Source organism: Microtus oregoni, unplaced genomic scaffold (assembly GCF_018167655.1).
Source record: "Microtus oregoni isolate MIOR12 unplaced genomic scaffold, Mior012 000017F_ref0000208, whole genome shotgun sequence".
Lineage (NCBI taxonomy): Eukaryota > Metazoa > Chordata > Mammalia > Rodentia > Cricetidae > Microtus > Microtus oregoni.
In genome coordinates, this window is record NW_024543076.1 from 23,019,954 (window position 1) to 23,308,311 (window position 288,358).

The following is a 288,358-nucleotide window of genomic DNA, read 5'->3' on the forward strand; positions in this document are numbered from 1 at the left end:
TAGCAAAGCTGACAGTGACCATAGAGAAAGAACACAGTGGCAAACTAAAAATAGCACACCATGCCCATAACCACAGAGACAGAGCCCAACAGAAGCAGGATTTCTTTATAGGTGATGGTGTCAGGATGGGGCTTCCCTAGAACTAGGGGCCTGGACTTTGATAGAGGCGATAGAGAGAGTGATCTTAAACCAGGTAGAAGGATTATTGTTTTTATTAAAAAATAGTGTGTGTGTGTGTGTGTGTGTGTGCGAGAGAGAGAGAGAGAGAGAGAGAGAGAGAGAGAGAGAGAGATTGTAATCATGAGAACAACATGTTTTCAGGAGCCTTTGGGAGACAGAAGGTATTGGATCCCCTAGAACTGGGGCTATAGGCAGTTTTGAGCCTCCAGGTGGGTGCTGGTTCGAACCTAGGCCCTCTGTAGGAGTAGCAAGAACTCTTGGCCATTGAGTCATCTCTCCAGCACAAGGATTGATGTAAAAGTTAATTTTACGTTTTAATCTGGTACTGTCTCATTTTGTGTAAATAAGCATACACTTAGGAGAGTCACCTAATTCTGTTTTGTCTCTCAGCCCATGGGTTACCACCACAGCTAACTGTACATATTGGAAATCTTTTTGTCAAGGGATTTTAGAAGACTTGCACATTGTACTGTGTTCACTTTTTAAAGTGGAACTCCAAGTTCTGTGAGTTTCAGGACTACACTATGTGAATATTCATTTTGAAAATAGGCAGTCCTTGGGCTTCCCACAGGTCAGGGAACCCTGATTGCTCTTCGAGCAGATGAAGGAGGGGGACTTGATCGGGGGAGGGAAATGGGAAGCGGTTGTGGGGACGAGGCAGAAATCCTTAATAAATAAATAAATTTAAAAAATAAAAAAAATGAAAATAGCTTATTTTCATTTGTGTTTGTATGTACGTGTTCATGTGTGTGTGTGGAGTTATGTACATGTTGGAGCCAGGGGTTGATGTCATGTTTCTTCCTTAAGTACTTTCCATCTTATTTTTTTGAAACAAGGTGTTTCACTGATCAGGGCTTGGCTGCCTGTCTAGTGAGCCCTAAGCATCCTCCTGTCTCTGCCTCCCTGGTGCCGGGGTTTCAGACACAGGTTGCTATAACCGTGGGTTTACACGAGCTCTAGGGGATGGAAGTCAGGTCCTTATGCTTGTAGGGGAAGGATTTTCTTTCCTTGTTTATCAGACTTAATTCACTTTGATTTGTATATAAAAAATCCTATGTAGTAGCCACAGCTGGAGCCTGTGTACCCTGAATGGAGATTCTACTGTGGGTTTTCACAAGATAGTCATTGAATTCCTCGTAGAGACTTGGTGAACAGTTTCTTTCTAGAGACTGAGGGTCAGCTAGCTGTAGATCTTGAAGACAGCATCAAAGAGTCTCGGGAAAATTGCCTAAGGTGGTAATTCTGCCCCTGGCTGATGTGTGGCAATTATCATTGGCCATTAGCATCAGTTCCTTGGCCACAGGAGCAGAGGTCGTGCCAGTTTTTCTGGGGGCAGGGAGGGGGTACCCCAGTGCAAAGCCATGGCAGCACTTATTATTATTGTAAAAGATTTATTATTTGTATGAGTGTTTCGTCTGTGTGTTTACCATTGTGTATGCTGGAGGAGGTGAGAAGAGGGTGTTAGATCCACTGGAACTGGAGTTGTGGCAGTTGTCATCCTCTGTGTGGGTTCTGGGAAACAAACCCATGTCCTCTTCAAGAGCAGCCGGTCTTCTTAACCACAGAGCAATATCTCTAGCCCCAACACTTCATTATTTTTTATTTTATTACATTTATTTGTTTATTTATTTATTTGTGTGTGTCTGTGTCTGTATGAGTGTAGGCACAAGTATGCCATGGGATATATGTGTAAGTCAGAAGACACCTTAAAAGTATCAGTTCTCCTCTGCCACTATGTAGATCCTGTGGGTTGAACTCAGGTCAGGTCAGCAGGCTTTATTGGGAGGTACCTTTACATACTTAGCTATCTTGCCTGACCAGGATGTACATTATGACCAAGCCATCCCTCTGTTCCTTATTATTATTTCTTATGTATTCTAGTCTTTCATTTTGTTCTATTTCTTCTTCTTCTTCTTCTTCTTCTTCTTCTTCTTCTTCTTCTTCTTCTTCTTCTTGTTATTGAGTGTGTGTGTGAGTTTTGGCATGCTCTTGTATGCACATGAAGGTTAGACAATAGTGAGATAACAAATTTCAGTTGTTGTTTCTTTCCTTCCACAGTAGGTCCTAGGGATCCAGCTCAGGTAGTCAGGCTTGCGTGGCAAGTGCTTTTATCCACTGAATATCTTACCCGTCCTAGTCTTGGTTTTTGAAGAACAGATAACCAACAGTGTTTATTCTTCTTTCCCTCCTTGTTATAAAGAGAACTTCCTCATTCCCTTCTCTTTTACTGCTGCACAGCACCCTATTGTGTGGGTGTACAAAGATTATCTAGCTAGTTCTCCTATTGATGGACATTTAGGTTGTTTGGTTAATGGATAATTAATACTAAGTTATTTTGTAGAAAAGCTGCAGCTATATTTTAGGAGGTATCATTGCCACCATGACAGTAGGAAAACCCACTGAGAACAATGGATCAGGACAGTGTCAGAAGTGGATGAAGCTCTCACAGAAAGATGTTGTTCCAATTTCTGGACCTGGTACATACAGAGTTTCTAGTCTTAACTACATACAAAGTGAGATACCAGTAGGCAGTAAAGCCTCCACACTGATTTTGTTTTCTTTTCTTTTTAGAATTTGCTAAGAAACTGTGGGGTTCCTTGATTATAAAATTGTACCTTTCTAGGTCAGGCAACATTTTTTTTTTGAGGCATGGTTTCTATAGCCTAGGTTTGCCTCAAACTCGCTATGTAGCTGAGGATAGCCTTGAACTCCTGATCTCCCTGCCTCTGCCTCTCAAGGTCTGGGATTACAGGCTTATGCCAGCACATCTGGACATCATAAGGATTTCAAGGCTAGTCTAACATGGAGAAGGAATGTTGTTTGTGTGCACATACATTTAAACTTTTCAAATGATTTCCCGTGAATACTATTATTGAGTTATTTTCTTTCGATGTTACCACTGGAACTTAACATGTAAAAACGCCACTGGAATTATTATTCAGGCCTGTAACCGGATGACTGCAGTACGGGCGTGTGGTAAGTAGCAGGTACTGAGTACAACCCCCACCAGCTGTAGAATAGCACTCCAGTAGGGAAACAAACGAATGCAAATGAGATGTACTTGGCCATGGAACAAAGATGAAAATGACATTCACTTGTAAATGAGTTTTCTGTGTTTGATGTAAACAGAATGACATGCATTCTGTAGGAAGACCTCCCTGACCTTAGGACAGTAATTGAGTATGTTACACGAGGCTGCACATGTTCCTTACTGTTTGATCATTATTAATGTATCTCAGGACATAACGGTCTCTCGGTTTTGAATTTATGTAGACTACTTTTCATGATTCTCTTTTCTAGGATGACCCCAGAGACACCATAAGAAGTTTCTCTTTGGACATACATCCCTGCAATAAAACTTAAATCTGGTACATCGATCTTAGATTAGGGAAGAGCCAATCTGATAGAGTTAGGATAAAGAGGAGGGAGACAAACCCCTTAGCTTGGCCATTTATTGCTCAGCATGGTCTTAACCTACATGTTTGTTCAAATACAGAAATGATTGATGTGTAGCGTTGCTTTCTGAACTGTATTCATCTTTCAGCAACAGTTTTAAGTCTCTCCTCATTTCTCCTCATTTCTCTGGAGAATGCTTAGCTAGCCCTTAAGGCATTTTGGAAATAAATGGCAGTTTATGCCCAATACATGTACCTGACAAAATAAAGTGACTGAACATAAAAGACCTCCTGCTGAGGAATCAGGGTGGGGGTGGAAATGGGGGATTGCCTGATTGTATGTATGTACACACACAAAAAAAGCCTACTTTGATCTCAAGGATTAGTGAAAGATCCCTTGTCAAACAAGGTGAAGAGCAAATATACGGGAGACACCCAAGGTTGAACTCTGTCCTTAAGATTAATCGTTTAAGTCTTAAGAGATGGGCCAGTTACCTAGGTGAGAGATGAAGGGACATGGGAGGTTTTTTTCTTTTGAGGCAGACTAGCATGAGTAAGTGATTGAGTGGGGACTCGATAGGGATGAGAGGGAGGAGGAGGAGGAGGAGGAGGAGGAGGAGGAGGAAGAGGAGGAGGAGGAGGAGGAGGAGGAGGAAGAGGAGGAGGAGGAGGAGGAGGAGGAAGAGAAGGAAGAGGAAGAGGAGGAGGAGAAGGAGGAGGAGGAGGAGGAGGAGGAGAGCAGCTGGCTCAGAGAAATGGGGAGTCCCTTGGCGCCAGCTGGCAGCATCCAGCGGGAAAGCAGCCAGTAGGTCTGTGCTTGGGGTGAGGAACTTTGCCACATTGTCTTTGTCAAGCCAGTTGTTCAGGTCCTGTGTTTTCTCACAGGGCTCCCGATTTGCTTGGTGACAGCTAACCATCTCCCAAGCTGCCGACTCACCTTCCCTGTGGTTAGTATAAAGCCCTGCTTCTCTTAATTAGCTGGACCGTTTGAATTAAATCAGGGCTTTAAAAAAACCTGTAAGGAAGGATGTGCCTACTTAATTAAGTTGTCAGGAACATCCAGTAACCTTTATGAAGAAAAAAAAAAAGCAAAGCACTGCAGACCAAAACAAACCATCAGTAACAAAACAAAACAGTCAAGCAAACGGAAATTTAAGGCGAATTTCCCCAGATATCACAAAATAGAGAAAAAAGGTTAAAAAAGACTTCTCCCTTGACGTCTTACTAATCTTGTTTCATTTACTCCTGTTCAAATGTTTAAAGTTCAAGCTTTGTATCGGCTCAACCTTCGACGCGGTCTACCTGACTGAGCTGACAGTCCTGTACCATCTGATCCCCAGTGCACCATGAGCTGTTTGCGTTACCTCGAGCTGTTCTTGCTACAAATTGAATTTGGTTTTTAAACAAAGTCTACTCACGACGCTTCTCTAAGTGTCATATTTTGTTGTTGCTTAACACATTCTTCAGCCCTCTGCATCTTCTGTAAATGGGGAGTTCCAACTGGAGGACTGTTGAGATTAACGCCTCATTTGGGGAACAAGAATATGGATAAGGTTATGAAGTTTCTGTTTCATCCTTGGGGCAGTTAACATAAGCTCCAGTTTTAGAAATAATTAACTCTTAAATTCAAGGGTAACCCCCCTCCCCCCGTCTCTGGAGTATTAGGTAATGAAACTCAGGCTCTCAAACATGTTACATTTGGCCACTGAGAGCTACATTTTCAGTCCAGGAAGTGTGCATGCATGTGTGTGTGTGTGTGTGTGTGTGTGTGTGTGTGTGTGTGTATGTGCGTGTGAAATAGCATATTATTTTGAGGTCAGAGGACAACCGAGGTGATAGCCCTCACCTTTACCTTATTTGAACAGGGTCTCTTGGTGCTCATTGCTGAGTGTGAGCGTTCGAGACTATCTGGTCTGAGAACTTTCAGAGATTCTCCCGTGTTCACCTCCTACATCACTGAGGCATTACTGCATTATAGATATCTGCCATCAAGGCTTTGTGTGGGTGACGGGTCCTCACGCCTGTATAGCAAGAGCTTTACCGCATGAGCTATCGCCCCATTCTGTAAGCATCTTTTTAATGACTGTTTTTTTTTTTTTTGGCATTTCTTGAAATTTGCTTAGATCCATTCTTTCATTTGTGTGAAAAATAGCTTCCTAGTTCTCTTTTTCTTTATGCATTTATTTCTTTTGTCATCTTTCAGCATATAAGTGTATGTATTATTCCCATCGCTCACTTCATTCTTCCTTCCCCTGAGAGTGGCTTCTGGTCAAGTGCTGGCTCCACCAGAGCTCGGCTGCTCTAACTGGATCTCTGCTTTGAGAAGTGGCACAGAAGTATATGGGCTTGTGTGTGTATGCACGCATACGTGCATGGTTTATACGCGCGTATGAATGTACGCACGGTGTTTGTGCATGTGTATGTGCTGGTATGCACCCGAAGGAATGCTTTTGCGGGAGCTTTCCTTTCCCATCTACTCCAAAGTGTTGAGTAACAGCGTCACGGGCAGTGGCAGCTTTGGGACATCTGTGTGATCTGAGCTGAGACTTGCTGAAAGGTAGACTTGTAAACATACCCTGTCCTTGTCCAGCTGGAGTGTCTGATGATGCTACATCTCCTTCAAGGGCCTCGGCACTGCAACCAGGTCACCAAGACAACAAGAACTGAGAGCAGAAAGATCAAACATTTTTATATTAGCTACCGTTTGTTTGTTTTGTTGACTGGTTGCTGCCATCTGTGTCCATGGGCTGTGGAAAATGAGCAAGGGAGGGGTGATTTATTTGTATGATAGACCTGATCACAAAGATAATGTGCTCACTTGGAGTGTGGTTTTGGCTTTTATGTGGAAATCTTCAGGAGTGAAGATGAGGGGGCAGAAGGCAGAGAAAGGAAACCTTGAATGATGTGGGAAAATAAGGTACCTGCTTTATGCATGTGTTGAAGATAACATGTTCCCCAAAGGTTTCAGTTTTAAAGGTTTGGTCTCCAGGGTGGCACAATTAGGAGGTGCCCTTAGGAGGTGGGGCCTTATGGAAGCCTTTAGGCCATTGGCAATGCTCCATAGAAGGAAACTGTGGGGCCTATCCTGCCCTTTTCTCCACTTCCTGGTTTGTGAGATTTAAGTAGTTTGCCATGTCACTTTAACACCTTGTCACTGTGCTAAGATATTCTCGCCAGAGAGTCAAAGCAATACAGTCACTTGATCTTTGATTAAATCCTCCAGAACCATTAGCTGAAACAACCCGTGTGTGTGTGTGTGTGTGTGTGTGTGTGTGTGTGCGTGTGCGCATGATATACATGCATGTGTGAATGTATGCATGGTATTTGTGCTCGTGCAAGTGTGGGTATGCACCTGAAGGCCTAGGAGAACATCCGGGGTTGTCAGCTAACTTGTTTTTTGATCCTTATTCCCTTGGGACAGGGTCTCTCACAGAACATGGAGGGTAGGTAGTGGCCAGCAAGCTTCAGCAATCTTGTGTGCACTCTCCACAACATTGGGGCTATAGGGGCACATGCACATGCCTGGATTATTATGAGGTGTTTGGGGTCAAACTCAGTGCTTCATGCTTGCTCAGCAAGTGCTCTACCTTCTGAACCATCTTTTCAGTGCTGAACCCTCTTTTTTCTCAGTAATGCAATCGCCTCGGGTATTTCATTACAGAAATGTAGAGCCTTCTAATGCCTAAGCCCTTGAGAGGATGGGTATGTTTTCTTTTTATTTTCCTTCACTGGTATGTTGGCCCAGGTGAGTTTAACATTGGCATTCCAGTTCTTAGCAGATCTCTCTCTCTCTCTCTCTCTCTCTCTCTCTCTCTCTCTCTCTCGTGTGTATGTTTTTCACAGACAAGGAGTAACAAAGCCCAAAAGATTTGAAGAATGAGCTTACGGTGACGCGCTTGTAAAGATATGTGAAATATAGGAAGGATCACCTTTTTGGGAGGAGAGCAGAATGAGAAATGGATCCCTTTGGGCCCAGAAGAGTGCTCAGCTTGCTATTGTCGAAAAGGACCATTTTCCCTTTCCACCTACTCAGAAACTAGCTCTTATAAAGGGTTTCAGTATTTGTATCTTCACGATAATTCCGGAAACAGTTGCCCATTTATGCTTAATAATGTTATCGAAAAATACCAGCAATTATATAATGACTGAAAGAAATCGCATTTTAAGTAAATGAAGAGGAAAATGATCCTTCTTATTATATGTCCCCAATTTATATGTAATTATCATCTGTGAAAGAACCTTCCTGGTATGCCTAATAACCGCCTTTTGTCCTTGCATGAAAAGTCGAGGCTTTATTTTTTTATTTTTATTTTTTTATTTGAGGCTTTGTTCTGCTCAGCTTTTTCCTGGCTGGTTCGGGAGACAGAGGCAGTGTTTATGACATGTCTCCCAGACCTTCCTCAGACTAGGACCAGTGGCTCTTCATGAGAAAACATGGTTTCTTTAAGCTACCCGTTCCTGCAATTTGCAGAAAGCAACAAAATATGTCAACACACACCCCTTTAATTTTAGTTTTATTGCTTATTTCATCTTTAGAAACCATTTTTTTAAAAAACAAGGCAGGAAATAGAAAAGAGCAAAATCAAACAGAGTTTTTTTTCTCACTTATTGATGGGATCATGTGGGTGAGTGTTTGCTGCCCACATCCTGTAATAGCAAGAGTAAGAATTTTCTTCTTCATTAAATATACACTTTTATCCATTTCTCCTTTCATGACCCATAGTCAGGGTGCCAACCTAGCTGATTTTTGTATTTGATATTATTATGGCTAATCTTGGTTTTGGACTTAAAACCCCTGGGGAAAGAAAACCTTAGCTGAAGAGTTGCCTTGATTAGATGGCTTGTGGGCATGGCTGTGCAGTGGTTTCCTGATGGCTAATTGACGTAGGAGCCCCCACCCCGCCTGCTCTGGAAGTTACCATAAATACCATTTCTTTAAAGTCTCTGCTTCAGCTCTTGTCTTTAGGTTCCTGCCTTGAGTTCCTGTTTTGGCCTTCTTCCATGATGGAATATAACCTTTAAACCAAATAAACCCTTTCCTCTTTAAAGTTGTTTTTGGTCACTTTTTTTCCCACAGCACCAGACACCAAACTAGAAAAAGTATGTTCAAATAATCCAATAAAAAAATGGAGTACAAACCTAAACAGAGAACTCTCAACAGAGGAATCTAAAATGGCCGAAAGACACTAAGGAAATGTTCAACATCCTTAGTCATCAGAGAAATGCAAATCAAACAACTCTGAGATTTCATCTTACACCTGTAAGAATGGCTAAGATCAAAAACACTGATGACAACTCATGCTGGAAAGGCTGTGGGGAAAAGGGAACACTTCTGCATTGCTGGTGTGAATGCAAGCTAGTAGAGCCCCTTTGCATGTCAGTATGGTGGTTTCTCAGAAAATTAGGAAACAACCTTCCTCAAGACCTAGTAATACCACTTTTGGGTATATACCCAAAGGATGCTCAATTGTACCAAAAGGACATGTGCTCAACTATGTTCATAGCAGTATTGTTTGTCATAACCAGAACCTGGAAACAACCCAAATGCCCTTCAACCAAAGAATGTATAAGGAAAATGTGGTACATTTACACAATGGAGTACTACACAGCAGAAAAAAAATTACATCTTGAAATTTTCGGACAAATGGGTGAATCTAGAAAACATCATATTGAGTGAGGTAACCCAGACCCAGAAAGACAATTGTCACATGTACTCACTTATCAGTGGTTTTTAAACATAAAGCAAAGAAAACCAGCCTACAAACCACAATCCCAGAGAACCTAGACAACAGTGAGGATACTAAGAGAGACATATATAGATCTACATGGGAATTAGAAAAAGATAAAATCTCCTGAGTAAATTGGGAGCATGGGGACCATGGAGAAGGATTGAAGGGGCAAGGGGAGAGGCAGGAAGGAAAGCAGAGAAAAAGGTATAGTTCAATAAAATCAATTAAAAACCTAAAAAAACAGGAAAAGTTGATGATAAAGCCTTCATGGATAAAAAAAGAGAAAGTATGTTCAAATGCCGTGCACTATAGAATTTTTATTAAGTTGAAATATTTTCTATTCTGTACCTTAGCATATATAGGTACAGTATTGGTTTTACTGTTAAAATGAGTGAACATATTGTAATTTTTTGTCTCCACTCATCTCTAGGTTTATTTACTCATTTTTTCATTCACTACTTTACAGAACTTTTCCTGGATGTCTGGTTAGTGCTGAATGCTGTGCAGTCATTAGAATTATAAGCACACAGATGGTCCAGAGATCACTTTGGTTGCTTTATGGGAAGCTACTGTGGAGTGAGACTAGACTCACTATCTGTGTGCTGTTAAAGTTCAAATATTCAAAGTCTCTTGGGAATGCAAAGGAAAACTAGTTATTAGTATAAAATATATAATATATTATAGGAATACATATTATATGTTATATAATAGCTAGTTTTTAGTTTAGCGATGATGTCAACTTATTAAAAGAGTAAGATGATAGAGTTTTTAATTTGCTGTGCGTATCCCAGACATCTACCGTGCTTATGTAGATTGTGCCATGACCTACGGCACATGTGAGCACCTAATTTAGTGTGAAAGGAGTGGGTGACCTGGAGAGCCTCATCTTGACTCAGTCTTTTGTGACTCTAGACATAACAAAATGTTATGAGTGGATGGCGATTGATACTACAGAGGTTGCAGAGGGACTAGTCACTTGCCATGTCTGGAAGGAAGGTCCAGTTCAGTTTCCATTTCTCTGGGCAAAAGTTTCTGCATTTTCCTTGTGGTAGTCATTTCTCTTAGTGCATTTTGTACACATGTACATTGTATTTGTTCATCAGTTTATCTCCTTTACTAAAATTTGAGCTCTTCGATGATGATAACAGCTTGTGGGGACTGAATTCCAAGGTTTGCATTTGTTAGGTACAAACTCTACTACTCACCTGTATACCCAGATATTTATCTTGAGATAGGGTCTTAGTCTTACTGCACTAATGAGTTGATATGTAGTAGTTGTGAACTTTTTCTTACTAGATACGGACCTTAATACTATTTTTGTGTTTGAGACAGGTCACATATAGCCCATATTGAATTTGAGCTCACTGCATAGCTGAGACAGGGTTTGTCTCCCAGTTCTCTTGCCCCCACCACCCATGGGCTGGGGTTACAGATATATGCCATTATGCCTAGATTGATCTTTAAATTATTTACTTACTTATTTAATTTAACAGGCCAGAATAGCAAATTGTGTGCGAGAAAGTATTCTGTGTCTTTTCTATCCATTGACTGTTTTGATTGCTGTCATAACCCTGCAACTTTATGCTCACCACTTAAGAGAGAAGGAAAATTAATAACTACGGCCCCACCCCAGGCTGCATTTACATTCATTCAACAAATACGTGAGTGTCTACTCTGTGCCAGGTGCCCTTTAGGTGTTAGCAGGCGTGGTGGTCTTTCTTTTTATGTACTTTCCAGAAGAAAACAGGAACAAATAAACAGGGGAACAAAAATACTGGGGCTGATATATGCTGGCAACAAATTCATCAGTGTGGCAGAAAAGGCTTGGAGCCTTTGTAAGTCATTCTGTCAAAGGATGTTTATGGGGAAGTGGCATTTAAGATGAGATTGAACTACCAGAGGAACAAGGCCTTGTGTTTCCAGGGGAGATGCATGAATGCGAAGGACAAGGCTAATAATGTCAATGTCTTTGGCAGCTATAAATCTGGTCCTTCCAGGAGAGAAAGCCCCAAAGAATGGGGAACAAACATGATGGGATGTGCCTAGGCAGCCAAGGTTGGCAAAGGAGGGGGGAAGGCAGGATTGTGGAAGTCACGACAAGTCTGCTGACTTTTGTTTGGAATGTGGTGGAAAGCCATTAGAAGGCTTTAGTCAGGGAAGAGGAAATGTAAGATCATATTGGCTTGTGGGTAAAGAAAGAATTGTGTCAAGCCAAGAGTGAATCAGAAAGGCTGCGTGGAACATGGCTACAGCATTTCAATGGACACTGTTAATGGACAATGAGGAGGGCATTAGGTTAGCAGTAAAGGTTGTGACCTTCAATAAGAAGTGGGCCTGAGTTTTGAGATAGGATTTTAAGCACCTATCAATGGATTCTATATTGGAGAAAAAGGAGGGAAAGACATTTGCGTTATTTTATGGTTTGGGGGGCTTGCAGACAGGTGGACCTCTGTGAGTTTGAGACCAGCCTGGTCTACAGAGTGAGTTCCAGGACAGCCAGGGCTATACAGAGAAACCCTGTCTCCAAAACCAAACCAAACCAAACCAAAACAGAATAAAAAAAAACTAAAATAACACAAAACAAGGAAAGAAACTCTTCCAAACTAGGGGCCATTTTCTTTCCGTTTCTCCCTTCCTTTTTTCCTTCTTGTATCGGTGCCTGAATCTAAGGTCTAACATATATCTTGGAAAAAATGAAGAAAAATAAGAGAGAGAGAGAGAGAGAGAGAGAGAGAAGAGCACCAAATAGCTCCTCAGAGATGTCAGCTCGTCACATATGTGGGAGCATCAGGCAATGGAAATGACATTCCAAGCGGCATATTATTTTTCTTCCGCATACTAAAAATGCTTGTGTTAATTGACAGCAGATAAAAGGTGAAGGAACACAATGTGCACTAACTCGTTTTAAAGGCTACAGGTAAAAGACTGGATTCTTCTGCGAAAGAAATGACTGTCCTCTTAATAAACTGGAGTTGTTCCAAGGACATCTTTTCATTAATGGAGCAGGTGCAGATGAAGTTTTGAGAAACTTGTACAGTATTTTAAAAAAGAAAACATTTAATTAACAAGCGTGAAAACAGTGGCACACTTGAAGTGGGAATAAAACAATTGTTGTATATCAAACAGCGCAAATCCAATTTGTGAATGCAATTGCATTGAAAAGCTTTAAAATATTAATAAACCACTGTGGGCTTTAAGAAAGAAGTTTTCATTTTCTTTCAAGGTTTTTCTCTTGAGACAAGTTCTAAACCAGAAAAGATGTTGAAAAGAATGCAAAAAAGGTACATTCTTCTTGAAGGTCCAAAAACATTATCTACAAGAAACACAGATGAAAAGGAGTTACGATATTTATAAGCATTAAAAAAATAATAATTTATAAGCATTAAAAAATTGTATGTGGATTGTTTTTGTTAGAGTTACTTGGAATCGCAGTCTCTCTACTACCTAATAACTTGTTCGAAGGGTTCAACTGTAACAGATTTGGTTAAAAAATAATGTTAAAGGTATATGCTATTTTCCAGCTGACTAAATCATGGAGATACATAAAATGTTTCATAATAATAAAAAAAATCAAGACAGATACCATTTCAAGATGAGCAAACTTCAGTTAAAGGTTTACATTTTGTTCACATTAAAGTTTCCTTACAGTAATCCCCTCTGAGTCTATCTAGCCTTTCCCATCAAAGGTTCTGGTAACGGAAAATACCGTTGGTCACAGTGACGCTCGCTTCATGCTTTCACGGCATGGCTTTTAGGCCACTTTTTCCACAGTGACCTTGTTAAAACCCCCAAGTTAAATCTCAGGTTAGGCGATCTGCAAAGCAAACTGGGTAAGTCCTCCTGAGGACAGTCAGTCCTTCTGTCAGAGCCTCCCTTCAGGGCCGATCTCCGGGGTTCTTTTTCTCATTTTCCCTTTGGGAAAACCCAGCCAGGCTTAGACAGCTTGCAGGAAGGCTGGCCTGCATTTGGAAGCCCACTGAGGCTAAAAAGATTTGATTATTTGATTCCTCCTGATAAACCACATCCTGCAGATATGATCCTGAAGGCACTAGAAGAAAACTAAGTGTACACAGGTTAGTATTTCCCCAGGGACTCATAGAGAAAGCCCAAACAATCTCATCATCTGTAGGGTTCTGGTTATCCCTCCATCCGCAAGCCTTTTAATAGCGACTCTGCATCCTCGTGTTAGCAAACAGATTAGACATAGATAGTGGTTGAGTAAGGGGTGACTCGGTTTTCTTTTTCTGAAATCGAAGAATTGTAATTCCATGTGCTCTGCTTTCCATGGTTTGAAATGATAATGCCTGGATTCTGACAAAATATTTGTAGATTAAAAAATTTATTTTATGTGCATGACTAAATGCTTTTATTTTATGTGCATGTGTAGGTGCCCAGGTAGGTCGGAAGGGGCATGGGATGCCCTGGAACTGTGGTTTTGCATGGGTTTGAATCATGTTGAATCAAACCTCAGGAAGAGCAACAAGTGCTCTAATCTGCTGAGCCATCTCTTTAGTTGTTCCTAATTTTTATTTCTTTAAAGAAAAAATAATCACCACCAAAGAAGAAAAAAAAGCAGTGTACTAAATAGAAACTAAACAGCTCACATAGTAGATGCTGTCATTAAATTATGTTACTTACCACTCGTACTTCAAAGGCTGCCATTTCCCCACTGCCAGCCGAAATCCCTCTTCGTCTTCTTTAACCTATACAGAGTTTATTTATTTATATGTATTTAAAAAAACTATCTTTTCTCATTTTACATAGCAATCCCAGTTTCCACTCCCTCCCCTCTTCCTGTTCCCTACCTTCCCCTTCTCTTGCTCCCCCATCCGTTTCTCAGAGAGGGTAACAAAGTCTGGTACATCTCTTTGTGGCTGGACCAAGGCCATCACCACTAAGCAAGGCATCCCTCCAAAGAGAATGGCTTCCAAAAAGCCAGTACAAGTAGTAGGGGTAAATTCTGGTCCCATTGAGTGGCCCTGCAGTCTGCCCCAGCCATACAACTATCACCCACATTCAGAGAACCTCGTTTGGTCCTATGCTGGTTACTTCCCTGACATGCTGGTGTTGGTGACTCCCATTAGTTCAGGTAGACTGTTTTAGTGGGTGTCCCCATCATGGTCTTGACCTCTTTGCTCATATTCTCACTCCTCCCTCTCTTCAACTGAACTTTGGAGCTCAGCCCAGTGCTCCGCTGTAGATCTCTGCCTCTGCTTCCATCAGTTGCTGGATGAATGTTCTGTGATGACGTTTGAGATTTTCATCAATCTGACTACAGGGAAGGCCAGTTCAGACACCCTCTCCACTATTGTTTAGGGTCTTAGCTGGGGTCATCCTTGTGGATTCCTAGGAATTCCTCTAGAGCCAGCTTTCTTGCTAGCCCCACAATGGCTCCCTCAATCAAAATATCTCTTTCCTTGCTCTCATCTCTGTCCTTCCTTTATCTTTCTCCATCTTGACTATGCCATTCCCTCAAGTTCTCCTCCCCCTCCCCTTCTGTTCTCCCTTCTCCACCCCCATGCTTCCAAATTTCCTGAGGAGGAGATCCCCACTTTAAACAAGTTTCCTGTTAAGGTCGTTCACTGTCACGTCCCTTGGGCTCCCTGCAGCATTTTGGTCATCTGATTCCTCTATTCTCAGGGCATTTGCTGAACTATTGAGTCCTTAATCCCCACTCTCTTCATTTTTAAACCTTCATTATCTCAGGCATTCTGTCACACGTAAGTTATTCTCGTCTTTTATTGGTGAAACTTTTCTATACTGAATGAAGGTACAGAAATAAGAGATGATGCTAACTTACCTAAAACTTAGCAGTGTTTCCTTTTTATGTATGTAATCATGGCACATTGCATATTTATGACCTCATGTATTTTTGCCATGTTCCCAAGAGGACATTATGTACCATGTGGAAGAGCTGTAAGGCATTTTAGAAATTGTACCAAGTTTTGTCCAGGAACCAAGAATCTGTTAACTGGTTTCCTTGTGTGTTCTTCCATCTGGAAGACTCTACTTATTGAAGGGAATACATAGGTGATGTAGGTGGGTCTTCTATCTATCTGTTGTTTCATTGGTTAATTAATAAAGACAACTGCTTGGCCTGATAGGTCAGAACATAAGTGGGTGGAGTAGACAGAACAGAATGCTGGGATGAAGGGAAGTGAGGTCAGACGCCATAGAGCCAGCCACCAGGTCAGACATGCTGAATCTTTCCTGGTAAGCCACCACCTCATGGTGCTACACAGATTATTAGAAATGGGTTAATCAAGATGTGAGAGTTAGCCAGTAAAAGGCTAGAGCTAATGGGACAAGCAGTGTTTAAATAAATACAATTTGTATGTTGTTATTTCGGGTGTAAAGCTAACCATGCGGGAGCCGGGCTTGTGACATTTGGTAGAACTATTTATTATTTTTAAGTATTTTGTTAATTTATTTATATCCCAACCACAGTTTCTACTCCCTCCACATCTCTGTCCCTTCTTCCCCTGTCTTCCCCACCCTCAAATCACTCCTCCTCCATTTCTATTCAGGAAAAAGCAGGCCTTTCATGAATATCAACAAACATGGCATATCAAGTTATAGCACCTTCCCTTGTATTAAGGCTGGTCAAGGCAGTCCAGCATGAGAGACAGGGTTCCAAAGCCAGCGAAAGAGTCAGAGACAGCCCCTGCTCCTACCATTTGTTAGGAGCCCACAAGAAGACCAAACTATACAGCTGTCACATAAATGCAGAGGGCTAGGTGAGTCCAGTGCAAGCTCCCTGGTTGTTTGCTCAGTCCCTGCAAGTCCTTATGCGCCCAGGTTAGTTGATTCTGTGAGTTTTTTTATAATGTCCTTGACCTTTCTGGCTCCTACAATCCTTCCTCCCTCTCTCCAGCAGGATTCTCTGAGTTCTACCTAATAAACATTAATAAACAAATGTTTGTGGGTCTCTGCATCTGTTTCTATCAGTTGCTGGATGAAGCCGCTCTGATGATAATTGGGTTAGGTACCAGTCTGAGCATATAACATAGGCAGAACAGACTGTAGGTCAAAAGTTATGTGGCCCAACAACTTCTCCAGCATAAATTGTCATCAGTGTTTTTGATTTTGGCATTTTTTTTTTTTTGATTTTCAAGACAGGGTTTCTCTGTAGCTTTTGGTGCCTATCCTGGAACTAGCTCTTGTAGACCAGGCTGGCCTCGAACTCCACCTGTCTCTGCCTCCCAAGTGCTGGGATTAAAGGTGTGTGCCACCACCACCCGGATCTTGGCCATTCTTACAGGTGTAAGATGGACTCTCAGAGTTGTTTTGCTTTGCATTTCTCCGATGACTAAGTTTGTTGAACATTTCCTTAAAGTTTCTTTCAGCCATTTTAGATTTCTCTGTTGAGAGTTCTCTGTTTGGATCTGTACTCTGTTTTTTATTGGGTTTTTTGTTCTTTTTTGAGTTCGTTGTATATTTTGAAGATCATACCTCTGTCTGATGTGGGGTTAGTGAAGATCTTTTCCCATTTTGTAGGCTGTCGTTTTGTCTTGTTGACTATGTGTGTCCTTTGCTTTACAGAAGCTTTTCAGTTTCAGGAGGTTCCATTTATTAATTGTTTCTCTTGGTGTCTGTGCTACTGGGGTTATATTTAGGAAGTGGTCTCCTGTGCCGATGTATTCAAGTGTGCTTCCCACTTTCTCTTCTATAAGGTTCAGTGCGGCTGGCTTTATGTTGAGGTCTTTGATCCATTTGAATTTGAGTTTTGTGTATGATGATAGTTATGGGTCTATTCTCATTCTTCTACATGTTGAAATCCAGTTATTTCAGCACCATTTGTTAAATATGTTTTCTTTTTTCCATTTGATATTTTTTCTTCTTTTTCAAAAATCAGGTGTTCAAAGGTATGTGGATTAATATCTGGGTCTTTGGTTCAGTTTCATTGGTCCTCCTGTCTGTTTTTATGCCAATACCAGGATGTTTTCAGTACTGTAGCTCTGTAGTAGAGTTTGAAGTCAGGGATTGTGATATCTCCAGAAGGATTTTATTGTACAGGATTGTTTTGGCTATCCTGGGTTTTTTGCTTTTCCGAAATTGAGTACCATTCTTTCGGGGTCTATTTAAATTGTTTATGTGATCTTGATTTAACTTTGGTAAGTGATATATATCAAGAAACTTGCCCATTTTGTTTAGATTTTAAACTTTTTTTTTTTAAAAGAGTACATTATTTTAAAGTATGAGCTAACAATTTTCTGGATTTCCCCAGTGTCTTGTGTTTTCTCCCTTTTCATTTTATATTTTGTTAATTTGGATATCCTCTCTCTTAGTTATTTTGGATAAGGGTTTGTCTATTTTATTGATTTTTTTCAAAGAACCAACCCTTTGTTTCATTGATTCTTTGTATTGTTCTCTCTGTTTCTATTTTATTGATTTCAGTCCTTAGTTTGATCATTTCCTGTTATTTACTCCTCCTGGGCAAGTTTGCTTTCTTTTGTTGTAGAACTTTCAGGCATGCTGTTAAGTTACTAGTATGAGATCTCTCCAAATTCTTTATGTAGGCACTTAATGCTATGAACTTTTCTCTTAGTACTGTTTTCATTGTGTCCCAAAAGTTTGGGTCTGTTGTGCATTCATTTTCACTGAATTCTAAGAAGTCTTTAATTTCTTTACTTCTACCTTGACCCAATAGTCGTTCAGTTTCCATGTGTTTGCAAGCTTTCTGTTGCTTCTGTAGTTCTTGCTGATCTTCAGCTTTAGTCCATGGCTGTCTGCTAAGATACACGGGATTATTTCAATTTTCTTGTACCTGTTGAGGCTTGTTTTGTGACCGAGATGTAGTAGGTTTTAATATATGTTTTATGAGGTGCTGAGAAGAACGTATATTCTTTTGTGCTTGGGTGAAATGTTTTGCAGATAGCTGTTATGTCATTTGACTCATAACTATTTGTTAGCTCTACTATTTCTCTATTTAGCTTTTGTTTGGATGACTTGTCCATTGGTGAGAGTGGAGTATTGAAGTCTTCCACTATCAATGTGCAGTTTAAACTTTAGTAGTGTTTCCTTTATAAATCTGGGTGCTTTTGCGTTTGGGGTATTGATGTTGAGAATTGAGACATTATCTTGGTGGATTTTTTCTCTGATGGGTAAGAACTGTCCTTCATCTCTTTTGGTTAATTTTGTTTTGAACTTTATTTTGTAAGATCTGAGAATAGCCACACCAGCTTGCTTCTTGGGGTCATTTGCTTGGAAAATATTTTCCCAACCCTTTACTCTGCAGTAATATCTATCTTTAATGTATTTCTTGTACACAGCAGAATGGATTTTGTTTTCACACCCATTCTGTTAGTCTTTGACTTTCTTTTTGGGGAGGAGAATTTTTCATGTTTATTGACTATTTGTATTTCAATTTTTTTTGATTTTTTTTATTGAGAAAAAGAAAAAAAAGTTTCCGCCTCCTCCCAGCTTCCCATTTCCCTCCCCCTCCTCCCAGCCTTCTCTCCCTCCCCCCACTCCTCTCCCCCTCCCTCTCCAGTCCAAAGAGCAATCAGGGTTCCCTGCCCTGTGGAAAGTCCAAGGTCCTCCCCCCTCCGTCCATGTCTAGGAAGGTGAACATCCAAGCTGGCTAGGCTCCCACAAAGCCAGAACATGAAGTAGGATCAAAACCCCGTGCCATTGTCCCTGGCTTCTCATCAGCCCTCATTGTTCGCCATGTTCAGAGAGTCCGGTTTTATCCCATGCTTTTTCAGTCACAGTCCAGCTGGTCTTGGTGAGCTCCCAATAGATCAGCCCCACTGTCTCAGTGGGTGGGTGCACCCCTCGTGGTCCTGAATTAAGTCCATTGATATTGAGAGATATCAATTTACAATGACTATTAATTCCTCTTTTTTGGTTGTAGCTGTTGATGGTGGTAGTGTGAGGGTGACTATGCACATATGTTTGCCTTCTTTGGGTTATAATGGTGTGAGATTATTTGTTGCTTGTGTTTTGGTGGGTGTAGTTAACCTCTTAAGGTTGGATTTTTTTCCTCTTAGTACCTCGCATAGGGCTGGATTTGTGGATATATATTCTATATGTTCCCTCTGTGACTTTTGCACTAATTCTTGCATGTTTCTGTTTTGACTTTCCTCAATAATGAATTATGACCAGCAAGTAGAAGCCAAACAAACTCTTTTCTCCCTACATTGTTTTGATCAGAGTGCAAAAGCACCCAGATTTATAAAGGAAACACTACTATTAACTATTCATATTAATTGAAGCTAAACTAGAACAGATTAAGAACTTGAGCTAACTTTCAAAGACGCTGCCCAGTGATCTACTTTGTCAGTTAGGTCCTATTTCCTAAATTTCCTCCCAAGTAAGATCCACACCAGCTGAGGATTGGTCAAATCTTACAATTGTGAGGAGGAAGACCAAATCCATGATTGTCAGATTAAAGCAAGCTGTATTTTGGGGTGCATCTGGGCCTGACCAGCTGGCTCTCTCACCCTAAGTCAGGATTGAGAGAACAGCCCCTGCTGGCCTCTAGAAGTTCCTTTTACAGGTGAGATAAGGTGTATACAGAGGCAAGAGAGGTGGCTGCTCAGCATTGCTCAAAAGATACAACAAAAGGGAAGGAACAAGGGTAAGGATATGCAGCATATCAATGGGGTCTCACATTTAGTGAAGGTTGAAAACATATTTTGCAGTTTATATCAGATCTAAGTAACAGGAACTTACTATTTTTAAAAAAATATTTATTTATTATGTATACAATATTCTGTCTGTTTGTATGCCTGCAGGCCAGAAGAGGGCACCAGACCCCATTACAGATGGTTGTTAGTCACCATGTGGTTGCTGGGAATTGAACTCAGGACCTTTGAAAGAGTAGGCAATGCTCTTAACCTCTGAGCCATCTCTCCATCCCTGAACTTATTAGCTTTTTAACTTTCTTTTTATTTGTTACTTGGGTTTTTTACATCATGTATCTCCATCCCATCCATTTCCCTGTCCCTTTGTATCTGCCCTCTGCCCCTGCAGCCTCCCTACAAAGTAAAATAAAATTTAAGAAAAAAAAAAGACAAAAGGAAAAAAAAAACCCCAACCTTGTCATGGAAACTGTAAGGTGATATAGTGAGTCACACAATAGTAAAACCTTTCATCTTTACTTGCAAGTATTCATTGCCAAATGTCATTTGTCTGGTTCGATGCCTGTAGTTTCTGCTACACCATCGATGCTAGGCCCTCACTGGGACTCTTCTTGGTTATCCTGCTATTGTGCTATGCTGTGGAGATCCTGCAGATTTGGGTCTACAGGACCAGTCCCTCACGTGTTCCAACAGATCACAGAGGGGGTGGATATTATGGTGGGCCTACTCTCTGGGACTGGGTTGGTCAGCTTGCCAGCTTTTACTTGTTCTCACCACCAGGGTGAGCTCTCCTGCATTACCCTGGCTACTTCATCCCTTGCAGTGATGAGCAAGGGGCGGGGCCAGTTCTCCTGCTTTCACATCCCCAGGGTCGGTTCTCCCACATCTACACCATTACCCTGATGTGGGGTAGGGGTCACTCTCCCCTGTTGAGGGGCAGGTACAGCTCTCCTGCTCTCATGACCTCAGGGCCAGCTCTCCCACATGCCTCAGGTATCGAAGGGCTGGGGGGTAGGGCATCTCTTCCCTGCCCATACAGAGAATAATGGGGACACCTCCCCTTTGCTCACAACAAGGGCTGGCAGGAACTTATTCTTAATTACAAACAGAAACCATAACTTGCAAGGATTTAACACAGCACAAATAGAAACTTATTCTTTTTTATTTATTATTTTTAATTGAGTTATACATTTTTCCCACCCCCTTCCTTCTTCCCCTCTCCCCTTCCACCCTCCCCTATGCTTCCCTCCCACATGCTCCCAGTTTACTCAGGAGATCTTGTCATTTTCTCCTTCCTAGGTGGATCCATGCAGGTCTCTCTTAGGGTCTTCTTTGTTGTCTAGGAGGAACTTTTTCATTAACTACAAACAGAAACCTTAACCGGCACTGGACAAACAGTAACTTGTTCTTAACTGTCTTAACTAAGCACAGAATTCTTAACCTGCAAGGAATATCGTTCCTGTTTTAGTCTTACAGATCAAACATTTAATACATAAACTCATGAAACATTTCATATTCAAAGGGCACTTTCTGGCTCATGGCCTGTAGTATTAAGAGTGGTAGGCTACGTTCCTGGCACCCGGCCGCCCGCACGGCTAGCTTTATACCCAGAATAATTACACGGAAACAGTATTCTTTTAAACACTGCCTGGCCCATTAGTTCCAGCCTCTTATTGGCTTGCTCTTACATATTGATCTAACCCATTTCTAATAATCTGTGTAACCCACGAGGTTGCTTACCAGGGAAGATCTTAACTTGTGTCTGTCGGGTGGAAGAATCATGGCGACTCACTGACTCAGCTTCTTTCTCCCAGAATTCTGTTCTGTTTACTCTACCCACCTAAGGGCTGGCCTATCAAATGGGCCTAGGCAGTTTCTTTATTAATTAACCAATGAAAGCAACAGATTAGAAAGAAATCACTCCCACATCAATGGCCATTTCATTAAAAAATGTAAGAGTTCAGCTCAGTGCCCCATTTTATAATTGGGTTAATTAGCCTTTTACGGTCTAGTCTCTTGAGTTCTTTATATATTTTGGAGATTAGATCTTTGTCAGTTGCGGGGTTGGTGAAGATTTTTCTCCCAGTCCGTGGGTTGCCTTTTGTCTTAGTGACAGTGTCCTTTGCTTTACAGAAGCTTCTCAGTCTCAGGAGGTCCCATTTATTCAATGATGCCCTTAATGTCTGTTTTGCTGGGGTTATACTTAGGAAGTGGTCTCCTGTGCCCATGTGTTGTAGAGTACTTCCCACTTTCTCTTCTATCAGGTTCAGTGTATTCAGATTGATATTGAGGTCTTTAATCCATTTGGACTTGAGTTTTGTGCATGATGATAGATATGGATCTATTTTCATTCTTCTACAGATTGACATCCAGTTATGCCAGCACCATTTGTTGAAGATGCTCTCTTTTTTTCCATTGTATACTTTTAGCTCCTTTATCGAAAATCAGGTGTCCATAGGTTTGTGGGTTAAAGTCAGGGTCTTCTATTCGATTCCATTGGTTGACTTCTCTGTTTTTATGCCAGTACCAAGCTGTTTTCAATACTGTAGCTCTGTAAAAGAGTTTGAAGTCAGGGATGTTAATGCCTCCAGATGATCCTTTATTGTATAAGATTGTTTTGGCTATCCTGGGTTTTTTGTTTTTCCATATAAAGTTGATTATTGTCTTCTCCAGATCTGTAAAGAATTTTGATGGGATTTTGATGGGGATTGCATTGAATCGATAGATTGCTTTTGGTAGAATTGCCATTTTTACCATGTTGATCCTCCCAATCCAAGAGCAAGGGAGATCCTTCCATTTTCTGGTGTCTTCTTCAATTTTTCTTCAAAGACTTAAAGTTCTTGTCAAATAGATCTTTCACCTCCTTGGTCAGAGTTATCCCAAGATATTTTATGCTATATGTGGCTATTGTGAAAGGTGATGCTTCTCTGATTTCCCTCTCTGCTTCCTTATCCTTAGTGTATAGGAAGGCAACTGATTTTTTGGAGTTGATCTTGTATCCTGCCACATTACTAAAGGTGTTTATCAGCTGTAGGAGTTCTCAACAGAAGAAGTTCAAATGGCCAAAAGACACTTAAGGTCATGCTCAACTTCCTTAGCGATCAGGGAAATGCAAATCAAGACAACTTTAAGATACCATCTTACACCTGTCAGAATGGCTAAAATAAAAAACACCAATGATAGCCTTTGCTGGAGAGGTTGTGGAGAAAGGGGTACACTCATCCATTGCTGGTGGGAATGCAAATTTGTGCAACCACTTTGGGAAGCAGTGTGGCGGTTTCTCAGGAAATTCGGGATCAATCTATCCCTGGACCCAGCAATACCACTCCTGGGAATATACCCAAGAGATGCCCTATCATACAATAAAAGTATATGCTCAACTATGTTCATAGCAGCATTGTTTGTAATAGCCAGAACCTGGAAACAACCTAGATGCCCTTCAATGGAAGAATGGATGAAGAAAGTATGGAATATATACATATTAGAGTACTACTCAGCAGTAAAAAACAATGACTTCTTGAATTTTGCATGCAAATGGACAGAAATAGAAAACACTATCCTGAGTGAGGTAAGCCATACCCTAAAAGAGGAACATGGGATGTCCTCACTCATATTTGGTTTCTAGCCATAAATAAAGGACATTGAGCCTATAATTCGTGATCCTAGAGAAGCTAAACAAGAAGGTGAACCCAAAGAAAAACATATAGGCATCCTCCTGAATATTAACCTTCATCAGGCGATGAAAGGAGACAGAGACAGAGACCCACATTGGAGCACCAGACAGAAATCTCAAGGTCCAAATCAGGAGCAGAAGGAGAGAGAGCACGAGCAAGGAACTCAGGACCGTGAGGGGTGCACCCACACACTGAGACAATGGGGATGTTCTATCGGGAACTCACCAAGGCCAGCTGGCCTGGGTCTGAAAAAACATGGGATAAAACCGGAATTGCTGAACATAGTGGACAATGAGGACTACTGAGAACTCAAGAACAATGGCAATGGGTTTTTGATCCTACTGCACGTACTGGCTTTGTGGGAGCCTAGGCAGTTTGGATGCTCACCTTACTAGACCTGGATGGAGGTGGGTGGTCCTTGGACTTTCCACAGGGCAGGCAACCCTGATTGCTCTTTGGGCTGACGAGGGAGGGGGACTTGATAGGGAGAGGGGGAGGGAAATGGGAGGTGGTAGAAATCTTTAATAAATAAATAAATAATAAAAAACATTAAAAAATGTAAGAGTTTCCAAAATAGCAGTGTATTTCTCAATATTTATTTTATTTTTATTTTATATGTATGAGTCTTGCTTGTGTGCATGTATGTGCACTACATGATCAGGTTTAATCATAGCAATGGCCATTCAAATTTCTATTAGTTCTTCCAACATTCAAACAATATCCTCTAGAGACAACTTCAGGAGAGGAAGAAAAAATTTGACTCATAATTTTTAAAATTGTATTTATTTTTTATTTTATGTGGATTGGTGTTTCCCTGCATGTGTGTCTTTGTAAGGGTGCCAGATCTTGGAGTTACAGGCAGTTGCGAGCTTCCATGCGGGTGCTGAGAATGGAACCCAGGTCCTCTGGAAAAGCAGTTAGCGCTCTTAACGCCTGAGCCATCTCTCCAGTTCCTTGGCTCATAATTTCAGAGCTTTCATTTGATAACCTTGGCTCTGCTGAGTAAATGAGGAAGCAGACTATCACAGAGGCAGGGGCATGCCACAGAGGTTGTCAATCTGCAGACAGGAAACACAGAAAGGAGAAAAGGATGGGGAAGAGGGAAACATTTTCAAACATACCCCTCTTGTGCCATACTTCCTCCAGCTAGATCCCACCCCCTAGGATTTCCACTGTCTCCAAACTGATGCCTCTAGTTGAAGAGTGAGTTTTCAACACAACTTTCCAGAAGCCTGGAGGGGACACTTCATATTCAAACCACGAAAGTTTTTATAATTAATAAAAATATGTCATACTTTTGAAAATTGCTAAAAAGAGTAGATTTTAAATGTTCTTATTACAAAAATTGGTAAGTCCATGAAGTCACGCATATTTTAATCAGAGCAATTTAGCCATCTTAGAATGCACATATATTTTAAACTTGTGGTACATAATAAACACATATTTAAGGAGTTACGGTACATAACAGCAGATACCTAGGAACCTCTGAAATAGGAATATGTTCTCGTGGTTTGGATATACTCATGAGTCATTGCGTGCCCTTTGTTGATTTTTTTTGTCTTTTGTACTTATATCATTTCTGCTACCAGGTTTCTCTTGCCGTTTCTAACATGCTGTTACGTATGGCATATCATTCATTTGTTTGGTGCTAATTGCATAATACAAAACTTAAAATTTCCAAGTAGACACATTAAAAGAAATAAAAACAAAAGGTATTTAGTTAACAATACATACTATATTTATTCAGAACTATAAAATATATTAAACATGTAGTCAATATACAAGTATTAATTATATATTTTACATTTTTCATATCAAGTCTTTGAAATCTGGTATCTTTTACTTTAATTAGCAGAGATTTAGTTTAATTACTATTTAAATGTTAAGTTTTTTTGTTAGATTTTTTTCCTTATTTGATTTTATAACTGAATATATAGATGTTATTCCATACATATTTAAGTTTCTCAATACTTGAAATTAGTATCAGTTTTTAAGTTAAAGCTGATTGAAGCTAAATTAGAAATTCAGCCCCTAATTTCATCAGATATGTTTCAAGTGGTCAGTAAGCACACAGATGGCTATGGAGATGTCACTGGCCAGCGCTACCACAGGTGTTTATTGTCCTAGTTAGGGGTCTATTGCTGCGATGAAACACCATGATCAAAAAGCAAGTTGGAACTGGGCGATGGTGGCACATGCTTTTAATCCCTGAACTCAAGAGGCAGAGGCAGGGGCAAACTCTGTGGGTTTGAGGCCAGGCTGGTCTACAGATTGAATTTCAGTACAGCCAGGGCTGTTGCATAGAGAAATTCTGTCTTAAAAAACCAACCAACCAACCAACCAACCAACCAACCAACCAACCAACCAACCAAGCAACCAAAAACAACCACGAGCTGGGGAAGAAAGGAATTATTTATCTTGCACTTCCATATCACTGCTCACCATCAAAGGAAATCAGGACAGCTCAAGCAGGTCAGTGACCTCCCGCAGGAGCTGAAGCAGAGGCCACAGAGAAGGCTGCGCACTGGCTTGCTCGTCAGGACTTTTTTAAATCTACTTTCTTATAAAACCCAAGACCACCAGCCAGGGATGGCACCACTCACAGTGGGCTCGGCCCTCCCCGGTAAATCACTAATTAAGAAAACGCCCTACGCTCATGAGAGCTCACAGAGACTGAACCGCCAACCAGAGAAGTTGCATGGGACGGATCTGGGCCCTCTGCACATATGTTGCAGTCGTGTGCCTTGGATTCTAGTGGGGCTCCTAACAGTGGGAGCAGGAGCTGTCTTTGACTCTGTTACCTGCTTTTGGGACCCTTTCCTCCTACTGGGTTGCCTTGTACAGCCTTGATAGGTGCCTAGTCTTACTGCAACCTGATATCCCATGGCTGACATACATGGAAGGCCTGCTTTTTGTTTTTGAAGGAAAAGGAGAGAGAATGGGCTGGGGGAGGGGTTGGAGGCTGGGGGAGGAATTTGGAGGAGAGGAGGGAAGGGAAACTGTAATTAATCAAGCTGGGAAGATTAATTAATTAATAAAAAATAAAAAATGAACTCTAAGAAAAAAAGAGAAAGAAAATAATATCCCCTGTAGGTTGGACTTCAGCCTGAGCTTATGGAAGCACTTTCTTAATCGAGAGGTTTCCTCCTCTCAGATGACTTTAGATTGGTAAAGTTGACATAAAACTGTCCTGCATACTTACGGAGCATCTCTGAGTTGTGGAAGGCCCTCGGGCTAGAAATAGCCCCAGGAAGCATGGTGTCTTGTCCATTGGAGAATGGGGGCATTAAAAGGGGTACAAAATATATAGTGTGAGAGATTAGGCCTTTTTCTCTTCCTATAAAGTGATTTTATGATTAAACAGGTTCTTTTTGTGTGATGTGTGAAGTTGTCACCAGTCTAACTTTTTATAAATGAGCTATTATTTTATATCTGTGTTTATACATGTGTAGCACTGAGCGCACTTTTGTGAGTGTAGCTGGTTTTCCCGAGTAAATAAAACACTATAAAATTTCGGTGTGGCTTTGATCACATGGCCTCATAATTCCTAATGCTCATTTGAGCTTTTGCTAAAATGTATACATTTGCTGGTTATTGTAGCTCTCCATACCGTTAGCTTGAGAATTCTGTTTCATCTCATCTCTCCGAATATGCTAGCCTATTTTTCATTATTTCCCTGCTATTGAGCCCAATGTTACACAGAAAAGTTGATTTGTTAATTAGTTTAATCGCCTCTTCTCATAATGGCAGGGTAAGATCAGTGAGGAAGCTTGTTATCAATCTGTGCTACTGGTAAGCGGTAATTACACTTAATGACGCCTTTGTCTTGCCGCATTCTGAAGATTGTCTTGAACTCCTCGCTGAATTGGCGGACAGACTGTCGGTCGAATTCTCCCCTGGTTTCTTCTCCAACTTGTCCTCTACTGTCCCCTGCAATGAAACAAAATTGCAGCTTGTTAGGTGGATGCTCATTTGAAGTCTCAATTTTCTTGAGTATTCAGCTTCTCCACAAAGTACCAGGTGCTCAGCCGCGGCCACAGCACTTGCCTTTGGCTTCGGCTTCCTGCTCAACTGGCATCCTACAAAGTCTTTGATTTTTTTTCCCTTTGCTTGAAGAGGCATCGGTTGTCTTGACAGCAGCGCTAAGGCTTTGCCCTTGTACTTTGATACACATCATGGTACAATCTAATAATTAAAGTCATTTGTCAAGAAACAGGGCATTCACACTTTCCTCTGAAGAGATTGGAACAAGCAGCCAATTTCACGTGGGCAGAAGCCAGAAGGACGGCCACCATCACTTTCAAAACACACCCGGAATGCTGAGCGCAGAGCAGTTTATAATCTAAGTTGTATTTTTATGTCTGGTTTTCAAGGAGGGAAATGTTTCACTCCTGGGGGCGGGGTGTTGTGCAATGTCTGGTGATGGTTTTGGTTCTATAACTGGGAAGGGAAGGTACTATGGGCCTTTAGTAACTAGAGTATAGGATTCTGCTTAGCAGCCTGCAATGAGTAGTGAAGTCTTCCACAGTAAATACTCCTCTAGATTGACAGTCCAGGGCATAGTTGATCCCTGATCCCAATAGTCAATAGTATTCGATAGGCTTTGGAGTGATTTGTTTTGTAAGAAACTTGGAGCTAATTGCAAAGAAGATGAATTTTCCCATGCCCTGCTATGGGGACTCCTTATGAACAAACAATAAGGATCAATTGTAATAAAAAAACCCATCAATATAATTATAGTGGAAACTTGATTTGATTTTTAAATGTAGGAAATATGCTAAACACTGACAGGCTTCAGTTACAAACACATTACTTGAGGCAACTACATCCTTTTACCAGGGAAATGATGAAACCCATGAACGTCGTAACCATCTACATTTTGACTAAAGTCTGCTCGTGTGTTCCACCTTGTAAGGTAGGCTCCGTTCTGGAAGAACAGCAATGCCAAATCTTGACGTCAATTCCAGTCTCATTGGCAGCAGCTTGGAGAGAGGCAGACATATATTTTTCTCAGCAAAGCAAAGTGCTTGTTTGAACAGACTCAGTTTCTAAAGGTCTGTGGATTGACATGATAACTTTACAGCCCATGACCCTTATCTTTTCTGAATATCAGTGACATAAATACCAGTCTATCCTGGGCTCCTAGGCCTGAGACTGAAGAGAGATGACATCTTAGCTTCTTTAAACATCTCTAGGGTCAATAATAGAACGGTGATGTGTTTACAAGCAGAATACTTTGAATCAGTCCTCTTCTTGAGAGGTGGTTTCTGTTCTCTTGCTGGAAAATTCCTGGCTATGTCTCTAGGAAACACATGAATGTTTTGCTGCTTAGAGTAGGAAATTATGTTAGATGATGTCTGAAGGTTTACTTTTTGGATAATTGGAGTTTCTGGTGCAATGCCTCACACTCCACAGCTTCCCCTTCTTCATGTGTTTTTCTTGGTTCCATCCATTGCCTTCTCCATCGCTGCTTCTAGAACAGCAGAGCAGCCTCTCCTCTGCGTACAGTACGGCCTTTCAGTCTCTCTCTCTCTCTAGAACGTCCTGTGCAAACATAACTCAGAGTCAACCTTTCATGGAACTCTTTCCTATTGTTCCATAGTAAGCTGCCTATTTCTTGACTTTCTTTCCCCTTCCATTTTTCACTTGAATTATGGTATATGAGACCATGGCCATGTTTTCATAAGGGTAGGTATCCCACCAGGAGAGAAATAGATTTCTATTGTAATTTTTATGATCTCTGTGTTTACCTTTATAAAGAAGTTCTTCACCTCTTTGCAGTTAGTGATGGGTAGATTATTTACATCCCCTGTGCTCCATAACTACTAGCCTTTATAGTTCCGCTCTATGTTTTCTGGACCATGCATTTGTTGTAGTCCTCCTATGTCCTCTTTGCAGTCCTGAGGCTTTTGTAAGCAGGCAATAGATGATTACTAAACAGAAGGGCAGAGGACAGAGGTGACCTTCTCATCACCATGAGTCAGTGATTCCACAGAGTAGGCTTTTCTGCCATGACAGTACATGCCAGATACGTTTGAACTGATCTGCTCCCTTGTGTGAGTAATTCTGGAGAGTGTCATGCATCAGTCCTGTTTTGCATTCTCCCTCCCTCCCTCCCTCCCTCCCTCCCTCCCTCCCTCCCTCTCTCCTTTTCTCCCTCTCTCCTTCCCTCCCTCCCTCCCTTTCCCCTTTCTCACTGTGTTGTATGTATATATATGCATATGTATGCATACACACATTTGTGTGCATGCGTGTGAATTCCAGAGGTTGATATTGGTGTCTTTTTTGTTTGTTTGTTTTTCTGTTTTGGAGACCGGGTTTCTCTGTGTAACAGTTCTGGCTCTCCTGGAACTCACTTTGTAGACCAGGTTGGCCTTAAACTTATAGAGATCACTCTGTCTCCTGAGTGCTGGGATTAAAGGCAAGCACCACCACCATCACCCAGCTGGTATCTTTCTTTATAGTATCCCACATAAAATATTTCTTTAAAAATATTTCATTAGCATGTTTTAATTATATGTAGCAATAGTTTTTACTATGCTATCGGGATGCATATACATAATGTATTTGGGGTACATTCACTCCACCCCTCAGCCCCATCTCATTCCTGCCGTCTTCTCGCCAACTAGCCCTGCTTCTACCTTCAGGTTCTCCTTCTGCCACTAGATGAGCTTCTCTAGAGTTCTTTACCCTTGTATGGGTGAGACTTTATTTGCAGGAGCTTGGGCACCTTCCCAGTACGTCACTGAAGAAAATATCTCTTCCCCCACTTTGCAACTGTTAACTGTACAGACCTTTAGGGAGAAGTGTGGTTCCAAGAGCCCCTCCCACTTCCGGGGCAAGGTCACTCACTTCCTTATTTTTTCAGGCGGAGGCCCTTATGGAACCTGGAGTTCATTAATTTGTCAAGACTAGACAGTGAGCTCCAGCATCCTCCCTTCCCAGGGCTGGGTTTACAGGCTTCCAGTCCATGAGTGGCTTTTCCCCTGGGTTCCGAGGAACTGGACTCAGGTCCTCACGCTTACAGTCACCTACTGAGCTTTCACTACAGCGTTCATTGTTTTGTTTTTTTTTTTTTTTTTTTTTTTTTTTTTTTTTTTTTTTTTTTTTAGAACTGAACGGGCCAGAAGAGATAGAGTTAAAATGGCTTAGAAAGAACCGAAGAAAGGCTATTTTGTGAGAAATAGAAGGCAATCTCAAAATGTTAGTAGCTGCTCCGTTGTCTTTCTCTGCTGTTTAATGTGGCCACTGTTCGAGCCACTGACGCTGTTCACTGTCACGCCGACTCTTCACCACCTGAGCCCACTCTTCCAGGAGAAAGAAACCGTGTGAACTTGCGCACATTAGAATGGAACTACTCTCCTGGATTGGGGTGCAGCAGCTATTTTGCTGATCCTCATTATTCTGCCACAGTCAGCTTTTGCTTTTCTCTCCATCAAGTTGATGTCCTAGGCACAACGTTTAAGTACCGATGTTGCTTCTTGGGTGAAGTTCTTTTCTATTAGAGCCTTGTCCTGTTTTCTAAGGAGTTAGGTATGGTTCTTCTGTGGGCTTGTAATTCAGTCCTTAAATATAGCCTGATAACAAGAACTTTGTCAATTTCCCTGTCTTCTAGACACTGCTTGTGTTTTAGACCTGGGCTCTACTTTCGAATTACTGGTGTTCTATATAAAGGAAGAGTCTCTGATATAAATGGAGATATCAGATATTTCCATTTCTCTTTGCAACACACATGATGTCTAAATCTCCTTCCACTTCTCATATTTGGACATGGGTTTGTCATTGGTCTGACTAGTAGCTAAGTTAATTTCTGTGAGTACCTAGGTCAGGTGCATAAGTTTTGAGGTAGATCTGTGATCTTTCTCTGGCTCAAAACACACAGATATATAATACCTGGCTCAAATTGTGCTTTACAAACTTAGTTTGGCTGACCTGAATAGTCTATGTAACTTACCAGAGGAAGAGAAATTGAATTAGCTTGAATTGCCCAAGGTTTTATGGGACATTTAAAAGACGTTAGAATGAACTTAATGCTTGTAATTCCTTTAATTCATGTACTTAAATCCTGACCTCTAGTGTATTAAAAAAGGCAGTTTGGAGAATTAATTTAGGCAAAGAGGGATAGCTATTATTATTATTATTATTATTATTAATTTTTTGGTGTTTTGAGATGGGGTTTCTCTGTATAGCCTTGACTGTAGACCAGGCTGGCCTCAAACTCAGAGGTTGACCTGTCTCTGCCTCCCAAATGCTGGGATTAAAGATGTGAGCCACTACTGCTTCACATGCTTTATTTATTTATTATTTATTTTTTAAAGACAGGGTTTCACTGTGTGGCCCTAGGCACACACTGTGTAGACTGTCCTGCCCTCAGTCTCACCTGGCTTTGCTTCTCAAAGGTATGATCCACCATGCATGGCCTGGAAAGCTCTAATTTAAAAGTTAATTATTTATTTTCTCATATATTAATTAGAACTACAGTTTCCTTTTCCTTCTCTTCTCCCAGCCTCCCCCACCCCATCCACTCCTCAGTTTTCCTTTAGAAAAGGGCAGGCCTCCTAGGGATATCAACCAAATATGGCTTATCAAGTTGCAATAAGACTAGGCATCTTTCCTCATATTAAGGCAGTATTAATGTGGGAGTTTGAATATAATTGGCCCCATAATCCTATAGACTCATAGGGAGTGGCACTATTAGGAGGAATGACTTTGTTGGAGAAGACTGGATGACCTGTGCCTTTAATCCAGACCTTGAGGCCGGATGGCGACACCTTCTGTTAGAAGTATGTCACTATGGGGGCAGGCTTTGAGGTCTTTTTCTCAAGCTTCACTCAGTGTGACAGTCAGTGGACTTTGTGTTGCCTTTGAGAAAAGATGTAGGACTCTCAGTTCCAGCGCCATGCCTGCCTGCATGCCACCAAGCTCCCTGCCATGATGGACTGAAACTCTGAGCTGTAAGAAAATTCCCTTAATTAAATTTTCTTTATAAGAGCTGTCCTGGGCCGGAACAGGCCTGAGACAGCAAACTTCAAAGGAGCAGGATGGAGCCAGTGACCTGGACTCGAGTGGGCCTGATATTACGAGCTCTATGGGAGCAGAAGTAGATCCAGACCAGGAACGTTTACGGAAACAAGACTAAGCCAGCGACCTAGGCTGAGGCAGGCCTGAGACAGAGAACTCCACAGGAGCAGAGCAAACCCCAGGAATATCAAGCGACCTCCAGGAACAGAGAGTGACCAGTGGGGTGACTGGAACCATAGCCCTGACTGCACCATGAGTAGCAACCATCTGAGCCTTGGATCTACTGGCACCTGGAAGATTGATTACCAGATTCACAGACAGCCCAAACTACACCAATCAGAGGAAAAGATGGGTAGACAAGGTAAGAACACACACAATACCACAAAGAGCAACACGACACCAGTAAAAGCTAGTGACAACGGCAAGACGTAAACAACCAAATATAGAGGAAGCAGAAGAAAATGACCTAAAAAATAACTTTAGGACAATGCTTGAGGCCCTTAAAGAGGAAATGAAAAATTTCCTCAAAGAAATGGAGGAAAGGCAAACAAAAAAGGAAGACATTGACAAATCCCTTAAAGAAAACCAACTAAAAGCAATCAAACATATGAAAGAAACTATTCAAGACTGGAAAACTGAAATAGATACAGTAAAGAAAACTCAAGCTGAGGAAATTATAGAAACAGGAATCATGAGAAAATGACCAGAAACTATAAATGCAAGCAAAACCAGCAGAATTTAAGAGATTAAAGAGAGACTGTCAAGCGCTGAGATACAACAGAGAAAATAGACTCATCAGTCAAAGAAAACATTACCTCTGACATGTCTGCCCACCATGATGATAATGGACTGGACCTCTGAAACTGTAAGTAAGCCACCACAATTAAATAGTTTTCTGATAAGGGTTGCTGTGGTCATTGTTTCTCCTCACAGCAATAGAAATCCTACCTAATATAGTCACCCTCATAGATTCCAGGAAGCAGGGAACATGGTGGTCTGTGGGCAGACATGGTTCTGGAGAAGTAGCTGAGAGTCCCCCATCTTGCAGGAAATGTTCTGTGACACTGTACTAGGTTTCCACACCATCTCCAAATGCCCCAGTTCCACCTGTCTCTCCCAACACTCTCTCCATCCATTCCTTCCCCCAGCTAGTCTCTCCTGCTTCCATCCCTACTTGCTTCCAGTCTACCTACAAGATCTATTTTTCCTTCCCAGTGAAATTCATGTGTCCTCCCCAGAGTCCCCCTCTTTACTTAACCTCTCTGGGTTTGTGGATTGTAGCTTGATTATCATTTACCTAACAGTTAATACCCACTTGTAAGTGAATACATATAATATTGTATTTCTGGGTCTGGGTTATATCACTCAGGGTGATTTTTTTCTATTTGCAAGCATTTGCCTGCAAATTTCATGATGTCATTTTTAAAACAGCTGAATGATACTGCCTTGTGTTAATGTACCACATTTTCTTTATCCATTCTTTGGTTCATGAATGTCTAAGTTGTGAGCTTCCTGACGTAGGTGCTGGGAATTGAATTTGAGGCCAGAGCATAGTGCTCTCAACCGCCGTGTCATCCCTCCAGCCCCCTTTATTGTGTTCTAAGTTGCTGTACCAAGAATTGCCACCCTCCGTTCTTCACAATACTTTGCTTATTTCATCATTTCAATACGAGGTGAAATAATTGCAGCTATTTCTATAAAATACTATGTATTCTTCTTTAAATATTGTTTCCAGATTTAGTTTTGAATTTTGCATCATTCACCTTCTATAAAGTCATGTTATTTTGGTTGTTGGTCCAAAGATATTAGCATATTTTATAATATCAAGTTGTAGAAGACTTTCTTCAGTTGAATGACATGAACTGGCTTTGAAAAAGTTTTGGAATTAGTCACTTTCACCAGACTCATACTGGTAGAATGATCATATATTACATTTGCAAATTGTACACGCATATACGTGGACTGAAAGAGAAGGGGAAAGGAGGGAGAATTTCCTTAGTATTAAACATATTCTGAGAATAGACTGAAGCTGTACTGAAATGCATTTGGTTCTCAGTGGACCCCCCAAATCAAGGTGTCCTAGTTAAGGTTTCTGTTGCTGTGAAGAGACACCATGACCATGGCAACTCTTCTAAGGGAAACATTTAACTGGGGCAGGCTTATAGTTACAGAGGGTCTAATCCATTATCATCATGGTAGGGGGCATGCAGGCAGTCATGGACTGAAGAAGGAGCTGAGAGTTCTACATCTTGATCCACTGGCAACAGGAAGTAGTCTGAGACACTGAGTGTGGCTTGAGCATCTGAGACCTCAGAGCCCATCTCTACAGTCACACACTTCCTCCAACAAGGCCACACCTTCTAGTAGTGCCACTCCTTATGGGCCAAACATTCAAACACATGCGCCTGTGGGGGCCATACCTATTCAAACCACCACACATGGGGACACTGTTGGAATGCTTGCCTCTGATAGCAGTGGGTAAGAATGGAATGATTCTTAAATTTTCCACCACAAAAATTTTTGACTCTAATTCATGTTGCTAAAAATACCCAGAATCCCTGAATTCCTTTGCAAACTTCTCCAAAAGGGTGATGAACTAGCATTCCTTAGATGTCTATTGACAATTTATTTCATGACAGTCATATAGGAACAGTTTCTTGTTTGTTTAGATGACAGGCTCTTGTTTTAATCAGATTATTTCCCCTCTCTCTCCTTTTCTTTTTCCATAGCCCCTTCCTCACTTTCCACCCTCTCTTTGTCTTTCTATGTACTTCAAGGTGACCTCTCTCCTTCCTGATGCTTTTGCCCCAACCTCTCAAGTACTGAGATTACAGCTGGGCACTGCCACATTCAGCCTTGAGATATATTTCTAAGGTTAGAAGAAAGGTTTAAGACACACGTTCTCCATATGCCATTTAAAGGAATGCCTTATTTCTTTGAAAAATATACAATATAAAGTAGCCAAAATGCTTGTTACAAGAGTGTTTTATAAACATAGTAGACCAAGTAAGATGTCAGTGATATCCTAGTTCCAACAACAGTAAAGTCACGACTAAGCTTTTTTCCTGTAGATGAGTCATTTTGAGAAAAGTATCTTCTCTGCTTACAATTCATTCTTTTTTTCCTCCCCCTAGGATCATAACTCTGGTGTGCACGTGTGCACATGAGTGTGTGTCCATGAAAGCATGTGTGATACACACACTTGAATGTCTGTGATGGTCAGAGATGAGTGTCCTCCTCTATCCCTCGCTGAACCTGTTTCAGCTGGATTCTAGGTCAACAGCCATCTGGGAACCACCTGTCTCTGACTCCTGGCTTTAAGACACACACATCCAGTGGCCAGGTTTTACAGTGATGCACAGAATTCCTGCTCAGGCTACAGGGCTCCTAGAGCAAGCCCCTGTCAATTGAGCTTTTTCTTTAGCACCCGTGATGACTACTTAATGATTAAAATTTCTTTCTTGCTGACTCAGAGAGTATTTCCAAAAAGTTCCTCTCCTCCACATGTGCATTCATGTGGAGTACCAGCAACGTCCTGCCCTGTAGAGGAGAGGAGAGCTGCTCTGCCCAGGCAGAAAGCATTCCTGAGGTTCCTTCCATTGCTCTGCTGTAGTTATCCATAGCCAGGGGCTGCTACCAGTTGCTTTCCAAAGGATAAGAGATTTGTGTTTTTAGGGGGTGCCAGCCAAGACACAGCTCTAAAAAACCTTGGCTGTCATTTATCCAGCTGCTTGCTTTTGTACAGAGGGTGAAGACCGGTAGCCACAGAGCAGGTCTGACCCCTAGAAATATTTGACGTCAATCCCCCAACCCACAGTTTTTGATGAAAATAGCGAGCAGCAGAGGGCTTTGCTCTCAAGGAGACACTTCTTCCCTAAGTGCCATCTCTTTGTGTTTTTACTGTCTCAGTTGTGTGGGTACAATGGAGAGAATAGCCCTGAAGACCCTTTGGCCAAGCTGCTATTCCATCTGTCTGTGGCAAACCAGGAAAATCTGTGTTAGGTCTTGCCTTACGGCAAATTCAGATCTGCACGTGCTGTTTTCCCACACTTATTTAAGCTTCTTCGCATATATCTATGGGCACAAAGGCCCGAAGGCCTCCTTTTGAGTGTGAGATGCTTCTATAGATTGAGGCCCTCTGGCCTTGCCTCTAGCAGTTACAAACAAACACACAAAAGGCCTCTTGAGCTGACTTCAGAAATAGAAACTGGTTCATGGCCAGGAGACAAGAAGGCATACCAGAATGGCAAGTGTGTGCTGTCTCTCATCCAGGGATGGGTGCTATTTTGCAATTCTGGACGGGGGTTTGGTATATCTACTTCTTATATAATCTTTCAAAATTAATTATTAAAAAAGGAATTTAGTTGGGGCAAAGTGACTGATTTTATAAAAAGGCCAGTTGAAAACTGTAATGTAATTGGGAAAGAGCTGAGTAGTTTGGATAAATTTGGAGGAGCTACTTAAGAAGTAAATGTTGGCTTAGATGCTAGGAAAGGTCTCAGTATCATGTCTTGTTACACTGTGTCTAACTTGGGCTTGTTTTTTTTTTTTTGTTTTTGTTTTTTGAGACAGGGTTTCTCTGTGGTTTTGGAGACTGTCCTGGAACTAGCTCTTGTAGACCAGGCTGGTCTCGAACTCACAGAGATCTGCCTGCCTCTGCCTCCCGAGTGCTGGGATTAAAGGCATGCGCCACCACCGCCGGGCCTTGGGCTTGTTTTGATGTAGTTTTGTAACCTTCTCACTTCATGTGTCAAGAACCATGTTTGGTCTGGGCACTTCATTGGAAATTAAAGATTTAAGTAAAATGGAATGTGTTTTTGGTTCCAAGTAATCCAAGGCTTTTATTTCTTTCAACTACTAATCACTCAAATATAGGATGATCTAAACGTAGCAGCAGTAAGGAGATATAGCCCAACACTGACACCTGTAACCTGTGGAGTCCCCCCTTCTCCATTACCCTAGGTAGTCAGGAGCCAATTTCCTCCTAAAATCATTACAGGAACTATGACCCTGGGGAGTCTGCAGAGAACCCCACACCCCTAATTGTGTTAGGAATCGTTCTATTGACAGAGCCTACCCCACACCCAAATTGGCTGTTAATGGAGAGCTATCTGTTAGCAGAACCCATCCCACATTCCAAACTATCTAAAGAACTAGGTGTGTCAACTCGTGACTTCCTGGCCTAGGTGACCTGACCGAAGGTAACCTCCTGGCTTACTCGTGACCAACACGGACCATGTGACCAACGTGAACCACGCAGCAAGAGCCCAGGCCCCTGTGCCCATCCCCCAACTCTTTACCCTATATAAGCTGTACCCCGTCTCTAATAAACCGAGGCTTTGACAAGAACCCCGCTTAGCCTCCTTCCTCTTTCTTAGCCTATTTATCTTCCAGATAGTGCCTCTCCGTGACCCTGGAATAACTGAACTGCCAGGCGGGTTACTAACCCTAGACTAAGTAACCCGCCAAGGCAATCAACACTAGGTTCTTCTAGCTGGGTCTGCTGACACAGGACTGTCATGCCATCTATTCTGGAGAGGGATGCAAGGTTGAAAGGCAAAGGCTAACCTGGGTAATTGTGGTTTTAAGGGGAATGGCCTCACAGGCTTATATATTTAAATGCTTAGTCATCAGGGAGTGGCACTACTTGAGAAGGATTAGGAGGTGTGGCCTTGTTAGAGTAGGAAGTGTGACACTGGGGGTAGGCTTGAGGTCTCAAAAGCCCAAGCCAGGCTCAGTTTCTCTCTTTTGCTACTGTCTGTGGATCTGGATATAGAATGCTCAGCTACTTCTCCAGCACCATGTCTGCCTGAATGCTGCCATGCTTCCTGCCAAGAAGGTAATGAACTAAACCTCTGAAACTGTAAGCCAGTCCCAATTAAAAGATTTCCTTTATAAGAGTTGTTATGGTTATTCACATCAATAGAGCACTGCAGAAGACAGTAATTTAGTGAAACCCTGTCCTTTAAATTTTTATTATTAATTTTTAATAATTTCATAAATTTATATGATATATTTTGATAATTTCATCCTCACTTCCTATCCCCAGCTCCTTGAGAATCTGTCTTAAATGAAACATAGGAAATGATTTCAGAGTGAGTTAGTCTAGAGAAAACTTAGTAAACTAACTAAGCAGAGATAAGAGCTACTATGCACTCTAGATTTAAGCACAGGAATTCAGAGAGACAGACACCCTTGAGCAAAGGACCATAGTGTGAACCTAATACACGTGTGCATGCTTCCTAAGAAGGACAATCACAGCAAAGAGTTTTAACAATAATATATACACATACACACGTACAAATGTGCACACACACAAAACCCAAAAACATTTACACACACATACACACATGATTTTGTGACTTTAAAATTATATTGCTCAAAATACGTAATATGCAACCAGGTTCAAAGATTAAGCAAACCTTAAAAAGTACAGTTTAAATCTTAAATGACGTTGGGCGGTGGTGGTGCACGCCTTTAATCCCAGCGTTTGGGAGGCAGAGGCAGGTGGATCTCTGTGAGTTGGAGGCCAGCATAGTCTATAGAGTGAGTTTCAAGACAGCCAGGGCTACGTAGAGAAACCCTGTCTTGAAAAACCAAAAGGGGAAAAAATCCCTTTGAGATAGGGAAAGAGAATGCTGTCTCTGCATTTGCCATTTGTATGGATGTCCTGGACTGTTAGTGGCAAACACAGCCTAGTTTCTGGGCTGAATTTCCCTTCCCTTATCCCTCTAGTTTTCCCTGTCTTTCTTCCCTGCCCCTAGAACAACTTTCTACTTGGAAGCTTGACAGTTTGAAACACTGAACCTAATGGTTGGATCTGAGATTTCTGAGAAATAGAATTTGAAAATTTTGTGAGTTTTTAGAATGAATAAGAGTCCCTACCATGTTGTCTAATGCTAGGGCCTGAACTCTCTCCAGAGTCCTTGATAGTGTCTTTCTCCTGTCTGTCCAAGGCAGGAGTAGCCCTTTAAGTAAACTCCTTTCTAACATTCTTTCTCAGTGTCTATCTTACACTTCCCACCTGAGGCCTTTCAGATAAGAGCTCGTCCACCATGTCTGCTTCCACGGGAACTTGTGATACACAGTGTGTTGACAGGTGCTTACTAATTTCTCATTTCTCTCACCCAGGGGTGCTACTGAAACAGCATTGAGCGTAGCTGTTCCACCTTGGCACGTGCTCCTTCTGTATGACGTTTCGGGGGAGTTGAGAGCACACCATGCCTACATTACTGTGTGACACTAAAGGCACAGATTGCTGGAAAGGCAGCCCATGTTTACTTTCTAGGCCTAGTGTCTACCTCTTCTGCAATGAACTCCTAGGAACAACCAGCAGGTTTTGGGGATTTAGCTTGTTCTGCCCAAATTTGTGACATCAAAGGGGGTTTGTAATTAAACATGCGGATAAAATGTTACATCAGATACCACCCTCTTAGAATTCATAGTGCATGTTAATGAAACAAAGTCTTTGAGAAATCCTGCAGCAAAGATCCTGCCCCTCTGTATGTGAGTCACTGTTTATAAAACTTATTTAACCCTGGAAGCTACAAGTTGTTCTTGCTTATTAATGTTTTGGGACTTGTGTTCAAAAGCTGTTACTTTTTATTTTGATGTAGGCTCTTTCTTTTTGTGACACAAAAATGTCTTAATTTAAAGAACATTTTCCAAATGTCATAATGACATATGTCCAAATGTCATAGCTTTGCACACTAACTTAGAAATACAGAGTTTTAACAAAATAAGCATGTTCCCTTGTGATAAACTTGATGTCAGGTACTAATTAGCAAAAAGAATCCATAGTTATGGAGCTGAAGAGAAATGTAAATTTATGTTATTTTGGATTTTTAGGATGCCTCATGGAGCGTTTGGTGCTGAATTCTTTGACCTCTTTTTAAAATTTTTTTATTGCATTATAAATAGTACCATTCAAAATTTCCACTTCTTCCCCTCCTCCCACTTCCCTTCTGCTCCCCCACTCACCCTCTTCCCTCCTTCTCCAGTCCTAAGAGAGGACAGGGTACCCTGCCCTGTGGGAAGTCTAAGGTCCTCCCTCCTCCATCCAGGTCTAGGAAGGTGAGCATTCAAATAGACTAGGATCCCAAAAAGTCAGTATATGCAGTAGAGACAAATCCCAGTGCCATTATCATTGTCTTCTCAGTCTGTCCCCATTGTCAGCCACATTCACAGAGTCTGGTTTGATCACATGCTCGTTCAGGCCCAGTCCAGCTGGCTTTGGTGAGCACCCATTAGATCAGGCACACTGTCTCAGTGGGAGGACCAGCCCCTCACGGTCCTGACTTCCTTGCTCATCTTCTCCTTCCTTCTCCTCTTCAACTGGACCTTGGGAGCTCAGTCCAGTGCTCCGATGTGCGTCTCTGTTTCTATCTCCATCCATTGCTGGACAAAGGTTCTATGGTGATATTCAAGATATTTATCAGCGAGACTATGGGACAAGGCCAGTTCAGGCACCCTCTCCTCTACTGTCCAAGGACCCAGCTGGAGACATCCCTGTGGACACCTGGGAACCCTCGAGAGCCAAGTTTCTTGCCAACCTTAAAATGACTCCCTTAATTAAGATATCTTTTTCCCTGCTCCCATAACCACCCTTTCTCCATCTCAACCATTCCACTCCCCCAAGCTCTCCCCAATCTCCCCCTTCTCCCCTTTCTCTCCCCTTCTTCCCTTCCCCACTCCACCCCAAGCCCATTTTCCCAACTTTTGCCTGGCGCTCTTGTCTGCTTCCAATTTCCAGGAGGATCTATATATGTTTTTCTTTGGGTTCACCTTAGTACTTAGCTTCTCTAGGATCGTGAACTATAGGCTCAATGTCCTTTGTTTATGGCTAGAATCCACTAATGAGTGAGTACATACCATATTCATATTTTTGGGTCTGGGTTATCTCACTCAGGTTAGTGTTTTGAAACTTTATTCTGAGCATGGAAGGAATACAGGCTGTGGCAGAAAAGCCAATACTAAGACGTCATCTATTCCTGTTGGCAACTTAGGTCTTTCAGATGGAAAAGCAACCAGCTAGAAATAAACACACAGAACATCATTAGTGGTATCATTATTTAAGATTCTGCTCTCACAGGGTTTTATTGTGGTCCATTCAGTCAGAGCTTTTTTTTCCCCCACTCTTTTGGTAAGACTCTATCTCTTCTCACAACACAATCATGTGATATCTAGGTGATCAGTTGTCCTGTATAGATCTCTTATAACCCCCTATTGTCTATGGATTTCTCTGAAGTGGTTCTACTGGATGGAATTTATATCTTCAGTTGGACAAGGATGTCAGGGGCCTTTGTCCACTGTCCCTTGTGTGCCTTCTGACCACATGGGGCCCAGCTCTGGCTCACCACATTCTCACTGTTGCCTTTGCCCTGCAGGAGTATTGTCCACAGTGAGACCTTTTCTTACTATCTTTGTTTTTCCCAAAGGGTTTTTTGCTCTGATTAAGTTTATCACGCATTTACAAACAATGTCTCTTTGTCCAGCATCAAGTTAAGGGTGAGGAAATGAAGATGACACAAATACCTGATCTTCTAAAACTGGTTATATAAAGGAAAAGAGGAAAACCCACGGATCCTTTAAATATATTGTGGTAGGTGATGGTAGAGCCGGTTTCACATTTTATTAGAGATAGTGACACCAGGGAAGGGAAGTCAGGGAAGCTTTCCTGGGGACAATGACTTGAGACTGGAATGACAAGTGAGAAATAAGAAGCCCCACCACAAGACTCAGGAATCACGGGGGGTGGGGGGGTGGAAAGAATGGAAGAGCAGGACAGTGGGAGGAGTGATGTCAGAGTTTTCTGAACGGGACTTGGCCAATACACACTTGGACTCATAGAATATGGATACCTATGTCAGGTGAGTCAGCCAGCATGCTCGCAAGTATAGGGGAGGGCTTGGGATAGACCATCCCTAACTGAGGAGCTACTGCCAACTGATAAAGGAGAGTCACTTTCTTCACGAGTGTGGTCACTGGTATGTTGTCCATGTTCTGATGGATGTCCTCACACCAGTGTGCACACAAGCAGCACAAATTGATCTCCGTGGGTTATAAAAAATATAAGAGGACATGAAGATAGGAGGAGGAAGTGCTGAGGGCCTGAAGGGGAATGCAGGAAGGAGTTGGGGTGGACACAATAAGTATATATTGAACACAAGTATGAAATTGTCAAAGAATAAATAAAATATTCTTTTTTTCATTGTTTTATTTTTATTTATTTAGTAAAGATTTCTGCCTCCTCCCCGCCACCGCCTCCCATCCCCCCCCCTCGATCAAGTCCCCCTCCTTCGTCAGCCCAAAGAGCAATCAGGGTTCCCTGCCCTGTGGGAAGTCCAAGGACCACTCACCTCCATCCAGGTCTAGTAAGGTGAGCATCCAAACTGCCTAGGCCCCCACAAAGCCAGTACGTGCAGTAGGATCAGAAACCCATACGTAGGAAGTGGTCTCCTGTGCCCCTGTGTTGTAGAGTACTTCCCACTTTCTCTTCTATCAGGTTCAGTGTGTTTGGACTGATATTGAGTTCTTTAATCCATTTGGACTTGAGTTTTGTGCATGGTGATAGATATGGTTCTATTTTCATTCTTTTACAGATTGACATCCAGTTTTGCCAGCACAATTTGTTGAAGATGCTCTCTTTTTTCCATTGTATACTTTTAGCTCCTTTATCGAAAATCAGGTATTCATAGGTTTGTGGGTTAAAGTCAGGGTCTTCTATACGATTCCATTGGTCGACTTCTCTGTTTTTATGACAATACCAAGCTGTTTTCAATACTGTAGCTCTGTAATAGAGTTTGAAGTCAGGGATGGTAATCCCTCCAGACGATCCTTTATTGTATAAGATTGTTTTGGCTATCCTGGGTTTTTTGTTTTTCCATATAAAGTTGAGGAAGGAGTTGGGGTGGACACAATAAGTATATATTGAACACAAGTATGAAATTGTCAAAGAATAAATAAAATATTCTAAAAAAGAAATAAGAAAATCAGTTGGGGCCTTGTATTGAAGGTACATTTTTGAGTTAGAGGAACTAGTAAGCTATGGATATTTGGTGCTGCAAAAGTATGGCCTTTTCTGGCAAGGAAGTCAGGAACAGCACCCCTGGATCCTCTTTGTAGACTCACTTGGTTCAGATGACTTTCTGAAGAGTGGCATTCTTTACTTATGCTAGGACCTAACTGCAGCAATGAGGAAAGAATTCTGTTATCTGAAAATATCCCATTGGGAAGCTGAAGTGGGGTCGGTGAAGGTCCCCATTTTCCCTCTGCGCTTGAATAAGCTACACTTTGTGTGAAAACTGTTCTTATTAGACAGCAAGCTATGAACGCCTAGAAAGCGCTGTCATGTGTCTGTGTGCTCTACACAGATGTCCCGATGACGGCACTGATGTGGCATCTGCACAGTTTAACCTCTGGCTCACAGGTGTCTTTCTCATGGGCAGACACTGCCTTAGGTTCTGGGTGTATGTCGTTGAACAATACAGAGCAGTTTCTTGTTGCTGTGTGCCCAGTGTCAAAGGGAGAATTGATAAAATAATTGTAATGGTGTCATGAACAGGGGGAACTTGGCTCTGTGAGCAAAGTCTGACTAATAATGCTGTTTTCAAGTATAAGCGGCAGTGTGAGCAGGTAGGCAGAAGAAAGTATCTGAAAAGGGGAAGGCAACTGGGTTAGATACTAACTAACAACTCTGCCGTCACGCTCATTACTGTTGGGACTTCCTATTAGAAAGAGAGGCCAGTGAACGTCTTAGAAATGTTCACTTTTATGTGTGAAAGCAATTTCTAATCATAAAATACACTGTGTAAAAGATTAAATTCTTTCTCAAAAGTCTGGGAATATTTCAACCAAGGGCTCCATCTGTCCTTAGGGGAGCTGCGTCGTGGATTCTCAGGGGTTAGGTAATTTCGCCAGAAGCTCACCAACTGCAGCTCGTGACAAATGACTGACCCCTAAGGCCACCAACCCTGGCTGCCTGGTGTTCTGCTCGGCCCCTGCCTACTAGTTCCTATTCTCTCACTTCGGACCAGGCTACTCTTCTAGCCCGAGGCTGGTCTTTTCATTATGATCCATAATTAAGTTGAATAGACTCTGTAATTGAACAAGCATCATACACCGGGGACTTTTGAGGGGCTTAGCTCATCAGGATTTAAGAGGGCCCTGTGAGGGAAAGGGAACAGCGGGGGTTGGCATCACTGGCTCACTTTGCCAGGAATTTGTTGACACAAACCTAACAGGAGCCTGTTCAGAGACTAGGATTTCAGTTCTTTGTAGAGCGAATTATGAGCAATAGTGGTTAACACCAAGCCAAACCAAAATTCCCGATGGGTGAGATGAGCATCTTGGTACATTGTTTAGGAGACAAGATATTCTTGCCTCAGGACCCATGTCTCTGGATGTGTCGTAGACACCAGGAGCTGAGTGGTACAAGGCAGTCCCTGTCTGGGCAAGGGGCGTGTGATGAGAGCAGGAAAGAGGCAAAGCTACATGTCCTTGCCCTCTTTCCCAGTCTAATTATTGCTTACACTCTCCATCAATCAAACTCTTAGTTGCTTCACTAGTGACCGATGAGACAGACACCTACAGCGAGGCTGCTATTCAAAATATTGTGAACAATGAGTAAAGTTAATGAACTACACAGTCAAGGGGGAAAGAAAGGATGGGTGTTCAGGGAGTGAGGTGAAAGAATCTGTCATCGCTAGGTCAATGTGATTAACTTTAAAATACACAAGATGCAATATGGACCATCCCAGTAGAGGATGTGGGTTAATTTATACCTCAAATTAGTGTACTCGTATTACAGGAAGTCATAGTCCCATACTTTCTTCATTTAAAACCCTTAATAAATGTTTCTTAAATTATTTGAATGCTGGCAGATAATTCATTTTCCCTCTACAATAGAGTCTGATGTCAAGACACATGTGTGTCAGTTAAAAAACAGTATGAGATGAAGGTTCTATGATGATATGCAAGATATTTGTCAGTATTGCTCAAGGATAGGGTCATTTCAGGTTCCCTATTCTCAACTGCGCAAAGAACTAACTGGGGACCTCAGCTTGGGCACCTGGGAGCCCCTCTAGGGTCAGGTCTCTTGCCCACCCTAAAGTGGCTCCCTTAACTAAGAATTGTGGTTCCGTGCTCCCCTGTCCAACCTTCCTTTATCCCAATCCTCCTGCTTTCCCAAGGCCCGACCTCCTTCCCTTCTAACTTTTCTCTCCCCATCTCCCCTTACCCCCAACCCACCCCACCCCAAGATCCCAATTTTCTCCCCGTCAATTTTGTCTACTTCCCTTAGCCAAGAGGATAACTATATGTTTTTCCTTGGGTTCCCCTTCTTACTTAGCTTCTTTAGATTCACCTATTGTAGACTCCGTGACCCTTATTTATGGCTAGAAACCAATTATGAGTGAACAGAGACCCAAACTGGAGCACTGGACTGAGCTCCCAAAGTCCCAATGAGGAGCAGAAGGAGGGAGAACATGAGCAAAGAAGTCGGGACCACGAGGGATGCACCCACCCACTGAGACAGTGGAGCTGATCTATTGAGAGCTCACCAAGACCAGCTGGACTGTGACTGAAAAAGCATGGGATAAAACTGGACTCTCTGAACATGGCGAACTATGAGGGCTGATGAGACGCAAAGGACAATGGTACGGGGGTTTGATCCTACGTAATGTGATGGCTTTGTGGGAACCCAGCCAGTTCGGATGTTCACCTTCCTAGATATGGACGGAGGTGGGAGGTCCTAGGTCTTACCACAGGGCAGAAAACCCTGACTGCTCTTTGGACTGGAGAGGGAGGGGGAAAGGAGTGGGGGGAGGGGGAGAAGGGTGGGAGGAGGGGGCGTAGGGGGGGAGGAGGGGGAGGGAAATGGGAGGCTGGGAGGAGGTGGAAACTTGTTTTTTTTTCCTTCTCCTTTTCTCAATATAAAAAAAAATAAAAAAATCAAAGACAAAAAAAAAAACAGTATGAGAAAAGACACATGGTTGAGCCATGCCTCATGCAAGAGGCAGAGGGTGGCCGAGGAGACTCGAGCTTGGTGGGCACTGTGTTACTCATCTTTCCGTTGCTGTAGCACAATACCCGAGACAATAGATTTAAATGCAGGGAAGATTTATCTTGTTCCACAATCTCAGCTCTTGGACACTAAGTCTTGTTGCATCAGGCCTGAGGCAGTGTAGTATATCATGGTGGATGTTTAAGTTGAAGGAGACTGCTTACATCATGGTTGCTGGGAAGCAAAAGAGAGAAGGAGGGACCACCGTCATAATATCCCCTTTCAAAGGCATTCCCCAAATGATCTAACCTCCTTCCGCATGGCCCCACTGCCTAAAATTTCCATCATCTCTCAACAGTACCAAAGGCTGGAGACAAGCCTGTGACATACAGCACACAGGATTTTGAGAAAATTTCAAAACCAAATGTAGCAGCCACGATGGAATGGGAAATTCAGACAAGTGAACGCTAGGATGGCTGGGAACTGAGTTATCTTTCAGCTGAAGGGAACATGGCAAGTCACTGCCCAAGGAATGTTGTAGTATAGAGAGTCAGGTGTGAGGAACTGGGGCATGAACACCATCCAAAAGATGGAGATGCCAGGCAGGTGCTGTTATTTCAGAAATGACCCAGAGCTGAGGTGTCTCAGGCTGACTAGGAATATGGCTACAGAAGGGATGCATGTTTTCCAATCAGGTCTGGAAAAAGTTGGATGAAAAATGAGATGTTGATTGGCATTTTGAGGAAAATGTAAGATGTATCTTCATGTTGTAAATAGCGGAACTAAAATTAAGGTGACTCAAAAATTTCAGTAGATGACAAAGTCTTCTGAATAAGTTTTGTGCCAGGCAATGCTTAGGCATGTCCTCTAAAAGTGCAGTTTGGATCACCACAGAACACTGAACAAAGCATCCACATCTCTGACATGTGTTTTCGGGACTGGGTCTTTATTTTAAAACCTGGAGTCTGTAATGGTTCAAGAAGACCCCCACTTTCACTTAGAAGAGCACACCCTATTTGGGACTTACAATAGGGCTTTTTCAAAAATGGTACAATGTGTGGTAATCGATGGGCCAACTAATTTGACTGTGGTCGTCATTTCATAAAATATGTGCTTGCCAAATCACTACCACATTGTGCATCATGAATACATATAATTTGTATTTACTAGTTAGACCCCAGTAAAACAAAAAATTTCTCAGGCGGTATGTTATCAAAGCAGATTTGTGAGATTGCTTATGGTCGTGTTAGGAAAGAATGAGTAGAAAATTTCAATATTTAACCAAGTAGATTAGTATCCATCTGTGTGTTTTCTCTTGGGAATTCCCGCTTGTGCCATCCTGACAGTACAGTTGCTAAAGAGAATGCTTTCTCTTCGAGAATATTCATGCAGAGTGCGGAGAGAATGTATGTAATCTATTTAGAATCAGTCCATAAAAGCTAGCCCAGTCTACGCCTTCTCTTAACCCAATAGATTTGAGCTTTTTCCTGTGATTTTTATGATATATTATTAGTTTATTATGGGCAGCTAGAAAGCAATTTCATCATGCATAAATTCTGTACTACTTTATAAAACACAGCATGCTCTAACTTCCAGCGGTCTGGGGTTGCGGGCAGTATAAAGCATGATTGTATGAACGGCTACAACACACACTGCATGCATTTCAGTCTGGGAGTTCCAGAAAGGACCAAAGAGCAGGTGGTGAGTTTCTGATACAAAATTTAATAGCCAATTTCTGTACCTATTCTTACCAAAATGTCGATAATCATGGGACTCTTCTGACTCTCATTGCAATGTAAATTTATAGATTGTAATATTTTGTTTTGAAAATTTATATACCGGCTCACCATATGAACATGTTCTCATTGCCTACTCGGGCCTTTGAGCAATTTGCAGCCTTTTGTTAGCAAATAAAGGCCCTCAGAGCCTCCTATTTTCAGCCCAAGTTTACCAGCTGCTATCCACTCCCGGGCCTCATTAGGGGCCTGCTGCTCTGCTGAGAAACACACCACATGCTACACCCTCTCTTGTCTGCATCTTAGCCTGTTGCTGCTCTTTAGATTCCCTGGTACAAAGGCTTGCTCTATTTCTCCACAGAGAGCTCCCACTCCTGGCCGGTTTGAAGAGGCTCCGTATCATGATCTCTCAAACTAATTAAGGTTTGTGGGCAGGCCACAGGTTGCTGCAGAGGAACCATCCCGAAGCCTGGTATCCATGAGTGTTTTCTTTTCCTTTTTTACCCCTCCCCCCTTCTTTTTGCAGAAAATTACTACTGCTGCAGCTCCTGTTCAAAAGTCTGCTTTTTAAAATGTAAAAAATGCTTCCTTGTCTTGATCCAGAGATAGAAGCAATTGTGCGTCTCAAACATAAGAACAAAAATATTTGAAACAAAAATATAAACTATTTGCAAGGGTTAGGCTAGTAAGTAACTGGAAAAGATTTCCCATAAATAACAGATTAGGCCCTGTATTTATGATCATTGGCAGATAATTTGTATCTTAAACAACAAAAAAACCCCCACAAAAACTTTGCAACAAATTTTAGGAGAATTTGTTTGCAGTTTAATGGATTGAAAAATAGACCAAGCGGTGTGAGCTTCTTATACCAAGTGATCAAAATAAAATTTCAAGTTTCCAAAAAATATTTTCAAGTTTCTCGGAAAGAGAATTTGATATTTTTATTTACAGATTTTGAGAAGAAAGGGTTCTACTGCAGGTGTTGTATAGTTTTTACAACTGAGTTGATGGAAGCCTGTGTCAGCACAAAATATAAACTACTAGACACTGCTTCATCACAAATTACAGCTCGCAGAGGACTGTGAGGTAACCAACACTCTCGCATAGCTTGGCATATACTCCAGCTAATGGAAGCTCTTTTGGCACAGGAAGGTTTGAGACTGGGAGAGGGGTTGACTTTCCGGCCGCTTGCACCTATCAATACACCCCAATATTTCATGCCTGTTCCCTCTGTGGACCCTGGAGTATTGTTTTCTTTCCCTCTCAGTTCTCCTTGCTGGCTCTTTGTCCTTCTGTGGTTTGGGAGGATCATATTTACTTACTGAATTGTCACTTTCACACTTATCACTTTTCTAGCATTTTGGGGGAATTTCATTATTGCCTTGTTCCACCTGCCTCTTTCCCCAGGTCTCCTATTGTGTCTCTCCTTCTCTATTTAATACTTTCCCCAGCAGTCTGGCTGATCTAACTGAATGCCCTCTTTTCTACTAGAGTAGATAGAATGAGAGGCCTTTGAGACCCAACTTCCAATATACCAGGAAACATTTTGAATGACTTACATATGCATAATTTTTTGGTATATACAGCAAATGTATTTGTCTTTGACATCTTAAAAAGAACAATATGGCATCAAGCATGGTTATACATGGGCTTATATTCTTACTAACCAGTCTGTAATGGATTCATGAAGTAAGTAATTGCTGAATCATATTTATATATATTTGTGAATTGGTAGCTATATTTTAATTTTGCTCTCTATGAAGTTGCAGAAAGATAGCAAATGTGTATCAGAAAGTAACTCTCAGGGGCTTATAGAATTTCTTGTGTCCTGTGACATGGCTGAGTGGGCAAGGGGAAGAGATGATGTATCTATACATTATATATAGTTTAAGAAATATTTACTAAGAAGTTACTGTGTATCAGGCATTGTTCTATGTGTATTCAGGGCAACAACAAAAATACTGTTATGTCCGCATGCAGCTCATGGAATGGTAGAAAATAGAGACAAGCAGAAATTATTTTCTGTGCGCTAATTGGAGTGATAATGGATGAAAGCAAAGTGTGCTGAGAAGACAGATTGGTCCTGTAGGTAGCAGAAATCATCCATGTGTGGACTGGCATAAACGGCCTGGGGACTTTGGCCTTCACTCTTCTACTGGGAAATTCGGGTCTGGAAGCATCCATCTTCACCGGCGGTTGTGGAAACAATCATTGCTGCTCTTATCTCAGAATGTTCTTTTAAGATTCCTCTACTTACTACACTAAAGTCCTAGTGTGACGTCACCTTGGTGTACCACAGCATAGATGCTTAGTTATGCCATTTGAAAGTAACCTATAGACATCATTAGACTTTATTTGGTATCTCTTAAAAAGGAGGTCTTGGCCTAGAGGTATGATTCAGAGTTTAAGAGCACTGGTAGCTCTTTCAGAGGACTTGGGTTCAATTCCTAGCACCCACTTGGTAGCTCAATTGTCTGTAAGTCTAGTTCCAAGGGATATGATTGCTTTCCTGGCCTTTGAAGGCACGACGCATGTGTGGTGCACAGATATACATGAACGCAAAACCCCTGTGCACATAAATTAAAACGAGAGGAAAAAGATGCTTATTTCTACATAGATCACATTGCTCTCTCTCTAAAACAAAAACTCAGGGAAACTTCCTAGAAACTAGAGTCCATTTGAAATGTTCCTAGTTGTTGTAAGAAGGCCTTTTTTCTTTCCCTTCCTCCCTTATTCACTCCCTCCCTCTCTCCTTCCTTTCTTTTCTTTTCTTAGTTTTCTTTTAATAGATCTGGTCTCTGGTCAGCCTTGCTGACTGGTGGGTGCATCCCTATTTGTCTCTGCTGTTGGGTTTTTCCTGGAAGGTAAACTACTTATGGAGCTATATCATGTTTGAAGTTTGACCCTGCATCGTATCATTTAATCTGTAATCACTTTTTGGTAGAATCATTCTGATTTTGAACAGAAGAATGCAGAAATTCTAAGATGTTAGGTAACTCAGCCACTTTCCATACAGATAGCAGGCAGGACACTCTTGATTAGAAGCCAAAATTGGCTTCTCCAAGCCCCTGCTCTGTTTATCCAGCAGGAAGGGTAATAAGAGTTTCCCACAATTGCATTTGCTCTTCTTGACAGGTATCCTACTGAAGGCCCAACATTTCTAGTTTCTAAGACTTGTGCACTGACAAAGTGGAGATCACAAAGAGAGAAAAATCTTCCAAGCTAGCATGGGTGGGGAAGATAGAGACAAAGATCCTGTCTTCTGCCTGGGGACCACTGTGCTGCTTCCCTAGCCTTATCCTCCCGAGTTCTCTCCTTCTGGGTTCTGTATCTGCTCTGTTTGTCAATGCCACTGGGTTTTTCTCTGGTACCACTGTGGCTGGTTCCATTTCTTTTTTATTTGGCATTGTCCACAAGATCTCTGCTCCTCCTCCTTCCCACAGTCCTTGCCTATTTACCTTTCTAAGATTTTACTTGGTATATGGTTTTGGACTAGGAATTTGGGGAAAGTAAGGACTATAGAATTACTGGGAACTGTATTTGTCAGAACTTCAGTGGGTATATAAAAATAAGTGATTTATGCAAATAGTCATGCCATCCTAACAAATTAATGACCAAGAACCATTTTGTATCACTAGATGATAAGAACAAACTTAGGCATTAGTGCTGAGTTGTTCTGCATTAGTGGTATACACAAGTCCCTACAGAAATGTATAAAATTGTTCCAAGTTGTATTAGAAAAGGAATGTCCTACATTTTTAGCTTATGTGAGAAAGAGACACGATGTAGGCAGGCCTGAGAGGTACAATGGTCTGGTTTTGAGCTCACAATGAGGGCAGCTTATCCAGTATGTTTGATTAGAGAATATTTTTGGGGGTAAAGTTTGTCTCATAAATGATTAGGCTGGGGGGAGTTCTTGGGAAAATAACCTCGTTCAAAATAGTAAAACAATATCCAATTAAACAATCACGATTTTGTGTCTCACTGGCAGACTGATGGGAGAGGTAAGAGGGAGAAGAGTGCTGTGATTTGCATAGGTGCCTAGAAAATTTGGAAAGGGAACAAACAAACCACCTGTGAACAGAACGATCTGCCTGTGCTGGCTGAACCTCTAAACGGGAGATTGGCAGGGCATCTAGATAGAGAGTACATTCGTGGGGGCCATTTGGGGATTGTTGGACTTGGAAGAGTTCGATTTGCTGTGGCTCCTGGCAGGAAGCCGCCTCCATCTCTCCCTGTTATTGCAGATGGTGCACAGAGGAGTTTGTGTTGACTCTTTGCAGCCTTGTGTGAGTCAAAGACGTGTTTTCTCTGCACACGTCCATTCTCTGCATGGAATAAGGTGCCTCAAGCAAAGCCAAAAAGACATTGATTATCCAAGCTATGACAAGTTCATTGGGTTTGGATGGGAAACTGCACACCCCAAATTCATTCCCATAAATTCTTCTTTTCTTCTAGGCAAGAGTGTCTTTAGACCTGGTTTAATGTTTTTGGAGGTTTAGATCTATTGGGATTAAACTGACTTGAAGTCTTCCCATCAAACCTGACCCAATTCCCGGCTTTTTAAAAGCGTTGCGGAGGGAGGTTGACAAGTAAGATTCCCAGGGTGTTAGATTCTGATGGAGAGTTACTAAGGGTGACAACTGTTCTGGAGGAATTATGCTCCTTCCCCCACCCATGCGTTGACATCTTAACCCCTGATACCTCAAAATGTAACTGTATTTGGAGAGGGTCTTTAAAGGCGAAATGATGTTGCTGTGATGGACTCTAATCCAGTATGAATGGCACCCTTATAAGAGGAGAAATTTGAAGCCACGGAGAGATACCAGGAATCTATGTACGTAAAGAAAAGTCCATGTAAGGGCTGAGTGAGACAGTGACCATCTGAGGACCAAGTCTCTAACTGATCCTGGGATATTAGCCTCCCGACATATGAGGAGTAAACGTGTGGTAAATAATCCAGTCTGGGGCATTCTGGTCATCACATTCCTAGAAAATATTAGAGCAGATTTTACCCTGTTTCATAAAGGAGTATTTTCTTTACAGACTGCTGGCGAAATTCTACTTACCTTATAGGCCTTATAATTATCTATCTGTCTATCTCTCTCTCCCTCTATCTAGCTCTCTATCTGCCTGTATATCTATTTTAGGGTCTCACTATATAGCTCACCAGAACCTTGAACTCACTCTGTAGTCTAGGTAGCCTTCATGTTTGCCATCATCCAGCCTCAGCAGCCTAAGTGCTGGGAGATTACAGACATGTATCACCATGCCTGGCCTGCTTTATTAATATTTTAAGCAAGGAAAGTATTATAAAGGTGCTTCATTGTAGAAAAATTAGAAAACACAAAATAGGCGGGACATTACGATAAATCTCCACACACTGACCACTCAGCTCTCTGACCCATAAATCACAGTTTATCTGAGACCTGCAGTGGCAAGACTATGTAAAAAAGTTTTTTTTTCATCAAAATCAGGAGCCATGCATATTCTATACATGAACATTACAGTTGTATGTCAAATAATTTATAATTTAGAGGTTTCCCTTTACATTTGCTTTTTCCTGTGGTTTATTGGTTGAAGAAACTGTGCTGCAGTTTTATGTTGCCTGTACTTGGCTGGTGTGACTCTAATGTATGTCTTCCTCTCTGTATTTCTTATGAATGTTGTAGCTGAATCTAGATATTTAATTTTCAAGTTCAGTTTTTTTTTGGGGTAAGATCATGTGGTGGTTTGATTGAGAATGACCCCATAGGCTCACATATTTGAATTCTTGGTCACTATGGAATGTATCTGTTTGAAATGTTTAGAAGGAATAGGAGGTATCGCCTTGTTGAAATAGATGTGGCCGTTCTGAAGGAAGTGTGTCACTGTGGATGGGCTTTGAGCTGTGACTAGTTCTACAAGGAACTCAACTCTGTCTTGGTCTGGACCAGGAGTTTGCCAAGAAATGACAGGTGCATTGTTTCTGAAATGTTGATTAAGAAGCAATACCACTCTTGGGAATATACCCAAGAGATGCCCTATCATACAACAAAAGTATATGCTCAACTATGTTCATGGCAGCATTGTTTGTAATAGCCAGAACCTGGAAACAACCTAGATGCCCTTCAATGGAAGAATGGATGAAGAAAGTATGGAATATATACATATTAGAGTACTACTCAGCAGTAAAAAACAATGACTTCTTGAATTTTGCATACAAATGGATGGAAATAGAAAACACTATCCTGAGTGAGGTAAGCCATACCCAAAAAGAGGAACATGGGATGTCCTCACTCATATTTGGTTTCTAGCCATAAATAAAGGACATTGAGCCTATAATTCGTGATCCTAGAGAAGCTAAATAAGAAGGTGAATCCAAAGACAAACATATAGGCATCCTCTTGAATATTAACCTTCATCAGGCGATGAAAGGAGACAGAGACAGAGACCCACATTGGAGCACCAGACAGAAATCTCAAGGTCCAAATCAGGAGCAGAAGGAGAGAGACCACGAGCAAGGAACTCAGGACCGTGAGGGGTACACCCACACACTGAGACAATGGGGATGTTCTATCGGGAACCCACTAAGGCCAGCTGGCCTGGGTCCGAAAAAGCGTGGGATAAAACCGGACTTGCTGAACATAGCGGACAATGAGGACTACTGAGAACTCAAGAACAATGGCAAAGGGTTTTTGATCCTACTGCACATACTGGCTTTGTGAGGGCCTAGGCAGTTTGGATGCTCACCTTACTAGACCTGGATAGAGGTGGGTGGTCCTTGGACTTCCCACAGGTCAGGAACCCTGATTGCTCTTCGAGCTGATGAGGGAGGGGGACTTGATAGGGAGAGGGGGAGGGAAATAGGAGGCGGTGGCGGGGAGGAGGCAGAAATCTTTAATAAATAAATAAATTAAAAAAAAGAAAAAAAAAGAATTTCCCAGATGGAAAATCAGGGAGAGGGTGGCAGAGCAGGTGGTGTTGGCTACTCAGTGGTCATTCTGTGTCTTCCTTGCTGTCCTCCCACTAACAAAGGCTGCAAATAGTGAATACTGTCACACAGTTGGGACTGGTCCTGTGACATCATCTTAGACCAGGAAGTAGAAGTTCAAATCTTGGATGAAGGAGGGTGCCTCTGGAAAGGAGAAATGGAGATGGAAGGAATTGGCTCCATCCCTTCCTCCCTCCTTGAGAATAGGGTCTGTGAACTTATGATTTGACATTGAGGGAGCCCCCTCATAATCATGGGCTGACAGGCCTGAGGGCAGATAAGACAAGCTGCTGTGCACAGCAGGTGAAAACTGAGTAAGGTAAACCTGATAGCCGTTTTGTGAAAAACGAAATGAGTTCATTTTAAATGTACTGTTTATCAGAGATTCAGCTACTGACAGCCAGACGTGGCTCCAGTGATTCCGTGTGAAGACCAGCTTGTTTGGTTAGAGCATTTGCCAGGTAAGTCGCACCGTTGCCTGGGCACACAGATGGAGGCCACATCTTAGATGTAGCCCGTCTTACACTTTGTTAGAGAGGCTCTGCTTCTGTACTCTGCGAAGTAATCTCGTGTCAGATTTGTGGATGTCTCAGTTCTCTGCTAGAGAACATTTCCTTTCCTGAAGCTCAATTCATCTAACATGTCAAGATATTTTTGGGACAAACAGACTTTGCAGTTTCTCAAGTAGAAGGGGCTGGGAAAGTTGTCAGCCTGCATTGTGTCACTTTGGAGGGTGAACAACTCTACGGTTTAGAAGTGACTTGGGCCTTTCAGTGATTTTCTGCAGCACTCTGGTCTTTTCTCTGTTAGCCATGATGCTACTGAGGTGCCAATGGGTAGTGTGGGAGACCTGATTTGTGCTGTTCTGCACTGTTCTGTTGCAGAGGTGGTTAGACCACAGGTGTAAGGTAAAAATTTGATAAGCCAACCCAACCCAACCATCATGCTAAGAGGAAAATAAACAACAAAATAATATATATTGTTTCTGAAACATAGTAAGCATTTATTATACTCAAGGCATTCTTGTAAGATCTGTAGAGCTGTTAAACTTGGTACAAGCCAGCATAAGCCCTGTTTCGTGGATGTGCACACTGGGGCCCAGAGACGGGAGAGCCATGTCCCATTCATATGGTTTCGTCAGCAGTGGACCTGGTCCAAACGCATACCGTCTGATGGAAGAGGCTGTGTTCTTAACCTCTGCGTTCCTGTGCCTCCCACCATGGAATTATATTTAAGAGAAAAAGCCATATAAAGTTTGCCTTTAAGACATGGTCCGTGATTTGATTTTCTGAAAGGATGTGGGGTGACCTGCTTTTCTTGAACTCCCCAGGCCCTTATACTTTGTTATGACATTATTAATAACTGTCTTAACAATTGAGCCCTCTTTCTTAAGCTGTACAGTGGCACAGCTGTGTAGGAAGATCAATTAGAGTTTAACAAAGAGAGGCTAATTGTTTATGGATGCACCAGGAAGAAAAGATTTCAGATGTTATTGTTACCGTTACTGAAGGCAAGATGAAAGTAGTGGCGGATATTTATGATAATTTTATCTGGTATCCCTCTGCTAAATGTTCTGCCAGCTATAATTGATAGGAGTTTCTCTATACAATCTTGTTTTGCTATAATCTTCGGATATACTCTGCTGTACACACAGGACGATCATCTTTTTACGGCTCACAGAGACCAATGGAAGTTTAGCTGTCCTTAAGGGAGATGGGAAAATATTGTATCAGTCCTTCTTTTCATTTTATTTATTTATTATTATTTTTTCATTTATTTTACATCCCACCCACACCTTTCCCTCCCTTCTCTCTTCCCGTTCCCTCCACCTCCAGTCTACCCCCTCCTACCTGCTCCTCTTCGTTTAGAAAAGGACAAGCTTCCCATGGGAGTCAACAAAGCATGTCATATTACATTGAAGCAGGCTCTAGCTTCTTCCCTTACATCAATGCTGGGCGAGGCATCCTTGTATGGGGAAATAAGTTCCAAAAAGTCAGCTCATGAGCCAGGGACAGGTCCTTATCCCACTGATAGGGTCCCACAAACAGACCAAGTTACATCACTGTCATTCACGTGCAGAGGGCCTCGGTTGGTTCCACGTAGGCTCTTTAGCTGTCAGTCCAGAGTCCATGAGCTCCCATTACCTCAGGTCAGCTGTCTCTGTGGGTTTCTCTGAGGGTCATGTTCTTGACCCTCCATTGCTTGTGCAACTTCACCTCCCTCTCTTCAACTGGACTCCAGTTGCTCAGCCAAGTGCTTTGCTGTGGCTCTCCGCATCTGAGTATTGGATGAAGGCTCTCTGTTGACAATTAGGGTAGTCACCTATCTGATTACAGGAGAAGGCCACTTCAGACACCTTGTCCACTATTGCTAGAAATCTTAGCTGGGGACATTCTTGTGTATTCTTGGGAGATATTCTGGCACCAGGTTTCTACCTAAACCCAAAATTGCCCCCGGTATCTGGCCTTCTTGAAGGACTATATTTTGTTTCTATTTAGAGAAGAGGGATGTTTATTTTTTACTTATTTTTGAATGTTATCTAATGATTGGGATGATACAGACTACGTGGGAATCCAGTGAGGAAAGAGATACTTTCAAAATGAAGCTGACGACTTCTTAATTATGTATTTATTGTCCTCTTTTATATAGATTTATTATAACTATTAAAACACATGCACTAAAAATAAAGAAAGGAGAAATTTGAAGCATTTAATGCCTAATGTGGTGGTTACTCTGAGATTGAGTTTAAGGAAGAGTAATAGCTTTGGGGTCACTTCCAGCATTCATAGTACCCTAGTTGTATGTATGTTTAAAGAAAGGTTCCCCCATTTAGTGGGATCATTAGAAAAGGGTATTACTTTTCATCAGCAATGACTAATTTTATGACAAGTAAGGGGTTTGATTTTTTCCCCTCCCTGTCTCTCTCCCTATCTCCCTCCCTCATTTCTTCCTTTTTGGGACAGGGTCTCTCTATTATGTAGCTCCGGCTGTCGTGGAATTTCAAAATCTGCCTGCCTCTGTCTACCCAGTTCTGGGATTAAAGACATGTGACACTACACCCAGCTGAAAAGGGTTAGATTTCAAACCACACCTGGCTGCATGCCTCTATCCCAGAGGCAATTGTTGCAGCCATGTATGAGCCTTAGTGGTCATGCGAGACAGTCCAGTCCAGTTTATGAAAGGCAAGGGTTTGTTCCCACTGCTACACTTAATGGGAATTTTATACTAAGGTAAAACTAGAGCCATGTATATCTTCAAGAAGGGGGGGGGGAGGGACTGTTGATATGCTATAAGTATATAAACTACATTCATAAAAATCTGTGGGTTAATTTCTTATCTTTTCCCTTAAGATGTATCATTTACAAATAAGGCCTATGATTTAAACGTGTCATCCAAGAAACTTCTATATGCAAGGCATTCTCTAAATGTATAGCTGTCTAAGTGTGGAAATAGATCATCATTTTTCCTTATCATAGGAGCCTTGAAATCCAAATTAATTTTTAAAAATTATTTCTTTTTTATCTTCTAAGAATAAATACTGGGGTTAGCTTGGATTTACTTGGGTTATTACAAAATACTGTCAACAATTTTAAAATAGTGTTTCAGGTGCAAGGGCTTTACCTCTCCAAGTTTATGTCTTGTTTTGTACTGCATCCTTTGTAAGTTAACAATTTATTTATAATTATCTTATGTATGTGCATGATGTGTATGTTGGTGTGCACATGTTATGGAGCACATGTGGGGGGCAGAGGAAAGCTTTGTAGAGTCAGTGCTTCACCCAGGGAGCTATCTTAAGGGCTCTGTGTTGCAGTCTTGTATTTATATTTTAAACATGTGGTCTGCTATAAATAGAAGCTGAAGGCCATTGGCCTGGTGTTGACACTCATTTTAAAACGTTTTATCATGGGAATGTAAGAATATGCATAATTTTAGAGATAAGATGATAATCAACTCCTATGTACCCATCCTAGAATATCCTGGAACAAATAAGATCATTGAAGGGGAGTTTATACACAGGGAAATTGGCTTCTTGGGAAATTTGGGCAGACATGTTTTAATGTAATGCATGTCAGGTATGGAATAATTCCATCATCTTCAGAAGCTCACTTGTGGCCTTTGTAGGCTGTCCCTTCCCATTTCCCCTGGGCACTGGCAACTGATTTCTGTTACTGTGATGTTGCCTTTTCTAGAGTTTTATGTAAATGACATCAAACAATATGCAACTTTTGAGGCTGTGTTTTTATATAGCATAATACATTTGAGAATCATTCATTAATCAGTAGTTCATCCTTTTTTATTGCTGAGAAATATTCCATTTCGTGTACTAAAACATATTTTGTCATCTGCTGTATAATTGATAGATACCTGGACTCTTTCCAGGTTTTGGCAACAGTGAACACAGTTCCTCCAGAGATTTATGTAATGATACTTGTATGAAAAAATGTTTTGTTTCATGCTAGGTACATACGTATGGTATATGTTGCCATTGGGTCATGTTTAAATATACAAGAAATGGCCAAACTCTTTGTGTGTGTGTGCGTTTGTGTGTATGCATGCACTGATGTGCTCACCTGTGCAAGATCCCAGAATTTCATGTCCAAAAGTCTTTCCCAGTCCCTCTTCCACCTTGTTTGTTCTGAGACAGGGTTTCTCACAGCCTGGAGCTGGGAAGGCTCCAGGAGCCTAGAAAGGCCAGGCTGCTCTCAGGATCTGCTTTGATTAAAGGCATGTGTGTCTTACCTGGCACAGCTGCTGCTGCTTCAGTTGCCTGCTCTCCATCCTCTTCCTCCTCCTCTTATCTTCTGCTTCTTATTTCTCTTCTTTTACTAAATATATTTTATGAATTCTTTGAGAAAATTCAAACATGCACAAAGTGCATTTTGATCATTTTCACCGCTACTCTTCTCTTTCTAGATTCACCCTGCCCTTCCCAACTTCACTCATGTTCTCTCTCTCTCCCTCTCCCTCTCTCTCTCTCTCTCTCTCTCTCTCTCTCTCTCTCTCCAGAGTCATTAACTCTGCACTTAAAACTCACACATGTGAATCTGTCTATGGGAGCTAGGTTGACCTACCAGGGATCAAGCCCTTAAAGAAAAACTGATTTTCTACCCTCTGAAGCCATCAGCTGTTCAGAGCTCTCCAGGTAGGGGTGGGACCCCTTGTGTCTCTTCTCTCTTCATGCTGGAATGCCGACTGGTTTGACTGTGTATAGGTCTCGGATAGGCAACCACACTGCTGTGAGTTCACAGGTGCCATGGTCCTGACATGTCCTGATAGTGTTTGGCTCTGGTCCTCCTTGACCTCTGCTTCTTACACTCTTTCTACCCCTTTTCTAAAATGGTCTCTGCGCCTCAGGGAGAAGGGATATGAACAGATGAACCACTGGTGGTTGAGCACACCACAGATGCTTACTCTCTGCACTTTGGCCAATTGTGAATTTCTGTGTTAGCTGCCACATAATACACAAGGAAACTTCTTCAATAAGGTCTGAGACTTGCACTGAATAGGCAGTCTATGGGGAAAGAGAAATGAGTTTAGAAGGCAGTTTGATACCATATATAACAGAATAATAGTAGGTTCTAATGCTTGTTCAGCAAGCCCTTTAATTTCTGAGCCATCTCCACAGACCCCAGTGGTTTGTTTTATCTTGCAAAGAGATAAATTATTTTTATGAAATTTTAAAATGGATTACACCTTTGCCTAACATAAATAATTGAAAATTCTTATGTATTTTTTTCCTAGCTGTTTTATAGTTTTGGGTTTTACATTTAGGTCTATGATCCATTTTGAGTTTACTTTGGTGAATAGTTTAGGGTAAGGGTCAAGGCATATTTTTATATGGAAATTAAATTACAGTTTAATACTATATGTTGGAAAATTATCATTTTTTTCCATTTGTCACTTCTACAGCAGTATGGCAAGCACTCCACCACTGAGCTAGCTTAACTTTTACTTCTTTTACTTTATATTTGGAGACAGGGTTTCACTAATGTTTGGAGTCTGGCTTTGAACTCACTTGCTGCCTAGGCAGGCCTTGAACTTGCAAGTTTTTTGTCTCATCTCCAGAGCAGCTGGGATTATGAGTCTTGAACTCTTTACTGCTTTCTGTTTTTCTGGCGTCAATGTTGTTGACTTCTGTGACTTGATAGAAAATCCTGAAGTCAGGTGCTGTGAGAAGTATAACACGGCTCTTGTCTTTTAGCATTGCCTTTGATACGTAGGATAATTTTTGCTTTAATTTAATTATTAGGGTTAGCCTGTCCATTTTTGCAAAAAAAAAAAAAAAGCCTCACTCAAGGTTTTCATTGGGATTGCACCAAATGTACTGACATCTTTATTATATTTCCTGCTTTGAACTCTGAGTCAGATTTCTCTCCTTTGACTTACCTATCCTTTGATTTCATTTGTCAATTCTTTGCAGCTTTAAGTGTAAAAATTGTTATGTATTTTCATTTAGATTTAAATGTTCTATGATTTTTGACCTGGCACTAACTGGTACTTAAGAACTCATTGTAATATTTTCACTGCCAATTCATAGAAATAGAATTGCTGTGGTTCTGCACAAATTAGAAAAAATAATCTGAAAATTTGTATGGGAACATATTCTATTCCATTTATGAAGTTATCTTAAGCAAAGAGAAAACAGTCAATGATGTATTATACCATCTAATTTCAAAATACACAAAGATTCTGTAGTATTCAAAACAGCATGGTTCTGACATAAAAATAGGCACACAGACACTGGGACAGAAGAGAGAGCTAGAAACAAGCCATGTGTACAGCCAGTCAACTTGCATGCTGAGAATATTAGCAGAGAAAGTACAGTCCTTTTAATAAGGGGTACTCAGAAAACTGGACAGCCACATTCTAGAAAATGAAGGTAAATTCTCATCTCTTTCCACCTACAGAAATGAGTTAAAGTCCAAGATCTGAAACTATGGAAACACTAGAGAAAATAGAACAGTGCTTCAGATGGGTAAGGATTTGTACCAACAAGACTCCAAAAGCAAAGAAACAAAAGCAAAAGTAGACAAATAGTATTACAAAAAGCTAAAAGCCTCCTTTAGCAAAGAGACAACCTGAAGAATGGGAGAAAATATTTGCAAAGCATGTACCTGGAAGAGGACTTTTAACATTCAAGATACATAAGGAGCTCAATGACAATTAAAGTACCAATTAAAATGTGAAATAGACCTACATAGACATTTTCTCAAAAGAAGATGTAAAAATAACCAATAGATACATGGAAGAACATGCAGTGTTACAGTTACCAGAGCATTCAGTTCACTTTAATAAAAAAGACTAAAGATGTTTAGTACTAGGAAGTATGGAGGAAAGGGAAGCCTTTTACTGTTGGTGAGAATGTGTATTTCTACAGCCAATATGGAAATTTGTATCAAATTCTGAAGTAATAAGGGCAGCGGCGAGGCTGCGTCCCCAACACCCCAGCCGCCTGCCCGGCTAGCTTATGCCCCGAAATAATTACACGGACACTGTATTCTTTTAATCACTGCTTGGCCCATTCTCTTCTAGGCTAATTCTCACATATTAATTTAGCCCATTCCTAATCATCTGTGTGTAGCACCCCAAGGTGCGCTTACCAGGAAGATTCTAGCCTAGTCCATCCTGGGTCGGAGCTTCATCCCAGGAGCGGGGCATGGCGTCTCTCTCTGAGGCGTCTGCTCCCGAGAGAGCTGTGGAGTCTCTGACCTCACTTCCTCTTCCTCCCAGCATTTTGATCTGTTTACTCCACCTACCTATGTCCTAACCAATAAAATGGGCCAGGGCAGTTCCTTTATTAGCCAATGACCTTCCTCCATCAAAATTCCAATAAAAATGAAATGTAGAACTACCATATGATACAGCAATCCAATTACCTGATACATACAACAAAGAAAATCAAATTAATGTGTTGAAGAAATGTCTGTACTCTAATATCTTTTTTTTTTTTTCTGAGACAGGGTTTCTCTGTACCTTTGGAGCTTATCCTAGAACTAGCTCTTGTAGACCAAGCTGGCCCCAATTACATTTATTTATTTACTCCTCTCTCTGTGTGTATGTGTGTGTGTGTGTGTGTGTGTGTGTGTGTGTGTATACTCTTGTCATAACATACATTTGGAGGCCAGAGGACAACTTTGTGAGTCAGTTCTGAAGTGCGATATCCTTCTGTATATGTGTTTCTTTTTATTGGTTGATGAATAAAGTTGTTTTAGCCAATGACTTAGGAGAGTAAAGCCAGGTGGGAAATTTGAACAGAGACATGTAGATTGAGTAGGTGGAGTCAAGGAGAAACCATATTGCCACTGAAGGAGAAAGAAGCCAAAACATCACTGGTAAGCCACAGCTTTGTGATGATACATAAATGAATAGAAATGGGTTAATTTAAGATGTAAGAGATAGCTAGGAACACACCTGAACTATTGGTCAAACAGTGCTGTAATTAATATAGTTTCTGTGTGGTTATTTGGGTCTAGGCATCTGGGAAATGAAAGGTCAGTCTCTGTCTAAACAGTTCTCTCTTTCTATCATATGAGTCCTGAGTGCCAAACTCAAATTGTCAGGTCTGTGGAAGATGCTTTTTACTGCTGAGCTGCTCAGCCAGAGTCTCATGTCTTCATAGTAGAACTCGTATTAGTCAAGAAATGGTGACAAAAGGCAAGTCCATCCACTGATGAATGGGTAAAGAAAATGTGATACATGCAGAGTGAATGAAATCACCTCATCTGAGATAGCCTGGTGGAAATAGAGGTCATTATGATAAATGAAAAAAGTCAGGCACAGAAGGACAAGCATTGCATGATGCCAGTCAGATATAGAATCTAAAAGAGTTGATACAATGGTAATGTATATGCATCTAAGTTTGGAGAAAGGATTTTGAATGCTTTTATGATGCAAAATATAAATACTTGGAGAAATAAACATGTTTGCCCCCAAACCAATTTCAATATCAACAATGTGTACTTGCATTACAACATCACATAGGATCCCATAAATATGTACAATTTTAATTATTATGTATGAATTAAGAAAAGATGACCAGGGAGGACTCATGAGCCACACAAAAGAGATATAGCTATTTTTCTCTACCTTAGCTTCATCATAATTTTTCTTTTTCTTTTTTCTTTTTTGTGGTGGGATGTGGTTGACAGTGAGGGAGAAAACCCTAAGGAGAGCGCTATTGCTTCAGAGTGGCTGGTGCATATGTCCAGTTCACTGAGAGGTACAGAGAGTTTGCGACTATGCCAATGTCAGTGTCCTCCTTAAAGTAGTGGTGTGATGCTTTTATTGGTGTGTTAGTTAGAATAAAGCAATTGTAGTGAACAAAAAGATAAAATTGAAAGGAAAATAATAAAAGAAAACATAACCTAGTTTTGTGTTACTGCTATATATCCTGCAATTTTGCTAGCTCTTTTCTTGTTGACTTTTTGGGATCGTCTATGTAATCTTGCTATGAATAAAATCCCTTTTTACCTTTGTCCAATATGCACATGACAATTATTATCCTATTATTATTATTATTATTATTATTATTATTATTATTGTCTTTGTTCTGTTAGGGCATTTGGTACAATGCTGAGTAGGAGAATGAAATTTGGATCCCGTTTTTGATCTTAGTAGAAATTCTTGCTGCCACTTGCCAGCACCTTAGCTCTCTAACACGCATTCACGGAGTCCCCCTCGAAGGAGGGGGTGAATAATGGAGTCTCTGTACCAGTGCTCACACAGGGAGTTAACGCACTCAGGAAACAGCCATTTCCAAAAGTCTTTCAAGTGTGCCCTCTACTGGAGTGGTGGAGAAACCTTGCTAATGAAATCAGAGGTGATCAGAATTAGGCTGAACTTCTGATTCACAAATCGCTTTTCCAGAGTCTGGTGCGAGGAATCACTCAGCTCTTCAGAAACAGATCCACACTTCCAGTGTGCAGGGGCTGGTGCTTCGCAAGAGGCAAGCGAGGCCTAGTTTGTTGGCCTTTATGAAGACACCAATTTGTGTGTTCTGTGGAAAGGTGTAATTTTCAGCAGCCTCTCAGTGTACTTGGAGATTGTGCTTAAGAATCCAGAGCAAAGGGAAACATTTCATTCTCAAAACAAAAAACTTAAAACGTTGATCTCCCTTCTTCCAGTTAATGGTAGTTCTGAATGCCACCTCTGTAGTGCTTATAAATAAACTTAATGAAAATTTCTGGCTGGGTGGTGGTGGCGCACACCTTTAATCCCAGCACTTGGGAGGCAGAGGCAGGCGGATCTCTGAGTTCGAGGCCAGCCTGGTCTACAAGAGCTAGTTTCAGGACAGGAACCAAAAGCTACGGAGAAACCCTGTCTCGAAAAATCCAAAAAAAAAAAAAAAGAAATTTCTGAACAATGATAATATTTTATTTTTTTAGATAAGCAAATTTCTTATTTATGACACTAAATGGTGGAACATTTTTAGTCTCACAGATTCCCTCTGTTCACTCTGCTTTTATTATTTTATTTATTTATTTTTGGTGGAACAATGAGTTTTTTGAGGTTAGTTAGAGGAGCGTGGTGATTCAGGTGGCTGTACCACTGAGAAGTGTGCCCCAGCATGGATGATAGCTCATAAAGTCAGTATCACTGCATTCTCTTGTGCAACTTGTAGGCAGCTACAGCATAGATGAGTCCCTTCCACAGCAGTTGTTTACTGCTTATATAACTAATGAAGGGGCTTCATGAGTCTTGTAAACTTTGTGAACCTCTTGAGCCTTGTAAGTTTCCAATGAGATTCATGAGCCTCTTTAGCAAAAGGGGAACTTTTCAGTCTGGAGGCAATAGCTACCCCAAACTTTTTCACTTTCTTCCAAACTTAGGTTAAAATTTGACTTTCCCTAGAGGGTTTCAAACAATTGTATTTTAAAAGGCCTATAAATAGCATCAACTTCTCTGCCTAGAGGCAGAGAAATTAAATAAAACAAAATAGCAAGTAAAAGAGGACAAGTTGTCACCGTCCTAATTAATAAATAAGTTTAAATTATTTACTAAATAATTTATTAATAAATTAATAAAAACTATGCATCCACCTGCCAGCAGATGTACTGTGTGTATTACTGAATACCTATGGCAAACAGTCTTACCCATCAGGCTACAGGAAGAACCAGCTTGGGGCAGAAGGAAGGCTTCTTCATTGGAACAACAGAATGGGATTCTTTTAGTGCATATTCTCTTGAAACTCTTTGAAAACCTAAACATTTTTACCCACAAGTCATCATCAGTTGGGGGAAATTTAGGTTATTCCCATTTCCTATTATTACTGTGACTAGACTAGCAATGAACACGACAGTCAGTGGCTGCAGAGGAGGAGACCGAGTCTCTTGGGCATATGCTGAGGAGTGGTAGAGTTGAGTCACTTGATAAACCTGTTTTTACTAGTTTGAAAATTCTCCGCACTGATTTTCAGAGTGACTGCACCAGTTTGCAGTTCCACCAACCATGAATGAGGGGGCTCCTTTTCCCACATCCTTGTCAGTGTTTGTTGTTAGTTGTTTTCTTGTTCTTATTGATTCTGACTGGGGTGAGATGAAGTCACAAAGTTGGTAAAATTTGCATTTCCCTAGTAGCTAAGAATATTGAACACCTTTTGAGATGTTTCTTATCCATTTTTTATTTCTCCTTCTGAGAATACTCTATTCAGAGCCACAGCTCATTTTTTTTTAAAAGATTTATTTATTTATTACGTATGCAGTGTTCTGCTTGCTTGTCTGCCTGCCGGCCAGAAGAAAGCACCAGATTTCATTATAGATGGTTGTGAGCCACCATGTTGCTGGGAATTGAACTCAGGACCTCCGAAGAGCAGTCAGTGCTCATAACCTCTGAGCCATCTCTCCAGCATCCCATAGCTTGTTTTTAAATTTGGTTATGTGCTCTCTGTATGCTATCTTTTGAACTTTTTATACAGTCTGGATGCCAATGAGACAGACATTTTCACAGTGTCCTTCTGTTACCTTACTGCTTTAGCAGTATGTTGAAAAGGAGTGGGGGATAGTCTTAAGCCCTGTTTCTTTCCTGATAATAGCAGGGTTCTTTGAGTTTCTCTGTTTAGGATAATGTTGGCTGTAGTTCATCATAAATAGCCTTCATTATGCTGGGGCAAGTTCCTCGAAGTCCTACTTTTCTACGTCTTTTATTAAGAATCCAAGTTGGATTTTGTTAACAGGCATTTTCTGCATCTAAGATGATCATGTTATTTTTCTATTGTGTTTTTTGTTTTTTTGAGACAAAGTTTCTCTGTGTAGTCTTGGCTGTCCTGGAACTTGCTTTGTAGACTACACTGGCTTCAAACTCAGAGACTCTCTTGCTTCTGCCTCTGTCTTCCAAGTGCTGGGATTAAAGGTGTGCACCACCATTGCCTGGCTATTGAGTTTCTTTAAGACAAGTCTTATTCTGTGGTCCAGGCCATCCTAGAGCTTCCTCTATAATCCATACTGGTTTTGAATTTGTGATTATTTTCTCTCAGCCTCCCAAGTGCAGGGATACAGCTATGTACCACAATACTCACCTCTCTATGATTTTCTATTCTCTATTTAATTTCCTTCTTTTAAAATTTTGTTATTTATTTCCTTATACTTCTTTTTTCCAAGCTTATAAATTTTCTGATGAGACCAGCACAACATTAATATACACATTAATAAATTTCCTCCTTAGCATTTCCTTCCCTGTGTCCAATGTTTGAATCATGGATTTTGGTTTCTTTAGTTATTAAGTGGTATTTATCATCTTCTTTTAATTTTTTGATTCACCTGTTGTTTATGAGTGTATCATTTTTTCCATAAATTTTCAACTTCTCCCATTATTGATGCCTGCTTTTATCCAATTGTGATTAAGAAAGATACTATTTTTTTTATTTTTCTACAGTTTTAGGGATCCAGTTCAAAGCTTGGTGGTACTCTACCAGTGAGCTATATCCCCAGCCTGTGGCATCTACTTTTAAAAATCTTTTGATAATTCTGAAACCTATATCCTGAAAAGTTGTCTGTGCCATTGAGAAGAATGTATACTGTCGGTAGGCACAATGCTTACTTAGTATGTGTGTCTTACAAAGACACTTGTTTACTCACTAACTCAAGTTCTTTTTCCTTTTCTTTATTTATATCCTGGCTTTTCTATTCATTGTTAAAAGTGGGACTTTAAAATTTCCAGTTATTATTATAAAATATTTATTTCTGTCTTTTAAAAACTTACTTTGATTGTTATTAGGTACATAATCATATATTTTTGCTATATCAAGTCTTCTATTAAGCATTCTGTCTGACAACAGAAGAACAACACGTGTATTCAGGAGTTAGAGAAGAAGAAGCAGTCCCATGCAATGTGCTTTCGTCTGAGGGTCCCCTGCTGGCAGCACCTCAGGTGCTCTGCCCAGGGTTTCCCACCCAAGCTGCCTGTGGCTAAAGCAAGTAGACTGGGCTACAGATCTAAGGAGAGGTTTCATCATTTACAAGGCTTGTTTTAATTGTGGTCCACAAAGTCCTAGTTCCTGAGGGTGCAAATTACAGCCAAGCTTGTCCGTCAGAGTGTTCACTAGCTGAAGACTGCTCTACCTCTTTAGCCATTGTGGATTTCTGGCCGCCACCATGGAGCTTTGAGAATCTTGAATTCTTTCTGGGTTACAGAAGATTCCACATATAAATCCCTCGAGGTTATCTTCATCTGCCCAAAACAGAAAGTTATCAGAAGATACCAAGTGGCTCACCCAATTAGTCTACAAACACAGTGAGATGTTAGGACTGACATCTGCAGGCTGCAAGTGTCGTGCCTGGCCTTGGAAAGGGCCAGAAGTCCTGCTACACTGTTGGTGGGTTTGTTGTGCAGCTTGGAGAAGGCCACTTGTCAGCTCCAAGGCTCCCACTAATGTAAACAAGGTTTGTAAAATTTGTGCCCAATTTTACAACTTAAAGGGAAGTCATGTGTGCTTAAAGATCTTACATGTCTGTTAAAGCTGGTCTGCAGATTATTCCATGAATACTTTGTGAAATTTCAGTACTAATGTATAGTAATGTTTGGAGATTACAAGTGATGGTGTTTTTTTTTTTTTTATATATATTTTAAGAAACTAGATCTGCCCTGAGGGCGTGAGAATTGGGATAGCTGGCCACTCCCTTCTCATCTGCAACGTGGTGGTGAGGGCAAGGGAAAGATGCCTTGCTACCCCTCACACCTGCCACCTGACCCTTCCCCATCCTAGCTGCAGCACATGGGAAAGGAGGCCCTGCTGGGCAGCACAGTAGACCTGACCCTATTGACAGGGTTGCTGGTGAACTGTCCTGAGAACGTTAACATGTGCCATATGGTGGCATGGGCAGGGGATGCATCTCCTCACCCCTACCCCTCCCAACCTGTGGCAGTGGAAGATCTGGCCCTCGAGTCTTAAGAGAGGGAGATCTGGCCCTGCCCTCAACAGCCGCAGCATTCGGAAGAGTGAATCCTATACCTCGCCTGCAGAGAGCAGATAAAAAGGTGTGGGGGGAGATGAATGGGGTTAAAATGCATGATGTGAAAGACACTAAGAATAAAAAAAGAAAGCTAAAAAGAAATATATATGTGAAAGTTATTGTCTTTGTTTTATCTTGGTAGGAGCTATATGTACAGTATTTGAAATGTACTATGTGGTATTATAGGTGTGAAATAAATTCTCTAAAATAAACCGGAACCCAAACCAAACCAAACCAATCCCTAAAACCCCCAAACATCTATAAATATATAATATCTTTATTTCTTCCAGCTATACCCCAGCACCTTTCTATTCCACTTCTTGTCTGAACAAATTGAAATTTTAACTGAATGCCTTCCTATTTACATAGCTACCATTTTCTCTTTTTTATATTCTGTCAAAGGTGAAATAGTTCATGAGTTTTTTTATTGTTGTTGTTGTCGTTTGTCATGCTTTAAAATCTGATTATCTTTGCTTGCACCTCCTCTCTCCTTTGGGAATGAAGAATAGTTACAGTTGGATGCTATCCATTTTCAGTGTGGGCATAACATCTCTATTCTAACCAAAAATCAAAACATCATTGATTTCTGATGTTTCACTCATCCTGCAAATATTGTTGAGTTTATATTTTTGAATCCAAAGAGGGATAAAATGGTGAATAAAAAGAAATATGATTTGTAGAAAAAATGAACAGCAATCGATGTCGATTTAGATAAAAGAATGAGAAAACTTCAGGCATCACAGAAGACAAAGTGGAGGCTTTTGCTATAAATGAGAAAGCCACCGCTCAGTGGAGCATCTGTAAGGAGTGTATAGTGAAGGCTGTAACAAAATAAGTGTGGTTTGGACGTGGGAGCCTTGGATAATGATATTTGAGGTGTAGCTGTGGGAGGGGTATCTGTGGATCTGAAGAGGAACAGACCACTAGGATTAGTGAAATTAGAAAACAGGGCCATTGCTTGTGACTCATTCAAGGGGTACTGAAACCACCATTTTATCACATAGAGGATGAAGAAATTGGAGATGGAAGTCAGGAGCTAATACCCTTTTCTGAACAATGGATTGGAAACAGAGTTGATGACAGGGACAGAACTGAGTGCTTTGTATATCAAAGAAGAAGGAGTTTGCAAGGACAGGGAACTGATGGTCTAGAGGTGACATTTAAGAACAATATTTCTCCCTTGTTCTTTATAGACTGGAGATTGAGCACTGTCATGCTTTGGGTTTTGAGTGGCTTTACTAGAAGCCAAAGTAAACAAATAGAAAGCAATTGATAAATAGCAGAACATCACTAAACCAGGTGCTACAAACATCTCTCAAAGACCATTGGAATGCTCCACTCAGGCAGCTGGTGGGAGCCAAACCATTGGGATGCTCTGTTCAGGGCCAAAAAGCTCAAGTTGGGCCAGTGTGTGTGTGTGTCTGTGTGTGTCTGTGTGTGTGTGTGTGAAGGATAGTATTCCCCTTGGTGAGGCTTCCAAGACAGGGAACATATCACAACAGAAAAAGGATAATATGTTTTTTTTTGGATTTTTTTTAAGCTTTTTTTCCTGATTAATTATGCATGCAGACGTCATCCATACACAGTCACACACAGCACAGACAGAGACATTCATACACAGCACAGACACACACACACACACACACACACACTTACACAAAACTCACTTACCTGGGACTTGAACCGGGAACCTCGGGCACTGCGGGCGGCGCTCCAATCCTCTCAGCCAGCCAGCTCTCCCACCGTTTTTTTTTTTTTTTTTTTGATTTTTTGAGACATGGTTTCTCCGTAGCTTTTTGGTTCCTGTCCTGGAACTAGCTCTTCTAGACCAGGCTGGCCTCGAACTCACAGAGATCCACCTGCCTCTACCTCCCGAGTGCTGGGATTAAAGGCGTGAGCCACCACCGCCCGGCTAGGGGGATAATATTTTCAGATTGGGCGCTCACAACCTCCAGCAGAAACCAACTGGGAAAGTTGAGGCAGAGCAGGCCAGCTGGACTTCCCTATTAGGTTTTCTCTGTGTGGATGAGCTTCCCATGAGCTTCCATGTTCTCTTTCCCACTGCAGGCACTTTTATTTCAGGGGTTAAATAACAGGGACTTCTGTTGGAAATAGTCTACCTTTTAGCTGAACTCAAGGTGAGGATGTTTTCACTCCCGGGCTGTTTTGTTGTTCTTCTCATTCCCTGTCAAAGAGGTGTATGGGGAGTGAGGCACCGTCCATCTCCCAGTGAGGGGCCTGAAATGGTGTGGGGCAACCTCATTTCTACAGTCAGCCTCCTCGTGAACTCAAACAACACATGACAACTTATCATTATAATGTACATTGCATGTAGATTGTGTGCTGAGGTGTAAAAGCTGTGGACATTTAGCAAGGCTGCAGAAAGCAGTGTTTACAGAAGCAGGCAGGTTTTCCTTAAAGCCGAAAGGTAAAAAGAATCCTTCTGAGCTGGGGCTGGGCATGCAGTGCAGTGAAATCTAAAATCCTGTGTAAGCCATGAATTGCATTTAGGAAATGTGAGAGTTTAAGCTTTCTAAACACATCTCTTCTGTGATTTAAAACAGTACCCCAAATTGCATCCCGTTCTCCAACACCCTCGGAGTCAGGTGAGAGGCAGAGCTGGTTCTGGGCACGGTTGTCACGTTGCTTTTGAAGTAACCATATTTTGTAGAGGCGCCCCTGCGAGCTTTTCTTCACTAAGCGTTCAGTCCGCGGCCACCTGATAGCAGGGGATGCCTCCGACTGCATGGCAGTGACACGGGCTCCAGGTTTTACTGCGCCTGCAGCAACCAGGTTGCTAATTAGGCCCAATTGTGAGGGTAGTTTTTGTGCTTTGGACACCTGTCCACTAGGAACTGGACTGAGACCACCAACTCATTTCCCACAGGTCACTGAGCAGCTGTCAGATGGCATAATTTGGTTGAGTTCTTTTGGAGCTGCTCGCAGAAGCTCTCCGAAGCATTATGTTCTACATAATATGCGTGATTAATGCTTGTTTATTTGGACAATCCTGTGTTGTAACTAAAGTGGTGGCCTATTTTATGCCAGTTATAATATACCGTTCCTTTCACGAGACTGAGTTCCATTGAGGGTATGAAGTAGAGTGATAATGTTCAGTCTATTTACCAGGGGACCAACTCATTGCAGCCGTTCTTCAGGCAGCCTGCACCATTTGTGTGCCGATTCTGTGCTCCACTGTTCTGAGGAAGGGATTCGGGCTCCTTTCCATTCCGAAGGGTAGGTGGAGATGCTTCTGAAAACAGTGGTCAGCCTGACAGCAGGAATGTTTTATTCCAGCCGCCTCCTGTTTGAAAGAAGAACACAGTGTGTTATTCGTCCTGGGGAGTGTCGTGCTTCTCCCTGCCAATCTTTGACCTTCCTGCCAGCCAGGCACACGTTGTTAGCTGTGTTAGGAGCCATTGCCTCCCTCACCCCAGAGGCTGTTCCCACCACCCTTCTTTCCTTGTCGCATACACGCAAAGGCTGTTTCAGTCTTTAAAACACGAAAGGCTACTGGTCTGGAAAGTTTGGCCCATGCTTGTAACTGGGCATGACCTTGACAAGCCACCTGGGATTTCTAGGATGCATTTTCTAAAATGTTGCAGCTGGTGAGATGGTCCCTTTGGGTTCCTTCAGCAGCAGCATTTTGTGGCCTTGTTATTAGCATTGGGGCACCTTGGCAGAGATATTCTGCAAGTTGGAGCTGACGTTAATGTTCCTTTTCACGTTTTCCAACATCAAAGAACTTTTTAGGTGCCAGGCCTCACATTCGTGCTGCCTACGTAGGGAGTATTTACTTCCGTTATTTATAGATACTTTAAATATCCCTTGGGCAGAAGTATGCTTGTTGACTGTTTTATTTCAGTTATTGTGTTTTCCTTATGAAAAGCAATCTGGTGCCTTTTTTGTCCCCTCACCTCTCAGGGGTCACTGTTGTCTATCAGCCAGAGGAGAATGAGTTGTTTGGATGCGGCTTTTTGGTGATCTTATTCAGCTGCTTTTGGGAGGTAATTGGGCTTTTGGCATCCTTAGGTCCTGTCATTCATCAGAGAAGAATCTTCTAGTTTCCTGTCTAAAGGACATAGATCTAACTGTCAGCATTTTCATGACTCAGTGGAGGAGAGGGTTGGAGACTTTCTTTTCAGTTTATTGAAACTGTCAATTGAATTTTATCTCCAGTTCTCTCTCATTTTTCTTCTACATTTTTGTGCTAGGATGAAGGGTATACTGGTTAGTTTTTTTTTTCCCAAATTGACACAAACTAGGGTTATTTGAGAAGAGGAACCTCAGTTGAGAAGAAAATGCCTCCATCAGATTGAGCTGTAGGCAAGTCTTTGAAGTGTTTCTTGCTTCATGATTGCTGTGGTACAGCCACGCTCACTATGGGCAGTTACCCCAATAGACAGGTGATCCTGGGTGGTGGAGGAAAGCACGCTGAGCAAGCCATGGGGGAGCAAGCTTGTCATCAGCACTCTTCCATGAGCCCTATTTCAGCGTCTGCTTCCAGGTTTAACCTAACTCCACTTAATGGCAGACTGTGATCAGAGCATGTAAGTTGAAATAAACCCATTTCTCCCCAAGTAATTTTTGATCATGGTCTTTACCACAGCAATAGAAAGCAAACTAGACAAGGAACAGGCATCAGTTTACATGGAGGGCGAGGGGACAATGATGTCTAACTTTTTCCTAACTCACTTAAGCCAGCTTAAGTTTAAGGTTCTCTTCACTGCTCTTTCTTAGGTGTCTGTCCCTGCCACAATACCAATACCTGAGCTTTCTGGAAACTATGACAAGAATGTTCACTTTTGTCCCCATCTGCTGCTGACATAAGTTTCTACTTTCTCCAGGCCCATTTCATATGTTATTCATTTATCTACAGTCCCAGTTCCAACATTGTGTTGCTGTCTTACTCCCTTTTTAGAACTTTGCTTTGCTGATTAATGTCTAAAACCACTCCTGTAACCCATTTTAAAAGGATTCGTATAATGGTATTCAAGTTTCCATCTTTAACCAAATACCTGAGGACTTTAACATCTCAGAGATTTTCTAAAATATAGTTGTATAAACTGAAGGCATGACCACCACAAGGTATGGTTAAGCAGAAGGTTTTTATTGTAGACATGAAGGAGAAGAAAGCTAAAGGCATCTGTAAGAGTACACAACATAGAGAAAAATTAGACTGGACATGGCCTGTAGGCTGGACTTGGCCATGAGATGGGTGGGGATGGAGTGAGAAAGAGAGGGGACCAAGAGAGGGGGACAAGAGCGAGAGAGGACCAAAAGAGTACATAGGCAATCAAAGTAGGGCTATAAGAGAATAAGAAACTGGTGGGAGGGGAGCCAATGAGCTCAAGAAGTAGGTAGGGGAGTGGGGTGAGAAGAGCTGAGAAGAGCCACAGGTATTTGTGTTACTAAGGGAGCCTGGAGGCCAACATGCACTTTGGTATGCTAATAGGTACCATAGATAGAGGTTGAGTTTCTTTTGGACCTAATAATAATGTTTTAATTTAATATTTCAAAGCTTAAAAATTCCTAGGTTGTTAAAACATTCATGTGGCTCAAAATTCAAGACATGCAGTTTCTATTCTCCTCTATGGAAGTTCTGAGGGTTAGTATTGCAGTTAGCTTTAGCTGTAGACTTGACATAAACCAGGAGGGAGAAACCTAAATGAGGAACTGTTTTATCAAGATTGGCCCATGGCTGTGTTTGCTAACTGATGTAGGAGGGCCCAGACCACTGTAGGCTGTGCTGTCCCTAAGCAGATAGGAAGGCTTGGGCTGGCTAAGAAGGGCAGCTGAGCAAGTCAGAGGGAGTAAGCTAGTAAGCAGCATTCCTCTGAGTTTCTGCTCCAAACACAGACTCCTGCTGTGACTTCCATCAGTGATGGATTGTGACCTGGAGAGGAAGCCAAAGACACCAATGGAAAGAGAACTAGGACAGCATTCTGGAACGCTTCCATAATGTTAGTTATGATTTTATGTCTTAAACATTTCTTTATAAGTACAAAGTTAATGTGTTTTTGCAGGGACAAAGCAATACAAATGTTGATGGAGAAAGATATTCTGTAATCGTGTTAGATGGCTATCTCTCTGATGTTGAATATTAGCCACAGTCAAGCAATAGCCAGGGTAATGTTTGAGGATTTCTGGGATCTCAGCTCTCGAATATTTCAGCCTGTATGTAAAAATGAAGGCTTTGAGATAGCCAGGCATAGGCTCCTGACTGCAACCGCCCCCTGCCCCACCAAGGACCTGAGTTACACCTGGCTATTTGACCCACTTCCACATTTCCAACCCACAGAGAGACGATTTTTGTTTTAAGGAACTATATTTGGGGCCATCTATACTATCGCCATAGTGACCATGGGCATGGTCTTCATTTTTTTTTTAATCTATACTTAACTCTTAAAAACATTGCAATCTGGAGGGATGAGGATTTCACCAAGTGGCGGTCATGCACACACATTTTAAAGGGTAATTCCTATGTTGCCTTTGCCCCTCTCTATTTAAGCCCAGCCATAGTCCCATGCACAGTGGATATTTCCTTCCTTCATTTCTAAGGGTCTGTCATAGTTTGCCTTTTGTTGCTGGGATTAAAACTATGACCAAAGGCAATCTGGTGGAGGAAAGCATTTACTCCATTTTACAGTTGGGAGGCAGGACAGGAACACCAGGCAGAACCACAGAGGAACGCTGCTTACTGACTTCCTTCCCATGGTTTGCTCAACTTGCTCTTTTGTACAGCCCACAGTGGGCTGGTCCCTCACATATCCATGATTAATCAATAAAACGCCTCTCTAAACATGCCTGTAGGACAAGCTGATGGAGGCAATTTCTCAATGGGATTCCTTCTTCCCAGATAAGTTTAGGTTTGTGTCAAGTTGACAAAACCCAACCATCACAGGATCTAACTAAACAAATCTGGAGTGATGACAACTTGGTCCCTATAATTATTGCTTATCCATACATCTTCCGGCACCATAGCTATTGTGGCCATGGTTGCTGTCTTATGTAACTGCTCATTTATCAGGGGTTGCTGCTTCCAATATTGTTCTTGGTCCAGTCATGTCCATGGCTTTAATCAAACTTCAGAAGCCATGCAGAGCTGTCATGGGGGAAGGATCTCTGTGAAGGGAAGAGGAAAAATTTGTTTTATTTTGTAGGCTGCTCATTTAAACCCATGATCGCCTGGCACCTGTGTCCGAGTGAAACAATCCAGCAAGCGTGTGAGTGGGCAGAGAGCCACTCTAACAGATGGCCACAAGGGGAGGGCGCACACACCGTATGATCATCAAGTGTGCTTGCCCAGGCCAGGAGTCCCTGCCAGAAAGGTCCAAATGCTGCCCTTAGAACTAAAGTCTTATTTTAGTAATGATGCTCAAAGTAGGGAAGAATGCCAGGAAAGAATGGGGCAGTAGAGGAACAAGTCATGGTAATAGGGGTCTTTTGGGAATCGGTGTTGGTCATGAAGTTTGCACAGTGGAAGTTTTTTTCCTAGGTCAACAGCTTGGTATGGAATAAGAAAGTGTGAGCGTGGATGTTCACCGTGTTTGCACAGAAGCGGTGTTCTGGGCTCATTGCTTTATCAGTTATGATGGTTCTGGAAACACCTGAGGCAAGACAAGGCCAACCTCTATGGCTCACCTGTCCACAAATAGGAGTTACAGCAGCTTAGCAGGCAGTTAATCTGGGAGGCTTGCCGAGACCCTGGCAGTAAAACTTCCCTTGCCAGTCCAGCTACCTTTTTCTCTGGCAGCTCAGAAGCCCTTGGTTCAGACTGGCCTCACCCATTTTCTTTCCAGAGAGGCTGAGGCCTATGCAACATGGTTGGATATTGTACATGCGCACAGTGACAGCGAGGCTTCCCTCCCTTTAAAAAAACATTTAGTCACAATTGCTCTTTTACGAGCCTACAGTTGTCACTCTTGTTCAGTATTCATCTGTGACTCTTCCCTCATATTGTAATTTATTAAATGGTGCCAGAAATGCATCAACAGTTTAAACCCAATCCTAGCAGTGACAGCCTTTTGATATTTAGCAATGAAGAAAAATCTTACTAACAGGATATGAGGCAAAGGTGAAAATGCTGCCTGGAGCTATCAGCAAAATGCTGTAGGAAACAAGGAGAGGCTAGCGTATCACCTTCTACTAGTAACTTCCCCTGTTCCTGTAAGGAACGGACAGTGTCCTAGTCAAGCTGTCTTCCTTATACAATGTACACACTGAATACTTAGAAAATAGATAATCAAACGAAATGAAATTATATCTCTTTAAGCTTTGTAATGTACAGACAAGCTGTATTTCTTATTCTGAGTTATAAGCATTTGTAATTTCTCTGTGTGTACTTCATGTGTGCAGACATAGCATAAAACGTAATTATTGTTTTACAATTTACTTTTTCTCAGAGGAAAATCCCCAATGTTTACGGTCTATGTCATACTGACCAAGTATTATCAAGTTTAATGTCTAATTTTAGCAGGCAGAACAGCTAGATGTGTTTTGTTTATTTTCATCTTTACTATTTATTTATTTCTGTATAATTTCCCCTCTCCTCTACCTTCTTCCAAGTCCCTCCCAACGCCCTCTCAAATTCATGGCTTCTGTTTCTTTATTATTCTTACATATATGTATCTATAATAACATGTGTTTGTAATATAACAAAGTCAGATTTAGAAATTAGAAAATCCAATTGCTTGAAAAATGAAGGGAAAAGGTCTGCAGAAGAAGTTTGGTCTATACTCAAGAATCCACATGGTGTCAAGGTGATCTTTGGGAAAGCAATGGACTGATGGCTCCTATGCAGTATACTGGAGCACACAAGCATCTCAGAGGAAGACAGGCACTTGTCACCCCAGTTGCTTCCCTCACTGCAGTTGTGATTGATGGCTTTTAATCACTGTGACCTGAGTGGTTTAGAATATGAGGGGATTAGTTTTTGTTTGTGGCTTCAGTGCTTTTAGACCATGGTTAGATGGATCTCTAGCTTCTGGGCCTGCAGCGAGGCAGAGCATCATGGGAGAGGTTGTGGTGGGGGCAAAGATGCTCACTGCATGGTAACTAAGAAGAAGAGAAGAGAGTAGCAGGAATGGGCTAGGGCAAAGAGGTGCCCTTCAGTCTGTAGCAGTTAAGGTATAAGAGCCAAAAAAAGTGAACTCATACCTCTACCCCTAACCCAGAAGCTAGCTCCAACTGACAACCACTTGCTAGTGAAAATTTAGTTTACTCCAAAAAAGTCTCACTGGGGAAACAAACTACTTTTAAGGGTAGGCTGAATGCCCAGTAGTAGGTGTCTCACAATCTCATGTTACAACCCTTCCTTTTTTTTTAATTTTAATTTTCTTATTTCTCTTTTTGGGGTGGTGGTGTCTATATATGTTTCTCTTAGGGTTCACCTTGTTACTTGGCTTCTCTAGGAAAATGAACTATAGGCTCAATATCCTTTGCTTTATAGCTAGTATCCACTTATGAGTGAGCACATACCATGTTCATCTTTCCTTGTCTGGGTTACCTCACTCAGGATGTTTTTTTTCTAGTTCCATCTATTTGCATGCAAATTTCAAGATGTCATTGTTTTTACTGCTGTATAGTACTTCATTGTGTAAATGTATCATATTTTCTTCACCCATTCTTTGGTTGAGGGACAATTGAGTTGTTTCTAGGTTCTGGCTATTATAATTAATGCTGTTATAAACATAGTTAAACAAATGTCCTTGTAGTATGATTGAGCATCTTTTGGGTATATGCCCAAGAGTAGTATTTTCTGGTCCCAAGGTAAGTTGATTCCCAATTTTCTGAGAAGATCTCCTGACAAAATTGGGAGCATAGGGGTGGGGGAGAAGGGAGGGTGGAAGAGGAGGTGTAGCGGAGATGGAGAGGGGAAAGGAAAGCTTGAGGGAATAGGATAGTTGAGATGGGGGAAGGACAGAGATGGAGAGGAAGGAAAGAGATATTTTGATTGAGGGAGCTATTACGTGACTAGCAAGAAATGGGCTATTCAATTACTCTGTTGAATTAGATTGTACAGAAATTAACCTGGCACTAGAGAAATTCCCAGGAATCCATAAGGATGACCCCAGCTAAGATCCTAAGCAATAGAGGAGAGGGTGCCTGAATTGGCCTTGTCCTGTAGTCAGACTGATGCCTATCTTAAATGTCACCATAGAACCTTCATCTAGCAACTGATGAAAACAGGGGAAGAGACCCACAGGGGATCACTGGCTGATCTCCCAAAGTTCAGTTGAAGAGTGGGAGGAGTGAGAATATGAGCAAAGGGGTCAAGATCATGACCTACTAAAACAGGGAAGGAACCAGCATAGGACCAAACTAGACCCTCTGAATGTGGGCGACAGTTATAGGCTGAGCAGATTTCAGGGCCACTGGCAGTGGCACTAGGATTTATCCTTACTGTTTGTGCTGGATTTTTAGAACTCATTTTCTCTTAATGGATACCTTGTTAGCCTAGATGTAGTAGGGAAGGCCTTGATGCTTCCTCAAAGAAAGTGCCTTACCCTCTGAAAAGTTGATGGGGGTGGGGTGGGAGGGAAGGTGGAGGGTGATGTGGGATTCCCCTCTGCATACTGTGAATACAATTGGTTAATAAAGAAACTGTCTTGGGCCTGTGCAGAGCAGAATAGAGATAGGTGGGAAAAACTAAACTGAATGCTGGCAGAAAGAAGGCAGAATCAGAAAAAAGCCATAGCCCCACCAGAGACAGGCACCAGAACTTTACCTGGTAAGCCACAGCCTCGTGGTGATACACAGGTTAATAGTAAGAGTTAGCTAATAAGAAGCTAGAGTTAATGTAATGGGCCAAGCAGTGATTTAATTAATATGTTTCTGTGTGGTTATTTTGGGACTGAGCAGCCGGGAACTAACTAGTGGCCTCCCTACAAGAGCAGGGAGGGAGTGGGACCTGGGATTGGTATGTAAAATGATAAAAGATTGTTTTCTGTTTTTTTAAATAAAAAAGTAAAAAAAATTCTTATTATTTTAATTATGTCTGTATTTCCTCCATCTTCTCCTCTTCCTCTTTCCCTCTCTCTTTTTCTCCTTCCCTCTCTCCCTCTTTAACTATTTGTCCCCCACACAGATTCTTTGAGTATATACCATGATTTCCAGTTTAGTGTTTTTATGGGATTTCTGAGTGTGCAAATGAATGGGTACCTGTGTCTTGTGACAACTCTTGGGCTCTTTTCTTTCTGTTTGTTCAATTATGAAGTGTTAGTTTTTGTTTTATCTTATTATATTATATTGTATTTGTTTTGTTTTTAACCCTAAAACAACAATAAAAGATGTACCATTCCAAACACTCCTGCATTGATGGTGGGAGTGCAAGTTGGTACAGCCCTTTTGGATATCAGTATGGTGACATCGTTCATAAAATGCTTGCTGCTAATTTGGTTGGTCCTATGATGGTTCATATGTAGTTGAAGTAGTTGAATGGTTCAAGAGAGAGCTAAATTATATCTCTGTGGAATTTAATAAAGGAATAAGGATAGTGAAGCTAACCCTTCTTGAGAAATGGCAGTCAGCATAGATTTGACTCCATCTTGTACTGAGAGGACCTTCACAGCAAGGCTGAACTTGCACAACACTACTATGATTCAAGGCATAAGGAGTAGTTAAAAAATGAAGTTATAAATTTAGAATCTATAAGAGGCTATATTTTCAGGCATTTCCATAGATTTTTCAGGAATACGGCAATTATGTTCGGGATGAGGAGGGTAGATCTATGCCTCAGAAGTCTGGGAACAATTATGGCTCTCTAGGGTGGACTGGAGATTTCCTGAAGCTTGAGAGAAAGTCTCAAGAGAAAGTCTGTTCAGTGAAGGACTCTGGGGGGTTACAATGGGACTGCCTGTTTTATTGGAATTTAGACAGATTTGGATTTGGGGGGATACTCCACTCATAATTGGTTGGTATTGGGCTTAAGAATAGTTTAAAATGAAAGTAGTACTGTCTGCAGAAATTAATAAATGCCTGAAAGATATTGAACCTACTCTAACATTCTGTGTGTTGATCCAATATCTATTTCTTGACTTGTTGAAAGATTGAGCAGACTTCAGTCTATTGAACGAGTTTCAATACCTCAATGGAGGCGACAGGGTTGTAATATGTGTGGGATAATAGTCTATCTCCTTTTGTGAGTACTTGAATGAGTGTATTCAATAATGTCCTCAGAAGACGAAGTCACGAAAGCAATGTAATAACTGTGTTAATCTAAAGAATGTTGCATGCGGCTGACTTTTGCCTGCAAAGGCTGTGTTGCCACAGATATCCTAAAGCAGGTGTATTGTGTCCATTTAGAAGTGAAAGTTAAGTGTGGCTATAAGGCTGGTGAAATAGGCACTTAACAGGATTCTTTTCCCAAACCTCTGGCTGCAAAGTATGTAATTCCATTAGTACTGGATACGGGTTGGCCATGGCAACAAGGCTGTGATGTTTCAGTCTGAACACTTGATCATTCTTTCCAGTTTGAAGAAGAGCCCTGGGGTTGTTAAAAGTGTGGGCAGTGGGTAATGCTCTCTTCTCTAGTCAGATTTTAAAGGATGGGTTTGGAAGCTCTGCTTTGGTTTACACTGAGTCACAATTAGTATTTTAATCCGCGTTAGGAGAAATCCCTGAGGACTTTTCGTTAACATGTTTACCAGTGTCAAAGACTCAATCTAATTTCATTATATCATTCAATGGCCCTCCAGGGCTGTTTTGCAGAAACAAGGACTTTAACTATGTGGAATTTAGGTTAAATTGAGGCATATCTATGTCTCTTATTTTATTTTCAATGGTTCACCTAAGTTTAGGGCAGGATTCCAGGTATTTTTGGTTGTGAGTCTAGCCTTTAATGACTGAGCAATCTTTTTAGCCTGATCCCCGGCTAAAGTAGTCATTTGGGCCATAGTATTGACTAATCTCAACAAGCTGTGCAACTTGGTACATTTTAGTTGATGTTAAAGATTAACATGATTCAGAACCAATGTTAAGAGATACAAAAGGCTGTCTGTATCCTTTCATCTTCTTGCTGTATGGTCTCTCTCCTCCATCCCTCCTTCTGTCTCTTCCAGTAGATAAAATTTGATGGGAGAAAGACAAAATCTTCAGAAAAGCTCAAATTAATATCTTCAGGAAAAGGGGTCTTCCCTATAAAATGGTTGCTGCTTTGAGTTAAGATCTCTACATTAAGTTGGGTTAGAATTAACCTTGCGATTAGCATCATGAGATGCCAGGACTGTTTCCCCAGAAAGCATGAATATCAGGATCTTTTTTTGGCAACAGCGACACAGGCAGCAGAGGTGACATTTTGTAGAATCCTAGTGAGCTAGTCACTTCAAGGAGTGTGAACTCAGCGTGCCTCATGGTGATCATTACTTCACAGTAATGACTGAACAGATCCACATATTTCATATTCCGATCAACATTTCCCCCTTCTGTAGGACAGGCGACCATGCCTAGTTGGGACATACAACCAAAGGCCACAGGGTGAGAGACGTTCCATGGAACCTAAATGTTTTTACTGTGGTAGAAGGTAACTATTCTATGATGGGGTAGGACTTTGAACTCCACCCTCCCTCCCGCTCAGCAGAGGAAAGACCGGGCTTCGTTATTGACTTTCCAGGTGTGAGGTGGAACTGTAAGTGGGGAGGTATGGGGCTGGGAAGCTGTCAGTGGGCAATCAGAAGGGATCTGTGCAGAGAGGAGGCAGGAGGATTGTAAGGAGACAGAGTTGGCAATGACTCTGAGGAAACACCGTCTTCTAGACAAAAAAGGGCTGATGTACGTATGACCTTATAGAAACTGTGACCATACACACCGAACCAGGCTCATGCTGGACAAAATCTCAGATGGAGGGGGAAAGTGGACACAAAGTTTAATGTACCAAGAAGCTATTTGCCATTTATACCTCTGAGAAAGGGAAATCAGGTTTCTTCAATGGAGTGACACTCGAGGGCAGGCATCATGCTCAGGAGTAGCTGGCACACAAAAAATGGACTTCATGTTTATTCTGGAGTTCTGGAGTCTCTTTTCTCTCTCTCTCTCTCTCTCTCTCTCTCTCTCTCTCTCTCTCTCTCCTAGTTCTCTCTTTTTCTGATCATGCTTTGGTGCGTTCCCTTCCTTCCTCCTTCCTTCCTTCTTTCCTTCCCTCCTTTTCCCCTCCCTCCTTCCTTCCCTCCCTCCCTCCCTCTGTCCTTCCTTCCTTTCTTTTGAAAGAAAGACAATGAAGTTGAGAGGGTAGGGAGTTGGGTAGGACCTGGGGGAAATAAGGAAGGATAAAGAATACAATTAAAATCTATTGGGCAAAATATTGAAAATACACAAAACAGCAATAAGAAAAAAGAAAATCTAAACATAAAAAATTTCCCCAAACTCCTATATATGACACAAGAGATTATTTTAATTTTATGGTTATTGACAACTCAAATGTTTTCCATTTCTTAGGATCTAAATGTATCTGTTGCATGCTTAAATTTTTTTAAAAAATCATAGGCATGATCACAACTATTCAGAAAAAATTTGTAAGGGAGTATTATTTATGACACTAAGACAATAATTTTAAGAAATTAGTAGAAATGAATTGTTTTTTAGGAAAACACTAGTTGGATCTTCCTCCTGTACCTCAGCATAAAACCAATCACTAGGACATGAATGAGAATGTGTCACTCAAAGGTATCACGTCCAGATGTTTTCGACTGCTGTGGGCTAGGTAGCTTTTAAATGTCCCTTTCTGTATGAAGCCAATCTAGAATTGCAACCATGGAAGTCACCTCACTCTCTTTAGGGGATCAGCATTCTTTTAAAACTTAGTCTTATGAAGAAAATATAGGACTTGCTTCATGTATGAACAGAAATAAAAGTTTATTTAATAAAAAAGCACCTTTATGTTTAATCTAGTGGGGTGTTGAAGAGTAATCATTCACATGGAGTAGTGTTTACTTTAGAAATAAAAAAATTAAAAATAGAAATCTGGCAAAATTTTTATATCAAAACATTAAAGGAAATGCTAAACCACATAGTTACATGATTAATTATGTAAACTATAGTCAATGAAAATTTAATACTTACTACTTCTAGAAGCGTTAACATAGGAACAGATGAAATCTATTGGAGCACTGGACACCAATTACCCTAAGTCAATAAAAACAAATTAATTTGCCAATTAGTTGAGGCTACTTTCATTGGACACATAGGGATACTTGGAAGTATTAACTCAATAGCATGTACCAATTACTTAAAGATTCTTTCTTTTTTAAACTACCATTCAATGTATTCCTTTAGCATTAGACATGTACAGGCTAACATCATAGGTCACAGCCACTAACCCTAAAACACGACAGAGGTCATTTCACATGGGAAAATATAGGCATTTAATATTTATAGGGAAGCTGAGGTGTGAGAGCTAGTGAAAAGGTAACTGGTGGGTGTGGGATGGAATGGTCTAATTACATGAAAGAGAGTGGAGGAGGAGATGATTCTATATGACTGGTCACCAGTCAGGCAGAAGAATCCAAGAACTATTTAGGTTCCTTAAATTTTTTATACATTTTATGTATGTATGTATGCATGTATGCATGCATGTATATATGAATTGATTTAGTGTGTGTGTGTGTGTCCATGTGTGGAGGTCAGAGAACAATTTTCAAGAGTCAATTCTCTTCTTTTTCCATGTGGGTCCTGGAGGTTGAATGTAGGTTGTCAGGCTTAGCAGCAAGCACCTTTACCCAATGATCCACGTCTCTAGGCCTGTTGGAACATGTTTAGAGGTCGATTTCAAGGGTAAGAATGCTGGGAAGATGACAAACGGCAGTAGTTGTTGCTTTAGGAGTAGATGATGCTCAGCTCCCTCGCGAACAGTCAGTTCATTTTGCTTTAGGACTTTTGTATGACAATTTATTTTTCAAGGGAAAGTCTTTGAGTAAATAGTAACCAAAATCAGATATAGCTTCATTGTTAATTTCTTTGGCATGCTGTTATTCAAATATAATACTGTTAAAGTGAAAAGAATGAAGGAAAAGATCAAAAAGATATTTATGTGCATAACTACATAAAGTACTGGTTGGGAGCTCAAGTATATAGCACTTTGGAGACCATCTTAGAATAATCACCTCATATATTCCTCAAAAATGTATGGTCTGTTCCATTATAGACACCCTGATTAAAAACTTCGAGGTGGGAAGAACAATACTCAACTTCATATGAAAAAACAACAAAACTCAGGATAGCCAAAAAATCCTGTACACTAAAAGAACTTCTGGAGGCATCAAAATCCCTGACTTCAAACTCTACTACAGAGCTATAGTGCTGAAAACATCCTGGTATTAGCATAAAAACAGACAGGAGGACCATTGGAACCGAATCGAAGACCTAGATATCAATTCACACACCTAGGAACATCTGATTTTTGACAAAGACGCAAAATATATAAAATGGGAAAAAGAAAGTATATTCAACAAATGGTGCTGAAATAACTGGATATCAACATGTAGAAAAATGAAACTACACCCATATCTATCATCATGCACAAAACTAAAATCTGAATGGATCAGGGACCTCAACCTAAAACCAATCACACTGAACCTCACAGAAGACAAAGCAGAAAATACACTTGAATGCATTGACACACAACTTCCGTAATAAAACTCCAGTAACAGACACTGAGAGAAACAATTAATAAATGACACCTCCTGACACTGAAAAGCTTCTTTAAAGCAAAGGACATGGTCAACAAGACAAAATGACAGCCTACAGAATGGGAAAAGATCTTCACCAACCCCACATCAGACAGAGGGCTGATCTCCAAAATATACAAAGAACTAAAGAAATTGGTCAAAAGAACAATTAATCCAATGAAACATGGGATACAGACCTAAACAGAGAACTCTCAACAGAAGAATCTAAAATGGCTGAAGGACACTTAAGGAAATGTTCAACATCCTTAGTCATCAGAGGAATGCAAATCAAAACAACTCTGAGATTCCATCTTACACTTGCAAGAATGGCCAAGATCAAAAACACTGATAACAACTTATGCTGAAGAGGATGTGGGGTAAACTGAACACTTCTGCACTGTTAGTGGGAATGCAAGCTGGTACATCCCCTTTGGACCTCAGTATGGCAATTTCTCAGAAAATTAAGAAACACCCTTCCTCAAGACCCAATAATACCACTTTTGGGTATATACGCAAGGGATTTTCAATCATACCACTATGTGGTATGCTCAACTATGTTCACAGCAGCATTGTTTGTCATAACCAGAACCTGGAAACAACCTAAATGCCCTTCAACCGAAGACTGGATAAGGAAAATGTGGAACATTTACACAACAGAGTAATACACAGCAGAAAAAAAATGACATCTTGAAATTTCCAGGCAAATGGAGGGATCTAGAAGACATCATATCGAGTGAGGTAACCCAGACCCAGAAAGACAAATATAATATGTACTCACTCATAAGTGACTTTTAGACATAAAGCAAAGAAAAACCAGCTTACAATGCACAACCCCAGAGAACCCAGAAAACAAAGAGGATCCTAAGAGATATATACATAGATCTAATCTACATGGGAAGTAGAAAAAGACAAGATTTCCTGAGTAAATTGGGAGTGTGGGGACCACGGGAGAGGGCAGAAGGGTAGGGGATAGGAAGGGAGGGGAGTGGAGAAAAATATATAGCTTAATAAAAACAATAAAAAATTAAAAAATAATAAATACATATTAAAAAAGAACTTGGATATGGGGGGAGCACTAGAAATATGAATCTCTTAGTGTTGTAGGCACAGTTATGTTTATGATATTACTGGAAGGTAAGCAGTAGAACAACTGTGTTTAGATGTTAAATGTTGAACATTCAAAAACTATTCCATGGTGTTTTGGCTTGTGATTTGTATTCACTGAGATCTATTTTTTTTTATTTTTTTTTTTATTTTTAACAATAGTCCCAAGTCCACCATTAGTGATGCCTTAGCCCTGGTACCAAAGTTGAAGAGATGAAGCTATTCAACCTCTACCGCCATCTAGTGAAATGTTCCTTAAATTACAGCAAGTACTAGGGGCCTTGGGTTCTTGGCTCTGCCATTTTGGTCCCATTCTAATAGGTGTTGTTTAAAGCACTAAAGCGTTTCTATTAGAAGGATTTGGTGTCACTATAGCAGTCTGTGGCTGCTCAGTAGACATGTAAGATGTATCTGTCACTTATTCCCCTTTGTGTGTGTTGTAATATCTGTTAGTGGTAATCAACTCTACCTTTTCCTCGAAAAACTTGAATATGAACTATAAATAGTTTTACAAACTTTTACTTTTAGTGAAACCGAAGTCAAATAATTTATATGAATAATTATTTAATTAAGAATTAGTTTAAAGGAAAAATATAAATCTTAAGACATCAAAAACTTGGAAGGGTACTTACTAAAATTATAATAAAATTTAAATATGAATTAATACTAAAATTATAATATCCATTATAATAAACTTAGGAAAGATTTCATGAAATCCACTATGTTCTTGTAGTCTTAATATCAAATCTTAAAACTTCTGATATATACCAATGATAAGTTGATATTGAACTGTTTCTGATCTGTAAATTAATTTTATCTTTGATTTACATAGGTGACTTGTGAAAATATTTGTACATTTATTATATAGTTATCATATTTGTTATAAAGTATACCTAGTGAATTCACAATTGTATTTAATTACTCTTTCCTAATTGTTCATTAAGCTATTTAGCTGTAAAGCTATATTATGTGATAAATGAAACCAATATTTTCCACAAATCTGTTGAGCTTGGTGAAAGTGCTTTAGTGATGGTTTCTGTCAAAGTCTAATTAATTTAATTAGTATTAGAAAAAGTTTTAACAAACAGAAAGACAAGGGTAAGAAATATCAAAGCCTGTTATTTTTACATAATGGCTAATGCAAAGGATAGTTTCTTCTGTTTTTAAAATGAACTCAACCAGATATCTTGGTTTGGTTGACCGCTGTACTTTTGCTATCTAGAAAGAGCATTGGCCCCATCTCGGTGCTCAGCAGATGCTGGTGAAATGAATGAATGAAGGAGGAATGTTCAAACAACATTATGTTCAGGGTACTCTTAACCCCAGGAATGGTTTCTGTGAACAGTTTGCAGTGTACTCCTCTCGGACTTCAAATGCCTCTATTTACTTGTGTTTATTGGGATGAGGTCCTGATCTGTGTGCTTCAGCACCGACTCCACCAGTTGCTACACCCACATGCACACCAGTCTTTCTCCCGTGCACCAACTACGTAAATATGAACGATGCTTTGGTTATGTGCTTTTTATTCACAGAGAGCTATTTTTAGTGCTAACAAGGAGTTCATCTGTGATATCCTGAGTCTGGCAGGGAAATGGAAGAGGTGTGACCCTTTCTTGTCTCTTTCTAGTGTTCATTTTCTTTGCTTTAAAAAACTACAAACCAGTGCAGCAAACACCTGTGTATATGTGTGTACATTTGTGTATAAGTCTGTAAATGATATACTCACATATGTGTGTATTTATGAATATATACACAGTTAATAACATATTTATGAAAGTAGAATTTATGTTACAGTGGAAATAAAATAACATCACTACCTTTCCCCCAGAGTATATATACAATATATGCTCAGTATGTAATATGAACCCCTTTCCTCCAACATTGCTGTCTCATGAGGAATTTATCTTAATTGAAATAGAAAATAAGCAGAATAATTATCATTTAACCAGAAGACTGACATGTAAAATGTGACTGATCTATGCTAAAAAACAAAATGTCTAATAGCAAGATGCTTGCCCTCTTTTATAGGTGTTTATAAAATTAATATTTTTGGTGAAAGGATAACTTTTAAATGTATGTTGTGATGAAAGTTCCATTGAAGAAATAGTGTTTTAATTATTAAAGCTGAAAACTCCCAAAAGAAAACAATGATTCATAGAAATTATCGTTTCAAAGAAGTAGTAATAATTTTGCAAATCTAAACTTCTCAGCATAAACCTTATTACAATGATAACATTTTCTTATTTGTTACACAGATTACATAATTTAGTGGGCAAAGAGTTTTGCCTTGTATGAAGCAGAATAGACCTCAGTACTACTTTTCAGTTTTAGTAAAAAAAATCAGTAAAAAATTATTATTTGTATTCCTATTATCTCTTTTATATGTTACTAAATTATAAGAAAAAGCTTCAAGACAAGGTGAGTTTATTTATTTCCTTGGTTTTACAGTTTGGTGGAAAAACAAGGATGGCATTTGCATCTTTCATTGCATAATGAGAACAACACAAAGCGATCGCAGCTCATGCTAAAGACAGGGTGGCATGTTTTCAGTTTTAATGGGGACGCTGAGCAAAGTTCCAATCCTTCTTGACATTTCTTATAGCCAAATAAGTGTGGTCTAGGCTGGAGTGTCTATTATGAAAATAAAAGAAGAGCAAGTCAATTATATTTCAATGGCTGAATAGCCAGGGGTCCTCATTAAAATGATCAGGAAGATTGCAGCCTTGCTCTCCGCTGTGTAGCCGCTGATTAAGTTGTCTGAGAATGGCATGGCCCTGTGGGGAGCAAGCCGGAGTATACACAGCGCCAGGAATTGTCGGCCTTTCTGAAAGTGGAATGCTTGCTAACCTAAGGAAGAAAAATTTTCCCACACAGGATGCTGACATCTAGAACTATGTGTGTGAAACAGTTAAGGTGATGGTGTAAAGAAAAGATTTTCTCTGTGCTTTGCTGTAAGACATGCCTGCCAACGCAGTATGATACCGTTGCCTCTCAGCATGTTCAACCCAGTCAGTTCAAGCTAGTTCACACTGTATAGTCACAATCAAGCGAATTGAGTGTGTTAAAGGAATATCTGGGCTGTGAAGTCTCTCTTGTTATTTTCTTTTTAAATATTCTAAACACACATTTTAGGGGTTTGTGGGGAAGGTATGAAATACTCTAAAGAGAACTGTTATCAGGGTTATTCTCCGCCTGTGGGAATGGATTAATTTAGCATTAAGCGGAACAAGCCCAGAGCTTGGAAGAACAGAGATATTGCTTGAGTTTCATATTGTTTAATAGGTGGGAAGGACAGTCTCAGATCCTGCCACCTTTCAGTATTCAGGATGCCAATGCAACGAAACACCTCCAGTAGGAACCCGGCATGTGCCAACATTTGAAGGCCATGAGTGCTCATTAGATTTGAATTTCTAATATTGTGTGTGTGTTTAAATGGAATATTACAACATTTACAACTGGGTTTAAGTTCATGTAAAATGTGAAAGCTTCCTTAGTTCTTTAGTAACAAGGACGTAAAACTGTCATTAAATTTTATATCATCTATCGATTCTATTGTTTAACATTTGGAAAAAGAAGGATGTCAGCATTATGAACATAAATAGCACTATGACGTGTTAAAATTCATTGACTTCATTTGATGTGGTCCAAAGAAGTGAAAAATTCTGTTTAATAGTTACATTAGCCGAATAATTACCCCTAATGTTGTGTGTGTGTGTGTGTGTGTGTGTGTGTGTGTGCGTGATGCAGCTGACACTATACTTTGTCTCTCTTAACTTGATTGGTCAAATGGTACAATCATTTGTTAATTTCGATGTAGCAAAAAAGAGAACTATAGCTGAATTTTGCTCTTATTTTGGCTTTAACATCGTATCTACTATGTGGGACAAGTGTTTACTATTTGATATAATATTGTGAATGTCATTGGTTATGTTGAGGTTGGGAGGAATCACAGATTTCAAGTAAATTAAAAATTTTAGGATTGGTTTTCTTACTTTTTAGATGAAAATGCAAACTAGAGCCTCCTCATGCTAGTATTGTAACTTTACTTCTGCACAACCGATCAGTAACTTGACAGCACTATTGAGTGGGTTTCAATATGATGGTATAACTGCTTGAAAGAAGTGAAAGAAGTGGGTTTTTCGGTTCTCTCTCTCTCTTTTCCAAAATGCAACTCCGTTTAAGGAAAGAACACTAAAGTTTGTGCCTGAGAAAAGGAGACTCATTATATGCTTCCCATATACACCAGAGAATTTAACAGTGCCAAGGAGGTTGATGACAATATTTTTCCTTTCATCTAATTTATGCCTTGAGGAAATAAAAATTAAATAATGTCTGTGTCCTTTTTGGACTGAAAGGTAATAAAATATCAAGAGAGGGTCTCATATCTTCATTGCTTCTGGTTTTTGGGTCTACATGTTTCTTTTCAGTGAAAATTTTTGTATAGCATTAGAGTTGTTGCAGAAACACACCTCATAAAAGTTCTGACTTAGGAAAAATAAGGGTGGATACAAGGCAAGTATTTTCTAAAAGATACCCAAACTGTACTTTCTTTTGCTATTTTTTTTTTTTACAAACAAGTCTTCCTGTAGCCCAGCCTTGTCCTTCCTCAGCACAATTCCCTTGTTTCAGCCTCTAGGGTGCTAGGATTGTGGGCATGAGCCACCATACCTACCTCTGCAATGTCTTATACACATACTCAGAAACTAAGAGCCTCGTCTCGGAAGTCAGGACCAAGAGGGGAGCACCCACCCACGGAGACAGTGGGGCTGATCTATTGGGAGCTCACCAAGGCCAGCTGGACTGTGACTGAAAAAGCAGGGGATAAAACCGGACTCTGAATATGGCGGACAAGGAGGGCTGCTGAGAAGCCAAGGACAATGGCACTGGGTTTTGATCCTACTTCATGTTCTGGCTGTGTGGGAGCCTAGCCAGTTTGGATGTTCACCTTCCTAGACCAGGATGGGGGTGGGGGGAGGACTTTGGACTTTCCACAGGGCAAGGAACCCTGACTGCTCTTCAGACTTGAGAGGGAGGGGGAGAGGAGTGGGGGGAGAGGGTGAGGAGTGGGGGGACGGGGAGAGGAATGGGGGGGAGGAGTGGGAGGCTGGGAGGAGGCAGAAATTGTTTTTTTCTCAATAAAACAAAAAGAAAGAAAAAAAAAAAGAACTAAGAGCCTCGCTGGGGAGTTGTTGGCAGGTTCATGTTTCAAAACCAAATTTTGATCAAAACATGAACTATACTGTTTTAAGTTTCATATGTATATGAATCTGTTGTCGTGAGGTGTCACAAAAGAAGCCATGAATCAAACCACTTTGAGCATCGCGTGCTTCTTGAAGTGAGCAGAGTCTAGAGATATACATGGGCTGAGGTCAGACCGGTGCCTGAAGAAAGCTGAACCTTCACCTTGTAAACCTGAGGAAGAAAAGGGAGCAGGAAGTAACTCCACAGAACAGCAGCAGCTAATGCTGGTGGGACCCCGTGTTATAAGCTTGAATGTGCATATGTTTAGAGAAGACAGTATTATGCCACACCAGCAATTATCACTGTCTTGTTTACTGCTCATTTAATCCTTTCCATGCCACTGCTGGGAATTCTAGGCACTCAAAAGTGTACCGTGAAAGTCAAAGGTTTAGAAAGATTGCTTAATGCTTTATTTTCAGGAGTAAAAATTATCTTCAGGAGATAGTGTCAATGATATGCTCAGATAATTCTAAGAAACAGATAATTTAAACAGGTTTCTCTATTGTGGGATATCTTAAAATTTCAAATATTACAATACTCAAATTTCTAAATGTATCTTCCTCCTTCCCTTTCTGCTTTTTTCTTCTTCCCTTCCTTCCTTGTCTTCCTCCTCTCCCGCATCCACTTCCTCTTCCTCTTTTTTATTCTTTTCCTCCATTTCTCCCTTCAGAAAGTACTTAGTTTTAGGCATATAATCTGGGGAAATGGCTGGAAATCACTGTGTTGTCTACACTTTCCTCTCTTTTTGCTCATTAATCAGAGTAGATGGTAGGGGATTGTTCTAATACACTGTAGTATTCTCCATATTTGCACAGGGGCCCTCTTTCCTCACAGAATGCCTCTATAGACTAACTTAAAATGCTTGGACTAACTTAAAAAATCTTTTTACCATCGCAACACGTCTATTAAGTTTATCATTTTAGCCACTTCTAATTGAGTAATTCGGTTGTGTTAAATGAACTTGAATTGTCATGAAATTAATCTTCAGAACATTTATATCCTGTGGAAATAATATATACTCAAGTTGAATTTCTTGAGTAACGTTGGAGGTAAAACTAGGAAAAATCAGTATTGGTAACAATCTAAAGTTTTAATTATCTATTTTTTTGGTATCTTATTTTCATTTTAAACACAGCATCATACTTGTTGCAAGATGTTAAAAATCCAAAATTTGGGGTTAGTTTATAATATAGGAGATTATATGCCAAATGTTCTTGCTAGGAAATTAATGTATTATAAAAGTAGCCATAACTGTCTCCAGAAAACCAAATGGCAACAATGAGTTCTCCATCCTGGGTAGCCTTAAAATAATTGGCCTTTTTAGTTGATTTGACTAAATGACAGCTGAGCCACTAATAATTACCTATGGCATGTTTTACTTTTGATTTTATATTAGAATAGTTTCCCAATGAATGAATATATAGCATATTTAAATAACCATATTTGACTGTATTTGAATGCACTGCTCTTCATTTAAATAATTCTCTATGGAAATATGTTCACACATCAATAACTACAGAAGAGATTCTTTAATTAAAATAAAAACAGCATGGCCAGAAGACCTCTTCATGGCTAAACAATTGTGACTTAAAATAGTATATTAATTTTATCAATTTACCAGGAAATCTTTTGAACTTCATGACAAGCTTTCAGGTTTATTTAGGGACAGTTATAGTCTATAGTGTTATATCCTTAATAACGTATGCTTTATCGTATTCTCCTATGGACAGTGAATTCTAACCATTGTGATGCTTTTATTAATGTGTAATAAGGTGTTTTAGGAGGAGTTCTTCCTCAATCAGTGCATCTTAGCTGAGCTTTTTGGTGGGCCTTTGCTGAGTCAAAATGCCTTGCAAGGTAATCTATGAACATACTATACTGGCTAACTCATAAATGAGGTAAGTTGATTTTTTTTAAAGAAAAAATATTGGGATATTATTATTTTAGTGATTCTATTTTTTATTTAATTTCATAAAAATTACATTTGGGTATTTAATTATTCTTTAAAGTCATTAAGTTTTTATGGTAAGCATCTGATGTTAAGGGAAAAGGATGTTTGGAAATAAGTGATCAGTCTCAGGAAAAATATTTTCTTTTTACTTGATTGAGGTTTAGTCACTGACAGAGGAACTGATGGTAGGCAGAAAAGACAAGAGGTACACAATGCAGACGCTGTAGAGGATCCAAGTATAGAAGGTGTTTTTTTGTGAGTTTGAAATCACAGTCAAGATCTATATAATGGCCATCATGTTTGTTTTGCTTGGTTCTCCCAATATGGGATGTTGTTTCTAAGCTTGTGTGTAGATGATAACAAAGCACACTATTTAAAAAAGTTTGTAGGTTGTTGACTAGTTACTGAGTCATCATTATTTTAAGGCATTCTCTGCTAAGAGCATGACTGCATATTTAGATTCCATAATTAGTGTGTCTCTACCTGTGTGTGGACATGTGTGCTAATGTGCACATTAATGCTTTAGCTGTTGCTAGGCTCTATCATATAGAGACACATTTTGGACATTTTTATTAGAATGTCTTTATTCCAAATCTGCCTATGTAGATAAATATAAATAGAGAAACTATGACTTTTTTTTGTTTATTTACCTTTGGAATGGTTAGATGTGCCACAATACTCTCTAAATACATTTTGTGACCATGAAGATGGAAAGAAATTTTAATGACCTGATCTCATAGTTGTTAGTCAGCAGTGATTTTGCCTCTCAAGAGAAATTTTGTTAATGTCTGGAAGCCTTTTTAATTGTCACGTCTGAGGAATTGCTATAAACATTGTCTGGGTAGATGTCCAGGGTGCCGCTCATGACTTAAAATCTGGAGGACAGTCTTCAGAATAATTATTGGCCCCAAATATCAGTTTGGCTGAGATGGAAAAACCCTACTGGTTTCTAGATCCTGAACTCTTAAGTAGCACACTCTTAGTGTGAAAATGTTTTTCAGTGTTTAGGAAAACCAGTGTGCCAACTATGGAACTGCCAAGTGAGTTATCCTGTTTCTCATTTTAATACATAAAGAAGAAACTACTATCCATTTGTTTGAATGAGTAATGAAATAATAAAAACTTAATTAAGTTTCCAGATAAATATTTCTTTTCAAGTAATATTAGAAGTCTAAAACCTTTTCCTGATTATGCAAATATCTTTAAATATTTCTAGAAACATCTACACAATTTACAGGAAATGCACAAGACCACTTACATTTAATTTTAGTAAAAAATTAGCATTGATTTTAATATTTTGTTTAATATTTTGTTTTTTAAGATACTTGGCTTTCTCCAGCTCTACCATTTTTTTCAAAGGTATAAGACTTGTCACACAGGAGAGGAAAGAATATTTCAAACAATTGTTGAAAAATATTTCATGCAATGCAGATTATTAAATAAATAGCAATTCCATAAACAAGTATGTTCAATGCCAATGGAATTTTGATTGTACATGTTTTAAATATGGTTGAATTAAAAAAGTTTAGTTTAATTTCATATTTTTATGCTAAAATACTTTCTATAAAAATATAAGGTTATTTATATTTATGCTTTAGTTATTTTTTATATAAACAATTCTAAACTGGTAAATTAAAAGCAACTTACTAATAAAACTACAATTGTATGTGGGTTTTCACATATGATGTTACTAAATAATGTGTTTCAAATAAAAATTTCATTGTCAATATCTCAAATATCTCATTATTTTCACAGTGATACACTTAGTTTTGAATTTTATGTATTCAGTGTTTAAGAAGTATATGAAAACATATACTAAAACAACTCTTATGGGATACTTGAGAAATATAGACTAAAATAAGAGACAACAAGTTTTAAATTACTTTTATGTTTGTTCTTACATTTATTGATAACTTGAGCATTATTTAATAAATATAAAATAGCTTTTAAGACATTACTTGTGCATCTGTTCATGAATTTTTTGTCTTATAAACCATGAAGTGAGTTTTTGAGTCCTTGGTAAAAAGGAGGAACATCAGATTGTTATACAGACTGTCTGGTAATTAGTGTTCAAACATGACTTAAAACTCGAATTTTCATTTCCAGTGTTTGCTGTTAAACAACAGTTTCTAAGTTTCTTGGCTAATTTTTGCAAAAAAATAGATTCTCTCTGTCTTAAAAGGGAATTAAATTATTTTCAAATGATATAAGACAGAATCTGTCTGTGTTTTGTGCAGTGTATGTTGAACCTAACTATGAACACTGTTATCTTTTCATGATTTTATACCTAGAACTTAATAAAAGCAGTAAAATGATTTTAAGCTCTATTAGTGTCCAATAATTTACAGTTAAAATTATGTAAATATATAGCTTGTAGATGGTATAACATCTGTGTCTTTAGAATTCTTAGCAGAGAAATAGTAGGTATAAAAGAGACATAAAATTAGCATTTATTTTTCCTTACATAAAATAAATGAAAAACACTTCATGAAGTTAAAATAAAAATGTGTGGCTTTATTTCAAATAAAATTAACAGTGATATATAAAAGTTCTTGGTTTTGAAATAAAAGCAGTTTGAAATAAAAATACTAGATAGTTTAATAAAAACTCATGAAAGCTGTCTTTGAGACAAAAGTATCTATCATTGAATGGCTAAGTATAACAATAAAAAGTCAAACTGAGTAGGGTTTTAGTATTCTTCTTGAAGCCTCTTGTAATTTTAACCCTTCCATGTGGCAAATCAAAATTAATGAGGCAGTTTTGACTGATAGAGGAAAAGATTTTAGGAGGGCAAAGTTGAGAGAAACGTTTGAGAGAAAACTAACATGATTACAAGCTGAGATGTTGAAATTCCTGGATCACTGTTCACATGGAGATAAACGGCCAATGAAACTGCCCATATCCAGACCCGGTTGGAAGCTAAATCAAATCTCTGGATGGTCAGCCAAATGATCGTTTTTTGAACCAATAACCTACCTGTGTTGAGTGCCTTATGCACTTTCTGGATACAGATAAATACAATGAAATGTGAAACCCATCATAATTGTGTTCAAGCCATTGAAATCCAGGCTAATGAGTCTTTAATACACTTTCTTCTAGTGTAGACAGACACCTCATAATTTTTGACTGTCCGTTAGGATTTAATGTTTTTCTTGAAGCCTTTCATTTGTAAAATGAGAAGCGCTTGCAGATTTCAGCATTGACTCAGAGACCTACGCTGATACTAATGAAGTAAAGCAGTCTTGGAAGTAACTATTAAGATGGAATGTGAAAATCTGACTTAAAATATTTGCAAGGAGCCGCATCAGTGCCCGTCTTCTCTGCAAGCAGCATTAGTGCCCTAATGGCCACGTTCTAGAATCGGCAGGGGAGCCTTCACTTGCTTCACTTGTCATAGCAACCCCTTTGTAGTTCAGCTGTGCATCACTTACATCACCATCTGCAGGTAGCTACCGATGAACATGCACTTAACTAGAAATTGTTAATTTAAGATGTAAGAGCTAGCTAGGGGTACACCCAAGCTATTGGCCAAACAGTCTTGTAATTGATGTAGTTTCTGTGTGATTATTCAGGTCTGGGTGTTAGGGAAATGAATGAACAGTCTCCAGTTAACATTCTTATACTTTGATAGACAACTTTAGGTTAGGGAAATTTTCTTCAATGACTTTGTTGCAAATATTTTTGTGCTTTTGACCTGTGTTTCTTCTCCTTCTTCTATTAATATTATTCTTATAATTGATGTTTTCATAGTGTTCCACATTTCCTGCATGTTTTGTGCCAGAACTTTTTAGATTCAGCATTTTCTTTGACTAATGTATTTATTTCTTCTATCATATTTTCAATGCCTAATATTCTTTCTTCCATCTATTGTGTTCTGTTGATGAAACTAGCCTCTCCGGTTACTTTTAAAGTTCCAAATTTTTAATTTCCAGATTTCTCTCAGTTTGTTTTCTTTTTTTTATTGATTTTATTTTCACTATCAGGTCCTGAACTGTCCTCTTCATTCCTTCCACTGTTTGTGTTTTCCTAGATTTCTTTGTCTTCTCTTTAAGTATCTCTATCCTATTCCTAAAGGCTGTTTAAAGTCTTTTAAACTTGCGGTTCAGGTGTTGGATATGGAGGGTCTTCTGTGGCAGGGTTGCTCAGCTGATTGCGTTTTTACACTGGCACCTAGGCATCTGGGATTGGGAGGATTGTAATTCTAGGTGCTTATATTTTATCTTATCTTTGTTGGGTGGATGTTTTATTCCTTGGTTTCTGTTTCTTCACTGGTACTTAGGAGAGTGTGGTGGCTGTGTGTTACCGATAGGAAAATCTGTGGTTTTGATAGGTGTGGGCACTGGGAGTTCCATGTAAAATGTGTTTCTGGGTATTGGAATCTGAGACATAGGAAAGGGAATGTACTGGAGGTGGCAGAAGGGCTTCTCAAGAGGGAGGAAAGTTGGGTGATTCACCCGGTTGTGCTTAGTTGGTGCCCTGGTAATGGGGGCAGAGAGGACAGACCACAGTCACTGGTTTGCTAATAGGTGGGATTGAGACTGGGGGATTGGGCATGGATGAGTGGGTGGAGAGGTGAAGAACTGCAGTTATCCTCCTTGCTTTCCTGCTCAGAGTGGCCTGTGCATTCCCAGGGAGTTGCTGCTGGAGTTTGAAGCCAGGCAAATCAATGACTTTAGAGAACCAAAATCTCTGTTATTCACTGGATCTTTGTGCAAGAGGGGAAGGGACGCTGCAGCAGGTGTTCAGCTGCAGAGCTGGGGATGAGATGAGGTGACTGGACTGGTCAAAACGGAAGGAGAGGTGAAATCTGTTGTTAGCTTGTTTGCCTCCTGGCAGAAATAGTTTTTGGGTCCCCAGGGATGCGTGCTGGAGATGGGGGCTGCGTCCCTCGCTTGAAGTGGCCTTCAAACCAGTACTTCTCACCATTTTTATATGCTAGTATCTCACAAAAATAATATATATCTTAAGGGCTTGCAAGAGAAGAGAATTTTAAGAATTGTACACCTTTAAGAACAAAAAGGTTAGAAAATCGAATTAAATTGCATTCCCTAGGGTTGAAAAATAACTATTTTCAAAAACACAAAGTCCCATCTCTTTATTTCTTTAAATTTGCTGGAGGCATAGAGTAACAGCTTTTTTGTTGGAAGGGACCAGATCTAATCTCCCATACAAGTCCTTCACAGCCGAGAGCTGTGTGCAGTTACTGTTTGCATGCTGTCTGTGTCTGTGTTGAGGGGAGATCAGCATCTGATAGTTCCAGCTGGGGCACTTTTTATTACTATGATTTTTAAGAGTTTATTCCAGTGTTACTGAAATGCTAAACTATATCCTAAAGACACAGTTTCTGGGTAAAGAAGGTTCTGAAGTGGCTATGGTGTGTTTATATCAGCAGATAGGATACTCAGACTTCTGGCTGTGGTTTTCATTCCAGGAACTTCCTAAGTGTTTTCTACCTGCAGCTCTCCTAACTATAAGAAACAGCATACAATTTCTCTGTATTCCATGCTTCTTTCATCAGGGAAGTTATCTTTTATGTTATACCTTGTTTCTCATCTTAAAATAAGCACATGACTCATCTGCTCTCTCATCAGAGGCTTATATACTATATATATGCTATATATATACTTATATACTATATATACACTATATTCAAATCCCTTTAAGAAATTTCAGTAATTTATTTGGGGCTATAGGATTCAAAGTGAATGTAGAGAATTTTGGAATACTACATAAAACATTCTATTTTGGTCCATATACTTTCACTCACATCCTATGGTGTACCAACATGTATGTATGTACGTACATATGTATGTATGTATGTTTATATATATGTATGTATTAACGAAAGTAACTTTTCTATAATAAAAAATTAAGAAATTTGATCCTTATGTTAAAATGAACTGAAATAGTTTTGTGGGAAGCACTATATACACAAAGCAAATGTATCTGCATGCAGTGTGTACTAAGTAGCATCCATCACTGTATGGGAAAGAGCAGCATACACTGAGGAATATGTACAGGAACTAAAGCATTTTTTTCTGCACACTGACTTTTGCACTGATCTATAGCTCTCATTGCATCGGGTCCCAACAAATGTAATCATTAGTGATTTTTTTTTTATGAGGGTGATCTCACACAGGCCAGAGTTACAAGTCTCTCCTCCCACTGTGAATTTCAGGGATCCAACTCTGGTTGACAGGAGTGAGAAAGAGGTGCTTGTGAATCTTATGCTCATCTTTCCCCTCGCTTCCCCTGAATATTGTGTTGTATAACTTCCTTTGTTTCATGGCTTGATCTAATTCCAATTTCTCATTTGAACAGAGATAAATTTGGCTTTGGACTGAAGAACATTTTATGTGGGTAATAGTAGTTTCTCCTAGAAAAAGTGATGTCTGTCAAATGTTGACAGTACACTCCAGCACATGGTTTCATAGCAAGTATACAATGGAAATATTAATGGGATTGTCAGGCACACAGAGGTAGAGTCTTAACATGAAGCTTGAAGTTTGCCATCAGTCTCAAGGAATGTGTGTATAGCTGCACAATGCCAGTAGAACCTTCAAAGACAAAAGACTCAAGTTTTCAATTCAGATTTTCAAAAATGGGCACATATGGTACTTATTGAGAACACGTGCAATGAGATTTCATAAACCTCATTTGTCTTTTAAACCAGTCTTTAATTGATCCCCATGCTCCATTTTAGGTTAAGATTAGCTTAAATAAGGATAGAATATTTTTTGAGAAATATTAAGTGGATAGAATACCTCAAAGTATGGTAGAATAAACCCTGTGTTCTTTCCAAATTTGCAGTTGTTAACTTTTCTACCTGAATGGTGGGGTTGAATTCAGGCCCTTGAAGATGCTAGGAAAGTTTTCCACCACTGAGGTACACACCTAGCTCATAAGTGTTAAGATTTTGCATTCATTCTCTTTGTTCTCTCTCTCTCTCTGTCTCTCTCTCTCTGTCTCTCTCTCTCTCTCTCTGTCTCTCTCTCTGTCTCTGTCTCTCTCTCTCTCTCTCTCTCTCTCTCTCCCTCTCTCTCTCCTGTCTTTCCCTTACTTCGTTCTATGTCCCTTCCCTCTTTCTTCATCCTTTTCTGTTCTGTCTTCTTATGCACATACACATTTTGCTGAACCTTTTAGAAATTACCCGCAGACATCAGAAACTTGAACATTGTTCACTAGTGACATTTTCTTTAACAGGTTCTACATGATGACCATTCTTAAGAGATGACTAATAATTACATAAGTACCTTCTAGCTTTCCCTTCCATGTGTTGCAAGCATAGATAGGTTTTTTTCTTTAAAGGTTATCTTTACAATTGTACAATATGATCTTTGTGAAGAGATACTTTTCTCAGATTTTGAATCACTTCCCACATTTACATCTTGATTTTTGTAATATTTTGAATCTTTTATTTCAACATTTTAGATTTTCATAACATTTTTAAGCTGAACACAAAATTACCTAGCAGAAGGGTGCCACATATGGAGCTGATTACAGAACAGTGGCTTAATAGAGTTAGCCGTGTGACCTACCAGAAGTTGACCTCATTTCAGAGTTCCATTGGAGCACAATACATCCAATTCCGTGTGGAATTTAAGAAACACACTAATGTTCATGGTAGTTTTCATTTTCACTCTGGTTCACATAATTAAGTATAATGATTTTTTACTTTTCTAAATACTATTTCCATTGTCACTAATACAAGCAAAAAGACCATGAACCAACCAAACAAAACAACAGTTAGACCCAAAGCTAAAGTTACATTTAGTAATTTATTTTTTACCCAATTTTACTATGATGTATGATTATCATATTCCAAGAGATATCAGAAAAGGAGAAATTACATTTACCTTTCTGGTTTTCTCAGTTATAATTGCCCCCTGTTCTTCACATTAGCCTTCTAGCATGGCAGTCTTGCAGAGACCATTAGTGGAACAGTTTGCATTCTCTCTGTGAGAAAAAAAAATCTTAGTCTTTGAAGTCCATTTTCCTCTTTTAAGTCTGTTTTGGATGCTGTTTCTCCATGGACACAGTGCAATGCCTCCTTACTGTAAACTCTCAAAGAGCTTGGATTTTGTTAGAACCCTACCACATCTTCTCCCCATTATGTCCACAGACTTTACCAAGTTCTGTCCTGTTTGTACTGTCCAGTGTGGAATAACTTCACAAAGCACCTGCTCTGTGACACTTTGCTGGGAGATTGAGGTGTTGTTTCATTTAGTTCTCATGGCAATCCCGTGTGAAAAAGAACGTGAGATTTATTTTGAAGCTTAAGAAAAAGGAATGAAGAGGTGGTTTGTGAAGATTATTTATCAAAGGTATAGACAGTTTCAAGTCCAATTCGTCTTGGTCAAATGACGTATGCTTGCCATCATAAATCAGTGGTTGGACAAGAAGCTCCAAGGATGTAGCTTTTGTGAGTGAACTTCATGCTAGAATGGGCTTTTGGGTCACTCATGTTCTTATAAGTAACCCATGTGCCTGATATCATTGGTTCATCAAGCTAGACTTGGCTGGATTTTTTTTAATTTTATCATTAGTGTCTTATCTGGGATGAATAGATATTTGTTTATGTCTCTTTAGGAAAAGTCATGTAACATAATTGGTGATCAAATAGGACTAGTAGAATAGCATATAATTCAATCCTTGAAAGTAGTATGTATGAGCTGCAATTGTCAGAAGGCTGTGGCAGCGCTTGTATGTTTTTTTGCTGTGGGTGATGGCATGCAACTGAGAATCAGCTTGTTTTTCCAGAAAGAACTTGCCCTTTAAAAGAGGAATTACAATGAAAAAAAAAAAAAAAAGGACAAGCCAATTCTGTCTGCAGCCTCAGATTTGGCAGGGAAAACTGAAAAAGCAGAGCACAAGATGGAGGTGTTGGCTTGCCATTCCTTTTAGCTGGCAGGATGCAAGGGAGAGGAGAATACAGGTTTATTCTGTCCACCACAATCATGCCAGGACATATGTGCCTATTCATATAATAGTGGCACAACTCTAATGGGTGCAACATTTGCTTTCTGATTAGATTTAAAGCCTGATCTGGAAGGAAATACATGTGTGGTACTGTAATCTAGAAGAAAAGTCCATGGCCAGAGGGAGAGGTCACAGGTCTTAGAGAGGAAGAACTGCTATTGTATTGTTAAGTAGGTATGATATTCCTTCAAATTTACTTTTACACATTTATTTTTATAGCCATGCATTACTTCAGTCTATTTATCAGTGGGAGGTAGTAACTACTAAGACCCATAATTGCTAAAGCTACTGAAAATAAGTGAGCGACTCTCGCTCTGATTGGCCCAAAGATCAGCCATAAGCATATGTGTGTGTGTGTGTGCATGTGTGTGTGTGCGTGTGTGTACACAATGTCTCTATCATTCCTTTTAAGACCTAGGAAATACTGGGGACATAAATAAAGTAAGAGCTGGAAGAAGGGGTGCACGTAATGTATCTATTTCCTCTGAATGGAGATATTCTGTCTTAGAGAAGGTGGCTCATAAGATTTAGTAAAGTCAGAAAGTTACACGATTCATGTGGTTCATCCTCAAGGTTACCCAAGCAATGAACTACAGCTAGGGAACAGGAGACTGTTTTGGTGGAGTTGTCTCCAAGTTACACAGAACTCCAGTGATGCAACTTACATGAGTTATGTTGCATAGTGGAGTGGACCTTTTCAGTCATGCAGCTTCCATAAAGCCACCTACATTCCTGTAGGTAACCCTTCACCCATGTTTCTATAGATGACTTCAGTAAACTCTGGTTCATGAAGCTAGACTTGGGTGGGGATCATTTCTTTTGTCTGTTGTAAGTGCCCTAGTTGGAGTGGATAAACATTTGTTCATGCCTTTCCAGGAAATGTCTCATAACAGGCCAGGAAAAGAGTTTGAAGTTAAAAAGAACCTTAAAAGATCTTAATTTTTGTATTGGAGAATATGGTTTTGCATGCAGGCATGTGTGTACATCTGTGAGTGTGTATATATGTCTTTACATATGTGTAGAGGCCAGAGGTCAACTCTGGATGTTATTCTTCAGACACAATCTATCTTGTTTTTGAGACAGGGTCTGTCATTGGTTCAGAGCTTACAAAGTAGGGTAGATTTGCTGGTGAGCAAGCCCAAGAATCTACCTGTCTCCATCTCATTAGTACAAATGTTGCAAGTACATCTGGCTTTTCATAGGTAGGTTTTGGGAATTGAACTCAGGTTCTCATGCTTGCAAGGCAAGCATTTATGAACTGAGCTACCTTCCAGCCCCTAATGGAGCATTTGAGTTGAAAGGTTGTTCACATTGTATTAATACTTTAATTCTTCATTTATGTGGGAAGATATTCTGTAGTAGTGACAGATCACATTTTGTATATATTTTTTGTTTTGGTTTGAATATAAAATGTCTCCCATGGGCTCATATATTGAACACTCGTCCCTAGTGATGTCAATATTTTGGAATGTTCTGGAATTTGTACGCAGTGGAGTGTAGCTGTACAAAGTAGGTTGCTAGTGGTTTGCCTTTGAAGGTTATAGGTATAGCTAATTCTTAGACCCTTCCTGTTATCTGCTGCAATGAGATAAAGAACTTCCCCTGCTCCCAGCTCTGTTTCCTCAATGATACAGTAACCAAAAAGCATGGAGATGATTTCCCCTTTTAGAACTGTTTTCTTAGGTTTTATCAATGATTAAACTGATCAACATGAATGTATTTGGTTGGAGGTTTCCCGCTTTCTTTTCTGTTTTGGCCCACTATACTGTAAGACTTCCTTTCATTTTTTTTTTCTCTGCCTATCTCTTCCAGTGGAGGGACTGGGACACCATATCAGCCACAAAACCTTCGACCTACAGTTTTTCTTGCCTGCAAGGTGTACTGGGGTGAAGATGGCACAGAAATATTGACAACTAATGACTGCAGAGTTGGAGACCCATATCCCGAGTGGGAGCTCCCCACTGAGAGCCAGGGCCCAGAAGCAGGATACTCCAAAGACATAAGACATAAGATAGAACCAAACAAAAATTGCAAAAAAAAGTCATGAAATGATTCCTAATGATATTCTGCTATGCTCATAGATTGTTGTCTAGTCCAATTGTCATCAGAGAAAAATTGATATAAGTTTAAGTTCATTGATTCTTTTGTTTGTTCAAATTTGCCACTAAGGTTCTCTGGTGACACTTTTGTTTCAGGTAATATAGGTTTCAACTATGAAATTTCTAGTGTTTTTAATCATTCCTTATTGAAAACCGTTCATTGCTAAAATAGCATCTTAAATTTTGTCCCTTTTAATGTTTCTTACAGAGACATTTTATGGAGCTGAGGCTGGTCTTTAATTTATCACAGAACTCAGGCTGAATATGAATCTGTTATCCGCCAAGCTCATCCTGGAATTATAGGTGTGTACCACAATGCTTGATTGTTCTTTAATTTTTTAAACGAGGTTTCATTTGACTCTTTGAGAATCTTTAACATAAATGAGTTGACTGAGTCAAAGACTCCAACATGTAGACAGGGCCAGTTTCTACTCATTGCCCCAACCCCATATATGAGTCATTTTTGTTTCTATGCATTGTTAATGGAAAGAAGAATTTAATTAACTTGAAAACGTTCCCATTTAGTTTATTCGATAAAACCTATTCATTTTAAATAATATATAGAAATTTTTATTTCCTTTTTTACTAGGCTCTGTTATAATTGCTGTTTGTTTAGTGGCATTTATGAGGAAATTCTTGAATCATTCGATTCTTTATGATATGTGGACACTGAAATCACTATAAAGACTATGTTTAGATAATGATTGAATTATGAGTTCCCTAAATGCTCAAAACCCTTTCTTCACAGGGGGTCTGTATACATGTTGGAGAGAACTTTCAACACTCACCCGGGCAGTTTGTAACACCGGGCTTCTTGTTTGGAGTCTCCAGTTTAGCCAGTACTGAAGGTTTAGGATGTCTTGGGTCTCTCTGGAGTATCATAACCACAGTAAACTGCCTCGCTTTACATATGTGGCCTTCTCGATCCTGTGGTATATGTCAGAATGTGTCAATACTGTTTGTGTTGGTTTATCAAAGTTGCCACCACAAACTGCCAGAGACTGTGTGTCTTAAACAGAAGAAATTTGTTTTGGATCTAGGGTCTAGGTGTTGTCAAGCATGGCTTTTATCAAGTCCTTTTCTCTGCCTTACAGTTGACTACTGCATCTATATGTTCACATACACCTTTTCCCAAATAATATCACTGCCTCTCTGAGGTTACCCTTTATACTGGACCAAGATTCCACCCCTATTGCCCCATTTAAATGTAGTTATCTCAGTAGTGACCATATTCCCAAATATATTCATATTTGACCATGTTTTGAAATATATTCATATTATAAGGTATTTGATGTTAAGAATATGATATGAAAGTTTGGGAAGAAACACAGTTTACCCTGTTGATACATTAGTATCCAGATTTCTCTTTTAAGCTTTGTGCTTAACAAATTGTTTGCCCCAGGTGAATCAGATATGTCAGACAAACATGATGTGAAGAGCTATTACTGCTTCCTTCCTTCCTTCCTTCCTTTCTTCCTTCTTTCCTTTCTATCTTCTTTCCTCCTCCTCCTTCTCTTTTTCTTTGCAAACACCTTGGAAAAATGGCTGGTTGTAGTAGGCAAGTTGTGAATCAGATCAAATAAATACAATTCTGTGAGTAAAGTCATACAGGGAATCACCAGACTGCTAAGGTGATGGTGTTTGTCTACTAAGGGGTGCAGAAGAGCTCTAGATCTGTTCTGTCTGAATAATTAGTTTTCATGACTGCTACAGAATAGAGGGGAGAATGAAGAAAAATAGGGTGAGTTAAAATGCCACAGAGTCATTGGTTTAATGTACATCTAGCCATTTTATTAAACAAATGCTATAAGAATTGTTACAATGGTTACTTTCCAGAGGTCTGAAATGGTGATTCTGAAATATTGATTTTTTTTCCATGCTACATACTCAAGGATAGCAATTATTTGGCTATCTCAGATAAACAAATGTATTTTGACTAAATTTAATATGTCTTTATTAGAACAACTTGGAAGAAATCAGAAATAGAAGCAACATAAACAGGTGTATACAATAAACCTGTAGTGAACATTATAGTAAATGGGGAAAAAAACTTAAAGCATTTCCACTAAAATCAGAAATGAGCAAAAGGTGTACAATTTCTCCATTCTTCTTGATAGCACTACTATGTGGCTATTTTGGTAGATATGTAAGCTAATATTCACTTATAAGTGAGTACATACCACATATTTCTTTCTAGATCTGGGTTACCTCACTGTAGCTGGTTTTCTTTTGGATCACCAACCAATTCCCAATTCATGACATGGATACTTATTATTACTTAGGGATGCTTGGCCTTATCGTATGCATGTCCCACTAGCTCTTAAAACTTAATTTAACCCGTTTTTCTTCACATCTACATTTTGCCTTGGGACTTTTTACCTTTCTTTCATTTTGCATGTGTTACTCTGTCTGTCTGTCTGTCTGTCTGGAGCTGCCTGACTGCCTGGTTCCTGACATCTACTTTTCTTTTTCTCTTGTTCTCTTCTCTGTTATCACTTTTCTAGCTTGACCCTCTGCGGCAACACAGCTTGTCTACTCAGCTCCACTCCCCTGTGGCTGCTGTTATTGGTCATCCCGTGGTACTGGCGCATCCAAAATACTGGGGTCCTCTGCTGTAACTGGGTTGCACTTTCGCCAATAGTCTCTCCTAGGCTCTTTTCATAGTGCCAAGTCTCAATTTCTTTGCACAATGCCTTCAGTCCTTGCCTTTCAACTGACACCGAGGCTGCGCTTTCACCAGTGGCCTCGCACACTGCCAATCCCCAGCTGCTTTCCATGACCCCTTAATTCCTTCAAAATCAGTACCTCCTGGGTGACTTTTATACTACCAAATTTGGCGGGCAGCACAAGGTACAACCTCGGCCTGTTCTGGATTACACTTCTGTGTGTTAACCCTGAGCAGACACTACCTAAAGGTTTAATCTCAGTGATGCTGGTCTCTTTCAATCATGCCTATTTTCTTAGCTTCAGCTAGTCAGCGTCAATTGTCCCAGCACTGCAAAGATTTCACTTCAGTGTTGCCCATCTCTTGTTAGTCACTGCTGATTCTTTAGCTTAAGCTCTTCAGAGTGCTGGGATCACAATTCAAAACAGCAAACGCCTCAGAAAGAGTTTTTAAACTTCCCTCTGAAACTTCACAAGCCACAACCCCATTTTCTGCACTGCTCTCTGCAGTCTTGTCTTCTAGGTTCCTATAGAACAGCTCACTGAGATTTCAATATTCAATGGCTTGTCTAGCCCAGAGTCCTTCCACAATCCCCCAAGCATGATCATGTCTGTCACAGCAATAACCCACTCCGGATACAATTTTATCTTAGTTAGGTTTTCTATTGATGCAATGAAATACCATGACCAAAAGGCAAGTTGGGGAAGAAAGGGTTTATTTGACTTATGCTTCTACATCTGTAGTCCATCACTAAAGACACTCTGGACAGGAACTCAAAAACGGTAGGGACCTGGAGGAAGGAGCTAATGCAGAGGCCATGGATGGGTGCTACCTACAGGCTTGCTCCAGTGGCTTCCTCAGTCTGCTTTCTTTCTTTCTTTCTTTTTTTTTTTTGTAATTTAACAAAGTGTTTTTTTTCCATTTTTTTATTGAGAAAAAGAGGAAAAAAAAACAAGTTTCCACCTCCTCCCAGCCTCCCATTTCCCTCCCCCTCCTCCCACCCTTCTCCCCCTCCCCCCACTCCTCTCCCCCTCCCTCTCCAGTCCAAAGAGCAGTCAGGGTTCCCTGCCCTGTGGTAAGTCCTAGGTCCTCCCCCCTCCATCCATTTCTAGGAAGGTGAACATCCAAACTGGCTAGGCTCCCACAAAGCCAGCACATTACGTAGGTTCAAACCCCCGTGCCATTGTCCTTGGCTTCTCATCAGCCCTCGTTGTTCGCCATGCTCAGAGAGTCCAGTTTTATCCCATGCTTTTTCAGTCACAGTCCAGCTGGCCTTGGTGAGCTCCCAATAGATCAGCTCCACTGTCTCAGTGGGTGGGTGCACCCCTCGTGGTCCCGACTTCTTTGCTCATGTTCTCCCTCCTTCTGCTCCTCATTGGGACCTTGGGAGCTCAGTCCAGTGCTCCAGTGTGGGTCTCTGTCTCTATCTCCATCCATCACCAGATGAAGGTTCTATGATGATATGCAAGATATTCGTCAGTATTGCTATAGGATAGGGTCATCTCAGTCTGCTTTCTTATAGAACCCGGGTCCACCAACCCAGGGATGGAACCACTCACAATGGTCTGGTCAATAATTAATTAAGATACTAAATTATAACTGGATTTTATGGAGGTGTTTTCTTAAGGTTCCCTCCTTTCAGATAACTCTAGTAGACACTCACAGACAAACAGTAGGTGGAGTTTAGCAAATTCTGTGGAAGAGGGAGAGGGAGGATTGTAGGGGCCAGTTGAGTCAAAGGCACCACAAGAAAATGAACAGAACCAACTAACTTGAGCTCCAAGGGGCTCACAGAGACTGAACTGACAACCAGGGAGCCTGTATGGGAATGACCTTGGCCCTCTGCACATATGTTACAGTTGTGTAGTTGGTTCTTCTTGTGAGACTCCTAACAGTGAGAACAGGGGCTGTCTCTGACTCTGCTGCCAGTTTTTGGGACCTATTTTTCCTATGGGACTGCCTCCCCCAGTCTTGATAGAAGAGAAGGTACATGATCTCCTTGCAACTTGATATACCATGGCTGACTTCTACGCATGGGAGGCCCAGCTGTACCTGAGGAGAAACAGAGGTGGAGAAGTGAATGGATAGGGTGTGGGAAAGGAACTGGGAGGAGAAGAGGGAGGGGAAATTTTGGTTGGGATGCAAAATCAAAGTTAAATAAACAAAAAATTATCACTGTCTTAGTTATAGTATCATGAATAATGTTGCTGACAGCTATTTCAAATATACTTCAAACCACTTATCAGTAAAATTTCTTATTGTTAGGATTAACTTTATGAAAATGTGAATGATAATAGGTGAATAATAATGGCAGAAATGATGGCTATGAGAACATAATTTCATGGCAATAGTTTCTATAGTTTTGTGTTTTAAACATCCAAAACAAAATATATCTTAAAATTAGGGTAGGTTTATGTACTTCCCAACACCACAGCTGAATATGTGCTTAAAGAAATTGTTATATTTATTTACAAACTGATTTGTGTTATTTGGAATTGTCAAAATGTTACAATTTATTATAATGGAACTTAATTAAAATATGAAAAAGAGATAAGGACATATAGCCAATAATTGTACAAAATGTGGTCTAAATTATTTACTGTCAGAAAAATGCAAATTAAAACTACAGTGCAAATTGATCTCATTCTAGTTAGAATGGCAACCATTATGAAAACTAAATAATGGGGCCTGGAGAGATTGCTCAGTGCTTAAAATCAGGCACTATTTTTGCAGAGAACCCTGATTCAGTTCTCAGAATCCACATGGGGAGGCTCCCAACCCCCTGTCACTTCTGATCCAGGGGATGTGAAGCCTTCTGAAATCTGTGGACCTAGTCCTTACAGGCGTGTGTGCAGCATGCTCACGCGCGTGCATGTGCACGTGCACGCACACACACACACACACACACACACACACACAAATATAAAATAAGTTAAAAAAAGAAAACAAGAAATGTTGAAAATGTTGATGAGGATGTGGTAGAACAGTAACCCTTATACACTGCTGATGAAGATGGAAATTAATTTTGCCTATGGAAATCAGCATGGCAGCTCCTTAAGAAACTAGAAGTTGAACAACCATATGAGCCAGCCATACCATTCTAGGGGGTATGCCAGATGGACTCTTAGTGAACATATCACAGAGATGCTTGTATATCTGTATTCATTGAAGCACAGTTCCTAATATACAAGTTGAGAAATTGATGTCTGTCAAAAGATGGATGGATGAAGAAAATGTGGTATTTTTCAACCAAAAATCATGTGATTATGTCATTTGCAGTGATACATGCAGTTGAGCTAATCATATAAAGAGAAGCAAGTCAGAAAGATGCACATTGGATTTTTCTGTAGACACACAAATTCATTATGTATACATTCCAGGAAAGTAAGGAAAACTATGAATAGGAATGAAGGGGAATAGGGGAGTTGATTAAGGTAAAGGGACTTATGAGAGAATAAAGATGATAAAACGAATATGATCAAACTATATAGTGTACTTGTGTGAAGATATATTTTGAATTCCATTACTATGTAAAATACATATATGGCAAAAAAATCTACAGAAGGTTTTACATTGCTTAAATACACCTGCAAATATTGTTATCGAAGAGGATTCTGAAACCTATTGTCTATGATACTGAGGGATGACTGTGCTCCTTTTTGTTTGTTTGTTTTGTTTTTTAAGACAGTGCTTCTCTGTAGCTTTGGAGCCTGTCCTGGAACTAGCTCTTGTAGACCAGGCTGGCCTTGAACTCACAGAGATCCGCCTGCCTCTACCTCTTGAGTGCTGAGATTAAAGACATGCACCACCACCACCCAGCCTCTTTTTGTTTTTGATATCAATAGAATTCATAGTCTTTATTCCTGACTTCTCATTCTTTTTGTACAGATGGAAACTTACCAATTTTTAAAACACACATTTAAAATTCAGTCATAGGCCTCACTGGTTTTCTCTGCTACCTTTCACTTTGTTTGTTATTCATTTCTGCTCTGATTTTTATTCATTTTTTCCACCTAATATGGCCTTAATTTGCCCTTAGTTTTCCATTTCTTAAGGTAGAGTTGAGGCTCTATTCCTTTTTAATGTAGGTGATTGCTGCCTTAAATGTTTTCCTATAAATAATTCTCATTTCCTGGTTAATTTTCTCCTTTGATCTATGGATTGTTTAGAAGCATAACATTTAGTTTTCAAGGTTTTAGAGAGTTTTGTGAAAATGTTTCTTTTATTCATTTTAATTAATTTCGTTGTGCATGAAGAAAATGTTTTATTTGATTTGGATTCTTTTATTTTGTGATAATTGTGTTATGGCCCTGAACGTAGTTTATCTTGGCAATAGTTCTGAACACAAAATATTAGTGTGCTACTCTATGGCTTGGTAGAGTGTTTTATGAATGTCAACCAGGTCAAGTTGTTTGCTGTAGCTGTTCAAGTTTTCTCCTACTGATATTTAAAGACTTTGAAATTTCTGACAGTAATTGTGGGTTTGTTTGTTTCTCTTTGTAATTTCATCAGTTTTCTGCTCAGTGTAATCTGAAACCATTGTTATTTGCATGAAATCTTAGGATTTTTCAATTCTAATATTATCTGTACTGGTTGATTTCATTATTACTCTGAAATAACCCTCTTTATCATTAATAATATTTTTTAAGTTTACTTTTATATTAAAATGGCTGTATCAACTTCATTGTAAATAGGATTATCATGAGATATAATTTCTATGGTTTTACTTTTTACCTAGTTGTGTGATTTATTTGAAGTTTGTTTTTTATTTGAATAACATAATTTTTCATTTATTTTAAATTCCCCTCCCTCCTCTCCTCCCTTCCCCCCTTCCCTCATCTACTCACCTTCTCATCCACTCCTCCAAGGGAGACACCTTCTACAGGCTTGCACAAAGAACAGCACACCTGGTTCGTTTTTTATAAGCAGCACATACTTTAAAAACTAATTTGACAATTTTGGCTTTTAGTTGGGGCTTGGGTAATTTGTATTTAATGTGATTATTGCACATGGCTGGCAGAGGTGTGCAACAGGATATATATATATATATATATATATATATATATATATATGTATGTATATATAAAATGGCTTCCAGTTTACTGTTTTCATGGCTTCTTGAGTGTGCTTCTCTGATTCTTGTGCCTTTTCTTGGTCTCCTTTCATTTTGTTGGTTTGTCTTGTCCAACTTCTAAGTGATAGCTTTTGTTTTATCTTACTATATATTAGTTTGTTTTATTTTTAAAAATGAATAAGTGAATGAATAAAAACCTAGCCACTGGGGTAAAGGTTAACAACTGAACTGTCATTTATACCTGACTGGAGAGTGAAAATCATTTTTCTTCAGTAGAGTGACACTGAGTATCAACTACTCCATGGCAGGCCTCATGTTCAGGAGGAGTTGACCAACATACAATGGACTACACAGGTTTTTTTTTTGTGTGTGTGTGCTCTTAGTTGGTTGCAGTTTTGTGTTTTTTTCCCTTTGGGATGTGGTTTTATTTATTTGGTTTGGTTGGGCTATTGTTGTATTGTGTTTTTGTTTGTTTTTTGAGAAAGAACCTACACTTGAATGAGTTGGGAGAGAGTGAAGATGTGAAAGGACCTGGGGAGAATATGATAAAAATATATTTAAACTTAAAGATATTTTAAATAATAAAAGTATAATACAAAGTATAATAAAAATTAAATAGGTATACAGGTCAAAAATGGATGAGTTTGTAGTTATTTGCTAGTCAACATCTTTAATATTTTGTATCTTAAAGAAGAAAGCACATATATCATGATTTATTACTGAGAAATTCATTGACCATAATTGTCAAAATTGCTAGTTATTAATTCATTTTCAGTTTTTCTGTGTGAAAATGTAAGCCTCCACAAGTGCCACGGTTAATTACAATACATTTGATGTGACCTAATTAGTATTGTGAGGAACCAACACATGGATAAGCTAATAGGGACACATGCTTTGGACAAAATCCGATGTGATGTGAATACTAATTTTGGCCTTTATTGTTTTATTCATTAAAACCTCCTTTGGTGGAGAAGAGAAAATAGCCCAGACAGTTACTGGGTCCTTCTGTGGCAGGGACTGTATAAGGTGCTTTCATGGGCCTTTGCTTAGTTCTCCTGAATCCGCAGAGGCATGCTCTCCCCATTTCACAGATAAGGAGCAGACCCATGCAAACTGAATTGTCCAACCAACACGTCCTGTGTGAATTAACCAAAAATCTATCCCAGGTTTTTCCTAGCTAATTATTCTCAGTGAGTGGAAATACTTTTAATATTATTAGAAATTTAAGCCTACAAAGGAAAGAGACACTTATTTATAATAGAAAAATAATATTCTCAGGGATCCAGATAGCAGTCTTCATCTTCATTCTTGGTTGGAGTACCATGAAAATGAAACACAGCTCAATCAGAAAAAGTCATTCATTGTAAGATCTGAAGTTCTCAGCTACGCAGGTTCTGGTGTAATACCCATGTCGAACTTCAATAGAGCCAGATAATTTCTTGACATAGTTGCCTATTTGTGTGGCTGTTGCGTTGGGTCTTCTGGAGTTTGTCTGTCTGGTCAGAGCTCAGGAGAGAAAAAGCACCTGGAGTTGTTTGGTGTCCTTCAGAAATATATGACTAGGATTGGGAATCTGGGTTTCCCCTCAGCACTGCAAGAAATATAAAATTAATGCAAGTATCTCCTAGTAGCAAATGTTTGCTTTTTTCTACCTGAATATTTTTCTGGAGCTCTGGCCTTTCTACACTGATGTTTTGGTCATGGTTTTATTTGATTTACGAATCTGAAAATTTCTTCTCTCATTTCTCCATGACCCATTGACTTATTTCTAAACATTTCTGTAGTTGTGGGCTTATATTGCTATTGATTCTTAGTTTCATTCAACTATAACTTGATGAGATAGAAGAAAAACATGAAATTCTTTCATATTTTTTAAGACTTGGTTAGAGTCTAAAATGTGATCTGTTTTAGAAAGGGTTCCACGGGCTGCTGAGAAGAGTGTATATGCTGCATCTGGTTATAATATTCTGCTAATAAAATGGATTTATAAAGCCATAACATAATGTTTATGTAAAATATATAATATCAATGGAAAATATATGAATTATTAAGCAATTTTAGGGCCTAGACAAAGAAGGTATACTACAGGAAGGAATCAGCAAGGAACTGGGATTCTGGAAGAAAACCAAGGAGGAATTATAGAAATGAAACAATTAACTTACCAAGTAAAAACACAATGGAAAGCATCAATAGACAACATCAAGTAGAAGAATGAGTTTCAGGAATGCAGAGTGAGGTTGAGAATGATACAGTGAGACATATATCTAGAAACATCTAGTAAAGTACAGTAAAATTTCTAAGAACTGTGATTTATGTTTAAGAAACAACCAAGGATTCAATGGTGTTTAAGAAGGAGCTAAATCTAAAAATGTAGACAACTTATTCAATTACAATACCAGAAAATTTTCCAAGCTTAGAGAAAGACACAGGTGCCCCACCATAAGAGGCATTAAAAATGGCAAACATACATGACCAGAACATAGAACCCCACTCATCTGCTTATTTGAACCATCTATGTGGTTATAGGCGCATTTATAAACAAGACTCTGAAATATTTTTTTCTGGCATTTTGGGTCTCATTGTCTTGGGTATCTAGTATAAAGAGCTGTCGTCTTGGGAGTGTGATAGTTGACTACTGTATTTTCTCTTTTGTGTTTCTTTGTTGTGTTTTGTGTATGTGCTGGGATCAGAGCGTCCTAGTTTTACTTTTTTTTTTTTTAATCTTTTCTTACTTTCTGTTGGTTTTGTTTTCTGTGAATCATTGTGGTAATTTTCTTTGCCTGGATTTAAGTTCTCTTCTGCTTTGTTACTGCAGTAACAAATATGACAGCTTTACAGCAGTGTCGGCATGAACTTGCAATAGAAGGTGTTTGGACATTTCACTGTATCCTCCATAAGGCTCAGAAACAGCAGCACTAGTTGAGGAAAATGGAAATGTAATCTACGGGATTCTTTTTTAGAGTCATTAGTAACAATATTTGAATAGTGAACCCAGGAGAGAACAAGAATGCAGAAAAAGGGAGGAAGGAATGAAAAGGATGCTATATAATTTAGAGGTATAAAAACAGTATGAAAAATATTGTATATTGGGCCTAAAAACAAAAAAGACAGACATAAAAGCCTTTGCAATGAGGTTTAAGCTGAAGCACAATGATCAAACATTTAAAGCATAAAGGTATCAATAATAAACAATAAATGTACATATAATTTAAAAATAAAAAGTAGAAAGGAAATGAGATTGGGAAGGCAATTTCTCCTTTTCATTGAATTGTGTGTTTGGTCTGTCTCTTCAGGTGTGTAGAGGGCTGCCTGCTAGTATCAGTTGTTCAAGGAAGTCAAGAAAGTGTGTCCATCAAGGGGGAAGGCCTTTTGTTACTGAATTACACTTTCATTCAGAATGTTCTGGTCTCCACACCCCCTTCCATTCAAATCAGAACCTTGTGTTTGTGGAGTCAGTCTGTCTGCTCAGAACCTTTTGTGCCTGGCCCTTGGAGAAGGCATAGAGTCCATCTACCTTTGTTTACCTGTTTTAGAGATCTAGAAGGCCAGTCCTTCTGTGTTTCCTTAATTTTTATTTTCTTTTGTGCTAGGCAGGAAACTCCAGTCAGTTCTGCTGTGCACTTTCTGTACTCCTGTGTAGCCTCTCCAGATACCGTTGAGTATGGACATTGAGAATCCCTTGGCTCCAACCTCTGTTCACACATTGCTGCTTCTATGGCCACAGCCTTCTTTGCTCTAGCCTCCCATCCACACATGTGCGTCTAGTCTTTAGTTTGGGTTTCCACATTCTGTACTGTCCCTCTCCTTCTCTCCTAGCCACCCTTAGCAGCTGGACCCATGAGCAGCACTGGTACAGCTAGATGTAACAGTTCAGCTTCTTTATGGAAAAATCCTACCAGAGAACACTCCTGTTATCTTTTTCTTCTATTTGTCTGTTGTTTAATCCCTTCATCAGATTCCATAGACTACTTTCTGTTTTTTTTCTTTTTTCCTTTATTTTTTTTTAGTTGTTGAAAAAAATGTCTGCCTCCTCCCCATTTCCCATTTCCCTCCCCCTCCTCCCACACATTGCCCCTCCCCTCCCTCCCCTGCCCCTCCCCCCCCCAACTCCATTCCCCCTCCGGGATGAAACCGAACTTTCTGAACATGGCAGACAATGAAGGCTGATGAGAAGCCAAGGACAATGGCACTAGGTTTCGATCCTAATACATGAACTGGCTTTGTGGGAGCCTAGCCTGTTTGGATGTTCACCCTCCTGGACCTGGATAGAAGTGGGAGGACCATAGACTACTTTCTACCCACCTCTTTATCCTTTTGGGCTAGAGTCTATTCGTTCCTATTTGAACTCTATTATTTCACCAAGAAGAAGGTTCCAATTTGCCAGCTTAGTCAGAAGTCCCCAGCATGCTACTGTCCAGAAGGGACCTTAAATACCCATACAGGGATAGATGGAAAGCAAAAGTGGTTTTGCTTTGATTGACTCAAGGTCTTCAAAGAGAAAAAAAATTAGAATATTGAGGAATCTATTCAAACTGAAGAAATTTTCTTGAATCCATTCACCCTGCCAACGAAGTGTCTCAGACAGAATAATTTCCAAAGAGAAGACATTTATTTATGAATGATACATAAACTCTTGAGGCTGAGACATCCAAAATCAAGATACCAGTGGATTTGGTAGCTGGTCATAGCAGTTCTCTGTCTCTGAAATGACAGTGAATCTCTGGTTTCCCTTAACATCATATAACTTTTTTGCCTTTTTCAAAATGGCACCCTTTGAGTCTCTTCACACAGAAGAAAACAGAGAAGCATTAAAGAATGAAGTGTAGAACTTGCCCCTCAAGCCATTCCATAAATAGAGTGGAATCCTCCAGATCTTATCTGCCAGTGAAAGGCCTGACAGTGCAACTGCTGTGGTTTTAGCATTATACAAGAAAAGTATGACAAATCAATATACTAACTCATGGGAGTAGTGGGGAACCTGATTTACGGAGCTTCAGGAACACCTGTTTTTTGTTTTTTTTTTGAATAGTTATGACGCCATAGGGCTCCTCCTTTCCATAGTGGGATTTATACCAAATAGCCCCAGCAGTGTATTTATTATTGGGGCATAACTTCTTTCTGTACTGGCAACTAGATGACCTCTTCCCACACTGTGAGGCACTGGTGTGAAAGCTAAGTCAAACACTAAGTCAAAGAAACCTTTGTTCTCATAGTCAAATCTACAAAAAGCTAGTCCCCCACAAATATCCTTTATGGTGGAACACTCAATAAGGAAAGGAGCCTTGCTAATACACCACCTAAGAACGTCAGAAGACAGGCATTGAGCATGAGAGACAACATGTCTGCCCTTACTGATAAACAGGTCTGGGTAGCTCTAAAATGTCTAACAGCCAACTCAAGAGAATGTAACCTACTGGCCTTTGCTCTACCCCAACAAGCCATTAATATTCTGTATTTGCTTCCACCTTGGTTTCATTGACACAAGATCTTAGTTTAGAAAATTAACTGTTTGTGCCTTTACCCAGAAATACAGAAAAAAAGCTTGGATGGCTAAACCAGCCCCAGAGAAAGGAATTCCTTCTCACCTTGATGCCAGCAAATACAGCCTGGCTACAGAACCCTGTTGCTTAGCCCTGGAGGGGCAAGCAGCATCCGCTTTCCTCCTGTGGCTTAGGCTGGTTGCCATGGCTACCAGAAACACTGTGTTCCCAGCTGCTGCTAGAATGGAAGTGCTTAGGGGGTGCCCAACTCTGTGGTGTTTTTCTTCACTTCTCTATGTTTATCAATTACAAACTTGTAGCTTTACTAGTCACATTAAGAAACGTAGTTAGTACACCCCCCCTTTTCCTCCTCTTAGAATTCTGTACTGATTTCAAGTACCATCCTTAATTAATCCCCCCCTCATCTGCCAGGGCGTTTCACAACTATGTCCCCTTTGAGACGATAGTAAAGAAACTGATGCCTTCTTTATCAGTCTTACTGTCTTGTTGGCACTGAGAAATGCATACTCGGTATCATTGTTAATGTATCTCTGTGGATATATATACTGAAACCCATGTGAAATTGGGAGGAACATCGAGAGGGATCATCAGAAAAACATGGAAAGAGCATCAGAGACAACATTGCGGGGGAACATAGGAAGACTAAATGGGACTTGATGAAAGACATGTGAGTTAATTCGTTTACTCTCGGTCCTCTTTCAGTCAGTTTTTGCTTGCTGTATCTTTCCTCCTGAATCCTGAGAGGTTTAAGGGGGCCTGGTTCTCCAACATAAACCTCAATAGGCAATAATTTCTTAATATTGTAACAATAGGGATTACATTTAAACGGAAACATCCAAACCACAAGGGTTTTTTTTTTTTTAAAATAAGACATTTAACTTTTCTTATTTTTACCCTTTATTTTTGGAGTTTATCTTAGTTATTGTCCACTTGATACACACCTAGAGATATCAGGGAAGAGGGGCTCTATTGGACTGGCCCTTTGGATTTTTGATTGATGTGGCAGGGCCCAGCCATCTGTGGGCAATGCCATGCCTGGGCAGGTGAGCCTGGGCTGTAGAAGAAATGCATCTGAGCAAGCCAAAGAAGCAAACTACTAAGCAGCGTTCCTTCATGGTCTCTGCTTCATCACTAACCCTGAGCTTTTGCCATGGCTTCCTTTGAGGATGTACTTTAACCAGGAAGCTAAAATAAACCTTTCAGTGATTTATCACTGAACAGGGAAGCAATCTAGAACAGATGCATTTTGACTAGAGCTTCTGTATAAATGAATAGTTTTGACTTCATAGATAGGAAGAGAGAACAAGGGGAACCTCTTGGATGTGATTCCATGAATCTGATGTGATACGTGATTAGTACAAACTCAGAGAGAGAAATTGGGGTTTAACCTCAAGGTCAGAAAAGCAAAATAGCTAGCCATTGGCTCTTATCTTGGCCTCAGTCCAAAAATGACAATCCTGCCTCCAAGAATCTCAGAATGAGACTGAACTTGAGAGCTGTCTCCTCCCGTTTTATAACTCTCTCTAGGGCTGGAATTAAAGGCATGCTTCTGCTCGGTTTCTATGGCGAACTAGTGTGGCTACTGGGATTAAAGGTGTGTGTTACCACTGCCTAATCTGTAAGGCTGACCAGTGGGACTATTTTACTCTCTGATCTTCAGGAAAGCTTTATTTATTAAAATACAGATGAAATGCCACTGCATCGATGTGAATGTTCTGTGACGATTCTGTTCCTTCCTGACAACACTCTAATAATGTTTAAGAAAAGGACATAAACTCACAAGGGCAAAACAATGGAGGTGACCACCACAGAATGTTCAAACTGATAACTGGTGACCTCAAATGGACCCAGGTATTTAAGTCTACCTCCATATATGCTTAGAAATAAAAATTTTACCAAATGGATTGGATGTGGAATTTGGGCATGTCCTTTGGCAAGGAGAAGAAACAGACACAAGGGTAGAAAATAGGAGAGAAAAGAATAGTGGTGACTGGAAATCAGAGAAGACAGTTCCAGAGTCTGGCAAGTTCAAGGCCAAGGCAGATTCCGTGTGTGCACTGAGGTCTGCTCTCTGGTTATATATGGCTGCTGTGCCTTCACATGCTGGAGAAGTGAGAGTTCCTCGAACTACTTTCACATACACGCTGCTTTTATTCGTAAGTGTTCCACTCTATGAACTAATAAGTCCCCAAGCCCTTTCCTCTTAATACTTTGGCCAAGAGAGTATTGTGAAGCAATGGGAGTGTCCTCTGTGCATGGGAGAGGGGAGAACCGGATAAGCATTGGCCTTAGTCCTTGAGGTAGGTGAGAGCTGAGAAACAAACACTCTCTTAGGTGATTTGGAATGACTAATCTCTGAGACTCAAATATATTTGATGTATTCTAGATTCAGAGAAGGGTTTTATAGAGGAGAGTGCTGATTACAAGTGAGCAGGGATGGGTCAAGGCCAGATGGAGTCTTTGAAAACTACACTAAGAAATTAATTTATTATCCATAAGCTGTGCAAAGCCATTGAGATTTTTTTTAAATAGGGAAAGAAAATGACATGATTGAAATGGGGGCAAACAGAATGAATGGCGTGTCAAGATCAGAAAGGAAGACCTTGAAGTAATAGGAGCAAAAGCGCCAAATAATTGGTAAACTTGAGTTCATTTTGTGTGCCTTGATGGTGCTTCTCATTGAACCCCCTAAGTTCCGTAACACCGATTCACCAAAAGTTCATCTCAGCAAATTTCTCTTGTAGCTGTGGAAACTCAGGAAAATTCCTTCATTTCTCTGGTGTTGGGGTTTCTGAGGAAATGAGTGGTGCAGTAGAGAGATGGCAGAACACTTAGGGCTTGCTGCTCGTGCACCGGAACTAAGTCTTGATTCCCAGCACCCACGTTGGGTGTCTCACAACTGCCTGCAATTCCAGCTCCAGGAGGCCAGGACTCTTTCCTGGCTTTCACAGGCACCTGCACTTACCGCCTCACGCATACACATACATAAATAATAAAATAATTTAAAAAAATGAGCTGATACAATATACTGTTTCTTCAATTTCTTTCAAGGTTCTTTTCTTAGCTAGTATCATAGAAACTACTGACTTGGTCTTCTCATTTCCTTTTCTGAAATTGTTCTTGTATGAATAAACATTTTCCTTGGTGAACAGAAGGAAGTGTATTTACCTGAACTCACCCTGATTATCATTTGTGGTATTTACTCACTAAGCACTCAGTGGGATTTTAAAATGGTTACAATCTGTTTAGTGGCCATGCTGTATAAATCATTAATGCCACAATTTCCAAGTACATTAGAGATATGCAATTCACTAAACATTTCTTAAATCCACGATCAGTGTTCAAATATAACTTCATTTCCAGGCACATAAAATGGAGACCAAATGGTTTCCTTGCCTTTAGAACCCCATTTCCAAACCTCACAGCTACAAAAGCAAAGCCATTCATTTTGCAAAAGGTTTATCAGAGATCTAATTATGGCATCAAGTGGGGTGGTGTTCAGAACAGTCTGAATGATAAATAACGAGAAAAAATAATCCAATAATTATTTAAAGTAGTGGGTGTTAGCGTCCACTCTGATTTCCTGATGGTGGTAGCTGGGAAAAGCTTCAAAGTAACAATACACATCCAGCCATTGAGGATGTTTTATTCTTCTATTCATAGTTTATTTCATTACAAAAGTCCACTGGATTTGATCTGTTTTTCAATTATCCCAGCCACTTACTTGTGGGTATTGTGCCCGGCTGCTCCACGTGTGCTGCCGGCCCTCGGCACTATTATCCCGATCAACAAAAGACAATGATTACTTTCTAAAAAAGCTTTCGATGGAACTGCCCTGACAATAGGCACAGGTAATCAGAGGTATAATCACATTCTGCGGGAAATCTGTGCCCATAGAATGAACAGGAACAAACACGGAGCAGTCTTTGAAGTCCATTTTCATGTAAACATCCAATGGTCCTGTCAGGTTTCCCACCCCAGGTTTGAAGTGTAAATGTGCAGCATCATTTCAGGGTCAGGAAATAACTCGATTTTGGTATGAATGTATTTGCAAAATGTGTTCTTTTTCCAAGCTTTCGGGCCATGTCTACGAAGGCTATTGGTATATTATAACTGTTCTGCTTATAGACGTACATGATGACATCCTTTGCGACACAGACACGTTTAGTGTGAACTGAATCACACACTTAAAAATAGAGACCATGAAAAGTAGCCTGGCAATCGGTTGGTGCTAGAGGCAGGTTCCGGTATCATTCCTCACGGAGGCGTCCCAGAAAGCTCACAAACTTGTTTCGGAGAAGCAACAGAACGGAAACAGCCTTGCCACAGTCTTACCAACGTCTGGGTCATGTCCCGCTAGCGAGCACGGGGCTGGAGCACACCCAGGTAATGGGAACAATGTTTTCATGCTGAAAACTAACAATGACAGATTTTGAACTGAGCCATTGTTGCGGGAGTTACAATAGACCCAGATAACTGCACTGAAGGATGCACAAGAGCCTGAAGATATTTCTCCTTGCTCGCTTGGTGTAGATTCTTATCTCTGCTGCCGGTCATTGCTTTAAGGTGGTTTCTCAGCCTCACCCACTGCTGACGAGAGGCACCTGATAGCTCTTTGCTGTTGGGGTGCTATTCTGGGAATTATGGGCATTCAACAGCATGTGTGGCCTCTACTAACATACCAACCCCCAACTGTCAACAACCACACTAGTCTCCGTGATTAGAAAAATCGGTCTAGAAAGACTAAGCGTGGCCCGCCAAATTGACTAACGGAAGTGAGAAAGTTCACGGAGGGAAATCGTGATGACGGAATGCTGCACCTGAGATTCCTGGGCAGCCTAGAAATTCCATGGGAACAAAGTAAAATGACCAGTAGTGAGGATGCCCAGGGCTTTCTTTCCCTGTTCTCTGGGCCCTTTATAAAGCAGCAAACCGATAGGGATCAATTTGCAAAAACTGCCATAAACACTCAGACAGGACGAGGTTGTCAGCGTGGATCAGGCTCCAATAACTGAGCAAGAGGCAGGAAGCATGACTGGGTTACAAGTGGGCTGAAAAGAGAATACATATTCCCACAGTTTTTTTGCCTCTGGAGAGCATGGGTTCCTAGTGTTTGAGAAAGTCAGGCGGCGGCAGACTTTCCTATTATCCTAACCTCTGAGCCAGCAGACCACAATGGAGGCAGCCATCTTTTTTTTTTTTTTTTTTTTAACAATACTTATGGAAATCCTGGCACTTGACAGAAACACACACATGCACAGGCATGCACACTGGGGTGGGGGGGCATGGATAATTTTGCAAAAATTATATAAAATTTATTTTGTACTTCACTTTTGTGTGTGGAGAGAGAGAGAGAGAGAGAGAGAGAGAGAGAGAGAGAGAGATAGTTTACATGTGTGCACATGCATGTAAAAGACAGAAATCATCCTTGGGTGAATGGCATTCCTCAGGAAATATCACCTCATTTGTTTAAATTTATGTTTTTATTGATTTAATTGAGCTCTATGCTTTTTTCTGCTCCTCTCCCTGTCGCTCCCCTCCCCTTAAATCCTCTCCCATGATCCCCATGCTCCCAATTTACTGAGGAGATCTTGCCTTTTTCTACTTCCCATGTAGATTAGATCTGTGTATGTCTCTCTTAGGGTCCTCATTGTTGTCTAGGTTCTCTGGGATTGTGGTTTGTAGGCTGTAATCTCATTTTTTTAAAGACAAGGTTTCTGGCTCTCAACATTTCAAGCCAGAAAACCATTGGGCTCAAAGTATGGTTTCTGTCTGAAACACATGAAACTTTAGTTCTAACTCTCATTGATTCCTTCCTGCCCTTGCCAAGCTTGGAGCTTGCTAGGTAGGCGAGGCTGACTGGCCCATGGATCTCAAGGATCCGCCTGTCTCTCCTCCCCAACACTGGGATTCCAAACACACAACACCACGAATGGCTTTCATGCATGAGTTCTGGGGAGGGGGCAAAGGTCCTCATGTGTGCACAGCAAGCGGTTCACTGTCCGAGATATCTGATAACCTTGGTATTTACCCAATATCACTAGATGTCTTTGAATAGGGACAGCACAATGGTCTGGTGAGTGAGTAAAAGTGCTTGGTGCACAAGCCCGACAACCTGACTTTGATTCTTGAAACTCATGATGGAAAGAGCATCAACTTGTAAGAGTTGTTCTCCACATGTGGGCTGTGGCTTGTGTTTGCCCACTTTCTCTCTCTCTCTCTCTCTCTCTCTCTCTCTGTCTCTCTCCCTCTTTCCCTCTAATAAGAAATTTAAAAGTATTTGCCTCTGCTTCCTTAGTGCTGGGATTACAGAAATATGCTATCATTCATAATATTTAAATTCAATAAATTTGTAAATTAAAAAAAAAAGTATTTGAACATATAATTGCTAATAGCCCCATATTATTTGTATGAATGTATTGTGTTTTAATAATTTTCTTCAATTTTTTGGTATTTAAATTGATACTACATAATGTATATAAGTATATAGATAAGGATTTTGGTAATATTTTTTCTTTTTTATTACACAATTGAATATTTGAAGGACATTACATTTTTTGTTTTATTTATTTATTTGTTTGTTTGTTTTTGAGACAGGATTTCTCTGTGTAGTCCTAGAACTCACTCTAGAGACCAGGCTGGTCTCAGACTCACAGAGATATGCTTGTCTTTGCTTCCCAAGTACTGGGATTAAAGGCATGCACCACCACTGCTTGACTCCTTCTTTTCCCTCTATTTTATTTTAAAAACAGATTTATTTTTAATCTTTGATAGGTCCATTAATTCATAGAGTGAATTTCAGTCCTTCTCGGCTCCGAGCCTCTGACTCATCCCCACTTTTCTACTGGAAGCTTCCTGCTTCCTCGCAGATCTCCTACTTCTGTGTCTTCATGGGTTACTTTCAGGGCTTAAGTAGGATTTCTTTCATGAACCCTGTGAGGGTTGCTTGTTGGAGTATGGGCAACTAATCATTTGCTATACAACTGCAGAACATGACATACCATCTCCTGTAACATTCTCTGTCAATAGCCCCTCCCGAGGTGGGGGCATCTCTTAAGCCCTTCCCTTTCCTGTGATGAAAGGTTGATGGGTCTAGTCCTGTGCAGGTAAAACTGCTGGGGTGAGCTCATGAGGTACCTGTTATGGTCACGTCCAGAAGATACTGTTTTGCAGCAGTTCTTCCCACTCTCTGACTTAAAATTTTTCTGTTGCTCTTCCACAATGGTCCCCAAGCCTTGGGGAAAGGTCAGCTGGACTGGGTCTGAAAAAGCATGGGATAAAACCGGACTCGCTGAACATAGCAGACAATAAGGACTGCTGAGAAGTCAAGAACAATGACACTGGGTTTTTATCCTACTGCACGTACTGGCTTTGTGGGAGCCTAGGCAGTTTGGATGCTCACATTACTAGACCTGGAAGGAGGTGGGAGGTCCTTGGACTTCCCACAAGGCAGGGAACCCGGACTGCTCTTCGGACTGACGAGGGAGGGGGACTTGATTGGGAGAGGGGGAGGAATATGGGAGGCGGTGGAGGGGAGGAGGCAGAAATCTTAAATAAATAAATAAATACATAAATAAATAAAAAAAGATGTCACAGTCAGGGTCAAGTATCCCAGGGTCACTGGTTCTTTGCATTTTGAGTCTCTATATTAAGGACTGTCTACTGCAAGAAATGTTTCCATGATGGCTGAGAGGTGAGCTAACCTATAGTTATAAAAAAATGTATTGAAAAGGAATTTGATATTATCTTTGCTTAACAAGATAATACTGATAGGTTCTTTCCTGGGGCCTCTGACCTCGCCAGCTGCGGGTTCTTGGCCTTACAGTTGGTTTACAGTACCAGGCCTGAGTCCCCACAGCTCCCCTGGAGACTGGCATTTATTTTTCTAAATGCTGCCTAGTGTGGGAAACAAAGACACTTTTAGGCAAACATTATTTGATTTAATAAATACTAGCGCTCCACCTACTGGTAGATCTTAAAATGGCAGACCAGAGAAAGGATGTTAAAAGACTGGAACAATTGGGAGATTAACAATTGCAATTTAATCTGTTTTGAAACTTTATTTATTATTTTTTTTTGCTTTTATATACTCCCTTCTTTCCAGTGCCTCCACCTACCGAACTCTGGCCTTTCTTCCCCCACTATTTCTCTTCAGATACAGGCGGGCATCCCACGGATATCAGCTAGTCATGGTATTTCCTGCTGCAGTGAGACCAGGCACCGCTTCCTCCATCAAGGTTGGATGAGAGGTAATCTGGCAAGAGGAGTGGGTCTCAAAGATAGGCATCAGCGTCAGCAACATCCCCCGCTCTCACTGCCAGGAGCCCCATGTGAAGATCAAGCTACGCAACTGTAATGTATATGCAAAGGGTCCTGTCACGCTCTCCCTGGTTGTCAGTTTAGTCTGTGAACCTCGATGAACCCAGATTAGTTGTTTCTGTGGGTTTTCTTGTGATGCCCTTGACACTTCTGGGTCCTACAATCTTTCCTCCCCATCTTTTGCAGGATTCCTTGAGATCCACTTAATATTTGATTGTGGGTCTCTTCATCTGTTTCCATCAGTTGCTGGGTGAAGCCTCTTTGATGACAATTGGGCTAGGTACCAATCTACGAGTATAGCAAAAATAGCATTAAGGATCATTTCATAACTTTTTTTTCAGTTTGTGTTTGGTTCTATCTTATGTCTCTGGGGTATCCTACTTCTGGGACCTGGTCCTCAGTGGGGAGCTCCCACTCAGGATATGAGTCACTCAGGATATGTTGGTCACTCCCACTCAGGATATGGGTCTCCAGCTGTGCAGTCCTTAGTTGGTCACTCACAACAACTGCTGTACCGTCTTTACCCCAGCACGTTTTATATGCAGGACAAATTGTAGGTTAAAGGGTTTGTGGCTGGGTTGGTGTCCCAGACCCTCCGCTGGAAGTATTGCCTGGTTATAGAAGATGGCTGGTTCAAGCTTCATATTCCCTATTGCTAGAAGGCTTACTTAGGGTCACCATCGTATATGCCTGGAAGTTTCTGTTGTTCTAGGTTTCTAGCCCATCCCTGAGACACACCTTGATTTCAGTTGTTTTTTCCCATACTCTCTCCCTCCATCCTCCCTCCACCTAATCCCTCCTGTTCCATCCCTGTTCCCTCTTCCAGGTTCCTACCCCCATCCACTGACAATGTCCCTTCTATTTCTCATTCATGGTGAGCTGCATGCATGCCCCCCCCCCCCCTGCCTTGAGACCTACTGGTCACTTAACTTCTCTGGGTCTGTGAGTTCTAGCATGGTCCTCCTTTATTATACAGCTAATATTAATTTATTAGTGAGTGCATACCATGCTTGTCTTTCTGGGTGTGGGTTACCTCACTCAATCTTTTCTAGTTCTGTCTGTTCGCCTTCAAATTTCCTGATGTCATTGTTTTTAACAGGTGAGTCACACTCGGTTGTGTAAATGGACCACATTTCCTTAATCCATTCTTCAGTTGAGGGACATCGAAGTTGTTTCCAGTTTCTAGCTATGAAGAATAAAGCTGGCATAAGCATAGTTGAGTAAGTGTCCTTGTGGTATGGTGGAGTGTCCTTTGGATATATGCCCAGGAATGATATAGCTGGGTCTTGAGGTAGTTTGATTCCCAATTTTTTGAAGAACCACCTATCGTGTGATGAGACACCATGACCAGGGAAACTCTTTTTTTTTATTTTAAAATTTTAAATTCATTTTACACACCAAACACAGTTCTTCTCCCTTCTTTCCTCCTGTTCCTCCCACCTCCTTCCACCCCCATCCACTCCTCAGAGAGGGTAAGACCTCCCATGGGGAGTCAATGAAGCCTGGCATACCAAGTTGAGGCAGGATCAAGTCCCTCCCTCCTGCATCAAGGCCTAGCATGGTATCACCTTAGGGAATGGGCTCCAAAAAGCCACTTCATGCACCAGGGATAAATCCTGGTCCTATTGTCAGGGGCCCCACAAACAATTCATAACTGTTACCCACATTCAGAGGACCTAGTTTGGTCTCTTGCAGGCTCATAGTTCATAGTCCATGAGCTTCTACTAGCTCAGTTCAGCTGTCTCTGTGGGTTTTCCCATAGTGATCTTGACCCCACTTATTCATATAATCCCTCTTTTTTCTCTTCTACTAGACTTCAGGAGCTCGGCCCAGTGCTTGTCTGTGGATCTCTGCATCTGCTTCCATTGGTTACTGGATGAAGGTTCTATAATGACAATTAGGGTAGTTACCAATTGGCCAGGGCAATACTTATAAAGGAAAAATTTAATTGAGTTGGCGGTTTACAGTTCAGAGGTTCAATCTTTTGTCATGATGACAGGGAGCATGGTGGTGTGCAGGTAAACATGGTGCTAGAGAAGTAACAGGAAGTGGTCTCAGTTACTGGGTGGTATCCTGAGCACAGCAATCCTCAAAGTCTGCCCCCACAGTGACACATTTCCTCGAACAAAGCCACACTTCCAATATTGCTACTCCCTGTGTGATTATGGGCACTAATTACATACAAACCACCATATTGATTTCCAAAGTGGAAGTCTGCACTTCTATGAGCAGCGGAGAAGTGTTTCCCTTGTTCCCCATCCTCTCCGGCATGAGTTGTCACTTGTGTTTTTGATCTTAGTCATTCTGAGAGTCATAAAATGGAATCTCAGTGTCATTTTGATTCGCATTTCCCTGATGACTAAGGATGTTGAACATTTTTAAAAGTGTTTCTTGGCCATTTTGGTTTCCTTTGTTGAGAATTCTCTGTTTAGACCTGTGCCCCATTTTAAAAACGGACAATTAATTTATTGCTGTCTAGTTTTTTGAGTTCTTTATGTGTTTTGGAAATTAGCCCTCTGTCAAATGTGGAGTTGGTGAAGATATTTTCTCCTTTTGTAGGCTGCCATTTTGTCGTTTTGACAGTGTCGTATGCCTTACAGAAAGTTTTGTTTATTTATTTAATAAATAATAAATTTATTAAATAATAAATTATTTAATAAATGAGTAAATTATTCATTTATTAATTGTGCATCTAAGTGCCTGTTCAATTGGTGTTCTGTTCAGGAAGTTGTGTCCTGTACCAATGTGCTCAAGGCTATTTCCCACTTTCTCTTCTATCAGATTCATTGTATCTGGATTTATATTGACATCTTTGATCCATCTGGACTTGAGTTGTGTGCATGGGGATAGATATGGATCTATCTGCATTCTTTTACATGTAGACAACCAGCTATACCAGCATCATTTGTTGAAGATGCTTTCCTTTTCTCTATAGTATACGTTTGGCTTCTTTGTCAAAAATTGGTTGATCCTATCTCCTCCTCGAATAATTTGAGTAGGAATTTGCGTATTAATTCTTTAATCTCCAAAGCGCAACCAGTCACTCAATAGTTTTGGTCTTCATTTACATATTTCCATCTATGTTTTCCTTCTCTCCCATGGTATTAGGCTCTCATCTTAGGCTTTGAATGTTGGATTATTTCATTTAGCTCACAAGCACTCCTGACAGTTGTTAGGCCATGCCTCTGGTTCACTGTCTGTACTGCCGCTAGAACTATCTATAAAAGCAGATCTGGTCCTCTTTCCCCACAGGAATGCTGGAGTGATGCCCCATGACTTTTGTGACTAAGTAAGTTCTTCATCTTTGATATCAAGGATTTTCATGGTTTTTGCTTCTCCAGACCTCAAAGCCACAGTGTCATTTAATTCTCTCTTTACCTTTGTCTTTTCTGTGTACCCCTTAATATTTCATCCATATGTATTTAGAGACCCCAGAACAAGTTGAGTCCTTTACATGTTTGAGCCTCTATACAAACTATTTTCTTAGCCTGGAATTCTAGTTTATTTCATACTTATCCATTTGTGGCTTTCCCCTCCCCCAGGACTGAAAATTGAACTTACGGTCTCACGAATGTTAGGAAAGTTTTCTATCCTTAGTTATATCTCTAAAATGTCTTTTCATTTCATGTTTAAGACTAAACTTAGTCTCCTTTGGTAGACTTCTTTCTCTTTCAAGATAGCCTTAGAAGGTTCTCATCTTTGCTTGTATCAGTATAACACAAACTGTATCTACTGTGTTGCAATTTTTTTAATGTCTGCCTGTGAGACGGGTATCTCTTGAAAGAAATAATTTTCCCAGATCCCAGCACAGTGCCGGGTGTAAAGTAATCCATTAACTGTAAAACCACATTAAACATCCATTCCTATAAGGGAAAATTACCATGGTTTGTTCCTATACAGTGCTGGGGTACTAACTGCTCAGTTCCTTAGCAAATGTCTAAAAAATGTAGAATCCGTTTCTCTCTGGCACTGTCACCGTTTTGGTAAACACAAAAGACAGCATGGACTAATTCATTCACTCCAATCAGCTGTTGCGTGTGTCGCTGGCAGGACAACCTGCCCTTTCTTGTTTCATTTACGGGTGTTGTCATAGCTAAGCTTTATGCTATTTAGGAGAAATCACTTCAAATAGCTCCTGAGACAAGGCTTGATAATTTTAGTGACGGATTTATTATTTGAGCCATACAAAGCTACTGTGAAATGATAGCGAATAACTGAGCCTCAGGAAGTAATAATTACTTTCATTCTGCAATTTCAGATGATATAAGGTAAAAGTAATAGGAGCTGAAGTTTCAGACACTAAAGTGGCGTAAACAGGAAACAGGATGAGACAATGTCAATCAATCTAATGATTTTATTTCCTCAAAAAGCAACAGAGGTGATACTGTTATTTTGGGCCTGAAGACAACGACTTATGGTATACAAGCTTGGCAAATTTTTTAGCTCATACCCTTAAAGACTAAGTTTTAATGTATCCCTGTCAATGAATCCCGAAGAAATTTAGGCCAAGAGATATAAAATGTTAAATTTGTCATGTCTATCTAAATAATCTTCTTTGGAATTTGCAAGTCTGAGATCAGGGTGACAAAATGGTTCTGGTAAGGGCTGTTTTTAGAACTACAGGCCACTTACTTCTCCTGGTATCTTTCTATGGCAGCAAGGACTAGAAAGCTTTCTAATGTTTCCTTTATAAGGATGTAGCCACACCCAAAAGGAATCTAGCTCCCAACACATAGCCATAACATTGGTAATTATGATTCTAATGAACCTGGCAAGAGGGCAAGCGTTCAGTGATTTGCAGCTACTGAACGTTCTAGAGATCAGACATTGTACTTTATAAACAATCTACAGACATGGCTCATTAGGAAGTGCTTGCCACAAAGCCTGACAATCAGAGGTTTATTGTGTGGATCCACTTGATGCCAGGAGAAAATTGACTCCTGCAAGTTGTCTACTTGGAGAGAAAGAGAGAGAGAGAGAGAGAGAGAGAGAGAGAGAGAGAGAGAGAGAGAGAGAGAGAACTCTTACCAGGGAAGCAGGCAGGGTAACTGCAGCTCTTCACTTCACCCCCCACTCCTCCCAGTCTCCAACCCCCAGTCTCATCCCCAGTTCTGCATCAGATCACCTGGTACAGCCCCTAAAGCCCTCCCTCCCTTTTACCCACATCTCTAGCGAATCCCATAGATTCCTCCTCCTAACCTCCCTGCCCCTACTGTTGCTCTATTTCAGACCCACCTCCAGCAGGTACTTCTTGGGAAGTCACAGGCCACTCTGGCCAGAGAAGCAGGTAGGCTAATTGCAAATCTTCCGCTCTCCTCTGCCCTCCAAATCCAATCCCTCAGTCTCACCTCAGCTTTGCAATAGTATACCTGCTGCTGCTTCCCTTCCCACAATGGCCTATCTGCAAGAACCAATGTACGTCTACTGCGGTGATATCTAAATCCCTTTTACAACTAAGTACCAGTTTATGCATCTGCTTCTCAAATTATCTGCATCACAACTGCAGTCCATTGGTTTCTAGGTAAATGACATTGGAGGAGGAGCTGGTGAGGCAGAAGCAGACCTGGAAGCATGTCACCATCATCAAAGATGGAAACCTGAAGCATGGTTGTTATTGAAGAAGTCTTGGCAATGGTCTGGTATTTATGGCACTTAAGAGATCAGAGGCCTTGAAGCAGACCAATGACAAATGGCAATGAGTGTTTGCATGTAAGGGTGTGTGGGCAAAATATACTGAGTTACTAAGTGATGTGCTGTGCAGCTTCCGATGTCATTGTGACAAATAAGTTTGTGATGGAGGGGAGGGAAGGACGGAGGAACAAAGCAGTGCATACTTGCTGAAGAGGTCGAGCCAGGTTGATGTCAGAGGCTTAAGTTACCTTGAGATCCCATTTTGATATACATGGTTTGTACTGTTACCTGAGGCCATGTTGATGTCTGTGATTCAACCTGCTGCCAGGGACCATGTTTTTATCTATGGTCCTGCTGTAACTGTGGGTTCTTTTGATGTCTGTGACCATTTGAAGGCCTTGTGGATATCCATGCCCTGTGCTGCTTCCTGAATCCATGTTGATATCCATGGGCCATGATGCTGCTGAGGGCCCCCACCAGTTGCAACACTCAGAAGAACAGGCCCTTAACCTCGCCAGGGAAGTACAACAGAGTCAACCCTGCTGGTTGTGCAAATGTAGGTGAGCCAGCTCTGAAATTACGAGCATGGGAGGGCTGTCCTCATTACTCATCTGTCTTGTGGTGGCATGGGCAGGGGACAATTTCCCTCTTCCCCCACCCCCATAGCATCTGGCAGGCAGAAGAGCTGGCCCTGTGATCATAAAAGTGGGGGAACCAACCCCGTTAGCACGTATGGGTGAGTCAGCTCAGAAGTTGTAAGCATGGGAGAACTGTCCCCATTTCACATGTGGCAAGCCAACCCTACAGCTGCCCAGCCCCAGACCCAAGGACATGACTTAGCTTTCATGTGAAGGGACCTGACCTGCAGACCCAAAGCTGCAGGATCTCCACAACACGGGTAACAACAGGATGTCCATGAAGAGCCCAAGCAAGTGCCAAGAATTGATACAGGAGTAGAAACCACAGACCTCAAACCATACCAATGACTCTTAATGAACACTTGCAAGTAAAGATATTACAGACAAAGGGTACATGGCATGACTCATGGTGTCACACTGCAATTTCTATGACAAGATTTAAAATTTTTTCTTTTTCTTTTATATTATTATATTTTTCTCTTAAATTTTGTTTTATTTGGAAGGTGTTTGGGGCAGAAGGCAGATGCAAAGGGCCAGGGAAATGAATGGGATCAAGATACATGGTGTAAAAGACACATGGAACAAGCAAAATAAAAAAGAACATGGTGAAGATGGTTGTGGCTACACAGAATTAAGAACTGTTATCCCAGTTGATATCCTAGAGATGAACTACAAGAGAAGTGGTGATAGATTTACAAGAAAGCAGAGCACATGAGATTACTGTATCAATGCACCAGGACACTAGCTGAACAAGAAAAAAATAAGAAATCTGTAACATAGTTGGATGCACTTTTTTTTTTTTGTAACAGTAGTTAAGAGGTAGAGACTCACCTCTGAGTCAGAGGCCAGCCTGGTCTATAGAGTTCTAGGAAAGCCAGGAAATTTCTCTATGCAGAGAAATACCATCTCAAAAAAGAATTATTAATTTTAACATTACACAGTGTTATTTTTGGAAAACAGACATAAAAGTGTCTCAAATATCGCACAGTGGCCTATTTGCAAAAACTAATGTACTTCTACAGCAGCAAAAACTAAATCCTGTGTACAATGAAGGGGATGTCCTTCCTCCTACAGCTCTGAAGCTGATTGCATTAGAACACAGGGCATATATCCCAAGATAAAATCTGATTGTTAAGAACACACACACACACACACACACACACACACACACACACACACACGGTAGTTCATTGTAGCAGCAAGTACTTACCAATGTACCTCACAGAGATGTACTAAAACAGAAGTCATGATTGATTAACAACAAAGCAGAGCACATGGGAATACTTTATTGATGCACCAGGAAACTTCAGCAGTGCACAGTGTCATCTTTGGATAACTCACATACAATTGATTAAAACATAGCGCTGTGGGCTATTTGCAAAACTAATGTACTTCTACTGCAGAAATCCCTAAATGCCTTTTAAAATAAAGAGGACCAGTCTGCTTGTCCTCTGAAATTTTCTGCATCAGAACTGCAACAAATATTTTTCCTAGATAAAGAGTTTGGCAAGAACACAGTGAAGATGGTATTAGTTTTACAAAAACAAGCACTTTTCTCTTCCAACAGACATTGCAGAGATGTAAATGTAAGAGAACAGAGATCATAACATTAGTCTATCACTGTACCAGGGCACCGAGGCAGTATAGTGCCATCTTTGGAAAACTCAGGCATGTGACTAAAACATTGCACAGTGACCTATTTAGTGTAAAATAGAATGTACTTCTCCTGTAGAAAAATCTAAATGCCTTTTACAACGAAGTGAACTTTTTTGTTCTTACAACTCGGAAGTTTCTTGCATCAGAAGAGCATCATGTATGTTCCCAGGTAATGGGGTATCTGAGAACACAGTGGAGTTGGTAGGACTTTTACAATAGTAAGAACTTTGCTGTACCAATCAACATCACAGAGAAGTATTGTAAGAAAAGCAGTGATTGATTTGCAACAAAGCAGAGCACATTAGATTATTGTAATATTGCAATTAGATAATTGTAAATATTCAATTACACTGATTGAATAAGAAGGGAATAAGGGAGCAGACCATAAAAATCTCTATCTTAGCCAGACACACCCTTTAATACCAGCTCTTAGGAGGCAGAGGCAGACATATCTTTGAATTTGAGGCCAGACTTGTATAAAGAGTGAGTTTCAAGAAAGCCAGGACTATATAGAGAAACTGCCTTGAAAAAAAAAGAGACTCTAATTTTAGCAGTACACAGTGGTATCTTTAGAAAACACACACAGAAATGACTGAAACAACACACAATGGTATATTTTAAAAAAACAAAAATCAAATGAATGTCCTCTATTGCAGCAAACTCGACTCATGATACACAGCATCTTTCTAAGTGTTATTGACCACTTATATATCTTAATTGAAGCAATGTATATACAAATCAGTATTACTTATTTTCATTTGATTGTCTTTTGTTGTTGATTTCATTTACTTTTAAAAGGATATATATATTTGCCCATTATTTTTGAATGTTCTGGTAAGTGGCCTGGGCCTTCCAATGGGGCTCATGTCCTTATCCCCGTGGCTGTTGTATGTAATCTCTGAGTTAGTAGAAGAAATTTAGCAGCTGTGATTAAGTCTGAGGCAGTATCCGAATATTGGAAGATTATCACGGATTATGTCTGCGAGCCCACAGCAATAGCGCAGATCTTCGTTCATGAATGGAGGCAAGTGTCAGAGAGGGAGGAAATGAGATAATAGAAAATGCCTGGAAGGATATGACTTGGTAATGTCGGAAGGAGCCACAGGTGAGGCCTCTAGAAACTTTCACAGATAAATGCAGGTCTATCAACTTGTGGGTTTTTAACTCCTTATAGTCACTGATGACCAAAGCTGCAAGATTATAATTTGGGTTATTTGGAACCATGAAGTGTGTAATAAATTCCTGTAACAGCAAGAGGAGAATGTCCAACAGATCTGAAGGCAGGAAATGTATTTGCAAATCTAACGAGAGTTTCAGTGCTCTGACAGTAGGTGGCAGCATTGTCTCCATAGACAGTTCCTTCAAAGCAAAGATGTTTGGGATTACTGAGCACCGTTCATAGATGCCTGCCTGCTCACATCCTCCGTGCACCTCTCCTGCCAGTTCTCATAGGAAAGAACTGCTCAGATATCACAGCTTAGCAAACACATATTGGTGCAGATACAGTAGTTAGGAGGAAGGAAGCTTGTGAAGGCTTTTAAATTTTCTTGTAAAATCTAGTTAATGTTCGGTAGAGGTTAGTACTGGAACATGGTAGAGGAGGGTAAACTTTGAAAACGGCAAATATGATGAATTCAGCCACACACTGGGGGTTTCCTGCATCACTTTCAAAAGCACCCGAGAAGTTTAACTTGTTTTAAATAACAAATATGTTTTAGCAAATGTATATCTCTTTTTTTGTTAGTAATTTTTATGAAAGTATAACTTACATGCAATAAGATGCACTTCTTTAAGGGATGAAACCAGTAAGTTTTGTCAAATGTATGCATCCTGAAATGCCACTCATATCACCCTGGAAGCTCTGTCAACTCCTCTTTCTTGCCTTCTACCACCATGCCCCAGCCCAGGAAACCATTTGCTTTGCCAGAGTAGAGTAGTTTCTTTGGGATATCAATTACATTTTACATTCTGTTGTAAGATACCCTTATGTCTATGTCTTGCTTTATTCGTTGATGAATAAAGCTGTTTTGTCCAGTGGATTAGCAGAGTAAAACCAGGCAGAAAATCCAAACAGAGATATAAAGAGAAAGTAGGCAGAGCCAAGGAGATGGATGCCAGAATATTAATGGTAAACCACGGCCTCGTGGTGATACATAGATTAATAGAAATGGGATAATTTAAGATGTAAGAGCTAGCTAGAGAGATGACTGAGTCATTGGCCAAACAGTGTTGCAACTAATATAGTTTCTCTGTGTTTATTTCAGTCTGAATGGCTGCTGGACTAGGCAGGACAGAAACTTCCATCTATGAATGGCACCCAAAAGTTTGGCAAAAATTTTTACCAAAAGCCTGAGAAAGTTTTAAAAAAGAAATGCTTCTAGTCACAGGAAATGGGAGTCAATTGCAGTTTCTTGGTAGTCACTTTTTAAAAATTTTTTTTGATAGGCTCTGCTGTCAGCGAGCAGAAGTACAACTTCTTTAAAAGATGGCTTCCTGGTTCATATTGGCAGCTTGAACAGCTCTGGCTCTTTTGAGATGTCCTGCTAAGGAACATTAAAATGGAATTTGTGAGCAGCATGCTACTAGTTGCTTAATGGAGACATAGACCTGCTGTGTCCCTGGAGCTGGAGCAGTGAGCATGGCTCACCTCCACCTCTGGACTGGGTGGGACCAACAGGCAAACCTGCAGTATTCGTCCTAGCCACAGCTGCTTGGCATTAAAAAATGCTCCTGGTCAGAAAAGGATTATAGATACACAGTAAAGACAGATTCAAATGAAAAAAATCTAAACAATTTACAGTTAGTTTAAAAATATATGTAGGCTTGGGAGAGAAAAGAGAAAGGATAGAGAAAGTCCTTTAAAAAAGAAATAGAGTAGTCGGGTATGGTGGCTCATGCCCTTAATCCTAGTACTTGGGAGGCAGAGGCAGGCAGATCTCTGTGAGTCTGAGGCCAGCCTGGTCTACATAGTGAGTTCAAGGACAGCCAAAGATACACAGAGAAATCCTGTCTCAAAATCCCCAAAATTGCTGTTATGCCCTGTTCTTGTACAATATGAATGGTTGATGACTGTTCTTTATAAAACCTTTTAATACTTTCCCTAGAAACATACGTTAAACTATGGTTTGTTTTTAAGATGGGGGAATGCTATGAGTATTCCATTGCTGTAACAAATCACGTCCCCACAAATTCATTACTATGTTAGCTACATATGGTTTTAATATTCCTCTCTGTCCTTCTGGCCCTATACATTCAGTCCATCTTGTACTGTGCTTTACCTGAGATAAAATTCCAATCCCTAAAAACTGAACATTTATGTCCCGAAGAGGCCAATTTGGATGTTATGATTCTGATGAGATTATTGTAACACCCACACTTGTGTCTACCAGACCTTCAATGATAAGGTCATTTATTCATATTTTTATAAGGATAGAACTTCTTTATTTTCTTGCTATCTGATGGGCCCTTCACAATTTATTAGCAAGCACATATTGGCACTTGTACATTTTTTGAGTTATGCTGGATAAAAGGATTTTATGGTGACTGAATCCCAGTATCTTCTTCAAGGAAATCTTTACTCAGAGGAGTAGTAAGTGGATGGGGAATGATGGGGAATGGAGCCAACAGGCTAGAGCATGATGGGAAGATGGTGGAGAAGGACAGCAACATGGGAAAAGGAGTGGAAGGAGAATAGGGCCATATTATTTAAATTTTGCAGCTCAAAATATATAATTTATTAGCTTTCCACCCACATACATTATTTTCCAAGAATATTTTAACTTTAAAGAAAATTAATATTACAAGCTCTTTGTTCTAGGAAAATATTTTTTAAAAGTATATTAAACTGACAGGTATAAAGTATGCATTCAGTTGTTAAGCATTTAAATATATATATATCTGCTGGCTATTTGTTTGCCTTCACTTGAAGGCTAGGCATATACTTCATTAATTGCAATAATTGTTGATACAAAATAGTTATTTGTAAACTATTTGTGTTTGTTGTGTGAACTTTCAGAATTAAAGCCAAATGCAGGCTCTTACACATTAGGTGAGAGTTGCACCACTGAGCTTCATCTCTAGGCTTAGTATTTCTTTAAACTTTTCCATTTTCTTGTCAGAATTCATGGGAAGAGATCTATTAAGACCCCCTTCTTCTCTTTGTTGAGGGGATTCATATGTTCCCACAAGGTTCCCAGCCAACATTGAGTTCTGAAGAGCACACATGAGTTCCAGATCTCTAGATAAGCAGAACTATTTGGCTGTAGATGACAGGGACTAGGATTGAGTCACAGAAGTGCTTCTGGATCTTCTGAAAGAAAATTTAGCTTTTCTTTTTTCCCCTGGTTTGGGTGGAAACTTAAACTATGGTCTTACAAATGCCAGGCAAGTGCTCTACCGCTGAGCTACACAGCCTCAGCTCTGAGAAGTAGTTTGGATGTTCATGGCTATATTCCAGAGTCTTGTGATGCCCTTTGTGGGTTCCAAATACAGATAAGACTAGACCAGCTCATTTCAACAGTGTGTCCTGTGTCTGCACCTTGGAGCAATCCATGTATGTGTGTGGAACTGTGTCTTATGCCCTGGGTATGGGAAGAAGGAAGGAATCTGCCTTGACAAATTGGATTGGTGCAATATACTCTCTGTCAATTGTCTGCCACACACTTCAAGTATGCTACAATTGTCTGCCACACACTTCAAGTATGCTAGGTCAGGGCAAACTTAAGAAGACAAAGTCCCAATCTTTTTCCTCCTTTGTTACATAGAAATGGCTATCAGGGTGCCACTTGCTTGACTATAAACAACATGGGCTTGATACAAGAAGGAACTCATCATTTCTCAGTTCTCATGTGTATAAATAATAAAAGAAATATAATTTCAAATGACATAATGGGGGAACAAGCCAAGCTAATTACTCTTTAAATGAGATGAAAATGCTTACTGTGATCATATAGGTAACTTTCTGCTTTCATGACAGTAAACTTCAGAAACCTGAAAGTTGTCTGGGATGTGTGTGTGTGTGTGTGTGTGTGTGTGTGTGTGTGTGAGAGAGAGAGAGAGAGAGAGAGAGAGAGAGAGAGTATGTGTGTGTGTATGCATGCATTTGTGTGAATAGGTATGTATGTCCCTATTCACCAAGGTGCAAATGTGTGTATAATATGCATACAAGTGTGAGCCCATGCATGTAAAGGTCAGAGGATAATCTATAGTATCATTACTCCAAAGCTATTGACCTAATTTTTGAGATAGGGTCTTTTGCTCGAATGGTACTTGCCAAGTAGGCTAGACTGGCTAATCAGAGAGGCTCAGGGATCCTTTTGTCTCCTTCTCCCCAGCACTGGGATTACAACTGTTTGCCACCTTGAATAGATTTTTTATGTCATTGATCCTTGGAACTGAACTCAGGTCCTCCTATTTATGTGGTAAGAGATTTACCAGTAAGCTGTCCCCTCCATCATGGAATTCTTTGTGAACCTTTGCAATATTTCCTGAGGTGGAATCTGAACAAGTACCTTCCTTGCAGGTGCTTGAGTCTCCTTTTCGGAAGTTAGAATGAAAAACTCCTAGCATGTTTATGATGTTTATGAGCTATGAGGCCTCCCACATTGAAGCTAAGATTATCATGAATGAGTGCCATGTCCTATAAAACCTTAATAGCTGATCCCATAGCTTTCCAGAACACGTGCCAAGGCTACTCAATGAACCTTGGTATTATTAGGCAGTCCTGCTGTAGATACTTAAAAAAAGGCATTCTTTTAAATCTGATGACTGTGGAGAGGCAGGAGTTCATTTAACATTAAGCTTGTATTTAGTAAACAATGCTCTTTAGCTGGAGCAAACAGAATACTTTACATTCTGTTAATGGCATATATTTAAAATTGAAGATAATTTAAGCTAGGAAAATGATCATTCTACTTCAGCATTTGAAGTCAATCTCATGTAGACTTTACAAAAACGACTGAAAACCATAGTATGGTAGAGTTGACCTTACTGAATGAGCTTCCACCTTTTTTGTCTTTCATGCTGGTGTCTTTGGAAGCTTCTGGCTATTTCTTTATGTCTTTATATTTGTTGACTTGTTTAAAAAACACTTGTGGATAATATGGAAGGAGACATATTTTACTTAAGAGAAATATGATCAAGGACAGATGGAAATTGTTTTGTGAACATCAGTATGTGGAACAGAAAGTTCTTCCATTTTTTTGATTGGTTTTTAAGTAAAGGAAGTTAGAATTGGCCACAGTAGTACCCCAGAGTTACTGGATATTTATTACTAAGTTTGGACATATGTGGTTAATAATCTTGCTTGCCAGTTTGATGACATTTGGAATCACCATGGAAACAGACTTCTGGCATATCTGTAAGGGATTGTTCTAGATGAGGTGATGTGGGATGCCCTTCTGTATATGTGTTGCTTTTATTGCTTGATGAATAAAGCTCTTTTGGCCAATGTCTTATCAGAGTAAAGTCAGGTGGGAAATCTGAATAGAGAAAGAGTGAGACAGCAGGCAGAGTTAAGAAGATACCATGTAGCCGCTGAAGGAGAAAGATACAAGAACATTACCAATAAGCTACAGCCTTGTGGTGATACATAGATTAATAGCATTGGGTTAATTTAAGATGTAAGAGCTAGCTAGGAATATGCCTGAGCCATTGACCAAACAGTGTTGTAATTAATATAGTTTCGGTGTGATTATTCCAGTCTGGGTGGCTGGAAAATGAAAGTTCAGTCTCTGTTTACAATGAGGTTAATTGGGATGGGAGACTTCCCTTAAGCCTGAGCTGGAGTCTTGGACCTCACGCAAAGGAGAATGGTAGCTGAGTGAAAGTGTTTGCCTCTGGTTCCTGACTGCATGGGCAATGTGATCAGTTGCCTTCTGTCCCCAACAGTTTGCCTTCCCCAGCTATGCTGTACTGTATCCTTCTAGACTGTAAGCCAATATTTTCCTTAAGTTGCTTTTGTCAGATATTTTGTTACGGCAACAAAAAACACCACAGGAGCTTCTGCTCATGACTAGGGCAGCTATCTTCTCACGTATCTGGGACTTCAGGCAGAAGTCTGAGCTGAGACTGCAATCTTGGTCTATGGTACCCCATAGGTAAAGATTTGAGAATTATGGTGGGAGAAAAGGTTGAGTTACAGAGATGGGCAAGAACACATAGGGATAAATGAAGACAGAGAGAGAGAGAGAGAGAGAGAGAGAGAGAGAGAGAGAGAGAGACACTGACTGCCAGCTGCCACATGGCTCTTTTGCAGGTGGAGATTTCCATGAGTTTTTAGAGGAAAGTCTTAGCCATAGAGCAGAATAAGAGTTTCCAGGGAACCACAGTCATTCAGAAATTAAAATAATGATCTAGAAGGTCACAGGTGAGGGCAACAGTTGGAGGAGTTTAGAGAAAAGAGAGAGTAGCTTGCAAGTGGAGAGGAGGAATAGAGAGTATAGACAAGAGTTCAAATCTGATCACTGGGGAGATGTGTCATTCTCCTCGTGTAGATGAGCACCAGGGTCATGTGAGAAGGACTCCATTTCCTGAGAGGATTTCAGGGAGGCTGTGTCTTCCCACAGAGCTAATACAGCGCTATACAGAGCTTTGTTCTGTATAGAGGTGAATGAACACTTAATGATGAGGTGAAGACTTGAAGGATGTTTCTGATGGTGAATGGCCAGCTCCAAAGGGCACATAGGAGGATTCCTGGAAATAGATATAAAGGAAGTTGGGAAAATAAACGAGAAACAATGAATTCAGAGTCTTTGAGAGATAAGAGGCTGAAAGATACGTGAAGGATGACTGAAGACCAGAGGTTCCAGTCCAGACTGACCAAGGGGAGAGACATGTGTGAGTTTAAATGTCTCAAATACATAAAAGTGCTGTCCTGGGGGCAGAGAATGTGCATTTCAGGAGCCACACTTTATCTCTCATGAGAGGTGGAATGTAGAAGGAAGAGGCTTATTTTCTGTGGAGAGTTGGGGGCTCCACTTCTATCCACCCTGGGGTTCAGAGTGTGTGTCCTTCATCTGATCCTCTGGTGATGTCAGAAAGTCTTTGGGTAAGCTAGATGTTCTGACTGGCAAGTGATCTCAGGAGCAAGCCTGTCTTCACCTCTTCAGATATAGGATAACAAACAGATGCTACTGTCCCTGGCCTGTTTTTTTTTTGGGTGTGTGTGTGTGGGAACCTAAAGCAGGCCCTCATGGTTCCCAGGCAACACCTTACTGGTCATGTCATCTCCCCAGTTTTTAATCAGTGGTGTTTCCCGCCACCTGAAGATTTACTTTTGTTACTTTTAAGTGTATGTGTGAGTGCAGATGGATCCAGAGAGTATAAGAGAGCATCAGGTCCTACATTAGTTATTTTCTGTTCCTATAACAAATTTCCCTGACTATGGCAATTTGTATGGGGAGTTTATTATTTTGGCTAATTGTTCCAGAGGAATCTGAGTCTACCATGGCAGTGATGGTAGACCTGGTAGCAGCAGCATGAAGCTCAGAGCTCAGACCTTGAACCTGAAGCATAATCAGAGAGCGAGGGATAGAGAGAGAGAGAGAAAGAGAGAGAGAGAGAGAGAACTGAAGTGGTGTGAGGCTTCTTTTATTCTCCAAGCCTGTCTTCAGTAACATGTCTCCTTTGGCAAGGCCACACCTCTGAAGCCTGTAGTAATAAGGGCGGCGGGGCTGCGTCCCCAACACCCCAGCCGCCTGCCCGGCTAGCTTATGCCCCGAAATAACAACACACAAACTGTATTCATATAAACACTGCTTGGCCCATTCTCTTCTAGGCTAATTCTCACATATTAATTTAGCCCATTTCTAATCATCTGTGTATGGCACCCCAAGGTGCGCTTACCAGGAAGATTCTAGCCTATGTCCATCCTGGGTCAGAGCTTCATCCCGGGAGCGGGGCATGGCGTCTCTCTCAGGCGTCTGCTCCCAAGAGGAGAGCTGTCGAGACTGAGCTCACTTCCTCTTCCTCCCAGCATTCTGTTCTGTTTACACCTCCCACCTATCTTCTAACCAATAAAATGGGCCAAGGCAGTTCCTTTATTAGCCAATGACCTTCCTCCATCAGAAGCCTCCCCAAATAGTGCCATCAACTTGTGACCAAGTATTCGAATACTGAAACCTATGAGCAACTTTTCTCATTCAGACCACCACAGATTTCCTTAGGGCTGGAGTTATAGGAAACTGTAAGCTAGTGATGTGGGTGTTAGGGACTGAGCTCAGGTCCTCTGCAAGAGCAGTATGTGTTCCTAACTAGAGAAATCTCCCTAGAATCTAGTCAACGGATAACAAAATTTTTCTTGATGTATATTATTCCACGAGGAGTATGTTAAAATTGTTTAAAATTTGCTATATATTACATTTTCCTGTCTGCCAAGCGTCCACCTTTTCATTGTTTGGATGTTTTCATTGAAGGTATTATTTATTTATTGTTTACATATGGATCTTACCTCATCCTGGGACTTATTGTGTAGACCAAGTTCATGTTGAACTTGTTAGGCCTCTGTCTAACAAGCTAGGATTGCAGGTATATAGAACCATGCCCAGATTATATTTTTAATCCATTTATTTCTTTTCAGAACTGACTCAAACCAAGTGCATTACATAGAGATATGGGCTAACCATGAACATGAGATTATAAATATTAATAAAATGGACAGTCTTATTGTATTTAGCTTTTTCCCAAGCCTTTCAAGGTGTATCCATGTTGCAGCATGAATCTATATTTCATTTCTTTTTATAATTACATAATGCTTTCCATGTAAATATATTATGGTTTGTTTATGCCATTCATCAGTTGATAGAAATCTAGGTGTTTTCTTCTTTTAGTTATTAGAGCATTGCTGGTACTTACACAGTTTTATTTGAATATCTGTTTTCAATTCTTTTGTGCATATACTAAAAGTAGCATTTTCTGGGTTATATGGTATTGCTATATAAGCCTGCCTGATTTTTATATTCATGATTTTAGTTATATGCCTTTTGATGGTTTTGATTCATACATCATAATGACAACTGCTAAGCATCATCTGGAATGAAGATTTGTGCATCTTTTATTTCTTTTGGTGATGTATCTATAAAAATGTTTTTGTATTTTCCAAACTGATATTTGTTTGCTGTGGAGTTGTAAACATTTTGTGCCGTCTGGGTATAATTTGCAAATATTTTCTTCCATTATACAGGTTTTATTTTTATTTTATTCATCTGTCATAATGTTTTCTTCTTGATGGATACAACCACACAATGTCTCCTTTAATCTCAAGGAAGCACTGTGTGTATAAGAGAGAGAGAGAGAGAGTGTATGTGTGTGTGTGTGTGTAATGTTTAGCATGGTTATAGCTACTCTAGTTTTCATTTGACTTCTGTTTTGACATTTTGTACATTTGAGTACTATTTGATAATATATACTATTCTGACTTATTTACATTTAGGGATCTATACATACCCTTCTTATGCAGAATATGTAGCTAAAGCATTATAATAAGTCCATTTTTTCAATTTCTAATTCTGACCGCCTGGCAAGTATAATTAATTTACGTAAGTGTAAATAATGATAAGGAAAGAATGACATCTTTAATTTTACAGTTCAAAATCTTTTGGTCTTTTTGTCCTTTTTTCTCCAAAGATTTTTTTCTTTTTGGTTTTTCAAGACAGGATCTCTCTGTGTATCTCTGGCTGTACTGAACTCACTCTGTAGACCAGGATGGCTTCGAACTCACAGAGATCCGCCTGCCTTTGCCTCTCTGAGTGTCGGGGTTAAAGGCGTGTGCCACCACTGCCCAGATCAAAGATATTTTCTTAAGAGCATTTAATATTGCACTTTATAGGCAGGTGGGTGCTTATTAACTATATAAGTGTCCATCTTGCCTATGCCTACTGACTGGCATTTGGAGGCATAGAACATGAGCATGTCTTGTGCTTTGTTTTCTATAAAATAAACTGGTAGCATTGATACACAATACTGACCAATGGATACACAGAGATAAATTCAGAGCCAGGGAAATTATTTAAAGAAAGGCTGTGGTTGATTTTTCTCTTAAGAAATGCTTAGATGTCTTAACATTTTCGTGCTGGTGCAAACTGCAGTAGGTGATAATATTTTTTTTTTTTTTGCCATTTCTATAAGCAATCATCTGAGTACAGGAGGCAGCAGGGCATGCGATGCTGTGAACTTCTGGCTCTCTCTGCAACAGTTCTCATGCAGTATCCCTTGTTTCCATGAGGTATTTTGTTCATTGTGTAAGAAATTGCTCCCTGGCAAACACTGAGATGATCAGCTGGTAACTGAAACTTTCAGCTGTTACAAAAAGACATTTCCAGGATGAGTTTGTTGCTAACCTGTTATATAGATCTCCCTGATGTCTTTGTCAAGAATGGGCATCACAGCTTCAGAAGGAGATGTTTTGACATTTACACCTGATGTTTTGCAATCATCGAAATGGAAAACATGTGTGGAAAATGGTACTATGCCTTCAGCATTGCACAGCCTGCTTCGCAATGGTTTTCAATGGAAATCAATGGGCCTTTCAGATTTGGTTTGGAAACCTCTGAATTTATTTTATTTATAATTCAAAAATCTGCTTCTGTTTTCTTTTTATAGGGGATGTTGTGCTGGTTAGTTTTTGTCAACTTGGCATAAACTAGAATCCCTTGGGAAGAGGGATGTTCAGTTGAGGAACTGGCTCTTTCAGATTGGCCTATGGGCATGTCTCTGGTAATTTTCTTGATTAATGACTGACATGGGAGGCCCCAGCATATTGTAGGTGGTGCTGTCCCTTGGGAATGTGGCCCTGGGTTGTATAAGAAAGCTGTCTGAGCAAACCACGAGGAGCCAGCCAGTAAGTGGCACTCCCCTATAGTCTCATCTTCAGTTTCTATCTCCAGGCTCCTGGCTTCCTTTTTTGTTTGTTTGTTTGTTTAAAGACAGGGTTTCTTTGTGTAAAGACCCTGGCTGTCCTGGAACTACTCTTGAAGACCAGGCTGGTCTCAAACCCACAGAGATCCACTTGCCTCTGCCTCCTGAGTGCTGGGACTAAAGGTGTGTGCCACCACAGCCAGGCGCCCTGGGTTCCTTTGATAATGAACTATAATTTGTAGGGTGAAACAAAGCCTAGGGGTAGATATTGATCCACGAATATGTGCCCACTTATGCAAGCTTGGCTATATGTTACAAAGCTTCCATAACTATTCTAAAATAATGCCACCTCTGGGGCCCAAGTACTTAAATATGTGATCCTGTGGAGACATTTCACACTCGTATGATAGTAGATTCCTCGAAGAAGTAGTAAGGATCATGTCCATGGACATAGGATAACCTCTGATTTTCCTAAATGCCTTAAGAATTTGTCTGGTTTAAAATTCAAGTTTTAGAATTTCTGTGGCATGTAAAATTTAAAGTAGTTTTGCATTAATCCAATGTGACATAAAAGAGACTGTCCTGGAACATAAAGGGAGTATGAGATCAAAGAGCCTAATCGTTTATAAAGGAGAGAAATGCAGAGGACAGGAGGAGTCTTGCCCCTCTGGAAGCACAGGATACCACCATCAGTCTGGCCACATAAACAGCATGCCATCATTGAAGCAAATGGACTTAAATAACACTCAAAGTATCGGATAGTTATTTGAATGTATAAATAGACCCTTAGCCTTATTTCAAAGGTTGTTGTTTATTTAGACTTTAGTCAATTCTTATAACATTGTGAAATTCTAACACGCTTGCCAAATACCACTGAAAAAATATTCTAGGAAAGAAAAATAATTTATTGTTTTTTGGTTTAATTTAATAAAGGACATCACAAATTCATTGGAAAATACCCTGGGTACAGCAATGACATTTTTTCCCCTCTGTGGTAAAGGTAAACATTTTCAAACATATGTTCCCATTTGAGTGGTTCATGGACAAGTCCTGTATGTGTTCATCAGTATTGATATTAGTACATTGTTTCATAACATGGGAAATACTACTAACTTGAGGAATAATTTATTAGTTAATACTGTGAAACACCATTCTTATATCTTGTTTTCATTTTAATGATGTGTTCAGCATTAATTAAAACAAAAGTTACTACCATCTTTATCTCTGAGACTTTCCTATGATGAAAGCATCCAGGGTGATTTCAATACATCAGTTAATCAGTTTTCCTTCCCAGCCATCAAGCTGATACCTCTTGTATAAGTAGCTTAAGTCAACCAATGAGCAGAAATGGAATCTCAGCCTTTTTTATGCTTGATATTTTTCCTGCTTGCATTCTTGTTTTGGTTTAAAGTTAGATGGCTCATGGAGGAACACTTGCTGACTTGGTGGGTTATAAAAAAGAGAAAGATATAAATTTTGGGTGGGGCCCATATTAGGGATGTGGGGGAGCTGTGGAAATTGTGTACACATATAAAATCGTAAACAATACAGAAACAATGATACGCCTCATGTGCTTCCTGTATTAGGTCCAGCACATGCTTTCAAAGTCGTTATTTATAGAACAGAGGAAGGGAAGTCACTGTTGGGGGTTAGGGTGTGAGGAGGACACATGGACAGTTTTCTGTTTGTGGTGAAGTTCCAGGGTTTTCTTTGTCTTTTCTTTTTGCACCCTATCCTGACCCACACTGTTGTTAAATACAGCAAGACCAATCTTTAAAGAGAAGCAAACTGTGAAGTTAGGTGCCAGAGGAGTGTCACATTGGCTAGAACACTTTCAGAGTCCCTTGTAAATCATGTGCATGTTTCTTATTAAGCAAAGAACAAATGCTTTGTGGCTTGGTATACTGAGTAGGAGAGGCACAAAATGCATTCAGAAATGAAGACTTTGTTCTCTAGAGGGGTGGCGAAACATTTCTACTAGTCTTTACCAGTTTCTTTGTAAACAAACCGTTTCCTCATATTGGTTAACATTTTAACAGAGTTCCCAGTAATAGAAAATAATTCAGTATTCCTGTGTCCTGTGTTGAAAAGTGTTGATGGCAACAGGTCTAAAGAAACTTTTTTCAAGTGGTGGAACATTTTGAATTTTGTTTACATTAGCAAATTCATTGATAGAAACATTAAAATGCTTTTTATTACATTTTAAAAATTTACTGAGTATATATATATACACGCCAGGACTCAAGGGTAAGGCAGAGGTCTGCTAGTGGGAATTGATTATCTCCCACCATGTGGGTCCCTGACTGGAATTAAGCGGTCTGGTTTGTTGGCAAGTACTTGACCTGCTGAACTCCCTCTCTGGCTGTTTGTTTTTGCCAAATCAGCACAAGCTAGGGTCATTTGGCAGAACTCAGAGAACCTGAATAGAGAAAGTACTTAAATCAGGTTGGCCTGTAGGCAAGTCTGTGGACATTTCCTTATTTAACAACTAATGTGGGCTGACCGAGCCCGCTGTGGGCAGTGCCCCCACTGGGCAGGTGGTCCTGGATTGTATAAAAAAACAGATCAAGTCAGTCATGGAGATCAACTTTCCTCTATGGTCTCTGTTTCAATTCCTGCCTCCAGGTTTCTGCCTTGAGTTCTTGCTATGACTTCCCCTAATGTAAGTTGTAGGATGAAATAAAGTGGTTGCCTTTTGCCATCATATTTATCCCAGCAACAAAAAGCAAACAGAGACATTGTCCCATGCAAACACCGTTTTTAAAGGTCTTTGAATTGCAGTAATAGAATAGATTAATTTTATTGAATTAAGTTATATCTTCGTGATCTAAGTTTAAAAAGTGCAGATTTTCAGGTAGTGCTTGTTTCGCTAAGAGTGAGGAAATGGAAAGAAGAGCAGCTCCTCCCACTTTTGCCTGGTAATCATGGTGGCCACTTATCTTTGTCACTGCCCCAGATGTGGATGCATTTCTCACCAGGCATTAGGTGGCACTTCTTGTTGGCCAGAGCTTGTGGGGCTGCAAACTGCTGAGTGTGCTGAGTGGCGGCCTGCATGCACAAAGCTGCTTTGCTGCTGGTTGATTCAGAAGGCCCCTCTCCTTTTTCACAGAAGCACTCTCCTTATGGTGAGGCTCTAAGTTCTTCCACTAAAAAAATTGGATTCATTGAACTTATGTTCTCTTTGTTTTGAGGTGAAATAATAAAACAAATTTAGGGTTTTCTCAAATAATAAATTTAACTATCAAAAGTGTTCCAGAAAATTATAAGTACACAGATATTTTTGGTGAAGGAGTAACCATCCATCAGAACCTGGAGACTTGACATTGATCTGCAGAAGAGAATCACAGAATAAATACATAAACTTCCTCTGTATTATGTTATATAGTCAAATATATTATATTACACAGTCATTTGTAATTTCGTTACTAGCAATAAAATACTTTCATGTCCAAGTTGATAACACTGATTGATTATTCACAGACTAAGAATGAACTTTTCTCTTCCATAATCTCAAAGCATTGAAAGCAAATGCACTGAATGAGCAGTAAAAATCTTTGGACAAATTATTATTGATTCTCAGCCTCAAAAAAGAACAGAAGGTCATTTGTCTTCCAAATTGCTGATGCGTGTGTGCATATGATATGACCCAAACTTTCTGTTTCTGTCTATCTATACATGTATCATTTTACATTTCTATCTTTCTGTCTCCTGTATAGGGAAAAGAAAATTAATTTCTTTCTATTTTGCGGATTTCGCACTAATTCAATAGTAGAGTTTTACAATAAATAATGTTTGATTTTAGTTTGATAATATTTACCACAGGTAACAGTGGAGAAAAATTGACTTCTCTCTAAGTCTGCAACACAGAGAGCTATTATTATTATTATTTTTTTTTTGAATTTTCGAGACAGGGTTTCTCTGTAGCTTTTGGTTCCGGTCCTGGAACTAGCTCTTGTAGACCAGGCTGGCCTCGAACTCACAGAGATCCGCCTGCCTCTGCTTCCCGAGTGCTGGGATTAAAGGCATGTGCCACCACCACCCTGCCTCAGAGAGCTATTATTGATGTAGTGCGAATCTCTTCACCTTTCCTCACTGAGCAGTAGACAGGCAAAGCTATAACACATCATTGGCTCAGATGTCATTGCCTTGAACTATCATTATTTTTCCCAGTACTTGTTATTATATTACTAACAGTAAACCATTTAAGATATTCTACTACCTATTTTTATTTGACTTGATCTTTTAAAATATATATATATAGTTTTTGAGACAGGATTTCTCTGTAGCTTTGGAGCCTGTCCTGGAACTAGCTCTTGTAGACCAATCTTTTTATTTTTAAATGATGTATTACATGCATTTGCCTATGTGTGAGTATGAGCACATCAGGGCAAGTGTTGATGGAAGCTGGAGGGTGTGTAGTATCTCCTGGAGCTGGAGTTATAGGAGATTGTAGGTTGCCTAATGTGGGAGCTGGGAACTGAACTTGGTGTGTCTGAAAGAGCAGAAAGTACTCTTAAGTACTAAGCCATCTCTCCAGTCCTTTGACATATTTGTTAAACAGGGAAACAAATGTAAAGTTCTCAGCCAGTGGTAGTGGTGCACACCTTTAATCCCAGTGCTTGGGAAGCAGAGGCAGGAGGATCTCTGTGAGTTAGAGGCCAACCTGGTCTACAGAGCAAGCTCCAGGACAACCAGAGATATACAGAAAGAAACATTGTCTCTAAAATCAATCAAGCAAGCAAACAAGCCAACAAAGAAAAACCCACAACCAAAACCAACCAACCAACCAACCAAAACCAAAAAAAGTAAAGTTCTCTTCCTCTGATTAGAACTTCAAAATATAAACTGATTAAAGATTGAGCAGTATTTACATGTGTCGTTGTAGAGTAAAAAATAGAGCAGGGCAGAGCCTGGTGGGGAAGCCTGCGATCTTTGCTTTACGGTATCAACAAGAAGAACCATTTGGTTTACAGAGCAAGTTAAGAACCCATATGGACAACTTCATAAATCTTCTCTCAAAATGAAAAGTAGAAATGGGTTGGGGAAATATATCAGTGGAAGAGCACTTTTCTGTCATATGTAAGAGTTCAGGTTGAGGCTCCAGGACCCTGCCTCCAAATAAATACAATAAAAGGTAGCAAAGGAAAGACTGGACACTTGGAGCAACTCACCTGGAAAAACCCCTGAAATAGAAAAGCATGAGAAGTACTTACTTGTGGTATTATAATATCTTTTTAATTTTAAAAATGATTTTATTTAGCTATATATTTTTCTCTGCTTCCCTACCTTCCTCCCCCCCCACTTCTACCCTCTCCCATGGTCCCCACACTCCCAGTTTACTCAGGAGATCTTGTCTTTTTTTACATCCCATGTAGATCAGATTCATGTATGTCTCTCTTAGGGTCCTCATTGTTGTCTAGGTTTTCTGGGATTGTGAATTATAGGCTGTTTTTTCTTTGCTCTATGCCACTTATGAGTGAGTACATATAATACTTGTCTTTCTGGGTCTGGGTTACCTCACTCAAGATGATGTTTTCTAGATCCATCCATTTGCCTTCAAATTTCAAGATGTCATTATTTTTTTCTGCGGTGTAGTACTCCATTGTGTAAATGTACCACATTTTCCTTATCCATTCTTCGGCTAAGGGGCATTTAGGTTGTTTTCAGGTTCTGACTATGACAAACAATGCTACTATAAATATAGCTGTGCACATGTTCTTGTGGTACGATTGAGCATCCTTTGGGTTTATATCCAAAACTGGAATTGCATGATCTTAAGGAATGTTGTTTTTTAAATTTTCTAAGAACTTGCCATACTGATATCTGAAGGGGCTTCACAAGTTTGTACTCCTACCAGTAATGCAGGAGTGTTACTCCACATCCTCTCCAGCATAAGTTGTCATCAATGTTTTCTTACAGGTGTAAGATGGAATCTCAGAGTTGTTTTGATTTGCATTTCTCTGATGGCTAAGGATATCGAGCATTTCCTTAAGTGTCTTTCAGCCATTTTAGATTCTTCTGTTGAGAGTTCTCTGTTTAGGTCTGTACCCCACTTTTTCTATTGGATTATTTGTTCTTTTGATGACTAATTTCTTGAGTTCTTTTCTTGGGTATATTTTGGAAATCAACCCTTTGTTCAATGTGGGGTTGGTGAAGATCTTTTCCCATTCTGTAGGCTGCCATTTTGTCTTGTTGATAGTGTCCTTTGCTTTACAGAAGCTTTTCAGTTTCAGGAGGTCCCATTTATTAATTGTTTCTCTCAGTGTCTGTGCTACTGGGGTGTTAGATTTAGGAAGTGGTCTCCTGTGCTAATGTGTTCAATTGTCCTCCCACTTTCTCTTCTATAAGGTTCAGTGTAGATGGTTTTATGTTGAGGCTTTTGATCGATTTGGACTTGAGTTTTGTGCATGACGATAGATATGGATCTATTTTTATTCTTCTACATGCTGATAGCCAGTTATGCATACACTATTTGTTGAATATGATTTCTTTTTTCCATTTTATATTTTTTGCTTCTTTGTCAAAATTCAGGTGTTCGTAGGTGTGTGGATTGATATATGGGTCTTTGATTTGGTTCCATTGGTCCTCCTGTCTGTATTGATGCCAGGTATTATAACATTTAAGCAGAAAGGGAGTGAATACTTTGAAAAGGAAAAGACAAGCTAAAGTTGAGCAAAAATTTACCGAAGCAGTTTTGACTGTAAGAGGAATAGAAAGCAACTGAAGTGGGGGGGGCATAATGGGAAGTCTCTTAGAGTACTCTCTCTCCTTTCCCAGAGCAAACAAACATACACTGCCCCTAGATTCTGAAGGAGCATACCCAAGTGGCGAAACCAAACCAGGAATAAAACAGCTTCCACTCTGACTTGCAATCTTTGTTTTCAGTGTAAAAGAACCTCCTTTCTTTAACTTTTAAATTAAGGTACTCCAGACTGAAGCACTACTTGGTTGCTAGTGAGGGAATAAAATATTCTAGAAGAAGATGTCTTCTCCAAGGCTTCAAATGATTTCTAAATGTAAAATGCAAACTGCAGTAACTTTGTTAGCACTCTGCCAGCAAGGGCAGCCACAACCGAGCCCTTCAGTTAGACTCTCAGGCTGTTGAAACCATGGTCTGGAAGAAACCAGAGTCTCACGCCGCCAGGAGAAGGCTGAGACCAGGTAGTGGCAGTCAGAGGAGGACTTTGTCTCTCAGGAAGAGATTTCCCCCAGTTCTGATGATTTGTCAGGCCACTTTTCAGGAGAAAAGAGCCCAGAGAGTGGAGCAAGTGATGGGTGGGGCCATACCTTGATATTTAGTTATGCATACTGCTTGCCCTCTGCTTAAACCTAAACCTTGTGGCAGAAGATGGTCTCAGGGTGCAGGAAAATACGGTCACTGGACATTTTGATTTTTACCTCTTGCCTGGCTGCATTGAATAAATATCTTCTTTTTTTTTTCCTCTTTGTGATTCTCCTTTTAATTGGCCTCCTGAGAATCAGATGGTTGACACTAGCTTGTTCGGGCTGCCAGGGCACAGACTCCGGTCCTAATAACTCTGGTAACAAAATGGGGCAGTGAAAGATATCTAGCTTTACAAGGAACCAAGAAGTTAACACATCTCCAATGCTAAACATAAGGATTAGTTAGAAGAAGACACGAGCTGGTGGGAAGACATCCACGGGCCCACCCCTGTGCTGGCAGGTGGGTCCCATTAGGAAGAACAAAGTTGTGGTGGAAAATGGGAGAGATAGAGAAGTGGAGTGGTTCATGCAAGCACTGTGGAAAGAGACAAAATGGAAGACATGGAAGTGAGGAAGAGAAGGCTGATATGGATGGTTTGCCTGCTACATGGGACCATGGCGATGTCCTGGCCCTTCTGATGCCAAGAGCCATGTCTGGCTCTGTGGTTCTACCACAGCCCGGGTCTGTGTGAACATCCATAGCCCATGTTGCCATTAAAGGCCACAAGATGCCCAGTGTCTGGACTGTCACCTGTGCCCATGTAGGTGTCTAAAAGCTGTGCAGCTGCCATGGTGATCTGGGTGGCTTATGTTGATACTTGGGACCATGGTGTCATCCTGGCCTATGTTGCTATCAAGGCCATATCGAGGTCCATGGGTGAAGTAATAAGGGCGGCGGGGCTGCATTCCCAGCACCCCGGCCGCCTGCTCGGCTAGCTTATGCCCCGAAATAATTACACGGACACTGTATTCTTTTAAGCACTGCTTGGCCCATTCTCTTCTAGGCTAATTCTCACATATTAATTTAGCCCATTTCTAATCATCTATGTATGGCACCCCAAGGTGCGCTTACCAGGAAGATTCTAGCCTATGTCCATCCTGGGTCGGAGCTTCATGATGGGAGCGGGGCATGGCGTCTCTCTCAGGCGTCTGCTCCTGAGAGGAGAGCTGTCATGTCTCTGACCTCACTTCCTCTTCCTCCCAGCGTTCTGTCCTGTTTTCTCCTCCCACCTATCCTCTAACCAATAAAATGGGCCAGGGCAGTTCCTTTATTAGCCAATGACCTTCCTCCATCATTTCCCCTTTTTCGGTTTAAACAAAAAAAAAAAAGGCTTTAACTTTAACATAGCAAAATTACATATAACAAAACAGTTATCAAGTAAAAGTTACAATAATCTTTATCATAACTAAGGAAAACTAAAACTAACTATTCTTAACTCCATCAAAGACTCCAGAATGCTATAATATTACCTAAGTAAACAAGAACTAAGAAACTTCAAACTCTAGAAATGACAAAGACATCTCGCTGCCTGGACAGTCACCCAAAGTTCTTTTGTACCGTTGGGGCATCCATCTTCAGCCTTCAGGCCCACGGTATCCAGCAGACATTTCCATAAAGCAGGAAAATTCAAAGTCAGTTCAGTCACTATCTGTTGTGTCCTGCAGAATGTCTCGCAGACTCTTTCATGAATCAGGAACCCCGAAAGATCATCTCACCTTTAGGCAAGTTCAGTAGTCCTCTCTCTGCGGGTTCTCTGTGTCCAGTTTATGCAATAGTCTAGGCAAGAGCAGTTTCTTGCCCAAATGGCTATCAAACTCCATAAGGTGCCTCTTCGATGCCCATCTTCCTCTTGAAGTACATTGGTGCTGCCAGGAGCAGAGTGTCTCATTGTCATGAAAAGTCCTCAGTTATTAAAACATTAAATGTCCTATTCTGTAATCTTTGAAAGACATGAAGAATGTCTATCTAAAATATATCTATGCACATCTAGAAAATATTAACTAACATGACTACAAACTTGACTATTATTTATGATTATCTATTAACAACTTATATTTCCTAATTATACATTACATATTTAAATGAACTACACAATCACAATACCTTAATCAAAATCAGAAACACTTATACATATAACAAAATTGACCGTAAATCTCTATCAATAAAGCAAAATCTAGACTAATGTAAATTATTCATATCTATATCATATCCCCCTTTAAATGTAAAAGAACATTTATAAACATTTTATGGGAATATGGGCGCAGTTATTTCTCTCCAAACTGCTTCCTGCTGAATGGGGGCGTCGTTAATTAGGTCTTTCACGGTATAACCTGTGTGTTAGTTTCATCTCAGTTGGCAGTTGAGCGAAGCAATTTTTTGAAGGCGTGCACAGGAACCATTCAGGAGGGCGTGGTCCATCATACCAAATCGGAATAGAAGAAATGAACAGCGTCTCATCCTCTGTGAAAACAAAATAAGAAACTCTTTTCCAAAGTATCATATCCTTAGATCCAAATTCAAAATATTGGATTAGTTCAGCAGCATTTATAAACAAATATCTTTTAGTAGCTTTTGCTCCTTCCTCAGCATTCAAACAATTCAAAGAGAGCATAATAGCATACAGTATCAAAAATCTCTGTGTATTTTCCATCTTTGTGCAGCTTTGTTTTAACCTCTATTTAGTTTATTTTTACTTTTAACTTTTTGCTTTTTGAGATAGGTTCTCTGTATCTTTGACCTGAAGTAACTCTGTAGACCAGGCTGTCTTTGAACTCTCAGAGATCCGCCTGTCTCTGCCTCCCAGGCATTCGGGATTAAAGGTGTACACTACTACACCTTGAACTCACAGAGATCTGTTTGTCTCTGCCTTCTAGGCACTGGGATTAAAGGCGTGTGTTACCACACACAACAACTCTCTTCCTTTTTTTGTTTTTTACTTTAAGAACTTCAACTTTTAGTCTGCATATATTTTTAACACACTGTAAACCATTTAAAAATTTTCTTTGTCTTTGAATCTCTCTTTACTGTATATCTCTCTTTTTCTGACCACACGAGTCTTTAATTTACCAAGCAATATCAGTAGGATTAAAGGCGTGGCTTTGCCAGCTAGATCCAGTCCATTCCTTAGCTTTCCAGCCTCATGGCTGAGGTACTGGCTGTAGCCAGCAAGCGAGCTTCAGCAGCCTGTGCTAGCAAACCGCACAAACCGCCTGCGTAAAAGAGTCAGAGTTTGTCCTGGCAGGACAGCCCAGAAAGCCGGCATTTTTAAACGGCGCAGCTTTTTTCCTGCTATGGCTGAATCAGGAAATCTCTCTACAGCACACCACCAACAAACAGCAAAAATCTGTGTTAAACTCTCGCTCCCTTATTTTTAAGCCTTCTCAGGTTTTTTAAGTGGGTTTAGTCCATCACGTGGGGCGCCATATGAAGTAATAAGTGCGGCGGGGCTGCATTCCCAGCACCCCGGCCGCCTGCTCGGCTAGCTTATGCCCTGAAATAATTACACGGACACTGTATTCTTTTAAGCACTGCTTGGCCCATTCTCTTCTAGGCTAATTCTCATATATTAATTTAGCCCATTTCTAATCATCTATGTATGGCACCCCAAGGTGTGCTTACCAGGAAGATTCTAGCCTATGTCCATCCTGGGTTGAAGCTTCATGCTGGGAGCGGGGCATGGCGTCTCTCTCAGGCCCTGAGAGGAGAGCTGTCATGTCTCTGACCTCACTTCCTCTTCCTCCCAGCGTTCTGTCCTGTTTTCTCCTCCCACCTATCCTCTAACCAATAAAATGGGCCAGGGCAGTCCCTTTATTAGCCAATGACCTTCCTCCATCACATGGGACTATAGCAACTGTGGTCTCTGTTAATGTCCATGGCCCATGTTGCCACCAAAGGCCAACCCTGGAATCTGGGCCACAACTTGTGGCCTTGTTGACGTCTGAGAGCTATGCCTACTACAGGATCCACAATGGTCTGGGTTGCCTGTGCTGTCACCCAGAGCCATGGTGTCATCTGGGCCCAGGGTCCTGCTGAGAGCCATGTTTGGGTTCATTGCCCTATAGTAGCCAGGGTCTGGGTTGATGTCCAGAGCTTCTGCTGCCACTGAACGCTGTGTGGATGTCCAGGGTCAGGTCAGTCACCTGAGCTTCTGCTGGTGTCTGCAGGCCAACATGCGGCTGGGGCCATACAGATCTGAGTGGCCTGTGCTGCTACCCAAGGCCTTGGTGATGTCTAGGCCAGATCTGCAGCTGAGGGCCATGTCTGGATCCATGGTCCTACTGTAGCCAGGGTCTGTGCTGCTATGAGCTGACCACAGCTCCTATTGTCATCTATGGGCATTCAGATTCCTGGGGTCTGGGTTGCCACCCGAGGCAGCGTTGGTGTCCTAAAGCCATGCTGCCACTGGGGCCATGCTGATGGGCCATGCTGATCTGGGTTGTCTTTGCCACCACCTGTGGCCATCGTGACGTCTATACCCAGGATGCTTCCCGGGACCATGACTGAGTTCATGGTCCTACCACATCTGGGTTCGGTGTTGAAGTCTGAGGGCTGTGTTACCACCAAAGGTCACATGGAATCCTGGGGAGGGGGCCACAAGCTCTGGCCTTGTTGGTATTCTGGGTCCATGCCACTTCCAGAGCCATCCTGATCTGAGTGGCCAGTGCTTCGACCTAGAGCTAGGAGAGAAAGAAAGGGTGTGGAAAGTTGGGTGGATGGATATGTGGGGTGGATCAGGGAGGATTTGGAGAGGGGAAGCGTGATCAGAATATATTGAAACAATTTTTTTAATAAAAAAGGGAAATCTTAGATGCGATGAAGGCAGAATCTGTAAATCTGTAAGACGTATACTGCTACAGCATAGATCCTACATGCTTTCCCAAGTCCACGTGTTCTTCAGAATGGTGCCTTTAGGAGGTGGGGAACATTAAAGAGGCCTAGAGATTGATCTTCACCTCACTGGAAATATGCCTATGAAGGGTACTGTGGGATTCCGCCCCTTTCTTCTGTCTCTGTTTTTGGTTTCCTGAGTTGAGGCACATTTAATCCTTTAGTACTGTTTATTACTCTGAATCCAGGTTTGCATCAATCCCATGACAGACTCAGAGCCAGCTGAAACAGGAACTTTGTAATTGTGGTTTATGACTTTAGGAAAATGAAGCTCTATATAGTTGTCTATTTTTTTCTCAGTAAATCTCAATGAACTCATTTTACTTCTCGAGAATGAGCCCTCCTTTGAAAGCTGATGCTGCCCCTATTAGGGTGAAGTATTAATTTTACATCTTTTCAAAATGATTCATGGAGAAGGAGTTTCTAATCTTTGGACATTGCAGCAATACACCATCTACGATGCATTCATAGCTATGCTGGCATGCATGTGCCCACAGCATGTAGGTTGGCCATGTATGACTAAAGTCTAGTCCATTTCTAAAGAAGTTCCCAGTAGGGAGCTTGTGCAGAGACAACAGAGCTTCCATCAGGATCCTGGCCTGCGGAGGCAGTCAAGATTTTAGACACGAGTGAGTGGGACTTCAAGTGATTTTCACAACTGTTCTTTGGGTTCCTTGGGCTGATGCTATTCTCAGCAAGTGTCATCTAAAGTGCAGATTCATGGGAAAGGAAGTGTTCTTAATCTTTCAAAAAGACCCTAAATGTTGAGTGAGAGCAGCAGAGTGAGTATTATAACCTCTAAAAGCAGCGTCTGGAGCCTCTGGGATAGAAGGCAAGTGTCTTAGGAACTTTCTTTGAGATTGAATGGTGGAAATTGCACATTCCTGTCCCATGCTTCAGTTTCTGGATTTAGGGCATTTGGGATGTGGGAGAAGACATTATATGTTCCACAGTGTTTACTAGTTCAGATAACTCTACAAGAGAAAGCTCTTACTTAAAATTACAGCATGCACTGTGAAGGTCTCCGAGTTCAATAAAGTTAGCTACATCTGGTTAACAAGGGCATGTGTAAACTTAACAGACAGTAAGCAAGGCCTCATTTCTTCTATTGTCAAGTGAATTTCCTAGGGATAATACTGTGGACATTGACATAATGTAAGAATCTGCTGTTCTGCAGATGCCAAGACACCAAAAGGGGTGTGGGGAAGATTCCAGATCCATTGACTGCAGGGTTCCTGTTGGAGTACCCAGCTTCCTCTTCATTCAAGAGAATAATGCTCCGTCGTGGTGGCTGAAGAGCAGCTTCAATTTCCTGGTTGTAGTCCCCTTCTGTCTCCTATACAAGCAAACACAGCCTTATTGGGTTGCTTGACTATGTAACTTTAGGGCAGTTTTGTTCAGATAAGAATGACATCACTGTGTTCAGAATACAGGGCTGCCCTGTGGCTGCCTGGCACTTACTGGGATAATAATGACTATCCTCCATTTTTTCTTTGAGTTTGGATGCTTTGGGTCTTTGAGTGTATTGGATTCTTCATGTCAGCAGTGACCCAAGCATTGTAAAGCAGTGACCCATTGCTTCTGTGTAGCCATAGATGAATATTTTAATTAGTTTTTATATCTGCCTTATGATGTCCTTTCCTTGTCCTGTACTTTATCTTAAACAGATGACTAGCTCTAAAGTCCCGTACTTTTTGAAATCGGATTAACTACAACTCAGTTGGGAATCAATATCTGTATCAGGTGAGCTGGAAAATGCCTTTAGCAGAGACAGTATGTTAGCAAATGGTGAGAATTTTTCTAGAACACGACTGCAGGAGCTCACTAAATTGATGGGGGTTCGAATGATGGATGTGGAAAGTGGGCGGGCTCAGGAAGCCCTCAGGGCTAAGGAGCAAGGAAGATCCTTAGTTTTTAGGCAAGCACAGAGGTGCTAGAATCCACTACAGCCCATGAGAAAATGGTCTGCTTTCAGAAATGATTGTTCTTAATATTTTTCTTCATTGGTCCAGGCAGAGTTTTAAACACAGTCAGACTTAGAAGTAAACAAACTTAAATGTATATATTTCTACAAGGTGTCTGTGAGTTTTATGAAAATAACCACTTTTTATAATTTTTATATTTGTTTTTGAGAATTTCACACATGCGTAGAAAACATTATGATGTTTTCACTACTCACCCCTCACTGCTGTCAACCCCTCAACAAATTCTATTTCCACATTAGTGTTGTTTTGTAGGTTCTGTTCTGTTTTGTTTTGTTTTGTCCCACTGAGTTTAACAATCATTGTCTGCATTTGGAGCTGTCCATTGGACTCACCTGGGTAACAACTGAAGACAATTTTGCCTCTTTCTTAGAATCCATTAGTAGCTAATAATTCTCCAGGGTGGAGTGGGGCTCCTCCATGAGCCCCTCCACACGGGGCTGACATGTCCTGGGTCAGTGCAGGCAACCAAAGCTGCTGCAGGATCATGTTCACAGTGGCTAGGCCAGCTGAGAAGACATTTTACAGCTCTTCTCTGTCTTCTGGCTCTTACACTCCTTCTGCCTCCTCTTCTGACATGTTCACCGAGCCTTAGAGAAGGTGATGTAGTTAATTCTGTTTAGGGCTGAGCTCTTTAATGCCCCTTATTCTCAGTACTTTGAGCAGTCATGGGTCTCTGCATTTCTTACTGCTCATTGCAGAGAGAAGTTTCTCTGATTAAGATGGTGAATATATTTTTTTAATTTATATATTTATTTTTCCATTCAAAATTTTACACTTCCTCCTCTCCTCCCACTCCCCTCCCCTACTCAATCTTCTCCCTTCCCCTCCCTCCTTAAGAGAGGGCAGGGAACCCTGCCCTGTGGGAAGTCCAAGGCCCCCCCCCCCCCCCCCCCCCCCCCCCCCCCCCCCCCCCCCGCTCCAGGGTCAGGAAAGATGTGCATCCAAATAGACTAGGGTCCCAAAATGCCAGCACATGCGGTAGAAACAGGTCCCAGTGCTATTATCGATGGCTTTTCAGTCCGTTCCCATTGGCAGCCACATTCAGAGAGTCTGGTTTGATCACAGGCTTGCCCAGTCCAGGTTCAGCTGGACTTGGTGAGCTCCCTTTAGATCAGGCACGCCGTCTCAGTGGGTGGACCAAACCCTCATGGTCCTGACTTCCTTGCTCGTCTTCTCTCTCCTTCTGCCTTTCAACTGTATCTTGGGAGCTCAGTCCGTTGCTCTGATGAGGGACTTTGTCTCTATCTCCATCCATCGCCGGGCAAAGATTCTATGGTGATATTCGAGATAATCATCAGTGTGATAGTGGAACAAGGCCAGTTCAGGCACCCTCTCCTCTCCTGCCCAAGGACCTAGCTGGGGACATCCCCATGGACACCTGGGATCCCCTCTAGAGCCAAGTCTCTTGTCAACCCTAAAATGGCTCCCTTAATGTAGATATCTTCTTCCCTGCTCCCATATCCGCCCCTCCTCCATCTCTACCCTCCTACTCTCCCAAGCTCTCCCCAGTCTTTCCCTTCTCCCTTCTCTCTCCCCCTCTTCCCTTCCCCCATCCCCATATCCACCCCTACCCCCATCCTCATGCTCCCAACTTTTGTCTGGTGATCTTGTTTTCTTCCAATTCCCAGGAGGATCTATATATGTTTTTGTTTGGGTTCACCTTGTTATTTGGCTTCTCTAGGCTTGCAATACCACTCTTGGGAATATACCCAAGAGATGCCCAATCATACTACAAAAGCATTTGTTCAACTATGTTCATAGCAGCATTATTTGTAATAGCCAGAACCTGGAAACAACCTAGATGCCCCTCAATGAAAGAATGGATAAAGAAAGTGTGGAATATGTACACATTAGAGTACTACTCAGAAGCAAAAAACAATGACATCTTGAATTTTGCATGCAAATGGATGGAAATAGAAAACACTATCCTGAGTGAGATAACCCAAACCCAAAAAGATGAATATGGTATGTACTCACTCTAGTGGACTCTAGCGATAAACAAAGGACATTGAGCCTATAGTTCACAAGCCTAGTGAATATAATTTTCTATGGGCACAATATAACCATTTAAAAGGCAGTTTGGTGCCATGTTAATTTAGCAATGATACTAATCAAGTTTCCCCCTAGACCTAAGACCTCCCCATCCATTAGATTTTAACTGGGTTTCCAGTACCATGCATAAATTTCCTCCTATTGAGTGAGCTTCAAACCCAACCAGAGTGGCGCTGGCTACCCCTATGGCAGCTGTGCCATGGTTGCACCAATATGCAGATTGAACATTAACAACAGAAGAGTAATGTCCTATTCAGTTAGGAAAATGTCATTTTTTTCTCTCCTTAATTCAATTTTTATGTTTGTTCTTTGCATTGTTCCTGGCAGAATTTTGCTACTGAAATTCATAGGGTTTACTGATGGGCAAAATATGTGTTGCTTTTCTCCTCTATCGGTCTGCATCACACTCTCTGGCACTATGGAAGCTAGCCAACAGCGAAGCAGATCTAGCTCAGTTCCAGCTAGCTTTCCCTACATCTTCCAATCAAGGTGTATAGTATCTTCAGCAATAGGGTCTTATCTGACCTGCAATTGGGAGGACTATCAAGAGGCTCTCATGCAAAAACATATTTTAATCACAAAATTTATTAGGCAGAAGCACGAGAGAAGAGAGATTAATTATAAACACCTACATGCTTGATCAATATTTTTAATGAGCAGATTGAGACTAATTAGATATTTAGATACTCAATTAAATAATCAACCTAGAAGGTCATGTCAGATTGAAAGCATCTTAGAATACCAGAGGCACAATTCTTTGGCTTATACTTAGCGAAATTAATTATCACAGATGCTCTTTTTAGTTCAGATATAGAGCTAGGTTATCTGGACATGGAAAACTAAGCAAATGCTGACTGAGTTCTGTACCTAGTGGTTTGTGTAAAATTATTCTAAGAATTGAGGTTTGGGGGATCAAGTGAAATGATATAATATCTGCATCAGATGAGATTATTGGACATAACTAACAAAAAGAGAGATTTACTATAATGTCATTGCAGGTTACATGACAGGGAAAAGAGCAAAAGACTCTAATGAGTAGATGCCGCTCATCTTGCCGGGACAAACCAACAAGAATTCCTGAATAAACAAGGAAGCGAAAGCACCGGAGTCCTTTTCTCTTCCTGGCTTTTGGAGCCCTGAAGGAAAATGAAACCCAGTGTCACTTATGACATTCCATTCAGACTCTCAAAGGGTTTCGGACTCTAAGAGATTATCCACAGAGAAAATGGTGAGCTGCGTGTGACAGGCTGAATTCTGAGCAACTTTGTCTCCAAAAGGTAAACTCTGTCACCGTGGTGGGAGCCAGCCAATTACTCAGTGACCACTTCAGTTCCCGTCAAGTAAAGAAAGAAAGAAAACTCCAGGGTTTGGCGGTGGCGCACGCCTTTAATTCCAGCACTCAGGAGACAGAGGCAGGCGGATCTCTGTGAGTTTGAGGCCAGCCTGGTCTACAAGAGCTAGTTCCAGGACAGAAACCAAAAGCTACGGAAAAATCCTGTCTCAAAAATTAAAAAAAAAAAAAAAAAAAAAGAATTCTGTGCCTGTGTGTGCATTTTGCTTGAGTAACTTTTGCTTTGGTTTGTGTCTGGAGGAATGTTCTCAAAAGTCCATGTGATGAAGGCTTGGGACATGCAGTGGTGATATCGGCAAGTGGTAGACCTTTAGGAGACCTAACAGAAGGAAGTTAGTTATCAGCAGCGGGACCTTGAAGGCAATAGTAGGGTCCTCACCACTTCCCGAATCTGTTTGCTGGCTAGCTTTTTCTGCCATTTTAATCCTGCTTTGGTGTACAGCCCCAACATAGCCTCGAAACAGTGGAGGCGACTGACTTAAAACACTACACCTACAAGTCAAAACAAACTCTTTTAAAAAACTCACTCCCTCGAACATTTTGTCACGGTGACAGAAAGCTGACCAGCCTCCAAAGAGAGAAAATCCGCGTTTGTTCCTTTGGTTAGGTGGTCATGTTGATGTGGAACGTTTGCCTGGTGGTGACGGCTGCTCAGGCAACTGTTGTGGAGATGTCTAAAAAGAAAAGGCTATAGTCTAACATAGGTGGTGGAAATGACTGCAGCTCAGTGAAGGGAGACCGAAATATGGCCCATGAGGTCAGTGGGTGCCTACCGACCTTGAAACAAAAGTGGAGGCTGAATTTGAAACATCTTATTCTTTCCTTTGGTATTTTCAGATAGCCATTTACTTGCTCTGAACACTAGGGGTCAGGCAAGGAATAGCTGTATCTTCAAAGGAGCCCGAAGCTGAGCTGCCACTGCTTCACTGTGAGAACAACCCCTGACTGTGGGTATTTTGATACATTTTCATAAGATTATTTTCATTTCACTTTTTTATTTAACACACATTCAAAATATTTTTCAAAATGAAAAGTCTTTGCTGGAAGTTTAAAATCAAAGAAATTGTACAAAGTATTCAGTTCACAACGAATGTCCAAGTTTTTCCTAATAAGAGCATGAGATGCAAACAATTCTTTGAGGAAAGTCAATTTTTAGTTGTAATTTCTGGAATAAACTATGCATAACTAGGGGTTTCATTCTGATGTTTCTCTACATGAACATAAAGTCTTTGCTTGTATTTCAACCCTCATTACTCTCTCTTGTCCCAGTTTGACACCTGCTGATCTCCTTTCTCGTCCCAATCATTCCTCCTTCCACTTTCAAATATGTTCTTCTCTTTTGTCCTCCTCCTCCTTCTTTTCTTTGTGATCAATGAGCTAAATTAGCGTCGTTTTAATGAACATATGTGAGGGATTATTTACAGGGATGTCGGCTCTCTACCTTGGCTACATCACTAAAGAAAAATGCATCTCCCTTAGCAACTGTTACTGACTATAGATACCCTGGGATAGGTAGGGCCTTGTGAGCCTTTCTACCCTGCTGGAAAATAAATATAATGTGGATGGGCTCAGTCTTGTGCATAAGCTGTGTAGGTAACGACAGCTGCTGAGTTCATGAATGTGGTAGTGGTGTTAGGACAGCATTCTACTATATGTCTCTCCTTCTTCCAGTTCTTAAATTACCTATAAACCCCTTCACAGTGTTTCCTGAACCATAGCGGACATGATGTAGGTGCACCATTTATAGCTGAGAAGTCAACAGACACCAGCATTATGACCAATTGTGCACTGACTGCTATCCACTGCAAACAGAAGCGTCCCTGACCAAGGTTTGGAGCAGCACTAATCCCTGGTATAAATATAAACATTTATATTTATACACAACAGGTGTAGTCCTTTTTTATGGCTTACACTCCCCCTTGTCCCCCAGTCATGGGCTTTTGACCAGATTTACAGTACCGGAAATGAATCCCCTCCTGTGGAGCAGGCCTCAAACCCAGTAAGAGAGTGGTTGGTCACCCTGGTATCATACTTGCTGCTGTTACCAATGTGCACATCTTGCCTGGTAGGTTAGTACAACACACAGGTTTATTATCTTTTCTCCCTAGCAGCCTGCATATCATTTTGGGAGGTCTAACTATTAATCTTATAGTCAAATGAATCACTAATCATCTTCATTTCCTTTACCAAAGTAAACCTTGTATCTTTCTTATGTCATTAGACTAATTCTTTCTCTTTCTTGACTCATTTAATGACAAGCTTACAAGTACCAGGGTAATAGCAGTTATATTTTCTATCTCAGTGAGACTCTTGAAAAATCAGGTGAGAGTCACTACAATGCTGCAAAACCAGGTATTTCCAAAGTCTAGGCTATGAGCTCTTAGGCTTTTTTTTTTTTAAAGTTAATTGAGTTAAGCTTGCGTATTTCACCTAGTCAAACTCACAGGCACTTGCCCATGTTTATACATGAGAATAAATGAATGACACAGTAGGTTTTTACTTGTTCCTTTCTTAGTGATGGTGAATGAGTGTATTACTAGTGGAACTAGATAATCTAAAACTGCAATTAAGAAAGCATATGAAAGAGTATAAGTTTTATATTTCTTGGATTTTTCACGAGCAAGGAGGCTAACGTAGGTCAAATTCAAGTGAGAAAAGAAATGTCAAATTCCAGCAACATTGGTTCTTTCTGGAAGTCCTAGGGGAGCAGCTCTCCCAAGCCCTTTCCTAGCACAGAGTTGATGCTAGCAATCCTTGGTTTACAGATTCATCACTCCAATCCCTTCCTCTTTCTTTATAAAACCTTCTCTGTCATTTGTTTGATGTGTATTCTCCTTCTCTTATAAAACTTATCACTGGAGTTATGGTATGTCATTTCTAAGATCATTATATTGGTATTCTCAACCCAATGACATCTGCAATGGTCCAAAAAGTCATATTCATGGACAGTGTAGAATCTTCTGGAACCACAATATTCATGCCCTTTATCTCAACCATATCTGCTCTCATAAGAGATGGATGGGATCTAACGCTATAAGAACAAAACAGGTCTAATTTCCAATTCTGAATATCACTTTTTTATAATCCCTGCCTTTGCTGAAGCAGCTGCCTCCAGACATTTAGAGATAAATGTCTCTAAATAACACACCACTCTATATAAACCTAAGAGACCAAGGTTTAATCAGAAATAAAAGTGAAAGCAAGTGTCTTATCCTGTTACAAGACTGGAGAGGGTTCAGGGCTACAAGCATGGCTAATGTTTTTGAAAATATTCAGTAGTTTAGAATTATGAGCTGGTCACTGGGAAGAAGAAGGAGGAATAAGAAGAAAAAAGAAGAATGAAAGAAGGAGAAGGGAGAGGAGAAAGATATGGTATCACCAGAAACAAAAAGACTTGAGTATTTCTTGCTATTAAATTAAGAGACAGAAAATAAATTTCTATTCTACCCTAGGATTTTCATCTCTACCTCTGAACTCTGAGAAGAGTCATCATTTTCCATATATAAAGATTCACTCTACTTTAGAAAAATATCAGGATTAGTGGGGTTGAGAAGTAAAAGAAAAGATATCAAGTACATAGGTCATTTAATTACGGTATAAACAACAAAAAATAATGCAAGTCAATTGCTGAAAACTGTCTGGCAGTTTTTTCTGCTGTCCCTTTTCCAGAGAAGAGATAGAGCAGTAACAGCAAGGCCAGAGAAAGCTTGAATGGAGAAGGGGGGACTCTTCTGGGCTGACTGCAATGCCAGGAATCGTGGGAGGAATATCTTCCTTCTAAAATGCCTTAACCCTTGTTTCTCAATGGTTTCCCAGGAAGTAAGTCTCTTATTTTGAATCAGGTTGATTGTGTTGATCGATCAGGTAATTGGGAAATCAAGAAGGTTTTCTTGATGAAGTCTCTCTTTGATGAAGAGTTAGACTTCTTTCAGATATCCCTACATGTGGTGTGGAATTGAGTGAGTATAAAATGATTTGACTGTTCTCAAAAAATGTATAAGTTAATTTAAAGGACAAAAACTGCATGTACTTTTTAAAGGGAACAGAGATCCTCCATATTTTTACTCAGTCTAGACACAACCGTGAGCCACAGTCCTATATGATACTGTGTAAGTGAATGCATGGACTGAGAAGAATTTAGCAAGAGTAAAAGGTTTCTGAATACAAAAGACCCAGAAAGTAATTCAAAATTAAGTGTATAATGAATCCAAGGTACTTTTGGCAATGTTTACCCATACTGCATCAGGTGACCCTCTGTGTTAGTTCTGATCACAAACACATGCACTAAGATATCAGGAAGCCTTCAAATGTCAGGGGCCATGAGAGTTACAGCAAGTATAACTAGTGTTCAGATGTCAACCCACCAGGCGAATGGATATCTGATGAAATACAATCCTATACAGAAGATTATCCCACATCGTTTTTCTGTCCTGGAAAGGCCTGCAGGACCATTGACTCTGGAAACTGCTGCTCATTTTTGCTAAAGGAGCATGGTGTCTCCCAAATACCTGCATTGTAGTGTGTAATCTCATGTGATGTGTATGTGTAATCTCATGATTACATATCAACCTTATGGTCACATATATCTGTGAGTGATCAGAAAGATGACTTTTCATTTGGCTGGTGGGGGAGAGACATCACAGAAGCCTTCAGTATCTCTCCTCTCAATTATGAGTCTGCGGTCATTGACTGCACTGTAAAAGAAGCTTCCTTGCTCATGACAGCCAGTGGCAGCATGGGACACAGACCTCAACCAGGTCCCTGGTATCAGCAAAGACAATGAATACCAACATGGCCTCCAGTGGCAGCATGGATTATAGGAATATTTCAAGGAGACTTAATCCAGAGACTGAATCTCTCTTCATCTTGGATATCTTATCATTACTTAGAGCCAGGGTGAGTGCTATGGGGCAGGACCTGTGAGAGCTCCAGGCTGCTGCACACCACCCTGCTGGCCCGACTCAGCAATGATAAGCTGCTTTGTCATCCGCAGCTGCGACACCAATGTGTCTCTAGTTCCTCTACTCTTGGCTTTAAGCAGCTCTGTTCCTCACCACATTTTTTGTCCAATTCTATGAAACTACATTTTAAATGTATCTTCCCACAACACCCGCCCTTTTTTTTTTTAGTTTTCTGGAGATACTCTGAGCTCCGCAGACTTGGTCACCACCATATTTCCTGGTCCCATAGCCTACACCAAGTCCATCCTTTTGTCCCACTTTACTTTGACTGTCTACCGTGCACTCTCAGTTTCCTCCCTTCTACATGAAGTTGAAGTCACAATCCTGATGGAGAAGAAGTTTCCAGAACATGAACTTGCTGTCTTCTACACGAGGCACACGGACATCATTCCTGATGGCCTGCTTTCTGGATCTCTGTCCTCACAATGCCTCACACACAGACTTTAGTTCACTCCTTTATCTTCAGTAGATACATTTCAAGACCCTAGGGATTCCAGAAACAATGGAGAATGTTAACTCTTCACATTCTGTTTTATCTGTGCTAAAATTTGAAGGCTAAATGACCTAAAGGCCTCCTGTGAACTGAGAAGCTCTGGTCAGGAAAGTTGGCTTGGCTAATAACACCTGTGGGCAGTTAGGATCTAGAAACTTCTGATAAGATCAGCATACCAATCCCCAATGGCTGGTGTCTACCACTTGAGACTGCAGGGGAACTGATCTACAAATGAACTCTTCCATTCCCAGAGTTCTTTTTTCCTGCCCTATGAAGCCTGACTCCCCCTGCACGTGTGCACAGTCTCACTTCCATGGAGAGACTGGTTTCTGCCTCTAGAGAGGCCTGCTTTCTTCCCTTATTCTTGTTTCCCTGATATAATAGAGGTAATTTATGTTTTAGGCCTGCAAAGACTGAATAGCAGTAACTAGCAATACATTTCAAATATAAAGATATATTAATATATTTTATATAAAGATATATTATTATATTTAAATATTAGAGTATGTGTATTTCTTTCCATTTCTCATAACTTTTTAGACCACTATATCCTTGTTTCTTCCTGCAGTGATATGACCAGAGGATTAAACGGTGGTAAACCAAAAAGAACTGACCTCCGAATGTGCTACTGCAGGTAAAGCATAAACATATTTTACTATGGCCTCTGCCCAGGCTTGGGTCCTGGATCTGGCTTTAGACTCACACACATGCCATCTTAGTTCCTTGTGCTCTTCTTCTGTGTTGCTTCTTCATCCCATTTCTAGTCTCCATTTGATTTTGCATAGTTGAGAGCCTCTAGTAAGAACACCTGTTCCCACCTGTTTTGGGCCTTTTACGTTGGCATATATACATATACGTATATTTGTTTATTTTCACATATATTTATTTATACATACATACACACACGTGTGTGTATGTGTTAGTTAGGGTTTCTATTGCTGTGAAGGGACATTATGACCACAGCAACTCTTATAAAAGAAAAAAATTCAATTGGGGCTGGTTTACAGTTTAAGAGATTTAGACTATTATCATCTTGACAGGAATTATGGCAGCATGCAACCCGATATGGTGCTGGAGAACAAGTTGAGAATTCCACATCTGTATTGGCAGGCAGCAGGAAGAGATAGCTGGCCACTGAGCCTAAGCTTGAGCTTCTGAGACTTCAAAGCCCACCCCCTAGTGACACACTTCCTCCAACAAAGCCATACCTACTCCAACAAGGCCCCACCTCTTAATAGTGCCACTCCCTATGGACCAAGCATTCAAACACATACATCTAGAGGAGTCATTCTTATTCAAATGACCACATTATAAAATATTATATAATATATAGATATACTATTAGGTAAAAATTATTATTGCTTATCCTGAATACTATTATAGAAACGGAGTTGGAAACCTTGAGCCTAATTAGATTGCTGTAGATTTGATCTTGCCTGCCTCAGAAGAAACAAGTAAAGCAAAAAGTCCTCCTCAGACCATGTCCAACCCTATGGGGTTGGAAGGCTCACTATGGAAACCTGGTGTCCTGTGACTGAATTATCTCTCAAAGGATCCTGATTCTTGAATCAGAAACTTCTGTTAGAGACTCGATCTGACCTTCAGCTAAGATATGTCACACAGGTGAGCAGTCTTAGAGAGCTAAGCTTAGGGCCATTAGAGTGTGAACCTTGTGTGATGACCCTCAGTATAATAAACATAACTTTTTTCTACTAACTATTCATATCTACCTTCTTGCTCACAACATTTCTCTTTTCCTACACTTCCTATTTAAAGAATATATATTAAAGAATCTATCTATCTATCTATCTATCTATCTATCTACTCTTTAAAATATAACTAAAGGTCAGAGGTGGCTATACATTCCTCCAACTGCAGTCCTGCTGAAGCCAGAGGATCATCAGCTGGAATCCAGGCAGGCTACGTTGAGTTCCTGCGTAGCCTGAGCCACATTGTGTGACCCTGTTCTTACTACCTCCAATAATCAATTTAAACTTCCAATTCTATTTTTCCAGGAATTGCCAAAGTTACTGGAATATGTATGTGGAATCATACATGTTTATTGTAGAGCTCTCTCTGTCTGTCTGCCTCTCTCTCTCTCTCTCTCTCTCTCTCTCTCTCTCTCTCTCTCGTGTGTGTGTGTGTGTGTGTGTGTGTGTGCATCTGTTTGAGTCGTAACTGTGTGAGTGCATGGGACGCCAGAAGTCAGTGCTGGTTGTTTTCTTATATTGTTATCGCTTGTATTTCTTTGACTGAGTCTCTTATCATCACAAGTATGATGTTAAAACAGTCATTCTGGGATTAAAGCTATGAATGTTGGTTGTCATCCTTAGGGATATTCCTAAGTATGGACACAAAATATTTACATTTTGCTTGTTAGCCTTTTTTAAAGTGTTTTAAAAATATATATGTAACATGATTCTTTATTGATTTATTTTTGGAAATTTCACATCATGTACAACAAACCCACTCACCTCCCAGTCCCTTCATACTATTCCATACCACTGAAACATCCCCCTAAAATATCTCTAAAATTAATTCAAAACAAAACAAAACTAAAATCCACCTTGCTCCTCCGTGTTCTCCATTTCTCCAACACCTCCTCATTCCTTCCCGTGGCATTGGGAATTGTGGTGTTTCATGAAGTATATCCTTTTATGCAATCATCCCCACCTGCAAATGTTCATTGCAATGAATCATTGGTCTGGTTCAAGGTCTCTGGCTACCATCATCATTGCACTCTCATGGAAGAAACTTCTCTCAGATACTGTGCTATTGACTGGAATCATGGGGATCCTGCAGCTATTTTTGTCTACAGGACCTGCCCCTTTAAGCACTCTAGCAGGTCATAGATGGAGTAGATGTTAGGGTGAGCCAAGCCAAGGCCCAGGATGTGTGTCTGGATGGTAGCTGAGCTGGTCAGTTTGAGCCACCAGGACCGTCCTCCTCAGGTGTGGGGCAGAGCCAGCTTTCCTAAGCCCGTGACATCAGGGCCAGGTCTCCTGCTGCAGTGTCCAGTGAGTGGCAGTGCCAGCTACCCTAGGGCCTGTGACAGGCAGGTCTGGCTAAGCATAGCCCTCAGATTTTACCCTGCATGGTTACTATGGCCCCCTGTGATACCATAGGCCACGGACATCAACATGGACTCCAGCTGCAGCAAGACCACAGACACAGACATGGCCTTCTGCCGTAACTTGGCCTGGGACATGACCATGGCCCCTATGGCAGTACAAGCCACTCAGATCAATATGGCCCTGTTGGCAGCATGTCCCTCAGACCAAGTGGCTGCACAGACCCAGGCATCTGCATGGCCCTCCATGGTAACAAGAGTCATGGATATCAACTCAGACCCTGGCTGCTGTAAGGCCATGAATCAAGACTTGAGTAGCCCATGGATGACACCGCGGGCCCAGGTGGCAGTACAGACCACTCAGATTAGCATGTTGACTTGTTATCTTAATCCTGGCCAAATTAAATCAGCCAAGTGGCTCTGACATTGCCCAACATTTACATTCACTATATAATTGGACTCCAAGTTCAGTCCAATCAGAGACAAAGTACCCATAGGAGACACATATCAGTGTGGATCTATGATGTTGTGATGGCTTGGAAGAAAATGACCCCAAAGGGAGTAGCACTATTAGGAGGTGTGGCCTTGTTGGAGTGGGTGTGGCCTTGTTGGAGGAAGTGTGTCACTGTGGGGTCAGGCTTTGAGGTCTCTTTTCTTAAAATTCACTCAGTGTGACAGTCAGTCAACTTCCGGCTGCCTCCTGGTCAAGATGTAAGCAGTGCCACATCTGCCTGCATGCTGTCATGCTCCGTGTCATGATAAGGGACTGAACATCTGGAACTGTAAGCCATCACCTCAGTTAAATGTTTTCTTTGTAAGAGTTGCCATGGTCATGGTGTCTCATCACAGCAATAAAGACCCTAAGAGAGATGCGTATTTAACTAATATAGAATGACAAGTTTAGTGAGTTGATGCTCTATAATTACATTATTATGTAAGACTCCTTTTTATTAGCTAGCTTACTTATGGTCCTCACTGGCTTTAAAGAACCAAGTATCATGAATCCTAAGGCTCTAAGGAAATAAACTGGGCTCACAAGCCCAATGAACTTTCAGCTAGACCTTTCCTCCCCCTGGAATGTAAATGCTGGAAACACCTGGCTTGCAATCTGCACAGAATTCAGCTACATCCCTGTCTGTATTTGGCTCTACAGGCAATTATGAATAAAAAAAGAAATGTATACTGCAAGAAAAGCAACACTGTCTTTAGATCCTGTGTTTTACAACACCGTGACTTGTTCTTTCACTATTGAATGATTCTGCTCCAAATAGAGTCCAGCTATCTGTATGGACTACTGTGGATAAAAGTTTTTAGTCATATGCCCCGGGGCCAAGGACCAATTATCACTGGAACGCTGAATTGGAGACACTCTCCTATTGGAGACGGAACAAACTAACAGAGAAAGGTTGAGGACAAACCTGAAAGCAGGAGCTAAAATGACTCTGCAGAGGGAACGAACTGCTGTTAACAAGATTAAAGGTGACTGGAGGGCAGAGAGGGGAAGATAAACAATTCTGCGTTCACAGTACAGGGACCCTTGAAAAATGAGAAAGAGGCTATCTACGGACACAGAGCTAAGCTATATTAAATCAGGGTGAGAGTCATGAGGCGTTCAGTTCAATGTTTCTAAGGAGGTAGACACTTGACGTTTCAGGGACCTGGTATCAGAGAACATAGCTTCTCCTTCTAAATGGAATCTTTTTTATAAGACAGTGTATTAGAAAGCACAGTAAGACTGCAAGCATTCCTTTCTTTTAGATAATTGTGAGGATTACCGCCCAGTTTTTAAAAAGACCAGAAGATAAGTCATCCCGTTCCCTTGTAAATTTACAGCATTAGTGGAAACTATAATGTAGTTGCAGAATTATTTCATAGGGATCTGGGGAACTGCTGACAGGTGGACACTAGGTACATACTCACACACAAACACACACACACAGAGTGGAGAAAGAGAGAGAGAGAGAGAGAGAGAGAGAGAGAGAGAGAGAGAGAGAGAGAGAAATCGTTTTAACAATTGTAAGAAGTGCTAACTTGCAACATCTGGGTGTTGAGATTAGAACCATTACTCTTAGGGCTACGCATTATCTTTACTTCAGTGGCAAAACAGTGAGGGTGGGTGCCTGTTTGATTATCTTTTACTCGGATCTCTTTTTCTCAAAGAGGTAAACTGAGTATTCTCTTAAATTTGAGTTGCTGCATTATCCTAATGTTTTCCAAGTAGGCAGAGTAATCACATTAATAGATCCCCCTCCCACTCCCATGTGTGCATGAGTGCGTGCGTGCGTGTGTGTGTGTGTGTGTGTGAGAGTGAGAGAGAGAGACAGAGAGTGAGAGAGAGAGAGAGAAAGAGAGAGAGAGAGAGAGAGAGAGAAAGAAGAGGAAGGGAGGGAGAGTGAGAAAGGACAAGAGGCAGGATGGAGGATAGAAAGGGAGAAGGGAGAAAGAGAGTGACCCCCGCAAGGCTTAATGTATTGAAATATCAGCCTCATTTTGAAATACCAATCCTACTGCAGTATTTACAGGTGGGGCCTCTGTGAAGTGATCAGGTTTAAATAAAATCATTATATAGAGCCTCCAAGATTGAATCTTGATGGATTTATCCAAAAGGGCGAGAAAGCAGTGACAGATACAATTGTGTGAGGCCTGGCCACCGGCTTCTGTGATGTCTCAGGACTTATCTAGAATAGTTATCAAATCAGGCCCTAGGCATCAGACCCCTGGATGTTTCAGAAAAAATAGAAAAGCATTTACTTTATAAAACAGTCTGCCTTGGGTATTTCATAATAGCAACAAGAAAATAATGGATACAGTCTTTTGGCGCAATTTTCATAGAGAACTTGGAGCAGTGGAGTTTGAACAAGCCCTACAGAGAAAATGTTGTTTCTTACAATTCTGAGATTAGAGTGGACAATTTAGGGTCAAACCCTCAAATTGTATCTCAAAAGTAGCTCAGACTGTCTATTAAAGAAGCACATAGACTTTTGGCTTATTGGCTTTAGGATAGAAACCCTGCTAAGTCAAGGCAGGTTCCCAGGAATGTTTTATATAAATGAAAATACTTTGATATTTTAATTATGAATATAAAGAAAACTTTTAGACTTCCAAGTGTCATTTAGAGAACAGCATGGAAGGTTTCAGTGTGGCATCTTGCTTCCTTGTTCATGACTCATATTCTGTAATAGGATGTATATTTTTAGCAATTTAGCATGATCTTCGAGTGTTTTCCAAAATGGTATTTTTTTCACAGTTGAAAAAAGTCTTAACTGACTTTATTCATGAAATTGTTAGGAAAACTCAGACAGGCTTGTCTTTGAATCAAGGAAATGACGTATTTAGAGCTGTATAAACATGAATGCAATAGAATGGTAAGGTATGTTTTCCAATCATGAAGATTCTGGGCTCAAGCTGCCTCTGCTTGGATTCCTTCCCTCATCTCCCCCATCTTCAAAAACTGTATGTGTGTTGTTAAGCCAGGACGACACTGAAGTTACCCTTGGGATTTGGTGTAATCTCTACAGGAAACATTTCTCCATCTTTACAAATTAAATGCTGCATTAAATGCTCTGTGCCTTTAACACCCTCCCCCCATTTGCTGCAACTTCATCTTTGCAATCAACGAAACTGTTTTCATCTCTTTGCTTGGCAGCACTACTTCTTAGGCAAACAATAAGTACTTATCTGGAATGTTTTGGGTTTTGTTGTCTTCACAGACTGCTAAGATGTAATTTTTCTCAACTCAGTTTATCGGATCTCACATTTGGAAGCATCAGAGCAAATACTCTATATTCCTGGCTCTACAGAGACAAGGAACTTGACACAGGATAATTCTTTAACTTTTATCCAAAGATCATTTTAGTGTTTAATAATCCATAAGATTCTTGGATGTTTTCCTTCTATCCATATTTAATTATCAATGCTTCATAGGTTTTGAGCTTCAATTCAAAATGACTGGCTAAGTGGAGAAGCAGATATCCATACAGGATCTGAAATGGTGTTGAAATATTGTCAAATAAACTGAAAATACAACCTCTTGGCTGTCAGAAGAGATCTTCAAACGTGCTTATCTCTGCAAAGTGAGATATGAGATTGCCATCCTCAGTCTTGGCTGCAATACTATTGTTTCTTGTGAGTAACATTAGCACCAGAGCTCAAACAAGGTGGATTATATGGAGCCAGTCAGTAACTGTGCTGTCAGGGTAGTTGGATGAACACACTTTCCAGGATTCCACACAGACCTCAGTGAGCACTGACTGAGCTGTCAGGGACAGATTGGCAAAGATTCAAATTTCCCAAATTCAAAGTCTTGTCAATTTTTATCACAAGAAGCTTTGGAGTGTGTACAGCTTCTCTAACAATTTCTTTGTGCACTAGGATTCTGCTTTGGGAAGTAGCCAGCATATCATACAGTAGGGAGAAATGCAACCTTCTAGGTAATAACCAAAAACAGCACAATGGGAATTGTTAGTTGATGATTACATACTAGGGTAAAAACTACCTTGCCTTACAGTGTTTTTCCATGTCTTTCTTGATCTAACAAGGTATATAATTAACTATAAGTAGTATGGAAAGGAAGTTTATTGTATGAACTAATAAAGAAAATATGTTAAATATAAAGGCATAAATGCAATATGTTTTGGTAATGGCTTTTAAATTCTCTTACATTACTTAGGGAATTATGATTAAAGAGAAACCCTGAAAAGCAATGAAAAACGATCATTTAAGGTATGCATCTTGCGGACCTAGACCTTTTTAGTTACGTGTGCAGTGACAACACAGAGCTCAAGCTTTCATTATACCCTTGGACAGTTTTCCTCACCAACAATTTAAGCTGTGTGGCTTTAGCCTGAGTTCCTGATTCGATGGATGATGCAGATGTGTCACTCACACTGTGGAGGCAGCATAGAGCCTCCTAGTAGGTCACTGTTGATCTACTGACTGTCCACCTGCCATTGATGGGCTGCTATTTGTCAGAGTCATTCACTTTCTTGCTTTGCGTGTCGGCACGGAGTGTTCCCAAAGCTAGCAGCAAGCAGTGTAACAGATGTCCAAATTCCTCACACCCCCATCATTCGAACTCTGTGGATCTGGGTTGAGAACTTTTCAGTAACTTCTGGGGGCTGACCTTCCTGGATGTACACACCAGTCTGGAGGTGTCAGTTGATAAACACCTCTGTATCACGCATTCCACAAGCTCTTAGATCCTCAGTACTCCCGCTCATTTCTTCCATCAGTTATGTGATTTAAAGCACAGAAGGGTCTTTACACAGTTCCACTTCAAACCTGCTGTGCCATCAGGTATGAAATCTTTCTGTTTATATTGGAGAGCATTACAGAGTCTGGCTAGATAATTCATGAAACTTGCTTTCTTGTCACCTTTGTCCTCGAGCCTGCCATTATACACCGAGTCTAGGTCAAGAGCCCGCCTTCCTTTCAGCAGTTGTTTTTAATTAGAAACGAAATTTGAATTCTGCCATCGATGGGCACGGCAGTCTTTCATTGCTGGATCTCACAAAGTGCCACCTGGAGTCATAGTATGTCTTCCTTGGTGGAAGGGACACACACCTGGCTTAGCTAATACTTGAACTTTTCCTGTACCACCATAATGTTTAGTGAAGACAGATATTGTTATGAGAACTTTTGAAAGTCTGGGTGCTGGTAGACTCAGCAAGTAGGGCTTATTGAACTTTTCCTGTACCACCATAATATTTAGTGAAGATAGATATTGTTATGAGAACTTTTGAAAGTCTGGGTGCTGGCAGACTCTGCAAGTAGGGCTTGGCCACCTGTCCCATATATGCTTAGTAAAGTGACAAGTGTTAGTGAAGAGGAGAGAAAGAAGTTTTTATTTATTTATTTATTTATTTATTTATTTATTTATTTAAGATTTCTGCCTCCTCCCTGCCACCGCCTCCCATTTCCCTCCCCCTCCCCCAATCAATTCCCTCTCCCTCTTCAGCCCAAAGAGCAATCAGGGTTCCCTGCCCTGTGGGAAGTCCAAGAACTACCCACCTCCATCCAGGTCTAGTAAGGTGAGCATCCAAACTGCCTAGGCCCCCACAAAGCCAGTACGGGCAGTAGGATCAAAAACCCATTACCATTGTTCTTGAGTTCTCAGTAGTCCTCATTGTCTGCTATGTTCAGCGAGTCCGGTTTTGTCCCAGGCTTTTTTAGACCCAGGCCAGCTGGCCTTGGTGAGTTCCTGATAGAACATCCCCATTGTCTCAGTGTGTGGGTGCACCCCTCGCGGTCCTGAGTTCCTTGCTCGTGTTCTCTCTCCTACTGCTCCTGATTTGGACCTTGAGATTTCTGTCAGGTGTTCCAATGTGGGTCTCTGTCTCTGTCTCCTTTTTTTTTTTTCAGTGTAGGCACCCTGGAAAAGTAGTAAAAGAATCCAGTAACTCTACGTTCATTCTCAGGGTAAGGAGATCTATGAAACCAGACCTTTGGGCAAAGGCCCAACACTATAGCCTAAGACAGGCAAGTGTTTCTCATTGGTCCACTGTGCTAACAAAAGAGAAAAATAATGCAGAGAAGCAGAGCCAGGAGATTCAGTGGGGCACACTAGGAAGAACAGCAGACAGGGCTAAGTATTTTGGACGAGTCTTCCATTATGTTGATAACAACATAGGCTTTAGGTGGAAACAGGAAAAACTGGGAGGGAGGATGGGCTATTTATTTATTCTTTCATTCATTCATTCATTCATTCAACATCCTGACCCCAGTTTCCTCTCCATTCTCTCCTCCCATTCCCTTTCCCCTTCAATTTTGCTTCCCCTCAGTCCACTCTTCCTCTGTTTCTGTTCAGAAAGGGGCAAACCTTCCATGGATATCAACAAATTATGGCACAAAAAGTTGCAGTGAGACTAAGCATCTCCTCTTGTTCCAAGTCTAGGCAAGGCAATCCAGTATGTGGAATAGGTTCCCGAGAGCCAGCCAAAGCATTAGGGACACCCCATGATCTCATTGCTGGGAGACCAAACTACACAACTGTCACATATGTTAGTCCATGCACGCTCCGTGGTTGTTGGTTCAGACTCTGTGAGTTAGTGTGAGCCCAGGTTAGTTGTTTCTGTGGTTTCTTGTGATGTGCTTGCCCCCCTGACTGCTACAATCCTTCTTTCATATCTTCAGCAGGATTCCATGAGCTTGTGTTTGCCTGTGGGTCTCTGCATCTCTTTCCATCAGCTCCAGATAAAGGCTTTCTTTGGCAATTGGGGCAGTCACCAATCTGCTCACAGGAGATGGCCAGTTCAGGCTACATATCCACTATTGCTAGGAGTCTTAGCTGGGGTCAGCCTTGTAGGTTTGTAGGAGTTTCCCTTGCACCAGGTTTCTATCTGACCCCTTTTTCTAGTCATCGTTTTCAGTTCTCTCCCCCTCCAATCATTTCCCAACTCAATCCCTCAAGTTCCCATCCTCACCTGTCCCCAGTACACCCCTGATTTCTCATCTACTTCCCTTTCCCAGGAAGACCCATATGTCCCCGACCCTCTTTGTTACCTTGCCTCTCTGGGTCTGTGGATTGTAGCATGGTTATTTGTTACTTTACAGCTAATATCCACTTATGAATGAATACACACTACTTCAATGTTTTTATATAATCACTTAGTGCTATGAACTTTCATTTGAGCTTTGTTTTCATTGTGTTTTATAAGTCTGGGTATATTATGTATTTATTTTCATTTCAAATGTAGAAAGTCTTTAATTTCTTTCTAAATTTCTGTCTTGACCCATGTTTTATTTATAGAGAGTTGATCAGTTTCCATGAGTTTGTAGGCTTTCTGTTGTTGTTGTTATTCAGGTAGCAGGAAGGGAGTTATTTCAATTTTCCTATATCTGTTGAGACTTGCTTTGTGATGGAGTATATGATCAATTTTGGAAAAAGTCCCATGATGTGCAGAGAAGATTTATTTGTGTGTATGTGTGTGTGTATTTTGGTGAAATATTCTGTAGATCTCTGTTAGGTGTATTCGGTTTAGAGTTTCCATTAGCTCCAGCATTTTTCTACTTAGTTTTTGTTGGATGACCTGTCTATTGGCAAGAATGGTGCTCTGAAGGCAACCACTATCATTTTGTGAGCCTTAATATATGATTTAAGATGTAGTATCTTTTTAAAAACTTAGGTGCTCTAGTGATTAGGGCATAGATGTTAAGAATTTTAATGTGCTCTTGGAGGAATTTTCTTTTAAGAATTATGTATTATCCCTCTCCATCTCTTTAAATTAGCTTTGGTTAGACGTCTATTTTGTCAGATTTTTTGTCTATTTTTAAGATTGATACATGAGCCTGTCTCTTATGTCCATTTTCCTAGAATATATTTTTCTATCCTTTTATGTTGAGGTGATGTCTGTTCTTGCTGTTGTGTTATGTTTCTTCAATGCAGCAGAAGAATGGATCCTGTTTTATCACATCATCCGGTTAGCCTGTCTTTTTATTGAGAAATTGAGATAATTGATATTAAGATATATCAGTGACTAGTGATTGCTGTTTTCCATCATTTTGTTGTTGTTTGGTGTGTGTGTTTGTGGTGTGTTTGCTTCTCTTCTTTTGATTTTCTGGTCTGGAATTATTTATTTCATGTATTTTCTTGGGTTTAGAGTAGTAAAATTATTTGTATGCTTTTCTTAAAAATGTTAATGGTTCTTTTGACTTGAGTTTCTTCTACTTCCCATATTCATATTATTCTTAGATTTTTCTGGATGTTTTGCCAGGATGTTTTTTATATTTAACATTTTCTTTGACAGAGGTACCCATTTCTTCTATTGTATTTTCAGTGCCTGAGATTCTGTCTTCCATCTCTTGTATTCTGTTGGTGAGGCTTGCCTCTGGTCTTCCTACTTGAGTTTCTAAATGTTTCACTTCTAGATTTCCCTCAGTTTGGGTTTTCTTTACTTTCTTGAAGGCTGTTTTAAGATCTTTGTTTTGTGCTTCCACTATCTTGTAATACTCAGGACCTGCAGTGGAAGGATTGCTGCTCTCTAGTGGACACGTATGGTCATGGCTGTTATTGATTGTGTTTTGATGCTGAGGGTCTAGAAATATGATATTGGGAAAAATTCTAATTCTAGGTGTTGTTATTTGCTCTTGTCTTTTTTGTGTGTGTGTGTTTTGTTCCTTGGTTTATGTTTTGTCTCTGGTTCTTTGGAGAGTATGGTGACTGTCTGTTGCCTGGTAGGAAATTCTTCTGGAGTCTTGATAGGTGTGGTCACTGGGGTTCTAGGTAAAATGTGTTTATGGGTATAGGGAGATGACATTTTAGAATGGAAAGGGTCTTGGGGTACTGCTGCAGAGGTTCATAGAAGGAAGGAAAGCAGGTATTCCATTAGGATCTGTTTGTTCTCCTGGAAATGAGGGCAGAGTGTGAGGAGAGGCCATAGCAGAAAGCCTTCTACAGTCAGGATCTGAGACTGGTTCATTGAACTTAGGGGAACAGAGGGAGAGGTGAAGATCTGCAGCTAGTCTACTTGCCTCCCTGGTCAGAGGGAGATTTGAGGTTGGCTTGATCATTACCTCAGCTCTTTCTCTGCCATGGTTTGAAGACACTATTTTGTGAGTGACTAATCAGGATTACCAGGTTGTTTGGGGATGATCTTTTGATGGCGCAACGTGCTTATAAGACCCTGCTTTTCCTGGAATTCAGATGAATGAAATCAATTGTCCTTATGGACAATGACTAGAGGCTATCAGTCCCTTTTGGAGATCTAGAATAAGACATTGTAAAAGCTCTCAGTGAGCTACATCTATTTTTTATTTTATTTTTTTAAATTTATTTATTTATTAAAGATTTCTGTCTCTTCCCAGCCACCGCCTCCCATTTCCCTCCCCCTCCCCTAATTAAGTCCCCCCCCTCAGCCCGAAAAGCAATCAGGGTTCCCTGTCCTGTGGGAAGTCCAAGGAACCCCCCACCTCCATCCATGTCTAGTAAGTTGAGCATCCAAACTGCCTAGGCTCCCACAAAGCCAGTACGTGCAGTAGGATCAGAAACCCAGTGCCATTGTTCTTGAGTTCTCAGTAGTCCTCATTGTCCGTTATGTTCAGAGAGTCCGGTTTTATCCCAGGCTTTTCTAGACCCAGGCCAGCTGGTCTTGGTGAGTTCCCAGTAGAACATCCCCATTGTCTCAGTGTGTGGGTGCACCCCTCATGGTCCTGAGTTCCTTGCTCGTGCTCTCTCTCCTTCTGCTCCTGATTTGGACCTTGAGAATTCAGTCCTGTGCTCCAATGTGGGTCTCTGTCTCTGTCTCCTTTCATCGCTTGCTGAGTATTACTCAGCAGTAAGAAACAAGGACTTCTTGAATTTTGCATACAAATGGATGGAAATAGAAAACACTATCCTGAGTGAGGTAAGCCAGACACAAAAAGAGGAACATGGGATGTACTCACTCATATTTGGTTTCTAGCCATAAACCAAGGACATTGAGCCTATAATTCGTGATCCTAGAGAAGCTAAATAAGGAGAACCCAAAGAAAAACATATAGGCATCCTCCAGAGTGAGCTACATCTTATTCTTCGTGACATAAGTCTTGAAGAGGGACAAGCTAGGTTAGGTTTCACTGATAGTTATAAACTCCTTGGTTAGCTTGCCTATTGGAGAGGTGAGCAGTTATCCACACAAAGAACCACAGCTCTCATCTCATGGGGGATAAAAGATAGTTTATTATGAAGCCAAATATGAGTGACAATGGCTCAGCAATAGAGATTCCTATTACTCCATATTCTAGGTTCCAAGTAATAACACTTTCATCAAGTTTTTGTAATTAGCAGAAAAGATAGTCATAAGTTAAAAATCTTTTCAAGCCGGGCGGTGGTGGCGCACGCCTTTAATCCCAGCACTCGGGAGGCAGAGGCAGGAGGATCTCTGTGAGTTCGAGACCAGCCTGGTCTACAAGAGCTAGTTCCAGGACAGGCTTCAAAACCACAGAGAAACCCTGTCTCGAAAAAAAAAAAAAACCAAAAAAAAAAAAATCTTTTCAAATACATTTGTGTAAGCATTAAGTAGGTAGTTATGCTTTAAAATAAAGGATAAGTATACTACAATCCACAGACCCAGAGAAGCTAGGTAGCAATTAAGGTCCAAGAAGGAACACCTGCATCTCACTGGAAAGGAAAAATACAGGCGCTATCAGGGTTGGACTGGAAGTGGGTGAGCATGGGAACTTGAAGGATCAGGTTGGAGGTGGGTAGATGTGGAGAGAGCTGAGAAAGATGACTGGAAAGGGGGCTTTATGGAGTCAGGTAGAAGCCTAATGCAAGGGAAACTTTCAAAAGTCTAGAAGGATGGCCCCAGCTAAGACTCATGGTAGCAGTGGATGCATAACTGAACGTGCCATCCCCTGTGACAGGATTGGTGACTACCCAGGTTGTCATTGGAGAGCCTTCATCCAGTGACTGATGGAGGCAGATTCAGTGACCCATAGCCAAACCTTGGGATGAACATAGGGAGTCCTGCTGAGGAGAGGGAGGGGGGATTATAAGAGTGGATGGGGAGGTAACTCAGTAACATTGAAGGAAAACCAACAGAAATGGCTATCCTGGATCACAGGAACTCCCAGAGTCTGAACCAATGATCAGGGAACATACATGGGAATGATTTAGGCTCTTTGCTTATATGTGACAGTTGTGTAGCTTGGTTTATTTGTGGGATTCCTGGCAATGGAAACAGGACTGGCCCTGGTGCTTTGGTTGGCCCTTGGGAACCTATTTCTCACACCGGATTGCTTTGCCCAACCTGAATACAGGGGGAAGAGTCTTGTCTTATGACAGCTTGATATGCCATGCTTTGTGAATGCTTATGGGATGCCCGCCCCTTTCTTAGTGAACTTGGAGGAGGAGTGGATTGAGGGTGGATGAGGGAGAGGAGGTTCATGGAAGAAGTTGGAGAATAGAAGATAGGGGAGGCTGTGGTCAGGATGCTACATAAATAAGTAAATTAATAAAAAAAGAGAGAAAAAAGTAGGTGGTTATGGCTATGGCAAAACTGAAGAAATCTTAGCTATAGATAACAATGCATTTGATGACACGCTTAGCCTTTTGGTTGGTAGTTAATACATCCTCCTATGTTTTATCTGGTCATCATAAGATGTTGAGTTTTACTCAAAGATATGTAAGGAATGATTATGTAGGTGTATCACGTAAACAATGTAAGGTAGTCGTAGTTAGGCTTTGGACTAGTGTTGAGGGAGCTGCGAGCCTCTTCCCACAGCCCGGCCTCTGGCCGCCTGGCTAGCTTATGCCCTGAAATAACAACACACAAACTGTATTCATTTAAACACTGCTTGGCCCATTATATCTAGCCTCTTCTAGGTTAACTCTCGCACCTGGACTAGCCCATTTCTAATAATGTGTGTAGCACCCCAAGGTGCACTTACCGGAAAGATTCTAGCCTATGTCCATCCTGGGTAGGAGCTTCATTGTGTCTGCTCCAGAGAGGAGAGCTATCGAGTCTGAGCTCACTTCCTCTTCCTCCCACCATTCTGTTCTGTTTACCTCACCCATGTTCTAACCTATGAGGGCCACGCAGTTTCTTTATTTTTTAACCAATGACCTTCCTCCATCATTTCCCTTTTTTCTGTTTAAACAAAAAAAAGAGGAAGGCTTTAACTTTAACATAGCAAAATTACATATAATAAAACAGTTATCAAGTAAAAATTACAATATTCACATCTATTTTATCTTTATCTTAACTAAGGAAAACTATAACTATAACTAACTATTCTTCAACTCCATCAAACACTCCAGAAAGATTCAATATTACCTAAGCAAACAAGAAATAAGCAACTTTCAAAACTCTAGAAATGACAGAGACATATCACTGCCTGGACAGTCACCCAAAGTTCTTTTGTACCACTGGGGCATCCATCTTTGGCCTTCAGGCCCATAGTATCCAGAGACATTTCCATGAAGCAGGAAATTTCAAAGGCAGTTCAGTCACTATCTACTGTGTTCTGCAGAATGTCTTGCAGACTCTTTCATGAACCAGGAACCCCGAAAGATCATCTCACCTTTAGGCAAGTTCAGCAGTCCTTTCTCTGCGGGTTCTCTGTGTCCAGTTTATGCAACAGTCCAGGCAAGAGCAGTTTTTTGCCCAAATTGCTATCAAACTCCATAAGGATCCTCTTCTATGCCCATCTTCCTCTCGAAGTAGATTGGTGCCGCCAGGAGCAGATATGTCTCATTGTCATGAAAAGTCCTAAGTTATTAAAACATTAAATGCCATATTCTGCAGTCTTTGAAAGACATGAAGAATGTCTATCTAACTGAAATGTATCTCTATATCTCTAGAAAATCTAACTAACATGACTACAAGCTTGACTATTATTGATGATTAACCATTAACCTATATTTTTTAATTATACATTACATTTTTTTTTGGTGATAGGAATATAATCGTTAGCTTTTTATTTATTTATTTTTTATTGAGAAAAGGAGAAAAAAAACAAAAAAACAAGTTTCCACCTCCTCCCAGCCTCCCATTCCCTCCCCCTCCTCCCACCCTACGCCCCCTCCTCCCACCCTTCTCCCCCTCCACCCCACTCCTTTCCCCCTCCCTCTCCAGTCCAAAGAGCAGTCAGGGTTTTCTGCCCTGTGGTAAGACCTCGGACCTCCCACCTCCGTCCATATCTAGGAAGGTGAACATCCAAACTGGCTGGGCTCCCACAAAGCCATTACATTACGTAGGCTCAAACCCCCGTGCCATTGTCCTTTGTGTCTCATCAGCCCTCATTGTTCGCCATGCTCAGAGAGTCCAGTTTTATCCCATGCTTTTTCAGTCACAGTCCAGCTGGTCTTGGTGAGCTCTCAATAGATCAGCTCCACTGTCTCAGTGGGTGGGTGCATCCCTCGTGGTCCCGACTTCTTTGCTCATGTTCTCCCTCCTTCTGCTCCTCATTGGTACTTTGGGAGCTCAGTCCAGTGCTCCAGTGTGGGTCTCTGTCTCTATCTCCATCCATCACCAGATGAAGGTTCTATGATGATATGCAAGATATTTGTCAGTATTGCTCAAGGATAGGGTCATTTCAGGTTCCCTATTCTCAACTGCCCAAGGAACTAACTGGGGACCTCAGCTTGGGCACCTGGGAGCCCCTCTAGGGTCAGGTCTCTTGCCAACCCTAAAGTGGTTCCCTTAACTAAGAATAGTGGTTCTGTGCTCCCCTGTCCAACCTTCCTTTATCCCAATCCTCCTGCTTTCCCAAGGCCCGACCTCCTTCCCTTCTAACTTTCCTCTCCCCATCTCCCCTTACCCCCAACCCACCCCACCCCAATCTCCCAATTTTCTCCCCGGCAATTTTGTCTACTTCCCTTAGCCAAGAGGATAACTATATGTTTTTCCATGGGTTCCCCTTCTTACTTAGCTTCTTTAGATTCACCTATTGTAGACTCCGTGACCCTTATTTATGGCTAGAAACCAATTATGAGTGAGTACATCCCATGATCATCTTTTTGGGTCTGGGATACCTCACTCAGGATAGTGTTTTCTATTTCCATCCATTTGCATGCAAAATTCGAGAAGTCATTGTTTTTTACCGCTGAGTAGTACTCTAATGTGTAGATATTCCATACTTTCTTCATCCATTCTTCCATTGAAGGGCATCTAGGTTGTTTCCAGGTTCTGGCTATTACAAATAATACTGCTATGAACATAGTTGAACAAATGCTTTTGTCATATGATAGAGCATCTCTTGGGTATATTCCCAAGAGTGGTATTGCTGGGTCCAGGGGTAGGTTGATCCCGAATTTCCTACGAAACCGAAACACTGACTTCCATAGTGGTTGCACAAGATTGCATTCCCACCAGCAATGGATGAGGGTACCCCTTCCTCCACAGCCTCTCCAGCAAAGGCTATCATTGGTGTTTTTGACTTTAGCCATTCTCACAGGTGTAAGATGATATCTCAAAGTTGTTTTGATTTGCATTTCCCTGATTGCTAAGGAAGTTGAGCATGACCTTAAGTGTCTTTTGGCCATTTGAACTTCTTCTGTTGAGAATTCTCTGTTCAGATCAGTGCCCCATTTTTTAATTGGGTTAATTAGCATTTTAAAGTCTAGTTTCTTGAGTTCTCTATATATTTTGGAGATCAGACCTTTGTCTGTTGAGGGGTTGGTGAAGATCTTCTCCCAGTCAGTAGGTTGCCTTTGTGTCTTAGTTACAGTGTTCTTTGCTTTGCAGAAGCTTCTCAGTTTTAGTAGGTCCCATTTATTCAATGTTGCTCTTAATGTCTGTGCTTCTGGGGTTATACATAGGAAGCGATCTCCTGTGCCCATCTGTTGTAGGGTATTTCCCACTTTCTCTTCTATCCTTTTCAGTGTGTTCGGGCTGATATTGAGGTCTTTAATCCATTTGGACTTGAGTTTTGTGCACGGTGAAAGATGTGGGTCTATTTTCATTCTTCTACAGGTTGACATCCAGTTGTGCCAGCACCATTTGTTGAAGATGCTTTCTTTCTTCCATTGTATACTTTTAGCTACTTTATCAAAAATGAGGTGTTCATAGGTTTGTGGGTTAAAATCCGGGTCTTCTATACGATTCCATTGGTCGACTTCTCTGTTTTTATGCCAGTACCACACTGTTTTCATTACTGTAGCTCTGTAATAGAGTTTGAAGTCAGGGATGGTAATGCCTCCAGAAGAACCTTTATTGTTTAGGATTGTTTTGGCTATCCTGGGTTTTTTGTTTTTCCATATAAAGTTGATTATTGCCCTTTCCAGATCTGTGAAGAATTTTGATGGGATCTTGATGGGGATTGCATTGAATCTATAAATTGCCTTAGGTAGAATTGCCATTTTTACTATGTTGATCCTCCCAATCCAAGAGCAAGGTAGATCCATCCATTTTTTGGTATCCTCTTCAATTTCTTTCTTCAATGCCTTAAAGTTCTTGTCAAATAGATCTTTCACTTCCTTGGTTAGATTTACCCCAAGATATTTAATGCTGTTTGTGGCTATCGTGAATGGTGAAGCTTCTCTGATTTCCCTCTCTGCTTCCCTATCCTTTGTGTATAAGAGGGCGACTGATTTTTTGGAGTTGATCTTGTATCCTGCCACATTACTAAAGCTGTTTATCAGCTGTAAAAGTTCTTTGGTGGAGTTTTGTGGGTCGCTTAAGTACACTATCATATCATCTGCGAATAACGAAAGTTTAACTTCTTCCTTTCCAATTCGAATCCCCTTGATCCCATTTATACATTACATTTTTAAATGAACTACACAATCACAATACCTTAATCAAGATCAGAAATATATATACATATAACAAAATTGACTGTAAAATCCACACCAATGCAAATTACTCATACCTATATCATTTCCCCTTTTAAATGTAAAAGAACATTTACAAACAATATTTTGGGAACATGGGCGCAGTTTTTTCTCTCCAAACTGTTTCCTGCTGAATGGGGGCGTCGTTAATTAGGTCTTTCATGGTATAATCTGTGTGCTAGTTTCATCTCAGTTGGCAGTTGAGCGAAGCAATTTTCTGAAGATGTTCACAACAACCTTTCAGGAGGGAGTGGTCTATCATACCAAATTGTAATAGAAGAAATCCACAGGGTCTGGTCCTCTGTGAAAACAAAAGAAGACCCTCTCCAAAGCATCATATTCTTAAACCCAAATTTTGAAATCGTATTATCCTTATATCCATTCTGGTTTAGCTTAGCAGCCCATGTAATGAAATGTCTCTCTGTACTTAGCTCCTTTACAGTCAAAAATTTTAAAGAAAGCACAATGTACATAATCCAGACTCTCTGTGAATTTTCCATTTTTACGTGGCTTATTTTTCTTTATTTCTTTTAATCTCTTGACTATCTGTACTCTGTCTCTTTAAAGACTTTACCTTTTTTTTTAAACCATGAACTTTATTTTCTATATTCTTTTTCTTCTCTCTCTCAAGTCTATGTGCATTCATCCAACAGTGTGGTCTTTTATGTCTGAATTTGTTTTATTGTGAATCTGTAACATTTTTTTTTACTATCCAGGAACATTTCTTAAAATGTTAAGCAGTTCTTTAAAACTTAAGTTGCCCCATGTACAGGTAATACGGTACCGCCTGTGTCCTGCCCAGTTGAAACCTTAAATGCGCTGTTTTTATGGTAATTACGGTAGTCTCTGCCTGAGACCAGCACAGTTCAGCATGGCAGAGCTGAGCCAAGCTGCTCCTGCCTCAGAGCCATTTGGTGCCCCTGAGCCACACACAGTTACAGGCACACAGCAGTCCACATTGCCATCAAGCAAGCCATAGAGCTTTACTCCAAATGCTCCATTCAAAAGCTCTGTCTCCCACAGGAGCCAGACAGAGATCGCAATGGTGGCACAGCCCAGAAAGCCGGCATTTTAAAACAGCCAGTTTTTTCCTGCTGCTGAGTCAGGACAATTTCTTTGCGGACGCAACCCACAAACAGCAAAAAGCTGTCTTAAATTTTTCTCTCTCCTTTTTAAGCCCTCTCAGGTTTCACGTGGAGTTTATTAGCACGTTGGGTGCCACTCTGTTGAAATACGGAGCGGCGGGCTGTGTCCCGCCACCCGGCTAGCTTTACCCAAAATAATTACACGGAAACTGTATTCTTTTAAACACTGCCTGACCCATTAGTTTCAGTTTCTTATTGGCTAGCTTTTACATATTGATCTAACCCATTTCTATTAATCTGTGTAGCCCACGAGCTGGCTTACCAGGAATGATCTTAACCTGCGTCTGTCTGGAGTGGGAGAATCATGGCGACTCCCTGAATCAGCTTCTTTATCCCAGCATTCCGTTCTGTTTACTCCGCCTACCTAAGGGCTGGCCTATCAAATGGGTCTAGGCAGTTTCTTTATTAATAAGAAATCACTCCCACATCATACAAGTTCTTTTATTTTTTTTCTGCTCCTGTTGTTTTCCCAGACAGGCGTTTCTCTTTGTTGCTTTGGAGCCTGTCCTAGAACTGCTCTGCAAACCAGGTTGGCCTCCAACTCACAGAGATCCTCCTACCTCTTCCTCCTGAGTGTTGGGATTAAAGGTGTGTGCCACCACCACCTGGCAAGTTCTGGCAAGAGTTAATTACTGGTGTTAACTCTCAGATAACAAATTGCATTTTATACATGAATGTGTAGATGTGCATGGTACAGAATGGCTACAAAGGGGTTAAAGGGGCCACATATTCAAAGATGTCTTATGGAAGGTAGAGTAGAGAGCTGATACAGTTGCAGAGATTCATTGCAACTGATTAGATATTAACAAGCTTAGCAACACAGTATCATGAAAACACCTTTCACATTCAAGGAGTCTGCAACATTTGCTGGACCTCACAGGTAAACAATACACCTTGATTTCTCTTAAGATTGTTACCTACCTTAGCCTGTTCCTTTAACCTGCCTTTAAGAGAACAATGTAACAACCAACCTTACTTGTGTTGGATTTCCCATGTAATCAACTTTGGTTACCTAAGATAATGCATAACTTTAATCTTCAATTATGTACCCTTCCATGCTCCTGACCCACATAACTGTGTGTATGATATGGTAATATGTGCTGAAGATAGCAAAGAGCTTGAAACCAACCTTATAAAACAAATATGCACTGTGTTTGAAGTGGCACTAATATAGGGTGATCAGTCTGTCTGCAGCGGTTTTTGCAGTGCTGTAGTTTGTTATCTGGGTCAGTTGGAGTTAGCAAAATTTCATCTCTTGTAAAGCTCTGTTTAAGGAATTCTGTAACATGTCCCTTCTTCCTTCCCCATGTAGTGCTTTCTGTATTAGTCAATAAATACAGAGCAAAAGCCCTTTGTGGAGAATACACAGACCAGATATAGATAAGGCAGCATTCATGCAGGTACAGGGACAAAGATTCAGACTCATACAAAAGACAGGTTCTGATAGTCCAGAAAACAACCACAAGCACAGATGGCAGATGACACAGGTAGAAGACACTCAAGTTTGAACTCCATGCTATTTCAAGTGCAAAGTTTTTTTTTATTGTCTTTCTCTTAGTGGCATTGATACATTTTGGGTACTCTGAAGTTATCATTTATGTTTTTAACTGACACAAACACACTCACTTAGAAAACTGTAGAAGCATGAACAAGGCAGATTGAGGCTGGTGTAAAACTCTACCTAAACAAGGGTATTTCAGTGGTGCTCCCTGACAGTTATGCAGTGGGGACCTTGCTGGGCTGAAGCCCTAGAAATGGTAGATAGTAACCTGCCTTCCATCTGAGAATGGATGCATTAGATGTGTGATGACAGGCATCTTGATGTACTCCCTATTAAATATCTCTCTTTCTCATGATCCAGGTGAGAGATTGAATCATTCTTGGTGTGGTGTGTGCACTGGCCTTCTTTTCTACATATGGTTATATGATCATAAGCCAGTCTTCCTGATGTACTTCAATAAGCTAATAAGAGGCACTATTTGATTTGCATGGGTAAATTACTCTGCCTGTAATGATTTTTGATGGAAAGGTGGTGGTGTTGACACACACAAACAAGATTCAGAGCTACTCCATCTCTGTGTTTGTACGGAAAAAGGAAAATGTAAAATGGAGTCAGTTAGGACAAGATATCATCTCAAAGCCACAAATTTATACAATCTGATGCAACAGAGCAATAGCCTGATTTCCATACTGATCACAGATCTCACTCTTGCTCCTCCTCTTCTGCCCCCTGAACAATTGTATGTGGACATGTGTGTAGAGTCCAGAAGCTGACATTAGGTGTCTATCTTAACTGCTGTTGATGTTGGTTTTTTTGAGACAAGTTCTCAGTGAATGAAGAGTTGACAAATTTGGATAGAATAGTTGGCCAGCAAGCCTGGAGATACTACTGCTGACATAGCTGTGTTTGCCCATGACTTCAGGCCATTCCAGTGCAGGTCTCCATGTCTGTGCAGCAAACACTTTATTGGCTAAGCCATCTCCTCACCTCTTGCTTTATTTCTTCAAACTTTTTTCAACTTTGTAGAGTTGCTTGTTCGGTTGATTTTTTTTTTTTTTACCTTGCAATCTAGATATGACCTGCAGGTGTAAAGTGCTTCCTGTATTGAGTCTGCACTTTTCTCCAGGTTCCTCTTTTTTCCCTCTTTCTCTAATCTCTTTTATTTTCCTGAAACATAACTTTCTCAATGGAGCATGCATCCACTGATGCTCCTGGAGCCTTATTGATGTGGTAAGAATTGAGAGGAGGTGAACTGTCTCATTCTTTGTGAGTTCTATTTGTAGTGTGACTGTGACCTGCACTGTGACCCTCATGAGCTCTTGACAATTTCTCCTTTCTTTACATCCTGTCTAGGATGGCTAGAAAACTGTAGAATTGGGCCATTTTCCTCTTTCCCTATCAAATAAAGCTTTGCTATTTCCCACCCCCAGGATGGTTTATTTTTGTTATGGTAAGAATCTTGGAGTAGTTTTAAATGTTTGCTCCCCACTTGCTTCCTACCACAAACTTGAACATTCTTCTTGGCTCTTCAGCACAAGGACTTGGTGGGTTTCTAGAGTAGATCTCTATTGAAAACTCATCCATGTAAGGGGAAAAGGTAGCCTAACTTTAATCTTCATGTCTCCCTCCGCTTTTCCAAATCCAGTCCTCCAGTTACACACTCAGCTCTGCAGAAGATCACATGCTGTAGCCTCTTTTTCCTCTCTGATCCACCATCTCTGACAGATTCCACAGATCTTCAACTCCAGCTTGCCTTTCCCACACGCATACCACATATCTCAGGCCACAGCTCTAGCATGCATCCCCTTGGAACTTGCTGGCCACTTCAGCCAGAGAAGCAGGAAGCCTAACTATGGGTCTTTATCTCACTTCCTTCTTCTCCAAATCCAATACTGTATTCTCACTCTCAACCCTGCGGCAGATTATCTGCTGTGACCTATAGTGGCATATTATGTGTGTTTTAATCAAAAAAGCTTGCCTGAAGATCAGAGACCAAAGCAGCCATACTAGTCAGCCATACAGGTCAGGGAGTGGTGTCACACACCTTTATTCCCACAGTGATTGGGGGACAGAGACAGATGAATCTCTGTGAGTTCAACGCCACCCTGGCCTACACAAGATTGAATCTGTCTCAAAGAAACAGAACTCCATCAAAGGTGATCCCAGCACTTGGGATCATACACCTTTAATCCCAGCACTAGGGAGGTGGTGACAGGAGAGATATGACAGAGATATGATGGAGACAAGAAAGACAGGAACTCGGTGGAGTGTGGAGTTTGAGGTTGGAGGAGAGCACTACAGGATTGCTTCTTCAGTCTGAAGTTTGGTAGAGGTAAAAGATCTCTCTAGTGGTTGACTATTTTGTTTTCTGATCTTCAGGCTGAATTCCAATATCTGTCTCTGGGTTTTATTATTCGTTTCTGCCTCCAACTCCAGCAAATCACCCACATTTTCTCTTTTAACCTTCCTTTCTACCCATCCTGTTATCCTAACTTCCAACTCGAGAGGGCATTCCCCAGGAACCTGCCAGCCAAGCCAGCCAGAGAAGCAAGGAGGCCAGTGAAATAGGAAGGCAAGCTTCAGATCTTTATTGTCATTCCTTTCTCCCATGTCCAACACCCCAGTGGCATCCCCAGTTCTGTGCAGACTACCTATTGTGGTCTGCTTACACCATCTGCCCCCATTCCTCAGGAACTAAGCAGATCCTGGTAGAACACCCTGTTTTCCTTCCTCCCATGACAGTCCCTCTTCTTACTGTATCTTCATTCCTAAGTGTCAGCCATCCAAACCTAGAAACACTTTTTACTGGGAACCACTAGTGGCTACACCTAGCAGTGAACCAGAAGAATTCCCTACTAGGCAACATACAGATACAACATCCTCCTAAGAACCAGAGAGGGCAACAGAAACCAGGAACAAAAAATTCACCAAACAAAGACAAAAACAGGTATCAGTACCTAGATTTACAATCTATCTAAACCAAAAGCATAGATGCCATTGCAAAAACACAAATAATAACAGTCAGGATAGTATGTCTCAAGGGGAGCCCAGCAACGGTACCAAAGTAGGCTCTGAAAGTTGTAACACAGTTGAAGCACAAGACAAAGATCTTAAAATATCATTTATGAATATGAGAGAGAGCCTTAAGAGGGAAATGAATAAACCCCTGAAAGAAATCTATGAAAACACAAACAATTAGATGAAGGAAATGAAGAAAATCATCCAAGGCCTGTAGAAGCAGAGTGAGCAAAGGAAACTAAAACTGAGGAAAATCCAGACATGACAATTTAGCATAAGCTTCAGAAGCAGCTCTTTCTAACATAGAATATGAAACATGGAACAGAGAATCTCAGTAATTGAAGACAAAATAGAAGAAATGGCTATCTTGGTCAAAGAAAATGTTAAATCTAAGACATTTCTGGGACAAAATACCAAAGAAAGGTAAAGCAAGTCTAAGAATAATAGGAATACAGGAAGCAGAAGAAACTCAAGTCAAAGACACAGTTAATATTATTATTATTATTTTTTAAAAACTTTATTTTTTTATTATGTATATAGTATTCTCCTGCGTGTATGCCTGCCTGCCAGGAGAGGGCACCAGACCTCATTACAGATGGTTGTGAGCCACCATGTGGTTGCTGGGAATTGAACTCAGGACCTCTGAAAGAGCAGCCAGTGCTCTTAACCTCTGAGCCATCTCTCCAGCCCCCAGTTAATATTATTTTTAACAAAATCATCGAAATCAATTTCCTTAACCTAAAGAAGGAGATGTCTATCAAAGTACAAGAAGCTTACAAAACAAATAGACTGGACCTGAAAAGAAAGTCTACTTATTACATAATAATCAAAACACTAAACATACAGAACAAAGAAAGAATATTAAAAGCTGCAAGGGAACAGACCAAGTGACATATAAAGGCAGATTTATTAGAATTACAGCTGACTTCTCAGTGGAAACTCTAAAAGCCTAGACAGATGTGTGCAGACTCTAAAAAACCATAGATGTCAACATAGACTACCATACCCCCCAAAACTTTCAATCACCTTAGATGAGAAAATCAGACATTCCATGAGAAAACCAAATTTAAGCAATAAATACAGCTCTATAGAAGGTGCAGAAGGAAAACTTCAACCCCAAAAGGTTGACCACATGCAAGAAAACGAAAGAAATAAGTAGTCCCAGACCAGCAAATCAAAGGAAGGGAACACATAAACACACACACACACACACACACACACACACACACACACACACCCTAACCCATTCACCACATCCACCACCACCACAACAATGACAGGAAAAATCAGGAATCAACAAATGCCACTCATTGATATTTACCAAGACTAACAAAATGGATGGGAAAACAGGATCCATCTTTTTACTGCATCCAAGAAAGATATCATGATATAACCTCAGGTTAAAAGCATGGAAAAAGATATTATAAGAAAATGGGCTTAAGAATAAAGCTGATGTAGTCATTTTAGTATCTGACAAAATGAGCTTCAATCCAAAACTTACCTGAAGAGATAGGGAAGGACACTGCATACTCATCAAAGGAAAAATCCTCCAAGAACACATTGAAATTCCTAACATCTATTCACCAAACACAAAGGCACCCAAGTTTGTAAAAGAAATGCTATTATAGCTTAAATAACATATTGACCCTCTCACAATGATAACCTTCAGTACCCTACTTTTGCTAATAGGCTGGTTGTCTAGACAGAAAGTAAACAGAAAGGCTGCAACAAACAGACATTATAAGTTGAAAGGACATAACAGATATTTACAGAAAATTTCAATAAAACACAAAAGAATATATCATATTCTTAGCACTTCATAGAATTTTCTCTAACACTGATCACTTGCTTTGACACAAAGCAATCAACAGACACAAGAAAATTGAAATAACACCCTGTATCCCACCACATATTAAAGCTGAATATCAACATCAGAAAGCTTTCAAGCTCATGGAAACTGAATGACTCTCTACTTTATGAAAACATGGGTCAAGACAGAAATTCAGAAAGAAATGAAAGATTTTATAGAATTTAATGAAAGCAAATACTTAACATACCTAATCTTGTGATACATAACAAGGGAAATTCTAAGAGGTAAGTTCATAGCACTAAGATCCTACATTTAAGAAAGTGGAAAGATCTCATACTAGTAATGAAACAACATACCTGAAAGCTCTGGAACAAAAAAAAAATTGATGTACCTCAAGACCCAACTATATCTCTCTTAGGTATATACCCAAAGGATGCTACATCTTACTACAGAGATTTTCTTGACCATGTTCATTGCTACTCTACTCATAATAGCCAGAAATCAGAAACAATCTAGATGAACATCAACAGATGAATGGGTAAATAAAATGTGCTACACTTAAGCCTTGGAATATTGCTTATCCTTTAAAAAATTCACAGGTTAACGGACAGAACCAGAAAAAAAAATCATCCCGAGTGAGGTAACAGGCCCAGAAAGACAAATATATTTGTCTTTATGTGGATATTAGCAGTTACATCAATGGTAACCAGGCTACAATCTGTAGAACCACAGTAGCTAGGTACAGAGTACAGGAGTAAGCAGAGGCAGATGTATATCTCTAGGAAAAAAAAAATCAGGAAAAATAGTTACAGATGGATGAAGAGGAGACTGGAATGAGAGGATCAAGTGACGAAGAGGAGGGAACAGGGAAGGAATGCAAGAAGAGACAGCTAAAATTTAGGGTCATTTGAGAAGTATTATGAAAAATCTAAGAAAGTAGAAACTTCAATATGTCTTATACATAATATATTTGATATATAATATAGTAGAAGATTTACTCTCATGAGAGTCTTCCTGAAATACATCTGTCAGTGATAATGGGTTCCTATAGTACTGTGTTCTGTTAACTTTTATACCTAGCATGCAGATGCTGGCTGCCCTTTTCCAAATGGTATTTTCTCTTTAGGTGTGTGTGTGTGTGTGTACATTTGTGTGTGCATGTGCGTATGTGTGTGTTGGGGGGCAGCAATCCTGAGAACTCAGCTCACTGAAGTGTCAAAAGGTGATGATGTATATGTTTTAAGGAACTTTCACCTCAAAATAGATAAGAGATAGTTTATTCTGGACCCAAGTATGAATGAACATGGTTTGGGGACAGAGGTTTAGGTTAAATTTCATGCTCCAATGAGGTAGCAATCTCATAAACTTTCTATAGTAACACAACAAAGAAAAGTTGTAGATATTTACAATCAATACATTAGTGGGCATATCAGAGAGGTGAGTTATATCAACACACACTCACACACACACAGAGGGAGAGAGAAAAAGAGAGAGAGATCTCAGCTATAGGCCTCATATGCTATTTGACAGCATTCTTATTCCTTTGATTAGTAGAAACTAGGGTTTTGTTAATATAATACATTCTAAAGGTTTTTTTAAATCTATTTATCAGGATGCTGAGTCCAGCTAGGATGCTAGGTCAGACACAGAGGGGATCAAGATGGCATGTAAATTGCCCTTTAGCTTGATGGTGTCAAGTACCTAAGATTATCTTGTCTTTCTGTTTCACCTTAAGAAAAAAAAGACAGTTGTTAATATTAATGCCATGTTAAGTTTCACCCTTCCCAAATCCCACCATGTTCCCAAAGAAAAACTGGGAAATCAAAATTAGTAAAGGCAACCAGGTTTATCACAGTTTGGCCAAACAGAAGCAATCTCTTAATCTCTGTTTCTCCCATTGCCTACAGTAGCATAATAACATAAAGAGAAGATAAAACAAAAGCAAGGAAAGTAGATCTAGTAGAAAGAGAGTCTATTGGATCCTTGCTGGAAAGCCTGACTCTCTCCACAATACTGGCTGACTCTGTTTTCAGCTTGGGATGTCTGTCATACTACCACAGTTTCCCCATTTCCTGTCTGCTGCTCAATTTTGAGAGATTTGGGAATTGTGCTAATGCTGACCTGGTATGAAAGTTGCTGAAATATGTCTGTGTCTAGAAGAAATCTCACAAGGAGAATACATGTAGCAGCCAAAACAGTATTGTAAGGTAGAAGGCCTTTCTTTATAACTTTCAGCTTTAGTTACTGTTAGAAGGCAGGCACAGCTGAATCAAATCTTATTGATTTCTCTGTAATCCAGGCTGGCCTTGAACTCAAGATTCTCTGGATTTCCTTGTCTCCATGTCTGCCTTGATTGCCTCTTGGTTCTGAAAATTTCTTCCTTTGAAGACACTGGTCAATTATCCTGTGGTTTAGTCTAAATTGTCCCCACTGTGAAGATAATTTTTTTTCCTGATCTAATCTCATGTTGGAAGGAAGTGGCAGGTAGGGAGTCAGTGCCAACCAAAAGTTATTGGTAAGTTTAAAAACAAGGCCTCCTAGGTTGAGGTTATCTGGAGTCTATTCTTATAATTTGTAGAATACTGAGTTTCCAAAGTGGAATATTTCCCAGACATTTCCATTCTTGGTGAAGTTTTTTTTTTGTGTCCAGATCCATTTATAAATTTCTTTTAAAGGGTTCAGGGAGGAAGGATCTGTGCAATGATATACTATCAATGGGCCCATAGATATTTAAATTAAGTATAGATTTCATTTCCAGTTATAAAAAAGTAACATAAGTAAAGTTTACGTTTTGTGTATAGGACTTTTATGATGTACCCTTGTACAATGCACTGTAAAGAAATCAAAGAGTGAACATGCTCATTGATTGAAAAAAAATATTAAGTACATTATCCTTCATTGACATACAGAATGGGTGAAATTTCTATCAAAGTCATAGCAAAATTATTTTAATTGTATATAAGATTATGTTAAAACTCATAGAGAAAACTGTGGATCCTAAACTAAAACTATATATATTTTCAAGACAGGGCTTCTCTGTGTAGCCCTGGCTGTCTTGGAACTTGTTTTGTAGACCAGGCTGGTCTAGAACTTAGACATCCTCCTGCCTAAGGCACCTGATTGGTCTGACAAAAAGCTGAATGGTCGATAGCTAGGCAGGAGACGGATAGGCAGAGCCTGCAGGCAGATAGAATACATAGAAGGAAGAACCTGGAAAAGAAGGAAAAGAGAAGAGAACATGAGAAAGAGGGGGACATATACAGGCCCAGAAACCAGCTAGCTGTCAGGCAGCCAGACATAGAGACAGCAAGAATGTAAGCCGTGCAGAAAGAAAGCAAGAAAGGTAAAAAGCCCTGAGTCAAAAGCTAGGTAAAGAAAAAAGTTTAAGTTAAAAGAGATAGCCAGAAATAAGGCTAAACTAGAGTGAGCATTCATAACTAATAATATATTTACATGTCATGATATGGGAGCTGGTTGATGTCTTAAAAGTAAAACCTGATACAGATTTATGCTTAGCCAACTACCCTGTGTCTTACATGTGATTCTTAGGGGAGTTGTTGTGGGAGGTAGCCAGAGCTTGCCAAGACAACCATTGTTTTCCCAGAGCCCTGTCCTGCTTTGATACTTTTAGAAATCTCATTATCCCTCTATTAAACTTCCTCAGTGTTCCAGAACTTCCCATTTTAATCTTATCATTCTCTTTAATACTAACATACATATTTATATTGACAATACTATTTTATAATCACATACCACAGTATTATGGGTTTGAGTTTTTCTTTCTTCATAGTGGTATACTATTTCTGTTTTAGATCAGAGTGAAAACCAAACACACTAATCAGTCATACAAGTCAGGCAGTGGTGGCACACATCTTTAATCCTAGGTCTCTGTGAGTTCAAGGCTACACAAGATTGATCCAGAAACAGATCCAGGTAGTGGTGGTTCACATCTTCAATCCCAGTGTTTGAGAGTCTCGCACTTTTAATCTCAGTACTAGGGAGGAGGAGACAGGAGTGATATGGCTGGGTGGAGAGAGGAATATTAAGGGGAAGAGACAGGAATTCAGTGGAGTGTAAAGTCTGAGGATTTCTGGAGGCAGGATCTTTCCCTTTTAGTCTGAAGATTTGGTAGAGATAGAAGGTCTCTCTAGTGGTTGGCTGCTTTGCTTTTCTGATCTTCAGCTTGAACTCCACTATCTGTCTCTGGTTTTTTTATTATTCATGCTACATTTCTTTTATGTATATTTTCCTTTAATTTCTTTTTCTCATTGTTACCCTTATGTTTATGAGGTGGTATCTTGTGGTGATTTATAGTAAACACACGTGATTCCAACAATTCTACCAGGGAACTCCTACAGCTGATAAACACCTTCAGTCAAGTGACTGGATAGAAGATTAAAAAAAAAAATCAGTCGTCCTTCCACATACAGATGATAAAGGCTCTGGAAAAGAAATCAGATAATTAACACACTTTACAGTAGCCTCAAATAATGTAAAATATCTTGGTGTAACTCTCACCAAGCAAGTGAAAGACCTGTATGACAAGAGCCCCAAGTCTTTGAAGAAAGAAATTGCAGAATATATTTGAAGATGGAAAGAACTCCCATGATCATGGATAAGTAGGATCAACATAATAAAAATGGCAATTTTACCAAAAGCAATCTACAGATTCAATGCAATCTCCATCAAAACCCCAACACAATACTTTACAGAGTTTGAAAGAACAATATTCAATTTCATATGGAAAAACAAAAATACCTGGATAGCTAAATCAATCCTGTATAAGAAAATACCTCAAAGGTATCACTATCCCTAATTTCAAGCTCTACTACAGAGCTGTAGTAATAAAAACTGTGTGGTATTGACCTAAAAATAGACAAGTGGATTAATGGAATCAAATAAAAGACTCAGACATTAATCTACAAACCTATCAGCACCTGATTTTCTACAAAGAAGCTAAAATTATACAATGGAAAAAATAAAGCATTTTCAATAAATGGTGCTGGTCTAACTGGATGTTGGCATGTAGAAGAATACAAATAGGTCCTTATCTATCACCCTGGTCAAAAGTCAAGTCCATGTGGATTAAAGACCCCAACATAAATCTGGACACACTGACCCTGACTGAAGAGAAAGTGGGAAATAATCTCAAATGCATTGGCATAGGAGGCAATTTATTGAACAGAACACCAACAGCATAGGCACTAAGATTGACAATTAACAAATAGGACCTCATGAAATTGAAAGTTTCTGTAAGACAAAGGACACTGTCAATAGGACAAAATGACAACCTACAGGATGTGCAAAGATCTTCATCAATCTCACATCCAACAGAGGGCTGATTTCCAAAATATATAAAGAACTCAATAAATCAGATATTAAGAAACCAAATAACCCAGTTAAAAAATGGGGTACAGATCTAATCAGAGCATTCTCAACAGAAGAATCTCAAATGGCCAAGAAACACTTAGGGAGATGTTCAACATCCATTGTTGTGGAATTTTATTTTAACTGCGTGAAGGTGTGTTACATTTGTTTCTGCTACCTTTGTTAACGATGCAAAGATGTGTTGCATTCTTTTATGCTGCATTTAAGTGAGTAAAGATGTGTTACTTTGCCTGCTTTAAGCACCTGATTGGTCTAATAAAGAGCTGAACAGCCAATAGATAGGCAGGAGAGAGAGAAATATATTGAGCACAATTCTTAGCTAAGGGAGTCACCTTAGGGTTGGCAAGAGACTTGAACCTAGAGTGGCTCCCAGGAGCCCAAGGCAATGTCCCCAGTTAGTTCCTCCGGCAGCTGAGGATAGGGAACCTGAAATGACCCTATCCTATAGCAATACTGACGAATATCTTGCATATCACCATAGAACCTTCATCTGGTGATGGATGGAGATAGAGACAGAGACCCACACTGGAGCACTGGACTGAGCTCCCAAGGTCCCAATGAGGAGCAGAAGGAGGGAGAAGATGAGCAAGGAAGTCAAGACCACGAGGGGTGCACCCACCCACTGAGACAGTGGGACAGATCTACTGGGAGCTCACCAAGGCCAGCAGGACTGTGACTGAAAAAGCATGGGATAAAACTGGACTCTCTGAGCATGGCAAACAATGAGGGCTGATGAGAAGCCAAGGACAATGGCTCTGGGTTTTGATCCTACTATACGTTCTGGCTTTGTGTGAGCCTAACCAGTTTGGATGTAAACCATTAGCTTTAACTAGGGGTTAGTAATATCAAACATTTTTTAAGTGATTTGTTAATTGTAAATTATGTAGAGAAATACCTATTAAAATTGTTTGTCCCAGATGCAGAGACTCATAGCCAAACATTAGGCAAAGCTTGGGGAATCCTGCCGAAGAGATGGGGGGGGGAAGACTGTAGGAGCCAGAGGGCCCAAGGAAACCCACAGAATCAACTAATCCTTGGCTCATAGGGGCTCACAGACACTGAATTGACAGGCAGGAAGCCTGAATAGGACTGACCTAGGCCCTCTACATATATATGACAGTTGTATAGCTTGGTCTTCTTGTGGGACTCCTAACAATAGGAGCAGGGGCTGTCTCTGACTCTTTTGCTGGCTCTTGGGATCCTATTCCTCATATAGGGTTGCCTTGCCCAGCCTTAATTCAAGGGCAGGTGCTTAGTCTTCCTGAAACTTGATATGCCGTATTTTGTTGGTATCTATGGGAGGCCTGAAAAGAAACAGAGGAGTGGGTAGTGAGGGGGCATAAGGAGGTGGTGTGGAGGGACTGGGAGGAGAGGATGGAGAAAAAAAAACCATGGTTGGGATGTAAAATAAAAAAGTAAATAAATAAAAAGGAAACACTGTTTATTTCATATCACTAATTTGTAATAAATTCATTATGTGAAAAAAAGTGTCCAGTTTATTGGATTACTGTCTTAATTACTGATGTTATGATGCTAGTAACTAGAATCCTATTAATAGCTGATTTGGAAATCATTCCCCTTGCTTAGGGGTGGTATTTTATATGTATTTTCTTTATGGTATGATTTGGGGCACAAAAGCTGTTGAAAATGAAGTCCATTTTACCTGTGATAACTTTGATGAAGTCTATCATCCCTGTGTGTTGACTTTGATAGAGACTATGCTGCCTGTGTTTTCCTTTATCCTTTGTACTCATACATAATCAAGCAAGGTCCTTTTGGTCCTGGGAAGGTGTGATGTCTAATCCACTTTGGTCCTGGGAAGGTGTGATGTCTAATCTTGGTTGTCAACTTGACTATGTCTGGAATCAACTAAATCAGCACATCTGAGAGGGGTTTTCCTGATTGGATAATTATGACACAGCCTAAATCTCGGCTGCAATCTTTTGGTGGCAGCCCACATAAAAGGAGATAGAAGGAGGTTTTTGTTTTCTGCCTTCTTGCCTGCTTCCCTCAATTTTGTTGGCCTGTCCATCCTGCTTCTGAAGCATTCCTTTGCTGGTGTTAGAGTTCTAGTGTAGACTTGAAAACCAACTGAGAAATCCAGCCTTACACACTGGATAACTACCAGACTATTGGCTTTACGGTCCCAAGACAGCCACTGTGGGACTATCCCAAACACAGCCTATAATCCACTCTAATAAATTTCCATTTAATATATACTTAATATAAAATATATAGAAGATTTATATGTACACACACATACATATTTGATAGGAATATCTGTTCCTCTAGAGAACTCTGATTAATACAGAAGGGATCCAAATCCATCATTTTGAATGTGGATATCTTGTGTTCCAATCTCTGTTGTTGAAAGACTATTTTCCCCTCACTGAATTATTTTGACATCCTTGCATCCTTGTCAAAAATGATACAGGAAATAGATTAGAGGTTACCAGGGTTTACAGAAGCAGTAGAGACAGGAAGTTAGTATCATTACAGAATGATAACACTCTCGGCTTATTGGTGGTGATGGAAACAGTGCATCTCTTGACTTTGTTAGCATCGTATTTCCTGCTTGTGATAATATAGTTTGATTTTGCACATCACTGAACCTGGAATGATAAACTAAAGAATATGTGTGCATGGGCTCTATCTATATTGCTCCTTACAACTCTGTGTAATGTAAAATTATCTCAAAAACTTCAAGTAAAAATTATATATATTCAGGCCTCCTTCAGGGATTAGTTAGAAGGCTCCTGGGAGGCAGTAAGAGTGAACTCCTCATAAATGAACTGATGAAACACACGTTGTTTCCGCTCAAAGGAGGAACTGTCACGTCCCAGAGGTGGTTCCCTAGTCTCCCAGTTCCCACCTCTGGTAACAAGTGATGCTTCAAAGGAGTCTCTCAGTCCAAGGCAGAGCACAACTTGTTACTCAATAAGAAAAGTTAGGGTTGCTATGGGATCATCGAAATATCTTCACATTTTGATTTCAAAATAAAATAGGACTCCATTTTAAGAACTCAAAGTGAAAATTTAAACAGTATAATTAAGATACTATAGGTTCTGCTATTACCACATTATCTCTTAACCAGGTGGGTAATGACATATTTAATATAGTAAAGTTGTTGGAAATTATTGAAAATTCATGACATGGTCTTAGTCATAATTTTTCAATAAATTGGCCACTTGACAGGAATCAGTTATATGTCAGAGCCATACAAGAAGTTGCATTCAAGATATAATGACAGAGGATGTATGCATGTTTTACTACACAACTTCTAGTATCTCATGGGAATGTTCTTCGTTTTTAAGCCTTTATCCCTTTATCTGCATGCAGAACTCTATCTTCGTTTACAGGCACCCACTGTATTTCTCACTTTGTGGATTTAATTTTCTTTACAAATCCATTTCTTCTTGGAGGGTGGTTAAATACACAGAATTCATTTGTAACTTAGTGCAACCTTCCCTTTGCTGATGGAGGAAGGTCATTGGTTAATTATAATAAAGAAACTGCTTGGCTCTCATAGGTTAAAACATAGGTGGGTGGAGTAAACAGAACAGAATGCTGGGAGGAAGAGGAAGTGAGCTCAGACTCGACAGCTCTGCTCTCTGGAGCAGATGCCATGCTCCCCTCTCCCGGGCACACTCTATGAAGCTCAGACCCAGGATGGACGTAGGCTAGAATCTCCCTGGTAAGCTACCTCGTGGGCTACACAAATTATTAGAAATGGGCTAGTCTAGGTGCAAGAGTTAGCCGAGAAGAGGCTAGATATAATGGGCCAAGCTGTGTTTAAAAGAATACAATTTGTGTGTTGTTATTTCAGGGCATAAGCTAGCCAGGCGGCCGGGGTGCCGGGGATGCAGCCCCGCCGCTCCTATTACTACACTTTGCGAGCAAGATGTATGTGTGAAAAGACTGTTTCACAAAGCAGTGTTTTGAAAGGCTTTCTCTCTATCATCTCTCAGTTCACCTTACACTCCTGTTATCCTAAAATCAAACATTGAGAGTGGATCCTGTTTTATTTTCTCATTTTTTGCTTGTTTTTCAAATTTTATTCCAGGAATTATAATTAGCTATGTGGAAAATGTAACATGAGATATTTAGAAGATTCTGTACCATATGACTAAATATGAATCTTAATGGAGAAAGTCAGCAAGAAAGATTAATAAAAAGTGAAGGAAGACTATGCGGAAGTTAATCCTTTCTTTTTCTTTTATCAGAAAAATAACTAAAAAGGGAAAATTGTAATGCGGGACAATCTTCATCTGTAATTATAGTGGACTTTCTAAAAAATGTGGGGCCAATAATAGCATGAAAATCACAAATGTGGAATTCAAGGTACTTTTTATTTTATCTACTTTTAAATTTACATTAGAAGCAAGGACAAGACTGTTGAAAAGAATCCAGGGTTTTAATCACATCATCAACGATTAGTGGAACAGGGCACAGTAAAATGGGCAGGAGTAACACAGAGATGCAAATCTAGCCACACTGGAAGTCAGTCTAATTTGAGTTTTGTGTTTGGCTGATGAAAATTAAGGTGCTGTTTCTAGGGAAACCTTGGGAATTTCCTGTACTTCAACTCTGTAATACATTCTTTTCTTTTTAGTATATCTGTTTTTACAGTGGGTGGTTTGAATGTAATTGGCCCCCATAAGCTCATAGGGAGTGGCACTATTGGGAGGTGTGGTCTTGTTGGAATAGGAATGGAATTCTTGGAAGAAGCTTGTCACTGTGGGGGTGGAATTTCAGGTCTCATGTATGCTCAAGCTATACCCAATGTTCACGTCAGGTTGCCTGCAGATCAAGATGTAGAACTCTCCACTCCTTCTCCAGTAATATGTCTGCCTGCATGTCACCATGTCCTACCATAATGATAATGAACTAAACCTCTGAAACTGTAAGCCACCAAATTAAAGGTTTTTCTTTAAAAGAAAGGAAGCTGTATCTTCACAGCTGTATTCCTTCCCTAACTAAGGAATACAGCTTGTTTTCAACACGTCATTAATAAAACAGTTTCTTGGGGATAGGAAACCTGACTGTAGGTTTTCTGACCAGTAACTTGCCTGGCACATCCCATGGAGCCATACTAAGTGTTCCTGATGTTAAGCATGGTGGTATTCTTTAATTTCTGGATCACTTAGCCCCAATCAACCACAGCATTCAAGGAAGGCTATGGCAACTGTGAGTTTGACCTCCAGGCAGAGCTCTTAGGCTGGATCTGCCTCATTTGTTTATTTAGTCTGCTGGATCTAACAGGAGCAAGCTTCAAAAATAAAAAATTAAGCAGATTCTTGGTGTAAAGAATACAAGAGCATGAAGACAAAAATAGACCACATATTAGAAAGAGAAATAAATGAAAAAAAAAAGTAATAGACCCACATTGGAACACCAGACAGAAATCTCAAGGTCCAAATGAGGAGCAGAAGGAGAGAGAGAGCACGAGCAAGGAACTCAGGACCGCAAGGGGTACACCCACACACTGAGAGAATGGGGATGTTCTATCTGGAACTCACCAAGGCCAGCTGGCCTGGGTCTGAAAAAGCCTGGGATAAAACCGGACTCGCTGAACATAGCGGACAATGAGGAACTACTGAGAACTCAAGAACAATGGTAATGGGTTTTTGATCCTACTGCACGTACTGGCTTTGGGGGAGCCTAGGCAGTTTGGATGCTCACCTAACTAGACCTGGATAAAGGTGGGTGGTCCTTGGACTTCCCTTCCCACAGGGCAGGGAACCCTGATTGCTCTTTGGGCTGAAGAGGGAGAGGGACTTGATTGGGGGAGGGGGAGGGAAATGGGAGGCGGTGGCGGAGAAGAGACAGAAATCTTTAATAAATAAATAAATAAAAAGAAATACAATTATCTAATATGGCATGGAAAGGAGGAAGGACTAAACAACAAAATTTTTCTTGAAATTCACCTGTCTCAGGGCTCTATTATACTTCTGAAATTAAATTCTGGACCAGCAGCATAGAGAAAGTTAGAACAAAGGTCATTTGAAAATAAAATGCAACGATTTCCACATTCACTTAGAAAGGAAAAGGAAAAGTTAGCACCCATGGGAAAATGCAGGGGATTGGTGGAAGGCCAGAATCCTCCACTGATACAATGCAGAGGTCTCCTGCTGGGCTTGGAATAAGAAACAGGCTCCTGTCCACAGCTCCCTACAGGGATAAGGCAGAGGTTGGCTTTTTGTTTTTTTATCTTCCGTTTTTATTATAGAAACATGAGCATGACAGTCTTCCTTTGTAAATCATATAAGGCAGAAAACAGAGAAATAACTGTAGGGGTTTAAAAAATAATCCTATTAACCCAGGTTACAAAACCTAGAGAAAAACCTTACGAAAAGTTAAGTTAAAACATGTTTTTTTATCTTAAATAAACATATGAAAATATCCAGCATCCTTTGTTATCGGAGAAATAAAAATCAAAACTGCAACGAGATTCCACTTCACCTCAGTCAGAATGACTATTGTCAAGAAAAACAAAGAGCTGTGAATCTTGGTGAGGATGGGAGAGTGTTTCGTGACTTTTCCTGGAGAGACATGAGTAAACATCTATTCACCCCAGACAAGGTACCGAAGACAGAACAAAGGAGGAACGAATTTGTTGGAGTTACAGGAGATGGATATATGATTATTACAGAAGCTTGGTAACTCAAAGTCAAATGCACCATTGGAAAAGCCCACTACAGCTTGAGTGACAACTTAGAAAAGCTACGTTCTGCCCCACCCCAAAGATCCCAGTTTTTTGCCCGGCAATCTTGTCTACTTCCCATAGCCAGGAGGATAACTATATGTTTCTCTTTGGGTTCACCTTCTTATTTAGCTTCTTTAGGATCACAAATCACAGACTCAGTGACCTTTATTTATGGCTAGAAACCAATTATGAGTGAGTACATCCCATGTTCATCTTTTTGGGTCTGGGTTACCTCACTCAGTATAGTGTTTTCTATTTCCATCCATTTGCATGCAAAATTCGAGAAGTCATTGTTTTTTTTTTTTTTTTTTTTTTTTTTCCTGCAGAGTAGTACTCTAATGTGTATATATTCCACACTTTTTTCATCCATTCTTCCTTTGAAGGATGTCTAGGTTGTTTTCAGTTTGTGGCTATTACAAATAATGCTGCTATGAACATAGTTGAACAAATGCTTTTGTCATATGATAGGGCATCTCTTGGGTATATTCCCAAGAGTGGTATTGCTGGGTCCAGGGGTAGGTTGATCCCGAATTTCCTGAGGAATTGCCACACTGATTACCAAAGTGGTTGCACAAGTTTGCATTCCCACCAGCAATGGATGGGGGTGGGGCGGGATGGGGTAAAGGGAGAGGGGGAGGAAAAGTGAGAAGGGGAGGATGGGGGGAACTTGGGGAAACGGGATGATGGGGATATAGGAGGGTTGGATAGGGGAGCAGGGAAGCACATATCTTAGTTAAGGGAGCCACCTTAGGGTTGGCAAGAGTCTCGAACCTAGAGTGGCTCCGAGGTGTCCCGGGCGATGTCCCCAGTTAGTTCCTTGGGCAGCTGGGGATAGGGAACCTGAAATGACCCTATCCTATAGCCATACTGATGAATATCTTGCATATCACCATAGAACCTTCATCTGGTGATGGATGGAAATAGAGACAGAGACCCACATTGGAGCACCAGACTGAGCTCCCAAGGTCCCAATGAGGAGCAGAAGGAGGGAGAAGATGAGCAAGGAAGTCGGGACCACGAGGGGTGCACCCGCCCACTGAGACAGTGGGGCTGGTCTATTGGAAGCTTACCAAGCCCAGCTGGTCTCTGAAAAAGCATGGGATAAAACCGGACTCTCTGAACATTGCGAACAATGAGGGCTGATGAGAAGCCAAGGACAATGGCACGGGGTTTTGATCCTACTTCATATTCTGGCTTTGTGGGAGCCTAACCAGTTTGGATGTTCACCTTCCTAGACCTGGATGGAGGGGGGAGGACCTTGGATTTTCCACGGGGCAGGGAACCCTGACTGCTCTTTGGACTGGAGAGGGAGGAGGAGAAATGTGGGGGAAGGAGGAGAAGGGCGGGAGGAAGGGGAGGGAAATGGGAGGCTGGGAGGAGGTGGAAATTTTTTTTTCTTTTCAATAAAAGAAATAAGAAAAAAAAAAGAAAAAAAAAGCTACGTTCATTCAGCTCCTGCCCCAGCTGCAGGCAGTTCCACTAAAAGATTACTCTGCTTTTATACCCTTAGGGAAGGTTCTTGTGAATGCTGTAACTTTCCTGTGTTTCCCGAGTCTTGTATGTTTCTAGTACCTTGAGTCTTGTGAGCCTCCCTCCTCCAATCAGGACTGAATATATCAGTTCAGAAGACATAGCTATAGCTGTGTTTTCAACCACGCTCACAAAAGCCTCAGGAAATATCTGGGGAAAATGTAAGTAGGGAAGTGTGAGACCTCTGCAATGAAAACTTTGGAACACCGAAGAAAGCAGGAACATTGTAGAAGATGGAAGGGCCTCTAATGGTTGCCTTAAAAGTTTTAGCCTTTAACACTCCCTTTCAGGGTTCGATTAATGATGCCATGAATAGCTGAAGGGGGCTAAAATCTGAGGGTAAAGAGCTGAGGGGTAAAAGATGCACTCACAACAGGTTCCATCTATCCATGTTTCTGTCTTCTACTTCTTTCTTACTTCTATCAATTCTTCCTTGCTCTCTCTTGTTCTCCTTATTTTCTGTTCTACCCATTACAAATGCTCCCTGTAATAAATATATACAATATACACCCTTAAAACCAGCAATTCCCCAGCCCTAGCAGGTACCAGGGTATGAATTCTTTTGCCCCATAGAAAATCAGATAAGGGTTTGTGTGCTCGCGTGCATGCACACACACACACACACACACACACACACACACACACACATGATGTGGGAGTGTCATATATCAATCTGTTGATTTCATTCATTAAGCAATAAAGAAACTGCTTGGCCCTAATAGGTTAAAACATAGGTGGGAGGAATAAACAGAACAGAATGCTGGGAGGAAGTGGACGTGAGCTCAGAGAGATGCCATGCTCCCCTCTCCCGGGCAGACGCGAGAGCTCTGCTCTCTGAGGCACACGCTATGAAGCTCCGACCCAGGATGGACATAGTCTAGAATCTTCCCGGTGAGACTGATGCTACACAGATTATTAGAAATGGGCTAGTCCAGGGGCAAGAGTTAGCCGAGAAGAGGATAGATATAATGGGCCAAGCAGTGTTTAAATGAATACAATTTGTGTGTTGTTATTTCGGGGCATAAGCTAGCCAGGTGGCCGGGGTGCTGGGGACGCAGCCCCGCCAGTCCTATTACTACACACACACACACACACACACACACACACACACACACAATCACACACACACACACACACAGAGAGAGAGAGAGAGAGAGAGAGAGAGAGAGATTCATGGGAGTGGCTAGTACACACCCTATGAACTCTTTAATGGAGAAAGTTAGTTAAGAAAGGAATTCAATCATCATGGAATTCTGGAGAGGAAGGTTAGCATGCTTTACTACATTTTTAGGTGGTAGAGAAAAGAGCTAAAAAAGGTTTATTTTCAGTAAAGTTATGAATAGGGCACGGATTGTTTAAGTCAGCACACCACTTCTTTTCTCCCAGTATACAAAGAGGATACCAGGCAACCAGACAACCTAGGTAAACAGTCAGGAGGAAGCTGATGGCTCTTGATCAGATAGCACATGCACCAGACACTGCAGTTTCTATGGGCCTAGGTCTGGAGTTAGACTTACTGCTCTAAGTGAAGAAGATTCCCATGCTTCTAATTGTCAGTTCTAGGCTATGCTGTTATCAGCATACTGATCGCAGGGGTAAAACCAGAGTAGCATGTTGGGCAGGGAGCAATTCTATGTTCTTGGAGATCTGTGACTATCTTAAATGGGATGCTCTTGCCTAAATACTGATCAAATGCCTGCTGATAAAGTTAATTGCAGGAAGGCAGATCTCTGCGCTTACCTAGGAGAGAGGAGCAAGGTCTGGCAGTGGGAAAACTGTTTTCACTGAACTGTGGAAATTAATCCCCAAATATGTAACAGGAAGGGAATGAGCTACAGCAAAAATCTACAGCAAAGAACAGGCACTTTGCTCATAAAGCAGTAATGCCAAAAAGCCTTGTCTTTTAATTTAGCCATTACAAGATCCCTTGGTTTTGATAAATTGCTCGTGAAAAGATGGTTGAGCAATTACTGTATAAAGTTGTGGCTTTTAGCAGGCCTCCTATGCTGAAGGATCATCTGAATTAATACTGCAAAAATGACCATTACACAAAAGCAAGCCATAGATTTGATGTAATCACCATCAAAATTCCGCTAATATTGTTCCTAGAACTCGAAAATAAATACCTAAAATTCAAAGGGGAAACTTGTAACTTATATGGATTCTTCGTATGGATATTTTTGTTTATTTAAAAATAAATAACCCATCATGGCAGTACATTTACTACAATTGGAACAATTCAGAGTGGAGTTAGAGGGCCCCAGCACAAGGATGCTACATAATCTGTGAATTATTTCATGTTTAAAGAAAGAAACCCCCACAGGTTCATCTACACTGTTATCACAAAAGATTAAAGAAATCATAACAAAGAAGGAAAAGAACAGTAACAACTTTTAACATTGATTAAAATGAGAGTAGAATGATTTACTAACAAGCCCATTTAGAAAATGTTAAGTTATTTGAGAATAAGAAAACAAGCTAAGAAATTATACCTCAAACCAATTTAGACATAGCTTTAAGGCAGATAGCTTACTAACAGGTTTTACCTAGACACTTTAAGATAAAAGAGAGTTAAAGTTACACTTCTGGTGGAGATAACGATTAAAGCTTGCTAATTTCTGCTTTCTATCACCTTGGACCCCTCCCTCCTTCCTGGGAAAGCATAGGGCTGATTTTCTCCCTTGAGAAATGATCATTGCCCCTAACTACCCAGACAGCAAATTCTGTTTGCTAAAGATAAAACTACTCAGGATTCTGGGTTCGGTAAAATTGGCTTAGTTCCTGAGAAAATTTCCTTGGGGATGGGAATGAAAAGACAACATTAGGATGGGCACATAGACAAGATTATGTCAAGGCTGCTGTAAATGGGAGATATAAAATTTCCAGCTTGAGGCAGGCAGGACCTTCTCAGTCCTGGTCCTACATGAGCGCGTATTACACCTGAGTCCCCGCTCTGAGAGCGCGGGTAGTCTCTGCTCCAACTTTTTCAAGGCTTTAAGTTTAGTTTGAGTTGTTCTTTCCAAGTTCTTCACTAAATCTCAGATTTTTGACAAATGAAGGTGCTCTCACATTTTATATGCTCTGAAAATATATTTACTGAAAAGATAATATATTATCTAAATTTTGTTTAGAGATTCCAGCATATGTTTTCCTCACTAAGGTTTATTTCATCAAACTGATAATTACATTCCTAGAAGTTTATACCATATGAAAATTATTGAGAGTTATACATAGATTCATTAAGAGATAGATGAATAATCATGTGCCAATAATTTTTTTTATGTAAAGTATTGCTCAGGTGAGTGTTATCTGAGAGGATGGACTCTCAATAGAGAAAAATGCTTCGTAAGGTAGAGCTGTAGACAGCCTGTGGGACATTTTCTTAGTTAACGACTGATAGGGAAGGGCTTATCACACTGTTGGTTGTGCCACTTTTGAGCCGGCAGTCTTGGGTTGTGAAAAAAAAAATAGGCTGAACAAAGCCAGAGGAACAACCAGTAAGTAGCACTCCTCCATGGCCTCTGTAATAGCTCCTGCCTCCAGGTTCCAGTTTTGAGTTCCTGCCTGGAACTCTGTGATAGACTCTTAACTGCAAGTATAAGAAAAACAAACCCTCCCCACTCAAGTTATTTTTGGTCACGGTGTTTTATCACAACAATAGAAACCTAAGTAAGACAGAATTTAAGCATCCTATTTTACTTCAGCTTACTTTGTTCCTAGCTTTCAGCGCTGATAGAAATGTAAATTCCTCTCAGAAAGTTCACACTCATAGTGTGAGCATCACAATCACAGTGTGATTCTATTTATATCTTTTATTAATATTTTCAAGTTGTTTTTCTACTCTAAAGAGAGGAAATAAAAGCAACAATGGCCAACACTCTAAACAAGCCACCTAGATCACTAAAAACTCTAGGGAGCTGGAGCTGGTTTACTAGTAGATTATTGCCCATTGGGTTGGCCATAGCTATGCCTATCAACCTTTGCTGTTGCACACTGCACCTTCTTTACATTCATTGTTGACTGAAGGCAGTATTGGTGTCTTAAGAGCCTCATCTCTAGGCTCTGAAATTCTCTTTTCTGCTGCTTTATGAGACCTCTTCAAGAAGAGCTATTTTGAACTGGGCCTGGATCTCAATGCACCTGTTTGTGTGGCTGCTTTGTCTTGATGGGTCAGCACGGCTTCTGAACCTGCAGGCTGCCTCCCAGTGCTTCCAAGAAGACCTACTTTCCTGATGTTGCTGCCTTACTTTTTCAAGCCTAGCTGTAATTCATCTGGTCCTGCCTTGCGTACCCTCCCATTTCCCACCAGTTACCAATATTTTTTTTCTGAATAGAGACACATTTGTTAAATTCCATTAAGCAAGTGTTCCTATGTTACTCTGACATGACAGTACGTACTCCCTGTGTTCTCAAATTCAAAATCCCAAATTTGAATTAAGATGAACAAACATATGTTATTTGTAAATAATTGTAAGATAATTTAAAGTTGAAGAGTCAAGTTAGCATACAAATAATTGTTATTATGCTGGAAATGGCTGTACTGAGAGGCATGCAGTCTTGTTCCTTAGAGCTGCAGCAGGAGACGATCTGATGTCAGAGTACCAATCCAGTCAGGCATTTGGTGATTGACTATTGTAGATAAGTGAGAAGCAATTGGAAGACAAAGTTAACAATTTCTTAAAATGATTCCAGGTGTTTATTCATTTATCAATTTTAGCTATAGAATTGCATTAAAGTCATTTCATTCAAAGTGAGCACATGCTGATTATAGCCTCCAAGGTTGGTGGCAGATTTCAGCAGCTTGAGGACACTACTTATTATTATAAAACCAGTTTCATTGAAAAATGTCTGTGTCTTTAAATGTTGCCTAGGACTGATTTCATGCTGTGACTATGGAATGAAGCATCTGTGACAGATATAGCCTCCAAATCCACACACACACACACACACACACCTGTCTGTCTGTCTGTCTGTCTATCATCTGTCTATCTGTCTATCATCTGTCTGTCTGTCTGTCTGTCTGTCTGTCTATCTAATCTTGTTGGAACACGGTCCAGGAATGAAACCTTGTGAGAACTCTGAGTGCTTGTGGAAACACTCCAGGAAAGCAAGACAAGAGTCCTGTGATTCCAGTTTCTTCAAAACATAGAACTCTTTCTGGAATATGTCTTTATGCTCCTCCCAGGAGTAGTGGATAGGAGTGAGTTTATTTCAGATTTATCAATATTGCTTGTGTTGTTATTCAATTGAATGTTGAAGCTATTCTATAAGCCTCTATGGAAAAACATGTTTTATTTCCCCCATGTGTTGCTTGTCCTTGTGAATGTATTCAGCTTAAACTCATGAGACATTTACTCATGTGACCTTTCTTAAACTTTGGAATACAAATTATCTATGGCTCTGATTAAAGTTTGATATTGCATGAGGCTTTAGTTCACCTCATTTATCGTCTCTATTCTCCTAGGTCCCATTGCCTCTAGAGTAGTAACAATATAAATATACATATTCATAAATATATGTATATAAATAATATTTATAATATTTTACAGAGATGAAATCTTATAGTATATGATATATATTTAAGCATTATAGTATATATGTGCATATATATATGAAGCATTTCATTGCATTATTATATTATCTTTCACAATGTCCCAGATACAATATCAGCATCACAGGTAAATCACTGAAAGCAAAAGAGAATAAAATATTTCTGGTAGACAGCCTGGGCAACAGAAGGATATCCAAGAGAAGTGCTGGTGAGTGTACTGTATTGATCGTGTGCCAGAAGACAGAGATCTTGAACCGACCAACAACTCATTGCAATGAACATTTGCAGGAAAGATGTATGGGCAAGAGGATATGCTTCATGACACACTGCAGCTCCCAAGGCCACAATAAGAAATGAATAAGTGGTGGAGAGGTGGGAAAGAAGGAAGATCGAAGTGTCTTTTACATTATTTTTATCTTTTCTTTGTTGCGGGGCTGCAAGGGTGGAGGGCAGACGTGGAAGGACTGGGAAATGAGTAGGATTGTGATGCATGATGTAAAATTATCAAAGAATCAATACAAGAATTGTGCTGATTATAATGTTGCTGGTATTAATAAAATGATACCTATAAAGACTAGACAATGTTCTTGAAGGTATGGGCTATATCATTTGATTTGGACATCAACATACAAGTAAGTATGATTGAAATCTCTGTCTGGTAATCCAGTCAAGTAAAGCAATGGCCACCAAATTTTACACCTTTTCTTCCTGTGGGCCTTTCACATCCGTTGTCTCCACTCTCTCCTGTCACTCCTCTCGCAAGGCTGCCCGCTCTTCTCCTAAATGTTAATGCTCTAATACTTTGTCCCCACACATTTGTTTAAGGGAACGCTCCTTTCATCTCCTTATCATTATTCACCCATGGAATCTGGCCCATCTTTCAAGACAGACAAAATGTTTTATTCCTAGGATTTCTTCTCTGATTATCCTTAAATTCAGCAGTGATTTCTGAAATAATTGTACCCTTTTTTATGTGACAGTTCAGAGTCTTACATTATTTTAAAGGAGAGAAAGAAATATGTCTGCAGAAGCATTTCAATTGTATTTTAATAAATAAAGCTTGCCTGAGAATTGGGAGGGTAAAACAGCCCCAATGGTCAGCGTGACAGTCAGTCAGTGGTAACACACACCTTTAATCCTATTAGCCACACCAGTTGCCATAGAAACTGGGTGGTGTATGCCTTTAATCCCAGTGATGTACACCTTTAATCCTGGAGCTAGAGAGTATTATAAAATGGGAGGAAATAGCTCTCAACACACAGTCTCATTCTGAGATTCCTGGAGGCAGGATTGCCATTTCGAACTGAGGTCAAGGTAAGAGCCAGTGGCTGATTGTTTTGCTTTTCGGGTCTTCAGGTTGAACCCCAGTTTCTCTCTCTGAGTTTTTATTAATTGTGCTTCATATATCATACACTTATTACCTTTTAAAATGCACTCAACATAATCAAACTACTGTCTTGCATTGCAAAAATCTTAAAATAAATTAAATTTTTACTGTCAATACAATTAGATATACTGAATTCTGTTGTTGTATTCTTGCTTGCTTCAGCTGAACACTCTTTCCTCCTATCTTGGGAAGACTCACACTTGTGAAAGCTACCTTTTATAACATGTGTATCATAGCAACTGCCCCAGTAAGTTCTGCATCAGTGGACCAGCCTAACCCTCTATGGCCGTGAAATACAGAGCCCATCTGCAGGTAGCACATATGAAAAGAATTCAGTGTCATTCAGGGTATAAAACCTGTCAGAAACTGCAGGTCAGGTCAGGATTTTCAGAGCACCTCCTTAATCCATTGCCATCAGAATGACATGAGTTCTCTAACCCTCCCTGTGCTGCTTGGCCATTTGCTGGTCAGTTTTTCCAGAGCAGATCCTTTCAGGACAGTAAACTGCAGGTTTCCCTTGTGTAGCATTTTGTGGAATAGCATCTAATGGTGGTCAGCAGGTGTAGGAAGTGACTGATGTCACCTGACTCCTCATGTTTTAACTTTGCAGAGTATTTGTTTGCAAATATTTCCTTGTTGAATACTCTGGTGAAAGACTGAATCGTACCATCAGAAGGCAGACATCACAGTTACTCAATCAAAATGTGCTAAGAAGTGACTAAGTAAATGAATATAATGATGAATATGTGATTTCACAATGTTCCATTAGTATACCAATATAACTTTATTTGGTGATTAGTAATAATTTTGATATACAAGATGCCCAAAAATGCTGTGAAACTACATTAGTATATTTGAGATCTCTAAAGAATTTTATAAGAAATAAATGTAAAAGCAAAACCATTAATTCTTCAAATATGTGTTATTTTTGTCTATAAGAAGATAGCAGAGCCGGGCGGTGGTGGCGCACGCCTTTAATCCCAGCACTCGGGAGGCAGAGGCAGGCGGATCTCTGAGTTCGAGGCCAGCCTGGTCTACAAGAGCTAGTTCCAGGACAGGAACCAAAAGCTCCGGAGAAACTCTGTCTCGACAATCAAACAAAAACAAAAAAAAAAAAAAAAAAAAAAGAAGATAGCAGAACCCATTAGTATAAAATAATGGAAATTTTATAGATTGTATGCTGATCCTAAAGTTCAAGAAATCAGACAACGTGGTAATTACATACCAATGCTTCCTGGTGCAGATCCAATCTAAGGGGGTACTAATGACTCCATTATTATGCGTACGCATAAGATATGATTGACAAGACATTTCTTGGCAACGATTCCCTTTTGGTGTTCTTAGAAGATACTAGACAGATAAAGGAGCTGTTCAATCATGTTCGAAAAGCAGCATTTACTGAAAAGGGTCTGCTAAATTTTTATCAGGTCTGAAAATATGAAAGACATTTTAAACAGACAAATGCAGCAATTGCCCAAATTGACGTGGCCAGCCAGAGAGTTGACAATGAAAGGCTTTCTGAGCAGACATCTCATAGAACCTCATGAAAAATAAAAGTCCCCAGTTCACATTTACCTCCAGCACTTAAATGCAAAGTTCCCATTTAAACCATGCCATATGTTCTCACTTTAAACTGCAGCCATGTTTCTAACGTCACCAGTTTCCCGCCTAGGTAGATGACTCTGTGCCACTCTTAATACTTCATTTTATGCTCACGTTTGACAGAGAATACACATACTTGGGATCCATGTGGAAGGGCAAAAGCTTTTTAAAATAGAAAGACATTCATTTACTTCTTACTGGCAGGTGGTAAGTGAAGGAACACTTAGACACTAATCTTAGATTAGACAGATCTGAGTTGGTATCGGTGCTAATAGAACTCAAGCTGTATGTAGTGTTCATACCCCAAATATGGTCTTTCAAATTGGGAGATAGCAATAGTAATGATTTCATAAAGTTGTGGTAGAAATAATCCATAGGCATCCTAATGATTAAGTATTTATAATTCCATTTAATTCTCACAAGAGCCTGAGAAAATCAGCTCTATTATACCCCCATTCTGATGAGGAGGAGAAGTAGGGGAAGGAGGAGAAGGAGGAGAAGAAGAAGCAGCACTAACAGGTAAGCTACAGCAAGCGTATAGATTGATGCAGGTATCTTGCTAAGCATGGGGTATTTGTATTTGTTATTTGAACAAAATAGGCATTCATTAAACATTATATTGTCTCTACAGCTAGGTGAATTTTTTACACTATTTTCTAAATTGTTCTCAACATACCTCTTGAACTATATGACCATCATCCCCTTGTGCAAATATTTACACTCAGAGTTGAAGTTAAGTGTTATATCTTGATCTAAAGGGGAAAGAAATCAAGTATATGTTTGAGAGTGAGCAATGAAAAATAATCTGTGTTATTTTACAGCAACTTTATCTTATTGCCTAATAATCTAGATAATTAAATTATAAAAGCAAATGAATCTGACATAGAGATAGATTGGTAATAAGAAGGAAAATAACATCTAGATGTAATTTATGTCACATATTTTAATCATATATACAGCATTGTGTAATTGACATTTGAGGCAAGATATAGTGCGTAATGGCAGGGAAAATTAGGAGCATGAAGCCAGTTTATCACATTACATTCACAGTGTGGAAGCAGAAAGGGAAAAGGAAATTGGTCAAGCTATACACCCTCAAGGCTACCCATGTGACATACTTCCTCCAACAAGCCTTTACCACCTTAAGGTTCTAAACCTTCTAAAACACCACCACTAGCTAGTAACCAAGTATTCCATCACATGTGCCTACACACATTCAACCACACCATAGTTTTATTGGCATGACACAACTCGTCATAACCAGGGTTATTATTATTTTATTTGTAACTAAGTAAAAGAATGCCCAATATGAAGGGAATCAATAAATAGGAGACCCCACTAAGTTGAGATAAGTATCAGAAACTAGGTGAATATGATATGAGCAGAGAAGGGCGGTAGAAGTCTTGTCTCCATTTCACATCGGCTGAGAGAGGGAAAGCATGCCTACAAAACACTTGAAGTTTGTGCTCAATTACCTCTGTGTCCTTAACATGTATGATACATGCAATTGACAGGAATTTTAGACTGACATTTTCTGACAGAAGCAAATTATATATACTCAACAAGAATGCTCTGTAATTCATTCTCTGATATGTTTGAATTGCCATTGATTGTAAAACGCACAGTCTATTTCAGAGATGTTAAAAAATAAAGAACAGTGTATCTTAAGATGGGTGGAAGATGATAAGAAAGCCAGTTTCTGCTTTAAAACTGTTCAGAAGCATTTGAGGTCACAGCACCACCACCAAACAACAACAGCAATAAGTTAATTTATCAAGTGAAAGGTGAGTGTTGCAGAGATATTAAAAAGGAATGAGAATTAAAAATCAATAAACTTTTTATTTATATCAATTTTTAAATTTTTTTTGTGCTATACATTTCTCTCTGCCCTCCTCCCTTCCTTTCCTCTTCCCTTCTACCCTCTTTCATAACCTCTGTGCTCCCAATTTACTCAGGGGATCTTGTTTTTTTCTCCTTCCTATTTAGATCCATGTATGTCTCTCTTAGGGTCTTTTTGTTGTCTGGGTTCTCTGAGGTTGTGAATTGTAAGCTGGTTTTTCTTTGCTTTATTTCTAAAAGCCACTTATAAGTGAGTACATATTATATTTGTCTTTCTGGGTCTGGGATGCCTCACTTAGTATGCTTTTTTTTCTAGATCCACTCATTTACCCACAAATTTCAAGATGTGGTTATTCTTTTTTAATTTAATTTTTTTAAAAAAAGAATACAAACTATTTTTTTCATTATACATGCCAATTCAAGATCCTGTTCCCTCCCATTCCTCCACATAACCCCTCCCCCACTCCACCCTTATCCACTATTCTGAGAGGGTTAGGAATATTGCTTTGGGGAAGGTTCAAGACCTATCTAGGCTTATCAAAGTATCCATACAAAAAGAATAGGTTTCCAAAAAGCCAGTACAAGCAGTAGGGATAAATCTTGATGCCACTGCTGGTGGCACCTCAGTCTTCCCCAGCTGTGCAACTGTCAGCCACATTCAGAGGGACTAGTTTGGTCCTATGCTTATTCCTTCCCAGTCCAGCTGGTGTTGGTTAGGTCCCATTAGTTTAGATAGATGGTTTCAGTGGGTAAACCCATCATGGTCTTGACCTCTTTGCTCATATTCTCATTCCTCCCACTCTTCAGCTGGACTTTGGGAGCTTAGTCCAGTGCTCTGATATTGGTCTCTGCCTCTGTTTCCACCAGTTGCTAGATGAAGGTTCTATGGCGATATTTAAGACATCTATAAGTCCGAATACAGGGCATGGCCAGTTCAGGAACCCTTTCTTCTATTGCTTAGGGTCTTCGCTGGAGCCATCTTTATGGATTCCTGAGAATTTCTCTAGTGCCAGGTTTCTTGCTAACCCCATAATGGCTTCCTCAACCAAGATATTTCTTCTCTTGCTCTTATCTCTGTCATTCCTCAACTATCCCATTCCCTCAAGTTCTCCTTGCTTCTCCCCCTTTCCCCTCATCTTCCCCTTCTACTCTTTCTTCTTCCTTACCCTATATTCTGAAATATATAAAGAATTCAAGAAATTATACATTAAATTTCTAAATAACCCAATTAAAATGGGATACAGAAGTAAACAGAGAATTCTCAACAGAAGAATCTCAAATGACTGAAAGACACTTAAGGAAGTGTTCAACATCCTTAGTCAAGTGTTCAACATCCTTAGCCATCAGGGAAATGTAAATCAAAACAACTTTGAGATATCATCTTACACCTGTCAGAATGGCTAAGATCAAAAACAGCAATGATAGCTTATGCTGGAGAGGATGTGGAGTAAGGGGAACACTCCTCCACTGCTGATAGGAATGCAAATGTGTACAACCACTTTGGAAATCATTATGGCTGTTTCTCAGAAAATTGGGAATCAGCCTACCTCAAGATCCAGCGATATCACTCTTGGGCATATACCAAAAATCTGCTCAATCATAATACAAAGACATTTGTTCAGCATTATTTTTAATAACCAGAAACTGGAAACAACCTAGGTACCCCTCAACTGAAGAATGAGTAAGGAAAATGAGGCACATTTACACATTACAGTACTACTTAGTGGTAAAAAACAATGACACCTTGAACTTTGCATGCAATTGGATGGAACTAGAAAACACCATCCTGAGTGAGATAACCCAGACCCAAAAAGATGAATATGGTATGTACTCACACAGTGGATACTAGCCATAAACAAAGGATATTGAGCCTATAGTTCATGATTCTAGAGAAGCTAAGTAACAAGGTGAGCCCTAAGAAAAACATATGTAGATCCACTTGGAATGTCAAAATAGACAAGACCACCTGTCATTATTCTTTACAAATGAGTAGTACTACATTGTATAAAATTTCTTTTTTTTTAATTTATTTATTTGTTAAGGATTTCTGCCTCGTCCCCACAACCGCTTCCCATTTTCCTCCCCCTCCCCCGATCAAGTCCCCCCCCTCATCTGCTCGAAGAGCAATCAGGGTTCCGTGACCTGTGGGAAGCCCAAGGACTGCCCACCTCTATCCAGGTCTCGTAAGGTGAGCATTCAAACTGCCTAGGCTCCCACAAACCCAGTACGTGCAGTAGGATCAAAAACCCACTGCAATTGTTCTTGAATTCTCAGTATTCCTCATTGTCCGCTATGTTCAGCTAGTCCGGATTTATCCCATATCCATTCTTCAATTGAGGGGCATCAAGGCTGTTTCCAGGTTCAGGCTATTACAAATAATGTTGCTACGAATACAATTGAGCACATGTTCTTGTGGTATGATTGAACATCCTTTGGGTATAAACTCAAAAGTGGTATTGTTGGGTCTTGAGGTTGGTTGTTTCCTAATTTTCTAAGAAATCACCATACTGATTTCCAAAGCAGTTGTACAAGTTTCCACTCTCATCAGCAATGCAGGAGTGTTCCCTTTTCCCCACAACCTCTCAAGCATAAGTTGTCATCAGTGTTTTTAATTTTGGTCATTCGAACAGGTATAAGATAGAATCGCAGAGTTGTTTTGATTTGCATTTCTCTGATGGCTAAGGGTGTTGAGCATTTCCTTAAGTGTCTTTCAGCCATTTTAGATTCCTCTGTTGAGAGTTCTCTGTTTAGGCCTGTACCTCATTTTTAAATTGGATTATTTGTTCTTTTGATGTCAAGTTTCTTGAGTTCTTTGTATATTTTGGAAATCAGTTCTCTGTCTGATATGGGGTTGATAAAGATCTTTTCCGATTCTGTAGGCTGTCATTTGTTTTGTTGACCTTATTCTTTGCTTTACAAAAGCTTTCAGTTTCAAGAGCTCCCATTTATTAATTGTTGCTCTCAGTGTCTATGCAACTGAGATTATATTTAGGAAGTGGTCTTCTGTGCCAATGTATTCAAGTGTACTTTCCATTTTCTCTTCTATGAGGTTCAGTGTGGTTGATTTTATGTTGAGGTTTTTTGATCCATTTTTTTTAGAAAGAAGCTAAAATATAAAATAAAATAAACAAAAGCATATTTCAACAAGTGGTGCTGGTATACCTGGATATTAACATGTAGAAGAATGAAAATAGATCCATAAGTACTACTATGCACAAAACTCAAGTACGGATGAATCAAAAGCAGTAAACTTCTAGTAAAGAGCCCAGGAATATAAAACTGTATGCTTACAGTGTACACACATATCCTAGGTGTGGGAGCCATGTATGCCCAGTTTCTATTTGGAGTAATTTCTGACTTAAAGAAGTCATTTGTGTTCAAGCTTGCCTGCTCTACTTTTTTTTTTAATGACCTTAAGGGCTATGGTAGACTTCTGATTTATCCATGAGAAAAGAACACTCTATCTAGTAAACAGTATACTGCTGATGACAAACCCCAGGAACACCAAGATAGAAAGTGAGGCTGCTTCCAAGCAGCAAGCACATGTTGAAGAGGAGGCTGCTCACTCAAGGACAGGAACGGTCTTGTGGTTAGATACTGACCGACCATCAGTGCTGTGCTTTGTTCTGCTTTTGTATATAAGCAAGTTCTGAAATAAACTCAGGGCTGTCTGGCTGCTGTGGCATGACCAGACAGCCCTCCCGATTCTATCCTGTCTTCTGTTTCTTCTGACTTTTCTTTGGCCTCAAATCCCCTTTCCAGGAATTCTAGCTGACTTTGTAGGAATGGACTCTTACAGGTGGTATCCAATGTGGGGCTTTTACAACTCGAAAAGCTGGAGCTGACAGTTACTGTGAACAAATGTTAACTTTTAAAAGTTGCTCTGTTTGACCCTCTGTTCTACATTCTTTTCAGGTAGGAGGGAAGGCAACTGTTTCAAGATAGACACCTATTTTCACAAATATCTTGGACTAACATCCCATAATTCAAGGTTGCAAATCTTGGAATATCATCTGACAAAAGGCCTAAAATCAAGATTGTAAGAATTTCTCCAGCTCTCTCCAAGTCCTAACTTCAAGACTGCAAAGTCTCTTCTGACTCACTACCTGGTGCTTAGTTTTTACTATAAGAAGAGGTCAGATCTAGTAATGCTGTGTGATGGAGGAAGGTCATTGGCTAATAAAGGAACTGCCTTGGCCCATTTTATTGGTTAGGACATAGGTAGGTGGAGTAAACAGAACAAAACGCTGGGAGGAAGAGGAAGTGAGGTCAGTCTCGACCGCTCTGCTCTGGGAGCAGACGCCTGAGAGAGACGCCATGCCCTGCTCCCGGGATGAAGCTCCGATCCAGGATGGATATAGGCTAGAATCTTCCTGGTAAGCGCACCTTGGGGTGCTATACACAGATGATTAGAAATGGGCTAAATTAATATGTGAGAATTAGCCTAGAAGAGAATGGGCCAAGCAGTGATTAAAAGGATACAGTGTCCGTGTAATTATTTTGGGGCATAAGCTAGCCGAGCAGGCGGCCGGGGTGCTGGGGGAACACAGCCCCGCCGCCCCTTATTACTACAGCTGTGCGTGAAAAGAAAGGATGTGTGGAGCCTGGATAACAAGCTTGTATTGGATGGTTAGTTCTGAAACATTTATAGGGGAAGCATAAAGGAAAATAAAAACCATTCAAGTTTTTTTTTAATCCCATTTTTTGTCACCTGTACAGAGCTATATAATCAACAAACATTAAGCAGCTGTAATGTGCCAGATTCTAAATAATAAGTAATACACTATCACGTGGAACAGACAAAATTAAGAGACAATCACAATATATCAGTCACCGTGAATGTGATTGGTTGAGCAACTATTAGTTGCCAGGTACTATGTAAGTAACCCATTATATCTTGTATGTAAGAACAGAAGTTTATTTTAGAAATAAGAAACCATGAAACTCAGTGATGTGGAGATTTCTTTGCACCTTTTTAAAAATACCGTTAAAAATGGAATTTGTACTTATGGTATTTCATTGACTACCTAAATTTTTTTCTTCTTTTTTTTATTAATTAAATTTATTTCCAGCTTCCCTTCCTCCTCCAGTTCCCCCAACCCACTTCTCCTCTGCCCACCCCTCAAGCCTCATCCCTGTTTTTGTTCTAATCAATATTTCCACTTCCTCCCCTCCTCCCACTTCCCTCCTGTTCCCCCCACACCCCTACACCCTCCAATCCCAAGAGAGGGCAAGGCACCCTGCCCTGTGAAAAGTCCAAGGCCCTCCCCGCCACATCTAGGCCTAGGAAGGTATGCATCCAAAGAAAATAGGATGCCAAAAAGCCAGCACATACAGTGGAGAAAAATCCCAGTGCCACTACCATTGGCCCCCCAGTCCACCCCAATTGTCAGCCACATTCAGAGGGTCCAGTTTGATCCCATGCTCGTTTAGGCCCAGTCCAGCTGGAGCTGGTGAGCTTCCATTAGCTCAGGCATACTGTCTCAGTGGATGAACCAACCCCTTGTGGTCCTGACTTTCTTGCTCATATTCTTCCTCCTTACATCTTCAACTCGACCTTGGGAGCTCAGTCCAGTGATCTGATGTGAGTCTCTGTATCTAACTCCATGGTAATATTCAAGATAGTCATCAGTCTGACTAAGGGAAAAGGCCAGTTCAGGCACCCTCTCCTCTACTGGCCAGGGTCCTAGCTGGGGTCATCCCCATGGACTCCTGGAAACCCTTCCAGAGTCAAGCCACTTACCAACCCCAAAATGGCTCCCTCAATTAAGATCTCTTCTTCCCTGCTCCCATATCCGTCCTTCCTCCATTTCAACGATCCTACACCCCCAAGCTCTCCCCAGACTTCCCCTTCTCCCCTTTTTCTTCCCCTCTCCTCTTCCCCCAACTCCCATGCTCCCAACTTTTGCCTGGTGATCTTGTCTGCTTCCAATTTCCAGGAGGATCTATATATGTTTTTCTTTGGGTTCACCTTGATTACTTGGCTTCTCTAGGATGGCGAACTATAGGCTCAATGTCCTTTGTTTATGGCTAGAATCCACTAATGAGTGAGTATATACCATATTCATATTTTTGGGTCTGGGTTATCTCACTCAGGATAGTGTTTTCTACTTCCATCCATTTGCACGCAAAATTCAAGATGCATTGACTACCTAAATTATGCAAAGACATAACTATACAGCAAGGAAGATTAAGGAAAATGAATTTGGGTCCCTTCCTGCACTTAGGTGTGTAGTATTCTCTTCAATTATCTCTTTCCCTTAAAGCCTGTGCTTAAATATATTAAAAAAAAACCCTTTCCTAATAAACTTTACTTAAAATAAGAAAGTTACATTTTCGTATTAAGTAAAACATACTGAGTAATGAAATTTCAAGTCAATAACTTACCCTAATCCTGACATAGAATTTGGTCAATGTTATTTTAACTAAGGCATGACAAACCAATGCTGATAAAACTGGGTGCTTATAATACCTTATTAATGCATATCTTGAGGTGGACTACATTGTAGTCACACGATTATGGATGATTCTGTCGTCTCCAAAGGCATGGGTGACAAAATCTTGCTTGTAAGTCTGTGGTGTTTGAAATCTAAGAAGTGAGGTCTTAGCCAGGCATGGTGGCACACACCTTTGATCCCAGGACTCAGGAGGCAGAGACAGGCAGATCTCTGTGAGTTTGAGGTTAGCTTGGTCTACAAATTCTAGGACAAGTTGGCTCTTCAACAGAGAAATCCTGTTTCAAAAACAAAACAAAACAAAAAAATAAGAAAAAGGAGAGAAAAGAAAATGAAATGAAAAGGAAGTGAGGTCTTGAAGGAGGGGATAGTCACTGGGACTGCACCCTTGAAGGAGATGTGGACTAGATAGCTCTTAGGTGTGCAGTGTTCTCCTTGCTTCCTAGTTATCGTGAGTGAGCAGCTTCTTTCAGTACATTCTCACTGTGCATTTGCCTTGCCACAGGCCAAAATGTTACAAGTCCAAATGCCCTTGTTCTGAACCCTCCAAAGTTGAGCTGAAATAAACCTTCCTGTCTTTGATTGCCTTAGGAACTGTGTGAATGCTTCAGAAAGCTGACCAACATGACAGTTTTATCCTAAAGTTGTCTCTCTCTGTGTGTATCACAAGTCCATGGTAAAACAAGCTTGGCTAACAAGCCCCACTGTATGGCTAAGAAGTTGATATTCCAAGCTCTCTGCCTGCTCTTCCATCCTAAGGGCAGAAATAGGCAGCACACAGCTGAGTCTTTCCACGCTCTACCATCTGGACCAGAGTCCTCAAACCCCCAGCTTAGCCTGGAGATGCAACCCATGTTGTCACCCACAGCAAGTCAAGTGCGGAGTGCTCTGAGCCCTTTCAGACAGAAGTTACCAAGCAAATTTTACTGTTACCATTCCCTCCTAAATGTGCATAAAACAATCATTGCCGCTGGAAATGAAGCACAGTCAACAAAGAAATGGCTTGTTCTTTAGGTCTGAGGATGCGTTTCTCGCGAGGAAGGGATTTCTTTTCCTGTACTTCACTGAGAGTACTGTTAATATTCAAAAATACTACATATGCAAGTCAACAATATTGTTGTGGGGTATTTGTACACTGTGTGAAGATGCATTGCTGTGACTGGTATAATAAAAAGCTGAATAGCCTATAGCTAGTCAGGGGGGATAGGTGGGACTTCCGGACAGAGAGCGGCAGAGGACATAATCAAGGTGAACAGGAGATGCCATCAAGGTTAAGAGCATTGCCCACTCTTCCAAAGGTTTTGAGTTCAATTCCCAGCAACCACATGGTGGCTCACAATCATCTGTAATGAGGTCTGGTGCCCTCTTCTGGCCTTCAGGCATACACACAGAAAGAATATTGTATACATAATAAATAAATATTTTAAAAAAAAGACATGGAAAGAGTCAGACACACAGAATGGGTTCCATTCTGTGTTTTAAGGGTCAAAATATGCTATGTTGTTAATCCTACCACAGCTTAACGGCATATTTGAAGCAAACTTTAATTGAATACTCGCTAGATTGATGGACTCTCTGACCAGGGCCATCTCTGGTTTCCAGAGATTGGCCCTGAGTCATGGTTTGCAGGGCAAATTTACATCCTGTTGTGTTTCTTGCCCGTGAACCTCCTGCCTGCATGTAATCAACCACAACTGGAGAAGTTGGGTCAAACAGACTTGTTTAGGGGAGTTAACAATATGTGGCTCATTGTCTTACATAAATAACATCCTCCAGCCTTGCAGGAACTCTCTGTCCTTCCGGAAGGGGCTTACAGATCAGGGAGTGTTTGTGCATGGATCTCTTAGGCACAGTAATGAAGACTCAAACACAGCTTCGGTCCCACAGTGCTTCTGATTCTGTTACTTTTGGTAGTTGTGATAAAGTAACTTGAACTGAAAGCAACTCAGGGAAGGGGGAATTTGTGATTAGTGTTCCCGAGTGGGGCTCCATAGTGATGGGGAAGGCATGACAGGAGGAAGTCTGAATAATAAGCTGTGGATCTCAGTCTGTCACAAGGAGAGAGAGAGAGAGAGAGAGAGAGAGAGAGAGAGAGAGAGAGAAAGGGGAGGGGGAGGAGGGGGAGAGGGAGGGGGAGGGGAGAAGAGGGAGGGAGAGAGAGAGAAAGGGGAGGGGGAGGAGGGGGAGGGGAGAGGAGGGAGGGAGAGAGAAAGGGGAGGGGGGGAGGGGGAGGTGAGAGGAGGGAGGGAGAGAGAGAAAGGGGAGGGGGAGGAGGAGGAGAGAGGGAGAGAGAGAAAGAGAGAGAGAGAGAAAGGGAAGGGGGAGGAGGGGGAGAGGGAGGGGGAGGGGAGAGGAGGGAGAGAGAGAGAAAGGGGAGGGGGAGGAGGGGGAGAGGGAGGGGGAGGGGAGAGGAGGGAGAGAGAGAGAAAGGGGAGGGGGAGGAGGGGGAGAGGGAAGGGGAGGGGAGAGGAGGGAGGGAGGGAGAGAGAGAGAGAGAGAGAGAAAGTGCAATTGGAGTAATGCTACTGCCTTTCAAAGTTCATCTCCAGTGACCTATTTCCTCAAGTAAGGAAACGCCTCCTAAAGCTTTTATAATCTCCCCAAACAGCATTACCAACTGGAAATCAAATTTTCAAATATATGAGTCTCTGGAGGACATTGGTTGTTCAGCCCTCTATGCTCCACACCATGGTAATCTCAACATGTAAAATGCATTTTGTCTAATTTTAAAATTTTCCATAGTGTTTAACAGTCTCAATATTGTGCAAACCTGCAAAGTCTCTTCTGAAACTAAAGGTAGTCCTCTTACCCCCTTTAAAAGTAAGCAACAAAACATAACAAAAAATACGTTATTTCTAACATATAGTTTAAAGGACTGCAGAATATACATTTCCTTCCTTAAAGAGATAGTGAAGAAATACTGGACCAAAGCAAGACTGAAATCCTGTAGCTCCACATTCTGTGTCCGGGACTCCGTTCTTCCAGTTTCACTATCTGCAACAGAGCCTTTTCTTTTGAGCTGGTTTCATCTCTTGGAATTAGCATCACCTGGTATATTCTTGGCTTTGCATCGTCTACATCTTGGGATTTCTCCCACTGTGGGCTTCACCTTCCCAGCTTCTCACAATGGCTGATCAGGGCCTCTGCTCAGTGATGTTGGTGCTGACACATGCTGGCCGGTCTTAGCAACCCTCTGAAACAAAAGAGGAAGGATCCCGGTTCCCCTCACTCTTGTGTCTTTCATGCCTGCCTCTAGTGTCAATAGCTTCTGGACAGCACTGCCAAGCTCATCTGCCAGCTCAGGGCACATCCTCAGCTTTTCAACCCAATTAGTTTTTCTTTGTTGAAGTGACTTTTTTCTGTTTTTCCTCTAAGAGCAAACCACCACTTAGGATTTCTCCTCTCAAAATTGGAAGCCTAGTTGGGTATTGTCTTGCCCTCAGGGTTTTGTACTATCTCAGTCCAGAGCACAAGCCTCTCTCTCTTTTTTTTTCTGTGGTATGTCTTTATTTCTTCACGTTTACAGTGTTTTCTACCTGTTTTTACATTTTTTTATATTCTGTTTTTAAATCTACTGGGTCCTCTGTTCAAGAGTTAATTTCTGTCACTCTTTTCAACTTGGTTAACCCTTTCCTCAGTCTGTGTGTATTAATTTAACCCTTGATTCCCATGGGAAATTTTCAGAAACAGCTCTTTTTATCAGGGAGTGTTCTTAAAAGGAATTGCCTTGTTTAAATATAGTGTCTTAAACCTGCTTTTGATGTGCAGAGCCTTTAATGATATTGAGTCACAATTTAAATGAAGTTGAATTTTATTAACAGGCTGAAGAAATTTTATAGAAATTGAGGGCAGAAGTTTTTGCTCAGATCTTGCCCACAGAAATCATTGGAGAAATCTGATAAAGATATAGATAGATATATAGATATAGAGACATACAATTAAAGGACTGTCCATGACACTGCACATAAACCATATTGAAGAACCACTTATGTTTGAATCCCAAGGGGACAATTGTTTAGGTAGGCATCCATGGTTTTCTTTTCTTTTCTTTTCTTTTTTTTATTGAGAAAAGAAGAAAAAAAAACATAAACAAAAAACAAGTTTCCACCTCCTCCCAGCCTCCCATTTCCCGCCCCCTCCTCCCACCCTTCTCCCCCTCCTCCCACCCTTCTCCCCCTCCTCCCACCCTTCTCCCCCTCCCACCCCTCATCTCCCCCTCCCTCTCCAGTCCACAGAGCAGTCCGGGTTCCCTGCCCTATGGTAAGTCCTAGGTCCTCCCCACTCCGTCCATATCTAGGAAGGTGAACATCCAAACTGGCTAGGCTCCCACAAAGCCAGCACATTAAGTAGGATCAAAACCCTGTGCCATTGTCCTTGGCGTCTCATCAGCCCTCATTGTTCGCCATGCTCAGAGAGTCCGGTTTTATCCCATGCTTTTTCGTTCACAGTCCAGCTGGCCTTGGTGAGCTCCCAGTAGATCAGCTCCACTGTCTCAGTGGGTGGGTGCACGCCTCGTGGTCCCGACTTCTTTGCTCATGTTCTCCCTCCTTCTGCTCCTCATTGGGACCTTGACCCAAAAAGATGAACATGGGATGTACTCGCTCATAATTGGTTTCTAGCCATAAATAAGGGCCACGGAGTCTACAGTAGGTGAACCTAAAGAAGCTAAGTAAGAAGGTGAACCCAAGGAAAAACATATAGTTATCCTCTTGGCTAAGGGAAGTAGACAAAATTGCCGGGGAGAAAATTGGGATCTTGGGGGTGGGGTGGGATGGGTGTAAGGGGAGATGGGGAGAGAAAAGGTAGAAGGGAAGGAGGGGGGACTTGGGGAAACAGGAGAATTGGGATAAAGGAAAGGTGGATAGGGGAGCACGGAACCACAATTCTTAGTTAAGGGAGCCACTTTAGGGTGGGCAAGAGACTTGACCCTAGAGGGGCTCCCAAGTGCCCAAGATGAGGTTCCCAGTTAGTTCCTTGGGCAGCTGAGGATTGGGAACCTGAAATGACCCTATCCTAGAGCAATACTGACGAATATCTTGCATATCATCATAGAACCTTCATCTGGTGATGGATAGAGATAGAGACAGAGACCCACACAGGAGCACTGGACTGAACTCCCAAGGTCCCAATGGTTTTCTTTTCTTTTCTTTTTTTTTGACACTAATCTCCTTAACAATTACTGTCTCTTTTTCAGTCCCTGCCTTGGCTGTAACAGGAAACTTCCCTGTGCTCATTTTCTCTCCCAACTGTACATGCTGTAGTTCTTTCTGCCCCACTTATTTTTATCATAGACCTGCATAAGAGTTATCAGTAATAAACCATTGCATTCTCAACGTTATGTCTTAAAATAATCTGTTTCTAAAAAATAGTCTATTACTTTTTAATTTGGCCAAATTCTTTGCCACAATCCTACAATAATGGCCTCTAGCCCAGCTTCTAATCAATTCTTTGCTTCCTCCTGAGACCTCGTGAGCTGGGTCTTTACCATCCATATTATTGTCACCACTGTTTTCTGAGCTCCTATTAGAATAGCCTATAAAATTCTGCTTGCAAAATCCAATGGCATTCCTTCTCCAATGTCCCAAAGTCTCCCACATTTTCCCCATACTATAACAATGCCCACATTTTGCTCCCAATATTTTTATTACTAGATTTTTAATTGCTATGATAAATACCATTGCCAAAGCAACTGAGAGAAAGAAGAGTTTATTTGGGATTACTGTTCCATAAAAGGACTCCAGAGTTACAAGAATGCAGCAGCCAGAGCAGGAAGCTGGTTGATTACATTTTGTCAAGCAAGGAAGTGAAGCACGGGTATGAACATTCAAAGCCCATGACCCAGGGACATACATTCTTCAGCAAGACCACACGAAGGAGTAATAATTCCCTAAACCGTGCTATCAAGTGGGGAAATAAGTGTTCAAATATCTGAAAATCAATGGGAGACATTGTTCATTCAAACACTACTCACGAAACTACAACAATACATTTTAAAAAGTGAGTTAAAAGTCATGGTTTGAAAAAATCATTATCCATTCCATTACTGTGTGAAAACTCATCAAAACTCAGACTGACTACAAGGAAAGAAACTCACTCCAGGTAATCAAGTCAGGCTATTTTTTTAAAAAATTAATCAGACACTCATAAGATATGCACAGAAGTTAGAGAGGCATGCTAAGGATGTCGGGAAGTCTCCAGTTACAATAGCTACAATTTTAACACTCTGGAATTTCCTATTCTTGTTTGTCTCAGGTAGTCTGTCAGAGCAATAGAAAGTAATTACATAGATAACCATATATTAAATTGGATTAAGGATGACAGTTATCCAAAGTGGAATCTGTAGTGATTTATATATTTCATATTTTTGTCATGTCTGGATTTTTATAAAGATTATGGTTCATTTTGTGCAAAAAACTAAAGGCATTGAAAACTATTTAAAAGGTGTGTTTAAAAACAGTTGACTGAGATCCAAATTCAGAAATAAAACTTGATGTCTTTATAGTCTGTGAAGTGCACGCATGCCTGGTTTCCAGAGCTCCAGCCAGAACACTACATTCCAACTCATAGCCAAGTTCTGATGAAAATAGTAACAAACAGGAGAGAGATAAAATGTTTAAAGCGATGGAGCACTTAATGATTATCAAAATTATCTTTCTACTTTGCCCTGTGCTTGACTTTTTGGTCATATCTGCAGTTTGCCAGCCCTAACTGCAGGCAGGTCTCTTTGCGTCTCCTTTAGTTCTACCATAGAGCTAGCAGTACATTTTCACACACTTGATGATCCTCTTGTTTTCTATTTTTCAGGTCAAGTGCAAATGATTTAGTGGCCGATGATGTTCTCTGTAGAAATAGTTTTCAAGTATTAAACACACTTCAAAACTGCTTCTTCAGTAAAAGTGTGTGTGTGTGCGTGCATGCGTGTGTGTGTGTGCGTGCATGCATTTGCATTTTGTGTATGTGTGTTTGTGTGTGTTTGACTTTATGGCCTTATACATCCTAAGCCTATTTGTGGTTCCACAATGCTACATGATATAGCTTTAATCTTTGCATTTAGAATCCGGGTGAGTTCTGTTACATACCTATCTGATGTTTTCTGCACCAGACTCATCCTTCTCAAAACATCTATTTTCCAATCTTTATAACTTCCCTCACTCACACCAACCTCATGTGTGAGATGAGAGTAGGAGAGTAGTATAAATGGCAGGTGTCAAGCAGTTCCTGCCAATGAAACCATGTGGTCAATTAAAGCCATTAAAAGGTATAGAATGAGTGGCTTTTAACTCAGGCCTACTGTAGGTGACCAGTGTCCAATACCTTTTAATTACTAACTGGCACTGTTTGATGCACGGTTAGGCCTCTCTAATTATGGTTACTTGAAGAAAATAGTCATGATATCATTAGGAACCTATCAGCTCACATCTGTTTGCTGAAGGGTTTCCTTAGCTTTGCATCTTAGGAAGCTTACGTAATACAAAAAGAATATAAATGTATTCAACTTTTAAAAGAGTCGTAACAATGGCAGTCATTGCATAGAAAAACCTCACAGAAGTCCTCTGTGCATTAATTCCGCTTCTACTTTTGAAGCAAATTTTAGATTGAATGGCTCAGTTACATAATAAGTCTGCAGCACTGAAAAACACCAAGGCCGTAGACTTCTTTCAAGTTTACTGCAAGTGGGGACTGGAGAGATGGCTCAGAGGTTAAGAGCACTGACTGCTCTTCCAGAGGTCCTGAGTTCAATTCCCAGCAACCACATGGTGGCTCACAACCATCTATAATGAGATCTGGTGCCCTCTTCTGGCCTGCAAACATACATGGAAAGAATGTTGTATACGTAATAAATAAATTAAAAAAAAGTTTACTGCAAGTGACAGCCAAAGACCGGTTTTGAGTTGTACAAGTGTATCTCATATATATGATAACAAAGTACCTTTCTCATTAGGGTAAATGGAGTAAGCAAGATTTTCAAACACACAGATTACCCAAATGGTAGATTTTCATCTGAATGGTATTGATTAAATGGAAAAAGAACTTCACTGGTTAAACCAATAGTGCATGTATAATATATATTTTATATACCAGATTCACTGGTCACTTTGCATGCATCAAAGTTATATATCTAATATAGCAAACTTTTGTATAACATGCAAACTTCAGACACACAACTCTTCATTTTTCTTTTCATATATATAAGGTATTGAATATGCTAAAATCTCTTTAAAATTGTTACTAATAAGTAGCCAGTTAAAAAGAATAACATAGCGACAGGAAAGATGGTTCAGAGGTTAAAAGTACTGGCTGTCCATCCGCAGAACCCTGGTTTGATTCCTAGTAGTGACCCACAACTGTCTGTAAACTCTAGTCCCAGGGGATCTACCCTCTTCTGGCCTCCTCCAGCACTGCACACACAAGGTATATATACTCCAAACAAAACACCCATTCACATGAAGATTAATAAAAGATTAAAACAAATAAATGGATACTTAAATGAACCTTTACTTGCTTAAGATAATTAAGCTGTCAAAAAGGGATTGTAAACTGGTAGAAGGCATAGCAATTATCTTTAAAAACATAAAATCTTGATAATTTTACAATGTAAATACACAACAAATTAGGTAACAAAATATCTAATCTGTAACATTAGTTGCAACAAAATATATTAGCAAGTATGGTAATAGCAAAGTTAGTCTACCTCCACACTGTAAGAATGTATGTATATTTCATATAATCAGAGCCCAGAAATCAAACATTTCTGTGCACAGGCCAGTCCTAGAATTAATGAGTTTATTACGTTTGCCTAGCAAGAAGCAGTTTAGAAATCTTTGGAGAACTGAACAAAAGTAGTTCTATATCCTTACATATTTTTTTAACCTGTGACTACTTTTTACTATTATTTTTAATTTTATTAAAACTTTATTGTTAAAAAGTTGGAAATAAAAACCAACTACATATCAATGTTAGTCAAACTGAAATGAATGTGAATATACAAGTACATGAGGGATGAAAGAGAATTTGGAAGCTAGCTGATTTTCTAGTTTCAACTCTGCCATGGGTTTTCCACTTTTTTGGTGGTAGATAAGTGGTGGAAACCAAAATAACACACACACACACACACACACACACACACACAGACATTTGATAGTGAAAATGTAAAATCTGGTGTGAGCTTCTGTTACAGCTTCAAAATGGTTATTTTAACAGTTTAATTTTACTGAATACACTTTTAACTATTAAAATGAATAAAATTTAATTTCATTCTAAAATTTTTTTTGAAAGAAAATCCTTATGTAAATCCATATGGCCAATATAAATTTTTGTACCTTAATAAAACTCTTACCCTATGTCTCCAATCTTATTTTTAAATAAAAGTCTACATTTAGAAAAATATTTTAGATGTCATTTCTCTAAAGCACATGTTTTCGAAAAAAATCATCTGTCTTGTAAATCTTTTAACAAAATTTCCCTCAATCTTATTTCTACAGTAGAATGTGTCAAAACCCAAACCATTTCACTGAGAAGGAAACCCAAAGCCAACTTTTCAGTTAGTTAACATTTTCATCACTTCTGCCTGATGAAAGATATACCTTTTTTTCAGCCTAATTTCTGATAAATAACTGCTGAATTCTTGCATTTTTGCTGTTTTTTATTTTTTAAAGATGAGTCTGCAGAGGCAACAGGTTCTATATTCTAATGTAGTTCAAAATTCATGCCACAAACATTTTAAGTTGGGCACATGAACAGTAAATTTAAAGAAGAAATGCAAAATGAAGCAATCAAAGGTTTATTGCTCAGTTATTTTGAAGTGCTACAGGGGCAGGGCAGGTTTTTTTTTTTTTTTACCAGGACATGACAGAAACCATCACAAATCCTCAAAAGATTAGTCTTCTATAATTCTCCCTAACAGGCACCAGAGTAGCTGCTGTTTAATAGTTTCCCTGGCTACACAAATCCTGACAGGGGTTTTCTCAATGCTCTTGTTTCTCCATTACACATGGTTTAATCGAACACCAAAGAATCAACAAATGTCCAAGAAAAATACATTTTAGCTTTGCCTGTCATATGAAAGGTACCCAAATAGATCACAGAATTCCAAGTTCCTCAAAAGAGCTTCCAAATGGACAAGGTCTAATCATGTGCATGGAAGAAGAACCCAGAAAGTTAAAAATAATGATATTATTTCAAAGGAACTCTGAAAGACAAAACTAGTCACCAAAATGCCAGTTGCCAAAAAAATGTCAAAGCTCAAAGGAGCTTCTAAGACTGAAAGTAAAGCCCTGAAGTACAGTGTCTTGAAGAAGCGTAACAAGGGTCACGCTTCTCAAGAGTCCCATACAAAGTCCAGATGCTCATCCCTCAGTTTACCCAGTGGAATCAGAAAGCAGCTGATCTGACAGACATAGGGCAATGTCTTAGTTAGTGTTTCTGTTGCTGTGACAAGACCCATGGCAACAACAACTGTTAGGAAGAAAAACATTCAATTGTGGTGGCTCATTTACAGTATAGAGGTTTAGGTTTAGTCAATTACCTTCACAGTGGGAAGCAAGACAACATGCAGGCAGATATGGTGCTAAAGAAGAAGCTGAGAGGTCTTAATCTTGACTCACAGGAAATGGTCTGAGACATTGGGCATGGTTTGAGCATATATGAAATCTCAAAGCCCACCTCTACAATGACACATTTCCTCCAGCGAGGCCATACCTACTACAACAAGGTCACACTTCCTAATCATGCTACTCCCTTTGGGGGACATTTTCTTTCAAACCACCATCAACAATAAAAAAAAATCCACAGAATAAAATGGTTCTAGAAACTGCATGGGACTTAAAAACCTTTCCTTCTCATTTGGGGTCAATTTATTACAATATCGTCAAAATACATTTTTTTTTCTCCTGGCCATGATCCATCGAAATTGTTACCAGAGTTGTTACAGTACAGGCTTGAATTCTACCATCCCTAAAATCAAAATCCAACAGAACAATAAGGAAACAATGAAAACCAAAGAAAGAAAATTTTAGTCAATATATCCACACTGGGGTTTTAACATGAGAGTCACAGGTAAATAAAAGACAAGAGATATGCACAGCTAAGCAGTAATGGTCAAGGCATAGTCCTGCCCACCACTGTTGCCTCAGCTCCCAAGTTTCTCCTGAAAGATGGTTTGACGAGTTATCAGAACTGTATGAAATCCATAATACAAGTTACCATTCCACCTGATAGAAGGCTTTACTTTTGTCCTTCTCCAAATATATTTTTTGAAAAAAATTCTCATTTCTTGGAGATCATTGTCTTAATAGTTTAATATCTGAAAGGAACGTCACAAGTGTCTTTATTTAGAATATGTTCACTCCTGCCAGGGAGGTTACATGTATAACCTTTATTGTATTATGCCCTTTTCCCACGATTTATCCCTGCCAGACAATCTGTGAATGGGGGGCACAGCTGTCAAGTAACAAAGCTTTATTTACTAAATTAGAAAGTAGGATAGGTTTGTCCCTTAGAGGCGTAGTTCAACATTAGTACATTCTTAATAAAGTATATTTGAGTCAAATTTGTGTAGTTTGTTCAAAAGTTGTATTTTAAAAAGGGTATTAATAATACTTCCTAAGGACTTGTGAGCTCAGAAATTATACAATCTCTATCTTCCTGCATTGGGATCTTCTATTTTCAGGTGGAAGGAGTTAATTAGGTAGTTTCTACTTTATAGGTTTCTCTTTTGCCTCTCATCACTCCTCTATGCTGCTGACTTCCCAGTCCAAAAAAGTAGTTGTTTTACGTATTCATTACAGTTTGATAGTTGCTTATGGTTTAAGAGAAGTCTTATCCTATAGACTTCATCATAGTTTCAATGACAGTCGATTTTCTGACATATTTACAAAAATTTTTCTCTAAATTTTAATACAAATTTGTGAAGTATTATGATGTTTTAGCACACACAAATTATGATGATTTAATTAAGTTAATTAACATATACACCTCAAAGAATGATCACTTTTGTAGGACGGTCTTCAAAATTCTCTATTTTTAAATGCACAATCCATTTTTATTGATTATGATCACAATATCAAGCAAACCACCCCAATTTTTCTTTCTGCATAGAAGCTTTTTGCTCACTGGTCAACATCTTCCTCTTTCTTATTCTATGCTCTACATCTATTTGTTTGAGCTCCATTGGGCATATACTAATTGTAGATATTTGTGAGATACAGTTTCATAATTCAACAACGTAGACATGTAGAGATCAAATCTTAGAATTTGCACTTCCCTCTGTCTTAGTTTCCTTGCCATTGATGAGATACTCTAGGCAAAGCATTTTACCTCACAATTTAACATACATCATGGGAGAGAAGTTAGACAGCAGGACTTAAACAATGTCCACAGTCAAAAGAAGAGAGCAATGAATGCATGTGTGCAAATTCCCAGTTGACTTTCTCCACGGCTGCAGTCCCACCCACAATTAATCTGAGCCTTCCCACTCTATAGTCAAGACAATCCTCCACAGCTATTATCAGAGGCCTATTTCCCCAGTAATTACAGATTTTATCAAGCTGACAACCCTAACCATTACACCATCCTACTACATATTTATCCTGTTTTTGTGTTAGGAAATGTCAAGTTCAAGTCCATCCCCCCTTAGTTCTTTGTGAAAGTATATTAGAAGTTGCTGTGGATTTGAGTCACAGTTTTGTGGCTCACCAGAAGTTATTTATACTGATTGCATTTCAGCATTCCTTATCTAGTCTTTCTGTATCCTTCCTCCTGGCTGCCATTCCTAGCCTATAATGACCACTCTGCTGCTACTCGCTACTGCTGTAAAATCAATGCCTTCAGATTCCATGTGTAAGTAATGACTTGTGCAGTATTTTCTTTCTGTGTTTAACATAATATTCAACCACTGCATCCCCAGGACCACAAATAACAACTTCATTCTTTTTTTGTGGCTGAACAATGTTTCATTGCAAAAAATATTTTAGCCATTTGTCTCCCAGACAAATATATTGATCCCAAGTCTTACTACTGTGAATAGTCCTGCAATAAACATGGAGATGTAGCTTTCTCATTGACATATCGATTTCATTTCTTTTGGATGCATAGACAGAAGTGGAATTGCTAGATCCTGTAGAAATTCTTTTTTTAGTTTTTTAAGGCACTTTATGGTGACTTTGCCATATTCCTACCTCTCCAGTGGCATGTAGGTATTGCCCTTTGCTTCATTCTCACCAGCGTTTGTCAAAGCTTGTCACTTTTATAACAGCCATTCTCTGTGGGATTGGATGCCCTCACACTGTGGCCTTGATTTGTATTGATAGCACCAATGGTTAGTGCTATCAAGCATTTCTTCAGATATTTGTTGGCCATTTGTATAAATCCTATTAAGGAACATCTGTTCAGATAATTTTTCCCATTTTTAAATCTTTTGTTGTTGAGTCTCTTATAGATCTTGAATATTAATCCTTTGTCAGATTAATAGTGTGTAAATTTTTTTCTTCATTATCCGGATTGTCTCTTTCTTGTATTATTTTCTTTACCATGCAGATCATTTGACGTAATCTCATCTGTCAGTTTTCACTCATACGAAATGTATTTATTTTATCACCATTAGAAAATAGAACACGTTACTTTGTTGGCGATGAACCCATTAAGTTATCAAGACAGCTAAGTTTTTACTTTTGTTGATACTGACAAATTCTTATTTGTGGGAACTGTTGCATTGTTTTTATTTGTTAGAATTCCATGCCCATCAGGTTGAAGAAAACAAAAATTCCTTCTGAAGCTTAGTTCCATCTTTTTACTAAATGCAATAGTGAAAGAAAGTTCTAAGCTATCAGATGCTCCTTCTTGGAATGTTAGCCAGTTCTTGGGAGTCTCCATCTTAGAACATTAGTGGCCAGTGCTTCAGGAATGCAATGCTTCAGCCCATGCCTAAAACAACACTGACTACAAGGCTTTAGAACTGGGTAATTTCAAGGCCATTTCATTTTAAAACTTTATTTACAGATATTATTGTCTTAATTCAATAAATATTTACTTTTATTTCTTTCTTTTCCAAAGGTCAAGCATTTAGACAAAAGCCATGATTCTGTGGGGTGGGGAGTGAGAGGCAGGGCATTTGAAGAAAATTCTTACTTGTTAAAAAAGAGAGGTCCTTCTCCTCATGTCTGGCCAGAGATACTTGTGGCTCTTTAGTTAATATATAAATGTGTTGCCTATTAACTTATCAAGCTTCAGGCTCCTGCACCCCCAGTTCCTACTCAGAAGCTTCACATCAGCTCTCAAACTCCCCTTTCCCGGTCCCATTAACCCGGGAAATCTGTCCTCTGTCGCTTCTCCTTGCTTTCTTGGCAGTCAGCATCGGCAGTTTGGAATAAACAGCTTTTTCCTTTCACCCACGGAGCAGCTATTTTGGTTTCTTTACTGCACCAACTTCCATTCAGAATTCATAGCTAAAATCTGGTGATGAGGGACAAACGATATTATTTTAGAAGGAGCAGCAACAAATAAATATGTAACCATGGAATATATAATTTCTGAGATGATCGTAAGTATGATGAAGGACATAACTCACAATGAACAAATAGATTGCAAAGCCAAATATATCACAGAGCAGGAAACAGAAGTTGCCTGGTGGAACATGGTCCAGGAATGGAGTCAAAGGAGGAGAATTTTGAGTGCTTGTGTGAACACTCCAGACAACAGGACAGTAGTCTTGTGGCATATCTTCAAAACTCTTGTTCTTACAATGTGTTTTCTTGTTCCTCTCAGATAGGAGTAGGTTTACTTCAGACTACCCATTACCACTTGCTATTGCTATTTAGGTAATGCTTAAACAATCCTTTGTGTGCTTCCATGGAAAAACATGTTTTTGCCAGACGTGGCTTATCTTTGTTATTGTATAGAGTCTGAACTCATGTGACCCTCAAAGTATAGGTTGCCTGAGGCTCTGAATATAGTTGGTTGTTCTGTGAGACTTTAGTCTGCCTTATTCATTGGCTCCATTCTCTCAGGTACCTCCACCTGGAATGGTAAGTGTGGTGCCTCGGCCACTACAGGCCTACCTAGGGTCAAGTGTTAGGGAGAACAGACTCTACTTCTGATTGGAGAATATAAAGACCAAGGTAAAAGAGCTCACAGAATGAAGGGTGTTGTATCATAGACCCCTATGGGAAGCACTGCTAATGTGTGTGTACTTCCTATTGTCTAATTTAATTGCTGACACAAGGATAACTTAGTAGATACTCTATCATAACACTTTTGGTCAGTGAAAAAAGTTTCAAAAAAATATAAGATTATCATTTATGCCTAAATATAGTGAGGAAATAAATCAGCTTATTGTTTAAAAAGAATTTTGATTTTAAAATTATGTATGACAAGTTGGAAAACAAGAAGACAGGAAAAATAAGGTATTTCTAAAGTATTAAAAATTACTAATGTATGGCTCTTGTTTTGTGGGAATATCTGAACTCTACAGACTCAGTGTTACATGTTTATAATGTTGCACAACATTAACCATTAGTCAGTTATAATATCTTTACCATGTTTATTTTATTGTATGTTAAGTGTATGATTACTGTAATTTAACCTTCCTAACCACTATTTAATTTTATGCAAGTCAATAAAAATTATTTAACACAAGAATTAGAAAATAACTTTGGGAGAAGGGTATTTTCACATACTAATTATATTTCCTAGAACAAATCATGTGGGTATTTGAAGGACCCTGCTTTTTCAGTCAGATTTTAACTCTAGCTAGAATTGGTTCAATATGTATCTTTAACTTTCTCCATAGAATTCTTCTGTACCTGAATTTGGTTATTCATTTGGTAACCCATTGATTCTCTAATTTATGTGATGAATTTGTTCTTTATCATAATTCTGTCATGAATAGTTATGAGTGAGAAGCCAGGGATCCATCAAAGCCTATTCATGGCCTTGAGATACTCACCAAGTAGTTTAGAAGGAATTATTTACCCAAATAACAATAATTCAAAGGTAAAAGGGACATGATCATTTTAAAAGTTAGGTCAGGCTGTTCAACACTTAACATTTCACCATGACCTGCTTAGAGATTTACCTTAAAATCTAGATGGTGTGGGATTCCCCTCCATATGCTATGAATATGTTTTCTTGCCATTGGTTAATAAAGAAGCTGCTTTGGACTATGGCAGCAAAAAATAAAACCAGGGAGGAAATTTGAACAGAAATAAATATAGAGAGTAGGTGGAGTCAAGGAGACACCAAGTAGCTGCCAAAGGAGGCAGACACCATGTAGCTGTCCAAAAAGCAAGAGGTTAAAAAAAAAAAAAAACACGAGCCTTGTGATAAAATATACAGTAATAAAAATGGGTTAATTTACAATGTAAATTAGCTAGCTAGGATACATCTAAGCTATTGGCCAAACAGTATAGTAATTAATAAAGTTTCTGTGTGATTATTTAGGGTTGGGTGGCCAGGAAATGAACGAGCAGTCTCTACTTACATGTAGATTTCTAGATTTGTGCTAAGCAGTCCTCAGTTTAGGACTACTCCTTGGTCTTGGACCACCCACCTTCCCTGATTTTCCTGTCTACTATTAAAGACAAGGGAAAGGAGATTTAAAAAAACAATAAAACAAAACAAAATAAAAATCAACACCTACTCTTTCTGCCACTGGAACCTCTGTCCTTGTTTTCATGGCCTGGGAGGTGGGCTCCTGCCTGTTAATAAACTGGCACACCAATCTCAAAGAAAGTCAGAAGTTTCTTTGAACAACTTCTATAATTTTTTTAAAATAACTTATACACCATGTCTCTTTATACAAAAGAATCAAAGCCGGTTGAGGAGATAGCTCAGTAAGCAAAGTGCTTGGTAGTCAATCATAAGAACTAGAGCCAGATCAGAAGAGTGCAAGCAAAAAAGCTGGCATGGTCGGGCATTTGTAATCTCAGTACTGGGGAGGCAGAGACAGGCAGATTTCTATGGGTTCATCAGCCAGGCCTAGTGTTTGAAGACATTGGGCATTTGGAATCCCAGCACTGGGGAGGCAGAGACAGGCAGTAGTTTTGGGTTTATCAGCCCGGTTCATGGGAGACATTGCTTCAGACAATAGGGTAGACAGCTCCTGAGAATGACTTATAAGTTTGTCCCTGGTTTCCATACATGTGTACACTACTATAGTGCATGTGCATGCATGCACCTGTACATATTTACACTCATACATGCAAAAAATTTTTAGACACTTTGTGACCACAAATTTCATAACAAATATCTCATGGCTAGATCTAAAATGTTACAAAGATAATTATCTACCCATTATAACTACCCCATTTTAATGTTTCCTTAAATATCTTCAAACTGTGATTCTTTGTTTAATGGATATATAAATTAAGTACTTGATAACAAAGATAATTTACTCTGTAATGATGGTAACCAAACTCGTCAGGAATCTATAGGTAGTATTCAGCATCAATTACTTATTATTTCCAACCCTGGAAATTTAAGTGTTCTCAAAATGGCTTTCTAACAAGCTTTCTTCTAAAAGATGAGAGTGGTAAGTCTGTCTTAGTCTCACTGACTTTCTGGCATCAAGAAAAGATATAAGAAAACAAAAATTATCCGACACTTTTGAGTTTGCTAACATGATTTAAAAATCCTAGACAGAACTTCATTTTGGTCTAGTCTTTTTCACTGAGAACTGCTTACAGGACTTGAGGAAGTGTTGTATTTACATGCTTAAAGGTTGACTCTTTAAATATGTATTTGAAATGGCTTTAACACATAACTGAAGAGATAGAGTCTAAGCAACGAGACTCATAAAAACAGACAGAGAGAGAGAAGGGAAAGAGATCAACCAGAAGAAGTTGTAAGGATGAAGGTCTCTCCTCAGGTGGGGTGTAGGGGTGAGGGTAAATTTCCTCATCTAACCTCAGAGGAATTGACAATAAGAAGGGAGAGGGGCCCTCTCTCTTGCACGAAGTCTGATTTACAGGTCCAGGCCATTGCCTGTGATGATGACAGTCTGAAGAAATCATCTCATCAGAATGTTCAGATAGTTATGTGAGGTCTTCCTTAAACCACAGCCATTGCATATATCAGCAGATGTGCCATGCATTGACCATCCCTGGACAAGCTTGGGTCTGTTGATGACTAATTTAACCATCTTTTCTATTTTTATTTTTACAAATAATAACTATCCTTTGATATTTTATGTATACTTGATGGCAGCATGGTTTTAAATTTGTTCCAATAATTTTATTCTCAGGGTCTAGAAATTCCTGGTTGTAGCTTCTGACCACATCCAGTCAAGTGTCATGTAGAAAGAAAAATTCTTGGTCAAGTAATTAAACAAATAGCTATATAATTGGGATTGTGGGGAGCTCCATTATTCAAAACACAGTGCACAACCAGGCCAACTAAACTTGCCCTCACCAATCCAAGAATCACTGCTGTACCTCATCAATGGAATTGGAGGGCATCACATTTCTTGCATAACTCCACAGGTGTCTGCTTCTCTGTGTGAGGTGCTCCTCAATATTTATACACTAATATTTTTCAAACTCCTCTTATCTATCAGACCTCTGTTCTTTTGAGATACTGAACAATATTTCTTTATTGAGTGCATTTCCGCTGACAATAGCAATACACACCATGCGTCATTCCCATAGTTTATAGCGAGTTAATAATGAAGGTAATTTACTGTTGTCTGTGAAAGACAGTATAGACACCGCAATAATCAGAGCTGCCAGCTGGAAACTGCGCATAAATGAAATACCCCAAACCACGGCAGTACCAAGTTAATTCAGAAAAACAGTAGGAGAGGGCAGGCTTCTAAGATCAGTGCTGATCTGGTTACTGTTACAACCAAAATACATGGAAACAATTCCTAGAAAATAAGCAGAGGGATTCTTCAAGTGTCTTGGTAAAGTCAATGACAAAGGATGGATTAAATCTTGCTAATCCATTACTTAATTGTCTTCTCTGAATCTTAAATCCCCCTGCTAACTTAACACACTTCAACATGTGTTTGTGAACTGATGTGTTTGCACATATTTAGGTAAATAAAATGTTCATATGATGTGGGATCCTCTCTGCTGTGAATATGATTGGCTAATAAAGAAAGCTGGCTTGAGACTATGGCAGGGCGGAAAAGAGCTAGGTAGGGAAAACTAAACTAAAAACTGGGAGAAAGAAGGGCAGAGTCAGAGAGAAGCCATGTAGCCCTGCCAGAGACAGATGCCAGTTGGAATCTTGCTGGTAAGCCACAGCCATGTGATACAGATTAATAGAAATGTGTTAAATTAATATGTAAGTGTTAGTCAATAAGAAGCTAGAACTAATGGGCCATGCAGTGATTTAATTAATACAATTTCGGTGTGATTATTTGGGGCTAAGCAGCTGGGGACAAACAAGCAGCCTTCTACAAATTGGATACCAATGTGGGTAACTACATCCACATAAAAACCTGAGAAAGCTTAAAAAGGAATTCTAGACACAAAAGAACAGAGTTTAGCATGACTTTTTGTAGCCCCAATTTTTTTTTTTCTATCTGGGTTTGCGGTGAGCATGGGTGGACTGCTTTAAGAGAGGTGCAATAAAAACTGTGCAGCTTCTTTAAAAAAATGGCGGCTCCCTGGTTCACCAGCACAAATGGCTCTGGCTCTTTTCAGAAGTCTGGCTATGGAGCATTTAAATGGGGTTTGTGACCAGAGTGCTACAACCTGCTTAATGGCAACATAGACTGGCTGTGTGCCTAAAAATGGGGCCGTGAGAATGGCTCCAGAGGCAGCAAACAGCTCTGCCATGTCGGACGGGGCAGAGCAAGCAGACAGTGCTGTATTTCCCCTAGCAATTGTGTAGCTTAAGTATTAAGAAGTGCTTAGCATTTTAAGAAGCACTTCTGGACAGTAAAGAATTACAGATACAAAATAGGACAGACTCAGACATAAAAGACTTCTAATGGTCACAATGTTGGATAAATAGACTTAGACTTGGGAGAGAGAAGAAAAAGAGTATAGAGAGTTACAGAAAGAAGTAAATGGTTATAAAAAAAGACAAAAGTCTTTAAAGAGACAGAGTACAAACAGTCATAGATTAAAGGAGTAAGATAATAAAATAAATATTAAAAAGTAATAGATTTAAAACAACTAAGCCATGTAAATATGGAGAATCTGTATTATGTATATTATTGTGCTTCCTGAATGCTGGGATTAAAGGCGTGTGCTACCACTTTCTGGCACAAGGAAATGATTTTTTTAAAAATAAAATTTAAATAATCATTTCACATGCATGGTACAGCATTGACTTATTTTATGGCAGCTTGACATAAGATAGATTAACTTTGGAAAAGGCAACCTCAATTGAGAAAATGCCCCCACAAGATTGGTCTGTGGGAAAGCCTGTGGTGAATTTTCTTGATTGATAATTGGATGCACTCACTGTGAGCAGACTCAGCCCTGGGCTGGTGACTGTGGATGCCATGAAAAAGCCAGTTGAGCAGGACATAAGAAGCAAGTCAATAAGGAGCAATCCTCCATGGCCTCTGTTCAATTCCTGCCTCCACGTTTTGTGCCATGAGTTTTTGCCCTGACTTTCCTCAGCGATGGAGTGTGACCCTAGAGCTGTAAGCCGAAATAAATGCTTTCCTCCTCAAGCTGCTTTTATGCAGTCATGATCTTTTACACAGTAAAACTAATTAACTAAAATAAAATACTTTTTACTTTGTTTATGGTTTTATGAGACAGTACTTTTCTATGTAACAATCCAAACTGTCCTGAAACTAGCTCTGTAGTTTAGGCCAGCCTCGAGCTCACAGACATTTTACTTTCGAATTTTTTTTTTAATTTATAAATTACATCCCTCCCAATCCAATCCTTCTCCTCTATTTCTGTTCAGGAAAGGGTAGGTCTCTTATGAGTATCAAGAAAGCAGGGCATAGCAGTTGCAGTAAGATTAAGCACCTCCCACATATTAAGGTTGGACAAAGCTACCCAGTATGAAGAATAGGGGCCAAAAGTCAGTAAAAGATTCAGAGACAGACCTGATGCCACTGTTAGGAGTCTAACAAGAGGACCAAGGTACACAGCTGTAGCATACATGAAGAGTACTTCGGTGCTATACAGGTGATAGAGATTTTTAATTCCATAGCTCTTAATAGTCACATTATAACCAAGAACTTAGTCTTAATGTATCTTTCTGAGATGAATACAGTGCATCAGCTCTTTGACATACACAATCGGTGTGTGTTCTTTCACTCGATAATGGGAGTTAGATACCTTCACTGAGCACATACAAAGTAATTAAACATTTTCCTGATATTTTAGCAACTACAATACTGAGCATTGCCCTCGTATAGACTTCGTCTTTACACCCATGAATTCAAACCAAATTTTGTCATTAGCTGTGCCAATCATTCCTTCCTGAATAAAGACCTTACTTTAATATTGACACTTTATTCATCTAAACAATACTGTTTTATAAAAGTGTGATTTTTTTAATACACACACACATGCACACACTTACACATGCACACATGCACATACACATGCCTTTTTGGTGTCTTCATTTAGAGAATCTGACCCTTGTATGGTTTTTATTGAGGAAAGGAGAGAATACCTGTGATATTTTGCGCTATCTTCACTGTGGAGGTCACCTCTGAGGAGGATGGAGCAGAGCGAAGGAGTGTCTTTGGAGCTAGGTTATACATGCAGTCATTTTTTCTTTAAAAGTTGGATGAAGCAAATAAGAATGAGTGGTAATGTATTTGAACTTCGTGATAGCTATGTGGTGCCTATTTTAACTTATTGTATTGTCTGATTAAATAATTTAAAATCATTCTTAGATTCTGTAAACAGGTTTAGGATACCACTTCTCCTCTTTTGAAGTTTCATCCTCTTTTTTAATTGAAGATACATTTTTTTTTCATACAATGAATTTTGATTTTGCTTCTCTCTCCCACAACTCCTCCCAGATCCTCCTCTTCCTTCCCATGCAATAAACCCTTTCTTGCTCTTTCTCATTAAAATAACAAACAGCTATCTAAAATCATTAATATACTCTCTCTTTTTTTTTATTTTTCAAGACAAGGTTTTTAGGTATATCTTTGGCAGTCCTGGAACTCACTCTGTAAATGAGGCTGGCCTCAGACTCACAGATCATTCTGCCTCTGTCTCCTGAGTGCTAGTATTAAAAGTGTGTTCCACCATTGCCCAGCTTTTCTCTTTAAAGAAAGAAAGTCCTATTGTTTCTGAATGTATTCGAGTCATGGTGAGGGGGCCTGGCATGCATGTTTTTAATTGCCACATTAGAATGAAATTAACTAAAAGTTTAACAAGCTATAACCATGAAAAACAGACAAGCAATAGCTAATTCACATAGGTAAGTTAAGGGCACTGTGCCTAAGAATATCATCAACCCAAATTCTAATGCCTTCCCTGACCTTTAGGATGTGGCTTTGTTTAGCAATAGATCTTTCCATGTAGTCGGTGAGCTGAAGTCTTGTTGGAATAGAATGAGCTCTCAATCCAAACACTGACATCCTCAGAAGAGAAGAAATACAGAGATCCACAATTATAGAAAGTGAGATCATTCTGATGAATACAGACAGAGATCAGGGGGATGGTTCTTAAAAAATATTGGAGGTGCTGGTAGCCAGACACAGTGGGAGGCATCTAGAAAGGGTCATTCCTGTTTACCAGGATCCAGGAGGACACATAGTCTTGCCAACACTTTTTTCCTTTTTTTTTAATTTTGTAGATTTTATACACATACACACATTAACACATAATTCTCTATTGATTCTTTGGTAATTTCATATCATACATCCTAATCCTGCTTATTTCCTAGTCCCTCCATATCCACCCTTGACCTCTGCAACATAACCCCCCCAAAAAAAATCCCTAAAAAATTTGTTACAAGCAAAACAACAACAACAACAACAACAACAAAAAACAAATAAAAAACCCCACCTCAGTCCTCCCCCTGTCTTTCCTGTCTCTTCAATACCTCTTAATTTGTCACAGTGACATTGGGAGCTACAGTCTGTCCAATCAGCTCCACTTGAATACGTTCACTGAAATGTCTCATTGATCTCGTTTAATTGATCTCTGGCCTATGGCACACTATTATTACTGGACTGTCATCCAAACTCCTGTTAGATATTCTGCTGTTGCTCTGAGTAGTGGGGATCTGGTGCTTGTGTTTGAGGGCCATGCTGCCGCTGGGACCGTACTGATATGGGTGACCTGCACTGCCACTGGGGCCACAGTGATGTCTGGGCCGAGCGGCTGCCAGGAGCTATGTCTAGGTCTGTGGACCCATTGCAGCAGGGGTCTGCGTTGATGTCCATGGCTCATGTTACCAAAAGAGGGCATAGGAACCATACATGCTAAAATCTGAGGGCCATGCTAACCTGGGCCCTGACCTTCACTGGTCCTGGGAAAGTTGGCCCTGCTCTTCCCTGGACACTGAAGCAGAAGAGCTGGTATTACCCCTCATAGGAGAGCTGCCCCTTCAAGAACTCAGGAGAGATGGCCCCTCACCCCAGGTATAGGAGAGCTGGCACCTATGGCATGGGCCTAGGAAAGCTGGTTCTACCCCTTGCCCGACAGGGTAGGTCCCAGTAGTCTGAACTGACTAACTCAGTGAATGCTTTTTTTTTAAAAAAGCAAATTTTTATTTATTTATTTTTAAATTTTTGCATACAAACACAAACACACACTCTCTCATACACACTCTATGTATTGAATCCATTTAGTGTTGCTCAGAAGTATGTGTGTTTAGAGCTGAACATTTCTTTAGTTACTTGTTGTGGAATATTAGTTTAAGATGTGTTACATTTGTTTATGCTGTGGAATATTTGTTTCATGCAAAGATGTGTTGTATTCTTTTATGCTGCATTCATTTAACTCTGTGAAGCTGTGTTTTTTGCCTGCCTAAAACACTTCATTGGCCTAATAAAAAGCTGAATGGCCAATAACTGGGCAGGAGAGGGAATAGCCGGGCTTCCAGGCAGAGAGAATAAACAGAAGACAAAGAGAAGAAGGAAGAGCAAGAAAAAGAACAGAGAGGATGCCAGAAACCAATCACCCAGACACACAGTCAGCTCAGCCATGGAGTAAGAAGTAGAGAGAAGTAAATAGAATAGAGAAAGGAAAAAAACCCAGAGACAAAAAGTAGATGGGATAATTTAAGTTTAAAAAGCTGGCTAGAACTAAGCCAAGCTAAGGCCAGGCATTCATAAGAAAGAATTAGTTTCTGTGTATTTATTTGGGAGCTGGGTGGCAGGCCCCCAAAGAGAAAAAAAAACAGCTACAGATACTTATCAGGGTGCTCATTCCTAGAGAAGACTGATTCTCCCTCTCTCAGTAGCCATTGCCTGCCTGTAGCACTTCATCCAGGGATTCTCCCATTTATGTCCTTGAAAATATTTTTATTTTGAATGTCTGGTCTCTAGAACCATAAGATAATCAATTGTGTTTCAAATCTTAACAGTGTATGATAATATGCTACAGTCATCAAAGAATTCAATTTTTTTCTACTTCAACTGGTGGTTGGGGCTGGAGCTCAAGAAGCAATTATCAGAGACATGGACCCTTAAAAGTCCACTTTCACTTACTCCAGAAGTCGCTAAGCTGGACAACACTCACCTCAGATGAGAAAGCACCTGTAAGTATCCGTAAGTCCTCCAGGATGTAAAAGCAATATAAAGAAAACCATGGCAGCTCTGTGGGAAACTGACATAGTTTATAACTGGCAAAAGAAGAACAATAGTATAGCTGAGTTGGGAACAGTTAACAGGAAGTCAGAATTTTCTGGATCTTACTTTGTAATAGATGCTCATGGGGATTAAATGAAACCACATACGGAAGTAATCTAGCACAATAAAAATGTAGATTCCTCTCCACACACACACAACTGTCTGTAACAACGGACATGAAATGTGCAATGCAATTGGCCAGGCCAATCTGGAGGTTTTGTGTGAAAGCTGTCTCATTCATGAAGTCAAGAGATGCTCAGAGTGAAATGTGTTTTCTGTGACCAGGAGTGCAGGGCTGAACGATCACTAGCCATGTAAGTACCTAGTGTAGTCTAAGTAAATTCCTCAAAAGTTTGAAATCTTCATAGACAGTTTTCATTTCTTTCAGTTACAGAAGCTTAAAAGTGTAGGAGGAGATGCATGCATGACCTGACTGGCAGTCAACATACCTTGCACACTGCACTTCTAAATAAGAAGCATGGTACACCATGCTTCTGAAATCAGAACACTGAATTCTGATGTAGCATGAGTAGCTGGTAGCTAGCCTGCAGTTGAGTGTGCACTAGTCACATCTCTTTTAATGTGCTTCTTCACATCGACATTCTGGTGGTATGAGGTCTCATTATCCAATCTGAGGCAATGTGCAAACCCATCAAAGTCAATAGGCTTCAGCTACGTAAGTTATTGATAACATGCAGCAAAGCAGCTGCCGTGCTTGAAACTGTCTTGAGAGTGGTTTATCTTTGAGCCCTTTACCCACTTATGGGTACTGATGTCATGTTTGAGGGATACCCTGGTAATGAAGGCATAGAGCAGTGGTTGCCACCATGTGGGGCGTGACTCTTTCACAAGTGTTGCCTAAAACCATCCGCATATCAGATATTTATACCATGATTCACTACAGCAACAAAACTACAGTTATGAAGTAAGAGCAGAGATAATTTTATGTTTGAGGGTCACCACAACACGAGAAACTGAATTAAGGGGTTGCAGCATTAGGAGGGTTGAGAAAGACTGACATAGAAAAAGATAGGCTGTATACCCCGTGCCATGAACGAGTTATCCCCAAGCATGGGTGACATCTTAGGGGAGTTACCATGTTAGGTTTGGCAGTGCAGAATTACAGACATGGCTTCCTCACTGCTCACTGTAATGTAAGGCTGTTATACCATTAAAAAAACATCCCAACATAAGTCTTCAGGAAGGTAATTTTGAAACTGAATAACAGCCACTTAGGTAGGCATACTCTATCAGCTGATACTCTTGCTAACTATAGCCCCTTAATTCATCTGTTGTTTGTATTAAATACCCCACAGCCGTTCAGCAACTGCGAATCACATGGCCACGTCTTCCCACTGCCAGAACAGTTAATTAGCTCCTGCAGCCTGCAAGTCTGAGAAATTGCAAGAAGGATTTATAATTGCGCAGTGAAGTACAGCAAGTGGCTTAAATGTCTTTGTTCAGCATTTACAGTTTTGAGGCCATTTAGATTCTCAGTCATCTGATAGAAACAGAACACTTCATTTCTTTTACACCCTGAATGCAGCTTTAGCATCATTTTTCTTCCTGGATAAAAAGGGGATTGGTTCTTATCAAAGCAAATAGCTCTATAAAATCTAATGAGGGTTTCTTCATGGAGCCCATACCATAAAAAAATGCCTCAAAATTGAGGGATTTGATGAAAACTCCTTTGTATTTTGTGAGTAAAATAGTTTATTATAGTCATGTTTGTTTCTGTCTCCCTCTCCTGTCCAGTCAGCCCATGAATGGAGCCCTGCTCTGTGGGGACTCTTCTCCCAACTTGGGCAGAGCCCAGATCCTCCAAGGGGCTGGGGAGTGACAAGCACTCTGCCTGTGGCCTAATGATGAGCTTCCTGGGCCCCATGTGTCTCTTCTGTATCCTTCCCTAGACTCAGAAATTCAGAGGTAATGACAGTGATATCAATGCCTTGGAAATCTCCCCATGTCCTGAGGGCCCCACTTTATCAAGTTGTGCAAGGTTCTCAGCATGCTGGCTCTCAAATGGAGCCCTGTACTCCAAGTTGACGTACGGCGTCTTAAAAGAAAAATCAGTGGAGAACGTGGCCTGTTGAAGAGTTTCCTAAAAGTGTGGCAAAGAAGCTGGGTACCATGGTAAGCATCTGAGGATCAGGATTTCGATACTATCATTGGGTATAGAGCAATACAAGGCTAGCCTAGGGTATAAGATAAATAGGCAAAGGCATGCTAAAAAGCAATAGCCTTGTGGATTTATTTCCTGAAGGAAAGGTTGAGTCCTAGTGAGGCACACTGACAATTTACTCAAACTATGAACTTCTGTTCCTTTACCTGTAACTATAGTGACTTAGAAATCAGGCAGAGGACTTCAGAGAAACAAAACAAGGTTGTCCTTAGAGAGGTGCTGGAAAATGGCAAGCAGTCATCACCGCTTGTTACTGTTATGCCGTGGGCGACAGTTACGAAATTGCCGATTACATTAGCACTGGGAGCAAGGTATAGTGCCGAGTTGCTATACATCAGCACAAAGTGAGAAGGCTCGCAGCTTTAGAATAAGAGCCATAATCCTATTTGATATGACCATTGGGCCACTGAGAAACAGACTTATGAAAAAAAACATGGAGGGAAGCATCAAAAGAGTAAACCACTTCTATTTACTTGAGACTCCGAAGGGAAAAAGGAAGTCTGCACAAATAGATACGTATTGGAGATAGGACTGCCTGCCAGCCTTTTGTTGTTTAGACATTGCTGTGGTGTGGTCATTTTCACAATTGGTATCTCTTTTCTTATAGTTCTAAAAGTACATAGTTATTTCTCCACATCTTCCATTCTTTTTATTTCCATTTATTATTTTACTTTTCTCTCTTTGAACCTCTTCCTTGCCTTTGGTCTCATAAATTATATCCTCCTTTCCTGTGTCATTGAAAAGGGTTTTCAAGAATGTTCAGCTAAACTGGTACAGCTATAAATGAGGAAGTGAGAGGCAAGGGAATATGCCGTGACTTTAGGTTGAAAAGGCATGTGCTCTGAGAGCAAAGAGAGCTGCATCTTTGATTGAGGTGAAACATAGTAGATATCACACAGCAATTATGACTCTCCTGGGTGGAGGAAAAACACAGTGCAGGTGAGGTTTCCGCGGAACGGTAGGAAAGAAGCAGAGGCTGCAACACTGGGGAGTGGCAGTCATGTGGGGAACATGAATGACTCTTTGTTCAGGCCTGGGTGAGGGTAATGCTGGGCTTTGATTCTCGTGATCTCATATATGTGTAATCTTGCATATACACTAAGGATTTGTACATGCTAAACAGGCATATGAGCTCTGAGAAAAATACCAAGTCTCTTAGATTGGGGCATTTCTGGTCCCTTCCATTCCAGTGTGTGCAGTTGTGTGCATGTGCGTATATGTTGTATGTGTGCATACTGTGTGTGTGTGTGTGTGTGTGTGTGTGTGTAGGTGCACTCAACTGTGTGTACACATTTGGAGACCATAGGTTGACTTTAGGTATCTTCTGGAACGTGATGTTTGAGACTGACCTGCCAGTGAGTGACTAAGAGCCCCAGTGTCTGTCCTTCCGTTCATATTGCTGGCATGACAGCCATGCACTATTGTGCCTGACTTCTGTGTGGGTACCTGGAATCCAAGACCATGACCTCATCTATGTGAAGCAAGCACTTTGCCTACTGAAATATCTCCCACCCAACCGTCCCATGTTGACCTAGAACCCAATGACTAAAAAACATAAAATTATAGAACAGCCTGACAGATACATGCAGAGAAAATACCCTACAATGCATTAATGAAACTGTTTAAGTTGTTCTTCAGTTTTCGTAAGGGGTTTTCAGCAGTAGGAGTAGTAGTATCTATTCCCACCATTGCTTTAGATGGTCTTAAAGCTTAAGAGTAGTGACTGGTAACAGCTTCATCCCACATTATTTTTAACATGGTATTTTTAGTGACTATTTGGGAGTTTCACATAATACACACCAATCACATTCACTTCCTAGTCTTCCCAGGTCCACTCCACACTTGTAACCTCCCCCCCAATACTAAGTGCTGTTTATGTTACCCATATACTCCCTGGAGCATGGTCAAAAATCCCAGTAGCCAGCCCTCAAAGTGAACTGAGTCACCCTACCCTCACCCCTGCCAGATGCCATCAGCTCTGAAAAGCTTCACTTAAGGATTCCTATCGCAGTTCTTTTAAAAACAAGCTTCCTTTTTATTTATTCTTTGCATCTTTCCCATAATGTATTTTGATCCCATTCATTTCTCCATATTCATCCTCTGCCCTTGAGAATCCCTTAAAATAAAATAAAATTTAAGAGATAAAAAGTAAAAAGAAAAGAAAACCAAAGGAAAAGGGGGAAAACCTTGTTATGGAAACTGTAGTGTGACACAGTGAGTCGTGTAGTAAATCTTTTGTCCATGTATCTTTACCTGTAAGTGTTCATTGCAAAGAGTCATTGGTCTGGTTTGAGGCCTCTGGCTTCTGCTACACTATTGACATTGGGCCCTCATGGGGTTCCTCTGGTTGTTGCCTGTGTTATGGAGATCCTGCAGCTTTGGGCCTACAGGACCAGCTTCTTCTTAATTTGTAAGAGTTCTCTTCAACAGCTTCTTGTTTAACCTTTTTTTTTTTTTGAGGGGGGAGATGGATCAGGGAAGAGAGGTTGTCACAGAAGCCTTCTATGTCTCTCATTCTCAACTATGAGTCTGCAGTTATTGAAACGACTGCAAAATATGCTTCAATGCTCTTTGTCACTGGCAGCATAGACCACAGACCTCAACAGGGCCCTTGGTCACAGCACGGACCACAACATCCACATGGTCTTCGGTCTTAGCAAGGAGTACAGACATCAACACGGTCATTGGCAGCAGCATCAACTACCCACAGCAGCATGGACCATTGGCAGCAGCCTGGCCTATGGACATCAGCATAGACCAACATCATCCACATGGCCTTCATTATAGCCATAAACCGGAGAAAGGAAGGAATAAGAAGGTCCTCACTAGCGTTGTTAGAAATTTGAAAATTCTATCCCTTCCTTTAGGTAGCTGATTGTTCAAGATAATGATCTAGATTAGCAGGAACAACACTCTGATAAAATACAATCGTCTGGCCCAGTCCCAGCCTGAGTTTCAGGGGCATTCAATGTTTTAATTTCTCAATCTTTCAATTGAACCATTAGCCAGAATACCATGTTCCTTGGCTGTGCTAGTTAAGAGTTCTCTATAATTAATTATAACAGCAGCTTAGCTATTCAAAATACCTGAAAGGGTAATCATTATCTTAACAGAGAGAACTGGCCTGCATTTTAGACAGCCACTTGGCAGTGGTATTATAATTGGGGTATGGCTGCAGTATTTAATGAACTGGAGACCAGAGAGTGAGTTTTCTGAAGCACACCTTCAGTTTCCAAGGTGACACAAATATGATAATGGACAGAAAAGACCCATGCCTTTTTTTCAAGCAGCAGGAACAAAGGAGCATGGGGGCCAATACAGAGAATGAAGGACAGCAATGGATCACTCAGGAAAGACAAAGTGGATAAAGACGTAAGTGGTTACACGGTGACAGGATATCCATCTTATAATCGTTTCATTTATTGAAGCGTGATTTCTAAAGCACAAATACACAATTAAAACAATAAAGCCATATGTGTTAGTATATCCAGCAGCCACAGAGCTCACACTGAAGAAAATCAAAATGAAACCATCATAATAAGTTTGGTGAAATACAGAGAAAATTCAAGTCCCAGCCTCAGAGGGTGCTGGTGGTTAAAGTAAGGGTAGTCATTGGTAAAGATTGGGATCCTATAATTTGGGATGGGGATGTGTAGGAAAACTTTTCTAGAGCGGTGAATTTAAACCCGCTGATTCTCAAGGGTTTGTCTCACCTGAGGAAGTAGTAAGTGCCCTCAGCCCCGTCTGCTGTGAGGTAATGCTCTTGTACACTATAAAGATTTGTCACATATATTGGTTTAATAAAACACTGATTGGCCAGTAGCCAGGCAGGAAGTATAGATGGGGTAACTAGACTAGGAGAATTCTGGGAAGAGGAAAGATAGAGTCATCATCCGGAAGCAGTGGAAGCAAGATGAGAATGCGTTATTGAGGAAAACGTACCAACTCACATGAATAAACATAGATAAGAATATGGGTTAATTCATCTGGCGATGGATGGAGATAGAGACAGAGACCCACACTGGAGCACTGGACTGAACTCCCAAAGTTCCAATGAGGAACAGAAGGAGGGAGAAGATGAGCAAGGAAGTCAGGACCAAGAGGGGTGCACCCACCCACGGAGACAGTGGGGCTGATCTATTGGGAGCTCACCAAGGCCAGCTGGACTGTGACTGAAAAAGCAGGGGATAAAACCGGACTCTCTGAATATGGCGGACAATGAGGGCTGCTGAGAAGCCAAGGACAATGCCACTGGGTTTTGATCCTACTTCATGTTCTGGCTTTGTGGGAGCCTAGCCAGTTTGGATGTTCACCTTCATAAACCAGGATGGAGGGGGGAGGACTTTGGACTTTTCACAGGGCAGGGAACCCTGACTGCTCTTTGGACTTGAGAGGGAGGGGAAAAGGAGTGGGGGGGAGGGGGAGAGGAGTGGAGGGATGGGGAGAGGAGTGGGGGGAGGGGGGAGGAGTGGGAGGCTGGGAGGAGGCAGAAATTTTTTTTTCTCAATAAAAAAAAGGAAAAAAAATAATTCTAAAATAAATTTTGAGTTGGCTGTGAAAAAAAAAGAATATGGGTTAATTTAAGTTATAAGAACTAGTTAATAATAAGCCTGAGCTACTGGGCCAAACAGTTTATAATTAATATAAGCCTCTGTGTGTTTCTTTGGGACTTAACAGCTGCAGGACCAGGTGAGACAGAAACTCCTGCCAACACCTATAACTTGAAATATTGATTTTTTTCACCTTTGACGGGAAATTAATCCTATTTTGTCTGTTAAATTAGCAGTGACTTCCTCTGAAGGAAACACAAGGCAAGACAATACTGATATTCCTTAGGTCCCACTAAGAGATGCCTCCTAGACCTATAATCAGACTTAAGGCAAGGCAGGCTCATAGATTGGAAGTAGAAAACGTAGTTCCTGAGGAGGTCTGCTAATACTACTAAGGAGATGGATGCATTTGCTAATTCTTTCTTGTGGAAGTCTGGAGAATATGTGTGTGAATGGATTTTAAGGGTGTGGGATGATGCTGGAGGGAACAGAACATGGAATCAGGCTGAATTTTTTGATTTGGGCCTACAGAGTGGAGGGTCTAAGGTTTAATACAGAAACTTACATAGTTAAGAAAAGGTATCAAAAGTTTGTTTTAACAGTTGGCTGAAGTGTTTATCAAAAGATTGCCTACTGAAAAGAAATTGGAAATGCTTGTTTACCTTGGCTTAGTGTTTACTGAAGGAAATTTAAGACAGGGAAATTGCAATGCTAGAAGGGGGTATGCCTTGAGAAACCTAATCCTCCACAATGAGAAAGTCTGGAACACATGGCCTTCACTAATCCTATAAGAATCTAAATGGTGGGAGGGGCACCAGCACATCTGAAGAGTTTTGTTGTCATCCTTTTCCTTGTGCCAGACTTTAGGGTTGGAGATGCTGCTGCTCCTCAACAGAATGGATAAATGGAATGGAATAAATTAAATGGGTTTAATTGGTCTCTGGGGTGTCAGGGGTCAGGTGGCAGCACCAAATCACCAAAGGCAAGGTGATGGTAGTTATTATAATGGGCAGCAAAGACAAAACAATGCTCCTAATGGCCTAACCTGTAATGGTCAGTCCAGGCAACATGACTTTATTGTGTCATGACTTGTGCAGAACTTTGGTACTGGCTAATCATTAATTATGGTGTTTCCAGGCATGATAAGAGGTAAGAAGTTGACTGAATTTTTTTGTTTGATTTACATAAGCAGAAAAATTCTCAAACACATGAAAGAAAGGTTACATTGGATCATGGCAAAAGGGAATCTTGGCCCAAGATGAGATGTGCTAGTGCCACTCATTGAGTCCCAGATATGGTACCATTCCCTAGGGTGTTCAGTCAGCAAACTGCTGGTAGGTTGGTGACATTGGATCACTTCCTCCGTGGAAAGAACAATGCTTTGTCCTTACTGGAGTAGATGCTTATTCTGGTTATGGATTTGCCTTTTCTGCATATAGTGCTTCTGACAAAACCACCTTCCATGAACTTAGAGGATGCCTTAACCACTTTCACAGTATTCTACACAGTATTGCTTCTGACCAAGGGACTTACTTCACAACCAGAGAAGTCTGACAGTGGGCCATGATCACGGAATCCACTGGTCTTACCACGTGTCCCACCACCCTGAAGCAGCTAACCTGAGATAAAGATGAAATGACCTTTTGAAGACAGCATTACATCACCTATTAGGTTGCATCAGCCTGGCGGACTGGGGCAGGGTTCTCTAGATAGCAGTCAGTATATGTTTTAAATCAGCATCTAATATATGGTACAGTTTCTCCAATAACTGAGACCTACAGGTCCAGGAATCAAGGGGAGAAAAAGGGAACAGTTTCATTTATTATCACTCCTAGTGATCTAGTAAGATGATTTTTGCTTTCTGTTTCTGCAAATTTAAATACTGCTGGCCTAGAAGTTTTGGTTCCAGAGGGTGGACTGTTCCTGCCAGTAGCCACAACAAACATTCCATTCCATTGCATCTGGAGCTCGGACTTCCCCTTGTTCACTTTGAGCTTCTTTTAATGCTCTTAAACCAACAGGTTGAGAAAGGAATAACAGTGTCAGGAGGGGTAACTAATCCAGATTTCTGTGGGGAATTTTTTTTCCCCTCCATGATGGGAGTAAGAAAGATTATGTCTACAGCACAAAACATTTTTTTAGGATATTTCTTGGTACTGCTACATCCTGTTATTTAAATCCATAGGAAAATACTACAGTCTAATCCAGACAGGATGACAAACGGCAAAGATCTGCCAAGAACGATGATATGGGTCACTCCTCCAGGACAAGAGCTAAGGCATGCTGACATTCTTATTGTGGATGAAGGAAATACAGAATTAGTAGTAGAGAAACTTAGTTATCAATACCATCTGGGGTTATATAACCAGTTGGATTCTTGGCCTTTCTCTTCCCAGTCAGCCAATGTTGGATTAGCTAGACCACAGCCTGAAAGTCATCCCAAGAAATCCCATTACTTCATTTTATATAATTTTGCTCGTGTAGAGAACCCTGACTAAAACAGTTGTCTTTCAAAATCTTTCTAAATTATTATTTAGTACCCGATCCCATTTTCATATCCTCTGTTATTTATTGTTATCCTTAATTATCAAGTTCCACAGTTGGCTGTTCCCAGCATACCCTCGCCAGCTATTACCTTTGACTATAGTTGACCCTAACTCCATTATATCTTTTATGAATCACTGAACATGTAAATAACTAACTTAAAGTGCTATACATTTGGAGTTTTGTTCTGTTCATGAAAATCCATTGAGAGATTTACCAAAGCACAAGATGGTCAGAACATGGAGCAAATAGAGAAAATGGATTAGATAAGATTTGAGTGACAATGTCAATCAGCTTTCTGGCATTCAATTGAAGTGAGGAGATAATTTATAAAGAAGAAAGATTTGCTTTTGCCCATAGTCTCGGGAATTGCAGTTCATGATCAATTGGTCCCTCGGACTGGTGTACATCAGGAAGTAGCTGTAGTAAACTTTCTCATTGGGACCTCCAGTCTACACATAATGACATGGAGACTTATTATTTATGAAAGCTTGGCCTTAGCTGAGATTGTTATTAACTATCTCTTATAACTTAAATTAAGCCATTTATATTAATCTATGTTCTGTCATGCGGTGTAACCATTATAATCCCATACCTCCTCCTCCTCCTCCTCCTCCTCCTCCTCCTCCTCCTCCTCCTTCTTCTTCTTCTCCTCCTCCTCTTCTTCATCTCCTCCTCCTCCTCCTCTTCTCTTCTTCTTCTTCTTCTTCTTCTTCTTCTTCTTCTTCTTCTTCCTCTCTCTCTCTTTCTCTCTCTCTCTCTCTCCCTCTCTCTTAATCCCACCTTTCTTTTTCTCAGAGTTCCCTCTCTCCCTGGAACTTTCACCTATTCTCTTCCTGCCTAGAAATTGGATATTTAGATTATTATTAAACCAATTATAGTGTACAAATATTCCCCATCATGACTGGAACATTCAGTTAATCATAGGAATCTACCTCAGGAGCCCAGGAGAAAGGAAAAGAGGAAGAATCTAAATTTGTGCAATTCCCTCAGAAAATACATCGTCAAAGACCAATAAAATTTTCAGTAAGTCTTCTCTTTTAAAAATCCCACCTCCTCCAAGTGGTGCTACTCTGGGTACCAAGACTTTACCACACACCATTTGCAACTAAAATGGCTGCCCAACAAGAACAGTGAGAGCCCACAAGCGGGAGGGAAACCTGTAGTATCTGAATCTTAGAGATGCCCAGGAAAGGCTGTGTGTATGGAGAAGATGGAGGAAATTAGAAGTGTGGGTCCTGGAATTAGTTAGATCCTTAAATTAGATCCCTTCCATGTACAACTAGAGCTGAGCCTTCACTTCTGTGAGTTTCCCTTTCTTCTGTAAAAAATCTAAACTAAGCTTCTTTCTCCACGTAGAAGTTTTGAAGTTTTGTTCCTCTGTGGGCTTTTTGCATTTTTTCCCTAGACAGAGATGTTTTGTTTTTATTCAGTGGTCTAATATTCTGGCCTCTTTTCTCTGACAGAAATTGTCAACATCATAACTACAATGGAATGGCTGCCATGTGCTGCTTACTAGATAGGAGCTATAGAGAATAATGCCATTTCCTAAAGCTTAAATGGATTCACAATGAAGGAAGCATTGACGTTCAAGGTCCTTGTATACAAAAGATGTGTTCTCCTAACGACATAACATTGCCATTTGAAGTAATAAACCAAGCAGTCTTTTTTGTCTTCTGTTTGAAAGTTCCAGATATTGATTTGATCCCATTTGTCCCTAGCTTTACATGGCGCAAATGCATGGAAGAAGCTCTATAGGTGTCTCTCAGAATCTGGAGGTACTGAGTCCACCGAATCAACTCACTGTGACTGAGAAGCACTCAGGAACAAATTTCAGAAGGTATCTGGAGGCAAAACCTGAACTTTTGTTGCTTCAAGCACTCAGGGGGATGCACCTGAATGCCAGGATGTGTAAGTCCTCCTGCTGGAGCCTCAGTGTTCCTCGTCATTAGTCCCTTTCCAGCACCCATTATCTGAATGCTGTCCTCATGTTTCCTTCTTTGCTACATATGCTGCATGCAGCTTGTTTCTCTGACAAAAGTAAAGTGTGTCTAAAAGTCATTCAAGAGCACAAGCTCCTGAAAAGCTATTAAATTGTAAAAATGATCCCTCAAAGACGGAGAGGAAACAGAGAGTGCTACAGCTCAGGGAAGGGGATGTCTGTACTGAACATGGATGGAGGTTTACCTTATCAGCATTCTCTAAACATTACACTAGGCGAATTCTTTTGCTGTGGGATAATGGTCTTTTATCCTGTCACTTGTATTATCTTTTAATAAAATGCTGATTGGCCAGAAACCAGGCAGGAAGTATAGGTAGGGTGACCAGGCAAGAAGAAGAGGCAGGGCAACGAGAATGCTGGGAAGAGGGAGGCCAGTCTGCAGTCGTGAACCAGCCTCAGAAGAAGCAAGATGTGACTGCCTCGCTGAAAAAGGTACCAAGTCACTTGGCTAACATAGACAAGAAATATGGGCTAATATAAGTTTTAAGAATAAGTTAATAAGAAGAGTCTGAGATCCTGGGCCAATCAATTTATGATTAATGTAGACCTCTGTGTGATTTCTTTGGGACTGAATGGCCGATGGCTGTGGGATCTGACAAAACAGAAACCTCAGTCAACATTCTTTACAGAACATTCATGTATTACTGTGTAATCTAAGTCTTCTATAGACAATATAAACTATGGGGAAGGATTGTGTTATTTTTATGTGATGGCTACTGTATTTCATAGAAGGATGAATTTGAGGAGCTGTTAAGTTTTATATCCTGCTTTGACACCCCACAGATTCTGAGGGGTGACTGCTGTGGGAACTCCTTCAGCCAATAGCCTTTATGATACCAGCCCATTTGGGTGTGGTCTGTTACACCATACAAATGCAGCTGTAAAGCTTGTGCATGCTCTCTCTCTTTGTTGCTGGATTCAGTTCCTGTCCCCTGTTCCTGCAGACGACTGTCATCTGTGAGTCTAACCCTAAATAAACAACCCTTTATTATACTCAATTCTGAGCTAGTGTGGGATTATTTATTAGCATCCATCTTCAGATGACTGTGTCTTAACGTGTGTACATGAAATACTAATCGGACAAAGCATAGTATGGACATAGTGTGTCATACCTATGTCTAAACATATGTAAATGGCTTTATGCATGATATCTATAAATACATAGCAAAGTAATCACTCAATCAGCAATTCCTCAGTGTGAATTACATCAGTCAGTACACTTATTCTTACTATGGTATATATAGCATCTATAATATATAGTATATAATCACATTAATACATAATCATGCTTTAATTATTACTCAATTTCAGCTGGAATAAAACGACATCTAAAAGAATAAACAGTGTACACATAAGCATTCTGTTCTGAGTGTTTTTTACAATGGTCTGACAGCTTTTGGTCTGTTTTCCTTAATCTTCTGTCCTATTTGGATGTGGAACTAGTTTGCACTGTTTGATTCTGGAAGTGGCTGTGTGACTTGCTACCTATGCTTCCCCTTTAATGGTATATACTGGTGACAGTAATTGTTACCCCTATAGGGAAGTCTGGGCAGTCATTAGAGTTTTAGATTGAATTAAATGAGGAAAGCAGCCAACATCAGTGTTGTAATTATAGGTGGTATAGATGCAATAATAGAGTCCTTTTATTTTTTTCCAAAGTGCTATGACAGAAAGAGGTGGGAAAATTCTTTGCCTGGAGAATTGCAGTAGTGGAAGAAAAAAATTTATTTGTGCAACCTCTATTTCTGGCATCATTATAACTCCATTTAAACAAAGTGTTTCTATCATATCATTCTTTGCAACATACATTTCTCACTGAAATACAAAATTTCAACACAGTATTTAAGATTATCCCCCAATTGCTCTGTCATTGTTCCGTTCTCGACTCTCCCTCTCCCTCTCTCTCTCTCTCTCTCTCTCTCTCTCTCTCTCTCTCTCTCTCACACACACACACACACACATACACACACCTTCCCCCGACAATGCCCCATACAGAGAGGAGTAAGGGGAAGAAGGAAACAACAAGATGGAGCGCACCATAGCTTTTAAAACTTAGGGAATTTTTTCTTCTGAATGTCTAGCTAAATTTTTAATAGTTAGCTCTCAGCTTGCCATACATAAATTTAGAGTCTGTCAAGTCTGTAGAGTCAGGCTGTGTATGAGCCACAAAACCTCAGTCCTATGCAATTGTGGACATGGCTTTTCCCATCTGAATTATATTATCAAGACAAGCTGCTCTGTAGACTATTCAGACTAGCTCAGTCCATAGTCATAATCATTGTTTTGTGTTCTTTATCATTCCTCTTGGCCTCGAGACCCTCAGGCTAGGTAGCAAGTATTTCTCATAATTGTCCAAGCATGATGGTAACTCCTAGTGCACCAGGCTATGTCAAGTCTTCACTTCCACCCCAAAACAAAAGTAATGTTCTAAACAAGAGTAAGTCGCTGGCCAAGCCAAAGTCCTATAGAAGAAAGCATACACTAATTAATATGTACAGCTATTCACAACTACATGGTCAGGTGATGCAGATAGAGGCTGCAGTGGAGGATAACGTGGAGTAGTTTTGTCTGTCCTAAGGCATGAGGTGATACATGCCTTTCACAAATTAGCCTCCTGTGTGCTCTATTATAACATGGAATTGTAGCTGTAAAGAAACACTTGTTTGGACCATATGCTTCGAGCTAAACATTCAAGATGCAACTTGGCACATGGGGAGAGTGGAAACTTGCCACTCTGGGTTAATGGTAATGGAAAATATGAACACTATATTATGAAAACGATATATCATTAATATCCTAAATGAAGCTATGAGGTCTTTGTGTGTTGCTAATTGACAATGCCAAACAATTTTCACAGGTGTTTCCAACATTGAAACTGTGGGATTATGGAGGAAGATTTCTGTTTATCTTTCCTTATAACTGAGTTTATGTTATATACAAAACATTAATTTGTTAAATGTACTTCACACAAGCCAAAATGACTGATATTTTAGAATTCTATTAGTTCCCAGTAATGGAGTTTTCCCACATTGCTGGATGAATGCAAAATGGTTCCATGTTTTCAAACAATTTTCAATTTCTTATTCACTGTTAAAAAAAAAAAACACAAGAAAACCCATTCCTAGGACTCCTTTGCCATCTTTTTCTAGTATACAACAACATTTTGCTTAAGGACTTCTTTTTAGAATTGTTGTCTCTTTTTCTATATTCAAATCTTCTCTTTCTATTTCCTGAAAAGTACTAGTAATTCTTTGAAGAATTTTTTAGTCACTTTTAATTTCAGTTATAATATTTACATTTTAATTTCTTCAATTGATTTTAAAATATATTTTATTTCTTAGGTGAGATTCTCATGAAAATGTAGGCAGTCCCGTGGTCCCAATGCAGTCCTGGCTTCATATTTTGGAGTTCTTCTTTGTTTTTGTGTGATGCTACTTCCAACCTTCATAGTTGCACTTACCATGGAGAAACAGAAGAAAGGGGTAGGAGCTGACAGTAGTGCTTTTGATCAGGCTCACATAATAATGTGCAGAGGTCTGTGTGGAGTTAAGATAATAAAGGAGTTGTTGAAGATGATAGCACCCTATTGCTGCAGACTTTGTATAAAGAATGCAAAGTCAAGCTGTGGCTGACTGAACTGGAAGCTTCCTGTCTTAGTCACTGTTCTATTGCTGTGAAAAGACACTACGACCCTGGCAGTTCTTAGAAAATAAAACATTTAATTGGGGCTTGTTTATCATTTCAGAGGTTTTTTTTTTCATGATTTAGTCAGAGGTTATCATCATGGTTATAAATATGGTGGCACGCAGGCAGACATGGTGCTGAAGAGTAGTTAAGAGTTTTACATCTGGAGCCACAGGCAACAGGCAAAAAGAGATACTGGGCCTGGCTTGGCATCTGAAAATCCAAAGCCCACCCCCAGTGACACATTTCCTTCAACAGAGCTACATCTCTTAATCCCTCAAGAAGTGCCATTCTCTGAATAACTAAGCATTCAAATCTTGAGCCTATGGGGGCCATTCCTGTTCACACCCCCACACATCCCTCTTCTGGATAGTATTCATAGTGGCAAAGGTGCTATGTGGGTTGCAATGTGAGACAAGTCATGAACAAGTTGAAGGAGCTGTAGAATCTGAACATTATAATCTGACATAGTAGGCAAGATACTCCCGCTATAATATAATAGTAGAATCTCTGTTTTGAAGATACCCAATTGTTTTCTTGCTGGATTTGAGGCTGCTCAGTGGGACAGAAAATATGCCTGCTATTGTCAACCTTGTTAAAAGCCTATGATTGGAGAGATCAGAAGCCCCTGATTAGTGATTTATCAACAGTATCATATCAGAGATGAGCAGCTGTTGACTTGTATCTCCTTCAAAATAGCCACACAGCATCATTTGCCATTTATGTGTAAGTAAGAACATGTGTATCAGCAGTTTAGTCCCACTTACACTCCCTTTTCCAGCTGCAAACTTGCTTATATATCTTAAAAATCTACTCTCAACAATAAAATTCTGCGTATAAGATAAAAGCATAGACTAGCACACACTTTCCTTATTATCTGAACTACATGACAGACCGGGTGTTATTGAACTGAGAGGTCACAACCTGTGTCCCAAGTCAGGTCCAGCCATCTACCCTCAATGTGTCAATCAAAGGAGTCACATTAAAAGCAGAAAGCAGAAAAGGGAGATTTATTCATTATACCCATATTGAGAAGGGTAAAGAGATCCAGTGAATTCCCCTGAGTTCATTTTGAGATCAAGAAATGAGATTAAAGTTTGAGTAGAGGGCCAAGGATATTGACATCTAAGCAGTATCGTCAAGATTTGGTCCCACCTGCCATTGCCCCATCAGCATCTGAACTTCAGGCTCCTTCTATAATGTGAACTGGAACATTATTAAAACTGTATGAAATATCTTTCAGGAAGACGAGGCTCCCTCTTGTTTTCACCTTTTCCTTCTCCCAGCGTAAAAGTCATGAGGACATTTCCATCTATTTGGGGTTCATTGTTTCAATAGTCTAACAGACTAAGACACTATGTCTGTTTAGAATATCTTTGTTTCTTTTCAGTCCTGTTACATAAGGAACTTAAAAGCTTCCAGGTATATTGCTGAAACATTTGGGTGCATTCCTCTCTTAAGGATTGCAATCGACTCTCTTCAAATGAGTCTTGTCTTTGTATTTAAGCAATGACTTCACTAATTTTGCTTACTCTGACTCATCCTAAAAAGCCTTTTCTGCTGAACAAATTCAAGAACTGAGCTGTACCTGAGTAGAGGCCTCCAAGAACTCTAAGAGAGGTGCTTTAGTGGTATCTAGATGAATGTTTGGCTGCTAATAACAGAAAACAGTCAAAGATAAAAATAACTATACAGTGCAAGGTCATACAAGTCCCTGATAAAGTTTGCATGTAGAGAATAAAGGATCAATCAAATGCACTTGGGAATGGAATGGAGTAGGAAGACAGAAAACTTTACCACAGGTTCCAAATTTCATAATTATAACATCGAGTAATGCCTCTTTTTTGTTTTACATCTTAATAATCAATGCCTCAGGTTTGCTTCACTGCACTAAAAAGCAAAAGAAAAGACCCACTGCACGTCTGACCCGGGAAGAGTCCAATCTAGATCCATGACCCTCACTTCTTTATCTTTTCTCTGATACTTTTGTTACCGTGGCTCTCCATATGTTCCTTTCCTTTTTGTCTCTATTGAGCATCTGTCACTGGACAAAAATAATCTTGCATGTCAATATTTTTATATGCAGAACTCCAGTGAAATTCAGCAGTGAATGACACTTCATAGTTCAGGTTCTTAAGAATCCGTGAAACAATGATAAAATGTAATAACCAGGTTGCTGTACTACCTGGGTTTGAATTGGAAAAATGTGTCATGTTCTTTTAACTGGTGCCACCATCTAAATTGTTTTGATAAGAATGTCTTATTGTAATTGTCATAAAATCACATTGTCATATGTAGATCCATAAATATGTTTTAAACTCTAAGTTTGTAAAGATAAAGGAAAGAATGGTTTGAACAGGCAAAACAATATGACGAACAGGGAATTTCTAGGACCAGCAGATGGCTCAGAGGGTTAGGTGCTTGCCACAAGCCTGTTGATCTGAGTTCAATCCCTCACACCCCACATGGTGGAAATATAACAGAATTTATAGAAATGAAGATATTCTAAATAGACACTTGAGAGCTGGGTGTGGTGGTGCATACCTTTACTTCCAGAACTGGAGGCTATCTTAGTCTACAGAGTGTGTTCTAGAACAGTCAGGGCTACATAGAGAAACCCAGTCTCAATAAAACAAAAACAAAACAAAACAGAACAAGACAAGAAGATAAGACAAGAAAACACAAAATCCCACAAGCAAACAAAGAAACAAAAAATTGACATTTGTGTCTCTCAATCTGGCTATCAGACTATTAAATAATGGACCCGAGATAAATGGAGATTTTCTCCAGGAATTTCTGTCTGGGATAAGGAAAAGCGGCTGGTTCCCTTTCCCCCTCTCCCCAATGTGGCCACACGGAACAAATCTCCTTTTCTGATTTCCACTTTTAATTTGACTCTTCTAATTAATTGAGGATGAGTGACTGAACCTGACTTGGGGGCATAGGTTGTGACTTCCAATTTTAATAAGAAGGAAAACAATCTATTCCCACAGTGAATTGTCCTCTGAGTTCCACACATACCCTGGGCCATGTGCACCCCATGGACACGTGGGCACTAAATAGTTAGATCTTATGGAGAGAACATAGACAGAAGATGAGCTCCAAATGCACAGCTATGAGCAACAGGAAACCTTATCAACCAGTGGTGTAAGCAGCATCTTTGTAGCATCTTTCCTGGAAATCTGAAGCCAATGTGACTCAGAACAAGTCACTCAGGCACTGTCACAGACCCTGCAAAATCTCACCTTTCCAATCTTGCACCTTTCCCATGTTGGCTTTTGTCCTTGAACTTATTTTAGAACTGAATTACACATGCTCCTAGATTGAAAAAAAACAGCGGAAAAGTCAAGTATTTTTAAACCCTGAATGAGGCATGCTGTTTGCTAACATGTGGTACTGTGTTAGGAAAAATAAAATATCTCAGCAGTGTGTAGGGAAATATCAGAGGCAACCAATAGTTGACCTAAACACTGGTCCTTAAAGGTTTTGTGGTACACTGGAAAGAAACTTTGGAAGAAGGTCTTGGAGTAAACTTATTGTTCAGTTCTTTCGACATGTGCCTGCTTGATGCTACTTCACCTCTGTGGCATTTTATGATATTGATTCTTGCTATTACATCCTGAAGCAACATTTGATGTTTGTTGATACTTGCCCAATGTTTCCTTCTGACTCTTTGGCGGTTTTGGTGAGTTTCTACAATGTTCTCCCTGCTTCCTGCAGGCCTACTGTGTTCTGCATAAGGTCCTTGGTCTTCTCCCTCTTCAGAATAGAATCTGAGCATTACTTCTTGCTTGCTGCTCTGTTCTTCTGTTTCTGGCATGAGCTGAAGATTCTTTCTGCATTCATACTTATTCCTGCTTCAGCATCCTTCAATCCATTGTGTTCTAGGCATACACACAAACTATTCTATTTAGAATACTCTCTTTCTCCACTTCTGCCTAATACATTCATTTTTACTTGGGTCTTAGTTTGGGAGTCAGCCCATTTAGAAAGTGTTTCCATAGTCTTATTAGACTTCTTTGGGCTGTCCGATAGTCATACTTTTACCATAGCCTAGTTTCTATGACTATTTCTCTCTCTCTAAATCTCTTTATTCTTCATCATCTACCATTATGATCACTTCCATGATCCATTTGTTGGGGTCTGGTGTCCCAACATAAACTATATTTCTAGATCGGCGTGGAGGCATGGAAATAATTGAGACACAGTTCACGCAGCAATATCAGAAGGGAGTCTCGGGGTTCTTTCAAATCCTGAAGATCACCCACGTTTATTTTACAATGCTACTTGTAACCTAGCCTCTGCGCAGCCAGATGTTTCTCCTTCATCCTTGAAAAAAGCAGGACACAGAAAACCATGCTCCGTGCTTGTGTTGTTATTGGTCATGTCCAGTTGAGCTCCCATTTTCGCAGAGCAGGGGTGGGAAAGGCTAGTCATCAGTGTTTCCAATGCTGATCCTCTATCATGGGTGGCAAAAAGAGCTTCACGAACAAACCACTTCATGCACATCAGGAAAATGGTGATCTAAGCACACAACGAAGCCACCTCCACAGCCACAATAAATCAGAAAGGTCAGTTACTATCATATGGAGATGTCTATTTGATGTTTAAATCCTCCAGTGACCAGATGAGACTGGACCCTGTAGAGATAGTGGCTGCATCCATAGGTAACAAGAGATGGCTACTCCTTTCTGGCCATGGTGCTTCTGATACATATTTCAGTCACACACTGTGACTACTGTCCTCAGAAATGGGCTTTGGCCAGGGACCAGGGGTTCTTTAGGGAACATATGGTCGTGATGCTGTCCTTGCACTCCTTGGATATATTAGTGTTCCCAAGGTTAGCAGTGGCTACCATCCCATGTCTGAACACCTGTACTAACAGGAGGAAGATGAGTCTCAGTCTGCCTCTGACCTTCCCAGGAATGGCGAGGGATGGTTAGAAATTTCTAAGTGTTCATTTTCCGCATGCAAATGACAACAAGCTTCAGTTAAGAATGCTTAGCACAGCTGGCCTTGGTGAGCTCTCAATAGATCAGCCCCACTGTCTCAGTGGGTGGGTGCACCCTTTGTGGTCCTGACTTCCTTGCTCATGTTCTCCCTCCTTCTGCTCCTCATTGGGACCTTGGGAGCTCAGTCCAGTGCTCCAGTGTGGGTCTCTGTCTCTATCTCCATCCATCACCAGATGAAGGTTCTATGGTGATATGCAAGATATTCGTCAGTATTGCTATAGGTTAGGGTCGTTTCAGGTTCCCTATCCTCATCTGCCCAAGGAACTAACTGGGGACATCGCCTTGGGCTCCTGGGAGCCACTCTAGGTTCAAGTCTCTTGCCAGCCCTAAGGTGGCTCCCTTAACTAAGAATTGTGCTTCCATGCTCCCCTATCCAGCCTTCCTTTATCCCAATCATCCTGTTTCCCCAAGTTCCCCCCATCCTCCCCTTCTCACTTTTCTCTCCCCATCTCCCCTTACCCCCAACCCATCCCACCCCCAAGATCCCAATTTTCTCCCCGGCAATTTTGTCTACTTCCCATAGGCAAGAGGATAACTATATGATTTTCCTTGGGTTCACCTTCTTATTTAGCTTCTTTAGGTTCACCAATTGTAGACTCCGTGACCCTTATTTATGGCTAGAAATCAATTATGAGTGAGTACATCCCATGTTCATCTTTTTGGGTCTGGGCTACCTCACTCAGGATAGTGTTTTCTATTTCCATCCAAAAAAGCATGGGATAAAACCGGACTCTCTGAACATGGCGAACAATGAGGGCTGATGAGAAGCCAAGGACAATGGCACGGGGTTTTGATCCTACGTAATGTTCTGGCGTTGTGGGAGCCTAGCCAGTTTGGATGTTCACCTTCCTAGACATGGACGGAGAGGGGAGGACCTTGGACTTTCCACAGGGCAGGGAACCCTGACTGCTCTTTGGACTGGAGAGGGAGGGGGAGAGGAGTGGGGGGAGGGGGAAAAGGGTGGGAGGAGGGGGAGGGAAATGGGAGGCTGGGAGGAGGGGGAAACGTTTTTGTTCCTTTTCTCAATAAAAAAATAAAATTAAAAAAAGAATGCTTAGCATTATCCTACCGCATTTTATTTTATTTTTGAGATTATAATTACAACATTTATCCTTTTTCTTTCCTCCCTCCAAACTCTCCCATACGCCCTTTCATGCTCTCCTTCAAATTTATGGCTTCATTTTTCATGAATTGTTATTGTGTTCATATAAATATATCTTTCTAAACAGAAACTGGTCTTTCCATACAATGTTACTTGTATGTATATTTCCCCAGCTGACAGCGTGGCACTGCTTAACCAGCTGGTGTGCTCTTCCCTGGGGAAGACCGCCTCTCCACTCGAAACTTTCCTCAGTTGCCGCTAGTTCTTTGAGTAGGGTTGAGGCTTCTTCTTCTATTTACTTACTTACTTACTTACTTACTTACTTACTTACTTATTTATTTATTTAAAATTTCCACCTCCTCCCCACCTCCCATTTCCCTTCCCTCCCTCTCCCCCTCCCGCTCTCTCTCCTGTCCTAAGAGCAGTCAGAGTTCCCTGCCCTGTGGGAAGTCCAAGGTCCTCCCCGCTCCATCCAGGTCTAGGAAGGTGAGCATCCAAACTAACCAGGCTCCCACAAAGCCAGTCCATGCGGTAGAATTAAAACCCAGTGCCGAGCTGGGCGGTGGTGGCGCACGCCTTTAATCCCAGCACTCGGGAGGCAGAGGCAGGAGGATCTCTGGGAGTTCGAGGCCAGCCTGGTCTACAAGAGCTAGTTCTGGGACAGGCACCAAGGCTACAGAGTAACTCTGTCTCGAAAAACCAAAAAAAAAAAAAAAAAACCCACACACAAAAAAGCAAAAAAACAAAAGAAAACAAAACAAAAAACCCAGTGCCATTGTCCTTGCCTTCTCAGTCAGCCCTCATGGACAGCCACATTCAGAGAGTCCAGTTTGATCACATGCTCCATCAGTCCCAGTCCAGCTTCTTTTTCCAAAAAATATTTTTAGAGAACTTTAACTGTAAAAAGCTACAACACTAATATTTACCTGAACACATCTGTTGAAAACAGATAACATTTGGGATTGGTGCACATATATTTTCTAGACTACTGAGAAGGGTTGTGTGTTTCTGCTTTTTAATTACCAGAATGTCCCTACACATAGAGGCAAAAGCGAATGGCAGAGTCTCTCATAGATTCTCTCATATTTTATTTTATCACATCAGCTCACATAGCATCAGACTTAGCAAAGGCAGGGAGTGGGAATATTTACATGTAAGGGAGGATGTCTTCAGTGCACTTGTGAATAGAAGCCCAATGTACATGATGACAAATTTCCATTCTGTGTTGATACTTCCCTTTTTCTATGAGAAATAACTAAATGTATCACAGTTAGTTCCATATATTTCATTCAATAACTTTTTTATAATGACGCCTTTGAAAAGCCAGGTGTATTCTGTTAAAGTAGTGACTTGCAAACCATATCCTCTCACAAAACTAAAGGAACAGGTTAAGGTATTATTAGCATAGTTTCCATTATGACATGTAATCTTAAAGAGGAAGTGTCTGTATTCTTTTTGTCTTTGTAAGCTCAGAAATTTGGTATGTAATAAAATTTTAATTAAGAACTTAGTACATTCACCCAATAATCTGAAAAACAACATGAAAACACCAGAACCCAATGATCTTACAACAGAAGTATTTGAACAACCTAACACAGAAGAAGTGGAAAAAATCGACTTTATGAAGATAATAGAGTCCCTTAAACAACATGTAAAAAATACCCTTATAGAAATGGATGAGAAGTATAACAAAAAGTTTGAAGAAATGAGTAAATACGTACATGATACCCTGGGAAACCAAGAAAAAACCATCAAACAGGTAATGGAAACAGTTCAAGAATTGAAAACTGAAATGAAGGCAAAGAAGAAAATACAAACTGAGGACCAGCTGGATATGGAAAATCTAGGCCAACGATCAGAGTCTACAGAAACAAGCATAATCAATAGAATACAAGAGCTAGAAGAAAGAATCTCAGATGCTGAGGACACCATAGAGAAAATAAACGAACAGATCAAAGAAAACAGCAAAGCCAACAAATTCTCAACACAAAACATTCAGGAACTATGGGACACAATAAAAAAACCAAACCTAAGAATAATAGGAATAGAAGAAGGAGAAGAGTCACAGCTCAAAGGCCCAGAAAATATTTTCAACAAAATTATGGAAGAAAACTTTCCCAACCTAAAGAAAGATATTCATTTAAATATTCAAGAAGCATACAGAACACCAAACAGACTGGATCAAAGAAAAACATCTCCTCGCCACATAATAATCAAAACACAAAATATACAGGTTAAAGAAAGAATATTAAGAGCTGCAAAAGAAAAAGGGCAAGTAACTTATAAAGGTAAACCGATCAGACTTACACCTGACTTCTCTATGGAAACTATGAAAGCCAGAAGGTCCTGGATAGAGGTTCTGCAGAAGCTAAGAGACCATGGATGCAAACACAAACTACTATACCCAGCCAAGCTATTGTTCATTATCAATGGAGAAAACAAGACATTCCAGGATAAGAACAAATTTAAACAATATGTAGCCACAAATCCAGCCCTACAGAAAGTAATAGAAGGAAAATCGCAACCCAAGGAATCCAACACTGCCAACACTGCCTACAATAACCCAGGCATCTAATGACCCTTCACGAGCACATCTCAAAGAAGGGAGACACACAATCACTACTACCAAAAGCAATAAGAATAACCGGAGTAAACAACCACTGGTCATTAATATCACTTAATATTAATGGGCTCAATTCACCTATAAAAAGGCACAGGCTAAAAGATTGGATACGAAAACAGGATCCAACATTCTGCTGTTTGCAAGAAACACATCTCAACCACAAAGACAGGCACCTACTCAGAGTAAAGGGTTGGGAAAAGGTGTTTCAAGCAAATGGTCCTAAGAAAAAAGCAGGTGTGGCCATACTAATTTCTAACAAAACTGACTTCAAACTAAAATCAATCAGAAGAGACCGAGACGGTCACTTTATACTCATAACAGGAACAATTCATCAGGAGGACGTCTCAATCCTGAATATATACGCCCCCAATATAAAAGCACCTTACTTATGTAAAAGAAATATTACTAGAACTCAAGGCAGACATCAAACCACACACACTAGTAGTAGGAGACTTCAACACACCTCTCTCTCCAAGGGACAGGTCAATCAGACAGAAACCTAATAGAGAATTAAGAGAATTATTGGAGGTAATGAAGCAAATGGACTTAACAGACATCTATAGAACATTCCACCCAAATAGGAAAGAATATACCTTCTTCTCTGCAGCTCATGGAACCTTCTCAAAAATTGACCACATACTCAGAAACAAAGGAAACCTCCACAGATACAAAAAAATATCAGTGTCCACCTGTGTCTTATCAGATCATCACGGATTAAAGTTAGAAGGCAACAACCACGCTGCCCCCCAAAAACCGACAAACTCATGGAAACTGAACAGTCAACTACTGAACCACACCTGGGTCAAGGAAGAAATCAAGAAAGAAATTAAAGTCTTCCTTGAATTTAATGAAAATAAAGGGACAACATACTCAAACCTATGGGATACAATGAAAGCAGTGCTAAGAGGAAAGTTCATAGCACTAAGTGCCCACTTAAAGAAAACGGAGAATGCATACATTGGGGACTTAACAACACACCTGAAAGCTCTAGAAAAAAAAGAAGCAGACGCGCCCAGGAGAAGTAGAAGACTGGAAATAACAAAACTGAGGGCTGAAATCAACAAAATAGAAACACAGAAAACAGTCCAAAGAATCAATGAAACAAAAAGCTGGTTCTTGGAGAAAATCAACAAGATCGACAAACCCCTATCCAAACTAATTAAACGACAGAGAGAGAACACGCAAATAAATAAGATCAGAAATGAAAAGGGGGACATAACCACAGACACAGAGGAAATTCAGAGAATCATTAGATCTTACTACAAAAGCCTGTATGCCACAAAACTGGAAAATACAAAAGGAATGGACATTTTTTTAAATAAGTACCATATACCAAAGCTAAACCAAGACCAGGTGAATGATCTAAATAGACCGGTTTCTCGCGAAGAAATAGAAATGGTTATAAAAAATCTCCCTTTGAAAAAAAGCCCAGGACCAGATGGTTTCAATGCAGAATTCTACCAGAACTTCCAAGAAGAACTAATACCTATACTCCTTAATGTATTTCACAATATAGAAACAGAAGAGTCATTGCCAAATTCCTTTTATGAAGCTACAGTTACCCTGATACCAAAACCACAAAAAGACCCAACCAAGAAAGAGAATTACAGACCGATCTCACTCATGAACATCGACACAAAAATTTTCAATAAAATACTGGCAAACTGAATCCAAGAACACATAAGAAAAATTATCCATTATGATCAAGTAGCCTTCATCCCAGAGATGCAAGGCTGGTTCAACATATGCAAATCTATCAATGTAATCCACCATATAAATAAACTGAAAGAAAAAAACCATATGATCATTTCACTAGATGCTGAAAAAACATTCGACAAAATTCAACACCCCTTTATGATAATGGTCTTGGAGAGAATAGGGATACAAGGGTCCTACCTAAATATAATAAAAGCTATTTACAGCAAGCCAACAGCTAACATTAAATTAAACGGAGAAAAACTCAAAGCCATCCCACTAAAATCAGGAACACGACAAGGATGTCCACTCTCTCCATACCTCTTCAATATAGTGCTTGAAATTCTAGCAATAGCAATAAGACAACATAAGGAGATCAAGGGGATTCGTATTGGAAAGGAAGAAGTTAAGCTTTCGTCATTTGCAGATGATATGATAGTGTACATAAGCGACCCCAAAAATTCTACCAAAGAACTCCTACAGCTGATAAACACCTTTAGTAATGTGGCAGGATACAAGATCAACTCCAAAAAATCAGTTGCCTTCTTATACACTAAGGATAAGGAGGCAGAGAGGGAAATCAGAGAAGCATCACCTTTCACGATAGCCACAAATAGCATAAAATATCTTGGGGTAACCCTGACCAAGGAAGTGAAAGATCTACTTGACAAGAACAATAAGTCTTTGAAGAAAGAAATTGAAGAAGACACCAGAAAATGGAAAGACCTCCCTTGCTCTTGGATTGGGAGGATCAACATAGTAAAAATGGCAATTCTACCAAAAGCAATCTATAGATTCAATGCAATCCCCATCAAAATCCCATCAAAATTCTTCACAGATCTGGAGAAGACAATAATCAACTTTATTTGGAAAAACAAAAAACCCAGGATAGCCAATACAATAAAGGATTGTCTGGAGGCATTACCATCCCTGACTTCAAACTCTATTACAGAGCTACAGTATTGAAAACAGCTTGGTATTGGCATAAAAACAGAGAAGTCGACCAATGGAATCGACTAGAAGACCCTGACATTAACCCACAAACCTATGAACACCTGATCTTCGATAAAGGAGCTAAAAGTATACAATGGAAAAAAGAGAGCATCTTCAACAAATGGTGCTGGCAATACTGGATGTCAATCTGTAGAAGAATGAAAATAGATCCATATCTATCACCATGCACAAAACTCAAGTCCAAATGGATTAAAGACCTCAATATCAGTCCGAACACACTGAACCTGATAGAAGAGAAAGTGGGAAGTACTCTACAGCACATGGGCACAGGAGACCACTTCCTACGTATAACCCCAGCAGCACAGACATTAAGGGCATCATTGAATAAATGGGACTTCCTGAGGCTGAGAAGCTTCTGTAAAGCAAAGGACACTGTCACTAAGACAAAAAGACAACCCACTGACTGGGAGAAGATCTTCAACAACCCTGCAACTGACAAAGGTTTGATCTCCAAAATATATAAAGAACTCAAGAAACTAGACCGCAAAAGGCTAATCAGTCCAATTATAAAATGGGGCACTGATCTGAACAGAGAATTCTCAACAGAAGAACTTCAAATGGCCAAAAGACACTTAAGATCATGCTCAACTTCCTTAGCGATCAGGGAAATGCAAATCAAGACAACTTTAAGATACCACCTTACACCTGTCAGAATGGCTAAAATAAAAAAACACCAATGATAGCCTTTGCTGGAGAGGTTGTGGAGAACGGGGTACACTCACCCATTGCTGGTGGGAATGCAAACTTGTGCAACCACTCTGGAAAGCAGTGTTTCGGTTTCTCAGGAAATTCGGGATCAACCTACCCCTGGATCCAGCAATACCACTCTTGGGAATATACCCAAGAGAGGCCCTATCATACAACAAAAGTATATGCTCAACTATGTTCATGGCAGCATTGTTTGTAATAGCCAGAACCTGGAATCAACCTAGATGCCCTTCAACGGAAGAATGGATGAAGAAAGTATGGAATATATACATATTAGAGTATTACTCAGCAGTAAAAAACAAGGACTTCTTGAATATTGCATACAAATGGATGGAAATAGAAAACACTATCCTGAGTGAGGTAAGCCAGACCCAAAAAGAGGAACATGGGATGTACTCACTCATATTTGGTTTCTAGCCATAAATAAAGGACATTGAGCTTATAATTCATGTTCCTAGAGAAGCTAAATAAGAAGGTGAATCCAAAGACAAACACATAGGCATCCTCAGGAATATTAACCTTCATCAGGCGATGAAAGGAGACAGAGACAGAGACCCACATGGGAGCACCAGACAGAAATCTCAAGGTCCAAATCAGGAGCAGAAGGAGACGGAGCACGAGCAAGGAACTCAGGACCACGAGGGGTACACCCACACACTAAGACAATGGGGATGTTCTATTGGGATCTCACCAAGGCCAGCTGGCCTAGGTCTGAAAAAGCATGGGATAAATCCGGACTAGCTGAACATAGCGGACAATGAGGAATACTGAGAATTCAAGAACAATTGCAGTGGGTTTTTGATCCTACTGCACGTACTGGCTTTGTGGGAGCCTAGGCAGTTTGGATGCTCACCTTATGAGACCTGGATAGAGGTGGGCAGTCCTTGGGCTTCCCACAGGTCAAGGGAACCCTGATTCCTCTTGGAGCAGATGAGGGAGGGGGACTTGATCGGGGGAGGGGGAGAGAAATGGGAAGCGGTTGTGGGGACGAGGCAGAAATCCTTAATAAATAAATAAATTTAAAAAAAAATAAAAAAATAAAAAAAATAAAAAAAAGAACTTAGTACAAACTGTCTAGAAACATAAAATCCATGAACTATTAATTACAGATGATTTTTAATTACAAAAAATATTTTTATTGAGGAAATTGAGATAAAATAGAAAGAGGCACATTGCTTGTATTAATGGGTACCATTTGAACCTTTTTAATTTCAACACAATGGTTTTATTTTTCACAACTGTCTTCTCAATTGGCTGTACTGCTAGCTCCTCATCTTTGAGATATGTCACCTGTGTGTGATATTGAAGTAGTCATGGTTAAGAAATCCCTCACCTCTTTCCCATTTCTGAAAACAATGAATCTAATAAGGATTTCCTGCCTTCCAGTGCTCAGGGACAGATGCTTGGCCAAGCCTCTGACTCCCACAGAACCACTGTCCAGCCACAGTCATGACTCTCTTGTCTAGTATATACTAGATAACAGTCCAGTCCATCACAGTGGAGAAAGTACTCCACACCAACAGCTTAAGTGTGCAAGCGTTTATTTCCATATTCATGATTCAGAGATTTCAGGCCATAGCTTTTGACACCATTGATTCCTAGACTTATGGTGAGGCAGAACCTCATGCTGGAATGAGCATGTGGCAACATCTAATTGCTCAGCAGCAAGGAGAAGGGAGGAGGAGGAAAAAGTAGGAGGAGAAAGGGAGGACAAACAGTCTTAAGGACAGGCCTCCAGTGACACACTTTTGCAGCTAGGTCCTTCTTAGCTTCTAGAATTTCACAAAACAGATCTACTAAGTGAGATCTCAGCTTTTAATACACAACACCTTTGGAGGGCGCTGCATATCCAAAGCACAAGTGCCACCCTGGAACCACAGCTTCTCGATTCCATTTATACTCCACATTAATGAACACTCCTCTGTACCTGTCATAGGTTTCTCAGGTTAGCATCCGTGGCTCCTGGGAACTGTGCCTTCCAGTTCCTGAGAGACTGGTTCACTCCATTAGGCAGTGAAGCATTCAGGGACACTTTGTGTTTCTCTGTATATCCCTTAGTAGTAGTCAAGGAAGCATGGAAGTTTGGCAGGACAATTGATCTTAGACATTAGTCTTGCATGTCCTGTACAACTTGCAAACTTCATTTTATCTTGGCAACTACAGCTTTATTGATTCTGGAAATTTTTGTTCTGTTTCTGATAAAGGTATAAAAATATGATTGCTCTCAGTAAAATTGTCATAGCCTCGGTCTTGCTGTGTCCCCTCCTACCCAAACCTGTTTCCATTCCTCACAATATCAGGTGGACTTGGCTTGGTGAGTGAGCTTAGTGCTAACAAAAGTGAAATGTAACTAGGACCGATGACTGTGATGTGTTATTCCTACCTCTCAGAAGACTCACAATCAGTATTCTGAGCCTTAATGTAAAGTAGTTATGAAAAGAAAAACATATATTAAAGAAAAGCTGTTCTTTACTTTTTTGTGTTCTCTGCAGATTAAAATCTATGCAAATAAATTCATATTCATGCATAGATGCCACCAAAAGAGCAGTGTAGTGATGCTGGCAAGTATCCAGAGTAGCGGAACACTTATCCATTGCTGGTGGGAGTGAAAAATGGTAGAGTCACTGTGGAAATAACTGTAGCAGTTCCTCAGAAAGATGGGAATTGATTTGTCTCAAGATCCAACTAAGAGAGACTTACATAGATCTAACCTACATGGGAAGTAGAAAAAGTCAAGATCTCAAGAGTAAATTGGGAGCATGGGGATCTTGGGGGTGGGTTGAACGGGGAGGGGAGAGGCAGGAAGGGGGTAGAGAAAATGTATAGCTCAATAAAAATCAATAAAAATGATCCAACTATACCATTCTTGGGCATATACCTGAAGGACACTTCATCCTACCGTGAAGACACTTACTCAATCATGTTCATTACCGCTCTATTCTTGGTGGTCAAAGAATGGAAACTGCCCTGCTGTCCTTCAATAGAAAAATGGATGAGGAAATGTGGTGTACTCATACAATGAAGTATTACTCAGATGTTAAAAGAATGAAATCATGAAACTCACGGGTAAATGATTAGAACTAGAAACATCCTGAATGAGATATCCCAGATCCAGAAAGAGAAGTATGAAATTTATTACCTTACATGTGGATATTAGCTGTTAAGTCAATGATAACCAAATGACAATCCATACAAACACAGTGGTTAGGTATACCGTAAAGAACTAGGGGAGACAGATCTCTGTAGAAATGGGAAATAACTGATAGTAATGGATGGGTAGGGGTACAATGGCAGAATCAAGTCAGGAGGGAAGAGGGGAAGTGATGGAGGAAGGTCATTGGTTAAAAAGTAAAGAAACTGCCTTGGCCCATTGTATTGGTTAGAACATAGGTGGGTGGAGTAAATAGAACAGAATGCTGGGAGGAAGAGGAAGTGAGCTCAGACTCGACAGCTCTGCTCTCTGGAGCAGAGACGCCATGCTCCCCTCTCCAGGACAGACGTGATAGCTCTGCTCTCTGAGGCAGACGCATGAAGCTCAGACCCAGGATGGACATAGGCTAGAATCTTTCCCGGTAAGACTGATGCTACACAGATTATTAGAGATGGGTTGATCGGGATATGAGAATTAGCCTGTAAGGGCTAGAGTTAATGGGCCAAGCAGTGTTTAAAAAAATACAGTTTGTGTGTTGTTATTTCGGGGCATAAGCTAGCCAGGCGGCCGGAGTGCCGGGGACGCAGCCCCGCCACTCCTATTACAACAGGGAAGAAAGGAGGGAATATGTCAAGAGACAGATAAAATTAAGGGTCATTTGAGGGGTAGTATGGAAACCTAATATAGTAGAAGCTTCCTAAAATATATACATATGTGAGTGTGTTCTAAATAAAACTGCCAAATAATAAGGGATACAGAGCCACAACTAGATAGCTCTTGCCACCAAATTAAGCTTCCAGTACCAGGACTGAGTTGCATCTATTTCAGTCATTTACCAAAGGGATCCCATGGTAATTCAGAAAAAACCCCATACTGTTGCCAAAACTCTAGGTTACTCTCCACAAACTGATAACAAGCTCCCATTGCTGAAGACAATACCTACATAACTCATTGAAAGTGGAGAAGTCAAGCTGGTACCTACATGGAGCTATTATCCACACATTCTTCAGTCTTTGGTACAGGAATGTACTCTGCATGCTACCAAAAGAGATATAAACACAGACCTAGACAGAAATGATTGATCTACAATGTATTTTGCTTGCAATATATGGGACAAAACTTGTGGGAGTAACCAACCAATATCTGATTTGACTTAAGGTTTTCTGTATGAGAAGGAACCCATACTTCACCAGCTTAAGTGATCAAGAACCTGAACCTAGATAACACAGGCACCAAGCATAAAACCAAATACTACTGTTCTAAAAAACAACAAGCAAACAAAACAATAGCAATAAAACAACTAATGACATTCTGCTATGATATCAGTGCCTTGCTTAGGCACTGAAGCTTCCTTCTGCAGCAGATGGAAACAAATGCAGAGACCCACAGCCAGACTTTATATAGTGAGAGATGTTGGAACACTCAGCCTGTAAAGATTTATCGTTAGATCCTGTTTTTGCACATCATGCACAGCCTTCTAAATAATGTTCTAGAATCTTCTTAGATTTGCTAGACAGTTGAAGAAATTCCAAGATTATTTATTTATTTCATTGTATTATTAATTTGTTGTACTTTTGTGTATACTCTGATCAAAAACTGTACCTAAAAAAAAATCTTCAAGGCATTTTGCTTAATGAAGTCAGACAACTGAAATGACAAATACGGCCTCATTACATCTATATAGTTACCAAAACCAGAGAAAGAATTATATCATCCACACATGGTATAGGAAAATGGAATAGTGTTTTGTTTTTTATTAAAAAGAAGTTTGAGTGTGGGTTGAGGAAAATGTTTGGAAAATCTATGACAGTGGTGATTTAACACAAAGGTCTTCATACCTAATGACACTGAATTATACTTTTAAGGAAAAATATATATAGCTCAATAAACAATGACTAACTAACTAGCTAAATAAATAAAAATTAGAATAATCGGTAATGAGAAGACTAATTTCCCCCATGATAAAACTGGTAAATTATGTTGTGGATATCTAACAATAGGAAATGAGAAAATACATTGGCATAATTGCACAATTAAAAATTCACTTCCTTTAATATGCAAAACCTGGAGTGCTTGTAGGACATTTTTATTGAGTGACAACCTTATATTGCAAAGCTTATACCTAGAAGTAGTTCATCACACAGAAAATGAGAAGAAAGGTAACCATTTTATATTCTCAGCAGGGAAAATGTACACAAGAGGGCCACACATTCCTTCAGTGGTTAAAAAGAAAAACAAGTTAGTAATGAATATGGATTAGCACTTAGTTTAAATAACTTCTATTACAGAGTTTCAAGATCATGTATTTTAGTGTGCACAACTCATTCAATTAAGAATGTCTATATAGGAAAAACACTGTCTAGGAAATAGACATTACCATTATCCCAGCATGTTTAGAGCCCTACTAGAAAACAATTATGTACTATAGTTTAGATTTCATGTTAGTTACCTTTTCTGTTTTTGTGATATAAGACAAGTACCAAGGCAATTTATAGAAGTGTATTTGCCATAATGGATGTCAGGGAAGTCAAGACATTTGTACTGGAAGCAGGAATCTGAGATCACCTTTCCAACCACAAGAAAAGTAGAGAATGAACTAGAAGTGGGGTGAAGCTATGAACCTTCAAAAGTATCCCCCAATATTGTTCTTCCTGCAGCTAGGTAATACATGATAAAACTCCCTAAACAGTGCCATCAACTGGGTACTATGAGAGACATTCTTTTTTTTTTTTAGCTTTATTTTTTTTTATTGAGAAAAGGAGAAAAAAAAAAACAAGTTTCCACCTCCTCCCAGCCTCCCATTTCCCTCCCCCTCCTCCCACCCTTCTCCCCCTCCCCCCACACCTCTCCCCATCCCTCTCCAGTCCAAAGAGCAGTCAGGGTTCCCTGCCCTGTGGTAAGTCCTAGGTCCTCCCCTCTCCATCCATTTCTAGGAAGGTGAACATCCAAACTGGCTAGGCTCCCACAAAGCCAGCACATTATGTAGGTTCAAAACCCCGTGCCATTGTCCTTGGCTTCTCATCATCCCTCATTGTTGGCCATGCTCAGAGAGTCCAGTTTTATCCCATGCTTTTTCAGTCACAGTCCAGCTGGCCTTGGTGAGCTCCCAATAGATCAGCTCCACTGTCTCAGTGGGTGGGTGCACCCCTCGTGGTCCTGACTTCTTTGCTCATGTTCTCCCTCCTTCTGCTCCTCATTGGGACCTTGGGAGCTCAGTCCAGTGCTCCAGTGTGGGTCTCTGTCTCTATCTCCATCCATCACCAGATGAAGGTTCTATGATGATATGCAAGATATTCGTCAGTATTGCTATAGGATAGGGTCATTTCAGGTTCCCTATCCTCAGCTGCCCAAGGAACTGACTGGGGACCTTGGCTTGGGCATCTGGGAGCCACTCTAGGTTCAAGTCTCTTGCCAACACTAAGGTGGCTCCCTTAACTAAGAATTGTGCTTCCGTGCTCCCCTATCCAACCTTCCTTTATCCCAATCCTCCTTTTTCCCCAAGTTCCCCCCATTCTCCCCTTCTCCCTTTACTCTCCCCATCTCCCCTTACCACCATCCCACCCCACCCCCAAGATCTCAATTTTCTCCCCGGCCATTTTGTCTACTACCCATAGCCAAGAGGACAACTATATGTTTTTCCTTTGGTTCACCTTCTTACTTAGCTTCTTTGGGATCACCAATTGTAGACTCCGTTCTTATTCAAGTCAACACAGATACTAAATGCTGCCTACAGGCTAGTGTGTTTTATTTTCTAGCCTGGCCTCATTGAGAGGCAATGGAATTTTTAAGAGATTGGGTCTATTATGTAGGTATACTGGTTAATATCAAGGGCCAACTTCAAAGACCAACTTAGAATCACATAAGAGAAAAGCCACTGGGGATTTCAGTGAAAATTAACTGGACTGGGCTACCTTCTGAACCTGTGTGTGAGGGATTCCATAGATTGTGTTAACTGAGGTTGGAAAACACACTCTAAATGGGTGGCATCATTTGTTGGCTGGAATCTTAGACTGAGAAGTTGGAGAAAGTGAGAGCAGCGTAGTCTGACCAAAGATGCTATGTGACCAGCTGCTTCAGGCACATGAAGCCATGACCTCCCCACTGTGATGAAATGTACTCGGATTTGTAAGCCAAAATAAATTCTTCTTTGAGTGTTTTTTTTTTCCAGGCATTTGATCACAACAACCTGGCCCTCCTTAAAAAAATTATCATAGACCATATACCCTTAAATGGAAATTGTGGGTTATGGGACTCCATTTCTCTTTACTACCCTAGCTTGTAAGGAGGTTTTTATTTGGCATAGACTCCCTGAAATTGTCACCTAGAATCCCATTAGAAGCCTAAAAGAAGTAGACCTATTCCCTCATGTATGCAATTTCCCTTCCCTTTCCTTCTTTTCCAGTACCTAAGATGAGAAAGACACTGTGGTGCCATCAAGACACAGCATAAGAAATGAAAATATTTTCATAGGGAAGATTTCTTATTTGAACAATTGATTGGTAGCAACTTTTGAACTATACTGTCCCTCTTCCATTTTGGCTTCACATTTGAGGAAATGAATAGGAAAGCCAAAGTGACCCCTCTTTAGCATTTGTGCGATAGTCAAACTTTAAAAGGCCGTACACACTCACATCTAGCTTCATTCCAGCTTCCCCTATGAATTCTAATAAATCATCTTGCATTGTGCCATTTTCAGATCAGTTTTGAAAGGTGTCATGCTGTCTTTATACACAGAAAGCCCCATTATATAAGCAGTAAACTCTTGTAGACTTTTTAAGGAAGTATTAACTTTTACATTAAATTCAAACTTTGACTGGAAATGTATCTTGATTCTGCCAGTTACTTTAACACATTGTAGTTACTAAGGATATTGGAGGATGGAAAAAGTTAAAGTGCCAACAACAGGTTTGTAAGAGTTTGGCTATACTTGTGAGGGTAGAGTAAAATTAAAAAATGAAAAAACAACAAAAAACAAGAGGCAGAAGTAGATGCCAATAATGAACAAATGTCAAGATATAGCCTTCTCTTTAAACTAGAAAAGCAAGTAGATGTATGGCTAGCTTATGTTATGGTACAAGAAAAAATATAATTGTTTTAAATCATGTTTCATGTGTAATTCTGTAGATAATCAAAAATAATTATATAGTCCTAAAGGTGTACTTTAATTATTTAAACTGCAAACTTAATATAGCATACTGCATTAGTTACTTGTTTTGTTGGTGTGGCAAAATATCTGTCAAAAGAAGCAAAGAATTAAGGTTTTATTTTGGTTCACAGTTTGAAGGTAAGGTCCTTGATGCAGGGGAGAAGCATGGCAGCAGGACCTTGAAGTGATGGTCCCATTTTATCTTCAGCCAGGAGGCAGAGAGAGTTCAGTGCTGCTGCTCAGCTCATCTTTTGCCCACATTCATACTTCCCACTGAAGTTAATCTAGTTTAGGTAATCCCTCGTGGGTATCCTCAGAGGTTTGCCTTCTAGGTGATTCTAGGTCCTATCAAGTTGACAATATTAACCACCACATATGCCAAGCTAAAGATTTTACTGGCAATGTTGAAAGTACTAATAATTATCATTATCCATGCAAACATATATACACAAATAATAAAGAAGAAATTAATAATGATTGAATTTATCAGTACTGTATTCATCCAAATAAAATTCCAATTAATTTATCCTTCTTGCAGAATGATGTTAGGATAACTGCTGCAGACTGATGCTATATTTCAACTGTGCTACACTTAGGGATAACGTGCTACATTTATGATTCATACATTTTTCCATAGCAGTAGGTCAGGGTGCCTCATGACTATAATGATCACAAGTTGAATGATAACATGAACTGCATAGCAAGTTCAAGGCCAGGCTGGGTAAATTAAGGAGATCTTGTTTCAAACATAAAATTAGCAACGAAAGAATATTTAGGGAGTATAGCTCAGAGGTAGAGTATTGAACTAGCTTGACTAGAGCCCTAGTTTAACACTGACGCAGAGAAAAATCTCACACAATTTTCAGTGTTCTATTGTGACAACTGTGGTATATTC